Source organism: Onychomys torridus, chromosome 9, assembly GCF_903995425.1.
Source record: "Onychomys torridus chromosome 9, mOncTor1.1, whole genome shotgun sequence".
NCBI lineage: Eukaryota > Metazoa > Chordata > Mammalia > Rodentia > Cricetidae > Onychomys > Onychomys torridus.
The window spans coordinates 43,402,736-43,679,121 of NC_050451.1; the positions used below are offsets into that span (position 1 = coordinate 43,402,736).

At 50.4% G+C, this 276,386-nt stretch overlaps 13 protein-coding genes, 2 long non-coding RNA genes and 1 other non-coding gene across 34 annotated transcripts; 7 read left to right on the forward strand and 9 right to left on the reverse strand.

Moving 5' to 3' along the window:
• Positions 1-6,810: 6,810 nt before the first annotated feature.
• On the reverse strand, positions 6,811-8,712 carry Ppp1r3e (protein phosphatase 1 regulatory subunit 3E). Its single transcript, XM_036199313.1, has 2 exons — positions 8,022-8,712; positions 6,811-7,905 (listed from the first exon to the last, which is right to left on the reverse strand). The coding sequence occupies exons 1-2, from the start codon at positions 8,439-8,441 to the stop codon at positions 7,483-7,485; spliced, it is 843 nt and encodes a 280-aa protein (XP_036055206.1). The 5' UTR covers positions 8,442-8,712; the 3' UTR covers positions 6,811-7,482.
• Positions 8,713-17,099: 8,387 nt separating this feature from the next.
• LOC118590996 (polyadenylate-binding protein 2) lies at positions 17,100-34,601 on the forward strand. 2 transcript variants are annotated; one of them, XM_036198932.1, is made up of 7 exons: positions 28,985-29,801; positions 30,152-30,266; positions 30,909-30,976; positions 31,518-31,624; positions 32,625-32,712; positions 32,796-32,947; positions 33,680-34,601. In XM_036198932.1, exons 1-7 carry the CDS (start codon positions 29,463-29,465, stop codon positions 33,717-33,719), a joined length of 909 nt encoding a protein of 302 aa, XP_036054825.1. In that variant the 5' UTR covers positions 28,985-29,462; the 3' UTR covers positions 33,720-34,601. The 2 variants fall into 2 exon arrangements, with proteins under 2 accessions (XP_036054826.1, XP_036054825.1); XM_036198933.1 differs by lacking the exons at positions 28,985-29,801; positions 30,152-30,266; positions 30,909-30,976; ... (2 more) ...; positions 32,796-32,947; positions 33,680-34,601 and adding exons at positions 17,100-17,220; positions 17,520-17,607; positions 18,089-18,528; positions 19,137-21,930.
• An 8,133-nt stretch (positions 34,602-42,734) lies between these two features.
• Slc22a17 (solute carrier family 22 member 17) lies at positions 42,735-49,218 on the reverse strand. 2 transcript variants are annotated; one of them, XM_036198480.1, is made up of 10 exons: positions 48,948-49,218; positions 48,287-48,778; positions 48,086-48,189; positions 45,687-45,841; positions 44,824-44,989; positions 44,518-44,663; positions 44,277-44,382; positions 43,905-44,122; positions 43,522-43,633; positions 42,735-43,374 (listed from the first exon to the last, which is right to left on the reverse strand). In XM_036198480.1, exons 2-10 carry the CDS (start codon positions 48,554-48,556, stop codon positions 43,086-43,088), a joined length of 1,566 nt encoding a protein of 521 aa, XP_036054373.1. In that variant the 5' UTR covers positions 48,557-48,778; positions 48,948-49,218; the 3' UTR covers positions 42,735-43,085. The 2 variants fall into 2 exon arrangements, with proteins under 2 accessions (XP_036054373.1, XP_036054372.1); XM_036198479.1 differs by having other exon boundaries at positions 48,287-48,781.
• Positions 49,219-52,578: 3,360 nt separating this feature from the next.
• Efs (embryonal Fyn-associated substrate) lies at positions 52,579-63,148 on the reverse strand. 2 transcript variants are annotated; one of them, XM_036198482.1, is made up of 6 exons: positions 61,488-63,148; positions 56,796-57,074; positions 56,413-56,553; positions 55,585-56,322; positions 55,208-55,297; positions 52,579-53,513 (listed from the first exon to the last, which is right to left on the reverse strand). In XM_036198482.1, the coding sequence occupies exons 1-6, from the start codon at positions 61,503-61,505 to the stop codon at positions 53,079-53,081; spliced, it is 1,701 nt and encodes a 566-aa protein (XP_036054375.1). In that variant the 5' UTR covers positions 61,506-63,148; the 3' UTR covers positions 52,579-53,078. The 2 variants fall into 2 exon arrangements, with proteins under 2 accessions (XP_036054375.1, XP_036054376.1); XM_036198483.1 differs by lacking the exon at positions 61,488-63,148 and having other exon boundaries at positions 56,796-56,907; positions 56,994-57,051.
• Positions 63,149-68,940: 5,792 nt separating this feature from the next.
• On the forward strand, positions 68,941-72,500 carry Il25 (interleukin 25). Its single transcript, XM_036198484.1, has 3 exons — positions 68,941-69,043; positions 69,216-69,460; positions 71,784-72,500. The coding sequence occupies exons 1-3, from the start codon at positions 69,035-69,037 to the stop codon at positions 72,040-72,042; spliced, it is 513 nt and encodes a 170-aa protein (XP_036054377.1). The 5' UTR covers positions 68,941-69,034; the 3' UTR covers positions 72,043-72,500.
• Positions 72,501-73,024: 524 nt separating this feature from the next.
• On the forward strand, positions 73,025-75,552 carry Cmtm5 (CKLF like MARVEL transmembrane domain containing 5). Its single transcript, XM_036199047.1, has 5 exons — positions 73,025-73,420; positions 74,280-74,432; positions 74,869-74,961; positions 75,141-75,225; positions 75,320-75,552. The coding sequence occupies exons 1-5, from the start codon at positions 73,295-73,297 to the stop codon at positions 75,331-75,333; spliced, it is 471 nt and encodes a 156-aa protein (XP_036054940.1). The 5' UTR covers positions 73,025-73,294; the 3' UTR covers positions 75,334-75,552.
• Positions 75,553-77,763: 2,211 nt separating this feature from the next.
• On the reverse strand, positions 77,764-102,139 carry Myh6 (myosin heavy chain 6). The gene is made up of 37 exons (XM_036199046.1): positions 101,939-102,139; positions 100,618-100,761; positions 100,272-100,428; positions 100,159-100,186; positions 99,800-99,911; positions 99,469-99,561; positions 98,734-98,797; positions 98,411-98,509; positions 97,318-97,421; positions 97,088-97,226; positions 96,427-96,695; positions 95,964-96,134; positions 94,404-94,713; positions 93,743-93,813; positions 93,238-93,325; positions 93,034-93,151; positions 92,769-92,892; positions 92,425-92,561; positions 90,053-90,308; positions 89,657-89,899; positions 89,309-89,485; positions 88,891-89,036; positions 88,561-88,651; positions 87,213-87,602; positions 86,743-86,869; positions 86,534-86,652; positions 86,026-86,222; positions 85,294-85,477; positions 84,990-85,155; positions 84,768-84,892; positions 83,527-83,835; positions 82,932-83,135; positions 80,864-80,989; positions 80,481-80,756; positions 79,292-79,387; positions 78,178-78,312; positions 77,764-77,832 (listed from the first exon to the last, which is right to left on the reverse strand). The coding sequence occupies exons 1-37, from the start codon at positions 102,137-102,139 to the stop codon at positions 77,812-77,814; spliced, it is 5,817 nt and encodes a 1,938-aa protein (XP_036054939.1). The 3' UTR covers positions 77,764-77,811.
• Positions 102,140-107,230: 5,091 nt separating this feature from the next.
• On the reverse strand, positions 107,231-129,914 carry Myh7 (myosin heavy chain 7). Its single transcript, XM_036199343.1, has 41 exons — positions 129,800-129,914; positions 128,468-128,505; positions 128,163-128,208; positions 127,567-127,775; positions 127,173-127,316; positions 126,748-126,904; positions 126,635-126,662; positions 125,838-125,946; positions 125,661-125,753; positions 125,503-125,566; positions 125,078-125,176; positions 124,763-124,866; positions 124,002-124,140; positions 123,791-123,909; positions 123,522-123,671; positions 123,058-123,228; positions 122,133-122,442; positions 121,796-121,863; positions 121,357-121,444; positions 120,637-120,754; positions 120,372-120,495; positions 119,977-120,113; positions 119,482-119,737; positions 118,686-118,928; positions 118,394-118,570; positions 117,459-117,604; positions 115,967-116,057; positions 114,908-115,297; positions 114,565-114,691; positions 114,287-114,405; positions 112,399-112,595; positions 111,748-111,931; positions 111,444-111,609; positions 111,138-111,262; positions 110,274-110,582; positions 109,829-110,032; positions 109,598-109,723; positions 109,215-109,490; positions 108,167-108,262; positions 107,916-108,050; positions 107,231-107,355 (listed from the first exon to the last, which is right to left on the reverse strand). The coding sequence occupies exons 4-41, from the start codon at positions 127,765-127,767 to the stop codon at positions 107,338-107,340; spliced, it is 5,808 nt and encodes a 1,935-aa protein (XP_036055236.1). The 5' UTR covers positions 127,768-127,775; positions 128,163-128,208; positions 128,468-128,505; positions 129,800-129,914; the 3' UTR covers positions 107,231-107,337.
• Positions 117,493-138,528, forward strand: LOC118591219. Of its 2 annotated transcripts, XR_004945908.1 has the most exons (4): positions 117,493-117,638; positions 127,650-127,780; positions 135,187-135,284; positions 136,839-138,528. It is a non-coding gene; the product is annotated as an uncharacterized LOC118591219 (long non-coding RNA). The 2 variants fall into 2 exon arrangements; XR_004945907.1 differs by lacking the exons at positions 117,493-117,638; positions 127,650-127,780 and adding an exon at positions 131,005-131,263.
• A 7,406-nt stretch (positions 138,529-145,934) lies between these two features.
• Ngdn (neuroguidin) lies at positions 145,935-155,940 on the forward strand. 3 transcript variants are annotated; one of them, XM_036200101.1, is made up of 11 exons: positions 145,935-145,994; positions 146,437-146,496; positions 147,135-147,206; positions 153,223-153,360; positions 153,590-153,674; positions 153,750-153,802; positions 154,006-154,129; positions 154,215-154,383; positions 155,071-155,227; positions 155,358-155,415; positions 155,800-155,940. In XM_036200101.1, the coding sequence occupies exons 1-11, from the start codon at positions 145,983-145,985 to the stop codon at positions 155,817-155,819; spliced, it is 948 nt and encodes a 315-aa protein (XP_036055994.1). In that variant the 5' UTR covers positions 145,935-145,982; the 3' UTR covers positions 155,820-155,940. The 3 variants fall into 3 exon arrangements, with proteins under 3 accessions (XP_036055994.1, XP_036055995.1, XP_036055996.1); XM_036200102.1 differs by lacking the exon at positions 145,935-145,994 and adding an exon at positions 146,021-146,137; XM_036200103.1 differs by lacking the exons at positions 145,935-145,994; positions 146,437-146,496 and adding an exon at positions 147,546-147,648 and having other exon boundaries at positions 147,140-147,206.
• Positions 155,941-182,800: 26,860 nt separating this feature from the next.
• On the forward strand, positions 182,801-195,981 carry LOC118590911. 10 transcript variants are annotated; one of them, XR_004945875.1, is made up of 7 exons: positions 182,801-182,897; positions 183,239-183,355; positions 184,238-184,385; positions 185,458-185,767; positions 189,091-189,587; positions 190,766-190,999; positions 193,162-195,981. It is a non-coding gene; the product is annotated as an uncharacterized LOC118590911 (long non-coding RNA). The 10 variants fall into 10 exon arrangements; XR_004945876.1 differs by lacking the exon at positions 182,801-182,897 and adding an exon at positions 183,629-183,722 and having other exon boundaries at positions 183,179-183,355; XR_004945883.1 differs by lacking the exon at positions 182,801-182,897 and having other exon boundaries at positions 183,179-183,355; positions 193,162-193,353; positions 193,467-195,981.
• Zfhx2 (zinc finger homeobox 2) lies at positions 191,123-205,611 on the reverse strand. The gene is given in 10 exon segments (XM_036198734.1): positions 191,123-193,040; positions 193,271-195,125; positions 195,127-196,727; positions 196,879-197,005; positions 197,493-197,693; positions 200,200-200,258; positions 200,625-200,696; positions 201,916-202,156; positions 202,805-203,322; positions 203,483-205,611. Coding segments are annotated over 10 exon segments (7,689 nt in total). The 5' UTR covers positions 205,530-205,611; the 3' UTR covers positions 191,123-192,072.
• LOC118591680 lies at positions 199,349-199,512 on the reverse strand. Its single transcript, XR_004945977.1, has one exon. It is a non-coding gene; the product is annotated as a U1 spliceosomal RNA (small nuclear RNA).
• A 21,392-nt stretch (positions 205,612-227,003) lies between the features above and the next one.
• Positions 227,004-231,205, forward strand: Thtpa (thiamine triphosphatase). The gene is made up of 2 exons (XM_036200039.1): positions 227,004-228,231; positions 229,558-231,205. Exons 1-2 carry the CDS (start codon positions 227,685-227,687, stop codon positions 229,683-229,685), a joined length of 675 nt encoding a protein of 224 aa, XP_036055932.1. The 5' UTR covers positions 227,004-227,684; the 3' UTR covers positions 229,686-231,205.
• Ap1g2 (adaptor related protein complex 1 subunit gamma 2) lies at positions 231,201-238,687 on the reverse strand. Of its 4 annotated transcripts, XM_036200033.1 has the most exons (21): positions 238,306-238,687; positions 237,698-237,822; positions 237,420-237,561; positions 237,207-237,303; positions 236,956-237,032; positions 236,734-236,829; positions 236,138-236,218; positions 235,726-235,824; positions 235,520-235,575; positions 235,259-235,372; positions 234,957-235,097; positions 234,822-234,876; positions 234,619-234,741; positions 233,921-234,010; positions 233,709-233,836; positions 233,375-233,479; positions 232,917-233,043; positions 232,698-232,833; positions 231,918-232,081; positions 231,470-231,568; positions 231,201-231,390 (listed from the first exon to the last, which is right to left on the reverse strand). In XM_036200033.1, the coding sequence occupies exons 1-21, from the start codon at positions 238,507-238,509 to the stop codon at positions 231,289-231,291; spliced, it is 2,361 nt and encodes a 786-aa protein (XP_036055926.1). In that variant the 5' UTR covers positions 238,510-238,687; the 3' UTR covers positions 231,201-231,288. The 4 variants fall into 4 exon arrangements, with proteins under 4 accessions (XP_036055926.1, XP_036055927.1, XP_036055929.1 ...); XM_036200034.1 differs by lacking the exon at positions 236,956-237,032 and having other exon boundaries at positions 236,734-236,825; XM_036200035.1 differs by lacking the exons at positions 231,201-231,390; positions 231,470-231,568; positions 231,918-232,081 and adding an exon at positions 232,091-232,583.
• A 527-nt stretch (positions 238,688-239,214) lies between these two features.
• Jph4 (junctophilin 4) lies at positions 239,215-248,676 on the reverse strand. Its single transcript, XM_036200037.1, has 6 exons — positions 248,358-248,676; positions 247,271-247,820; positions 245,754-246,525; positions 242,736-242,854; positions 241,913-242,445; positions 239,215-241,038 (listed from the first exon to the last, which is right to left on the reverse strand). The coding sequence occupies exons 2-6, from the start codon at positions 247,647-247,649 to the stop codon at positions 240,955-240,957; spliced, it is 1,887 nt and encodes a 628-aa protein (XP_036055930.1). The 5' UTR covers positions 247,650-247,820; positions 248,358-248,676; the 3' UTR covers positions 239,215-240,954.
• Between the last annotated feature and the right edge of the window lie 27,710 nt (positions 248,677-276,386).

Here is a 276,386-nt window from a genome sequence, read left to right on the forward strand (position 1 = left end):
GAGGGAGGAGATCTTAAATATAGGCTTACAGCACAATGGGAGAACCCCGGAGGACAGAAGTGGTTTTTTTGTTGTTTTGTTTTGTTTTTGTTTTTGTTTTTTGGGTTTTTTTTTGTTTTTTTTGTTTTTGTTTTGTTTTGTTTTTTTTTTGGAGCTGAGGATCGAACTCCGGGCCTTGTGCTTGCTAGGCAAGTGCTCTACCATTGAGCTAAATCCTCACCCCCGCTCCTGATGTTTTACAATCTTGCATCTAAGCTGTTAATGCCCCATATACTGGATACACAGACAAGGAGCTTCCCTTAAGCATTCAGGAATGGAATTAGCATAGGGAGGATATCAAGATTGGCAAGCAAGGCAACAGTTACCCAAAATGGGGACCAGGGACCTACAGGCCCGTCCCCTCCTTTTTACTAAAAAATGAGCTTCTGACTTAGGGTTGTATGGGACATCAGCAGGTCACCTTACCCATCATGGAGACACCTGTCCAGGCCACACAGGCGTTCTGTCTTAGGTTGGTGAGCGCCCCCCAGGCATTACCCATCTCTGAATACTCATTATCATACAGGCTCAATTGTGTGAGAGCTGCAGAGTTAACTGTTGCTAAAGATCTCTAAGTGGTGCTGGACTTGGAATCTGTGTGTTCGACACAGAAAAGACCAACAGAAGCCTTAACCCACCCATAGCCGGTAGGCTAAAGGCAGCTGAGCCATTCCCTTCCTTAACAAGCCTTACTGCAGATTGGAGTCCTTGTAAGATGGTATCCCGAGAGCAAATGGGACTTGAGTTTGTAAATTTATAACTTTCAAAGCCAATTGAAATGTATATAACTATTGATTTAAATTTGTCATGCCCAATAGAATGAAAGATTAATTAACTGTGGTAGCTACTTTTACTGCCAGGGTCTCCACTGTGCTAGCTGTAGTAACCAATTATGAAATAGCAATCCCAGAAACAGTAGTAGCGGTGGTCGTCACTGTTATAACAGCAACAACAGCAGCAGTGATGTCAAATTCTCTGTGTTGGATAGTTTTGTGTCAACTTCACACATGCTAAAGTCATCTGAGAAGATGGAGCCTCAAGAAAACGCCTCCAAAAGACAGGGTTGTAAGCAAGCCTGTAAGGCATTGTCTTAATTAGTGATTGATGGGGGAGGGCCCAGTCTATTGTGGGTGGGGCCAGCCCTGGGTTGGTCCCAGGTTCTGTAAGATCAAGCCATGAAAGCAAGCCAGTCAGCAGCACCCTCCATGGCCTCTGCATCGGCTCCTGCCTCCAGGTTCCTGCCATGCTTGAGTTCCTGTCCTGACTTCCTTCAGTGATGAACAGTGCTGTGGAAGTGTAAGGCCTTCCTTTCCTCCCCAGCTTGCCTTTCGGTCATGGTGTTTCACTGCAGCAGTAGAAGCCGTGACTGGGACTGGTACCTGAGGCAAAGCCTAAGAATCTGAGTTCTATCCCCGGGACCCACTCAGTGAAAGGAAAAACTGTCTCCAGGATTATCCTCCAACCCCCTCAAGTGCCCTCCCAATAAATAAATAAAAATTATTAAGTAATAGCTAGGTATGGTGGTTCATACCTGTTATTCCAGATGAGGCAGGATTATGAGTTCAAGGTCAGTCTTGGGTTACATAGGACCTGGCCAGCCAGAGCTCCATAGCAAGACTCTCTGAGAAAAAGTAAAGGGAAGCAGAAAATAAGGTGAGAAGGGAACCTTGCTCTCAGCTCTTGCCACCAGGCACCAAAAATAATACTTCCAAATAGCTTTATATATATATATTATATTTTTTTTTCGGTTTTTTGAGACAGGGTCTATCTGTGTAGTTCTGACTGTCCTGGAACTCTGTAGTCCAGGCTGGCCTTGAACTCACAGAGCTTCACCTGCCTCTGCCTCCCCAGTACAAGGACATGTGCCACCACTTCACCACTGCCTGTCTCCCTGATATTTAATTTCAGATATGGTTTTAAACCAGAAGAGAGAGCAGCTGCATGAGGAATCTGAAGTGAGGCTTCCGGCTGGCACAGTGCACGGGGCTGCACTGGGGGGCTGGAGGACAGCTTGTGGAGGTTCACAGAACAAACTCGATTTTTCTCCACATTACCTGCCCAGGGCTGTAATACCCAGGCTATCTATTTACAAGGATTAATGCCATTATCATCATCACCCAAGGAAGCTCAAGACTGGCGACAGAGGCCTTACCAGTTCCGTGAGAGGGAAGGGGACTAGTGGGAAAGGAGGGGGTGGTCAAGAAGTAACCTCTTGTTTTTGAGACAGTCTATGTCGCCCTAGCTGTCCTGAAACTATGTGGATGAGGCTGGCCTCAAAACTCATAGAGATCCACCTGCTTCAACCTCCCCAGTGTTGGATTAAAAGCATGCCCCCCCCCCCCCCCCCCGCATGCACAAGATAGGGTTTCTTTTTTTTTTTTTCTTTTCTTTTTTTTCCCCCAGAGCTGAGGACCGAACCCAGGGCCTTGTGCTTGCCAGGCAAGCACTTTACCACTGAGCTAAATCCCCAACCCCAGGGTTTCTCTATTTAACAGCCTTCGTTGTCTGGAACTCACTCTGTACACCAGGCTGGCCTCGAACTCACAGAGAACCACCTGCCTCTGGTATTAAAGGCGTGCGCCATAAGTCATGGGTGAGCAGTGAGATATGGTTGGTGGTCAGGGGATCTGACCAAGTGTTAAGTCCTGTCTCTGAAGTACACTGACAAATTATGACAGCCACCGCTGGTCACTTCTCACATCTGGATTTGTGTTTTCTGTGAAGGAACCTGAACCCAAGGATCTCTAGAGACGAGAGATCACATTTCTGATTGTGACTGCCAAGCGTCCAGAGGAGCTCTCAACAAATACAAGCAAGAGGCAAAACTGTAGGAGTCATGTGGGAGACTGAAGAGTTAGGGTTTATTATGAAAGAAATGGGCAACTCTCTTAAAAAGACGTTTGGTGTGGCTGCATTCCTGCTGACTACTGGCCTGGCTCCAGAGTAGCACCTAGCCCCAATCCATCCTTCGTTTAACCGATACCTTTAGTCACCCCATGTGAATCTTGTCTCAGAGTCTCCCGAGGATACAAAAGCTTATGCAAAACTTGGTTCAGGAAACCAGGAAAACCGGTACCTGACGAATCAAGGAATTGGCGTTGGCATTGTATTGTTGGGAGCTCCTTTCGGGTTGTTTTGAGCTTATGAAAATCAACTTGCAAAAGTGTAAATATTGAGAAAAATAAAGATGCTCTGGGCAAAGGGAAAGTGCTTCAGTCCTTGAAGCTGGACCCCCCTGCAGCCAAGAAAGGCTAATTTCATTCTTAAGGTGCCTCTGAGTCTTCTTTCCACTGATCCCGGTGAACCCACACACCCGACAGTTTGGCATAGGTTACTTAACACAGCAATTACAGGTTTGAGACCAGGCTGGGCTGAGCAGTAGGACCACGTTTCGAGTCAAAATATCAAAAAGAGGGAGCAGGGAGAAGAATAAAGGGCCAGAAGGGCTGCGAGACAGGAAGGTGTAGGGTGCTTTCTGACATCCAGTGGGAGGGAAAGGTGCTTCCGCTGCAGCTCCTCAAGGACAGAAGTGTTCTTTCCAGTGCATGGGAACCACAGAGAAAGTCTCCACCACAGGCCTGATGCAGGACTCCTAAAATCTGAGCAAGCAGTTAACAATCGCCATGTCTGGATGGACTAAGGCAGCAAGGGGGTGGGAGCCGATGGCTGCAGCTCTCTCTCCCCGGGCATACTCTGCTTACTGGCACTGTAAGAAATGGAGGTTGAACATTGGGAAGAACAGTGTGAGGAAAGAAAAGGAGTCTCACTTTTTTCTTTTTGATAGGTAGTAGGATTTATGATTCTGCTACACTAGCCCAGTACAAGGTAAGGAAAGGCCAGAGACAGGAAAGCAGCATCTGGATGAGAAATATCTTCTGGGAATCTCAAAAGGACTAGGCACACAAATAACACTCAAGACAGTACATAATAGGTCTGGTCCCGCTTTACAAGGTTTGTGGTACATCGCCAGCTTTGTTAGTCCAGGGCTCCAAGAATGAGGCACCTACTATTTGGGTGCAAAAGGAGGTAGCTCAGTCCAGGTCCATCCAACCTTGGGGACTAGAGAAAAGTACCAGCTTATTCTCAAGTGATGTAGCAGCTCAGTAAAGAACCAGAAGATGCTGGGTGGTGGTGGTGTTGGGGGCGGCGGCGGCGGCGGCGGCGGCGGCGGCGGCAGTGGCGCAAGCCTTTAATCCCAGCACTCGGGAGGCAGAGCCAGGAGGATCTCTGTGAGTTCGAGGCCAGCCTGGTCTACAGAGTCAGTTCCAGGACAGCCAGGGCTACACAGAAAAACCCTGCCTCAAAAAAAACAAACCAAACCAAACAACCTAAAAGATTCCCGTTCTTCCCTATACAATGGGCTCATAGTATGAGCCATGGTACCTCTTACAGAGAAAGCTCAGGAAATGGGGTGTCCTGTTCCAAGCTCTCATTTACCTAACTGGTAATACCAGGAGTCCCAGAGAGGGAGCCCAGCAAAGACCACTAGCAGTTGTCCTAAGTGGGGAACCTTTCTCAATGAACATCAAAGAATTGACCTGGTCCAGGATAATGGAGGGGGAGGGGAAGGTGGCACACCAGATGGTATGAAGAGTTGGCCAGAGCCAGGAGAGAACAGTACTGTATGCAAAGCTGGCATTAAAGTAGCTTCCCAAGTTCTCTAGCAGACAGATGGGCTAGTGCCTTAATGACCCTGCAGAGCTGGAATGCTGGCACAGGAGACAGTGACATAAAGGTCCCGGGCCCTTGGAGGACAGGAAGGCACAACATAATGAAGAACAATGGTCCTTCCCTACAATAGATGATATATAGCAAAGTTTTTAATTTTGCTCTTAAAGGAAGGAAAATACATACCACCATGGTTACACACCAGACTGGGAACTTCCTGGGCTCACAATCCTGCACTCCTGAACAAATTACTGAGCCTAGCCTTATTTCTAGAACAGGGATAATAATGCTGAAATCACAGTGCTATATTTTAAACATGCATGTAAAACACATTTAGCACACAAAAGTTAAATGGGAGCTGTTATTACTGTTAATATGACGTAACAGTAACACACACACACACACACACACACACACACACACACACACACACTAGGAATGATGTTATAACAACTGAACCTAGACTAGAGAGTGCACTGTTCAGTGGTGTCCAGACAGCGTCTCCCTTTTCTTTGCTGAACCTGAAGGTGATCCACGGGATGTATCAAACTGTCTCCTGTACCAGGTAAGATGATGCTCAGATGTTCATTTGTTTGGGGAATGACTGGAGGGGCAAAGGAGCAAGCCCCAAACTGAATTCTGTATGTATGTGTGGGTACCTGTCAGAGAAGAGGTGGAGAAGGTGTTCTTTTGAGAAACTGGCTATGGGAAGAGGTGTGGGAGGTCCTTGTTCAACTGTAACATTAGGAACATCCTTTCCCCTTTAAAGAACTGTCAAGGAGGCATCTGTGGACGGTGGATCAACTACGGCCTTGGAGAAAAGGAGCTATAATCCCCATCCCCTCTCAAGGGAAAGGGGATGTCCCACAGAGACCAGCAAGGATGCAGGGAGGAAATAAAGGCAAATAAATGTCCTACATGTTCAAAGAAAAAGTGAGGGTGCTGGAGAGACAGCTCAGAGGTCCAGAGCACTAACCAGGGATCCTGAGTTCAATTCCCAGCAACCACATGGTGGCTCACAACCACCTATAATGAGATCTGGTGCCCTCTTCTGGCTTGCAAACATACATGCAGGCAGAACACTGTATACATAATAAATAAATAAATAAATCTTTAAAAAGAAACAAGTGAGGGAAGGGAGAAAGACTTGGAAAGGAAAAACAACCAGCAAAAACGTAGCGCCTCCCCAGGAAGGACACGAGGTATGAATGTGGATGGGTATTAGACTCCAGGTTTTCCATTTCAACGCTCTGGACATGGATCAAACCATCACCTTCTGGTACCATTTGTTCTCATTCTTGTTCCCATTTCTTATACCCATAATCTCCAGGGTTCCAACACTGTTTCATTCTGGGGCTCCCACCCATCACTTGCCCTAACAGCAATACTCTTCTCCATTTTTCTCAGGGGACCCAGGCTGGCAGTCTGTGGAGGTAAAAGCAAGAACCAGAGGGCACAGGGTGAGCTATGGCTTGGAAGCTGTGGAATGCACTGTGGCTATGGGCTGGTTATATGCTTCCTGTGTCCTGGATCATCTGTGCGCCCCTCCCAAAACAAACAAACAAAAGGAGAGGAACTACTCCACCCCCAACCACAGGCTCACTGTGTTAGGTAAGCCTTGTTTTCTCTTTTAATTTTCTGAGACAGTCTCATGTAGCCCGGGATAGCTTGGTAATCAATCATATTACCTGGCTGGCATCAAACTCAAACAGCCACTACACCTGGCTTGCTGTGTGGGCTTCAACTGTAGCACTAGGTTAGAGAAAAGTTTCTAGAAGGTAGCCCTAAGGGCACAGTGGCTCACACCAATAACCCCAGCACAGCCGAGGCTACAGGAGGGCCGAGAGCTGGAGCCAGCCTAGGCTAGAGACCCTGTCCAAAAAAAAAAGTAGCCTTAAGGAGCCACCTAACTCAAATCCAGTTTCTCACAGAGGAAACAGGAGCCCAAAAAGATAAAATAACCTGCTCGATCATACGGATACTTGGTGGTTTCCTCTTTTTCAGAGGCGCAAAGAATCAATCAGTAGTGATTTTCATGATTCACTATCCCTTGACAAACAGTCCATAAAGTGCTTCGAGGTTTTAAGAAGGCACCCAGAAAAGTAAGGCTGGCATTCATTTTTCTGGAAGCCTGACTTTGCAAACCCCTTAGACGCCCCATTATTTGGCTATTAAAAGGGCAGGCCCAGAGTTAGTTTTGAAACCATCCATATTCCTAACGAGGCTTGTCCGGTGGCTGAAGGACCCTCTCCCACCGTTCCTTGAAGACTGAAGCCAACAAACTGCTGAGAGTCAAGGGAATCCTGTCATACTGCCAGGGCCCAGGGGCCAATGGTCAAATTCCTGGGGTTAAGCAAGGCAATTTCGGCTCAGATAAAGCTGGGATGGGAAGGACCTGGGGACCTGAGGTGGTAAGGCCAGTAAGAGGGAAGCAATCCGAATGACTTCACTGGGCTGGACTTCATCAAGCGTGCTCAATCCATAATGCTACCTAGCCCAAGGAGGCTTAACTTTCCAGAGCCTGGGACTCCTTTCTCGAATTCCTTGAGTTCCTTCCACTTACACCCAAGCTGATGTTCTCCACCCTAAAGTCTCTGAGCCTCGCAGACGGTTTCCAGCCAGCTCTGCTTGACTCTCTGGGACCGCTCTCCACCTATCTGCCAATCGTGGTTCCCGGGTTCCTGATGCCACAGCCTCCCCCCACGCCTGGGTGCCTCTGTTTGTTTGATTGATTGTTTTGTTTTTCCCCCGGTTGTGGACGGCAGGAGCCTAGTCTCAAATAAAATGGATCCAGCCCTGGGGCTCCGCGACTCCGGCACCACCCGGGTGCTCGGGCCCAAGTAGCGCGTAGTCACGGCCGCCGTTGTTGTCCCAGAACTCGCGGCCGGTCACACGGTAGCGGAGGGCGAAAAGCAGCGCGCCGCCGACCGGAGGCGCCGGCAGGCGGAAGGAGAAGCGGTCAGCCCGCGGTGGGGCCGGGGCCGGGCCGGCGTAGGCGGCAGGCGACTCCCGCAGGCTGCGCCAGCCGTCCGCACTCCAGCGCACGCTCACGCGCTTCTCGTAGGCCAGGTCCAGCACGCGCGCGCTCCCGGCCACGCCCAGAGGACCCGCGTCGGCGCGCTCCAGGCAGATGCGCTGCGCCTGCAGCCGGGCGGCGAAGCCGGGCTCGCGGGCGGGCTCCAGGGCGGCGCGCGCCTCCTGGGGAGAGAGGGCGGGGAGGCAGGTCAGGGTAGGATTTGGAGAGCAGCTAAGGCCGAGGTCCGGGGAGGGCAACAGGGAGAAGGGATGAGGACGGGGCACAGCGGGGCGCCTACCTGGAGGCCGCGGGTGCGCGGCGGGCACGGCGCGAAGTGGCGCAGGGCGTCCCTCTGCAGTTGCACCTGCACGTGGCGGGGCACCCGGGGCGGTTCCCCCGGGCGGAAGCGGCGGACTACGGCCAGCTCCAGCCCCAGCGCGTCGGCGAAACGCACTCTCTTGCGAGTGTCAGGGCTGCGGCTGCGGGCTGCCCGTGCCCCGCCGCCGCCACCTGCGGGCGCAGAGCGGGCCCTACGCCCCCGACCGGGAACGTGAGCCCGCGAGCGGGCACCGGGCCGGGTCCCGCCCTCCCCCGGCTCCTCCTCCGGCTCCTCCTCGAGGCTGGGCCGCTGGCTGCGGTAGTAGGCGCGCTCGGTCAAGGCTGCTATAAAGCTCAGGTTGCGAGGGATGTCGGTGCGCGGAGGCCGCTCGCAGGCCATGGCACCCGTGCGCCCCAGCGGGGTCAGCGCGCAGTGCCCGGCGCGTCCTCGCTCCCCCGCCTGCTCGGCGTCCGCGCATAAGGTGTAGGGCTGCTCCGGCAGCTGCTGGCCGTGGACTCTCCTTGCTGTCACCTCGCGTACTTGGCCTGGCCGGTTTCCTTGACCGCCTTTCCCTCCCTTTAGCGGTCAGCCCCAGTGTCTTAGACTCTCCGTCCTGCCTGCTTCCAGCAGTCTGCTCTGAGCGTGCGCTCAACGGCGCTCACCCTTGGGTTCTGCGGGCCTCGCTGACCCGGCCCCCGCCCACAGCCCTCTGACAGGTGGCTGGGTATCTATCTTCACTGCTGCACCAGGGGGCGGGACCGACTCCACCCTTGGGTCCCAAATGAGTTACTCCAGTATGGGAAGGGTTAAAGCGGGGAGGAAAGAGCAAGTCTTTCGTTTTCTTGCGAAGTTCAAAATGCCGAGGGTTTAACTCTCCCCAGAGCTCGGTGTTTTCTTAAACCCAGGCTACAGGTTTGGAATAGGGGTGGTGATGGCGTAGCGAAAGGAAGGTCACGATCCTAGGTACAGTCTTCCACGTAGAAAACGCCAAAGGATGAGCGATGGACAGAGGACTGGCTCTTCCCCAGTTTCATTTTTGAAAAATACACTAGTGACCATTTTACAATGGTATGTCACCTGTTTCTAACCTCTCTACGCAAGTGTTTTTTCAAAGATTTGTTTCATTTTTTAGATTATGTGTATGGTATCGGGGTTTATGTGTGCAGGAGGGCAGGTGCTCACAGGAACCGGAAGAGAACATCAGATACGGTGGAGCTGGAGCCACAGGTAGATGGGAGCCGCTAGAACTGGGTGCTGAGAATCCACTAGGGTCCTCTGGAAGAGTGGCATGTGTTCTTAACTGCCGAGCCGTCTCTCCTACTCTTTTTCTTTCTTTCTTTCTTTTTTTCTTTTTGGAGCTGAGGATCGAACCCAGGGCCTTGCGATTGCTTGGCAAGCGCTCTACCACTGAGCTAAATCCCCAACCCCCTCTCCTACTCTCTACAGAGGTTTCTAATACAAACCATAGGCATTGTTACAGTATTCACAGTAATTGTTACAAATATTGCAGATGAGAAAATGGAGAGAAGAAGGGAAAAGATCTTTGCCCCGTGTCACATAGCTACTAATTTTAGGACCTCGGCAGCTAAACTCTAGTGTGCACTCGCTCAATCATTTAGTTGTTATACAACATTAAAACAGTAGATGAAGCCAGCCGGTGGTGGCGCACGCCTGTAATCCCAGCACTCCGGAGGCAGAGGCAGGTGGATCTCTGTGAGATCGAGGCCAGCCTGGTCTACAGAGCGAGATCCAGGAAAGGCTCCAAAGCTGCAGAGAAACCCTGTCTCGAAAAACCAAAAGAAAAAAGAAAAGAAAAAAACAGTAAATGATAGTGTTAACATCTACTAAAAAGGTGGAAGCTGTGGGGCTAGAAAGATGGCTCTGCAAAGAGCATGCTCTGCTCCAGGGATCTGGCGCCCTCTTCTGGCCTCCGAGGGCACCTGCACTCACATGCACAGCCCCACATGGACATAATATGTAATTATGTATAAGCACATAATTAAAAATTTTTAAATAAACTGGGTGGCGGTGGCGCACGCCTTCAACCCCAGCACTCAGGAGGCAGAGCCAGGCAGATCTCTGTGAGTTCGAGGCCAGCCTGGGCTACAGAGCGAGCTCCAGGACAGTCACCAAAACTACACAGAGAAACACAGTCTCGAAAAACAAACAAGCAAATTTTTTTAAAAATAAAATTGGGACACCTTTAATCCCAGCACTCGGGAGGCAGAGGCAGGAGGATCTCTGTGAGTTCGAGGCCAGCCTGGGCTACCAAGTGAGTTCCAGGACAGGCAAGGCTGTTACACAGAGAAACCCTGTCTTGAAAAAACAGAGAGAGAGAGAGGGAGAGAAAAGAACCATAAATAAATAAACAAATAAATGATAAAATGAGATGAGGAATGGCACACACCTGTAATCCCAGCACTCCGAAAGCAGAGGCAGGCAGATCTCTGTGAGTTCAAGGCCAGCCTGGGCTACATAGTGAGTTCTAGGGCAGCCAGAGCTATATAATGAGACCTGCCTCAAAAACAGATAACTAACTAACTAACTAACTAACTAAATAACTAACTAAATAAATATTGGGCCACGCTTGGTGGTTTGTGCTTTTAATCTCAGCACTCAGAAGGCAGAGGCAGGTAAATTCAAGTGAGTTCAGGACAGCCATGACTATATAGAGAGACCCTGTCTCCAAAAAAAAAAAAAAGGAGGAGGACGAGGAGGAGGAACTATTAGGATAAAAAAAAATGAAATCTCTAAATTCATTTCTTTACTTGTGGCTTGTAGTGCTGGGGTTTGAACCCAGGGCCTTGTGTATGCTGGGTATATATTCTACCAGTGAGCTTATGAAGTCTCTAGATTATAACAGGATGGTTTAACAAAACAAAACACAAGTGACTCAGTTGGAAATAAACAGTGAGGCTTATGCTGTCTTACACAGTACATCTCTGGGTGTGTTCTCATAGCAGCAGCAAACATAGCAATACTAGCTAGGACTCATTTTTAAAACCATACTGAGTTTTTGCTTCTTTTTTTTTTTCTTTCATTTTTCTTTTTTGTTTTGTTTTGTTTTGTTTTGTTTTTTGAGACAGGGTTTCTCTGTGTAGCTTTGCGCCTTTCCTGGAATTCACTCGGTAGTCCAGGCTGGCCTCGAACTCACAGAGATCCACCTGCCTCTGCCTCCCGAGTGCTGGGATTAAAGGCGTGTTTCTTATTTCACTTATAAAATGCATGGACATACTCTATGTCTTAAGGTGTAGAATAGTTGTCTGCTAATTAATGTTACAGTCAGGCAGTTTAAAGGGGTCCTCCTCAACCTGGTGGAAGAGTCATTGACCTAAAACCAAGGAGGTTCCTGGATAGTTATGGTCTGGAGTTTCTGGCAAAGGCTCTGCTGTCTCGTTTACAGCCTGCACTGTCATGCTTTGGCTTTGCAGTGTGGGGCTGGGGAGGTCCTTGAGGGATGCAACACTGGACTAGATATACGTTACTGTCTGACAGCTCCGTTCTGAGTTGACATTGACATTGAGTCTTTGTTCCAAGTCAGTCTTTGGTTCTTGAACAACTGCAATAATCTTTAAACATCTGTTTGGAACTGCTCAGAGATTGGCCAGAAGTGTCCCAATTGATTCATTTAGTCAATATTGACTGTTGGTGTATTTAAACATGAAGACACAAATCTGAATAAACCACAGCCCTGTCTGTCAAAGAGCTTAAAAATAAAAGGTCAGACAGAAATATATTAAGGTCTCTTAAGGTCAGTAATAAAAACAAATTCAGTGTGGGGTGTACTACTGTAATCCCTGCACTAATCAAGAGGTTCAGGGAGAGGGTTCATCAGGGTCATCTTCAGCTACACAGTGAGTTCAAGGCCAGCCTAAACTACATGAGACCCCACTGCAGATCACAACTGCAAAGTATATTTATTTCAGGTAAATGTCTTAGAATAAACCATATTACAAATGAAAGCCTTAAACTAGATGTGTCTCTGAAAACCAACGGGGGTGTGTGTCTTGCTGGTGGCATCTAGAATGATCAGTCCAAGAACAAAGAAGAAAGGATTTAACTATGGAAGAGTGGACCAGGCTGTATGTTCAGAGTCAGAGAACTGAGAAAGAACTCAGAATTGCCATGGATTCTAACCATAAGAACAACGTTGAGACACATGTCCAGCTATGTTCATAACAGTATTCATAATATCCAGAACCTGGAAACAACCTAGATGCCCGTCAACTGAAGAATGGATAAAGAAAATATGGTACCTATACACAATGGAGTACTGCTCAGCAGAGAAAAACAATGGCAGCATGAAATTTGCAGGCGAATGGATGGAACTAGAAAATATCATCGTGAGTGAGGTAACCCAGACCCAGAAGTACATGGTATGTACTCACTCATAAGTGGATACTAGATATAAAGCAAAGAACAATCAGACTGCAACCCACAGAATCAAGGAGGCTACATACATATCATGGGGGACCCTAGGATGACTGTGGCTTATAATAAGCGTTGGTTTTATTCAACTACCGGGCAAGCCTCAATCAAACATTTCACTATTAGGATAAGAATTTATCAAGCTGATAATAGAAAAATAAATTATTTTTTAAAAAAAGAAATTAAAGTTCTAGAACAGGCAGAGGCAAACCCAACAGGACCCAATCAGTTCCCAGAAGCGGAAGACAGAAGTGTTGAGATGAGGGGGGGAAACTGACAAGTTTGTTTTGTGAAAAACGAAGTAATGAGAAGACCCAGTAGAGTGAGACCTTGAGTATGGAGCAGGACAGTCAAGAGCGGGAACAGAAGGGGACCCGCGGGAAGGCACCGGCCGAAAAACACAGGCCAGGTGACTAGCCTCTAGCACTTCACAGGCCCATTGAAGGGACCGGCCACAAGGGTGTTCTGAATCGATGGGGCAATTAACCCAGCCTGTAACCTTCCAACGGGGAGTCCTGCTGATCCCAAGAGGACTGACATGGGAGAGTCAAGAAATGTGCACTTGAGAGCAGATGGGTGCTATGTCACTGGTACAATCCTACTAGACTTCAGTAAGCCTGGGCTCCACCCAGAGAAGCTTCCATCTTCCAGATTTACCCATGAAAAAGGCACACATGGACCTCCAATGATGACCACTCTTCTAGATGCTTTGGATCACCTGTTTCTAATGCCACAGTGGAATAAACAAGATGTGTGTGTGTGTGTGTGTGTGTGTGTGTGTGTGTATGCAGAGATTCCTGGAAAAAAAAAAAGATAAGTTAGGTACAAAACTTTGAACTCACAAAGATAAGATACATAATAGAATATTTTCTCTAATTTTGCCAAATACAAATAGACTGGATATTGTAACTGTAATTCTTATTAATAAATGTTTTTGTTGTATATAATCTTACTATGTTAAAGTTAAAACCTTCCTTTTTAATTACACAAAAAGGAGGAATGCTGTGGAATAATCCTCTTGTACACTGTAAAGATTTGTCATTTGAACTGGTTTAATAAAGTGCCCATTGGCCAGTAGCCAGGCAGGAAGTGTAGGAGGGGTGACCAAACTAAGAATGCTGGGAAGGAGAGTGGAGCCAGAAGTCTCCAGCAGATGCAGAGGGAGCAAGATGAGAATGCCACACTGATAAAAGGTACCAAGCTACGTGGCTAAGCATAGATAAGGGGATTTAGCTCAGTGGTAGAGCACTTGTCTAGCAAGCACAAGGCCCTGGGTTTGACCCTCAGCTCCAAAAAAAGAATTATAGGTTAATTTAAGTGTGAGAATTAGCTAGTAACAAGCCTGAGCTATTGGCCAAGCATTTATATATTGAAGTCCCCACCAGCACCTGCCTGGTGGAGATTTCTTCCCAGAGTCCGGGAGAAGATGCTACAAGTGGCTGAGATCTATTCTGCAGCTCGCAGCATTTATAATTCATATTCAGCCTCTCGGTTGGTTATTTTGGGACAAGAAACATCCATTTACTTGGGAGCACCAAGACTTAATGGAAGAAGCAAGGGGAAGCAACAAGAAAGAAGCTGGAGAGATGGCTCAGAGGTTAAGAGCACTGACTGTCCTTCCAGAGGTCTGGCTCCACAGCCACCTGTAATGAGATCTGGTGCCCTCTTCTTGCCTGCAGGGATACATGTTGCTTGAATCCTAATTGGTCTTAATAAAAAAACCCTGAGCCCAATATCATGGTAAAAGCTGAAAGATCAGAGAAGCAGAGGAAGCCATAGCCACCACCTCTTACCCTACCATCTCCTCAGCTCTGAAAGAGCATGAGTTCCTGTCTCCTCCTGCTTTATATTCCTTTCTCTTCCCAGCCATATCACTTCCTGTCTCAACCTTCCTAGTACTGAGATTAAAGATGTGTGATCCCAAGTGCTGGAATTAAAGGTGTGTGCCACCTGCCTTGGCTCTGTTTCTCTTTTAGACTGGATTAACCTCGTGTAGTGCAGTGTGACCTTGAACTCACAGATATCCAGACGAATTTCTGCCTCTGCCTCCCCAGTGCTAGGATTAAGATGTATGACACCACTGCCTGACCTCTATGTTTAATCTAGTGGCTTGTTCTGTCTTCTGATCTTCATGCAAATTTTATTTGTTCAAAATGTCACCACAGATACATGCAGGTAGAACACTGTATACATAACAAATAAATCTTGAGAAAAAAAAAAAAAAACGAACTGCTCCTCATAGGACTGCTTGAAAGCAACCGAGAACAGTGGAGAATGTTCTATTTGGACACCATACTTAGGTTATGGGGCCTGACAGAGATAGGTTTAGAGACAGTTTGGACTTGGGTTTCCAAAGAAGCAAATCCAAGACTAGAGGGTAACAGAGTCCTGTTCTGTCCTAGCCCACCCAGCTGTCACTTCCCTGCACTGTCCCACCGTCTGTCCACCCAGCTGTCAGTCACTTCCCCACTGTCCGTCCACCCAGCTGTCACTTCCCTGCACTGTCCCACCGTCTGTCCACCCAGCTGTCAGTCACTTCCCTGCACTGTCCCACCGTCCGTTCTCATAGCACACTGTGTGAGAGTGGGAGCATTTCATGCTCTCGGCTAGAGCTGCAGCAAGGAAACTCAGACTCTGTTTAGAGACAAAGACTAACCAAAAGCCCTTTCAAGTGCCAGTTTCTATTTTATTTTATTTATTTAAAAAAAAAATAATAGAAGAGAAAGTAGGAAGTACTCTTGAATGCATTGGCACCGGAGATCACTTCCTAAATATAACACCAGAATGGTGTCAGAATGGCTATGATCAAAAACACTAATGACAGTCAATGTGGAGAGGATTCGGAGCAAGGGGCACACTCCTCCACTGTTGGTGGGAATGCAAACTTGTACAACCACTGTCGAAATCAGTATGGCGATTTCTCAGAAAATTGGGAATCGAACTACCTCAAGACCCAGCCATACCACTCCTGGGCATATACCCAAGGAATGTTCAGTCATACCACAAAGATACATGGTCAGCTATGTTCATAGCAGTATTTGTAATAGCCAGAACCTGGAAACATCCTAGATGCCCATCAACTGAAGAATGGATTAAGAAAATATGGTACGTATACACAATGGAATACTACTCAGCAGAGAAAAACAATGGCAGCATGAAATTTGCAGGCAAATGGATGGAACTAGAAAATATCATCCTGAGTGAGATAACCCAAACCCAGAAGTACAAACATAGTATGTACTCACTCATAAGTGGATTCTAGATAAAAAGCAAAGAACCATCAGACTGCAACCCACAGAACCATGGAGGCTATATAGCAGAGGGGACCCTAGGATGACTGTGGCTTATAATAAGTGTTGGTTTTACTTAATTACTGGGCAAGCCTCAATCAAACATTTCACTATTAAGATAAGAATTTATACTGTTTCAAGCTGATAATAGAAAAATAAATTAATTTTAAAAAAGAACTGAAGCAAAGAAGCACAATTGGGTTGTCTCTTTCTGGTCTTGGCTAGAGTTTTTAAACAGCTGAAGAAATGGCCAGCTTCAAGAGTCCAGGGTAGGGGAAGAGGAGGGAAAATCAGCATGCTGGTGGGCGCCCTCCTATGGATCTGTTGTGGTCAGAATGCTTCTTGCCCTGGGAACTTGCTCTATATAAATATAGCACCATATGCTGAGTGGTGGTGGCTTACACCTTTTTTTTTTTTTCTTTTTTGGTTTTTCAAGACAGGGTTTCTTTGTGTAGTGTTGACTGTCCTTGACTAGCTCTGTAGACCAGGCTGATCTCGAACTCACAGAGACACACCTGCTTCTGACTCCCAAGTGCTGGGGGTGGCTCATGCCTTTAATCCTAGCAGATCCCAGGCCGAGACAGGCGGATCTCTGTGAGATCGAGGCCAGCCTGGTCTATAAAGTGAGTTCCAGGACAGCCAGGGCTACACAGAGAAACCCTGTCTCAAAAAAACATATATATTATACATACATACTCACATAAAACTTATAGATACATGTAATCTGTAAAACAGACATTAACCTTAACATTGGCAACCTGCGTTTAGGGAGGGTGCGTAAGATTAGTAAGCTTGTGCCTATCTGCGCCTTTTAAATAATGAGAATTAATTCACGTGGTGGGTAAAAAATTAATGAAAATCAATCTGATTACAGAAGATGAAGAGTGCTTATGGACATTGCAATCGAAGGCCTCGCACCCTGGTGTCTAGCTGAGCTCCAGCCCGGAAAGAACCCACTGGATTAAAGGTCCTAAGAGAAAGTGTGTTTGTGTTTAGTGTCCCACAAGGGCAAGGCGCTGTTCCCAGGTTAACGAGAGCTGCTCTTCTTTCCCCAGGCACACAGTCCAAAGCTTGGAAGTCCAACAAGTGCCTGAACAGGAGAGCCCTTCCGGAAACGCTGAATTTGCACCGAGATGTTGAGGCCGGGTGTGTTTCTCTGGAAACGCTGAGGGCTTGCTTAGCAGGCAGCCGGCCGGCACAGGCACAGGTCACGGGAGCCTGCGAACAGCTTTTCACTGGCCCTCCTCTCTTCCAAGAGTTGTGGCCCTTCCCAGCCCTGCCTCCCAGCCCCGCCCCTCTCTCTGGACGCATCTCTGGGTCCCATCATCACCCGGCGCCGGGCCCTCCCTCCAGGCCCCCCCTCCTCCCTCCTTCCTTCCTTCCCTTCCTCCCTCTCTCCCTCCCTCCTAGCTCCTCCACCAGGAAACAACCGGATCCGGATCCTGGCTGCGGCCTGACCCGTGAGATTCCCTAACCTGGCTGGCGGGCGGGGTTGGAGACCAGTTAAGGGTGGGCGAAAGGGAGGAGCTGGGCTTTTGGGCTGCACTTGGGGGAACCGGGAGTAGAGATGGTGTCGGCAGGAAGCCCGTGGACCCGGGTCTCCCGAGAGGGCAGTCATTAAACATGGAATCGGCCACACAGCTGGCAGAGCGTTGGAGGCAGGGGCCCAGTCCCAGGAGCTGCAGTTCCAGCCCCTTCCGGGCCAGACCCAGATCCCTGGCCCTTTTCACCTAGTTCTGCTCTTCCCTCCCATTTCCAGGGCTACACTCTGGCCGGGAGGATGAAAGGCCTCAGCTGGTTGCTGCCGGCCACCAGCACTGGGTCCTAAGAGCTGCCATCCAGGCTGGGTAAGTGTCCTCTTCCTTTCTGCCCCTACAACCTTTGCTTCCCTACCCTCCCCTGCTCCCCCCCGCCCCCGTCTTGCTTTTCAGCCCCGGGTCTCCTCCCTATCCTGTGCCTCTGCCAGCATCTTCACATTATGCTCCTGGGGAGGTCCTAAGCCTCCTCCTTAGCCCCAAAGGTGTGTACTGTGGGTTTGGGGGTGCAGAGGTGTCATACACTCGTGTTGTCATAAGAAAGGAATCTGAAGTGGTCTAAAATTAAAATTTCCTGTTGCACACTTAATTGGACATGTTATACGTGGCCAGCTGCTTGTGCCCTGGACCTATCCCATGACTTAAATTCTCTGCTCTTCCTTGTCCCTGCCTAGTGTGGTCTCTGAGCATTTCACCTATTCCAGGAGCTTGGCCAAACGGGAAATGCCCCTTCTGGGTCTCTCTCAATACTTTCTATGTATTTATATCAGTCTGTCATCCTTGCTCCTTTTAGCCGCCCGGATGGCGACCCCAGCCTCAGCCCCAGACACACGGGCTCTAGTGGCTGACTTTGTAGGCTATAAGCTGAGGCAGAAGGGTTATGTCTGTGGAGCTGGCCCAGGGGAGGGCCCAGCAGCTGACCCGCTGCACCAAGCCATGCGGGCAGCTGGAGACGAGTTTGAGACGCGCTTCCGGCGCACCTTCTCTGACCTGGCCGCTCAGCTACACGTGACCCCAGGCTCAGCCCAGCAACGCTTCACCCAGGTTTCCGACGAACTCTTCCAAGGGGGCCCCAACTGGGGCCGCCTTGTGGCATTCTTTGTCTTTGGGGCTGCCCTGTGTGCTGAAAGTGTCAACAAAGAAATGGAGCCTCTGGTGGGACAAGTGCAGGATTGGATGGTGGCCTACCTGGAGACACGCCTGGCTGACTGGATCCACAGCAGTGGGGGCTGGGTAAGGAGCTTCTCAATTGCTGCCCTACGCATCCCTCTGCAAAGCTGGTCTTCGTGGGAAAATGGGGCCTCCGATTGGAGGCTGGGGCATTTGTGCTGGGAAGGAGCCATGGGGGCCGAGTTTCCCTATTTAAGTGGAAGCAGACTGAAAGCATCAAGCTAACTGTACCCCAGGGCTGCCATGCAGTAATCACTGGATGGGTTTCATGGTCCCAAGCCGAAGACCGAATCCAGAGTTTTATAAACAGAACCCAAAGAGAGCCTCCAGGGAAAAGGTGTGGCCCGAGTACACCGCCTGGACAGTGGGGAGGACCAGGGATGGGTTGCAGGTAGGCAAGCCTTAGCAAAGGGTACCAGTTCTGAGCAGAACTGTTTGCCAAGGGAAGGACCGGGCTCACTTGATGCAGACAGTTCAGAGGAGCCAAGTACCCTGGGCTGGGGGTCAGGGGGTTCCGAGGGGCTTGTAGGCTGCAGAGCTTTGGCTAGAGGGGCTGGGTGTGGGCGGTGCTCACAGTGGATGGAACTGGAGCCCTTCCTTCCCTCTTCCCTCCACTCTCCTTTCCTGATATCCCTTTCTCCTTCTTTCTCTACTGCCCTTCTCTCCCACAGGCGGAGTTCACAGCTCTGTACGGGGACGGGGCCCTGGAGGAGGCACGGCGTCTGCGGGAGGGGAACTGGGCATCAGTGAGGACAGTGCTGACCGGGGCTGTGGCACTGGGGGCCCTGGTTACTGTAGGGGCCTTTTTTGCTAGCAAGTGAGAAAGTCTAGGGCCAGGTGGGGCTAGGTGCAGCTAGGGGCCAGGAGAGCTGGAACAGAACAGAGAATGCCCTTGGAAGAAATGGGATGGTCATGGATCAGAGAAGGGCAGGGGAAGGTAGTGTGTGAGGGAGCCAAGCATGCCAGGCAGATGGCAAGAAGAAACATTAAAGAATGTTTCAAGGCCAGGAGCCTGGGAGATGGAGTTATCCCAGGGCTTGGGGGGAGGTGGGAGGGATCTTGCCCATAGCGGGGGCACACAGGCTCCAAGGAAGGTGAACTTATTTAAAGAATTGTGTCCCTGTTAGATGAATGGGGTGGGTTTAAGGAACCTAGAATTCACCTCCCTTTGGAATGGAAGCTTGGTGGTTAGGTGACTGGATGAAATGGCTGTGGCTGCGGGCTGCATGGGCACACGTGTGCATGTTGGACATGCACGCATGCTCATGTGCATGCTGGGCTGTTTGTTGAATCTGGTGATGGGATATTTAGAGAAAACATTCCTTCTTGCAGTGGTAAGAACAAGGGCCAGTTTGATGCCCTTCTCCCCTCTGTCCCTGCCCTTGACCTTACGCCTCCAGGCTGAGGGAGGACTCTTGTATGTAGATGAGGGCCCTGGCACTGCTCAGAGTTGTTGGCAAGGCTTTGGAGAGAAGAATTCTGCCACTGGCCGCCTTCATCGTCCTCTTTGTATGCATCTTTGTCAGGGGCTGACAGAGGGTAAGGCTGTGGAGCCTGGGTGGGTAGAAGCTTTGGTAATTGGACCTGCCTGCCACCTTCCCCTCCAGTGGGGGCACAATGGTGCCTAAAGGGTTGCCTATTTCTAGGACCTCTCTATCCAGCAGCAGCTCTAAATTGGGGCTCTAATTTTCCTTCAGAGGATGTGGACATAAATGCTGAACTAGAATTCAGATTGATTGGGTCCTGAACTGTCTCAGTGAGACTACCAATGCCTTGAGAGGACCATTCCAGCTCTGAGCCCCCTGGGTGTGATGGTGACAGATACTCCTTGACCGGCCTGTTCTGTGTGGTGGGTTTTGGTGCTGCTGTATCAAGGGCCAGGTATATGCCATGACCTAAACACATTTATGATGTTTCCTTTGAAGCCATGCTCTTTGCATAGCTATTATTGTCAATACTGAGTCTCTGAAGATGCTCACAGTAGAACTCACAGCCCAGTCCTCTCGAACAAACCCAGACTAGAGCCTTTTCTTTTGAGGGACAAATACTCACTCCAAATGCATGCCCTGAGCCAGACCTCACTGCTGCACTTTCTGAGATGCTAACATTGCTGCTGCTCCATACTGACTTCGTTCACAGTGCTCTAGAGCCCTACCTGTGATCCTGAGCACTGACCAGCTTAGCTAGACCACAGCTAGACGACAACTTCTCACTTGGTCCTAGAATGTGGCATCATATTGTGCTTGCTAGAATGTGGGACCACATTGGCCTCGGGTGTTTAGTCCAGACTTTTGCTTTGGAGAGGGTTGCACTTTTTAAAAGTGACTATGGGGGATGTGATAGACTGCATGTGCCAGTTGGTCTGTTTCGAGTGTGCTGATCTAAGAAACTCAGAGCTATCTGTAGCAAGCAGTTGGAGTGGGAGGCTCTGCCTCGCTCAGGACAGACTAGGCCAGTGGTTTTCAAACTGCTTGGCAGGGCCCCGAAGTGTTCTGGGGTGCCTCAGGAGTCCTTAAGGAGGTGAGGGAGTGGAGGGCTGCACAGGCTGGGCGATGTGCCCTCAGGCAGAACACCTCCCCTTGTAGCTGTCTTACGTATCGGGGTTCAGGGTAAGATTTTTATTTGTGGTAAGGGCTTTGCTGCTGAAAAAAGTTGGAAAACCACTGACTAGACCATCGGCTCCAACTGGAGCCTGTGCTCCTTCAAGTTCAGGGAAGACTCCGCTCCGCCCTTCCCACAGGACACCTGCCCGAGTTAGCATTCCTGGAGGCCTTTGGCCAACAGGAGCAGCGGGAACCATGGTCAGGTTACCACCGTGCTCTGCTCTCACACCTTCACACAGGGTGGAAGGAGAGGCTGTGTTATGAGAGGGTAATGGGCTTGGTCAGGATTCCCAGAAGCTTAGCTGAGGGACCACAGTGGGGAGTTGTGACCTCTTCTGCCCTTTGTTTAAGGGCCAGTGGGAACCCAGAGACTCTCCTGTCAGGGAAAACCAGGGACTGTCTTTAGAGCCATATAGTTCCTTTGGATTAACTCTTGGCCAAGAGGGCTGAGTATGGCTCCCAATTTCTAAATCCATTTCATTTTTTTTTTAAATGAGGGAAATGGATATAATTTTTCAAAGACTAAATAGGTGGAGAGGATGTTCTTGCTCTCCAAAGCCCAAAGGGACAAATAGGGACTTTGCTTTATAGGCCAAGGAAAGATCGGAAGTGGGGCGACTCAGCCCTGCAACTGTTAACCCCACTCCCCACTTACACTATTTTACTTTTTTAAATCACGAACGGCAGGAGAACAGATTTGGTTAGTTTAGAAGAGAAAACGCTCTATAAATATAAATATATATTCCTGTATTTTTATTTAATAATTTATAAATGCCAAGTTCATTTGACTTTTATTTTTGTGTAATATGTAATGGTCGTATTAAAAATAAATAAATAAAGCCCAGAAATTTAATGAGAAGTACTGAACAGGCTTTTGTGACTTCTATACTGTACAGCCTGGGTTTTAGAACATTCCTTAAACCAGTCATTTCTTATTACCATGACCTTGCTGAGGGAAATAATTAGAGTTACAGAGATTTGGGGAATTATTAAGGTTAAAAAAAAAGAAGAAGAAAAAAAGAAAAAAAAAAACAAAACCAAAAAAACAACCACAACACCCTACCGTGGCCAAACCCCAAGCCTAAGAATTCTGTACCAACTAGAATCTCAGATATGGTACATTGGGAGCCTTCTACACACACCAACCCCTCCCCAGTATTCTGGCTTGTGGTGGTGGCAATCAGCTGCAATCCAGCAGGACAGGTGAAGACAGGAAGGTTGCCCACCCAGGTACAGAGTGAGTCCAAGGCTTCATGAGACTTTAACGCTAAACAAATCATCAGAAAGCAAAAGGGTAATTAATGAATAGAGGTCATGATGAATAAGTAATATTCTCAAATACAAAAGCTAGGCTGAGGCCAGCCTGGTCTACAAAACGAGTTCCAGGACAGCCAAGGCTACACAGAGAAACCCTCTCTTGAAAAACAACAACAACAAAAAGCTAGCCTGTGAACTCAGCTATGAGTTTCTTGGCAGCCAAAGCAATCTGGAAAACTGAGATTCAAAGCTTTATAGTTACTCAGAAGGCCAAGTTTTCTGAAAAGATACTTAGTAACATAATTGATGGCAAATAGAGTATTTTATATCCCTATTCTTTTAGAAATACCAAGTGGGGATCCAGACAGTCTTCGGTTTGCTCTATTAGCCTCATTACAATTTAGTCCAAATGTAGTAACATTATGATGGTCTGATTGCTGAACTTTAGACTGTCCAAAAGGACACATGAATGTGTATAGCTCTCTGTAAATGCCGATCATCCAGATGACATGTTGAACAAAGCTGGGCAACACTTGTTAGTTTCTGACCACTGTGAGGGTAGGGAGGTTGCGTTGGGGTAGATCTGCCTCATGCTGTTGTAGTTCTAGAGCACTTTAGGTGAAGGACCTCAAGTGTAGGTCTGGCTGGGACTACACATCTGCTCCAAGCCAGCCCAGGCTGCAAGATAAGACTCATCGCCAGGAGAAAGAACAAAACCAAAAACCTACAGTTTCTGACAAATGGGTAGATTATAGATATTCTTTATAAATTTTTTGTTTGTTTTTTATTTCTTTATTTTTTGAGAGGATTTCTCTGTGTAACTGTTCTGGCTGTCTTGGAATTCCCTCTGTAGACCAGGCTGGCCTTGAACTCCAAGAGATCCGCCTGCCTCTGCCTCCCAAGTGCTGGGGTTAAAGCCATCACTGCTGGCTTCTTTTCTCTTTTGAAACAGGCTCTTGCTTGTAGTCCAGGCTAGCTACAGACTCACAGTTTCTGGATTCCAGGTGTGTACCACCATGTCTGGCTGAATGCTTTAAATGTGGTTATGGGGAGCTATGTAAGTAATAAAAACACAACCAGAATCTAGATGTGATGCTGCCAGTTTATAATCCCAGCATTTGGGAAATAAAGGAGGAGGATCGGTAGTTCAGTGTCATGTTCAACACATCCAATAGAGACAAGAGAAAATTTGAGCAGGAAAGATAATATAATGAACTATATGGTTGCTTTCATTCACTCAGAGAAAATGTTCAAATATTTTCTGTGAATTTAGTACAGCTCTAGGCATACAGGCAAAGAGAATGGAAAGATAGACCTCAGCTCACATGTTGCTTACACTATAGTAAGGGAATCAAAATTTTCTTAAGGTTTTAGAAGATAGAAAATACTATGAAGAAAGGTGGCACACACCTTCATCCTGGCACTAGGGAGGCAGTGGCAGGCAGATCTCTGGAAGTTCAAGGCCAGCCTGGCCTACATGTGAGACCCTGTCTAAAATATTTCAAGTAAAGAAAAGCAAGGTTGGAAATAAGTGGATATTCTAATTTTAAATCAAATGGTCAGGGGAAACCCTCATGTCCAAGGTAACAAGTAAAACCATGAATGGTATAATTGAAAATATACATTTATTAGCATGTAAGAAACTTTCCGTATTTTCCTGTAAAAGTCATGAAAATAGTGTGTGTAAGTGTGAAGTATCACACTGTGTGTGTGTGTGTGTGTGTGTCTGTGTGTGTCTGTGTCTGTGTCTGTCTGTCTGTCTGTCTGTCTGACTTCCCTATTTAAATGAAGACTTCAACAAGAGAGGATCAAGATACCATTTATTATGGTTTTGTCTACTAGGTAGATTTTGTTCTTTCTGCTATCAGTATGTTCTGATTTGGTGGGGGGGTAATGAGCATAAATATCTGATACAGCACCTTCAAACAAGTTTTTCAGATAGAAAGTTTTTAGAAAGTTAACCAGGCAAGCCCTGTGGAGACATATATTTGTATTTACATTTCCAATCTCAGTATTCCCAGGAGTGGGAAGAGAACTAAAAATTGGGGGCCGGTCTGTCTACATATGAGTTCTAAGTCAGCAGGGGGGCAAACCTTTTATCAAAAAATTAGCCACTCAGTGGGTTGGTGAGGTGGCTCAGTAGATAACAAGGCTTGCCACCATGCCTGGTAACCTAAGTACCATCACACATGGAAGAAAGATTGTACCAAGTCCCAAAAGTTGTCCTCTTACCTTTACACAAGTGCCAAGACACGCATGTTCCCCACCTCAAATAAATAAATAAATGTAAAAAGAAAAAAAGTTAACCAATCATTGGAGCTGGAGAAGTGGCTTATTGGCTAAGAGCATTTGCTGTCGATTGTGAGGAACAGAGTTCAGATCCCAGGATCTGGGTCAGGCAATTAACAACCGCCTGTAACTCCAGCTCCAGGACATTACTCACCCTCTAGTTTCTGTGGGCACCAGAACACACAGATGCACACATAAAATGTTTTAAAAGTTACCCAGTGAAGCTGGGCGGTGGTGGCGCATGCCTTTAATCCCAGCACTAGGGAGGCAGGGCAGGTGGGTCTCTGTGAGTTCCAGGCTAGCACGGGTTACAGGAAAGGCAGAAAGCTACACAGAGAAACCCTGTCTTGAAAAAAAAAAGTTATCCAGTCAAAACTGAAATTAAGCAGCTCTTTCTCATTTAAATGGCCACTCTACTTCTGAGCAAGGTCTGAGCTAAGACGTTAATGCAGGATCTCTCTGAAAGAGGGATGAGGGACTAGACAGATAGCTCAGCAATTAAGAGTGTTTACTGGCCAGATGGTAGTGGTGGCTCGTGATGGTGCACGCCTTTAATCCCAGCACTGGGGAGGCAGAGGCAGGCAGATCTCTGTGAGTTCGAGGCCAGCCTGGGCTACAGAGCGAGATCCAGGACAGGCACCAAAAACTACACAGAGAAACTCTGTCTTGGGGGGGAAAAGTGCTTACTGCTTTTGCAGAGGACCTAGGTTCATGTCTCAGCACCCACAGAGCAGCTCACAACTACCTATACTTCCAGTTCCAGGGAATCTGATACCCTCTTCTGGCTTCTGGAGGCTCCTACATACAAGTCTTAAACATAAATCCACACAGGCACACGTATACATACACATGAAAATAATAAATCTTTTTTAAAATACTAGAGGGCTCCAAGTCTTAGGTCAGCATTGACCATTGAAACATAATGCAAGCCACAAATAGTGTAAAAAAAACTCATTAAAAATATAATGAGCAGCTGGGTGCTGGTGGCACATACCTTTTATCCCAGCACCTGGGAGGCAGAGAGAGGCCGATCACTGACTTCATTCCAGGGCAGCCAAGGGTACACAAAGAAATCCTGTCTCAAAAAAAAGGGGGGGGGGTGGGATGGGGATTTAGCTCAGTGGTAGAGCGCTTGCCTAGCAAGCACAAGGCCCTGGGTTCGATCCTCAGCTTAAAAAAAAAGCGAGTGAGAGGAAAGAAAGGAAATAAGATATAGTTGCAGACATACTTGATATATAACCTTATATTCTACTGCTTTGACTTGGAGTCAGTTTTTTCAAGTTTAAGAATATTTTGAGGGGGCTGGAGAGATGGCTCAGTGGTTAAGAGCACTGGCTGCTCTTCCAGAGGACCCGGGTTCAATTCTCAGCACCCACAAGACAGCTCACAACTGTCTGTAACTCCAGGGGATCAGTCACCGTCATACAAATATACATTCAGGCAAAACACCAATGTGTGTGAAATAAAAATGAATGTAAAAAAGAAAAAAACTATTAAAAAAAAATATTTTTGAGCCAGGCGTGGTGGCACACGCCTTTAGTCCCAGCACTTGGGAGTTCGAGGCCAGCCCAGGGCTGTTACACACGGAAAAAAGAATGTTTTGTACCTCACAAAAGGTACAAAATAATCTTTTGTTGGATATTATGGTTTGCTTACATTTTTGTCTCTAGAATTTATAGTTTTCAATGTCATGCTTAATATAATTTATGTTTTAAAGCAGACAATGTAGTTTTTTGTTGTTGTTGTTGTTGTTTTTTTTGAGACAGGGTCTCATGTAGCACAGGCTGGCCTCAACTTTCCTAAAATTGAGGCTGGCCTTAAACTCCTAATCCTTCTGCTATACCTCCCAAGTGCTAGGAATTCAGGAGTATGTCACCACACCTGGCTCTATAGGTATTTTGTTTTTAAAGACTTAAAAACGTTTGATGTATATGTGTGTGTGTGAGAGAGTGAATGTGCACGTGTGTGTTGGTGCCTGTGGAGCCCAGAAGGTGTTGAATCCAATAGAGCTGAAGTTGCAGGTGGTTGTGAGCATGTGGGTGCTGGGAACTGAACTCAGGTCCTTTGTAAGAGGACCAAGACCAAGCACTCTTGTGTTTTATTGTGTTTTGTTTTTCAGACAGGTTATTGCAGTATAGCTCTAGCTACTCATTCTGATATTCTCTATGTAGTTCAGACTGGCCTGGAACTCATGGCATCCTCCTGCTTCAACTTCTCAAGTGCTAAGACATCAGATGTATACCACAGTGCTGAGAAAACCATAACCTCAGAATGCTGAGAGAGGAGGATCTTAAGTGTGAGGCCATACTGAGCTACACAGTAAAAAAAAAAAAAAAAAAAAAAAAAAAGTTTGGCAGTGGTGGCACACACCTTTAATCCCAGGACTTGGGAGGCAGAGGCAGGCAGATCTCAGTTTGAGGCCAGCCTGGGCTTCAGAGCGAGTTTCTAGACAGCCAACGCTGCACAGAGAAATCCTGTCTCGAAAAACAAAACAAAAGAACTCCAAAGGATTTAGGGGCATAGGATTTTGGAAGTACTTTCCCTACAACGATGAGACTCCTATGAGATAAGAACCAGTGCTAGTTACACAGTCACGGGCTTGCCAAGGGTAGAATTAAAAGGTATTTAGGCTGGGGATTTAGCTCAGTGGTAGAGCACTTGCCTAGCAAGCGCAAGGCCCTGGGTTTGATCCTCAGCTTAAAAAAAAAAGTATACAGGAGTACACAAGTAGGTTATATACAAATCTTGGCCGGGTGGTGGTGGCACATGCCTGTAATCCCAGCACTGGGGAGGCAGAGGCAGGTGGATCTCGGTGAGTTCCAGGCCAGCCTGGTCTACAAAGCTAGTCCAGGACAGGCTCCAAAACTACATAGAGAAACCCTGTCTAGGGGAAAAAAAAAAAAGGGTATTTAATAGTTGGGTGTGATAGCATACACCTTTAATCCCAGTGCTTGGGAGGTAGAGACAGGCTGATCTCTGTGAGTTCAAGGCCAGCCTGGCCTATATATTGAGCTTCAGACCAGCCAGAGCTCAGTAGTAGTGAGATGTTGCCTTGATTCAGTTGGGTGCTGTCAAACCTCCAAGTCTTGAAGTGGCTACGGTCAGTATAAGAGAACTTTCTTCTGGAGTGCCCATCTAAGTACCAACTTTAGTTCTGATGGATCCACAGCAAGAGGTTGACTCTGCTCTCAGCTCCCAACCTCTTGAGGTAAGGAATTCCAAGAAGTGGGGACAATAGTGGGGTGTAAGGAGTGCTGCTTCTGGCCCTGGTTTGCTTAGAGGTGTTTTTGCCCAGCCCTCCCCCTCCAACCATGTTAACTCTGGGCTTGTGTCTGTATGAATACGTCTCACAAACTTGTAGTTTGGTCTCGATACAAAAAGTCCTCTTGTGGATTTAGCACTACTATTCACTACTGTGAATGCGTGGGAATTGCTAATAGATTGTGGGGACCTTCTGCCTCCAGGGCCAGCTCTCATGGATATCTAAAGGTGCAGAGCTGTATAAGAACTTGCGTGGAGAAATTCCTCTAGGAAACTACAGATGAAAGGTGGTACCTAGAAGTAGCATTCAGTCAATAATCACAACGTGTACTCTGCTGAGTGTGCCGCCACTTCTAGATACAAATAGAAACAGCACTTGGTCCCTTGTCTGCAGGGCACTCATCACCTCGTTAGGAAACAGCACAAAATTGTCAAGTGCACTGTGGCTAGGCCCACTTGTCTCAAGACAGGAGGGGAAAGCTGGAAGACCTGGTCACTGAGGTGGTCTGGCTTGGGAGAAGCTGCACATATGGAGGCACAATCTGGACCTCAGGTACAAGCTAGCAGAGTTCTGCGGTGTCTGAGGCCACCATAAAGAATTTTAACCTTTCAGCTAGCCAGGGAAACCCAGGGTGTTGTGACTGTCTAGGCGAGAAAACAGACTGAAACTAAGCAGGTTGAAGGTCTTAAAAGAAGACCTATGCAGAACGGGGACACAACACCGGACTAGAAGGTCTGGGTGAGGATTAGTGAGGTTTGCAGTTTATGTCGCCTTATTGGAAGATGCCAGTAACTAAGTTGAGAAAAGTACACTCCTTCCTAAAAAGCTCTTCAGAATCTCCATGTCTGAGGACATCCCACCTACCGGAGCTTTTCTTGTTAGACAAGTTTCCAGAAATCGACCCGTTTCGGCCCTCTGTCTTCCAACAACTACCCCGCAGTCGATGTTTTTTGTTTCGTTTTTGATTTAATTATTGAGGCTGGGTCTCTATGTAGGGCTGACTGGAACTCGCTATGCAAACCAGGCTGGCCTTGAACTAAGAATAGCTTGCCTCTGCATTCCGAGCGCCGGGAGTAAAGGTGTACGCCACCACGCCCGGATGAGGGATTCCCTAGCCTTAAGCCTGGCAATCCTTTCGGGAGCAAAGTTCACCTGTCGCACAACGGGTGTCAGCTGGTCGAATCTTACAAGCCAATCGGCATCTGAGAATGGGCCCCTTCAGCCAGGCGTTTGGAAGAGTAGTCCTTGCCACTCGCTGGTCAGGGACCAATCGGGAGCATCCTCCATGCAGTGGGCCCGCCCATGGGCGGAGGATGAGCGGAAAGTCGTCACAGTGCGGGCGTATTGTTACCTAAGGACTCGACAGGAGGTGGGGTGTGTTGATTGACAAGCCTGTTTCACCTACCGGGATCACAGAATTTGGCGCAGTGGCCCGCCTTAGAGGTGGGGTCTTGTTTGATTGCCAAGTAGAATTCCCCAATAGTGTTCGAGCTCGAGGTGACGGGCAGGCTGACTGACTAATGAATCCTTGGCGTGGCCGGCACAATTCTCCAATCGCCGAGCGGCGGGCCCCAGTCTGAGCGGCGATGGCGGCGGCAGCGGCGGCGGCAGCAGCAGCGGGGGCTGCGGGCGGTCGGGGCTCCGGGCCGGGGCGGCGGCGCCATCTTGTGCCCGGGGCCGGTGGGGAGGCCGGGGAGGGGGACCCGGGGGGCGCAGGGGACTACGGGAACGGCCTGGAGTCTGAGGAACTGGAGCCTGGAGAGCTGCTGCCGGAACCCGAGCCCGAAGAGGAGCCGCCCCGGCCCCGTGCCCCCCCCGGAGCTCCGGGTCCTGGCCCCGGCTCGGGAGCCCCCGGCAGCCAGGAGGAGGAGGAAGAGCCGGGACTGGTCGAGGCCGACCCCGGGGACGGCGCCATTGAGGACCCGGTGAGGGAAGGAGGCCGAGCGAGCGGGCCGGGTCATGCGAGGCCCAGAGCTCGGGCGGGAGGCAGGCCGGCGGGGGGGGGGGTTGGGCGGGGAATAACGTGGCTGATGGCGGGCCGGGGCCGTTCGTGAACGGGCTGATGGGGCTTCGTGGATGCCTCTAGGGTGGCTCTGGAAAAGGTAATTTGTCATTTATGTTTGTGCTGTTCCTTTTTTCCCCCCTAATTTCGATCCTCGCACGAGGCGAGGGAAATGGCCGAGCATGGATGGCTGTGGCCGGGCCCAGACAAAATGTACGGCACGGCCCCTGCGCCTGTGGTTAACCTTCTGCATGCCCTGCTCACTCATTGTAGGAGCTAGAAGCGATCAAAGCTCGAGTCAGGGAGATGGAGGAGGAGGCTGAGAAGCTAAAGGAGCTACAAAACGAGGTTGAAAAGCAGATGAATATGAGTCCACCCCCAGGCAATGGTGAGTAAAATCGGTTATCGCGTGTAGAGTCCGGGTCTTTGGGTTTGTTTGAAGGGGTGGGGGGAGGCGGTGATCGGCAATGTGGCCTTCGAGGCTCGGGACCTTGGAGCTGCTTGTCTGAGCAATTTTTCTGGGCAGGTGCTGTGGTCATAGTCCGTTGAGTGTTCTACTGACCTTTGTTAGAGACAAGCTGTTTTGATGGTGATAATCTTGTGCCTTCCTTTGTCTCATTTATAAATGTGTTTCTCCTTTGTTCTTGTGGCGGTCGCCCGCTGGCGTTTGACCTTCAAAACTAATACTTTTCAGTTAGAGACCCTAGTTTGGTCTTAGAAGATACTGATGACTGTGAGGGACTTATTTAATCTAGAAATGTCAGAACTCAATCCATTGAATTTTGAATTTTGTGCATTCTGAGGCATTTCAGCCAAAGCAACTCAGTAGAAATTTGATTTGGGAAATGTAAATTCTTCTATAATTCTTTTTAAGAAATACACATTGAAACTTACTGTTTTGGGCACTGTTGTTCTAGGTAATGGGTACAGTAGAAGAGACCAAAATCTTAGCCTAATGGTGGTGGGAATATATATGTATTGATCCAGCAGAAATTATGCTTGGTTAAAAAAAATTTTTTCCCCCCTCAAGCTGGCCCAGTGATCATGTCTCTTGAGGAGAAGATGGAGGCCGATGCCCGGTCTATCTATGTTGGCAATGTATGTATTAAGAAAGGGTTTGATTTGGGTTTAAGGAACATTCTTTTTTTCTTTATTTTATAGGTAGGGCTTGTTATGTAGCCCACACTGGCCATTGATTCAACGTGATTCTCCAGACTCAGCCTCCTGAGTACTGGCACTACAAAACTACATTTTTGTTTTTGTTTTTTTGGAGACAGGGTTTCTCTGTGTAGCCCTGGCTGTCCTGAAACTCTCTGTAGACCAGGCTAGCTTCAGCACGCCTTTAATCCCAGCACTCGGGAGGCAGAGACATGCGATCTCTGTACAGAGAAACCCTGTCTCCAAAAAATGAACTCCAAGATCCACATGCCTCTGTCTCCGTGCCGCCACCACCACCCAAGGAGTACATTCTTACTTGAGGGAGTTCTATAATACTTTTGGAAGGAATCTAGACTTGGTTTGGGGTTTGGGGAGGTTGTGAGGAGATAAAGGTAATAAAAAGAGTCTAGCCTGGGGAGAAAAGAGGAACAGTATTTGTCTAGGCAGGGTACCTGTTGAAGTAAAGTGTCCCTTTCCGTAGGTGGACTATGGCGCAACAGCAGAAGAGCTGGAAGCCCACTTTCATGGCTGTGGTTCAGTCAACCGGGTCACCATACTCTGTGACAAATTTAGTGGCCATCCCAAAGGGTGAGTAGGAATAAGTTGATCATTTTAGCCACAGTTTAGGAATATATGATACTTTTCATCCCACCACCGTTCTCCAAGCTGTGGATCGAACCTAGGACCTTGACCATGCTGAGTATGTGTTCTGCTGTTGAACTGGCAGTGGTGAACTCATGTTGTTCTGTTTTAACTTTTTTACTTTTTGTTTTTGTTTTTTTGTTTTTTCAAGACAGGGTTCCTCTGTAGCTTTGTGCCTTTCCTGGATCTTGCTCTGTAGACCAGGCTGGCCTGCTGGGATTAAAGGTGTGCACCACCACTGCCCGGCAATTTTTACTTATTGAGATAAAGTTTTTCTGTGTAGCCCTGGCTATCCTGGAATTAGCTCTGTAGCCCAGGGTGGCTTCAAACTCAGAGAACCACCTGCTTCAGCCTCTGCCTTCCCCTCCTAAGTGCTGGGGGGTTAAAGTCATGCAACACTACTAACTAGTCAAACTTTTTATGTTTGCTGTAGACTAGTGATCAGTTGTTAAAACAAGTGGGTTTTGCCTGTTCTGTTATCAGTAGTTATGTGTTAAATATCTTCAGAAACCAGACAATAAAGACTGGGCAGGGGTGAGGTTATAAACTGGGAGGTGTTATGTATGGCTCTGTGAAATCTGGCCTTGTTATGTTTTGAATTTTTGTGATGCTGGAGATTTCCCTGGGGGACTCAGGATGCATGCTAGGCAGGTGCTCTTACTGAGTCACACACACACTCACACCCTTTTTCAGACTTTATAATTGTGAAACAGGGTCTTGAGCAGGCCTTGAACTTAGGTACTACTGCCTCAGCCTACAGAGTAGCTGGGATTGCAAGCTGTGTTCACTATGCCCAAAGTAGTTGGAAATTTTTATACTGTTGCTTAGATAATTTAATAACTTAAAAATGTTTCTGTGTTGTATTCCAATGAACTGTATTCACAAGTTGGGTTTAACCTCTGAGCTATTTGTAAAATGTGATAAAATGACAAGTTCTTCTTCCCAGGTTTGCGTATATAGAGTTCTCAGACAAGGAGTCAGTGAGGACTTCCCTGGCCTTAGATGAGTCCCTGTTTAGAGGAAGGCAGATCAAGGTAAGCATAGTGCCTTGGCTAGGTATGGGTTCTGGGCAGACTCTCCACCTTGACTCCAAGGTTTTCTGTCCTCTCCTCCTCAGGTGATTCCCAAACGAACCAACAGACCAGGCATCAGTACAACAGACCGGGGTTTCCCACGTGCCCGATACCGTGCCCGGACTACCAATTACAACAGCTCCCGATCTCGATTCTACAGTGGTTTTAACAGCAGGCCCCGGGGTCGAGTCTACAGGTCAGGATAGATGGGCTGCTCCTCTTCCCCGCCTCCCAAGAGCCCTTAGGCTTCATTCTCTACTGATCTGAGGACCCTCGATCCCTTGGCTTCCTTTTGGTGTCCGGGGACTTGGTCTCCTTCTCTGCGTGCAGAGGGAGGAAGTAGTTGTAGGCCAGTTCTGTTTCCTTGAGCGGAAATTGGTGAGGATAGAGATGTTTCCTCCCTCAGCTTTCTTCCTTTGGGAATTGGTGGCAGTGAACATGTTTACACTGACAATTGTAAGGCCTCGGAGCAGCTACTTTCCCCAGAGTCGGGAGGGGATTTAAATGGGTCCTGGGAAGCATCCAGTGGCAGGCTGACCCCCACTTTGGGAGAACTGGTGCCAGTGTGTTCCAAGGTTAGCGGTCTGACGGCCTAGAGAGAGGCACCATACTGTGGCTGTGCTTTACCTCTGTCCTCGCATTGAAGTTGTCTGTTAAGATAAACCCTGCCTTTTCACCAGATAGGGTTTAAGAGCGGTGGAGCACTGGATAAAACACTGGATCCTTTTTCTGTCCCTCGGGGTCTTAGGTGTACTTCCTCGCCCATTTCCCCCCTCAAGGCCCCCAATTTGCCAGTTGTTATTCCTGGAGTGAGCACTCCCTTTGGAGATGCTCCCTTGGGTCATGGGGCAGTGCGGGCCCACGGGGAGGGTCTTGCACTAACTCTCTAGTGACCATGTTAACACCTAACTCTCCTTCTTTCTTCCAGGGGCCGGGCTAGAGCGACATCATGGTATTCCCCTTACTAAAAAAAGTGTGTATTAGGAGGAGAGAGAGGAAAAAAAGAGGAAAGAAGGAAAAAAAAGAATTAAAAAAAAAAAAAGAAAAACAGAAGATGACCTTGATGGAAAAAAATATTTAAAAAAAAAAAAAAAGATATACTGTGGAAGGGGGGAGAATCCCATAACTAACTGTGAGGAGGGACCTGCTTTGGGGAGTAGGGGAGGCCCAGGGAGTGGGGCAGGGGCTACATATCCCCTCGGGGATTCGCCATGGACACATCTCAACTGTGCAAGCTGCTCCCCGTTTCCCTGCTCCCTCACCCGAGCTCTTTGGGCCTGCTCAAGGGTAGGTGGGCACGGGTGGTAGGAGGGCTTTTTTTCACCCAGGGCTCTGGAAGGACACCCAGCTGTTGCTTGTCTCCTTCCCGTCTTCTCCCTGCCTCTTGCAGTAGTCCCTGCCTGCCTGCTCCTGTCCTGCCAGGTCTCCGCCCCCTCCCCTTCTTTCCTGGGGCTCCCTGCCCCTCCAGTGGCCTGGTGATCTATTTTGTTCCCTTTGTGTTTCTTTTTCTGTTTTGAGTGTCTGTCTTTGCAGGTTTCTGTAGCCGGAAGATCTCGCTCCCAGTGGCTCCAGTGTAAATTCCCCTTACCCCTGGGGAAATGCACTACTTTGTTTTGGGGAGTTTTGGGGTGTTTTTGTTTTTCAGGTGTTTTTGTTTTGTTTTATTTTTTTCTTTACCTTTTTTTCCCTTTTATTTGGAGGGAATGGGAGGAAGTGGGAACAGGGAGGTGGGAGGTGGATTTTGTTTTATTTTTTTTAACTCATTTCCAGGGGATGGGAATTTTTTTTTTAAATAATGTGTCATGAATAAAGTTGTTTATGAAAAAATTGTTTGGCACTTTGGGTGTAAATATCATTTATACATACTAGTTCTGTTAAGTCACAGGTGGTTGTTAGTTTAGGGGAAGTACTGGTGTTTTAGAGAGGGTTGCCACTTGTAAATTAAGGTAGAGGTTAAATTACAACTAGTTATAATGCATTCAGTTGAAGATGATGGATGGGTCTTCTTGCCTGCAAAAGAATTAAGAGTGCTGGTTTTTGCTTTTTGATACAAAGTCATGTAGCCTGGCTGGTGTGGAATTGCTTGTCTCTCAAAGTTCCAGTGACCCAAGAGCTTACCTTTTCCAGTGCCTGGATTATAGGCATGCACTGCATCCAGACAGATTCAGTAACGCCTCTGAGCCAGACATTGCCGTGCTCACACCTTTAATCCCAGCGCTTGGGAGGCAGAGGCAGGCTGGTCTCCCCAGGACAGCCAGAGCTGCAACGTGAGATCTTGTCCCAAAAGTGTTCCTGACAAAACCTGAGTGCAAGTGACTGACCACTTATCTGTTTGTGTATGAATTCAAGAAGTACAAAGTGTGGACAAATGTAAAGATCTCTTCACGAGCAGGCTTACTGCTCCCCCCTCCCCTTTAATCAGAATTCAGGAGGCAGAAACATCTGTGAGGTCCGTCTCGATTCACAGAATTGCAGGCCAGAGAGGGCTGAAGTTATATGTTATACTGTCAGACTGAAATCCCAGGTACATTACCTAGTACAGGGCATGTTACCTAGAAAAGATCTTATGGTTTTTGACTTTCCTCAGTACCATACTTGTATTACCTGTGGAGGCCAGAAGAGGGCGTTAGAATACTAGGGACTGAGTACTGGGAATCAAACGTGGTGGACGCCTTTAATCCCAGCACTTGGGAAGCAGAGGCAGAGCTGTCACTGAGTTTGAGGTCACCCTGGTCTACAGAGCAAGTTTCAGGACAGCCAAGGCTGTTGAAACCCTTCCTCAACAACAAAACCCCTGGATATTCTTGAAGAGCAGTCTGGGCTCTTAACTATTGAACTCTTAGTCACTCTGACCCAAGATGTATTTTAGCCTCTGCATGTCCATTTTACCATTCACTAATTCTTATAGTCTTGATACTGCCTCTGACCTATATGTTCTTCAAAACTCAAATATGTGTGTTCTACATCTATGAAGCTCTAATACCTCATGTTTCTTTCAAAAACTGTTTAACCACCCAATGTTTTTTAGCATTGGCCCATTCTACCTTTCTTAAGATCAGTGTGTGATCTCTGGAGATTTCTGCCTCTGCCTCCCAAGTGCTGGGATTAAAGGCCTGCGCCACTGGCGCCTAGCTGTGATCCTATTTTCTATTCTTGTTTTCTGTTGAAATTATTAGGAGGAAGGCATGTGTCCCAGGGCACACGTGGAGGTCAAGACGATAACCGGAGTTCTAGGGATCAAACCCTTGTTAGGTTCCATGACCAGGGCTTTTACTCATGGGCTATTTGGTTTGGTCATCAAAAACAAGAACACAATGCCAGGTCTAGTGGCTCATGCCTCTAGTCCTGGCACTTGAGAGGCAGAGGCAGGTAGGTATATCTCTGAGTTCAAGGCCAGTCTGGTCTACATGGTTCCAGGACAGCCAGAGCTACATAGTGAAACCCTGAACCTGTACAAATAAATACTGGCTTGGTCTCGCATATCCACAAGGGGGCACTAAATGGTTAGTTCTGAAAGATCCCTACAAATGGTTTTGAGATAGTACTTCTGTAGCTGTGGAAGGCTAGTACACAATATAGAGACCAGAGTGGCCAGAAACTCAGAGATCTACTTCTTCCCCCACTGCTGTGTTTTTCTTTTTCTTTTTTTGGTTTTTCGAGACAGGGTTTCTCTGTGTAGCTTTGTGCCTTCCCTGGATCTCGCTTGGTAGCCCAGGCTGGCCTCAACTCACAGAGATCCGTCTGGCTCTGCCTCCCAGTGCTGGAATTAAAGGCGTGCACCACCACCGCCCGGCATCCATTGCTGTGTTTTAAGGCATGCTCCCAGAACAAATTAGTTTTTTGTGAACTCTTTTTGGGTGTTTTGAGATAGTTTGACATGTAGCCCAGGCTGGCCTAGAACTCACAGATCTGCCTCTGTCTTCCAAGTGGGATTTCAGATGTGCACCCGCACACCTGGCAGGTGAGTGACTTTTTAGCCCTCTCTGGTCTTCATTTTTTTTTTCCTTCTCTTTTTGAGCTGAGGATCGAACCCAGGGCCTTGCGCTTGCTAGGCAAGCACTCTATCACTGAGCTAAGTCCCCAACCCCAAGTCCATTCTGCTCTATCATGTCAGTCCTTTTCTCCATTCTGCTTTCACTGCTGGAGCAACTCATTTGTTGTTGCTAAAAAGACGGGATGCCGCCAACAGAATTAAGCCTTTCCGAGTTTGGTCCTGATCAGGCTGTCTTGCATATTTGTACCACATATCTGGACCAGGCAGTTAAGACTGTGCTGTTCCCTTGAACCCCCTGGTTACTAGTTCCTTTTCCATGCTATAGAGGCAGAAGAATGGAAAAGTTGTCATTCTTGGACAAACCTAGTCTTTGGTAGATTATTTTTGTCTAATTCTGGCTAACTGAAGAATAGGAGTAACCATATTATTGGAGTTCTGTTATGGAAGCAGAGTATTTAAAGATTGGAAGAATTTTTGTTTTTGTTTTTTTGAGACAGGGTCTCACCATGTAGTTCTGACTGTCTTGGAACTCACTCTGTAGACCAGGCTGACCTCAAATCCAGAGATCCACCTGCCTCCGCCTCGTGAGTGCTGGGACTAAAGGCATGTGCCACCATGCCTGGATATATATTTTTTTTTTTCAAGACAGGGTTTCTATGTGTAGTTTTGATTGATGCCTGTCCTGGAGCTCGCTCTGTAAACCAGGCTGGCCTTGAACTCACAGATCTGCCTGCCTCTGCCTCCTGAGTGCTGGGATTAAAGGCATGTGCCACCATGCCTGTGTGTGTGTGTGTGTGTGTGTGTGTGTGTGTGTGTGTTAGAGAAGTTCTTGAAATGCACTGGGCTGTCTTGGTTTGTCTTCTGTCACTCACAGACCCTCACTGTGGACTCTAAATTCACCAAATCTGCTGGGCATGGTGCTCTGTGACTTTAATCCCAGCACTCAGGAGGCAAAGGCAGGTGGATCTTTGTGAGTTCAAGGCCAGCCTGGTGTACATAGTTTCAGGACAACCAGAGCTATGCCGGAAAAAACAACAAAAAAACCCACCTTTTTCCTCTCTAGGCTTATTGATAATCACTTAATGAAGTATTTATTGGACATTTCCCAAGCATGGGTTCTTCTGTTAAGGATGTTACAGCTTGTTAAAGAAAAACAGTCATTCTGTAGAGGGACCTTACTGAAGAATAGTGTCTGTCATACCCCTGTTTTGTATGCCACCAAAACTTTCCAAAAGGTCCCTAAGTTTTCATTAAAATTTGTTGTTACATTTATTCATTGTACGGGGGCGGGGTCGTTCATGTGGGGGTCAGGACGGGCTGCTGGAGTGGCTTCTCTTCTTGCACCATGGAGACTGTAGGGTTTGAGCTCAGGTGCCACACTCCGGAGCAAGCACTTCACCCACTGAGACAAAACTGAGGAATCAACTGTTGGTGCTTACGTAATATGCTCCATCTATGGTATTTGGTTCTAGCTGCTGGGTTATGGGTGTGAACCACTTCATCTGACTTTAAAACTTAAAAGTTTTTAATTATTACATGTCATGGCTCTGGTGGACATCTCTGTGGAGACAGTTCTGTGGGAGCCTTACATAGGATGCAAGGATGAAATTCAAGTCCCCAGGCCTGCGCAGCAAACACCTTCATCCTCTCAGCCATCCTGCTGGCTCTAGAAGTGTAATTTTTTTCCGTGTAGCTTTGGAGTCTGTTCTGGATCTAGCTTTGTAGACCAGGCTGGCCTCAAACTCAGATCTGCCCACCTCAGCCTCCTGAGTGCCGGATTGAAAGGGTGGCTTTCTTCGTTGTTTATTTTATTTATTTATTTAATTTTGCATTGATGCTTTGCCTGCATGTATGTCTATGTGAGGGTGTCAAATCTTGGAGTTCAGACAGTTAGCTGCCATGTGGGTACTGGGAATTGAACCTGGGTCCTCTAGAAGAGTAGTCTTAACCACTGAGCAGTCTCTCCAGCTCCCTAAAAGGGCATTTTTGTCAAGGAGCTTTTCCTGTCTTTCTTTAATAGAGTATAACATTACTATGGTCTGAATATTTGTAGCCCCAAATTTATATATTGAAATCTATTCCCCAGGGTGAGGGTCTTTGGGAGCTGGGTAAGTCACATGGGCTCTGCTTTTATACAAATGATTAGTGCTCTTCTCCAAAAATACCACTGATTTTTCTTGCGCTCTCCACCATGTGAGATGTGGTAAAATGTCTCTGATCTATACGCCAAACTCAGCGAAGCCACTCTGTGCACTTTGTTGTAAGATGGTCTGTTTTCCTTCTTGTATACCTGTCTGCGTTTTCTATACAGATTGGAATTATTTGTCTTAAGAGTTAAAGTCTTCATTTAAAGTGAACAAGATGAGGAACATGTACTCCCTTTCAAACCTGAGGCCGAACCAGACATTGGTAGCTAGCAATTTACTGTGAACATTGGTTGCATGGTGACCGGATGAGGTTGTCTTGAGAAGGCAGGATGTATATTTCATGTCACTTCAAATAACGTTTTTTAAAAACAGTTTTAAAGAGTGACGTATTACTTACTGTATGCTGGGTGACGGGTGGAGCATGGTGCACATGTGGAGATCAGAGGACTGCCGTTAGAGTCTGTCCTTCTGTCCCACCTTGTGGGGCCCTGGTGATGGAATTTGGCTTGTCAGACCTATTTGCAAGCACTTTAACTGGCCCATTTCCTATACTTAACATTAGAAATGTACCTCCACATCCTCTTGATTTTCCTCTCAATAGTCCATTCTAAAACAGTTACAGAGCCCAGATTTCAACCAGTACAAAAAGAATAGCCATTTCTCTTATTTGCCTGCAAACTATTTCCTTGAAATTCTTGGGGGTTCCTAATGAACTTATTAGTATTAGAGAAATAGCCGGGTGGTGGCGCACACCTTTAATCCTAGTACTCAAGAGGCAGAGGCAGGCAGATTTCTGTGAGTTTGAGGCCAGCCTGATCTACAGAGAGAGTTTCAGGACAGCCAGGGCTGTTACACAGAGAAACTCTGTCTCAAAAAACCGAAATAAGTAAATTAATTAATTAAAATAAATACTTTTTCACATGGCACTTATAAATATTTCCTGTCTTGTGCTGGATATGGTGGCTCCCAGCACTTGGGGGGCTGAGGCAGGAAGATAACTGTGAGTTCAAAGCCAGCCTGAATTACAGCTCATTACAGCTGGGCCAAAGTGTTGAACCCTACCTCAAAAAACCCACACCATTTCTGACTGTGGTGCAGGAAGAAGATTGTAGGCTCTCCCTTCTCAAGACCTGCTTCACTGGCCAGTTCATGAACCTTCAATACGTTGCCTCTCCAAGCTATATAGTCTTGCAACTGCCTCAGAGTCACTTTTTCCTTAGGGTGAGAATCCGGTAAGGTCGTATGGTTGGAGACATTGACATCGGTTGTTTGGGTTACACACACTGACCATCTCCCCGATGATGCATACCTTTCTCTTGTTCACTCCCCTGTTTTCTTTTTTTTTTGTTTGTTTTTTGTTTTGTTTTGTTGTTTTTGAGACAGGGTTTCTCTGTGTAGCTTTGCGCCTATCCTGGATCTCACTCTGTAGCCCAGGCTGACCTTGAACTCACAGAGATCCTCCTGCCTCTGCCTCCCGAGTGCTGGGGTTAAAGGCGTGCGCCACCACCGCCCGGTTCTCTTATTCACTTTTATGTGCCTCCCATACAGGAGTTGTGGCAGCTTCCTGGTTGGTTTTCATCCTCAGTCTTTCTTTGGTGGTTCTACAGAATGAGGCTTTTCGTTGAAATATCTCTTAGCTAGGACTTGGGGTAAAGGCCTGTGAATCCTAGCGCTCAGGAAGCTGAGGCTGGAGGATTGTGACTTTGAGGTTAACTTGGAGCTGGAGAGATGGCTCAGAGGTTAAGAGCACCGACTGCTCTTCCAGAGGTCCTGAGTTCAATTCCCAGCACCCACATGGTGGCTCACAACCATCTGTAATGAGATCTGGTGCCCTCTTCTACATACATAATAAATAAATAAATATTAAAAAAATAAAAGGAAGAAGCCCTACTCCAGTTCAAGCCATAATTCAGGCTCACTTCACACAAAGCAGAGAGCAACACAGTCACTTGACTCTATGAACAAAAGTTGAGTTTCTAAGCTGCCTGGCTTAGAACCCTGGCCATGCCACTGAATGGCAAGCTCCGCAAAGTCTCAGTTCTGTTATGTGACGGAGCAGGAATAAAAATGGCCCCTTACCGAGGGACCGTGAAGACAACCAAGGCCACTCCGGTGAGGTCTCCAGGAACACATTATCTGGAGCTTGGTAGCATGACGTTATTGATAGCGTGTGGGTGGTCTCAGACATGAATCAGCAAAGGGGAAGGAGAAGGGAATCCTAGTGTTCCCAAGAGCTAGATGACCAACCTCATTTTTCTGGAAGAAGGATTTCCATTTTCCTAGGAAGTCCACTCTCTCCAACCTCTAGGCATCTGCTTTGCCTGTGCAATTGGCTTGAGTTAGGTGCACCGAGCAAAGAATTTACCTCCAAGGGCTTCTTGCCTGTGAAGGTAAGGCCTCCCTCACCTCCTTTCAGAAGCAGTCTTCTAGCTTGGGCTGCATAGCAAGTTCAAGGCAAGATTCCATGTCTAAAGCAAATAAGCCCCTTGATACTCCTAACCACAAACTTCTCTTCCTTCTTATTAATATTCCTAGTGTGGGGTCTTTGTTGTCATGATTTTAGAGACAGTGTTTCATGTACCCCAGGCCAGCTTTGACCTCTGGATGTCACTGACGGTTCCCTTGAGCTTTTGATCCTCTTGCCTCCACGTCTGAGTGCTGAGATGGTAGGCATCCACTACATGCACAGATGATGAAACCTCAGGTTCAGGTTAAAGCACTCTCTCAATCGAGCTGCAGGCTCCTACTGCCACTTCCAGGGAGCCAGGAGATTCCTCTCCTCACTGTCCCAAGTTTAGTGGGGAAGGCGGCCAGCACAGTGATGGACTCTAGTTCTTTCTTCTTGTTTTGTTTTTTGGGTGTGTCTGTGTGTGTGTGTGTGGTTTTTTTGTTGTTATTGTTTTGATTTTTTTTTGGACAGTGTCTCACTCAGTGGCTCTGACTGGCCTGGAACTATGTAGGCCAGGCTAGCCTCCAACTCAGAGATCCTCCTGCTTCTGCCTCCAACAGCAGGGATTAAAGGCACATGCCACTGTGCCCAACAGAACTCTAGCTATCTGGGCTCTAACGGGCTCCCACTATCTTTGTAACTTCAGGAAGTTATCAAAGTCCTTGAGCACTGGTCAGAGTAATGCTCTGGTAGACAGCCACTGTTCATTTCTAAACAATATCCAGTCCTGCCCTAACTGCTCAGTCTTCTTCTTCAGGACTCTCAGTATTAGGGGTGGAGCAGAGGGCTACTCGAGCCGGCCAATCACGTGCTCACTAGAGAGGAACTTGCAGGAGGCTTCCCAGAAGGAATTCTGGTGGAGTTCATGCTTTGCCTCTCCATCCCGTGAGCTCTCATTTTAGCCTGCTCTCATCGGGTAAATTCCCCTTTGAAGTCAATTTCAAGAAACTCTCTTATCTTCATGCGCATGCATGTGGGTGTAAGTACATGCATGTAGGTGCTTTCGGGGGTCAGAAGACTGTGTTAGATCCCGGGAGCTGGAGTCATAGGCAGCTGTGAGCAGATACATGTGGATGCTGGGAACCCAACTCTGGCCCTCTGGCAGGTCAGCACTCACAACCACTGGGCCATCTCTCTAGCCCCTAAAGATAATTTTTACAGCTCTGCAAAACAAAGCCTTAATTGCTCCAAACAACCTTGCAGTTGTTGTAAGGATGAGGTGAGACCAAGTGTGTGAAGTACCTAGCAGGGCTGGCAGAGAGGGGTGTGGTCCCTGCCTACGCCTCGACACCTAGAGGGCAGGGCACAGTGAGAAAGACAATGTCACTACTGGTCTGTGTCCCACTGAGAAGTCTTTCCCCAAGAGACAGAAGGACAACACGAGGGAGGGGAGTCCAGGCTATGATATGCTCATTTATTCCAAATGTCTTTTATTGAAACAGAATGAGAGAGCAAGGAAGAGCTGAGGTCTGGGAAGATGTCTTTGGGCACAGGATGGAGCCCAGACCTAGTGGTTATAGTGTGATGCTCCGCCCACCCCGTACTGATTGTTGCTGACAACGTGAACGTAAAGCAGCAGGGGGGAGATGGGGTTGGGGACCGGCCCTCTTGCTCAGGCGGCTGGAGTGAGGTGCCTTTGAGCCTTTGGTGTGGGATGGCCTTGCTTTCCTGTCTACCTTGCTAGGGCCCTTTGTCACCTTTCTGTACGGCTGGCCAGCCTCCCACCAGGGTGCTCAGAGGCTGTTTAGAGGGCAGGGTTAGGAGTGGCTAGCAGCGGGACGTGGTCACAGCGGTTAGGTGGTGGCTGTCTCAGTAGGGAAGGCCGGCGACACAGTTCCCCATCCCGGAGAACCTCTGGCAGAAGCTTGCGCTTGGTCTCTGGCAGCAGCATAATGCTGAGGATGCAGAGGAGGGCACAGGCCGCCAGGACCACATGCTGCAGGAAGGCTCCATGGCCCATGTGGAGGCGCTGAGCCGGACAACTCAGACCCCCAAGCGCCCCAAGTGCCATGATTAGGCCCAGGCCACGGCCCCTGCGGAACGTGGAGAAGACACTGAGCCTATGGGCTGACTCACCCCAGCTTCTGTCCACAGCTTCTCTTTCTCACCCTACAGCCCTTCATCTTAGCCAAAGGCCTCAAGGTCTGCCTGGCCCTGGCCCTGGCGGCACCCCCTCTCACCGGACAGTGGTTGGGATGACTTCAGCAGCAAGGAGGGTACTGAGGATGGCAGAGGCTTGGGAGGAGAAGAGTCCCAGGACAGAGAAAGTGGTGATGGCAGCATCGTTCAGATCTGGGGGACCAAAAGGGATGACATGAACGGAGGCGGGGAGCACACACCCAGCCTAGGCTCTGGCATCCTCCTCCTGGCTCTCAACCCTCTGGCCCATGCTGTCTGCATTCTGGGCATCCAGTTATGGAATGGGGGGGGGGGGGCCAGACAAATTTGCACAGCTGGACAGTGGTCTGGGGAAGGTCTGAGTCTATGTTAGATGTAGTGGCTAAGCCTTCCTGAGACACCTCTGTTGGGCTTCCCATAATGTGGAGAGGGAGAAAGGACTCACAATCCCACAGGCCCAGCAGGACCAGGGACGCAATGCCCGTGAGAGTCATCGAGAGAAGCAGGATACCCCGGCGGCCAAAACGGTCCACGGTGACCCCCAGGAAGACACAGGCCAGGGCCGCTGTGCCACTGGCCAGCAGAGAACACAAGTAGAAGTCTGACGGGCTCCCTCCTCCTCCCACAGGCTGATAACAGTGGCGAATGGCGTGGGCGATGAAGCTAGGCGACAGGTTCAAACAGAGAACAGCGTCTGAATCCCTAGCCACAGCTCCCCACAGCCTCATCCTCTGCATGGTTTCCAGAGGTTTTCCCCATGCAACCAGCCCCTATCCCAGCTACTGGCCTGGCCCTCAGCTCAGACAGCCAGGCTCACTTGGTGAAGCCCAGGATAAGCAGATTCTTCCAGATGTTCCGGTAGTTGAGGAGAGCCGCGATGGAAAAGGCAGACGTTGCAGGGAGAGGGCAGGTATTCTCCAGTTCTTTAGGAGAACAGAGAGGATCAATTAGAAATGGCTGAGACCCCAGGGTCCCCCCCACCGCTGCACTGGAGTGGCAGGGGGCCACAGCTACAGCCATGCAAAGGTCATCAGGTGTAGGGACCCCTTGCCTCTTACCCTGTAAGGCTTCCTGGGCCTCTTCTCCCAGCATCTGCCCATGGGGCCGGTTTCGCTCAGCCAGGATCCTCAGCACAGACTGAGCCTCCTCAATCTGCCGCTTCACGATCAGCCACCGCGCAGACTCCAGAAACAGACCGGGCCAGCTACGGGCAGGTGGTAGAGTACACAGTAAAGCCTTCTTTCTCTGGACCCAGGGATGGGACACTACCATCTCTGAGGAACTGGGCAGTTGGCGGGGGGCTAAGGACTAGGCTGGAGGTAAAGATGGGAAGAGGCAGGCCACAGATGAAGGGTAATACTGACCCATAGAACAGGAAGAGGATGCAAGGGGCGGTGATCATTCGCTGCAGGAATCGCCAGTCCTTAGAGACAAGGGCCAGGCCCAGGAACAGGAAGTGCCCTCCCACCCCTACCAACTCCCCTGCCAGGGCCACCCGAAGCCTCTGGGTTGGGTCGCACAGCTCCAGGCCTGGAAACACAGCAGGGATGAAGGAAGGAGAGGCCAGGGAATCAGGAGGTGTGAGAGACAAGAGGAGAGAGGGAGGGATGGAGGAAAGGACAGAAAGCTAGGTCAGGCCCTCAGCAGAGGCTGCAGCCATCACCTCCCACACACTGACCTCTGGGTGATGATGAGGAGGAACCTCTACCCATCTATCTCTTCAAACCCAGCTGGGCTCTAGGATCAGAGCCTTCTGGGTGCTAGCACCCCCAGTTTACTGGTCCTTTCACAATCTTTATTTGACCTTCGTATCGACCTTTGTCCAAGGTCAAATAAGCTTCTTAGGCTTTCAATTAGAGTGGGGTTTGAGACAAGGTCTCACAATGTAGCCCAGGCCACACTCGAATTCACGACTTTTCTGCCGCAACCTCTCAAGTACTGGAACTACATGTATGCCGCCATATGTGGCCAATATTCCACTTTTAAAATGGGGCTCTATTCTCTAACAGAAGGAGGGTCAGGTGAGGCTTTGGAGATCATGGCATGTGGGAAGACGGTGTGGGATGAAGCGGGACCTCTGCCTGGGCTCTTAAAAAGCCTGGGCAGAAAGACAGCCGAGATTCTGGACAGCTGAAATTTGGGACCTAGGGGGCAGCGAAAACGGCCTGGAAAACCAGAAAGGTGTCATGACACCCAAGGCAGAGGTCTCTGGCAGGGTGCCACTTACGCATCAGGTAGACACCAAGGTCAACACCAGCTAGCAGGAAGCCCAGGAGGAATCGAAGAGCCATAATGCCTGTGGAGGAGCCTGCAGCGGCTCCTCCCACTCCACAGGGGCCCACAAGCCCCAAGGTCAGCAGCACAATTCCACGTCGACCAAACCTGGAAAGCAGGGAGGACGTCTGGCCACCCAGACTCCCGGATGGAGGAGGTACTGGGTGGGTGCTAGCTGCCTACTTCAACACTGGTGTGAGGATGAGGTTCAGGGAGCCAGAGTCATACTGCAGCCAGAAAAGATGGCAGGGTGTGCGTGGTGGCGCACGCCTTTAATCCCAGCCTTTGGGAGGCAGAGGCAGGCGGATCTCTGTGAGTTCGAGGCCAGCCTCAGGAGTTCCAGGACAGTCAAGACTACTACACAGACAGACCGTGTCTTAAATTGAAAGAAAAAAAAGCAAGAAAGAAAAGATGGCAGGGGATCAGGATGCAGGGGGGCTATGTAACATGATGTCTGACTACTGGGCAATAGGGCACAGCTATGGTTTTATGACTCTTGGGGACAGGGCGATATATCAGTCAGAGATGAGGGCTTCAACCATGGATGTGAGATCAACCCTGAAGGTTGGAACCTTCATCCTTGTTGGCAGAGGTTTTGGTCAGAGGTAATAGATTTTGTCTTATTCAGTCAGAGGTGAAGGAGGTCATCAATCTAAAAAGAGCTCCTGATCTGTGTGGTAACCACTGGCCAACTGTACATGCAAAGAGTTGTTTATTCATTAGTGATGATACAGCTGTTGTCCTTTGGGGATGAGACCACTGCTTCATAAAGTTGGTATGGGCCATTGGTCAGGACATGGAGCTACTGATTCAGGGAAGCGGTCTACTAATCCATGGGATCAGAATAATTATTTTTGGAGACTGGAGAATTGATCTCTAGTGATAGAACAATTGAGGGTCTTAGTGTAGTGTGTGTGTTGGGTGGGGAGCCAACAGTCCAAATAGATTAATCCATGAAAACAGATACTAAGATAGGGAGATGAGCTACTGGTAACTGGTACTGGTCACTGACCCCAAGCAAGGACAGGGCTACTGATCTTTAAGAGCTGAATTACTGACTATTCAGGGATGAGTGATGGTCTGTGGGAGACAAAGGCAGGGTCAGTGGTCCTTGGTAGGAGGGAAGCATTGATACCTTAGAATAAGGCAATTAACGTGACAGGTAAGGGCTATTTTTCATAAGAATGAGCTGACTTGATTAATGTGGCTCAGGCCTCTGACTTCAGACTAAATTATCCATCATTAGGAATGAGGCCATTATTCCATAGGAATATGACTACTGGCATGTGGAAATCCAGCTACTGATGCTTGGGGATAAGCTACTTCTCTGTGAGTATAGGATCATTGGCTCACTGGTACATGTGATTATTAAGCAGGGAGGATGGCTATCGGTTTTAAGGAACCTGATCATTAATGCTTTTGGACCATTAGTCACCTAGGCAGGACTGTAGATCCCAGGTTGGTGGTCAGTGGTCCTTGTTTTCAGAAGCAGAGAAGAGAGGGATTTGGATCTAACCAGAGTACCTAGTTAGCCAGATGAACTGTCGTCGCTCTTTGGAGATGACACCACTGATTCATGGAAATGTGGGTTTTGGTCCAAGAGGATCTGAAAGCTCTGGCCAGCCATGAAGATAGGACTGTCAGTCTGTGAGGCTCTCTTACGAGTCAGTGAACTCACTGAGCAGAGAGAGGCTCTCTTGGAGTCAGTGATCCACAGAGCAGAGGCACTAGGTGGCGGGCATGGAAGTATGAATTCCTTGTAGAGATAGCTAATAACCGTAGGGGATGGGCCACTGGTCAGAGATGGGGTCATCCGTTTGTAAGGTTGAATTACTGATCGATGGGAATGGGGCTGTTGATATTTAGGAATTAACATTAAGCTTTAGGAACTTGGCCACTGAGACGGGCTAACAGTCCTGGTAGGCTATTAGCCAGTGGAGATGAATCTGTCCATCCATGAAGATGGAAAGGAAGGTGGCTGGGATGATAAGGCAACGAAGGAGAGATGGAACATAAAGTGTGGAGACAAGGTTTTGGTTGAGGAAGTGATGTTTAACTTTGGAGGTGAGGCCGTTGACTTATGGATGTGGATCTCCTCTCCTGGTCAGTGGGGATGGGGTAAGAGGTCACCGCCGTGAGGTCATTTCCTTGTGTGGAAGTGGGTATGGAAGGTGTATTTCTTGATGGGGGAGTGAAACTGAGGCTGAGATAGTCTGTTAAACAGGAGTCCAGAGGAGACTGTAGACTACAGTCAACGGAACCATCCTTGTCCTCTTGCAAACTCGGCCGCTCGGGCTAGCTCTGCCAGCACCCCTTCCTTTCTACCGGCCCTGCCCCCACAAAAGTCCTCACCTGTCCGTGGGGTAACCGAGGAACAGGTAGCCGGAGGCAAAGCCCAAGATGAAGAGGATCTGCTCCAGGATCACCTGCCAGCCCAGGTCACACACCAGATCCCACTGGGGACATGAGAGAGGGGCGGGCAGCCGCATCAGGCCGGGCCCTCGCTGCCCTGGTCCGCCCCCACTCCAGATCCCGCCCGGCTGGCTGCCTCACCTGGCCGATGGCATTGGTGGTGAGCACTGGTAGTCCGTTATAGTCCCAGTCCTTCAGGCAGTGGTTGAAGTCTGGCGGGGCAAAGCCACTACACGAAGGGTCGGTACTGGTGAGGACTCGGCTGGCGGCGCTGGCTGCTAGGGCCGCTCCGGCGGCGACGCTGACGCCGCTGGCGTTGGGGGGCTGCTCCCAGCCCGAAGCGTTGGGGGGCAAGGCGCCGTAGTGGCAGTGCAGCGGGGGCGCCAGCGTGAAGATGGGGTCCGAGGCCATGCCCAGCGCCACGAAGAGCACGGGCAGGCAGCAGAGGCCGAGCTGCAGCTGCTGGCCGCCACCCAGCGCCCCCACCTGGGCCAGCAGAGCCTCGAAGCTCAGGGGGCCCGGGGGCGCGGCCAGCGACAGGCTGCTGCCCAGCGCGTCGCCCTCCCCCTCCCTCCGGCGCTCCCGCTCACCCTGCAGCTGCTCGGGGGGCACCGCGTCTCCCAGGCTCCCGACCTGCTGCGGCGAGGGGTGGGGGAGAGAAGGTGAGGCGGGGGAGGCCGTGGGCACGCGGGGAGGATGCGGGGGGACGCGGGGTGGGAGGCGGGGCGCACGGCGCGGGCGGGGAGGGGTCGGCAGAGTGTCGTGTCCCCCCACCACCACCACCCCGGGCGCAGACACTTACTCCATTGGCGTTGGGGGAGATCTCCACGGTGCTGTCGATTTTGCTGCCGCCCCCGCCATTGGGCTCGGGGGTCCCGGTGGCCACTCGGGGAGCCAGCTTGGCGACCGCAGGGGCCCAGAGGGCCGCGCCGAAAGGACGAACTGTGGTCTGGCCCGGCTGCGAGCGGAGGGCTGGCTGGGACGCGGAGGCCCGGGAGACCCCGCTCTGCAGCTCTGCAGCCGCGGGCGCCTCCTCCGTCTCTCCTGTCTCTGCGCTGCTTTCCCCTCCCCTTCCTCCAGACTCTCCTCCCCTTCCCACGTCAGCAGAACCTGGGTCCAGACTGTTCGTCAGAGATGAAGGGGGGCCAGGGCCCGCGTGGAAGTCAGGGTTGGGGTCTCCGTTGTTTGTTCCTTGGGGCTGCAGGTCATTGTGGTTAAAAATGGAAAAAAGACAGAAAAAAAGGAAAAGGGAGGTGAAGGATGGTAGATAGCTGGGGCAAACGCCGTGGTTCCTCCTCATCCCAATCTCCGTCACTCCGTCATCCACCCTCCACCCCTCCACATTCAGTTTATCAATAAAATGTATTAAGTGCTTACTGTATCTCAGGCCGTATGTGAGGTCTGAAGGGTTAAAGGATGGACAAGATACCCTTAGAGGTGGTTTCTAGGGGAGGCAGATATGGAATTCCGTAATTGCAGGGTGGTTTATGCAAATAGAGGAATTGGTTGGCACCTTGCGTGTGGCGCTCTCTGGCTTCAGTGCTCTGCTGGGGGACAGGTCTCTGGGTTTCCACACATCCAACTTGATTGACTGACCATTTTCCAGCAACATTTGGCACTGTTGACCACCTCATCTTCTAAACTTCCTCCTTTTGACTGCCAAGTCTCACCTTGTCCTGGCTTGTTTTCTCCGTGGCAGTCACATGCTGCTTCTCTTCCTGAGCATCACTTAGAGCTTGTGCTTACCTTCTCATCTCACACCATTGCCTCAGTGCTATGTGCATAGACGCTGTCGACCCAGACAACACACACCTGTTTCCTATTCCCACCTCTTCTCAGAGTCCTGGGGCAGTGAAGCAACCTCTTGGTAACCCACATAACCTTGAATGTCTCTTTGGGTCAACATGAGATACCATCCCCCACAATCTGTGTGTCTTCTGATGCTTCCCTCTTTGAGGGAACGGCACCCTCAACATCCACCTATGGTCAGATGTTTGCTGCTTGCCCTTGGAATGCCTTCTTCACCTCATGACGTCCCTCACAAATGTCTACCTACGTTACTTCCTCTATAGTTCTCTCGCTCAGGTGGACTGTGTTGTATGTACTCTTAGTTCCCAGGTGGTGTCATGAGCCCACTTCGTTTCTCCCCATCTACTACTTGAGATTTAAATTTTTTATTGATTAGTGTATAAGTGGTGCTGTGTATGGGTAGGTGTGCACGCCATGCTACGTATGTTGGAGGTCAGAGGATAACTGTAGAGGTCTTCCATCTTTTCATGGATTCTGGAGAAGAGTGACTGCCAGGTTTGCATGCTGAACCACCTTGCCAGGCGCCCAAATGGAGGTCTGATTGTGTCTCTTTCCGGCTCAACTGCCTTCCATGACTTCTCTCACCAAGAAAAATATTCCACACAATGCACACCTGGGCCTACATGCCTGGTCACATGCCCTCTGTAGCAACATTCCACTTTTCTCTCCGCCCCCCAACTCCACATTTCAACCACCCAGCTGGCTCTCTTTCTGTTGTTTTTTTTTTTTTCCCAGCATCACAGGGCTTTTGCACAAGCTGGTTCTTATGCTCAAGCTTGCTTCTTCAACATTTCCTCATCCTTTGGCTGTCAGGTGAGCATCTTTGCCCCAAAGAAACCTCCTGAGCCCCAGACTTGGATGCCAAGTGTGGCTGAAGGATTCATGGCATCTATATGGCTTGGGAGACTGCTAAAAATGCACAACCTTGGCATTATCCAGACTCTTGAACTGTAATTTTCAACTGGATAACCAGGCATACAGATATTAAGATTAGGCATGTATTCCTCAAAGATATGTCACCCTCAACCACAGAAGTCCAGAAAGGAGTATCAAGTCTCAGTAAAGAAATCCTATGCTACCGTTTGCTCCCAAGCCACACTGGAAGAAGTCTAGGCCCCAGAATCGTTGCTTCATTACTTCCTCTGCTCAGAAATTTTCCAAATACAGGCAACTCTTCTATAAGTGCCCTCCCACCATCTCCCCTTAGTGTCTCTCAGAGTTACTGTGCTTCTTAAGGCCCGAATTCACCGGGGCTATCTGGGCTCCATCCTTCTATCTTGCAACAATACTTCCTTAATTTTTTTTTTTTAAAGACATGGTCTCACTATGTAGACCAGGTACATAAATCCACCTATTTCTGCTTCCTAAATGCTAGGAGTAAAGATGTTTGGTAGCCTAGCTTAGTAATTCTTTAATTTTATGCACCCCCCCAAATCCTGTAAGACCATTTTGATCACCCTCATACTAAAGCTAAAGGCAAGACTCAAGAGAGGGGTGATTTACCCACAGACACAAGTACATGACACAGCTAAGATTTGAACTGAAGACAACCCCTTTCCCAAGTTCAGGGTCCTTTCTGGAAAGCATATCTGGGAAGGGAATGGCCTTCCATGTATAGGGGTGAGTTTGTTGGCTCCCATTCGTGAAAGTGTTTTCCTTCAAGTAGGATGAGAAAGGTGCTCAAAACCAAAGGGGCAGATGCACAGGGGTGCCAAGATCCAGAGTCTGATTAAAACTTGAGGTGCCCTGACAGTCACTGAGCCAGGTTCCTGGTGAAACCACAGGCAAAGCGATGATGGCTGCTTTCTCTTGTGGTTAATGGCTGGAGAGAATGTCACTTAAGCCATGAGCTCTAATCTCATCAAAGTCCCGAGGCTTTCTAACCTGCATTCATCTGCGGTCTCGGCTACTCTAAGCAATGGACCCCTGAGTAAAGTGTAAGGGATGGACTCTCCGGAAGTCACCTAAGGAAGCCAATCAGCCACCAGCAGCCTTTCGGTTGATTAGCGTTGGCCTGTGGTGGGAAACTGAGGCTACTTTTCTGGTTGGGGTGCTCTTCAAAGAGGGACCTTTTGAGGCTGTTGTGGCCAAATTGCTCTTCAATGACACCATGTGACAACAAAGTCTGGAGGCACTAGCCACAGACCCCATTTGGTTCTTACATTCTGTGTTGGCTCAGGGATCACCTCCCAGCCTCCGTGGTCTGGATCTCCCTCCCCAGTCGCTCCCTTCACCTAGTCTCTCTTATTGCCTGTTTGTTTCCATCACCAACAACTTATTTGAGACAGGGTCTCATAATGTAGACCAGGCTGGCCTCTAACTCACAGATCCAGATCCACCGGCTTCTGCCTCCCAAGTGCTGGGATTTAAGGTATGCATCCTGATACCTGGCTTTTTTCCCCTTAATGCACTCACAGTAATTGACTTGATGTCTACCCCAGTTTTGCTGGAAGAGTACATTCATTGTGTACCTGTAGAACTTTGTCTGGCCCATTGCAGGAGCTGAAGACTAGTCTACTGAATAGATTTTGAAGGAGCAAAATTATCCCTCATACTGTGTGTCCCACAGGAATGGTGAGGGGTGCAGGTCTTTCCCCTCAGGCTCTCAAGAAGCAAAGTCGGGGAACCAGACGGCAGGGTTTATTGAGGTACATGCCATGCCCGTGGCCAGCTTGCCTGACCTGTGAGGAGACGAGCCCTCCAGTGTTTCCCAGACTATTACATTCTGGGCAATTCCTGCCCTGGCCCACTCTCAGAAGAGAGTGAGGTGGTGGTCATCTTCAGCCAAGAAACGGGAGAGAGGCTCTGTGTGGCCCCAAGTCTCAGCGACCTGACTTTCTGTGTTCCAAACCCCCAAAAGGCAGAAGGCAATACAGCAACCTCTACCCTGGGCTGATGAGGACAAAGCGAGAAATATTAAATATAAATAATTTATACAAAACGGCTCATACAAAAAGCAGTAGGTATGGGGGGGGGGGAGATGCCTCGATGAGGGGCTAAGATGACCCACAGAGATGAAAAGGGAAGAATCCTCTTCTTCCCTCAAGCAGAGCCCTCTAGCCACCGCCAACATGGAGCAGGGCTCTGGCAGGCAGGGGAAGCTAAGGCTACATGAACAGACCCCTCAGGGGAGCAGGCCGGCGAGCAGGGTGGTAAAGCGCAGGGCCTGCCCTGCCAGCTCTGCTACGCATCTCGCCATCTCTTGGACTGCAGTACCAGACGGGTAGCCTAAGGCAGCCCCCTTGACAGCAAGCACAGTGGCCCGCAAAGTCTGGCCTAGCCTTGTACCTGCGGCCCCAACCTGTGCTCGGAGAGATGCAGAGGCTGCCAGCCGGCCGAGGGTGTCCCCCACAAACACCAGGCGGTGAGCGGTCACCACCACTCGCTTGCCGTGGGGCACAAAGAGACACGGTGGCTGGTTAGCCTGGGCACTGGACATGAGGGCTGCCACAGCAGCCTGCAGGGCTGAGTAGTGGCTCTGGCATTGCCCTGCGTAGAAGTGCAGAAGCTGTAGGTCTCCAGTGGACAGGACCAGCGGCTCCTCGGGGGACAGGACTTCCTGTGGAGCAACGGGAGGGTCAGTGAGGACAAGGTCGGCAAGGCCACGTCCACTCCTGCTCATTTCCCTCATCCCCTTCGCTCCCTGTGGAGTGTGATTCATTCAGCTCTTCTCACCCTCAGAGAACTGAGATTCTCAGGGACAGCAGCAAAGGGCCCAGAGTGGACAGAGAGGTCGGGATTCAAACAAGCAACTTCAGAGAAGTCTCTGAACTTCCTTGGTTCTTTATGTCAGTAGCCTAAAGCTGGGGATGGGGCTCTTTGTCCTAGACTTGCCCAGTCTGTGTAAGGCCTGGACTTGACTCCCAGTATCGTGAAAACAAACAGACCTAAGCAAAGCCAGCCAGGGAGTGGAGCTCTATACTGTCCAACGTAAACAACATAAGCCATGTTTTTAGCAGCCACATTAAAAAAGTAAAAATGTTATCTACATCCAAATGTTTAAAAAGTCAGAGCATCCGAATGTGATCGACTGACTTATGTTCATACCAACTCTGCAAAATCAAGTCTGAGCTGAACATAGTCGCTCACACCTGTACCTCCAGTACTTGGGGCCCTGAGACAGGATGAGGCTCACTGTGAGTCAGTCCTATTTAAAAAAAAGAACCCTGATAAGTTTTTTGTTGTTGTTATTTCTTGTTTTTTTGTTTCTTTTCTTTTTTCTCTGTGTAGTTTTGGTGCCTATCCTGGATCTCCCCTCTGTAGACAAGGTTGGTCTCAAACTCACAGAGATCTGCCTGGCTCTGCCTCCCGAGTGCTGGGATTGAAGGCGTGCGCTACCACCGCTGGGCTGTAGTTTAGTTTTTAAACATTTATTTAGTGTGAGTAACTGTGCATGTGTGTTACAAACATGCCATAGCATGTATGAGGAGGTCAAAAGACAACTTATGGGAGCCGGTTCTCTCCTTCCACTATGTGAGTCCTAAGATCCAGCTCAGGTCATTAGGCTTGGAGCAAGCGCCATTATCCACTGAACCACCGCACCAGACTCTGATATACACCCCACTTGAGTTCAGACTAGCCACATTCCAAGTCCTCAGAAACCACACGGGAGGTTAACTATTAGATGGTGCAGGTCTAGCTTGGATCTCAGGATACAGTGAACACCAACTGAGACAAAATGTTGAACTGGCTTATCACAGTGTACTGCATGTGGTGTAAGAACCCCATGAGCATTACCTGTGACTGTGACGGTACATGCAACCTTTCTAGCACAGGATCTGGGACTCAGGAAATACCTGATGAACGGGGGGTTACTGTTTGGCCTTCTGGCCTTTGGCTAAGCTCAGGTATAAATAGGGCTGAGGAAACTGCCTCACTTTCAAGGCCCAGAAGGATAAAGCAGTTGCTACAGAACCCCAGGTTACTCAGTGGTGGTGCACAGCTTAGGAGCCAGTCTCTTAGGAACCCAGGAATTCACTGCTGGAGAGAAGGCACCTGGCCAGCTTTGATCCATCGCCCAGAAATTCTTTCTGCTCTCCTAGCTACCTGACTTCTTTCCAGCACATTCTCCCTCTTCTAAATTCCCAGTGAACTCTTCCATGTTCCAGCACCTTCTGTTGACCAACTCCTCTCTGCTCTGTCCTGCCTTCCCATCTCAGGCCCGCCCCACCCTATCTCGCGGACGGTTTGGTCAGGAATTTCTACTCCCTTATGCTCTAGTCTGTCTTGTCTATCACACCCCTCCGGGTTTACCTGCTGTTCCGGCAGCCCCCTCTCCAGCAATTCGGGATCCGCTGGGAAAGCTTTATCCAGGGGTCTAGGACTCTGAGCTTTATCCACACCCTGCAGAGGGATCACGTGTCAGTGGTAGGGAAAGGGGGCAGACTGCAGGCCTCCAAGGCCTCTGGGCCCTCCCTTCTCCCCTCTTTCAGGGAAGTATTCCTGGCATCAAAGCATGCAGCCCTTGTACTGCACAGGACAGCTGTTTAGCTTTGTGCTGGCATTAGGGTTGGATGTGGTACTCCCCATGTGCTGTGGACGAGTGCTGGAGTCCCAGGCTACAGGGCAGAAGGCCATCGGGGAGGAGAGAGCCCGGGGGACGCTCCTGGTGGGGCTGCCCAGGGTCTCACCTTGAGGTGCACATAGTCATATTCCTCAGCCATCGGGATGCCTTCATACTCATTGTGATGGCCTGCTGGATCATCGTCTACCTCCCTGCACTCTGGATCTCCCTCGGGTTTGAGGCCTCCATAACCAGGCAGGCGGGGTGGGGGAGGGGGCAGAGGCCTGTCCTGGATACTGCCCTTTCGGCCTGGGGCAGGAGAGGGAGCCGGGGAAGGGGCAGGAGCCTCAGAGACAGGCAGGGCAGGCAGAGGGCGGCGGGACAGGCTCTCGGTGGACGGCAGCCTGGGCCTGTGCTGGGGTGGAGGACTTTTGGTCAGAAGCTGGGCCACAGTGTCCAGGTCAGTGGAGGAAGACCCTCCTGGAGATGGTGACTCTGAAGATGGTGACTCCGGCCCCAGCAGCGGCACATCATAGATGCCTTCATCTGTGTCCCTGCTCTCCCCATTTGCCAGTAGTTCCTCGGGGGCTTCATACAGGTTGAGGAGAGCTGAGGCCCGTTTCAGGTTTGAAGGAGCAGCGTAGAGGGGAGGCCCTGGTTCCCGGCCCCCTTCCCACTCCAGATCTGGCTCCAGCTCTGGCTCCAGCTCCGCAGACGGCTTCAAGGCCAGAGGCACATCGTAGGGGGCTTCATCCTCTCCAGCGGTCTGTGGGACAACTGGAGCCAGAGGACAGGAAAAGGAAGCTGGGGAGTCATATGGGCAGTTGGGGGGTGCCCGGAGGATGTTGGGAGGCACATCATAGACCTGGAGGGAGGGATCAGTGTTAGCCTTCAGCTCAGCAGTAGACCACCCCTGAGAATTCTGGTCCTCATCCAACACACACAGAGCTCTCACCGCTAACACATCTCTGGGGGCAGTCAGCTGTGTCCCGTTGACTCTGGGGACCTTGTAGATGGACTCGGGAGAGGGTGAGCAGGATCTAGCTGGAGGTCCCGCGGCAGGGCAGGGTCGAGCTGGTGGTGGCACCACGTACACCTAGGGGATGAAGAGGTGGGTATGTCAGGGGTGGAAGTCGTTGACACAGGTACGTAACTTCAGGAACTCATAGACATTGTATCCTCCCCCTCCACACTCCCTGTGCTGAGCTTAGAAGCTGGAGACAGAGAGACATCAGCCAGCCACAACTTAGTCAGGATCTCCCCGGCACCTATCCCCAGGCCCTGGAGTGGGCAAAGAATACCAGGCAGGCCTGGGATGATGGAGGCTCCAGTTCTTACCTCCTGCTCCTCACTGCCACGCTCTGGGGTGGGACATGATGAGCCAGGTTGGGTGAGAGATGCTGGGGAGAGGCTAGGCTTGGGTGCTGGGCCAGCAGGAAGGAGCTTCACTCTGTTTGCAGGCACAATACCCTGCTGGCCATGCAGGGAGCAAAGGCACCAGCCATCTAGTCCACCAGCACCCTCCCTCTGCAGTACCCGTAGAACATCCCCTCGGCGGAAGGACAGCTCCTGAGGGGACTCTGCAGTGTTGTCGTAGAGGGCCCTGGCAAGCTGGGCCTGGTAGGGGAGGTTAGGAGAGAGGGGTGCTCACACACATATACGAGGTCATGTAGACTAGACCAGCCTCCCGTTCCATTCAAGTGATTTTATATATATATATATATACACCGAATATATATATATATATATACACACACACACACACACATATATACATACACATATATACACATACATATATGTATATATGTATATATATAAAATATCGTAGCGTATCGTGTCATATCAGCTGTTCCTGAGCAGGCTCTGCCTGGCCATCGTCATGGAGGGCACACTCCTCTTCCTTCTCGGTCTCTGACCTAGCTCTTTCCCATCTTGGTGCCTTTGCACTTATATTTTCCCTACTCCAAGCCCTCTTTCCTGACTCCATCTGACTGCTCCTCTGTCATCCTTCCGTTCTGAGAAAACTTCTCCTCAGAGGGGCCTTTTTATTCCCTTCCCACCACATTCCATGTCCGTATCCACCTACTGTTTCCTTCAGAGCTTTCTATTACATAGGTTGTGTTATCGCTGAGTCCCCTATGGCACTAAAAGCCCTGTAAGAACAGGGGCTGCTACACCCCATAATCCCCGCAGGAGGGGCCCACTCAGAACTGGTCCTCCATACACGTTTGTGGAGCACATGAAGAGGTCTCGCTCGGGTCTCCCACAGAATTTCTTTTGTGTTCCTTCTGTCCCCCAGTGATGACTCCTTCAAGTAAAAGGTTAGACCGAGCAACTATGGAGACCCGCCTTTCTGAGGGAGCCTGGAAGAAGCCCCGTGTAGACGGAGTGTTGGGCACGCTTGAGAAAGCAAGCCAACAGAAGCCGCTGCTCTTCCTAGCCTGGGCAACCACAGTTCCACCAGAAGAGGCAGAGGCAGCGTGTGGACGTCTCTTTCCAGGCATGTCTAGCAGGGAGCCTTTTCCCACTGAGGGCCATGAGCTCAGGTACCACCAAGTCACAAACTCAAAGTGCCAGGGATTGTTTCGGTCTTTATTAATTCTCATAATCTCTGCGTTAGAGGAGAACCCGGCCACAGGTTTAGACTTGGTCCCGTGGCATGTGGCTGATGCACCTGTCAGAGCGTGGACTGACGTCAGAGCCCGTACGCTCTCAAGAGCGCTCTCTGTTGCCCACCTACAACCACAAGTGTGGTTTCCTTCTCACGTGTATTTATTCTGTTTGTGTGTGTGCGTGTCACAGTGCACACGTGGAGGTCAGAGGGCAACCTGCAGGAGCCGGTTCTCTCCTTCCACCATGTGGCTTCTGGGGACTGGCCTTGTGCCGTCAGACTTGGCAGCAAGTGCCTTTACCTGCTAAGCCACTTCACCAGCCCTTCTTTCTTTTAAAGTTTTTATTTTATTAGCACAGCAGTAGAGAGGGACAGTGACTCCAAGCTGAGTAAGGTGTGTATATGGCTCCTATACTCAACCACCCCCAGTTCTAGCTCCTTAGTGCTCTTAATCCATAATGTCCTTTAGTAGAACTGAGTTTATCCCACTCAGACTATCACAGCACATTATCGGCTTCCGTTGTGATTTCTCAGTGACTGACTGCCAGAAGGATCCGGGGCAGCCGTGGCTCACCCAGGGACACTGCGAACAGCCAGGCAGATGCTGCTGGCTAGGTAGCCACATGGACTCTCTAATTCAGTTAAAAGTCTCCAGTCAGGGGCTGAAGGGATGGCTCCGTGGTTAAAAGTGGACACTGATCTTCCAGAGGACCCACGTTTGGTTCTCAGCAGCCACACTGCCTAACTCACAACGGGCACCTGCACTCATGTGTACATATCCACACACAGATACATATATACACATAACTAAAATAGACTAAGTAAAAGTATTTAGTTAAACCAAGTCTGGCGACAGAGGCCTGTCTTCTTTGCTACTTGGGAGACTGAAGCAGCCCTCTGGTTGAAGTTTGAGGCCAGCCTGGGCAACCGAGGAAAATCCTATCTCATAATGAACAGACGGCTGGGGGACTTGGGGTGTAACTCAAGTTAGTTGGTAGAGTGGTTGGTTACCTTAGCATGCACAAAAAGTCTATCTTTTGCTACTGGGGTTGTGGTGGCACACACCAGTTACCGCTGCACTTGGGAAGTAGAGGCCAGAGGATCAAGGCCAGTCCAAGCTACATCATACTTTGCCTCAAAACAAACAAACAAACAAAAACACCGAGTATCTGAGTATGTAACTCAGGCATAGCACACTTCCCTAGAATGTTTGAGGCTTTAGGTTCAATCTCTAATACTATAAAAAACAAACAAATGGGCGGTGGTGGTTTTAATCCCAGCACTCTGGGAGGCAGAGCCAGGCAGATCTCTGTGAGTTCGAGGACAGCCTGGGCTACAAAGCGAGTTCCAGGAAAGGCGCAAAGCTACACAAAGAAACAGTCTCGAAAAACCAAAAACAAACATCATCATCCAACAGACAGACAAATCTCCATCTGCAGCAGGGTGCTGCTAGACGGCGGGAGAAGGAAGCTCTGCTCACTCACAAGCATGCTGGGCCTCTGGGATCCTGTTTGTGCTAGAAGGCAAGTTGTCCAGCCCTTTCACTCCTTCCAAACAACCACCCACCCTTCCTTCCCTCCTCAAGGTGCTGGGGTCAAACTCAGGTCCTTTTGCATCCCAGGCAAATGCTCTACCACAAAGCTACATGCCTGACCCTCACCACACTGTTTCTGATTATACTGCAGCTTCTAAAGGATATCGTCTACAAAAAGAAAACACACTAAACAGAGAACACAGATTGCTGGTTGGCTCTGTACTCTCACCTCCATTCCATGTGTATGCACGTGCGTGAGGAGGAGGCCAGAGGCTGGTGGTGGGTATCTTCCTTAATCATGCTTCACTTTATTTACATTTTTGAGAGAGTCTGAATCTGGAGCTCACTGATTCAGCTAGACTAGCTGGTCAACAAATCTCTGGGATCCTCTTATCTCTGCCTCCCCGGTGATGGGAATCACAGGTACGCACCTCTGCACATGGCTTTTTATGTGGGTGCTAGGGATCAAACCCAGGTCCTTAGTTCAGGCAGAAATCACTACCAACTGCGCCATGCCCCCAGCCCCTACACCTTTCGTTCCAACTGAAAACCAGAAATTAGTACTTTGGATCTAGCCAGAGATTAAGATAAAGTTCTCAGTGCAGGTGGTCTTGGGGTTGAGTCCCTTTCTTGCCTGGATGCCTTAAACTGGTTTTAAACATCAGTGTACTGTAGTTGCCTCCTTCATAGAATTTCTATCGATAGCCAAATACCTACTTTGGGATGGTAACATGCCCTCATAAAGTTGAGAGCACGAAACAAGGCATCAAAAGATCACGGCAAAACTTAGCACAGGACCAGGTATGTAAATTATAAATGTCACTATTGCTATGGTCCTGTGAGTTTCATTAGCATAAATACCCTTCCCCCATACACCTTCTGGACTTCAAAGGTGACAGTGACTCCAGGATACTGACAGCAGCTCCCGCACTCCCAAAGGCACCCTGACACCAAGGGTTTTGTCTAAGGAATGAAAACTGGAACCACGCTCACGGGGAACACGAGGGTGCCCTGCGGTCCATGCTTTTTGCTTTCATAGTTTTTCTTCCCACAGCCAGAGTGAGGGGAGGCAGGTGGCCTTCCCTGGGAATGCCCAGCAAGGACTGGAGAAGTGTGAGGACAGACTCCAGGAGAGAGCAGAGGTGGGGCTGTGTGGCTCCTCCCTGAATTAGGTTTGAATTCCAGCCAATGGGGCCCCGTGCTTTGCTGTTTGCCTAAACCCAGGCCAGAGCAGCTGAGAGAATGATGGATAATGGGTGTGATCACCCTACTCTATCTCCTCCTAGAGGCCTAGCTGACTGGTGAGGGAATGGCTGACTTATTCGGGGTGGCGGTGTGCCACTGCATTTTCTGGTAGGACTCCTCCTGCAATCCTGACACGCTTCCCTTTGTCCCCAGTTACCAGACAGTGGCCCGAGGCAGGCTGATACCATCTCCCCTCTTCTACATTATGTCCCCCTGCTTGTTCACGGGCTCCATTTTTTCCAACCCTCTAGAGTTGGGCTTCCTTGGCCTTCCATTTATTTTCCTTGGGCTGCCTGGTCTTTGCCAGAAAACTCCTTTTACTTACCTCCCCGTCACGAGCCCCTGCCAACCACCAGTGGCCACCTGTTCCCACCCAGAAAAGAGCAGATAGGGCTGGGGTTACACTCCCCCACTCCTCGGTCTATCCACAGCCACCATAAAGAAAGAGAATAGGGAGAGGGGAGGAGGGGCCAACCCAGAACCAGAAGGCACGGGGAGAGCGAGAAAGAAAACAAAGAGAGAGGACACAGCTTCTGGGAGAAGAGATCACAAAGAATGGGTACCAATAAACGCGACAGTGCCATCGAGCAGGTTGGAGGTCTCTGCTTGGCAAGCCTCCTCTCCCTGGTGGACTCACCGACGTGGCAATGGCCATGGCTCTGGCCTCCAGCGTCGCCTGCTTCGGACCAGGCTCAGTTTCGCTGACTTCAGCGACGGCTGCCCCTCGCCATGGTTCCGGGCCTCCAAGTCAGAAGGTCACCCCAAGCTGTGGCGCTTGACGAGTGGCCTCCCCCAAAGTTGGAGGAAGAGAAAGAAAACCCACCTAACTTTCCAAAAGGGAGGCAGCTTGGCCAGGCAGGAGGAGGAATGGGGCGGGCCTGGGCGTCGCTGCGGGACCTCATCCAAGGGGCGCGATCTAAACTGTCCCCAGGGTCTCCTGGGGGGGCACAAGGCCCCCACGGCTGTGGCCTTAGGCTGCAGAGGCCACTTGGCCACACATGGGCCCAAAGCTCCCGTCCCAGGCCGGCGAGGCGAGGAGGCAGGAACTGCGGGGCTGCTTTCGACGCCTCTCTCCAGGCAGCTCAGGCTAGCCCCGAGGGCTGGGAGAAGCTGCCTGAGTGGTTGGGCTGGACGAGCGACTCCTGGGGCCAACCCTCCCCCCGCGGCGCGGAGCGCTGCTCCCGGGACTGTGGTCCCGGCTGGCTGCCGGGGCACTGCGGCGGCACCCGCGGGGAAGGAGGAGGAGCGAGAACTCCACTGCTTGGCTCCCAACTCGCCCCCAAGTCAGCGCCCAGGCAGGCCGGCGCCAAAGGCCCAAGAGCTCGTGGCGGTGGAGCTGGCCGCCGTGGCCAGGCCTGCACCGAGGCGGGCTCTCCCGGCCACCCCTTCCTTCTCAGCACTGCCGGGTTCTCGAGGGGGCCGCCAGGCACCTCTCGGTCTCAGCGCCCATGGGCGCGCGCGCCACCCTTGGCCCCGGGCACCCAGTCCCGGCTCCCACTCCCTGGACCCGGCCCCTCGGCGCGCCCCGAAGCTTAGGGAAGCTCCTGGTATCTTGGGGGAACGAAGAAAAAGGCCACACAGAGCTAAGGGAGCAGAGAAGGGGAGGAGCGGTCCTCGCAGGCTCGCCTGGGGTCGGGGTGCGGGCACTGAGGGCTAGAAGAGGTCCGGGGTCGCGCGTGGCTCCGTTCACCCCTCTCACACCGCGCCCCTTCCCTCCCCTGCCCGGGCTCCGGCTCCCCGGGACTCTCTCTCCTCCCTCGGGGTCTCAGTCCAGGGGATTAAGAGAGGGGAGGGAGGGGGAAGGGGAAGCTGCGGAGAAAGGGGACGATCCTTTCCGAGGCGGTGTAGGGTTTCAGCTCCGGACCGACCCTCGGGCCAAACGGCGCGCCCCAGCCGAGCCCCTCGTCCTTGCACCTTCTTCCTCCGGACCAGCGCGGTCGACCGGCGGGGGGTCTGGTCTGCGCGCTCCGGGGAGCTCGGCTGTGCCCGCCACGCCCCCGCTCTCCCCCGCCAGCCCCACGCCTCTCCCCTGCCTCCCTTTCATTAGCCCCACATCTGTCTTTCCCCCGGGAGGGAACGCGCTGCTTCCGCCGCGCTGGGCTCCCGGCGTTTTTCACCGTGGCTGACTTGGCAGGGGGCGGCAGGGGGGCGAGCCGGGCAGGTCCAGCCGGGCACAGGCTTTGGAGTCTGGTGTCGAACAAAGATTCTGGCCCTCGAGAGAAAACGTGAAGCCTGAGCGCCTGGCCCCAGAACGCAGGCTGGCCGGTTGCGCCGCCTATTAGCCTCCTTTGCCAGTCTGGGCCTGTTTCTCTTCTTCTGGTTGGCTCTCGCTGCTACTGGAGCCGGAGCCGTTGGGGTGGAGACCGAGGGCCTGGAATCGGGACTTCCAGCTGAACTCGATCTCTTTGCCTTCTAAACTCTTCCTGCCGGCCTCCCTCCAGCACCCCTCTTCGCTGGCCCTTGCTTTGAAGAGATACACATCAGAGCTTCTTGGAGGGTTGAGAGAGCCCTGTCTTCTTCCATTGGAGCTGGGGTGGGGATGTTCCTGGTATTTGGAAAGAAAGGTGGAAAGCTGTATGTAGTATATGTCCAGTGTTTACGTTTAACAAATGAACGCTTAAAGCACAAAATAGCGAGCTTAGTCGTAACCTCTTTAGGAGAGAGCATCTGAAATCTTATTTAAGGATCTTTGTGAACGGGAGGCTTTGAGACCACTCTTCCCTTCCAACGCATCTCAGTGTTCCACAGGCTTACCCACAGGCACTTCCCAGGACTACCTGTGGGGAGAGTGCCCCAGACCCTTTCCCACCTTACTCCGTGGAACCCTCTGCAGCGGGGAGAGGTAGCATTTAGAGGATGGCTCAGTGAGAGTTTCCGGATGAACCCAGGATGAAAGGTAATGGCTCTGGGCTCAGCATCAGTGCTGGAGTGCAGACCTCATGCACTGCCTGGAGACCTTGAACACACTCAGACTCCATTAGAACGAAAAGGAACTTTAAAGTGTCTAAATACATCTGAAGTGAGAGTTCTCCTCTCCCATTTCTAGTGTGACTGGCGGTGGTCACTAGGGAAGACTTTCTATCCTCCAGACTCCTGTCTCTGGGTGGGGAGATGATCTAGCTTGGCTGCCTTGGCATGATGGGTAGTGACGGGGTATGACCCCTTACCCAGGGTCACCAGTACAAAGCAAAGGTGGACGGGACACTTTGGTCCCCAGACTTAAGTGCTCTGATGGGCATAGAGAAGTAGACACAGGCCAGAAGCTAAGGAGAAAGGACGTGAATGGTCCAGGGAAGGTCGTAGTTTGAGCGATGGGCAGGGCTCTCAGTGCCTCAGGCATGAATATAGGTAAGGGGCAGCTTCTGTTTTCCGAGGGAGTCCTGGCTGATTAGTTATGTTACCTTGGTCAAGTCATAGACCATCTTGGAGTTTGAATCCCCCCTGGTTTGGTGAGGAGAACACGGATGGAAAGTGCCCAGCACTTTGCCTTTCTTCAAAAATAGCGAATTTTCTTCACTAACAGCTCTTTCATGAAAACAGGATGTTCTTAGTCAAGGGAGTGGGAGCCTTTCTTCTGCCCTCTGAAGGTACTCGGGAGTTCAAATAGGAAGAGTTCTGGCCCCAGGGTACAGACAGAGGAGAAAACTCTGGGCTGAAACCTTGCAGAGAGCAGCCTTGCATAGTCTCTCACGCCAAGGTCTGCCTTGGCCACATTCAAAGAGTAGCAAAGAAGGAACTCTTCTCTGCCTTCCCAGGCCCAGCCTTCTTTTCTACTTTCTTCTTCCCAGCAGGATCCAGCCATATTCCTTCCTTGTCGCCCACGACGTTCCACCTCATCCCACCCCTCTCTCTTCACCCCTAGTTTTCCGTTCACATTGTCCTATGTGCGTCTGAAATGTGTCAGATGCTTACCCACCTCTAGGACTTTTGCTTAGGCATTCCTTCCTCCAGACCCTTCCTGTCATCATGCCAAAATTCCCAGAGTCTCTTCCCACCCTCACCAGGCTCTCACCTCCACAGCAGCTCTGTGCCCTTCCTATGTCACAGTACAGTTAAGTTTCTTTTTTTTTTTCTTTTAAATTTTATTTATTTTATGTATGTTGGTGTTTTGCCTGCATGTATTGTCTATATGAGGGTGCCAGATCCCCTGGAACTGAAGTTACAGACAGTTGTGAGCTGCCATGTCGGTGCTGGGTATTGAACCCAGGTCCTTCAGAAGAGCAGTCAGTGCTCTTAACCACTGAGCCATCTCTCCAGCCTCCCTGTTTCGTTTTCTAGTATAATCTGAAAGTAGCGTCGTCTGTCTTGTCTTCCTCTTCATTTCTTTTTCTTTTTCTTTCTTTTTGGTTTTTCGAGACAGGGTTTCTCTGTGTAGTTTTTGGTGCCTGTCCTGGATCTTGCTCTGTAGACCAGGCTGGCCTTGAACTCACAGAGATCCACCTGGCACCTGGCTGAGATTAAAGGCGTGCGCCACCGCCGCCCTGGCTCCTCTTCCTTTCTAACACTTAATGTCAGTGCCTGGTGTGTAGTAGACGCTCAATAAATGTTTGCTGAGTGGATGGGTGGACATGGGAGCGGTGAATATAGGGCAAAACTGAGTTATCCTCAGAGAGGTACCTTTCCTGGGTCCTTGCCCTCTCCATCTGCCAGCTCCATGTGTTTCCAAGACCTTCTGAGCTTAATCATTCTGCAGTTATCAATTGTATTAAAAATAATTAGCGGTCTGGAGAGATGGCTCCGTGGTTAAGAGCACATACTGCTCTTCTTGAGGACCTGAGTTCAATACCCAGCAGCCACATCAGGTGGCTCACAACTGTCTGTAACTGTAACGCCAGCTCCGGGGGATCTCACACCTCTGACCTCTGTGGGCACTTGCATTCATGTGCACATACACCCCCGCCCCATACACATAATTTAAAAAATAAAAAATAAATCTTTTAAAATGATTAGCAGCCAGGGCCATTATCACCCACAAATCAGAATGTGGGAATACTGTTCCAGAGTCTCCATCTTTGTCCCTAGAAAAGTGTGGTGGGGATGCCCCATTGCTAAGAGCATCACCTCAATATCCTAATAACCCATGTCCTAGCTTCTTATGGGTAGAAATGAACTGATTCCCATGGATGCTGCACTGTCTTAGGACCTTAGGTCCAGGGCAGCTAATCTTCTAGGTAGCTCTAAGGTCACTCATATCAATGTCACACACCCCCAGGTACACATATACTACACCACACATACTCTTACCAATGCGGAAGGATCATCCAAGGTCATGAACAGACTAACATTTCAAGGCAGCAGGTAAGGCGTGAGTACCCTTTTGGTAAGTTGTAGGGTAGTTGTATTTGAACTCACTTCAAGCACCAAGAGCTTTTCCAAGCAAAGGATAGAAGTAGTTCATCCCTTTCCCCTGCCCTTTCCTGGCAGGTGCTGACCTCTTTTCTCAGGGACACAGGGGTAGGAATGCCAGCCCTGTTTGGCTGCCAGATCAGTCTCAGGCAAGTAGGGACGTGTTGGGAGGGGACTCCTAACATCAGATGTTGGGCCAACCCTTCCTTGCTCCCGCCCCCAGGAGTCTCCCCATTACCACCCCCACACCCCCAAGGATTCCCTGGAAGCTGAAATGACTCAGGGATTCCAAAACTAGTCACCCCAGGAGGAAACCCTCTGGAAAATGTTTCTCATGGCAGGGAGTCACCCTAAAGAGTCCCACAAAGCTGCTAATGAGATAAGACCAGAGGCTGAGCAAGCAGGGTGGGGTGGGGGCCTGTGGCTCAGAGAATGGTTCATGGGTCAGTCTGGTCATCATGGTATAGGGAAAGCCAACCCCAGGGAAGACTGTGTACTTAGAGGGGATCTTCCATCTTCCTTTCAGAGGTTTCTTCTGTCCTGAGGTACAGAGGTAGACAGAAACCCCAAATGCCTCTTGTGAAGAACAATGTCCCAGTCACCCAGGCCAGTTCCATTCTGGAGTGTCAGCAGTTGAGACCAGAAGCTGGGATCATTTTCAGTGCCTAAAAGCCCTTGTGCACTGTCTAGGGTGTGCTCCCTAGGGCTGTGACCGGGGGAGACCTGTAGGAATCCTGCTTTTTGAAACAGCACAGGCTAGCTAAAGGACCCTCTGGGCTTGGGGTTGCTAAGGAACACCACAAGCCACCTGAGGCCATGTGCTAGACAAAAGCCTGAGGAACAGGAAGCTGGAACAATGGATCCCAGCCAGCAGGGCTGAACGCCAAAGTGGGCAGGAATGCCCTGTGGTCTTGGGCAGGTGCAAACGAAACCGTCCAGCACAAGTCCAGGTGAACAGGGACACATTCACTGTGGGGGGCGCCCCTTCCATCCACAGCCCACGGAGGATTGGCTCATGCTAGGAGTTTAGGATTGGAGTTATTGAGGGCTGGAATGGAAAACCAGCTCAAGAGTCTTTCTAACTGCGTAAACCTTGGGTAGATTACTACATTTTGTTGGGTCTCACTTTCTTCACCTGTGATATGAGGATTATAGTTTTCATGTCACAGTTTTACTGTCAGGACAGAATAAGATGATGTGATTAGGATTCAGCACCACGTCTGGCACACTCAAGTGCGTAGGAGCAAGATGGGCAGCATATATAGGGAGATGGTACCCAGGAGCACCGGGCCAGGGGTGGGCGTGGGCATCGACTGAAGATATTCCTGGCCTTATTGCTCTTCCAAAGTGTCCAAACTCTGGCCACCAATAGTTCCTCCTCAGTGCCTCCCACTGTTTCGTGCCCCAAGCGTCACCAAAGCAGTTTCTTCCAACTCTTGAGAATGCCCTCCGTTGTCATGACACCTCTTCTTTGAGGACTGTTTTGTCCCGCATCTGCACACTAAGTGGTCCTCTATGCTGTACACTATTTGGCTCCCTTTGTTTACTCTTTGGTCCCTTGGTTACTTCAGGAGTATTTTCTGAGGGAAAGCACATGCAAATCACTAGACATTATTCTAGAGACAGTGTGTATGAGTGTATTGGGGTGGGGCAGAGGTCTCTGGGCAAACAGAGGAAGGCCTGCAGGAAGAGTGCTGGCTGGTCTCTGCACAGTCCTCCCCAGCAGGCTGGACCTTGACTGGCCTGTGCCTTTGGACTCTGTCTTTCTGGAGTACACACACTCCCACCTGGCCAGTAGGGCCCCACAAGAGCGCACAGGCTGAGTGTGGCCGCGTCCCTGGGGCGCCGTGAACGGTGTGTGTGTGTGTGTGTGTGTGTGTGTGTGTGTGTGTGTGAGTGAGAGAGAGAGAGACCTCCTGCTGGGTCTTCGGGAGCACAGTGTTCGCTTCTCCGTGTTCCACTTTCCCATGTGTGCAGTGTGGCCAGTCACCCACAGCATCTTCCCTCAGTCTTGCCCACCCAACCAGAAAACCCCTGCGTATGCTTCTGGTAGCACCTGCCTGATGAGGGCTACATCCTCATCCCAGGAAGAGGTCAGGGAAGGTCTAGGGATGGGGTAGCAAATTGAGAGGCAAAGGGAAGTTGGGGACAGGGATGGACAGAGAAGGAGGACTCATGCTCACAGGTGATGGTGCTCCAAAGAGTTGGGGTCATCAAAATGAGGAGGGGCCCGAGCACAAGGGGAGGGAGGTCAAGATGATCCAGAGGAGGGAAATGTTCATTAAGACAGGTGACCAGGGACATCAAGTAAGAAGAGGGACAGTTGGAGGCCGGGGCCTAGGCAGGAGCAGCAGAAGTCTGGAAAATGGTGCCTCTGGAAGGGAGACCAGATGACATTCTTGAATTTGAAGTAGTATACCAACCAGGGAAATTCCCATCATGCCAGTTCACAGAGACAGAGACAGAATTACAGAAAGCTATTACTACGACCCCCGCCCGGAAAGTGCAAGGAACAAAGTTTACCCAATCAGCTGCCAGGCTGATAATGACAGCCATTACAGCTTCCATGAGGGTAGCACTTAAACAGCTTTTGGCAACACTCCCGGGTTTTATGTTGTTGGAGTTATTTTGTTTTTTGGTTTTTTTTTCCCTTTGGTTTTTTTTTTTTTTTTTTTTAATCTCAGGTCACTCCCTCCAAAAGATAGTGGAAATAAATTTGAATAAACAAAACAGGTTTGCTGAAAATAAAACCAGGACACCTCCACTGCTCCAGTCAGCCTGCTTCCAGAAGGCCTGTCAAACAGGGTAGTGCCTGTGGCTGAGTGAGCAGTGTCCGGCATGTACCAGGTGAGTGGCCCTGATGTCTGGCAGAGGCCTGGCTGAGAGGGGAAGGAGCAGGGATGGTCCTGAGTGTGTAGGGAAGCTAAGCTTCCAGGCTTCTGGCCTCGGGGAGCTGCCAGGGGAGACTCATATAGGATGGAGACCTGAGAGTACCTTTCTCACTGGCCTTTGCTTATAGGTTGCTGCATTCTTGGCTATGATTGTGGGAACCCACGTCATCAGTTCGGAGATCCGGAATGACTGTAGTCATTGGCCCAGTTGTTGTCCCAGCAAAGAGCAAGACTCCACTCAGGAGTTGCTGACGTGGAACCCTGCATCTACGTCTCCCCCAGAGCCTCTGAGCCTCACCTACCACCCAGAATCCTGCAAGGCCAGCAGGGATGGACCCCTCAACAGGAGGGCCATCTCTCCTTGGAGCTATGAGTGAGTCTACTATTTCCCTCCTGAATGTGTCCTCCAGGGGATGTAGGAGGGACCCAAAAAGTTCCACTCAATTTGACCTACCAGCCTCTTGTAATTGTACAGACCAGAAAAGTTTGGGAGCTACACAGGCCTGAATTTGAGCCTCAGCTCTGCCCTCTTTGCGTTATGTTGGGAGATGTTTTCCAAGTTTAGGCTGGCTTCCTTTCTTCCTTTCTCTAGATTACATTCTAGAGGCTAATATATAGATCAAACAAAACAATGCATCTAAACCTTGTATTAGTATGGATTCTGTTTCTTGTTTGGTCTGTACCATAACTCACATTTTTCTAACTAAAGTATCAAGCGGTACTATGCGATGCAGACACCAAGTACCACCATGCCAAACGCTGTCACTCAACTCTTGTGGGGCAGGTGGGTGGCTGGATCCCTCGGCTTGTTATTTTTAACCAAAAATCATTGTTCTCTTGGTCTTTTATACAATTTGTCACATAAGTACTATAATTCTCTACTTGTGCCATGATATGAAATTGGGATAGAGAAACGAAGTATTACAAATTAGGGTCTTAGGGATCCTGAACACGTTTCTGCAGTTCTGTATTTTCCCGGGGTTTTCTGTTTCCACTTCTCACGTGTCTCAGTTGCCTAGCTTTGCCTTTGAGGGGTGTGGAGATGTTCCCTGGTGCAGGAAGCTGGTCAGCTTTAACTGGTGTTATGTCTAAGACACCAGTTCATAATACTTTGGAGTAGTCTCAGGGGCTGCCTGCAAAGTCTGCTTGGCGTGGGCTCACCTGTACCCGTCTTCTTCTCTGAGAGGCAGTAAACCCTGACAAGCGCTTAGCAAACTTTCTCCAACATACACTCTGTACAACACTTGTCCCATAAGCTGTTTCTCAGACAAAAAACTATGGTGTCAAGTGAGTTTGGGAAACACTACACAGCCCCACCCCTTCATAGTGATCTCCGTGCATTGAAGTTGGCTAGAAACCGACAAGAAATAACCATTAGTTTCCCCCAAACTTATTTGATTGCAGAAGCTTTAAAAACAAACAAACAACAAAAAACCCAGGGTATTTATTATGGAATCTACTCTGGGAAACTCTTGCAGTAGCTGGACCCCAATTTCCCAGAGTTTGAATAGGAAATGGTTCGATTATATTGGAGCTTCCTTCCAGGTTACTAGACTTAATACTTTTTTTTGGTTTTTCGAGACAGGGTTTCTCTGTGTAGCTTTGCGCCTTTTCTAGAACTCGGTTTGGAGACCAGGCTGGCCTCGAACTCACAGAGATCTGCCTGGCTCTGCCTCCCAAGTGCTGAGATTAAAGGCATGCGCCACCACTGCCCAGCCTAGACACAATACTTTTTTAGTATCTTCAGTAGTTGGGTTTTTTTTTGTTGCTGTTTTTGTTTTTTGGGGCACCACAAATCTTTTTGTTTTGTTTTGTTTTGTTTTTTTGAGACAGGGTTTCTCTGTGTAGCTTTGTGCCTTTCCTGGATCTTGCTCTATAGACCAGGCTGGCCTCCAACTCACAAAGATCTGCCTGGCTCTGGCTCTGGCTCTGCCTCCCAAGTGCTGGGATTAAAGGCGTGTTCCACCACCGCCCGGCCGCTGCCACAAATCTCATCTGAATAGGTTAAAAATCCTTGTCTATGTCCTAAATGTGCTTGTAATATATGCTTGGACAGTATCTGGAAGGGTTGGATATGGAGCAGCTGTCCCTGGGAAGTAAGACTCACGAAAGGAGACGGTCAATGTTTGTTATATGTCTTTTTATACTTGGCTTGCAGGCAGTTGTCAAAAAAACAAACAAAAAACTCCCTGCTAGACTGGAGTTCTCTATGTGGCACAGGCTAGCTTCAAACTCATGGCACTCTGTGCCTCAGCCGGCTTCTCAAGTGCCAGGATTACAGGCATGTACCATCATACAGGCCTCACACCAGTTTTGGAATAATTGTAATTTTAAAACCTCACAAAATGTATAATACCTTACTAAGAAGCCTCATGCATATCAGAGAGATGCAGGGCTGGTGTGATAGAGGCTGGCAGGATGCTGCTCACCTCCCTCCGCTTTGGGAAGGAGCTACTATGACTATGGCCTGGCATTCAGGGCCACTAGGAAAGCTACTCTTTTGTCCCCTATTTATACTCTAGTTGGAGGAAATAAATCTGAGGAGTGGGCATTCAACGTTACACAGCATGGGGTGCCAGTACAGATTTAAGAAGTCGAGTCCACAGCCACACCATTTTCTCCCCACAGCTTCTCCACCCCGCCTGCCCCTTGCTTCTGGCCTGTCCCTCCAGAACTGATCAGCTCTGTTTCTACAGGTTGGACAGGGACTTGAACCGGGTCCCCCAGGATCTGTACCATGCAAAATGCCTGTGCCCACACTGCGTCAGCCTACGGACAGGCTCCCACATGGACCTGATGGGCAACTCAGTACCCCTCTACCACAACCAGACGGTCTTCTACCGGCGGCCGTGCCACGGACAGCAAGGTTGCCATCACGGCTACTGCCTGGAGCGCAGGCTCTACCGTGTCTCCATGGCTTGTGTTTGTGTGCGGCCCCGCGCAATGGCGGCTTAAACAAGTTTGCCACCTACCTGAGGCTGATATCTTGCCGCAGTGGGCCAGGGTACCTGAATGCTCAAGCCCTCCAGAGCCCTACCTGAAGCACCAGGATCCTGGGACAAGATGGAGAACTTGGGGAGAAATCCTGACTTTTGCACTTTTTGAAAGAACTTTGGGGAAGGAGCAGTTGCAGACTGTGGCTGCTTGGAAGATGCTGTCGTGGCATTTCGGTCTCCAAAGGCCTGCCGGTCCCTGGAAGTTGTAGTTGTTCTACTGACTCTTCCTTCCCTCTGGATCCTCCTGACCTGCACAGGCACTTTCTCCGTATTCCCCCTTTGCCCTTCATTTTGTTGGCTTGTGAATACCAGCTCTGTAGGCAGCCAGGTGTAATTACTTTGACGTGGATAATTCTGAGGAGAGAGCTGTTATTGAACGCGAAGAGATTTATCCAAATAAATATCTGTATTTAAAAATGGTCTCATCTGCCTTTGGCATCCATGGTGCCTGAGCACCCTGTGGTCCCCAACTGGGTCCTCCTGCCTTTTCTAGCACTTTCTCCACACTCCGCCGGGTGCCCATTGCAAACACCCATCCCCTCCTCTGGTCTGAACATAAGGGTGGGGGGCAGACAGCTCAACATGAGGGGAGACAGAAGTCCATTGAGGCATTGCAGTAGGCACACAGCGCCCCCTTGTCTCCCCAACAATCCTCCTTTGTCCTCTGGTCCTGGCTCTTGCAGCTTGGTCCAGCAGGGTACTGCCTGGGCTGGACTCCAGTTGCCACCTCCCTTAAAGGAAAAGAGAGAAAGGCCCAGCCCAGGAAGGGGGCTAAGGCTATAGGAGGGGGCATACATGTCTTCAGGCTTTGGTGACTGGGGAACCCCTCGCTCAGCCTCTGTCTCTCTCATTCCCCCCAACTCCTCTGGTCTCTTCCCCATCTCTTCCCCTCCCTGTTCCCTCTCTCCTTCTCCAGCTTGGGTTAGACTGGAGGAAGAGGAGGGTTAACCACCTCTCCCTCACCCCTCCCCATGCCTCCTAAGGGCCCTGCCGGCAAGTGCAGAGGGAGGCATTCTGGGCAGCTGGGCGAGCCCATCTGGGCAAGCCTCCCCGAGTTACTGCCTTCTCCCACAGTCCCACAGCAGGTCCCAGCTCCACTTTCAGGCTCTTGAAGTGCCTTCTCCCCGCTGTCTGCTTCCCCAACCAGTTTCTGTTTCCTGTCCTGGGGCTGTCTGGTGAGGGAGTGCCTGCGCCTCGTGAGCCTCGCAGACATGTTCAGTGCTTGGGATCGCCAGGAGCGGCCCCCAGAGGAAGGAGCAGCCGCAGGGCTCCAGGGCTTCGGTGTGGACAAGACCTTCCTGTCTTCCCTCAAAGGCATCCTGCTGGAAACTGAGCTGGTAACAGCTGCCTCCCCAACCTGGTGCCTCCATCTCTTCCGTCCCAGCTCCCTGGCGCAGGCCTGTGCTGGCCTCCTGTGCTGGCCTCCTGTGCTTACCATTCCACAGGCCCCTTCCTAGGTCTCTGTCCTTCCACTCCCAGGCATACCTTCTGCAACTCTTAGCTTTCTGGCTGCTTCTCTCTGGAGACAATTACAGCACGCATCATTTGTTCCAAGACTGAAGTTAGCTGGAAAGATAGCTTTCCAGGATACTGAGGGAGTGAGCTGTCATTAGGGGGTGGAAAGAGGATGGACAGCTCCTAGGGCTGCTTCTTGGCATGTCTAAGTTTAAGTATCCAAAAGGGTAGAGTTCCTGCAGCCATGCTTTATCTGTCAGCGGCGGCCCATGAACACATCTACCCTCAGGCTTTCCCTGGTTCTTGAGCAAGATCACCTTGCTAACATGAGGCCTTTTTCCTATCTGCCATCCAACATGCAGGAGGCTGCTGCCTCTCAGCCTCTCTCAGCATGGAGTCAAAGGCTCTGGCTCTTCTCTTGGGAGTTTTAGCCTCCTGGAGTGGGGAAAGCTTCTTGAGGCAGAGGCACTGTGGCTGGCGTGTGTGCACTGTGTTCTGTGCTCCGGGGGACTCCCCCGGGGGGTGTGCCGATTGACCAAACATCTGGAGTTGCTGGGATTCCTGGGATAGCAGGCGTGGGGGGATGGAGATGTCCTTGATGGTCCCTGACACCAGGGACGGGACACTTCCCTGTCTTCACTGAGAACTCCTCCTCCTCAGTGAGGCTGGCTAACAAGAGAAAAGGGGGGCCTGATCTACACATGGGTCTCCTCAGAAAGCGCCCCATGCTTGGTCCTGCAGGCCCTGACCCTCATCATCTTCATCTGCTTCACGGCCTCCATCTCCGCCTACATGGCTGCAGCGCTGCTGGAGTTCTTCATCACCCTCGCCTTCCTCTTCCTCTATGCCACCCAGTACTACCAGCGCTTCGATAGGCTTAACTGGCCTTGTCTGGTGAGGAGCAAGCCTCTTCTACCCCATCCTGGTCTCTTCCTTCTGATTGCCCAATTCTCCTGTTGTCTCCTGGCTCCCCTTCGTTTCCACAACCAAGCTGTGTGTTGACTCACGTTGTGTCCTGTGCTCAAAAGTGAACTTTGGCCCATCAGAGTGCCCCTGTCAGGAAGGACATACAGACTAGCCCTGCTCTCCCACACATCAGAGGCTTGGCTCAGGCCTGCTCCATGTGGCTCTGCCTCCCAGCTAATCTAGATTTATCTGCTTCCACCCTCTGGGTGGTGTTATGAGCTCACTCCCTTGAAAGTACTTCACCCGTGTCCAGGGGCCATCTCTGGGCAGGAATTCAGTCTTTGAGGAGCAGACTGGGAGAGCTGAGGAGCTTGGAAAACCTCCAGGTAATGATCCCCACACCCCATTGCCTCTGGCTCCCCAGGACTTCCTCCGCTGTGTCAGCGCCATCATCATCTTCCTGGTGGTCTCCTTTGCCGCTGTGACCTCGAGGGAGGGAGCTGCCATTGCTGCTTTTGTGAGTCCGCCCCTGTCCTGATTGCCAGCCCCCAGGACTTGTGGCTGGGGTATTGGCACACTTCCTGTGTCCAAACCGAAGCCTGCATCTGCTCATACCTCATCCCCTGACTTCTTCCCGGCCCCAATCCCCTAGCTGACAGCCTCTGCTGTGGCAACCCCATTCCTTTCTTCCCGCAGGTTTTTGGCATCATCCTGGTCTCTATCTTTGCCTACGATGCATTCAAGATCTACCGAACTGAATTGATGCCCAGGACCACTGAGGGTAAGTGTCTATGCCCTGAGAGAGGAGATGCCCATACCTCTGCCCCAGATACTGACATCATGCATGGTTTCCCTGCCTGGCTACATCTCCACAGGGGACCAGCAGTGATTCCAGGGTTACCTGGCTCCCACGACCAGACACAGGAAGTGCAGAGCCCAGATGTATCACCTCTGGATTCACTGGACCTCCCAAGTGCCCATCATCTACTCCTCGTCTATGGAGATGTGTGCTTGAGAAGTCCCAGGGCATCTGTGAAAAGTGGTGACATTCTGGGGGTTGGGGTAGGTTGCTGTGCCTCCAAGTCATTCTCAAATTAAAAAAAAAAAAATCAAATCGTAGTGGTGGGTCTTCTTCCTTGAAAATTACACAGAGCAAGAAAGCTGAAGGAAGGGTTATTCACGAGACATAGGAAAGAGTGATCCAGAGGGCCAAGATCCCTCTGTGGGGTGAGGGTTAGATCGAAGAGGCTGAAGACATACGTCAAAGGCATACTTTCTACCTCAGCCTGACACGTCAGAGGGACGTGCCAAAGTGCCATGTGCCAGGCTGCTCGGGAGTGAGATGTCTAGGTTTCCCTGATGCTCACAGCCCAGCACACCTGTTAGGCATGGGCTAAGGCCCTTCTCTGGGGCTTGTGTAGAGCTCCCTCTTGTGGTACGGTGAGGAATGGGCGGGCAGACCATAGGGAGGAGGACAGCCAAAAGTCTTAGGAGAAATTCCTAAAATACCAGCACCTGGAAGAAAAGCTCTTCGCTGTGAGCTGGTCCCATGCCCTCTGTGTAAGAGAAAACTGGGGCTTAGTTAGGGGGAAGTGACCTCCTTATGTGTAGCAGAGCCGGGTCTAGAACATCTTGACATTGACACAGAACTGTCTCTGATACTGTTTTGAGTTCTTTTGAAGCTCTGAAAATGGGCCCACCCCTTCGCCAGCGCACCCACTTCCCAGCTTGCCACTTCCTAGGAACACATTTCCTGAGTGTTTCCTGTCTGCAGAGCCTTGCTTGACACCAGAGATTTAGAGGTAACCGTTGGGCCTGAAAGAGCAAATTGGCTTGAAAAGGAGTACTTCTCTGCCCGGCTCGAGGAACCCATCATGGCCCATATAAGTGGTTTCATTCCAGCTGACGTCTCGTCCACTCTCTTCAATGCTTTGTTCTCCTGAAATGCCTTTTCCCCCTTAGGATGGGCCTTTTAGTGTGGGCTGTGGCCTCAAGCCTTGCCTGTGTCCTGGGTAGTATAGTGCCATGTTTCCCTCTGATGACTATCTTTTAAGATTTCCCCTGCCTCCTGTTTCCTGTCTTCCTATCTTTGTGTTCTGGTACGTTTTCAGGCCAGGCAGCTGCTCTGGGAAGGAGCCAACAGGACTTTGGGTTTCCCTGGGTTCTACTCCTGGTTCTCAGGCTTTCTGCACAGTCTGCACTTGAGTCTAGCTGACTGCCATGGTCAGGAAGATGGAGGTAGGGTGGGCATAGTCTCAGAGATGGAAAGACTGGGCTAGGGAAGCAGGGAGAAGAGCATGGGTGAAAAGATGGGAAAGGGGTCTGGAGACCCTTGCCCAAATTCCCAGAAGAGGGCATGGGTTTGCATTCCAGCAGATCCCAGCTCCCTCCCCCAAGCAGCTGTGTGTCTAGTCTGCCAAGAAGCTGGGGATGGGGCTGTTGGACTCTTACCCAGCTGTGGATCTGTACATGCACCTATGTATGTCTGTGTGAGGGAATACAAAGCAAGGACTGTCCCTGCTTGGTCCATACCCCACACTGATTTGGGCTCAGCATTATCTGGTACTTGAATCCTGGAATGTCTTCATGGTGAGGCCTGATTCACAGAGGCTAGGACTGATATCGGGGGGTGGGAAGATATGCCCCATGGGCTCCATCTAAGGAGTCGAGTAGAGCGGAGCCTCAGTTGTTTCCTGAGTATCCCACAGCAGTTTCCTGTGCTTCCATCCACAGCAGTGCAGAGACCCTCTTGGCATCAGTGGGAAGCTCATTTTAGAAAGAACACATGGCCCAGAACAACTCTAATTTCTGCCAGCTCAGGGGTGGAGTGGTTGAGGATGGCTTCCACCTCCGCACCAAACTTCCCTGCCCCTGTGTCTAGAGTCGGCTTGTCTATTCAGTGCCTCTGTTCTCCCTACTCTTTGAGAGGGTTGTTGTTCTGTTGCTTTTGAGGTAGGGTCTCACCTCGCCCAGGCTGGCTTTGAACTTGCTTTCTAGCTGAGGTTACCTCTTGCTTCCACCTCCTCTGGCCTGCTGAGACTATAGGCTTGGGTCATCGCACTGGCTTTCATTTCTCCCACTTTTGAAACTTTCCCCTTTCTTTAATTGTGCAATTGACCATGCAGAGCTGGGACTACAGCTGTGCTGCCTGGGATGGGGCACCTCACTTCCCTCGTGGTCTCTTCCTCCACAGATATGGGGTGCTTTTGATCCCACAGCTCTGACACTGAGGCCGTGGTCACCCTCCTCCAGGGCCACCAAAATTCCCACCTCAGATGGACAGCTGGTAGAAAGGACAGAGAGGACAGGGAGAATCAGGAATTTGTGTTTATTGTGGGCTAGACACAGCAAGGTTCTTCAGGCCACGTTATTCCTCATCATGCATTTTCTGCCGAGAAAGGAATAAGAGGCATGAGGGCAATGGGCAAAGTGGTCTGAGGAGGCATCCCTAGAACTTTCAGTGGCTTTAGGAAGACGCTCTTGGAAGGGGGGGGGCGCGCGCGTTTAAACCTCAGGGATCTTGAAGTCTCGTGATAGGGATGCTGGTTGTTTGGAATACAGATCTAGGGCTGCTGTGAGTGGGAGTGGATTCTCAGGCTTAGGTGTCTGTGAGACCCTCAGGTTGTGCGTATTGCCTATTCTCCGTGTCTAGATGTGTGTTGGACATACGCATAGCTGTATGCAGGGACATCCTGGCGAGAGCGTGGCTAGCAATTTCCGGGGAGGAACCCACCTTGGCACCAATGTCACGGCTCTTGGCCCGCAGCTTGTTGACCTGGGACTCGGCAATGTCTGCCCTCTCCTCTGCCTCATCCAGTTCATGCTGCACCTTGCGGAACTTGGACAGGTTGGTGTTGGCCTGCTCCTCCTACGAGCGGATGAAAGGGATGGGAGCATGGGGTGAGAAGAACCATGGGCTCCCAGAATCTCATGGTCCCTGTCCCTGAGCTGCTCCTCACAGACTTCCTGCAACAGCCCCCCCCCAGGGATGTCCTGCTTGGTATCCTCCTCAAACTTGTTCAGTGCTTAAAGTCCCTCATGGCCAGCCACTGCCTGGAATGAACCCATACTGCCTGACATACCCCCTCAGAATCCAGATTCACGGCATCTATTCCGGTTGTGCCTCAGACAGATGCCTGTAGAGCTGCGAGTTTTCTGCACAGCTGTGCTCATCCACACCACACCCACAGCCCTAGATCTGTATTCCAAACAACCAGCATCCCTATCACGAGACTTCAAGATCCCTGAGGTTTAAACGCCCCCCCTTTCCAAGAGCGTCTTCCTAAAGCCACTGAAAGCTCTAGGGATGCCTCCTCAGACCACTTTGCCCATTGCCCTCATGCCTCTTATTCCTTTCTCGGCAGAAAATGAATGATGAGGAATAACGTGGCCTGAAGAACCTTGCTGTGTCTAGCCCACAATAAACACAAATTCCTGATTCTCCCTGTCCCTTCCGTCCTTTCTACCAGCTGTCCATCTGAGGTGGGAATTTTGGTGGCCCCAGAGGAGGGTGACCACGGTCTGCCCAGATCTCTTCTCTTTTGCTTTGTGTTTAGATAGGCTTTCAGTCCCAGTTACAACTCTTGGCCCTTTCCTGTCCTTTGTGCTGTCTCTACTCCCTGACTTGGCCTTACATGTGTGGACTGCTGCAGCTGGCGGGCACACGCAGGCAGGGCACACACAGCACTGGGGTACTAACTACAGCTCTGATTATATTAGACATGCAGAACACATGTCTGAGCTGTAGGTTGGAGCAGACCCTTGTCTGGGCCCCACTGTGGCAGCTACTCACTGGCTCTCACTGGTAGGTGTGTTGATAAAAGAGGGAGAGCAAACTATCAACTCACCGCCTCCTCAGCCTGGCGTTTGTAGGCCTTCACCTTCAGCTGCAGCTTGTCCACCAGGTCCTGCAGCCTCAGCAGGTTCTTCTTGTCCTCCTCTGTCTGGCGGTGGGTGGGAAGGAAAAGCCAGTTTTAGGGGGAGAGGAGCAAATGCAGTCACCATTCCCTCCCCCCTCAGCCTGTTCTTCTCCCCAGGCCTCGGCTGCTTCTCCCTCCAGTGGCTGTCAAGGGGGTGCAGTCTCTCTTTGTAAGTCAAAGGGAATTCTAGTCAGGGACCCACATATTAATGAGTGTTGGGGTGCTGTGAGGGAAGGTTCTCAGAGCCACAGGGAACTTCTTTATGTGGTCATATGGAGGGTTAGGGTCTATCCGGCCTCCATCTGGTGAATAGAGTTCCCCTGTAGCGCCATGGGCACTTTTGGCCAGCGGTTCTAAGGTGGCCAGCAGAGGAACAGTAAAGAACGCAAAGGAAATGCTAGGGTTATCATTGTCTAGATTATTCTAATTAACACAGCCCATTATTCCAGCACATTCTCCAGAGCCAGAATTTGGGCAGCAAGGTCAGTGGCTCCAATGACCCTTGGTCATTCCTGTCTCCTTGTCATTTGATGTTCTAGGATGCCACCACATTTTTGTCCACAATAGGTCATCAGTCTTTACCCTGGGCCTCTTGTATCCCCTTCTGGAATGGACCAGTTTGCCCATTTCCTTCCCAGAATTGGGACTGGCAGGTCACTGGTCAATCTCAGCTGTGCAGATGGAGTTCAGACACTCTGAGGTGCTGCTCTAAGGCTTTAGCTTCCTTGGTTCTCCTTGTAGCTCCACAGAAAATCTCTGTTGTTTCCCCCATGAACTGACTCTTGTTCCTAAAGTGCCATATGGCGTTCCTTTGTGTCTGGCTGGCAGAGGGTAGAGGACCTCTTTGCACTAGTCTGAAGCTTTCATTGTTACATGTTGAAATACTAAAAACCTGGGAAAACGTGGAGTGAAATAGTTTTGGGGAAGCAGGGGGTCTCCATTTCCTGCAAAAACCCCTGGGCTCAAGCTGAACTGCCTGCAGAACCTGTCAGAGCATCTAAAGGTGATGATGAGAAATGGAGCCTGGCATTAATGGGTGATGGCCCAGTGCAGCAGGGCTCTGTTTGAGCCCAGAGGTGGCCAGGAAAGCCCACTGTCCTGATCCGCCCTGCCGAACCTGGTAGGTGAGCTCCTTGATGCGGCGCTCGCTCTTCCTCATGCCCTTCACAGACTCCGCATTGCGCTTCTGCTCAGCCTCCAGCTCGTTCTCCAGCTCCCGAACCCGGGCCTCCAGCTTCTGCAGCTGCTTCTTGCCGCCCTTGAGGGCAATCTGCTCTGCTTCATCCAGCCGGTGCTGCAGGTCCTTGATGGTCTGCTCCATGTTCTTCTTCATGCGCTCCAGGTGGGCGCTGGTGTCCTGCTCCTTCTTCAGCTCCTCTGCCATCATGGCGGCCTGTGCACGGGAGAGGAGGGCACGTTGTCTGCTCGGGTCCTCGTGGGCTCAGTGTGCAGGCTAGGGAGATGCTGGCCTGGAGTGGGTAGGCAGGGTAGGGGACTCACATCTGTGATGGCCTTCTTGGCCTTCTCCTCTGCGTTCCTACACTCCTGCACTGCCTCTTCCACCTCAGTCTGGAGCTGGGACAGGTCTGCGTCCATTTTCTTCTTCTGGTTGATGAGGCTGGTGTTCTAGATATGAAGAGAGAAAAGTATCAAATACACACTTTTGTGGGAGGCCAGCTCCCACCTTTTAAAGGGTTCCTGTGAGGAGGAGAGAGGAATAAGAAATTTGTAGATAGCGGAGAGGAGACAGACGGAAACACAGGGAGGACCTAGATCAAAATCCAACGGTCCCTTCTGCCTCTTCAAAACAGCTTTTATAACAATGCCAAGGCGAGGGACAAAAGACCTCCGCTTTGCTAGATCAAAGCACACTGCACAGCCAAGTGTCGACCCTTCCAAACACCTGGTAACATGCTCATTACCATCATCTCCTCATGCAGCCCTGCTGGGTAAAGCAATTCCTGAGGAAGTTCTCACTAGGAAACCTCTGTGGGTTTCTACATACTTTATTGCTTGCTTCCATATTTTAGTTCAGAGAAAATTAGAAAGGGTCATTGAAAAGAAGAAGAAGAAGAAGAAGAAGAAGAAGAAGAAGAAGAAGAAGAGGGAGCAGCAGCAGCAGCTGCCGAAGGCTGGGGAGGTGTCTCACTGAAGCATCTGCCACACAAACATGAGGACCTAAGTTCAGATCCCAGAAGCCATGTGGAAGCTGGAATGGCAGTGGTGCACATCTGTAAGCCCAGTGTGGGTGGCAGTGGTGCACATCTGTAAGCCCAGTGCAGGGAGCTTAGAGACAGATGAAGCTCATCAGCCAGTCCAGTCAGTCAGTGAGCATCCAGCTTTCCCTTATCTCAGAAGATAAGATGGAGAACCATAGAGGAAGATGCCCATTGTTGACCTCCAGCCTCTACACACGTGCACACATGAACATGCATATACCGCACAAATAAAAATTAAATAAGCCTAGCTTTCAGGATATTCCTTACTTTTCCTTTCCTTATGGGAATGGATATGGTCCAGGAAATTATTCAGCTCTGAAGAAAGGAGCCGAAGGTCTGGAGTTTGACCCTTGAATGCTTTAGTAATATGTCTGTGTATCGGGACAAGGCAGTGTTCCAGGGGAAATGGAAAGATTTTAAGGGAAAATAACTAGAAATGATTATAATTAGAGAAATGTGTACTTGACTAAAGAGGACACAGTCAGTGGATGGTGTCATTTACACATACGCTGAATTATGGAACAAAAATCATACACACAAGACACTGCAATAGTTTGGCACACTCATTTTGAGTAGAACCGGATACAATGGGAGTGTATAAAGTGGTGTCCTCCCCACAGTTTGCTTGGCAGGAAGACGAGTTATGGTTCTTCCAAATGTTTTTTTCAATCTGGGTATAGGTGTGTGCATGTGTGAATAAACACATGTGATTGCAGGTGCCCACAGAGGCCAAAAACATCAGGACTTCTGGAGTCCGGAGTTATAGGACATTGTGAGCCACCTGACTTGGGTGCTGGGGACCAAATTTGGGTCCTGCAAAAGAGCAGTAAACACACTTGACTGATGAGCCATCTTTCCAGCCCCAGCTACACATCTTTAAGTTCCCTAGCTCTCCTGGCGGTGGTGGTGCACGCCTTTAATCCCAGCACTCAAGAAACAGAGGCAGGTGGATCTCTGTAAGTTCGAGGCCAGTATGTTCTACAGAGAGAGATCCAGGACAGGCACCAAAACTACACAGAGAAACCCTGTCTCAGGAAAAAAAAAAAAAAAATCCCAAGCTCCTATCTTTACAAATCAAGCTGGAGGCTGTCTTCTTGAGCAAGAGCATCAGGTGACAAAACGCAGCCCAGGGCCCCCAGATTTGTGACTCACAGGCATCACCACTCAGTCACGACATACTTCATTTCCAAGGCTATTCCTCTTCAAGATATTAGTTCTCCTAGCTGCTACTAACAGACGAGAGTTGACCCAAGAAGTGAGATACTTTGCAATCCTGCTTGACTTGCTCTAAAACTATCCTGGGCTCCGACACCCAGTGGGTTTCTGCACAGGGTCCCTAGCTCTGTCACCTGGGAGTGCAGCAGCTGCACCCGCTCACTGGTCTCAATCAGCTCCTGCTCAGCCAGCTTCCTGGATCGCTCTGTCTGCTCCACCACAGCCCGCAGCTCCTCCAGCTCCGCCTGCAGCAGGGTGTTGCGCCGCTCCACGATGGCGATGTTCTCTTTCAAGTCATCATTGGCGTGGAGGGCATCATCCAGCTGGAGCTGTGTGTCCTATGGAGAAAGTGTGAAGGGAAAGGGCCTAGACTTTATGCCATCAGAACCTCCCATTTTGGGTCTGGCACATCCCATCCCACCCCATCCAACAGCCTCTTGTTAACAGAAAGATAAGTACCTATCTCATTATTTATTCTCTATCCTAGGCTAGACTGGTCCAGAGGGCACTGTTCCTCACACCTACAAATCCAAGAGGTATGCGGCTCCTACTTTCTCGTTATTTGTGATTCCCTGTCCTTTCCTATCTCTCATTCAAGTGTGAACCAAGCCCAGCCCTGCTTAGCTTCCAAGATTGGACAAGACTGGGTCAGAATGATACGGTCCGAGACTGTTAGCATCTTTCTGGACATTCCTGCTCACCACCTCTGAGGCCCCTGGCTCCTGTTACCTTCAAGTGGGCTTGGGAATTCTTCAGGTGCTTCTGGGCCTCTGAGGCTATTCTATTGGCCTGGCTGAGCTGGATCTCCATCTCATTGAGGTCCCCCTCCATCTTCTTCTTCACCCGCAGGGCCTCATTGCGGCTGCGCGTCTCTGCATCCAGGGAGGTCTGCAGGGAATCCACCACGCGCAGGTGGTTGCGCTTGGCCTGCTCCATCTCCTCGTCCTTCTCTGCCAGCTTCCTTTCGATCTCTGCCTTGATCTGGTTGAACTCCAGCTGGGCGCGGAGGATCTTGCCCTCCTCATGCTCCAGGGAGGCCTGGAAAGAGGGGAGGAGTCAACGGTGAGTAATCCGGGCTGAATTAGGTGGGATGTCGGGGATGAGAGGATGACAGACTTTAACCAGGCTGTGGCCAAGAAAGGAGCTGTGTGACAGGCCCTGTACCCAGACTGCAGTGGAGAGGAAGTACCGGACGCCTAGGGCCTCCTGACTCCTGGACTTCCTCTGAAAAGGAAAGAATTTGACTTCTCAGTCACCAGACCTTTGGGACTCACACATCAGGAGTTCCTGACGTACCAAGAAAAAAACAATCATAGCAAAGGTTTATGTTTCTGTAGCCCCAGTCTGGGGCTGTGCCAGCTTCTTACCAATGCACAGTAACAGCGGCTAATATGTAACAAGTTCTTGACTGTGTTATCTTGCTTCACCTTCTCTGCCTGCATGTGTGCCTGCAGGCCAGAAGAGGGCGCCAGATCTCATTACGGATGGTTGTGAGCCACCATGTGGGTGCTGGAAATTGAACCCGGGTCCTCTGGAAGAGCAGCCGGTGCTCTTTACCACTGAGCCACCTCTCCAGCCCCGCTTCACCTTAATAATAATCGTACGCACAATCTTATGAGGTGCATTTGTAATTTCACCTCACAGATGAGGACAGCAAGGCACACAGATGGTCTCATGACAGGGTTCAAACCCAGATCCTTTGACCCTGGAGCCTATGTTCCTCCCCAGCTGTGTGAGCTGTCGTTTTGATGGCCACATCCCAACTGGGCAGCAAGCCTTCTGCCCTGAAATCGGACGGTGGCATTGTCCAATGTGAAAACCTTAGCTTTGGAGGTAGTTGTGCTTACTGGGTACATGATCTCCTACTAAGAACGGGAGCCAATAGATTTTTGTCCGTGGGTCAGGGTGACTCCTGTAAGGTAGGGCACAGTAGGACAGACTGGAGAGTGCAGGGAGAGTCAAACCCTCACCTCAGCCTCCTCCAGGGCCGACTGCAGCTCCAGTTTCTCCACCTCCAGCTGCTTGCGGATCTTCTCCAGCTCGTGCACATTTTTCCCCCCTTCTCCCAGCTGCTCGGTCAGGTCTGAGATCTCCTCTGAGGATCGGAGGACCAGAAAGATCAGTACTTGAGTCCTCCTGCCCACTTGGTCCACCTGCCCCTGTGGCCCTTCCCCGCCCCTCAGCTCACACACCCTGAAGGTTCTTGTTCTCCCTCTTAAAGGTCTCCAGGTGCTCCAATGACTCCTCATAGGCATTCTTGAGCTTGAAGAGCTCCGTGCTCAGGGAACGCGCCTCCTTCTGGGATGACTCCAGCTCTGACTGGGACTCCTCATACTTCTGCTTCCACTCTGCTAGGATCTGCAGGGGAGGGGCACACTGGCCAGGGCTGCCCCAGGCCCCTCCCTCCCCTGCCTCCAAGGAGAATGCTCTGGCCTCGAGCTGGCACCGACCCCACCATCACCGTGCACACTGCCCACAGCCCCACCAGGAGGCTACCTTGTCGAAATTCCTCTGCTTCTTGTCCAGGGCGGCGGCGGCGGCGTTGGAGCGCTCCACGTCCACCATCAGGTCCTCGATCTCGTTCTGCAGCCTGTGCTTGGTCTTCTCCAGGGAGGAGCACTTGGCGTTGACGGCCTCCACTGCCTCCTCTGCGTCCTGAAGCCTCTGGGCCAGCTTCTTCCTGTCCAGGGGAATGTATGTGACTGTACTTGGAGCAACAAGGCCTTGAGATGATCCCTTCTTCCCAGTTTTGATGAAAAAAGACCCAGTTTCTCCCCACAGCTCCCTGAGATGTTGGAACCCCAGTCTAGAGGAGGTGAGGCTGCTGGTGCCTAGAATCTTCTAGCATAGGCTGCTCAAGCTCCCCCATACACACAGCAATCTGGGTGGCAGTGCCTACCCCCACCCTCCAGCTGAATACCCCCAGGCTGAATGATGATAGCTCCTCTGACTAACAAGCTTTTTGCTCGTCTTATACGTGAGTATCAGGTATAACCCGGGCCAAAAGCTCACCCGTCAAAGGAATTAAATCAGGGCCAGCCAGATGTACGTCCATCACAGGTTTCAGGAGTCACTTTTCTACCCAGTGCCTCTATTGCTCACCAGGCGCCCCCGTCTTTCTGTTCTCCTACTCCAAAGCTCTGCCCTGCATCTACCCTGCCTGCCATCGTATCAGATGCTCTGCTCCTTCCTCTTTGCAAATCCAGGTGGGCGTCACAGCGGACTCACTTGGCTTCCTCCAGCTCCTCGGTCCTCTGGATGGCGTCCGTCTCATACTTGGTCCTCCACTGGGCCACCTCTGAGTTGGCCTTGGACAGGACACGCTGTAGCTCGGCCTTGGCCTCCATTTCCTCCTCATACTGTTCCCGCAGCAGGTCACAATCATGCCGGGCTGACTGCAGTGCGTGGGCCAGGGCATTCTTGGCCTGGGAAGAGGTGGGCATTAAGGGAGTGGGGCAAACCCAGCACCCCCATTCTCGAGATTCTTATGTCTATTGACGTCAGTCAAGGCCCAGACTCGCCCAAAGGAAGTGGATTCTCGATGTCTTTGAGTGATTTTCATTTGCCTACTTTTCTCCCTTTACAAATAAGGAGTCCTTAAGTGACCTTGAGGGTCAGTTAGTAGGGAGATAGATAGGTTCATAGACTGTCTCTGGCTTCCAGGTGCATTCCTGGAGTTAACGTCACGTCCAGGGATGTCATCAAGCCTGTGCCACTGTCGTGAACGGGGCCTCACCTTGCCCTCCTCCTCCAGCTGCCTCTTGAGGTCCTCCATCTGCTGGGTGTAGGAGAGCTTGCCTCGGGTCAGCTGGGAAATCAGCGCCTCCTTCTCTTCCAGCTGCCGGGACAGCTCCCCTGGAGGTGGAATGAGGGGCTCTTGGGTCATGGAAAGGGGCAACCAAAGCCCTGGTGAGGGCAGGCGAGGGCATGGTCAGGGGCACCCACCATTCTCGGTCTGCAGCTTGGCTCGCTGAGTAGTGAAGTCATTGAGCGAACGCTGGGATTCTTCCAGCTTTACTCGGTATTCATTGGCCTGGTCCTCCAGGGTCCGAGACACTTTCTCCAGGTTTGCCTACAGGCAGTAAGGAGCAGACGAGAGGGGACTGTGGGAAGGGCCAGGACTGACAGGGAAGAGGGGTTGTGTGCACCCAGAGCAGAGGAAGAAAAGAAATGGAGAGAAGCACAGAGGACAAGCGGGAAGTGAACCTAGTCAGAGCAGAAGGGACTCAGTCTGAGGAGGAGACGTGCATTGAGGGAAGATGAGTAGAAAAACGCAGGTGAAGGCTATGGAGAGGTAGGGCAGACAGGAGGTGAAGGCCAATGGGGAATAGAGGGAATGATGATGGCAAGAGATGGCAGAGAGGACCGGAAGGCACAGCTGTGAGGGGGAGGGAGAGGCAGCCGAGAGGGCCCACCTTGGCCTTGATGATCTGCTCCATGTTGGAGGTGACGTCATCCAGTTCCAGCTTGAACTCGCTCTTCTCCTTCTCCAGCTTCTGCTTCACTCGCTGCAGGTTGTCGATCTGCTCCCCCAGCTCGGCCACGCTGTCTGCGTGCTTCTTGCGCAGGGCCGCCGCTGTGGCCTCGTGCTGCAGGGTGGCCTCCTCCAGGTCCCGCCTCATCTTCTGGAACTCGGCCTCGCGCTTCTTGTTCATCTCGATCTGCACAGACGTGGCCCCGCCGGCCTCCTCCAGCCTCTCGCTGATCTCCTCCAGCTCGCGGGTCAGGTCTGAGCGCAGCTTCTCCACCTTGGCCCTGGCTGTGCGCTCGGCCTCCAGTTCCTCCTCCAGCTCCTCGATGCGGGCCTAGGCAGGGACGCGGAGGTTCAGACCTGCTTCCTGGACCCCTCCGTGGAGGCCCCCCCACCCAGGGCGCTAAAAGGCTCCCAGGTACTAAATCTCTAGCACTGGTTTTCAGCCATTGGGCATAACTGGCTGTCCTGGATCTCGCTCTGTAGACCAGGCTGGCTACCAAGTGAGTTCCAGGAAAGGTGCAAACTACACAGAGAAACCCTGTCTCAAAAAACCCCCACCAAAAAAAAAAAGGGGGGGGAGAAGGTTGGACTTGATCAGAGAAGGCGACCCTGTAGCCTAGTGCCAAGACCTGGAGAGGATGACAGCATTATTGTCTCCAAGAGGCCGAAACATTTGCCCAGGCTGTGGCAGAAGACCCTGAGGATGGTCAGTCTTCTGGCTAAAACCAGGAAGGTGTGTCCAAGAAGATGGGGGGACAGACCACACATGGATGAGGGTAAGCCTTTGTTTACAGCCTTACTGCCCTTGTACAGTGAGAAGAATATGGAGTAGAAGGGAGGGTTGGTGACTTACTCTAGGAGGTAGGAGTGAACTTCATTTCAGGGATGCCTATGGGTTCTCAGCCTATGTTAGAAGCTGGGGTTAGTACCCGAGGATTGTGAGCAGAGCAGCCTATGGGAAGGGGCTTCGTGAGGGTTTGTCTCACCCCGTGCAGAGGGGAACAGAGAGGATCAGGGGAGAATTGAGTTCTCTTAATTGTTCGAGAGCAGAAAGTCCAACAGGCAGAGAGCATCTTGGGAAAAAGAAGCCCTATTTCTAGGTATGACTCCCCAAAACAGCTTTGCCAAGTAGACGACACTTCCTTGCTCAATGATGGGAGGGCTAGTGTTCCTGTGTTGACGAATACTTGGGTCTTGGACCGTCTGGAGTCCCAAACGTTGTCTAGAACCTTAAGCCCCCACAGCCTCCAGGCTCTGACCCCCTTTGGTCATATAGGGAATAAGGTCACCTGGTTTTCCTTCAGTTTCTTCTGCAGCTGAAGAGCCAAGGCCTGCTCATCCTCAATTTTACTGTTTTGCTGATTAATGTCGAACTCTTTCCTGGAGTAGAAGGGACGTGTGACTGATGATCTTTTTTCCTCCGGGCCTGTATTTCTTTTATTGCTTTATGCCAGAACCAGCCCCCTGAAATCCTGGCCCTGACAGTGAAGCAGGGAGGCCTGATTGCTCTCACTTCCTCTGAGCTCAGGGCAGCCAAGCCAGTGGAAATCCAGCACTCTGTGCCATGGTTACCAGGCTAGCTACCCTCGTCAGCCCCTCCTGCCCACCACGGGTCATACTTCTTGAGTTTTTCTTCCAGCTGAAGTTTGTCATTCTCCAGGTCCATGATGCTCTCCTGGGTCAGCTTCAGGTCACCCTCCAGCTTCCGCTTGGCTCGCTCCAGGTCCATGCGCACCTTCTTCTCCTGCTCTAAGGATCCCTCCAGCTGGTGGAGAAAATAAAATAAATAAATGCTAGAAAGGCCGAAATCCACAGTGTATGTCTTAAATTTGAAATCCAATGGGGTTGGTACTCAAGCCTGCACAGAACTTTCTGGAAACACAAAGGACTCAGCGATATGCCTGATGAGGAAGCACAGAGAACAGAAGAGCTCCTGGGGTTGTGGACATCAGATGGGAAGGGGAGAATTCCTCACCTCTAGGCACTGACTACAAAGTCTTGACCTGAGAGAGGTGGAGCATGGCTGTTTCTACTTACATCATCCACCTGCTGCTCCAACTTGACTTTGGACTTGGTCAGAGTGTTGACCTTGTCTTCCTCGGCCTGAAGGTCATCCAGGGCCTGCTGGTGGGCCTCTTGCAGAGCTTTCTTCTCCTTGGTCAGCTTGGCGATGATCTCGTCCAGCCCAGCCATCTCCTCTGTTAGATTTTTAACCTGCACAAAAAAAAAAAAAGAATAAAAATAAATTAATAATAAACCCATTACATTGCTTTTAGTATCAGAGGATATCATCCCAGAGACCTATAAACATGCTACCAGTGAGGCCCATGCTCTGGTGTGGAAACCTCAGGAGACCTGGGCTGAACCCGAGGAAGCTGGCCTCACCTTGTTCTCTGTGGCGTGCTTCTCCTTCTCCACCTTGGCCAGCGTCAGCTCCAGGTCATCAATGTCCTTCTTGAGTTCCGAGCACTCATCCTCCAGCTTGCGTTTCTTGGCAGTGAGCTCAGCGTTCATCTCCTCCTCGTCCTCCAACCTCTCGGTCATCTCCTTCACCTTGGCCTCCAGCTGGATCTTGTTCTTGATCAGCTGGTCGCAGCGCTCCTCTGCATCAGCCAGGTTGTCTTGTTCCTGGGGGAAGAGGAGAAGAAGTAGATTAAAGAGAAGACAGATACAGGGTCTTCCAGAGGGCTGGAGCATCTGGATTCCTAGACTCTAGAGACGAGATGGGCACTAGTCCAGGAGACAGAGAGGAAGAGGGAAGAGAAAGCCATGTGGCCTCACCGCCTGCACTTGGAGCTGCAGGTCATTCTTCTCCTGCAGCAGGGACACCATCTTCTCCTCCAGCTCCTTGCGCCGAGCCTCAGACTTCTCCAGTGATTCTTTGACTCGCCCAAACTCCTCCTTCATGTTGGCCATCTCCTTCTCCGTCTCTGCGCTCTTCAGCAGAGGCTTGATCTTGAAGTAGAGCTTCATCCAGGGCCAGTTCTTGACCCCCATGAAGGCCCGGATGTTCCACTGGATCACCAGCAGGGCATCCCTGACAACAAAGTGTGGAATCAGGAAGAAGGCCGGAAGGAAGTCTCCTCAGTCATGTTATCAGTTGCACTGACCTCCTTCTCCACCTAAGTAGGTTTGTAGGCAGCAAGGACCAGGGGCATTGTAGCCTCACTTGCCGTGTGTCCTTCTAAGCCAGGATCGCTACACTGAATGGGGATTCACGACTTAGGGACTTCAACAGAAGGGTGGTGTGCACAAGAGTGTCTCCTGTGCTCACTGCTTCATTTTTAGGAGACCTTCAGATAAGTTACAGCCTATGTAGTACTTCACATTTCAGCATGCCTGTGAGCATGGCATGAAGTATAAAAACAAGATGACTGCTTGTGAACCCACCCTCTGAGCGGGGATGGAGCCTCCAGAGGTTGAGCTAGCAGTGTGCTCCACCCTCCGCCTTTCCTGGGCCTCTGCTAGAAGCAGCCATTGCTGCTGCCCATCTTGGTTTCCATTTTCTTACTTAAAATTTTCTTTCTTTCTTTCTTTCTTTCTTTCTTTCTTTCTTTCTTTCTTTGTTTTGTTTTGTTTTTCGAGACAGGGTTTCTCTGTGTAGCTTTGCGCCTTTCCTGGATCTCGCTCTGTAGACCAGGCTGATCTCGAACTCACAAAAATCTGCCTGGCTCTGCCTCCCGAGTGCTGGGATTAAAGGTATGTGCCACCACTGCCCGGCTAAAATTTTATTTTTCTGAATGTGGTAGTGCACACCTTTTATCCTAGAACTCAGGCAGAAGTGGGTGGATTGCTGTGGAGGTCAGCCTGGTCTACAGAGTGAGTTCCAAGCCAGCTCTGGATGCATAGTGAGACATGGTCTCAATTTTTTTAAATTTGTATGTCTACATGTGTTGTATATAGACACGTGTGTGAGTATGCATGCCCATGTGTGCCTAGAGGCCAGAGGAGGACATTAGGCATCTCTGTCACTCTCTGCCTTATTCCATCGAGTCACTAAACCTGGGGTTTGCCGGTTCAGTTAGGCTGGTCTCCAGCAAGTCCTGGTGAGACTTGTACCCCACATTGCTGGTGTCCCAGGTTTATGCAGCCACACCCTGGCTTTTCATGTGGCTGCTGGAGATGGAACTTATATACTCATGTTTGGGCAGTAAACACCTACCTCCTGAGCCATTTCCCCAGCTCCTCATCTCCTTACTTCTTCAGAGAAAATATTTTAACAGTGTACAAAAGAAACTTTAAACAATGCATTTCTGAGCAGGCCATGGTGATGCACACTTTTAATCCTAGTACTTGAGAGGCAAAGGCAAGAGGATCTCTGTGAGTTCGAGGCCAGCCTGGTCTACAAAGAGAGTTCCAGGACAGCCAGGGCTGTTACATAGAGAGACCCTGTCTCAAAAGAAAGAAAGAAAGAAAGAAAGAAAGAAAGAAAGGAAGGAAGGAAGGAAGGAAGGAAGGAAGAAAGAAAGAAAGAAAGGAAGGAAGAAAGAAAGAGAGAGAGAAAAAAGGAGAGCTGCACACTTGATGACCTGAGTCTGAGTTGAGTCCTTGAACCCAAACAGTAGAAAGAGAGACCCAACTCTGTGGGCTGTCCTCTGACTTTTATATATGTGACATGGCATCTCCCCAATAAATAAATGAATCTAATTAAAAAAAACTAAGTATGTTAAAAATAAAATAAAATATTTTTCGAAGTCCTATCCTAGTTTATACATCAGCAGACTTCTTAATTATGCCAGTGTTTTAAAGTGTTTTTGGAGCCAGTAAAACAATGATTCAAAATGAAACCTATTGGGAGGCGGATCTCTGTGAGTTCAAGGCAAAGCCTGGTCTCCAAAGCGAGTTCCAGAAAAGGCGCAAAGCTACACAGAGAAACCCTGTCTCGAAAAACCAAAAAAAAAGAAAGAAAGAAAGGAAGAGAGAGAGAGAGAAAGAAAGAAAGAGAAAGAAAGAAAGAAAGAAAGACAGACAGAAAGAAAGAAAGAAAGAAAGAAAGAAAGAAAGAAAGAAAGAAAGAAGAAAGAAAGCCTATTGTAGTAGTTGCTTGGCCACATCACTAGCCAGCGGTGGAGCCAGGGTCTGAACCCAGGTCTTCTACTCAGCACTGCTTGCCTGCCTCTCACCTGACACCTTTCTCTTCCCTCCTGCCTCACCTGCGTTCCACTATCTTCTTGAACTCAATGCGCATGAGCTGGCCTCGGGCCTGAGCCTGGATTCTGGTGATGATGCGGCTCAGCCTCTCATCACGCATCTCCTCCAGCAGCCCCAGCAGCCCTGCCTTGAAGAACACCTGCGGAGCAAGTGGGTAGAACCAGCGTGGGGCCCAGCCTCAAAGGAGGGTGACCAGGGTAGAGGTGGGGGAAAGACTGTCCAGTGAGCTCTTCGGGGACCCATCACCTGTGCATTCGAGGTCTGACTGTGGGGATGCAAAAGTCTCAGCTGCGCCACTCAGCATGGCTACCTGCTCTGCAACCATTACATGGAGTTCCAGACTCACCTTGGTGTGGCCAAACTTGTACTGGTTGTGGTCAATGTCCAGGGAGCCCAGCAGCTTCTCCGCCCCCTTCCTGCTGTCAATGAATTGGCCCTCAGGGATGGCCGCTGGGTTCAGGATGCGGTACCTTGGGAGGGAAGTTCTCAGAGTCATTTGCAATCTGTGTGGGTCTGTATTGCCTACAGAATTCCAGAGCCACCACAGACCCCCACGCCCATCAAGTCAGCCCACCCCTGGCTCCCTGAGCCCTGGGGCACCCCTTACCCACCTCTGGCGGAAGTCCCCATAAAGAATTCGGTTGGGGAAGCCCTTCCTGCAGATGCGGATGCCCTCTAGCACGCCGTTGCATCGCAGCTGGTGCATGACCAGGGGGTTGTCCATCACCCCTGGGGCAGCAGGGAAGAAGGGAATCAGCCTCCAGGTAAGTGGACGGCAGGCAGCCTCCCCTGACTAGAACCTCCCCACAGCTCACCTGGAGCCTTCCGCTCATTGGGGATGATGCAGCGCACGAAGTGAGGGTGGGTGGTCCTCAGGTTTGTCATCAGCTTGTTCAGATTTTCCTGAGTGAGTAGAGTGGAGGGTCAGGGGCCATGAAGACCTTCCCTTGGGCCCCTGAGCACTGGGCTCCAGATGCCCCGTCAACAGAACCACCAAAGGAAGCAGGGTGAGTTCAGTCTCATACAGTGGTTTGGTTTTTTTTGTTTATTTGTTTTTTTAGAGACAGGGTTTCTCTGTGTAGTTTTGCGCCTTTCCTGGAACTCACTTGGTAGCCCAGGCTGGACTTGAACTCACAGAGTCGAGTGCTGGGATTAAAGGCGTGTGCCACCACCGCCCGGCTACAGTGTTTAAATACCAAGAAAATGATCACGCAACTAGCTTCTTTCCTTCCCACACACAGAGCATCAGGATAGAGTTACAGCCAAAAGGCCCCGAGCCTACCCGCTACAGGTGTTCTGGAATCTCTGGGCCCTTCTTACCCGGTGGAGAGCAGACACTGTCTGGAAGGATGAACCTTTCTTCTTGCCTCCTTTGCCTTTACCACTGTCTCCTAACAACACGAGAAGGACCAGTGAATAAGATCCTAAAAATACAGGCACTCCTGGGCAGGGGCAGGGCTCTGGTCCTCAAGGGCTGTGTGACTTTGGGTAACTGTTTTCCAGGAGGGTGGAAGTAACCACCTCTAAAAGCTGGGGAGAGTGCTGGCTAAGATAAGCCTGTACGACAGCTCACCTGGAGTTCAGAAAACACTATCACGGGCCCTGTCCTTTCTCTCTCTAACCCCACCTTCATGCTTTTTCCATTTTCTCTTTTTCAACTTCACCCTAGTCATTTCAAACCACACCTGATTTCTCTGTTCTCTGAACTGGGAGTTCATCTGCCCTTTGTTCAGCGATCTTCTCGGTGTGTGTTAAAAACTCCTTTGTGTATTGCTCTGTGCTGGGCATCTACAGAAATGTGTGTGGCACCCTTGCTGACCGCCAGGTGCTCTCAGTCTTCAGGAAGCAGACATGTGTGCCAGTACCCATGGCACATGGTAGGGGATGCTACAGGGGAGTGGAGATGGACTGGCTGGGTTCCGTGGCTGCCTCCGGACCCCACACTGCGGGCCCCAGCCCACTGTAGGGGTTGCCCCCTTACCAGTATCAGCAGAAGCGTAGGTGGAGAAGAGTGTGGCCATGAGCTTGAGGGAGGACTTTTGGTACAAGCCCACCACCGTCTCATTGAGGGGGTCCTTGTTCTTTTCCAGCCAGCCCATGATGTTGTAGTCCACAGTGCCGGCATAGTGCACCAGTGAGAAGTGGGCTTCCTGCTTCCCCTTGATGTTGCGAGGCTTCTGGAAGTTGTTGGACTTGCCCAGGTGGTTGTCATACAGCTTGGCCTTGAAGGTCATGTCTGAGGCCTTGGGGAACATGCACTCCTCCTCCAGGATGGACATGATGCCCATGGGCTGACAGGGTAGACCAAGGAGAGAGAGAATCCCTGTTTACACTCCCACACTGCCAAGAAGACTCACAGACCTGCATTGCTAACGCGGTGAAGGGTGCCTGGGGGACCTCTTGGACCAAGATGGGAAGATGATATTCTTTCTTTCTTTCTTTCTTTCTTTCTTTCTTTCTTTCTTTCTTTTTTTTTTTTTTTTTTTTTGGTTTCTTGAGACAAATTTTCTCTGTGTAACAGCCCTGGCTATTCTGGACTTACTCTGTAGACCAGGTTGGCCTCAAATTCACAAATTCACAGAGCTCCTTCTGCCTCTGCCTCCTGAGTACTGAGATTACAGGCATGTGCCACCACTACCCGGCTGATAATATTCTTAATTAACTTATATCCAATTGCATCTCGTGCTGCCCCACATAATTCTTTCCCCCAATAGCAAAATAGCTATGCATCCCTAATCACTCCCCTCAAGGTCTGCAAAGCCTAGAAACAAGTTTCTTTTTTAGGCTGGGGACAGACATGTGTCCACAGAACTAGGAAGGCTGCAGAGGCAGCCAGAACCCTGTCAATTCAAGGGTTGGCTGGGGGTGGGGTGTCTAGGTTGTGAAAAACCCTTTCTCCTTTAGAGAAAGCGGTTCTTGGCTTTTCTTGGGACTAGAATTCTTTTGAGAATTTGGTGAAGTTGGAGACCCTTTCTCTAGAAAAATGCATATGCCCCCCCCCCCCACGCCACAGTCTAGGGGATTCTGTAGTCTCTGGAAGATGAGAGCCTTGGAATTCAAGGAATGACTCAGCTTGAGGGAAGTTCCCATTTTCAGTGGCTAGTGACCAACTGCATGCAGATCAGATCCTGGGCTCTGGCCTGTAGCAAAGGGCAAGGCACACCGCAGGAAATCATCACGGCACAGGGGACACTCGTCTCCCGAGGAGACTGGCTGGAAATTGGTTATTTCTCAGCAGGCAAGAAGAGCAGACATTTCCAGTTTCTGTCTAGGATCTTTCCATGAATGATGTTCCTTATGTGATAGAAGGGTCAGGAGTCCCTGGGAAGTGACTATCATATAGTGGAACAAGCTTTCCTCAAAGTCTAAAGAAAGAGGACAGCACCTGTGGGTGCCCGTGACCTTGCCACAGTGGGTGAAGCTTGGCTGGGGAGCAGCTTGGGATTCTGGGGACTGTAGTTTCCTGAGGGTAGAAAGGATGGACCTACTACTTTTCTGGGTTGGCAGAGAAGGGAGCTCGGGTAGTGGAGACCGGACACACCTTCTCAATGAGGTCGATGCAGGCCTGCAGGTCCATCCCAAAGTCGATGAACTCCCACTCAATGCCTTCCTTCTTGTACTCCTCCTGCTCCAGCACGAACATGTGGTGGTTGAAAAACTGCTGCAGCTTCTCGTTGGTGAAGTTGATGCACAGCTGCTCGAAGCTGTTGAACTGGAGGGTGTGGCAGCCAGTCAAGCAGGCTGACTGGGGGTCCGAGTGGCCATCAGGCTCAGCCTGGGGCTGTGCCACACACCTGCCCGAGCCCAGCACAGGCTTGGCTGGTCCCCTCCCAGGTCATGACAGGGAAAGGAGCCTCTCCTGAGGGCAGGGACAGGGATTGGCTATCACTCCACCATCCCCACTGCCACCCTGTGCCTGGCCCATGGCTGGCCCTGCACACGTGACTGAAGGTGTGTGTGAGTGAGGGGCCAGTGGTGTCCCAGGCCAGGGCTGCCAGACTCACATCGAAGATCTCAAAGCCGGCGATGTCCAGGACACCTATGAAGTACTGGCGTGGCTGCTTGGTCTCGAGGGTTGCGTTGATGCGTGTCACCATCCAGTTGAACATCTTCTCGTACACTGACTTGGCCAGTGCCCCGATGGAGTAGTACACCTGCTGTACACTCTGCCCCTTGGTGACATACTCGTTACCCACTTTCACCCGAGGGTGACACAGGCCCTTGAGCAGGTCGGCTGAGTTCAGCCCCATGAGGTAGGCGGATTTGTCAGCATCTGAGTGACCGGGAGAGTGGAAGTGCTTTCAACACCTCCCTTCCTAGTCCCCCTAACTTCAGATCCGTGCGGCTGTGGGTCCACTTGCCAAGGCCTTGTCCCACCCCATCCCCCAACCCCCTTTCTATCCCACAAGCCTCAGTTTCTCCAGCTTGCCTGGGTGAAGACATTGACCATACTGCTTCTCACATTCTTCCCAGTTCCCCCTACTTTCTGTAGGAAATCCAAACAATTTTGTTGCCAGCCTAATTCCTTAAGGCTTGTTGAAAGAACCGTTGGGCACAGCATGGGAGATGTAGTCCCTAGCGACTGTCTTCAGCATGTGAGGTCAACAGGCCTCTTTCAGCCCATGCAGCACCTAGGGTTCCCTCAGCCCTGCACCTCCTCCATACCTTCGGTGCCGTCTGGCTCCGCCTGCTCCTCCCGCTGCTTCTGCTTGAATTTCATGTTTCCATAGTGCATGATGGCGCCTGTCAGCTTGTAGACACCCGCCTTCTCCTCTGCCGTGAAGCTCAGCACGTCAAAGGCGCTCTGGGACAGAGGGAGAGGCGTGGAGGGTGGGTCCAGGGTGATCCAGCAGCTCTCCAGAACCCCCAAAGGCATCTCCAGCCTCCTCACTCACATCAGTGGCCAAAAGCTCCTCGGAGTCATCGATGGAGGCCACAGACACCTCCCCCTGGGATACGAAGGCGTAGTCGTAGGGGTTGTTGGTGACCAGCAGCATGTCTGTGCCAGCAGGGAGGGCAAGGTGGGGATGGGGGAGACGGAGGTCGAGAAGGGGAAGGAGGGGAGCATGGAGGAAGAGTGGAGACAAACAGGACAGGGAGGAGGTAGAGAAGAGGACAGTCAGTGAGGGCCGATGAGCGAATACAAAGAAGTGAAAACACAGGGCGGTAGGGGCCAGGAGAGAAGCCACCCGAGGACCCAGTGAAAAGGAAGAAGGAGCATGACACGTGGGACAAGAAGTGTGTGAAGAGAAGGGAGAAAAGGAGGAGGAGGAGACATGGCAGGGAAGAGAGCAAGGACACAAAGTGAGGAGCAAGGTACTTGACAGTCTTCAAGAGAGGAGCAGACCAGCAGGGAGGAGGGAGAGAGGAGCAGACCAACAGGGAGGAGGGAGGAGGGAGAGAGGAGCAGACCAACAGGGAGGAGGGAGAGAGGAGCAGACCAGCAGGGAGGAGGGAGAGAGGAGCAGGCCAGCAGGGAGGAGGGAGAGAGGAGCAGACCAGCAGGGAGGAGGGAGGAGGGAGAGAGGAGGCAGACCAGCAGGGAGGAGGGAGGAGGGAGAGAGGGCAGACCAGCAGGGAGGAGGGAGGAGGGAGAGAGGGCAGACCAGCAGGGAGGAGGGAGGGAAAGAAAGGAGCAGACCAGCAGGGAGGAGGGAGAGAGGGCAGACCAGCAGGGAGGAGGGAGGGAAAGAAAGAAGCAGACCAGCAGGGAGGAGGGAGAGAGGGCAGACCAGCAGGGAGGAGGGAGGGAAAGAGAGGAGCAGACCAGCAAGGAGGAGGGAGGGAAAGAGAGGAGCAGACCAGCAGGGAGGAGGGAGAGGGGGGCAGACCAGCAGGGAGGAGGGAGAGAGGGGCAGACCAGCAGGGAGGAGGGAGGGAAAGAGAGGGGCAGAGGAAAGAGGGGAAAGAGAACTTGGACAGAGCCAGGGGAGGAGCTCCATAGGTGGGCTCGGGGGAGGACATGGGCAGTGGTCAGGCTGGCTTTACCCAGCAGCTCCGGCTTCTTGTTGGACAGGATCTGGTAGAAGATGTGGTAGTTCCTCTCAGCCTTGAGCTGGAAGATCACCCGGGACTTCTCCAGAAGGTCTGAGGAAAAGAGGAGGGTAGGCAGGTAAGAGGAAAGAGGTGAGTCAGCAAAGGGATAGGGATCAAAGCAAGAGGCTCCCACATCGTGGTGAAGAAACCCAGAAGAGACTGGTTTCAGAAAAGAATATTAAAGCCACGAGTAGGCAGAGATCTAGGCAGAAGACTGAGGACAAGAGGAGATGGGGCTGTGCAGTGGGAAGGGAGCAGGCGTGGAGGGTACTCACAGGTCTCTATGTCTGCAGAAGCCAGCTTTCCAGTGGCTCCGAAGTGGATCCTGATGAATTTCCCCTGTGGGTAGACCAGACAGAGTAAAGGAACTGGCCAGAAACACGGAATCGCATCTTGGACTTTAGCCCAATCCAGAACGCCCTGGATGATTCTAGAAGTAAATGGTCTATTTGGCATTGTAGTTTAGCATCAGTAAAACCAGGAGAAGACAGCTCACTCCCAGATAGCAGTGAGAGGCTGCGGGGAGAGCAGCAGCCAGGATGAGTCCATGTCAAAGCCTGGCTAATGCCTGTCACCTCCCGCCGCTTCAACCTGGCAGTGTTCTGTGGGGTAGAAGCCGGTACCCCTGTTTCACAAGCGAAGGGCTTGGGCTCAGGGAGGTTGGTGACTTGCTCAGCCTGTGGAAATTCAGGCTTTTGGCCCCAGAGTGTGTTTTTCCTCTCAAGTCAAAGTGAAAACATTTTGGAAATGCTCATCAGAGATTTCAGATATGGTCCAAATCAACTCTGCCACATCTGTGGACAGTTTGGATCTCTTTCCTGGGTTCCCAGAACTCAAGCTGTGTGTGTGTGTGTGTGTGTGTGTGTGTATGTATATACACATGTGCTTAATGATATCCAAAATCAGAGGTGACACAATCAACCAAATATGTTAATTGTTGGCAGGACAGAACTCCCATTTTCCTGACAATTTTGGATGAGACCATCTGGTAGTGGTCCAGGATCACTCACAAATCTGGATGAGTTGTCATTCCTGACGGTCTTGGCGTTGCCGAAGGCCTCCAGAGCGGGGTTAGCCTGGATAATCTGGTCCTCCAGGGTGCCCTGTAGGGGCAGAAGTTCAAGTGGTTCATCTACTATTCACTTCTAGAAGGTTTTGATTGGCTGGATGCCTACTCTGATCCCCAGGAGTGGGTGGGGCTGGATGGGTGGTGAATCCTCAGACCACACACACACACATCTCGGAGTACGCGTGTCCTGCCGGGAGCATCTGTAGTGACACTCACAAGCCCTGCTCTGCCCCCTGTACCTCCTCTGCTGAGCCTGTGACCCACACACTCACCTTGTTTGCATTGGGATTGTCCTTCTTGCTACGGTCCCCTATGGCTGCTATGCTGGCAAAGTACTGGATGACACGCTTTGTGTTCACAGTCTTCCCCGCTCCGGATTCTCCACTTGAGGCAACAAGGGCAATCAGAACCCAGGAATCCCACTGTTTTTCATACCAGGTTCTTCACACTCTTCCTTTCCTAGTTCAGGCCACCAGAGCCCAGCACTATCTGAGAGTTGCCTTCTAAAAAGAGCCTAGTTCCCCATACTCTTGCAATTATACCCCGGAAAGCTCTCCTTCCCACCTGTACCCCAGGGATCAGCCTGGGCATCCCCACCCACAACCCCTGTGAAGGCATAGTCCTTGCTCACGTGATGAGGATGGACTGGTTCTCCCGATCTGGAAGAGAGAAGAGGAGAAGCAATGGGTTGGGGCTAGGCAGGGGCTAGGGAAGAGGGGACACAGGCCAGGGCACCAGGCTCACCCGTCAGCATGTACTGATAGGCGTTATCAGAGATGGAGAAGATGTGGGGCGGGGCCTCGCTCCTCTTCTTGCCCCGGTAGGCAGCCACCACTTCAGCATTGTACACCGGCAACCACTTATAGGGGTTGACGGTGACGCAGAAGAGGCCTGAGTAGGTCTGAGCAGAAGACAAAGCCAGTGTGTGGTTGATAGGGGAGTCAGAGGCATCCCTGGCCACATCAGCTGGCTCCCTTCACTCTGCAGCTTAACGGGGAGGTCAGGGTGAGAGGAGAATGGGCCTTTGGGGAACTTTTCTACCCCGTTTTTGTGAGTCCCCTGGCCTCTGCAGCGTGTAGCAGTCACTCACGTAGATCATCCAGGCTGCGTAGCGCTCCTTGAGGTTGTACAGCACAGCTGGTTCGTGCAGGAAGGTGAGCATGGCCATGTCCTCGATCTTGTCAAACTTGGGCGGGTTCTGCTGCATCACCTGGTCCTCCTTCACGGTCACTGTCTAGAGAAGGAGAGTGGGTGATAGGATGGGTACCACTGTCCACAGGCTCTTGTCAGATCCCGTCTGCCAGCCTTGTGCCCTTTCTCTTCCCAGGACACAGTCCTGACTTGGCACCATTCGCCTAGTTCTTAGGTGGCAAGGATCCCAGCTTCCTGCCCCTAACTCCTCTAGGACTCAAGCCCCAGGTGATTTTTCCGCCCGTGCTCTAAAGATATTCTAGGGTTCCTTTCTCTTGCCAGCTCCCGACCCTGCCCAGTGATCATCTCTTTTCTGCTCCCATGTTTTAAATATATAAAGGCAAAGCTGGGGACTAGCAGCTCCAGAATCTGTGTACACTGTGTCGTGTGTGACTCTTGGGTTGTCTCCTGAACACTCCAACTCTGTGCTCTTCATCAGTCATAATTGGGGTTCAGTTGGCATTGGTTTGCTATGCGTTGATGCCAATAGCATCTGGCCACCAGGATTCAAGTGTTTTTATAGTGGATCGGTGGTGGCTCTTAACAGGTCAATGATGTGCCTTCATAGTGACCAGAGCTGGCTGAACCAGGACTGCTTAGAAACCTTTGTGGGTTGTAGCCATCAATCCACACATCCTTGGGAAGGAAGCAACATCCAGGCAGCAAACCTGTGAGACACACAGCTCCGAACCCTGCTGGTGACAGCGGGTGAGTCTCATGGGTAGACTGAGGGAAAAGAGGCTTTTGGGAGTATGCCGGCCTCAGGACTCAGCTCTTGGCTCTAAAGTTCTGCCCTTTATATTCATCTGGGTCTGAAATTGCTCTTGGTTTAGGGGAAGGGAATTTGAGAAGGTGAACTCTTGGGGGAAACTGAGGCACGGACAAGAGGGATGTAGCTGCCAGAAAGGGAAGCTGCCTTTAATGCTGCACCTGCGTCCTTCATCTACAGCCCTCCCTGAGGAGGAAGACACTGTCCTAGCAGGTCTCCTTTCTGGCAAGAGAGCATCCCTTGGGTGACACTTTGGTGCACCTGCTTAGGTCCCCTGAGAAGGTTCTGATGCTGAGGTTCTCAAGGGAGCATACCTTGGCGTTCCCACCCTCTTCTCAGGCTTTTAGTTCCACCCGACCCCTTTCCCAAAGCTGCCCCACGCCCCCCCCCCGCCCCCCCCCCGAGTCCCCCTCCCTCCCTGCGCCACCATCTTGCCACTTGGTACACATACCTTGCCATTTTCAGTTTCGGCCGTGACCTTGCCCCCCTCCCGGGACACGATCTTGGCCTTGACATACTCCTCCTTGTCGTCAGGCACAAAGCACTCTGTGCGGATGTCGAAGGGCCGAGTCTGGGCCTCCAGGCGCTCCTTCTCGGACTTGCGGAGGTATTGGGCCGCTGCCCCAAAGTCAGCCATCTGGGCATCGGTCATCCTGTCACTCTTGCACTCTGAGGAGGGAGACAGGAGGACCTGTCATTCCTGGTGTGGGCCCATGCTTCCGTGTGCAGCCTCCTCTTTTCTACCCCACCCCTGCCCTGCCTCTTCTACACCAGCTCCTATGGCTCTCCCACCATAGCTCCATGGAAAGTGCCTGCCTCCCCAACCCTGAAGAGTTCTGCTTCCCTTGCCTCTGAAGTCATCTGAAGGAGGTTCTCTGCCACAGGTCTATATGGGGTGGCTAGAGTTTCCTAAGAGAGGGTCCACCCGCTGGGGGAAGAAAGAGAGGTGTGGCATCCTGGCTTCTGGGAGAATCATGACCTGCTGTCTGCAGGGCAAACTGGGGGCATTCTTCTTACCTGGTTAAGCGTTTCACAGAGAATCCTGAAGAATTTGAACCGCAGCTGGAACGAGGCACCGCAGAGGTGCAGCCAGGCAGGCAGGAAGATGGGCAGCAGATGCGGGCAGGTGGAGGGATGGACTCAGAGATTCCGACTAGGCTAGAACAGGCCAAGATAGGGAGGGAGGCAGGTAAGAAGGGACTGGATGGCTGAAACTGTGGCTCGCTGGTAGATGGCTTACTTACTATGCACGAAACCCTGATTCCCAGCACCGTGACATAGAAAGAAAGGAAGGATAAAAAGGAAAAGGAAAAAAAAAGATGGAGTGAGAAATGGATGGGAAAGGAAGAACACACAAGAAGGCAAGGCAGACAGACAGACAGACAGACGACAGACAGCAGAGAAGCATGATCAGGGCAGATCTTGCGGAAGACCAAGAGGCAAGGTAAAACAACCAAACCAAGGGGAGCAGGGATCCGCAGGAGGAGAAGGAAGGGGCAGTGTGTGAGGGAAGGGGTGTCTGGTGTTTCCTGTGGAACCCCCCCGCCAGGAAGAACTTCCCAGGCTGGAGGAAAGGCCTCCCAGCAGATAGATCCCGGACTGACCTGAACCCCACTTCAGGTGGAAACAAGTCTGGTGAGGCTGGAGAGCCCCCCACCCTCAGCTCCCTCTTACCTGGGCTGGAGAAATGTCTGTCTGAGGGCTCTCAAAGCCCCAGCTCCTTTATATCCTGTTTCGTGTGCCTGCTGCCTAAATTGGAGTCCATCTGGAGGACCCTCCCCCCACCTCTCTCCTGGCTCCTCCCCCTTGATCCCTTGGTTCTGGAGGTGACAGGAGGACAGCAGGGCCCCAAGGTTTGCCCATGAAAGGTCTGTTGCCCAGCCCCTCTGGCTCCAGGGCCTTTTTTTAGTCCTTGGGCACATTCCTCCTCCCCAAAGGGCCGATGGGCAGAAGGAGAGACAAGGCGGTCGTACACCACCTCCCCTCCCACACGGCCCTTACCTCAGTTATTTTTAATCTGAAGGGTGAATTGAGAACACTGGGTGAGGGTCACCTTCTCTTACAGGCCTAATATTTATCCTCGGCCTTCTGCTCCCTCCTCTCCCCTTTCCACCCTGGTTATCTGCACAGCTTCAGGCTGAGGGGCAGCTCCTACCCTCTCAGACCCGGAGCTCCACAGTGCTAGAGCCCAGAGTCACAGTCAAGACATCCAGGGTGGGGGGCGCGTCCATTGCTCAGGTGCATGACCCATTTCTGTTAGTTAGTAAAAGAATTCTCTCTCCCTCTCCCTTCGCCTCTCTCCTTAATCTGTTCAGATGCTGTCTACGGTCTCTGTTGCCCATGTCTCTAGACAGGTATCCTTCACAGGCCTTGCTACCTGGGTTTGGGGACACCATAGGGAGGATTCGCCCCACTATGCCTTGGGCAATTTACATACAAACCTAAAGTCTAGTAGCTTCCCATACAGAATCGAGCAGCTGTACACCCATGCCTATTTTCATCCACCCACCCCCCACACACACCATACACAAAACTTTACACATTAACCCAGTTAAGCTTGCAGATTTTCCTTTTTGCTTCTTCACATACTGATGCATATATCTGCACACCCATATTTTGGACACATAAGTTTTTACCCTCCCTCTGCAACCCTCCACTCCTGATGGGAGATGGGAGGGTGGAAAGGCCAGAGGTGTTAATCCTGGGGCTGAGGGAAAAGGGGTGTAAGTGGGGGGGTTGCTCCCTTCCGCCTCTCCGGGCTGCCAGAGGATGCAGGTGCTGCTTGGGATGGCTGGCAGGGGCGCCTGGCAGGCCCAGGGATTTATACCAATTGGCCCCAGGCTCTGAATTCCATGGGTGGGGGCTCTGCAGATTTCCCTGTTCCCAGGTAGAACTCTGGTAGCCCTTTCCAACTTCCTGGGGCTTACACTCAAATGCCCTTCTTTGTGGCACCCTCAAGCACCCAGGTCCTAGAGGCACTTCCTGTCCTCCAGGGCGGCCATTTCTCAGAGACTGGAGGTGTTAGGTCTTTAGCAGGTTATGTCTGTTGTAACTAAGCAGACATTGTGTTCAGGCGGCAAAGCCAGACTCCCCTGCTCTGGCTTTCCCCTACACCCTCACACCCAGGAACACTCTCCCAGCTCCCACCCTATCTACTGTCACTTCTCAATATAGCTCTAGAGTGTGGAGGTGGCTAGGACAGGCAGCGGTCAGTTTCTCTGGGTACAGCACTCTCAGTTAGTGATGTGGCATCCTCCCAAGGTCACCAGCCCCTAGGACAGTTCACTGCCCCATCGTGGGCTCAGGGACATACACTTCTCGCCAGGGGTCTTAGCTCTTGTACGCAGTACTCTTGAAGGGACCTGAGCCAACCATGCATTCCCATCTGAAGGTGACTATGTCAAATGATTGTTCTCCGATGATGCAAGCCACCTGTCTGCAGCTGGCTTCACCGGAGGTCACTTGAGGCCCCTGTGCTGCATGGTTAGCCTATGGCCCAATATGTTACTGCCTGGTTTCAAGGTCCTGAGGACATGATAAGGGACGGAGAACATTGGGTCAGCCTGGGTCAGGTCCAAGTGACAAAGACCAGGCTCTGTCCTCAGGGAACCTTGTATGCCAAGCAGGCCAAACTTGGTAGGTAGTGGGGGCTCATGGGGGATTGTGGGCATGGAGTTCCCATTGTCTCCTATGGAAGATTCGACAAGGAAAGAGTTAACTCAGTTCCTGGCTCTGCCCTCTTGTGCGGCCTGGTTTGCCCTCTTCTTCCTTTCCTAGGCCCCTTCTCTCCCCTGGCTCTCACATACTCTTTTCAGCTGCCTCCCAAACCAACCCGGCAGTCTGAAGAAAGTTCTGGAGTATGTGGACACAGATAGATGCTCCGGTCACAGGTGAGAGAGACCCAAGGGCCGAGGTGGCCTTTGAGATGCAGTCTATCCCTTTGTCACCTGGCTTCCCATGTCTGTCTGTTCCTGTGTCTACCTTCTGTCCGCTGTCACAAAACTAGACCTCACCTCTGCTGTGCCGGGGCTCACACCGGGGCTCTGCCTTCTGCGGGCTGATCTCGTGGAGCGCTCCGCCTGGCTTGTCCTCGCTTCCATATCTTGCCCCAGGTCCTTCCTCTGCTCTCTCCAGCTTCCCTTCTCTTTGGTTTCCACGATTTACATCTAAAGGGAGCCTGAGTTTTCCCCTTTACGGTGTCACCTCCAGTGCCTGCAGGTTCTCTGTAGTTCCAGGCTCCTCCTCACCATCTCTCCTCATCCATTCTCAGCATCTTCTTTCTATGGAGGTGCTACCTGTCCTTGACCCCCGTCTGCACCCAGCCTGGCCACCTTTGCAGCATCTTTCTCTCCTGCTCTTTTAGGCTCTTATCTTTCCTGGGCTTCTCCACACGCCTCCTTCTTCCAGTGTGATCCTCTTTGGACTCTACCGATCTCTTCACTGCTGTTCAAGTCTGTTCTAGGGAGAGGAATGGTTTTGGAGAGGGAGAAGGGGCGAGGGTCTGAAGAGGAAGTGTGGAGGACCTGGCCTCTTTCTGCTTTTCTCTCTGCCCAGGATCTCTTTCTTTTCTGTTCCTCTGCTCAAGCCATCCCTGGGCCCCCATCTAATCTGATTAGGCCTTTCCTTTTTTCCTTCCTCATTACACTCTCTGCTTTCCCTCACCTGCTGTTCTTGCTGTTGGAATCTCCCCATCCTCAGGACAGGGCCCATGCTCTCAGCCTCAGCTCTCAGCGATTGGAGACCAGGGACCGTTGTTGAACAGGAGTCAGGCCATGCACAAATGTGTCTATGGGAATGGTTGAGGGGAGATTCAGGCCAGGGCTGAACCAGGTTCCTAGAGGTGGATTAAAATCCCATTGTTTCCCAGACCCACATTCTGAAACCTGTCCTCAGCAGCCCAGCTGTGAGAGAATGCCAGGGGAACCAGACTTGCTTAGCTGGAGAGGACTTGATGGCTTTTTTTTTTTTTTTTTAACCTCTAGGCCTTTCCACGATTTAGTCCCCCTCCTTCCAAAATCTGGTCCCTCTGTTGCTTGCTCCCCTTTGAGAGGGCTTGTCACATATGGGCCCAGCCTCATCTTCCAGCTGCTGTGGAGGTAAAAAGCCTTGCAAATGGAAGTCACAGTAGGGAAAATGAAGGGAAGAGGTGAGTACCATAGACCAAGGGACTGGGTCCTGGGAGGACAGAGGAAGGAAAAAGGTAGACCAAGGTTACTGTCCTCTCCTTGAGTGGGCGGGGCATGGGCCACCATGGCTGGCTATGTTTGGAGTGGCATGTGACTACATCTGTGATCCTGTGTCCTCTCAGTGATTACTGAGGGTGGGGTCTAAGGGGACATTACCACATCTGCCAAGGGGATCATACTTCCTCAGACTGAAAAGTCACTGGTCAGCCCCTATATTGCGGGCCTCCTCCCATGGCCCAGCTCTGGGTTCTATCAGCGTGGGGTACTGATTAGAACTGGCATGTAAGTGTGTGGTAGATGGGCTGAGTGCTCCAGGGGAGTGGGGAGGCTCCTCTAGATGCCATTTCAACCTGACAGGCCCTGGGCCTGGGGAAAGGCTGAGCAGAGAGATGTGTCACTTCCATGGACCAATGCTGCACCAGGAAGACGCAGAGCTTCCCAGGGTCCTGGGGAAGGCCTTTGCCTTTGAAGATGCCCCTCCTTCCTTCAAGCCCCACCTCCCCACCCCAGAGCCCCCCTGGGATGGAGGTCAGTGAAAGGAGACTAGAGGCAGGGTCTCAGCTTCAAGAATAATTGCTTTATTCTGCTTCCTCTTACGGGGCTGTTACAAAGGCTCCAGGTCTGAGGGCTTGGCAGGCACCTTTAGGGCTGGGCAGTACAAGATCTACTCCTCATTCAGGCCCTTTTGAAATAAAAGGAAGTCCAAATTAGCTCTGGGACGCTGGCATTCTGGGGACAGGACATGGAAACTGGAGTTGGGTACCTGGGAGGTGGAGACCCTTGTGTGATCTGTTGGGAGCCCCTGTGTAGGCATGGATGTATTTCCAGGGATCAGTTTAGAAGGGGAAGGTTCTGGAGGGAAGGGCTCTTGAGCAGGCTGGAGGCAAGCTGCCTCTGTGAGATCAATGTAGTTCGTGGGATGTTCTTTTCACATTTGAGTTTTAAGGTTAGGAACCAAAATGAAGTGGGGAAAAAGAGCTGGTAGTTGGGGGGAATTGGAGCTAATGGGTGTATATAAATTGGAGCTGTGTAGGGTTTCTGACCCCTCTTGATCTGGGATTCCCAGAATCACTGAAAAGGAGATCACAAAGAACCTTAGAAGTCACTGGGAACTCAACCACCTTAGCCTTTGGGATTTTGTGGTTCAGTTAGGAAATAAACGGAATGGCATACTATCTGAAGGGACAGAGAAGTTGTGTCTGCTGTGGGAGATGACAAGTCAGGTGCAGAGGAGGGACCCACCTTGGCACCAATGTCACGGCTCTTGGCCCGCAGCTTGTTGACCTGGGACTCTGCGATGTCCGCCCTCTCCTCTGCTTCATCCAGTTCATGCTGCACCTTGCGGAACTTGGACAGGTTGGTGTTGGCCTGCTCCTCCTATAAGCAGATAAAGGGGATGGGTGAGAAAGGACCCAGTCTCTTAGCCTTCCAGTCTTGGGGGGCTGGTACCCCGTGTCATTCTTCCGGGCTTCAACCCCAACAGGGTCACTCACCGCCTCCTCAGCCTGGCGTTTGTAGGCCTTCACCTTCAGCTGCAGCTTGTCTACCAGGTCCTGCAGCCTCAGCAGGTTCTTCCTGTCCTCCTCTGTCTGGAGGTCAGGAGAGGGTCAGAGGTGAGAGAGCAAAGTCCTAGGAGGCAGCACCCCACCGCAGCTGCTCTTGACTTCTGCATCCTCGTGGCTACATTCTGAACCAACGCTAGCCCCTGGGCCTCACAGAGTATTTGAATTTGATTATAATTTCTCACCCAAGGAGACATGGACACTCTATGCAGCCCAGGCTAGGCTCAACCACAGGATCCTTCTGTCTCAGCTTCCTGAGTATTGGGAGCATAGGCATGTGCCACTAAGCTCACTTGGAATGTGAATGTTTTAAATAATCACATAAAGAAAGAATCCAATGAGCTAATGGGATTCCTGAAAGAGGGCAGTGACCAGGGAGCAGGCTCCTGAAGGCCCTAGAATGCCATCGCAGAGCATAAACCCACTGGCTGTGGGCCCAGCATGTGGGGAGTGACTCTGGGGTTGTGAGCACGATCCTGGGCTGTGATGGACTAACACGAACTTGCTCTAGACTAAGGACAAAGTGTGCTCGGAGGGCACAGCATGCTAGACTGGGACACAAACAAATTCTAATGGAGAGTCTCACTGTGAAGAGCACCACGGAAAGCTGGGTTTATATTGCTCGGGGTACCTGAGAAGTTTGGAGATTTATTTGAATGGCTTTGGTGTCTTTGGTAGCAAGCCTGGCTATAAATTTTCTTCTGGGGGAGGGCAGTGCTGGTTGAAACTGTGCCTGTCTATGCATATCTCTTGTGGGTGGACTGAGGGTGCATGTCAAGGTGGAACACACAGGCTGTGAGGCTCAACCGCTGACCTCGGGGTCAGGGGACAAAGTTGGTCATGGTAGTGCAGAGGGCGCAGAACATCCAGGGGCTGCAAGCCAACTCTAGCTAGGAAGAAGGAGCAACACCTCTCTGCTCACAGTGTTCGTCACTGGGGCTTCCTTGTGCAAGGGCTGTGACTACAGTTCTGCGCCAACCTGGTAGGTGAGCTCCTTGATGCGGCGCTCGCTCTTCCTCATGCCCTTCACAGACTCCGCATTGCGCTTCTGCTCAGCCTCCAGCTCGTTCTCCAGCTCCCGAACCCGGGCCTCCAGCTTCTGCAGCTGCTTCTTGCCGCCCTTGAGGGCGATCTGCTCTGCTTCATCCAGCCGGTGCTGCAGGTCCTTGATGGTCTGCTCCATGTTCTTCTTCATGCGCTCCAGGTGGGCGCTGGTGTCCTGCTCCTTCTTCAGCTCCTCTGCCATCATGGCGGCCTGTGCACGGGAGAGGAGGGCACGTTGTCTGCTCGGGTCCTCGTGGGCTCAGTGTGCAGGCTAGGGAGATGCTGGCCTGGAGTGGGTAGGCAGGGTAGGGGACTCACATCTGTGATGGCCTTCTTGGCCTTCTCCTCTGCGTTCCTACACTCCTGCACTGCCTCTTCCACCTCAGTCTGGAGCTGGGACAGGTCTGCGTCCATCTTCTTCTTCTGGTTGATGAGGCTGGTATTCTGGGAGGAGAGTGGCAGAGCAGAAAACACTCTGGGCATCTCTGAGGGGCTCCTTCCCCTGCCACCTACTGAGTGAGCTCAGGCATGCACAGGGCACCCCCTCACCTGGGAGTGCAGCAGCTGCACCCGCTCACTGGTCTCAATCAGCTCCTGCTCTGCCAGCTTCCTGGATCGCTCTGTCTGCTCCACCACAGCCCGCAGCTCCTCCAGCTCCGCCTGAAGTAGGTTGTTGCGCCGCTCCACGATGGCGATGTTCTCCTTCAAGTCGTCATTGGCACGGACGGCATCATCCAGCTGGATTTGAGTGTCCTGAAGATCAGCAAAATGAGCATAAGATAGAAAGCCGGCCTCGGTGCCTTCATAGGGCTGTCACGTAGAATTGGATGTGGGTGGAAAGTCCGCTGTGTGGCTCAGGGTTGACCTGTCAGATAGTTCTACAATGACTGTGTGACAAGAGAGAGCTAATGCCTCTACCATCTAATTAGCCCATATGGGAGCAAGGCCCCTCTCTGGGTGAGGTGAAGCCCTGTTTCCGGAAGCCTCTGAGTACCTTCAGCAAACTCTGGAGGCTCTTCACTTGTTTCTGGGCCTCAGCAGCCATGCGGTTGGCATGGCTGAGCTGGATCTCCATCTCATTGAGGTCCCCCTCCATCTTCTTCTTCACCCGCAGGGCCTCATTGCGGCTGCGCGTCTCTGCATCCAGGGAGGTCTGCAGGGAATCCACCACGCGCAGGTGGTTGCGCTTGGCCTGCTCCATCTCCTCGTCCTTCTCTGCCAGCTTCCTTTCGATCTCCGCCTTGATCTGGTTGAACTCCAGCTGGGCGCGGAGGATCTTGCCCTCCTCATGCTCCAGGGAGGCCTGGAAAGGGTGTGAGAAAAGGTTTTGCAGGCGAATTAGTCAGAGTCCAGGGCAGAAGTAGGGGTCCGTCTACAAACTCATGATACAGAAGGAGTTTGGGAATGGTAGACATGGCTCAGTAATCAGGTGCAGGGAAGAAAAAGAGGGTGTGCACAGAGAAACAAAGCAAGCTGAAGAGAAGGTGATGCAGACTCCCAGCAAGGAGAGCCAGATTTGAAGACAGAGAGGAAAGTGGAAAGTGTTGCCAAGGAAACCGAGGCAATCAAGCAGAGAGTGTCAAAAAACACAGGCAGGCAGAGGTGGAAAGGGGCTGAGCGGAAACAGCCTCTAAGGTGCTGTACATCAAATGTTTGCATGGAAGGAGCTGAGTGACCCTGAACTCCTCCGTTGACAAATGTTTGCTGGGTGCCTGTGGATGTTTGTATGTGTCCAGCCCTGGCCTAGGCCCTGGTGATGAGCCAGGCAGGAGGAAAAACAAGGTAAGGGAAGATGGGATCGGTAACCCAAGTCTAGATCTCAGCCCCCACCCAGCCCTGCTCCCTCCTGCGCACCCACCTCAGCCTCCTCCAGGGCAGACTGCAGCTCCAACTTCTCGGCCTCCAGCTGCTTGCGGATCTTCTCTAGCTCATGGATGCTTTTCCCAGTGGAGCCCAGCTGCTCAGTCAGGTCTGAGATCTCCTCTGGGTTGGGGGGCAACACACACAGGGACTCAGTCTGGAGTTCCGGTGGTCTCAATAGGGTGGGGTGTGTTTCTTTGCCTGGACTGCAGTTGGGGTCCTCAGGCATGGGGACATGACCCTTCCCCGACCCTGTGACCATTCCCCGACCTTGTGGCCCTTCCCCGCCCCTCAGCTCACACACCCTGAAGGTTCTTGTTCTCCCTCTTAAAGGTCTCCAGGTGCTCCAATGACTCCTCATAGGCATTCTTGAGCTTGAAGAGCTCCGTGCTCAGGGAGCGTGCCTCCTTCTGGGACGACTCCAGCTCTGACTGGGACTCCTCATACTTCTGCTTCCACTCTGCCAGGATCTGCAGGGGAGGGGCACACTGGCCAGGGCTGCCCCAGGCCCCTCCCTCCCCTGCCTCCAAGGAGAATGCTCTGGCCTCGAGCTGGCACCGACCCCACCATCACCATGCACACTGCCCACAGCCCCACCAGGAGGCTACCTTGTCGAAATTCCTCTGCTTCTTGTCCAGGGCGGCGGCGGCGGCGTTGGAGCGCTCCACGTCCACCATCAGGTCCTCGATCTCGTTCTGCAGCCTGTGCTTGGTCTTCTCCAGGGAGGAGCACTTGGCGTTGACGGCCTCCACTGCCTCCTCTGCGTCCTGAAGCCTCTGGGCCAGCTTCTTCCTGTCCAGGGGAAGTGGGAAGGGTGGCAGGGTAGAAAGGGATGGGGAGAATGGAGGAGGTGGATTTGGACAAGAGGAAAACACGTGAGCCTTTCCAAAGACCATCCTTGACAACCCAGAAGCATCCAGAAAAGCCTGAGGACTGGCTCCAGAGGCTGAGCACTTGGCAGGCAGATCTTGGGAGCTGAGCGTGAAGACTTATAGCACCAGTGGAGACCATGAGACGCCATTGTTCTCAGCTGCAGCCGCCATTCCCGACGGCACCCTACCCCAGGCGGGAATCACTCAGCCCTCAGACAAACCTTTTGTTCGTCTTATATTTGGATGAGAAACATAACGCGACCAAAAAGCTTCCCTGAGAGGAGCAGGAGGTGGGGTTAGGGCGGGGCCCTCCTGTCACACACTATCTAAGAGTCCCCTGTGTGGGCTCTATTGAGCATCAGACTGGGCTGGCGGGCCAGGACTCACTTGGCTTCCTCCAGCTCCTCGGTCCTCTGGATGGCGTCCGTCTCATACTTGGTCCTCCACTGGGCCACCTCTGAGTTGGCCTTGGACAGGACACGCTGTAGCTCGGCCTTGGCCTCTGTCTCTTCCTCATACTGTTCCCGCAGCAGGTCACAATCATGCCGGGCTGACTGCAGTGCGTGGGCCAGGGCATTCTTGGCCTGGGAAGAGGTGGGCACGAAGGAAGTGGGTTGCTTTTTCCATAAGGTGCCTCCTTGCACACCTTTACCCCAGTCTCAACATGCTCCCTTGGCCACATCTGCTTCCAAGTCTCCCGTGAACTTGGAGTGGTTTCCTGAGCCAGAATGGCCCTAGCAAAGCAGTACCACAAAAAAGTCCTTGTGCCCATTGCCCAACAGTCCTCGCAGCAGATTTTATCATCCATTGTGTTTATAGGGGCAAACAGAGACAACGGGATGTTTCTATTTCTTATAGAATCTGTCTTATGGATTTCACCAATCTATAAGAGGTAGATTAGCATTGAGCTTTGGGATTTTGTGGGGAGGATGTTGGGTGTTTGTGCATGTGTATGGAAGCCTGAAGTCAACCTTGGGTATCATTTCAGACACTGTCCACCATATTTTTTGAGACAAAGTCTGTCTCTGAGACCTAAAGATCACCAATTTAGCTGGGTTAGCTGTCAGTCAGTCCCAGAGATCTCCCCACCTCTGCCTTCTCGGTGCTGGGATTATAAGAGTGCGCCATGCCAGGCAGTGGTGGCGCATGCCTTTAATCCCAGCACTCAGGAGGCAGAGGCAGGAGAATCTCTGTGAGTTCAAGGCCAGCCTGGTCTATAGAGTGAGATCCAGGACAGGCACCAAAACTACACAGAGAAACCCTGTCTCAGAAAGAAAAAAAAAAAAAAAAACAGAGTGCAGCTTTTTACATAGGTGTTGGGGACTGAACTCAGGTCCAACCATCTTCAGACTTATCCGGCAAGTACTTCACTGACTCGGCTGCAGCCCTGGCCCTGGGATTTTTAAGAACTCACTCTTGTCTCTTTTTCACGAACTCAGTGCTGTGCTAGGCATAGGCTCCTTTCCTTCTCCAGCTCTCAGATGGTCTCATAATCCTAGAACCCTTTGGGCTGTCCCTGCACCCCATATCTGTCTCCTTAGGTCAGTGTCCTCAACCTTCCTAATGCTGCGACCCTTTAATAAGTTCCTCATGCTGTGCTGACCCCCAACCATAAATTATTTTCATTACTACTTCAAAACTGTAATTTTTGTTGTTGTTGTTGTTGTTGGGTTTTTCGAGACAGGGTTTCTCTGTGTAGCTTTGCGCCTTTCCTGGGACTCGCTTGGTAGCCCAGGCTGACTTCGAACTCACAGAGATCCTCCTGCCTCTGCCTCCCGAGTGCTGAGATTAAAGGCATGTGCCACCACCACCCGGCCAAAACTGTAATTTTGCTATGGTTATGATTGTAATGTAAAAGTCTAAAGGGGGGTTGGGGATTTAGCTCAGAGCAAGGCCCTGGATTCGATCCTAATCTCAAAAAAAAAAAAGAAAAGAAAAGAAAAGAAAAAAGTCTAATATGCAGAATATCTGATATGTAACCCCAGTGAAAAGGTCGTTCAACTCTGAAGGGGTTGCGACCCACAGGTTGAGAACAACTGCCTTAGATACTTTTCTCTCTGCCTCTTCCCCCTTGCCCTAGCAGGAGGACAAGGAGCCTCTTCTCAGCCTGGGGAACTGATTTAAAAGACGCTTGGGAAAGGCTGGGCTATTGTTTCTCTTTAGAATTTGTAGAGAATTGTGGACCAGATCAGCCTCACTCTTAGGAAAGAAAGAGCCGCAGGTTCAAGGGCAGGAGTGCATGCCATGCTTGGGTCAGGCAGAGTCCAGGCCTCACCTTGACCTCCTCTTCCAGCTGCCTCTTGAGGTCCTCCAGCTGCTGGGTGTAGGTGAGCTTGCCTCGGGTCAGCTGGGAAATCAGCGCCTCCTTCTCATCCAGCTGCCGGGACAGCTCCCCTGGGGAGACACCAAGGTACCTTCAACCCCTCCCCACCCTCAACCTGTCCCCGAACCCTTAGGCTCCATTCTCTGGAGACACTGTGGGCCCATGAGGGGCACGTACACCCAAGGTGGCTCAGGAGGTTGGGGCTCCCGGAGCTCCAGCCCCGGGCTCACCGTTCTCTGTCTGCAGCTTGGCCCGCTGGCTGGTGAGGTCATTGACAGAACGCTGAGTCTCCTCGGCCTTGCTCCGATGCTCGTTCATCTGGTCCTCCAAGGTCCGGCACATCTTCTCCAGGTTAGCCTAAGAGGGGAGGGAGATACAGAGTAGGGGCAGGAAGGGAGAAAAATGGAGTGAGGGTTACAGGTGAAGAAGAAATGGAGAGGGACCCATGGGAAGGGAGGCGGCAACCACACAACAGCATGGAGGAAGGAGGAAGACAAGGCACAGCCAAGGAAGAAGATAGAAGCTGGAGGCAGATGGAGGGAACTAGAGGGAGAGACAGCCGAGAGGGCCCACCTTGGCCTTGATGATCTGCTCCATGTTGGAGGTGACGTCATCCAGTTCCAGCTTGAACTCGCTCTTCTCCTTCTCCAGCTTCTGCTTCACTCGCTGCAGGTTGTCGATCTGCTCCCCCAGCTCCGCCACGCTGTCTGCATGCTTCTTGCGCAGGGCCGCGGCTGTGGCCTCGTGCTGCAGGGTGGCCTCCTCCAGGTCCCGCCTCATCTTCTGGAACTCGGCCTCGCGCTTCTTGTTCATCTCGATCTGCACAGACGTGGCCCCGCCGGCCTCCTCCAGCCTCTCGCTGATCTCCTCCAGCTCGCGGGACAGGTCTGAGCGCAGCTTCTCCACCTTGGCCCTGGCTGTGCGCTCGGCCTCCAGTTCCTCCTCCAGCTCCTCGATGCGGGCCTAGGCGGGGGTGCGGAGGTTCAGACCTGCTTCCTGGACCCCTCCGTGGAGGCCCCCCGCCCCAGGACTTAAAGGCCCCCTGGTCTACAGAGAACAGCAAGTGAGTGCGATGTGTTACTGGAGAGGTGAACACAGAAGGACTGGGGGAAGGGGTCTTGCACAGCCTAGTCAGTTTTTCTTTAGACTTGAGCATTGCACGCTCTCTTTATTGGAAGAAAACAGATCTCTTAGAGAAGGACAAAGAAATTTGTGTTTCTTGGGCTTTTCCAAGCAGTTTGATGGCAAGAAAATAGCAAAAGTCTAACTGAGAAAACCACCCCTGTTTGATACAATAGCTGAAGGCCTAACTCGGTGCCTGCTAAAGAGGAAAGAACCATAAAGGCTGAAGGGACTTTAAAAGTCACCAGATGACAGGGTGGGCATGGGCACCTGGAGGTCTGCTGTGGACTTCTGTGATCGCTTGACTGGATAGAGCTGAGACAGAAAGCTAGGAGTTCTGACTCCAGACCTGCCCCTCCCCCCAGGGTCTCTTCTTTCTTGGATCATCTAAGCCCCTCTTGCAGGGAGACTGTATTGTGCCCCCTTCCGTGGACACACGGTTCCTGTGATGCAGGAATAGCATACGCTGGAGGGGATGCAGGGATGCACAGCTGCAGTCCCCCACCTTACCTGAAGCTCTTTGAGCTTCTTCTGTAGCTGGCTCCCCAGGGCCTGCTCATCCTCAATCCTGGCATTGAGTGCATTTAACTCAAAGTCCTTTCTGTAGGGAGGAAAGGGGGTGGGTGGGGTCAGAGGTCAGGTAGGCACCTAGAGTATCCACCAAAGATCAGAGACTAGAAAACAAATAAAGTGCCGGTGGTGTATGTGTGTGTGTGTGTGTGTGTGTGTGTGTGTGTCACTTCCAAGAGTGATTTAGTTTACCCAAAGAGTAACACCTGCTGTCCCATTCAAGTCCAGTAAGAACGGGACAGGAAAAGCCCTGAGGCAGAGTGGCAGGGCTGGCCTCTGTGGGACTGTCCCCTCTTTAGGCCATGTTTTCTCATCTGTGAAGGGAGGAGACTATTTCAAAGACGTCTGTGTGTGTGTGTGTGTGTGTGTGTGTGTCTGTGTGGTGTGTACTGGTGGTCTTTAACTTGTCACTGTTAGTTTAGGCAAGTCATAGCCTCTTTTCTTTTATTTGGGGTACGTACATTGTACATAGCGCAGGATTTCATAAAGATAGTGTCCTACGCCTATGCCATGTACTTTGATCACCCTCGCCTCCCTCTTAAACGCGCACCGACCATCCTGAGCTACCTCTTTGGTAAAGCCGGGCTACATCATCTTTATAAGGAGACTGAGGAGGGCCTAGGGAGCCAGCTCAGCCACTGAGAGTACTGCTCTCCCAGAGGAAACAAGCTCCTTCTCAGCCTTCACATCAGGCAGCTCAACACCAGCTGTAACTCCAGCTCCAGGGGATCTGACGCCCTCTTCTGACCTCTAGGGGCACTACACTCACATGCACACACACACACACACACACACACACACACACACAATTAAAAATAAAATATTAAAAAAGGAGGTTGAAGAATCACTCACTAGGACTAAATATAATTCATCCATTCACTCAACAAAGTCTGTGCCTAGGGAAGCGTGAAAACTCCAATGCAGATACAAGTTGAAGTATGCTAAGATCCTCAAATGTCAAAACATGTTTTCGCAACTCACTATTAACCAAGTCTGTGTGTGCACCTTTTGGAAGGTCCTGCAATGAAGACTGGGACTAGACGTTACCTAGAAAGAAGAAATGGCCTGACCCTTTCATTTGTTTTGAAACAGCAGAGCCATTTCTTTGTGATTCAGTTTGCTTTCTGTGGAAAAACCCAAAGGAGACTTTCCTGGGGCTTTTGTGTGCAACCTGCCTCCCTGTCCAACTGTGTGCCCACAAAGAAAGCAAGCTTTATTTTCGCCTCTCCTCAGGGCTTGAGGGATCCAAGCAAGACTCTTTGCCAGGAAGAACCAGGGGGCCTTAATGTGAACAGGAAAGTACTCTCCCTGAAGGTCATTGCCCTCAGTCTGAGCATCCACCACCTCTTAGCACGGCCCTGGGTTGGCTTGTCCTATCGAGAGCTGAGCTGGGCTGAGAAGAAGGAACCACAGCAGCGTGGGGACATGGTACTTTTTAAGTCGCTCGTCCAGCTGCTGCTTGTCATTCTCCAGGTCCATGATGCTCTCCTGGGTCAGCTTCAGGTCACCCTCCAGCTTCCGCTTGGCTCGCTCCAGGTCCATGCGCACCTTCTTCTCCTGCTCCAGGGATCCCTCCAGCTGGCGGAGAGAAGGACCAGCCATGTGCCATGAGGTAGAGCATCCTGACCTGGGGTTTGTTACTCTACATTTTGGAAATCCTTGGGAAATCTAGGACTCTGGAAACGTCCCTAGAAAGGACCAGTGTTCCCGGAAAACCAGGAGAGAGTCTAGAATGGAGGGTCTGCTCAATAGATAGTTGATGAATGAATGAAGTTGGGAGAAGATTCCAAAGCGATAATCATTCATTCAGCATCCTGTAAGTACCTACTGGTTCCAGGCTCTGTGCGGGATACTGAAGACATAAAACTGAGCAAGCTCAAGTTCCCATCTGAAGGGAGCTCTTAGTCCTGCGACTGAGACAGATACTTGAGTTATTAGAGCAGAATGATAAGGGTTTGATGGGTATATACACATACGAGGGGACAATGGTCACTCAGGATCAGACTCTGCCAAGATCCTCCTCAAAGAGGCTCACGGTTTACCAAAGAGATTTATAATGATCTTAGGAGATAAACCTCTAAACACTATGGTCAAAGGTAGAGTTATGTGGGTTTAAATTTTAAACTTTAAAGCTTAAGTTAAAGAAAAAAAGCTCTGTTACTGATCATAACAGTAAGATTGGATACATTATTTGAAATTGATAACCCTCATGCTTTCTATCCCCCAGTTTTATTCTGGGAAGATGTTAGTAGAATAAACACTTGCCACTATCCTCCAACACTGCCCCCCCAACCACACACACTCACACATACCCCTCAACACAGATGGACGTGCTACATCAAAGCCCATTACGCCCTGTCTACTTACATCATCCACCTGCTGCTCCAGCTTGACCTTGGCCTTGGTCAGAGTGTTGACCTTGTCTTCCTCGGCCTGAAGGTCATCCAGGGCCTGCTGGTGGGCCTCTTGCAGAGCTTTCTTCTCCTTGGTCAGCTTGACGATGATCTCGTCCAGCCCAGCCATCTCCTCTGTCAGGTTTTTCACCTGCAAAACAAACAAAAATTCCCTTAAGTCAAAGGACACCACCTGGGACACCTAGAAGAAGCTCCATGATACAAGGAACACACTGTGGTTTGGATCCCGAGGAAGCTGGCCTCACCTTGTTCTCTGTGGCGTGCTTCTCCTTCTCCACCTTGGCCAGCGTCAACTCCAGGTCGTCAATGTCCCTCTTGAGCTCCGAGCACTCATCCTCCAGCTTGCGTTTCTTGGCAGTGAGCTCAGCGTTCATCTCCTCCTCGTCCTCCAACCTCTCGGTCATCTCTTTCACCTTGGCCTCCAGCTGGATCTTGTTCTTGATCAGCTGGTCGCAGCGCTCCTCTGCATCAGCCAGGTTGTCTTGTTCCTGAGGTCAAGGTACAGAAAGGGAGGCTGGTCTGAGGACCGGTCCTCGTCCTCACAGGTGGCGGAAGGGAGAGGCGCATCACCCAGAGAGGAGAGAGACCCCAGCTAATTCTCAGCTGAGAAGAGCCTCAGGAGGATAGGAAGGGGGTTTAGGATGGTACGGCTTGGGAGCACTGAGGGGGATTTAGGATGGTACAGCTTGGGAGCACTGAGGGGGATTTAGGATGGTACAGCTTGGGAGCACTGAGGAGAGGAGCAGAGGAGGAAACACAAAGTCTTCACTCGGCTTCTAGTTTCCTTGCTTGAAGAAATTGCATTTGCTGATGTCACACCCTGTGAATGCTAACCTGTAAGACAGGCAGCTTGATTCCTATCTAAGGATGAAGGAATTTAGGCTCGAAGATTTACAGTTTCCCCTAGGATCAATCTCTCTGTCTCTCTCTGTCCCTGTCTCTCTGTCTCTCTGTCTCTCTGTCTCTCTGTCTCTCTCTCTCTCTCTCTCTCTCTCTCTCTGTATGTGTGGGGGTGAGCTAATAATGGCCATGTGGCCTCACCGCCTGCACTTGGAGCTGCAGGTCATTCTTCTCCTGCAGCAGGGACACCATCTTCTCCTCCAGCTCCTTGCGCCGAGCCTCAGACTTCTCCAGCGCATCTTTGACTCGCCCAAACTCCTCCTTCATGGTGGCCATCTCCTTCTCCGTCTCTGCGCTCTTCAGCAGAGGCTTGATCTTGAAGTAGAGCTTCATCCAGGGCCAGTTCTTGACCCCCATGAAGGCCCGGATGTTCCACTGGATCACCAGCAGGGAGTCTCTGCAGGCAGGGGGAGAGGAATGGTGTGAGAACCACCCCTGCGCCCTCCCATCTGAAACCCTTAGTCCTAGATAAAGCTCCTTTCCTTATCTATCTCACCCTCCCCAAGGCCTTCGAATGCTAAGGACCATCTTGTGTTCATAAGGTTCCTTCCTAATGGCTTCTTCCCGATGAGCCCAGGAAGTCTTTCCCTTGACACTGTCACTGAGCTAGCCTGGACCTCCTTAAAGTCCCCTCACCTGCGTTCCAGCAGCTTCTTGAACTCCATTCTAGAAAGCACACCTCGGGACTGGGCCTGGATTCTGGTGATGATGCGGCTCAGCCTCTCATCACGCATCTCCTCCAGCAGTCCCAGCAGCCCCGCCTTGAAGAACACCTGTAGATAAGACACGTGTTGAGCATGACCAGGACAGGGTATGAGGGAGAGAGGTGAGGGCATTTGGGGACAACTGAGGGAAGAATTGGAAGGAGGATGCCATGGGCAGTTGGAGATGGGATGGGAAAGTGGTTCTGGGGAAATAGCATGTGGTTCAGATATATCCTTTAAGTTAACTGGTGGTAGGGTGGGAAGAAAAGATGAAGAACCAAAGGAAAAGAGATGTCTTTAACTAATTTGTCTCTTTCCTTTCCTCACCTTGGTGTGGCCAAACTTGTACTGGTTGTGGTCAATGTCCAAGGAGCCCAGCAGCTTCTCTGCCCCCTTCCTGCTGTCAATGAATTGGCCCTCAGGGATGGCTGCTGGGTTCAGGATGCGGTACCTTGGGAGGGAAGTTCTCAGAGTCATTTGCAATCTGTGTGGGTCTGTATTGCCTACAGAATTCCAAAGCCACCACAGACCCCCACGCCCATCAAGCCAGCCCACCCCTGGCTCCCTGAGCCCTGGGGCACCCCTTGCCCACCTCTGGCGGAAGTCCCCATAAAGAATTCGGTTGGGGAAGCCCTTCCTGCAGATGCGGATGCCCTCCAGCACGCCATTGCATCGCAGCTGGTGCATGACCAGGGGGTTGTCCATCACCCCTGGGGCAGCAAGGGAGAAAAATGGTTGAGGAGAGTGTTAGACTAACACCAAGTCCTCTGGGTTCCCATCCTGGCTCTGGCACGTATTAGCTGGCTAATTTAGCAAGTCAACCTGTCAGTAAGAATTCTTCATTGGTTTCATTTTTCACCATAGCCACACTTTTAATAGTAATCAAAGATTTTCACATCTATCATTTTATATAATTTATACTTATTACCATGTGGTTCCAGGACAAATCTATCTCACTTTTTGGGTGAGTGAGCTAAGGGATTGAGTGACTTATAGAAGGTCACTGATCTAATTGAGATCTGAGCCAGGCTTTGAACCAATATTCTCTGATATTTTATTTCCTATGGTTTAAAAACAGACGGGTATTTCTCATATGTCTCATCAGGGGCTATAAGTCACACATGAGGTGATATCTATAAAAATGCCTTCCACGTTACCCTGAGGTATACATTCCCAACAGAAGGTAACACTGGGAGGTTAGTCTGGGAGAAGAATATGATTTGGAAAGCAGCAAGGCTTGGAGATGACTTGGAAGGTCCTGTCTCTGAGACAGCGCATGTCCACTGTGGGATGGCTCATGATCGGGGCTCACCTGGAGACTTTGTCTCATTGGGGATGATGCAGCGTACAAAGTGAGGATGCGTGGAGCGCAAGTTTGTCATAAGTTTGTTGAGATTTTCCTGTGGCAGAAAAAGAGGGAAAAATAAAAAAAGCCAGAAAGAAGGAGAAGTAGGAAATGGAGAGGAGAAGAAGGAACGGAGAGGATAGGGAGAATACGGGAAGCAAGGAAGTGAAATGATATCTGGGGAAGACACAGGTGAGGAGAGAGGTTGAGGGCAGATGAGACAGGCAAGATGGGAAGCGAGATTCGAGGCTGGGAGATGCAGAAAGACACAGCCGTGAAAAGGGTGAAGAACGAACCCGGGAGAACTGGTGTTGGGAGGATCTGGGGATGTGCAAGGCAAGGAGCTAGGGCTGAGGGAGCAGACTGAATGGGGAGCCGTGCTAGGTGGGGCTGAGCACACACTCACCCTGTGCAGCGCGGACACAGTCTGAAAGGATGAGCCTTTCTTGGCCTTGCCTTTGCCCTTGTCTGCAGCTGTGGGGAAGGGAGCCGAGGACAGGGGCATTAGTAGGGAGGCCAGGAGTAGGCATGGAGACCTACAGCCTTCCTCACGTTCTGTCCTCTTTTGACTACCAGACAAGGGTTTTCCATGTGGCTGCTTCAGTATCTCCACCCAATTCTATCTCACTGAGGCTATTCCACACACCTCAGGACATACCATGACAGGGAAGCGGTGGTTTTGCAATTGCCGTGCCTCAGAACGACAGCATAAACCTTGGAGTGCTAATCCCCGGGATACTTACGGGCATCCGCTCCAGCGTAGTTGGCAAAGAGATTGCTGAGCAGCTTGAGGGAGGACTTTTGGTACAAGCCCACCACCGTCTCATTGAGGGGGTCCTTGTTCTTCTGTAGCCAGCCCAGGATGTTGTAGTCCACGGTGCCGGCATAGTGCACCAGTGAGAAGTGGGCTTCCTGCTTCCCCTTGATGTTGCGAGGCTTCTGGAAGTTGTTGGACTTGCCCAGGTGGTTGTCATACAGCTTGGCCTTGAAGGTCATGTCTGTGGCCTTGGGGAACATGCACTCCTCCTCCAGGATGGACATGATGCCCATGGGCTAGCGTGTAGGGAGAGAATCGTTGAGTAAGTACTTGTACTCACTCCGGTACACACGTATTCTTCTCTATGTGATTATTTACTCATACATGCCTGTAGGGTGTTAAGAAACCAGGCTCAGCTCAAGGAGAGCAGCTATCTACTGTTTGACACCTGTCAATCCTTCCACAGGAGGCATTTTGTTGATGTCAGAGGGACTTTTTTTTTTTTTTTGCAAGTCTGGGTTTGTGGCTACTACCGGTGCCTTTAACATCCTTCATCACCCAGATCCCTGTGATGCTGAGGTTAAAAATAGGTGCACTTTTACGACTCCCCTACCACCTTCACATTTCCCGATCCATGGAAGTGTATCACCCAGGGCCAGTAAACACGCCAGTGGGGAAGGCCAGTCTCCAGATGCCCATCTTTCCTGTGGCCAATCTCAAGGCCCTGGGAACAGCTAGTGGCACTCTGCCATGGATATCCCGGATGACACAGAACTCTGGAAAATAGAGTCCCTCTTCTGATACTTAGACTGAATTCACCAGAAGGGACATGAGCCACCACCTTATCTGGAGTTCTGGAGTGTTCATGTGGAGTATAGATGGAAGGCTCGGGTAGTGGAGACCGGACACACCTTCTCAATGAGGTCGATGCAGGCCTGCAGGTCCATGCCGAAGTCGATGAACGTCCACTCAATGCCTTCCTTCTTGTACTCCTCCTGCTCCAGCACGAACATGTGGTGGTTGAAAAACTGCTGCAGCTTCTCGTTGGTGAAGTTGATGCACAGCTGCTCGAAGCTGTTGAACTGGAGGGTGTGGCAGCCAGTCAGGCAGGCTGACTAGGGGTCCGAGTGGCCATCAGGCTCAGCCTAGGGGCTGTGCCACACACCTGCCCGAGCCCAGCACAGGCTTGGCTGGTCCCCTCCCAGGTCATGACAGGGAAAGGAGCCTCTCCTGAGGGCAGGGACAGGGATTGGCTATCACTCCACCATCCCCACTGCCACCCTGTGCCTGGCCCATGGCTGGCCCTCCACATGTGACTGAAGGTGTGCGTGAGGGAGGGGCCAGTGGTGTCCCAGGCCAGGGCTGCCAGACTCACATCGAAGATCTCAAAGCCGGCGATGTCCAGGACACCTATGAAGTACTGGCGTGGCTGCTTGGTCTCGAGGGTTGCGTTGATGCGTGTCACCATCCAGTTGAACATCTTCTCGTACACTGACTTGGCCAGTGCCCCGATGGCGTATGACACCTGCAGGGTAGGGGAGAAATCCAGCTGAGTCGTGCTATTGGAAAGGATGAATTTGAAAGCACGTACCCTACCCGGCCATGATTTCTGCTCCATTTGTTTATCTCCCAAAGACAACCCACCTGCTGGACATTCTGCCCCTTGGTGACATACTCGTTGCCCACTTTGACTCGAGGGTGACATAGGCCCTTGAGCAGGTCGGCTGAGTTCAGCCCCATGAGGTAGGCGGATTTATCAGCCTCTGGAAGGAAAGGGCAGGTAGTAGAATTAGTGCAGGGACACACATTCTGCATAGGTGGCCCCCAGACACCCCATAGTCTCCTCGCTTCTTACCTTCGGTGCCATCCGGCTCCGCCTGCTCCTCCCGCTGCTTCTGCTTGAACTTCATGTTTCCAAAGTGCATGATGGCGCCTGTCAGCTTGTAAATGGAGTTCTTCTCTTCCGGAGTGAAGCCCAGCACATCAAAGGCGCTCTGTAAGCAGGTCCCATATCATTGAATCCGGAAAAAGAAACATGACTAGTTAATGAGATTCCTCAGACACTGGAGAGAGAACCTGAATGTGTCTCCCTAGTCCCTGTGAAGTATGTGATTCCCACACCCAGAGAGGGACTTGAACCCAAGACAGACAGTACAGGATCAGGGCCCTGCTTATCACTGTCCACTGTTAACGTCCATGGCTATTCTCCACAGCTGCTGTGGGCTACCCATCTATATTCACAGCCTTTCCATCCACTTTCCTCCCTAGGCTTTCACACCGTGTGCATCTCTCCTCTATCCACAGTTTCTTCCAGCCCCATGGGGTCTAGATGATTCTCCTTCCTGCTTCTTCTGTGGTATTACTTTGTTCCCTGCCCTTCCTATCTCTCTGTCCGTGGTTCTTGGCACTCTGTGGTTTGATAACACCAAATACTGGCCACTCTCTTGTTCCTCAGCATGCATCTCAGCATACCCTGTTCACAGGGCACATGCCAGCTCTCGAGGAGGGTTGTACTGCTTAAGAAATCAGATAGTTAGTGTCTCGGCTCTGTTCCTGAGCTGGCACCATGTGCCACCCCTACCTGTCCACCTTCTGGCTGAGTCCTCACATACTTACATCAGTGGCCATGAGCTCTTCAGAGTCATCAATTGAGGCCACAGTGGTCTCTCCTTGGGAGATGAATGCGTAATCGTAGGGGTTGTTGGTGATCAGCAGCATGTCTAAGAGTGGGAGGATTTAGTTCAGTTGTGCCATAACCTCTGGCTATCATGGGGGCTCTAGCACATGGGCCCAGGGGAAGGCTCAGACAGCGTTGGACTTGACCCACAAAACTGATTCTAGTGGTATCATAAGGCCCAAGGCATACCAACAGAATCCAGCCATAAGCAGAAGGGACCCGGTTGCCATGGAAATAGTCTCAGTCTGACTCACCTAGAAGCTCAGGCTTTTTATTCGACAGGATTTGGTAGAAAATATGATAATCTCTTTCTGCTTTCAACTGGAAAATAACCCTGGATTTTTCCAGAAGGTCTGTGAACAGGCAGAAGAATGAAAGGTTGGAATGTGGGTACCCAGAAGTAAAGGAAAAGGGATGAGGAATTTGGCAAACAAAAGGCAGAGGAAGAGACTGAGATGGATGCAGAGGTCACACATGAAGATGGGGGTAGAGACCCAGGAAAGAGCATCTTAGAGAAAAATCCCCAAGAAATGTGTGCTGGTCCCCAAGACAGAGGAAAAGCCTAAGGCAGACAAACACAGTCAGAAAGAGAAAGCAAAAATGGGTACTGGGGGAGACTTTGAGACCAGACCGTGTAGAACCAGGATGGGCTCAGCCCTGGTAGACTCGTGGAACTTACAGGTCTCTATGTCTGCAGATGCCAACTTTCCAGTTGCCCCAAAATGGATCCGAATGAACTTCCCCTGATAGATGATTAGAAGAGGGTGGTAATAAGCCTGGGAAAGGCTCACGTTTCAGTCAGCCCAAGTCCTGAGTTCAAGGTGAAGTATCACTCACAAATCGAGAGGAATTATCATTCCGAACTGTCTTGGCGTTGCCAAAGGCTTCCAGAGCGGGGTTGGCTTGGATGATTTGATCTTCCAGGGTACCCTGCAAGAGGTCATGAAGGATGAGGGCTAAAGACTTCCCACTCCATTTTTCGTAATGCAGACCTGTAGGTACCAACAGGCCTACCTTGCCTGGGGTCTGGTCTTTCTTGCTGCGGTCCCCAATAGCAGCAATAACAGCAAAATACTGAATGACCCTCTTAGTATTGACAGTCTTCCCAGCTCCGGATTCTCCGCTGTTGTAAAGATCAAAGGGTCAACAGGCAGTACATAATGATGCTTAAGATCAAGAAGCCTCAGCCAGGCAGTGGTAGGGCATGCTTTTAATCCCAGAATCGGGATGCAGAGCCAGGCGGATCTCTGTGAGTTCGAGGCCAGACTGATCTACAGAGCGAGATCCAGGACAGGCACCAAAGCTATACAGAGAAACCCTGTCTCCAAAATCCAAAAACCAAAACCAAACAAACAGAGATTAAGAAGCCTCAGTAAAGGAGCGAACCCCTATCCTATTGGAGAGGGGGTGCTCTCATCAGGAAGCTGTTAGAGAATGGCACATAGGTGGGATTAGCAAGCAGGGAAGAGGCCAGGAGAGGACACGGGTCCGGGATGAGAGGACTGTTTTGGGAGAATAGATGGGGAGGAAAGAAAGGTTTCACAAGGGAAAGATGAAGAAAATGAAGCAGGGAAGACACATGGTTTACAGATGAGGGCAGAGTTAGAGGACAACGGGCAAAGGAAGCCGGAGAGAAAAAAAACGAGAAAGACAGAAGCAGAAGGGAAGAGAGACCCAAAGCAAAGAGCCGGGGCAAAGAGCAGAGAAGAAAGAGATGGGCCTGGAGGTGGAGAGAGAGAGGACCATAGGTGTGTGCAAAGGAGTCTGGGTCCCCCGGGGGCTAGGATTAGGGATTCTGGAACTATGCTCACGTGATGAGGATGGACTGGTTCTCCCGATCTGGAAGAGAGAAGAGGAGAGGCAATGGGTTGGGGCTAGGTGGGGGCTAGGGATGAGGGGACACAGGCCAGGGCACCAGGCTCACCCGTCAGCATGTACTGATAGGCGTTATCAGAGATGGAGAAGATGTGGGGCGGGGCCTCGCTCCTCTTCTTGCCCCGGTAGGCAGCCACCACTTCAGCATTGTACACCGGCAACCACTTGTAGGGGTTGACGGTGACACAGAAGAGGCCTGAGTAGGTCTGGGGATAAAGAATCGGAAGTGAGTAGTCAGTGATGCATGTGAGGGGTGATTATATTCAGAATTAGAGAAAGACCCCAGGAGAGGAAGAAAAGCTCAGAATGTATCCAACTGAGTCATCCCAGTGTTATTACTGAGCCAAAGAAGCAGAGGCCTGTGTAGACGGCCATGCTTCCCGGACACAGAACAAGCCGGTGGCGTTGGCTTCAGGAGGCCGCTCTTGCCCAGGAAACTCTAGGTTCTGAGGGACAAACTCATGCCGCACTCACGTAGATCATCCAGGAAGCGTAGCGCTCCTTAAGGTTGTACAGCACAGCTGGTTCGTGCAGGAAGGTGAGCATGGCCATGTCCTCGATCTTGTCGAACTTGGGCGGGTTCTGCTGCATCACCTGGTCCTCCTTCACGGTCACTGTCTGTAACAGCCACACAGGCCCTGTCAACCCATATCTGCCCTGCTCTATCAGCGATGAAGGGCATAGGGAGAGGTATGGGTGGGTGAGATGGTGTTCAGCCTCTCGAGAAGGCTCATTGGAGAGTTTGGACCCCCATCCTATCCAAAGGACAGGAGGCTTGGTGGTCCTCAGCTGTGCGTGTGCACCCTCTCTGTGCACCCCAGTTGTGGGGCTCTCTCTGGGGGCTTCCCACACCAGTACCTGCACCTACCTTGCCATTCTCTGTCTCAGCAGTGACTTTACCACCCTCTCGGGACACAATCTTGGCCTTGACAAACTCTTCTTTGTCGTCAGGCACAAAAACATCTTTCTTGAGGTCAAAAGGCCTTGTCTGCGCCTCCAGCCGCTCCTTCTCAGACTTGCGCAGGAAGGGGGCTGCAGCCCCAAATGCAGCCATCTCTGCATCTGCCATGGCTGAGCCTGGGGTGAGTAGCAACTGTTACCTGTATGCCTTCCCCCTCCCTGGGCTCTCCCCTTCAGTGGTAGCCCCCAGATCTGGCATCATGCTCGGTACTCGAGAGGAGTCACCTGTGGAGGTCCTGGTTCTTCAAGCTTACCCCTAAACGAGAGAACAGCCTGGCAACTGGGGCATTCTTTGGGGAGTGTCCCGACCTTTTTGTGGGGCAGGAGTCTGTCTGCCTCTCCGACCGTCCACAGACCCTGCCCCTCACTGACTATAGGTAAGGAGCTCCTGGAGACCAGGTCATTGTCTCCAAGCAGGGCAAGAAAGGACAGTTCTGGTTTGGCTTTGGGCTCCCATGTTCAACCTCCCAGATCCCCCAACACTGGAACATCTGCCTCGCTTACCTGGGTTTCTCGAATGTGTCTAGTGATGAGGAAGTAGTGGGGAGACCTGGAGAAAGGGAAGAGGCTGTGTCAGGTGAGGCTGTAGGCCAACCTGGCTACTGCCATCTCCCTCTTCTCTGGCTGTGTTCCTCCACATCCACCCTCCTCCACACCAAAGAAAGATTAGAAGCTCTGGTCAGCCTCTCGAGTCATTCATTCTCTTCCTCCCTTTTCAAGCTCTATTTCCTTTCTCCCAAAGATTAATTTGAACAATTTCCTGGTGCCTCTGAGCCATCTGCTACCCTTGGGGGACGTTCTACCCTTACCTGTACCCGGCTGGGGAGATGTCTTTCCTTTCAGCCACCTACAAAGCAATGACAGTGACATTGGTTCAGTGTTTTCCAGACAAAGCACTTTTATTCTTTTGCTGATGGTCACCCCTTGGTCACGTGAGGCAATCAAGGCTGAATGGTTTGCTTTTCTCAGGGCACAACACTAGAGTCAAAACTTCGGGCTCAAGTCTCAGGATTCCAACAGCCCTCATACTATACCATCATACATCTTAGTGCGTCCTCCCCAGCCTCCAATGAACATGCATGCCTGCTGTGTGTGCACACCCCTTCTGTAAAGGATAGGCTTCCTCCCATCTGAGGAGGGAATGCACGCCCAGCATGCATGCCCCCACAGTGTTCATGTGCCTCAGCAATAGCCAGGTACATAGGCTGGCTCCTGTGGCTGCATATTCTTCAGAACAGCGATCAGAGACCACACACACACACACACACACACGCATGCCTGTGAGCCCCTACCACAGAGAATACACAGAGTCATAGAGATGACTCTTCCGTGTACCGTCAGGCCCTTTCACAAACACGGACAGGCTCCACTAGTCACAGAACTGGCTTCCTTTAGAATTATTCTCCACCATTCTGCCTCTCTTCCCCTAAAATGCTTGTAACCAGGCATGATGGTAAACACATGTCTTCCATTGTATCTTATGTGGTGAAATGTATACTCATCCATACGTTAAGACTTGTACTCAAGTGTGCACCCACATGTGCATGAGCACACGCGCGCGCGCGCGCACACACACACACACACACACACACACACACCACTGTTGCATTCTGGGCCATAGACAGATACAGATATCCCTCCCTGCTCGGGGGGGAGCACATGGGCCCCCACATTCCTATGGCACAAGCATGCATATTTAGATCTGCCCAGGTGTGCTCAATAATAACCAGGTACTATATGAAGTCCTGCCGGAAGCCTGCTGTTCTAGAGGAATCTCCTGAACCTGGAGCCCCTAATCCCAGAGGAAGGCCTCTAGCTCCCGCTCCTACCTGAGGGCAGCAAGGAAGGAAACAGCAGGAGACTGCTCAGAGCCAGACCTAGCCTCAGAGACTGTATATATGGGGCAGCAGGGTGCACCCACCCCCACCTGCACCCAGTCCCTAGCCAGATTTAGAAAGGACTGCTGTCACTAAAAGCATTTCCCCCCTGTCTCCCCCCCTTCCCTTGTCCAAACAGTGCTCCCCCCTCCCCCCTCAGCCAGGAAACAATTGGAAGTGGTCGTCATTGTTGTGGCATGGCATGTTCAGGGTCTGAGTTCCAGGGGGTGGGGCGGCTCAAAGCGAAGCAAAAATATCTCTTACATTCCACAGCTCACTGGAGAGTAAGCTGACAACGACCACCGTGACCTCAGACAGGCAGGGCCCTGGCCCTGCTGCCCCCTAGAGCCCTTGCCCCCAGCAGAGCCTGATGCTACTTCCAGGATACTCCCCATTCTCCTGGCCTGAGTCCCACCTCTGACTGAAGTGGGAAGGGGCTGAGTCACAGCAGCAAAGAGGGGCAGGGCAGAGCTGGGGGCATGGCCCTGGTATGGTAGCTGGATTGGAGCTGTGGGGAGGTAGTGTCCTAGTTAAGTGGTAAGGAGAATGACCAGAGAGTTTAGACACTGGAACTCTGGCTCAGGCTCCGCTTTCCTTCGGCCAGCAGGCAATGTGTAGAGATCACTGAGCTTGAGAGCCAGGCAAGTCTCGAGTGAACCATCTAACTGCTTTACTTTATGGAAGTGGGACCTTGAAGGTCACACAGCTTCAGGGGAGCAAGAGTCGAAGCGAGGGATCTCAGCAGATAGGAAGTTGATCCTGGCCAGGGAGAGAGGGTGAGGGATTCCAAGGAAGTACTGGCCACTAGATGTGGAGGAGTTCCAGTTGCCTAATGGTCCAACGTTGGAGCTCTTTCCTGACTGTTTCCATAGCTCTGCCCTGCAGATTCGAGAGGCACAAGGGGTGAGACTCCCAGGGCTGTGGATAAGACAGCCACTGTTGCCTGGCCCACGGGACCTGTGTTCAGACATGGATGCAATCTTTGTTCTTGCAAGTGGAGAAGGGGACAGGACAGGGAAAATCTTCCCTTTTCCTGCAGGCCTTGGAAGCGACGCTGGCGCCCAGCCTCTGGACAGAGCACAGGCGGTCCTTGTTCTCCCAGCATGGCCTTTGCAAGCTTTGCTGCTTGGTGTCTAGGCAACCGCTTCATGGTTTGGTTTGAAATCCCCTTTCTTCCCAAGCACAGCTCTGAGCGCATGCGGATTAATCCAGCTGCTTGGATGTCAGTTTGAAGGAGAGAGGCAGGCCTGGGGGATGGGGTGCAAAGCAGGTACATTTTGAAGGTGGGATGGGCACAGCAGGAACGGGAAATTCCAGGAAGGGCTTCTCTGGGGTTTCTTGGTAACCGAAGCATAGTCAGAGGACACAGAGCAGCTGTGTGCACAGTGCGGTGTGGGGGAGAGGCTACAGACTATAAGGGGTGCATCCCACTGCAGCTGGAGCTCTGCAGTCCTCAAGCATGAGGATGCAGTTGCTAAGGAGCAGGTCCTGCTGCTGACATGCCCAGTAGAACAAATTTTGGGGGTCCTTTCCAGACCTTGCCAGATATTAATGAATCAGCCTCACTAGGAGGGACCTCCAGGATTGGAGGAAGGCTGCTTTTTCATACTCTTTTAGCTTTCTAAGCACAAGGCACAAAGCATAAAGATGCCGCCCTGCCCTGCTCAGGAATCGGGCTCAGGCACAGGTGCATGCAACTGAGATGGATAAATAATGCCTGGGATACAGGTGAGCCATTTCAAAGCCAGTGTCTTTACGCTGGGCTGGCCTGTGTGGTTGAGGGATTGGCTGAGGGATGAGGAAACTGTCTCTACAATTAGTAACTTAATCACTCCCCTTTTTCGCCTCCGTCCAGGTTTGGAGGGCTTTGGTCTATGGGTATTTGGGTGTATTGTTCTCAGTGTCTCTAGTGCAAAATATAAATTACTTTCCTAACTTTAAGTACGCTCTGTCTCATTTCCCAGATTGGAGGATCTGGTGTCCTTAAAAATTCCCACCCAGTCTCCAAGCCCCTCCAACACCTGCTTTGGAGTTCTCCTTCTGTTTGCTGCTGTTGGAAGGTTGGGTGGCTTTGCCCATCCTTTCCTAAGCAAGTGTTGACTGAGTGTCTACTATGAGCTTGGCACCATTCTAGTGGATGGGGATATGGAACAATGAACCAAAACAAAGATCCCTGCTCCGGGCGGCTTTGTCCAACTGATTGTAGCCATGGTCCCAGGGCCCCCACACCCCCCCACACCCCCGTGCACAGCCGGTGCTTCGCACACATGCACGTTCCTCTCCCCATGTGAGGAGTGGGTGGCAGTTATGCAGTGCACTGCAGAGTGACAGCCGACAAGACAAAGGACACAGAGCAAATGCTATAAATAAAGAGGGGCTGGAGGGAGGGCCACTTCGCCAAGGTAGACCAAATAAGGCCTGAGTGGAAGGAAGGTGATCTGCATCCCTACCCCCCACCCCACCCCCTGGCCCCAGGCATGGTGCCTGCTTTGTCTGGGCTCTGTCACCACACTGATCAAATGTCAGGCCCAAACAGGAGCCACTTGCTGTGAACATGCCAGTGGAGACCAGCGGAAAGTGTGCTAAAATTACTACTAGGAATTAGGGTGAGGTGGGAGGGGGTGGGGGGCACACAGGCTAAACCAGAAGATACCTGAGCGTGAAAAGAGAAAAATCTAAAAGGAATCCCAAAACCCACAGGGAGAGGGACAGGAGACAAAAGAGGTAGGCATCTGGCCCAAGAGAAGGAAGGAAGCATCAGTTGTTTGTGAACAGGAGAGAGGGATCCTGGGAGTGGGAGTCAGCTCTCCTAGCTGCCTGCCCCTAGAATCTCTGACCTTGGGGGACCCTGTCCCTGGCTCCACATGGGCCCGGGATTAGGGAGCTGAGCTAGCTCTGTCTCAGGTTTCTCTTTACAAACAGCTGCTACTTCTTGTCATTCTTTTGTGTTCCAGCTGGCTCCAAAATCTTTTGTACGCTGCATGCCAGCCGCCACAATAGCCCAGACTCCCTTCTCCTCTTGATAGACAAGGGCCAGCTGGAGAGGCAGCTCGGATTCAATCAGAGTGCTTTAGGCAGGTAGATCTCTCCTGCAAGAGTGTTTGGAGGGGGCACTGTCTAGAAGCCCGAGGGAACTTAGAAGAGGCTTTCTGGAGGTGCAGAGACCCACTTGGAGACCCAGCTTCTCAGTTTCTAGCTGTGTGGTCTAGCTCAGTCACATCCATTTTGTCATCAATGTGTTCGTTTGCCGAGCCCATGGAGACTAGTTCATAAGTGAAGGCCTTAGCACACACCAGCACATAATGGACTTCTTCACAGTGGGAAGTTTTTGTCCTAAGAAACACGGACATCAGGAATCCTGACTGCAGCCAGCAGCAGCCAGCCGTCCGCTCTAAGTCCTCGGCCCGCACATTGCCCTCGGCCCTACCATGTCTCATCAGTGGAAGGCTATGTTCAGGTGGGCCTGGACCCAACCCCTCTTCACAGGCTAGCCTTGAGCCAGAAAAGCTACCCCTGCTCTGCCTCTGTCTGTGGAGCTTCTCTCATGACCATTGTGTTCCCCAAAAAACCCCAGAAGGTGACCCAGCTTAATGCTTTTTGTGTCCTGGCCTGAAAATCTCAGGGACCCTGCATGTAGCTGCTGGTGGAGATAGGCAGTCAGGTTATAGGGAGGAGACAGACTAAATGGTAGCCCTCAGGAGGTGGCACAGCCAGGAGTCCTTCAGATATCCCTGATCTTAGGATCAGCCAAGGATGTAGAAACCTCTGAAGGAGAAGGATAGAGTATTGTTATTGGGCACACTTAGCTTAGCAAGACGGTATAGGTCTTTAATCCCAGCACTTTAATCAGGAGGCAGAGACAAGAAGATCTCCGTGAGTTTGAGGCCAGCCGGGTCTATATTGAGACTCCCAGGACAGCCAGGGATTCTCAGGAGACTCTGCCAATGAAAGACAGCCATTGTGGGAATGCTCTGCCTGTTGAGGCACCCAACTTCAAGGACCAAGTAACTACCGAGTTCTCACCTCTCAGGTGGGATTCCGCGGCTGTTACTATCCTGAAGCTGACTTGGTAAATTATTTAGTATATGCCTTAGTCAGGATTTCTACTGCTATGATAAAACACCATGACCAAAAGCAACTTGGGAGGAAAGGGTTTATTTCGGCTCACAACTCTCAGGTCCATGCTCCATCAGTGAGGGAAGTCAGGGCAGGCACTCAAGGCAGGAACCTGGAGGCAGGAACTAAATGCTTGCTGGCTTGCTTTTCTGATTTTATATATACTTTATATATACTTTATTTCTATTTTATGTGCACTGGTGTTTTGCCTGAATGCATGTCTGTGTGAGGATGTTAGATTTTGGAGTTACAGACAGTTGTGAGCTGTCACGAGGGTGCTGGGAATTGAACTCTGGTCCTCTGGAAGAACAGGCAGTCTCTTAACCACTGAACTATCTCTCCAGCCCCTCATTCTGATTTCTTACAGCATCCAGGACCTCCTGCTTAGGCCTGGTACCACCCACAATGGACTGTGCCCTCCCACATCAATAATTAATCAAGAAGGCCAACCTGATGGGGGCATTTTTCAGCTGAGGTTGCCTCTTTTCAAATGATTCTAGTTGTGTCAAATTGGTACAACAACAACAATGTTAATCAGGACAGTATGCATATTTTTGAAAATGGCAAACTGAAAAAGAGCAAAAGATGGGACTGGAGAGAAGGCTCACTGGTTAAGAGCACTTGCTGCTCCTGCAGAAGACCTGGGTTTGTTTCCCAGAACCCACACAGCAGCTTATAACCTTCTATAACTCCAAGTCCAAGGGATCTGATGCCCTCTTCTGGCTTCCACAGGAACTAGGAACACATATAATGTTCATGCATGCATATAGGCAAAAACCCATACATGTAAAACAAAAGTAAATAAATCTTTAAAAAGAGGAGAAAATTTGGATGTGGTCGCACATGTCAATTCCAGCACCCAAGAGACAGAGACAGGTAGATTTCTATGAGTCCAAGGCCAGCCTAGTCTACACGGTGAGTTCTACAACAGCCTGGGCTATAAAGAGAAACTTTATCTCAAAGGGGGGGCGGGGATAAAGAGATGATAAGAGCACTGGCTGCTCTTCCAGAGGACCTGGGTTCAATTCCCAGCACCCACAAAGCAGCTCACAACCATCTGTAATGAAACAGGGCCTGGATTGAGAATGACCCAGAGGCTAAAAATCTCTTCCTCTACGGGCCTGATACAATTAAATGTATTAAGGTGGGAACACAGACCTGGAGTTTAAAGGAGGGGAGGGCTTTGAGAAACACTGTGTGCCAAGCTATGTTCCCAGCAGTAAAAATCAGTATGGCCCAAAGCATGGATGGTGAATGGTGTGGTGAGTTAGAAAGGACTAAGAAAACCTCTTGTCAGATTGCTGTGTGGTTTTGGAGACATCAGGTGGAAAGGAAAAAAACATGAGCTTTCGTGGTCTATACGTGAGGACCTCTCTACACAGAGAGATTCAGGCACATCTCAGTCAACACAACCGTCTGCCACTCAAATTACAATCTGTGCGCCAGCATTGGGGTTCAAAGGGAATAACATGTTTGCCCAAAGTCGGGCAGGGAATGTGGCCTTAGGATTCAAGCTTGGGTCTGCTTTGTTCCAGAGTGCCATGTTTCTACCGATCTGCCATATTTCTCAGACCAGCAACACGTACAATATCATCGTGAGAGCAATGAAGAGTGACCGCGACTCTAGACCATGGTCAGTGAGACATCTTAAGGACAATTTGAGGGTCCGGCTGGGTCCTGAGGGGAGGGGAGGCCCGAGGCCAGGAGACTGAAGCCTCAATCAAAGTTGAGAGGTATGAGACGGGGAGGACCGGACTGGCGGGCGTTCCTAAGGAGGGAATACAATGCACTTCAGCAGGACTGGCTCCGGGAGAATGGGAAGGAAGAACCATACCGGAGGGCGTCAGCAAGGATGGGGGGGCACAAGGCGGGAGGCCCTCAGACGGGCAGGATAGAGACTCAGTGTGAGTGGGTTAGAGGTAACAAGGGACAACTAATAGAACATGTTTTGTGTCCCAGGAGGAGGTGAGAACTGTGGTCTGGCAGGTAGGGCTGGTGGCTAAGAGCTGGTCACCTATGGTGGTGTGAGATGCCATGAGCCTGGAGACAAGAGGAAAGACTCGAGAGAGACGCACAGCCCAAGGAAGAAGGAAAGGAAAGGAGCGGCCCTCAGAGACTAGACGGAGGTGGGGCAGTGAGCACGGTCCTTGCCACAGGAGTCTGATGACCTGTGCTTGACCCCAGAGTCCACTTTAACAAGCTGGGGTGGGCTAGAGAGACGGCTCAGAGGGTAAAGGCGCTGATGCTCTTGCAGAGGACTCAGGTCCAGGCACCCACATGGGCAGCTCACAACCATCGGTAACTTCATTTCCAGGGGCCAATGCCCTCTTCTGGCCTCCATGGGCACTGCATGCCTGTGGTGCCCTGACATCCATGCAAAACACACACACACACACACACACACACACACACACACACACACACACACACTCCTAACATAAAAATGAGTCTTTAAAAAATAAAATAAAATGATGGCTATGGTAACAAGCATATATAATTCCAGCACTCCTGTAGCAGAATGGGAGGTGAAGCCAGGAGAATTGTTGAGACTAGCTAGTCTGGAAAAAGCAACAGAACAGAAAAGAGGGCTTGCCTCAAAATAATGTGGAAGGAAGGAACCAATTCTGAAAAGTTGTACTCTGACCTCTACATGTGTACTGTAGCATGAAAATATCTATTATACATCACGCATGTGCACACACACACACAAGATTAGATGTCTACACATACCATGCATGTGCATGCACACACACACTAAAGATTAGAATGTCTACACACATCATGTATGTGCATACACACATACACCACACACACTAAAGATTAGGAAGGGGGAAAAAAGAGAGAGCCAAAGAGAATAAGAAGAGAGAAGTTTCCTAGAAATCACAGAAGTATTTCAAGAGGAGCAGGTGGCCAGGAGTGTCAGATTCCAAAGAAAGGCCAAGCGTCAGAGAAGAGAACTTGGGTCATCTTGCAGGAAGCAGCTTCTGGAGAAGTCACAGGCAGAGCCTGGCTGCTGATTTAATTAAGGAGAAGGATGGCGTGGATTAGAGTTCATAAAGAATGGATAGGAAGTGCAGGCAGTGGGGGTTATGCCTTTCAACTGAGTCATTTGGCAAATGGAATGAATGAGACCAAACACTGACCGAAGCGAAGCAGGCCAGATAGCGTGGTTTGTTTTGTTTTTCAGATAATGCAGCCCCGAGCACACGGAGTAGGGGTGAAGAGAGAACTCCTTGCCTTGTTCTCTGTTCCCTTTTGTCTTTTCTGGTACTGTTTTCTCATTCCCAGCTCTTTTTCTGCAACTTAGGAGGGTGGCTCTTAAGTACTCAGAGAGTATGAGATGGACTCGCAGATGCCAAAGCTCAGAGGGCTCCCTCCTCACTTGCACAGATGCACCGAGGGAGCTTGTCCTGGAGCTGGCGGGTCCCTCACAGTCTTTGGCTCTCACTGATTGGCCTGACAAGCATCTCAGTCTCCAGAGGTCTCTGCTCTTAAGGTAAAATGGGTACATAGAGGTCTGGGAAATAAGCCATGCCTAGAGACCCAGGGTTAGCCTTTGCTCATGTTTTAGTGTCTGCGATTTCTCCTAGAATTACAATGTTTATAGGTCTAGAGGCTCAACCTATAACCCAGACCTGGGATGACTCCCTTATCTCCAGGTTGGGCCCTTGCTGTTCTTTAAGAATTTGGTAGAATGTTCTCTGATGTTCCTGTACTGCACAGACATGTAGCCTACCCCCGAGCGTCCAACTTTCCGAACAAGAATTAAAAACGGATTAAGTCAACAAATAGACACACGCTTGCCGGCTTTTCTGAGCACGGGAGGAGGTAGTCAGTCACTTCCTGATCTGAGGCTCCAAGTCACATTTGGAAGAAGGGACCTTAGGGGCTGGCTGCTGCTTTCCTCATGGGATACCTGCCTTCTAGGAGCTGCAGGTAGCCTGGGGGTTAGAGTATTGCTTGGGCCTGTAGACAGATAGAAACCGAGAGCTGGGCAGACTCCCCGAAGTCTGAAGAGATGAGGCTGTAGAAAAGGGCTCAGAATTTACCAGGCTAGAAGAGCTGACCCATTCTGAGCAGGAAGAACGGGAAAGGAGCAGGAGAATATGGTGGTTGGTTTTCTCTGGAGAGAAGAGCAGATGAGGCTGTCTGCAAAGTTGCAAGGGTGGGGCTGCCAGGGGTTGGCCCAACCGGGCTCTAAGACAGGCCAAGACTGTAGAAAGAGTGTCAGAGCTTGGCCGCTGTGTGTTTTGTCACAGGGGAGGTGACCTTGCCCAAGGGCAGTGCCTCATGGTGGAGAGAAACCAGGACAGAGGATTGGGCTTGTGCAAGGGGCCCGTGCTGGGCCCCTCGTCTCTGAGATTACAGTCTTGGCTGCCAAGAGCAACTCTGTGGGGGTGGAATGAGACAAAGCGAAGGTCCTTTTGTGGCGCTGGGTTCCTAAGAATAGCCAGGGCTGGGCTCCACCAGAGATGCCTCCATAGCCTGTCATGTCCCCAGCCCTGTTCTCAGAGGTGTCCCTGTGCCTGGTGTCCACCATACTGATTGCCAGTTGTCGGGGGAGTGGAGCTCATTAGCCCCACCTCAGCCTCTGTCACCTGTGTTTGTCCAGCTCTGCTGTAAGAGAAGGCAGAGGGCAGAGGAGGAGTGAGCACAGAGTTGGCATGCATGTGTTAGGGAGGGAGGCAAAGGCCACGAGCCTGGAAAAGCAAACTGGAGCCACAGCTGGAAACAGTGATGCACCTGGGAGGAGAGAAGGTGGAACGGGAGGAGCCAGCATTGGCCAGATGTGGGAACAGGAGACACCAGAGCTGGGGAGACTTGTGGGAAGCAGCGGCAGGAAGTGCATGGAGGCAGAGAAGCAGAGGCGAAACCAGACATGGAAAGAAAACTTGGGGTGGGGGTGGGGTGGAGGACCCATGGGGGTTGAGCTGATCAGGATGAAGTCAGTGGTAGTGGTATTCCTCAGCCACACAGCATGGGGGGGCTGGGGGGGTGGCACAGCTCTTGGGAAAGCTTGGGAAAGGCTCTTGAAGGCCATTCCTGTGAGATAACAATGCACTTCAAATCCGTTCCTAATCTCCCCTCCTATTATTAGCCCTGAGCCCTCCCAGCAGAGAAGCCACAGGCCCCAGGGCACTGTCCTTTCCCCCATGCCCTTGGCTAGAATTAGACAGTCGTGCCTGTCTGTGTGATCATCTGCTAAGCAAGGTCGTTCTGGCTCCTGGGGAGTGTCGCTAGAGAAAAGTGTGGTGAGATGGTGGAGAGGGAAGGTCACTGAACACCCCTGTGGACATGGCAACTCCCCGACATGAAGAGGGGTAGACGCCCAGGCCTGTACTGAGTTCTCATATGAATAAGTAAACACATCTTTAGTGTGGTAATGGTGTGGGGTGGCAGCTGGTAACCTGTGCAAGACAGCTGGCCCCCCAAGCATGGAAGCAGAAATGAGGAAGCAACGTCGCTGGAGGGCAGGGCAGGGGGGGGAGGGCTCCTGGCAGGTGAGCCTGGGGAGGGGTCTTCAAAGGACTGGACTTCCAGGTTACACATCCCCCAGCTGCTGGCCAATGCTGTGACATTCCAAAGGGAAAGAGAAAGACCCGGGACAGTGGTGGCTTCTGTGTCAAGTCTTGTGGTCTGAACTCTAGAGGACCCGACCCTGGGGAGGCCAGGGACTTGTGGCCTTTCCCTCAGAACTGCTGTCCTCTTTTTGCCCAGTTTGCTCCTTTGGTGTTTGCCCTTTGACCTCCCTCGTGCCTTCTGTCCCCTTAACGTTGTCCATCCAGGGGTTTTGTTTGTTTTTAATGGACAAAAGCTATCGCATGTGTTTTATCTGGAGCTCCTCTGCCCCTGACAAAGCTCAATAAAATAAATGCATGACGGATAAGGTACCAAAGAAGACTAGCAGCGGTTCTTGTGACGCTGTGCGCTGCGGCATGATGGGACATGGATGGGATCCCCAGATCTTCCTCTGGGGGAGCAGGGAGGAGAGGGCACAGCCTGCAGGTCCCCTGAATCTCTTTCTTTCTCCTCCCCGCTTCCTTCTCCCCTTTCTTCCTTTTCCCCCGATTCTCACTTTAAAAGTGAATGGAGTCCTAGAAGGCAAGAGAAGTATAGGCCTTTCCAAAAGAGAAACCTGATTGCTCATCGGTTTGGTTTCAGTTGGGGTCTCATTGTGTGACCCAGGCTGCTCTTCTTGAATCCGCCGCTGGAACTACAGACATGTGCCACCATGTGTGGCATGAGATGGCTTTTAACTAGAATAAACGAAAGTAAGAATTATTTATGACTTTTTGAGGGGCTCTCGTGTCACAGTGACCCCAGGAAGAACCCCGGTGGTCACTTGCATTTGAGCAGGGGCCAAAGAGCCAAAGGCTCAAGAGTAATCAGTTCTCAAAAAAGAATCAAACCCTGCAGTGGTGGCGCACGCCTTTAATCCCAGCACTCGGGAGGCAGAGGCAGGCGGATCGCTGTGAGTTCGAGGCCAGCCTGGTCTACAGAGCGAGATCCAGGACAGCCAGGGCTACATAGAGAAACCCTGCCTCAGTGTCCCCTCACTGGATTAAGCTTGGCTGTCTGCATTCTGTCACCCGTGGGACTTCCTGAGCTCCCAGCTGTCTCTACGGCAAATTAGGCATTTAAAGACATTCCTTACATTGACGGGTTGCCTCCTGTTCCTTCCCCCACCTGCCGAGCTGACCCGTCTACAGCAATACTGGTAACAGCTTGGGTTCTCCCATGGCCTGGCTCCAGTGGGACTTTTGCCGGCCTCCTTAGGCCCAGTTCTGTGGCTCATCATTAAAGTGGCTTCTAGTCCGGTACCACCTATCTGAGACACATAAAAGCAATCAAGGGAAACTTTGATGACATCTCAGGTCTGCTCAGTTACACTGTTCTTGTGTCTCCAGGGTCTTTCAAGAGATGTGCGTCTGAAGAGTATCGGAGAGCATCTTATATCCTGTTAGTGGCTGTTCCATATAGATATGAGTGTGTGTGTGCAATCTAAGAGTCTCTCAATCATCATTCCCATTCTGCTACAATCACATCATTTGTATAACTTCAGATGTTACACTAATAACTATAAAAAGAGGATTAAAAGGGGCTTGGTGCTAGGGGACAGCTCAGTGGATAAAGTGCTTGCCTCAAAATCATGAAGACTGGAGTTTGAATCCCTAGAACCTACATAAAAGCAGGTGAGTATGGTGGCCCGTGTGTAAAAACAGGCGGGGGAAATGGCCCATGTGTCACTCCAGTGTTTGAAAGTCCAGGACAACGGATCCCTGGAGCAAGCCGGCTATTTGTATAGAGACCCTGCAAATGAGTTCTGGGCTCAAGTAAGAGACCCATCCTTGGGGCTGGAGAGATGACTCAGAGATTAAGAGCACTGGCTGCTCTTCCAGAGGTCCTGACTTCAATTCCCAGCACCCACATGGTGGCTCACAACCATCTGTAATGAGATCTGGCGCCCTCTTCTGTATACATAAGTAAATAAATCTAAAACACACACACACACACACACACACACACACACACACACACACACTAAAAAATAAAAAAAGAGAGAGAGAGAGAGACCCATTCTTGCCAGGTGGTGGTGGTACATGCCTTTAATCCCAGCACTTGGGAGGCAAAGACAGGCGGATCTCTGGGAATTCAAGGCCAGCCTGGTCTACAGAATGAGTTCCAGGACAGCCAGGGCTACACAGAGAAACCCTGTCTCAAAAAAACCGAGAGAGAGAGAGAGAGAGAGAGAGAGAGAGAGAGAGAGAGAGAGAAACAAAGAGAGAGAGAAAAACAGAAAAGAGAGAGAGAGACCCTGCCTCAGAACAAGGTGGAGAGCAACTAAGAAGTACTCCAGATGTCTACCTCAGGTCTCCACGTACCCCTGTACAAACACCCAAACACACACCACATACATATACACACGGGGAAAAATTGTAAAGTACTAATAAAAAGAGGCTCTGGAAACTATGACTTTTGGCCAAGACATAGAAAGAGATCAAGGGAACTGAGGAACTCCATACTCCAGTATATGTTATTTATAAGAAACTTGTTTTTGAGCTGGGTGGTGGTGGCACCCACCTTTAATCCCAGCACTCGGTGGGCAGAAGCAGGTGGATCTCTGAGTTCAAGGCCAGCCTGGACTACAGAGTGAGTTGCAGGACAGCCAGGGCTACACAGGGAAACCCTTTCTCAAGAGAGAGAGACACACACACACACACACACAGAGAGAGAGAGAGAGAGAGAGAGAGAGAGAAACTTGTTTTTAAAGGGGGGGCTGGAGAGTTGGCTCAGTGGTTAGGAGCACTGGCCACCATTCCAGAGGACCTGGGTTTGATTCCTAGCACAAACACGGTGGTTCATAGCCATCTGTAATTCCAGCTGCAGGAAATCTGTTGCCCTCTTCTGTCCCCCAGAGACACTGAATGCACGTGGTACACAGACATGCATGCAGACAAAACACCCATATGCGTAAAATAATTATGTAAATAAAATCTTTAACAAATAAGAAATGTCTCCTAAATATCATGACACAGATATATTCAAAGTGAAAGGGCGGATCTGGGTGTGACAATGTGTGCTGATAATCCTGCTTTTCAGTTTAGGCAGAAAAAAAAGTAAAAGAATGAAAAATAGACACACCAATACTGACCAAGACGGAGACGGAGTAATTACATTGATTTTAGACCACAAGGACCTTTAAGGAAAGAAAATTATCAGGAGTAAAGAGTGGCATTAAATGATAAGGAGGTAACTTCTCCCAGAAGACATGATAGTTCTTACTGTTGGCTACTGAAGTGCCAGGAAAAAAGCCTCACCTGTGTTAAAGACTCTTTAGGCTAATTAACTGGTCAGAAGTTCCGTGTTTGGGGAGAGTTTGGAATGTTGCAGATCTAGAGCCGCCTTATCTTGACTATCATTAGCCCTATTAATAGCCATCCATAGCCCACTTCTGGGTCTGACCTAGCATCCTTGTGACTATCAGGTGACATCTTTTGGAATATACAGTTTCCACCAACCCAGAGCTGAGACTATCATCAGCTAGCACCCGCCGCCTCCCAAGCTGGGCTTCTTTGCTGGGCCTGCCTACCCGATGATCTCATCAATGCATTTAAAAGGGTCTTGATTCATGGTTTTCTCTATTCTGTCATTATAACATTTCATCAAACTATTGTCATGTTGAAACACAGTATTGGGTAACCTGAATCCATGTTCCCAGGTCATAGCCACTCATAATTGGTTCCAGAATAAACCATCTCTTATTTAGAAGTGAGAGCTGTGTCTTTGTTATCAACACCTAAGAAGAAAGGGTCAGAATATATGAGCAAAAACTCCCAGAAGTTCAAGAGATCTAGATAAATCCACTGTCATAGTTGATGATTTCAACTTCCCTCTACTAAATGATAGACCTCAGAAGCAGAAAGTCTCAAAGGGCCTAACTGAACCAAATAGCAATCAATTAATTAGATCTAACTGGCTAGTAAAAACACTTTCTCCAGCCAGGTGGTGGTGGTGCATGACTTCAATGCCAGCACTGGGAGGCAGAGGCAGGTGAATCTCTGAGTTCGAGGCCAGCCTGGTCTACAGGACAGCCAGGGCTATACAGAGAAGGTCTGTCTTAAAAAATCAAAACCAAACAAACCCAAAACAAAACAAAGCCAAAACCCAGATAAGCAAAACTGAATGGACCAGTATGTTGCATTTATATATACTTATCTATTTATACATTTGTATCTATCTATACATATGTATAACATGAATACATAGGTGTGTGTGTGTGTAAAACAATAATCAAGAAGAAATCATGAAGTTGAGATGGAGAGGGAGGACACAGAAGGAGTTGGAGGAAGGAGAATGTGGGGTAGAAATTATGTAAATACGTACACATATGAAATTGTCAAAAGTGATAAAAGAAATGTTAACAATTAAAATCACAATTAAATTTGTATTCCTAAAGAATGTTTTCTTGCTCAGTATATACTTGTAAATGTTATGAGTACTTACTAGTGCATGGAGCTATTGAGAGAAACAAAAGACAAGAAATACCAATTTAATGATCTTGCATTTCCTGCTTGCGGTTAAATCTGAATAACTTTTAAAGGATTTATTGCATTGTTAACTCTAATATTTCTTGTAACACATGAGGTGATTGGTATTTTATTTATTTATTTATTTATTTATTTTGTTTGTTTGTTTGTTTGTTTGTTTGTTTTTTCTGAGACGGGGTTTCTCTGTGTAATTTTGGTACCTGTCCTGGATCTTGCTCTGTAGACCAGGCTGGCCTCAAACTCTCAGAGATCTGCCTGGTTCTGCCTCCCAAGTGCTGGGATTAAAGGTGTGCACCACCACTGCTCCGCTGTGATTGGTATTTTAATGATAAAAAAATAAAGGCCGTATTATTTATTTTCTTGGATATTGTAATAGTTTGTCCATAACACATATGAACAAACGTCAAGTTCCAAAGAAAGCAAAATTTTATTTGTGTTGGGAAGGAAGAATAGTGTTTCACAAGCAAATCCTAAGGGACTTGCCCACTAGCCTGACCAACTGAGTTCTATTTCCAGGACCATATGACTGAAAGAAATCCACTTCCCATTTATTATTTCCTGTTATCTCCTGGCCTCCACACCTGTGCTGCATGCATACAATAAATAAATCTTTTCTGAAAAGACAAAAAGATAAAACAAAAGGCTTGACTAGGCTGTCACAGTGCCCTGAGCCTCCAGTGAACCTTCAACCGCAAATAAATGTCAGAGGCAAATCCTCTCTCGGCCCCATTTTATGTAGTTACCAAATGTGTAGAAATGAGGATATTTCACCCACAATGAGAAATACAAGAGGACTATTCTTTTTTGCTTAAAAAAAAAAAATAGGGGGCTGGAGAGATGGCTCAGAGGTTAAGAGCACTGGTTGTTCTTCCAGAGGTCCTGAGTTCAATTCCCAGCAACCACATGATGGTTTACAACCATCTGTAATGAAATCTGGCACCCTCTTCTGGCATGCAGGCAGAACACTATGCAAAATAAAGAGATAAATATTTTGAAAAAAAAAAAACTTATGTGTGTGCCTGCGTGTGTGTGTGTGTGTGTGTGTGTGAGAGAGAGAGAGAGAGAGAGAGAGAGAGAGAGAGAGAGAGAGAGAGAGAGAGACTAAGATTCCCCTGGATCTGGAGGTGTAGGTGTTGGGAGTGGAACTCTGATCCTCTGCAAGAACAGTATGTTCTCTGAATCTGAGCCAACGCTCCAGCCCCGTTTTTATTCTGTTTATTGAGACAGGGTCTCACAATGTAGACCAGTCTGGCTTCGAATCCATGGAGATCTGTTTGTCTCTTGACTCCGGAGAGCTGGAATTAAAGGCGACAGCTCCACCTCAGACTAGATTTCCAGTCCGAGGTCTCCTTTTCAGTTGTGAGGGAAACATCCGAGGCCAGCACCGGCCTTCCAGTGCTGTATCCTGTGATGCGGATGATAAGGAGTTGTTACTCAGTCCCACCGAGTCCACCAGCCAGTGACAGGCAAGGGAGTGGGTGTGTTGGAAGATACTGAGAAAAAACGAGGGGGACCAAGGAAATACGCGCAGCCTGGGTTTTCACCCACTTCTGCAGTGGACTAGTGGAGCCAGGCGGAAGGCATGCAGATTGACCCGTTTCCTAGCCTGTCCTGTTTTCCCTAGGGAGGTGTGCAAGGGCGCACTGCAGCCTTTGCGCAGCGTCCTGCGTATACACGGGGAGGGCGGGCCAGTGAAGCGGCAGTCTGAACCGTGGCCCCGGGCTCCTCTATCCCAACCGTCCAATTCACTGGAGAAAAGGGCTCCACTGTCGTCCAAGGACGATCAGAGATGCAGGAAGGAGACACTTGACAGTTCAGGGGCAATGGCAGCGCGGCAACCCCTCCGGGCAAAGCCGAAGACCGCCACCCAGTGGTCAGTTTGGGTACTACACGGAAAACGCCGTGGAAAGACTGGCACTGCGGCATCTGGGAGCCAATGAGCTCTCGGGCCGCTTAGCTAATTTCTCTTTTCCATTCGCTGTTCTAGCTGTCAATCAGTCGTTTACGCAGCTTTTATTGGAGGTAGCTTCAATCATTCTCTGTAAACCACGAATCACATGTCTCGGTCCCAGCCTATCTTTTACGCCTTTAGCGCGTCTGTGCGTCTGACGAATATAGTCAATTTCTTTATCCCATTGGCTAGATGAGGTCCTGCCGCTCGGTGCAGCGGAAATGAGAGCTCTCCTATTTCCATTGGCCGAAATTCGCAAGCGGTGGTTGCCTATCAAACCTCACGTTAGCGCCCCGGAAGTCCGGCCCCGGAAAGGGTGGGCTTGGCAAAGATGGCGGCTCCGGTGAGTGCTCCCTTGTTGCTTCTTCCCGTAGCTACTGTGGACGTTTCCTTCCGCCCCCGCGGACCGGGGCGAACCGTTGTCACCGGGGAAGCGTGGTGACGAAAGTTGTTTCGGGGATGTGCTCGCCCTGAGACAGCAGTGTTGTAAGTCAGAGAGAGAGAGGCGGGCAGATGCTGCCTGTTGGCTCGTCCCGGACAGGAGGCTGATAGGAAGTCCTGGGCAGTGCGGCGGGGGCGCAGAGCGAAGGCAGCCGCGAGGTTTGGGGGCGCGGTGGGAGTCCTGGCTTCGAGCCGAGGCTGCCGGCGCCCGTGCGGGAGAAACGAGCCAAAGTCGGAACATTTTGAAGGGAAGGAGGGGATTTGGTAGGCAGTGCTTCCTGCCGTCTCATCGCCTAAAGAAAGAAAGTGACCACCCTTTCCTGTCCCCTCCTGTCTGCCTGTAGGAGGTGCTGGACTCCGACGTGTCAAGTTCGGTGACGCTTTTGAAAAACCTCCAGGAGCAGGTGAGTAGTGGCCCCTTTTAGACTAGAGTAGTCAGAGGTTAGCTTCGACCTTGTATGTCTCACGACATGTATGTCCACACGCTTTGACGATTTAGGGGGCAGATAGTTGAACGCTACCAAAATACCTGGTGTCAAATAAAAGTCTTTCATGCCATAGTTCAAGGTAATTCGTCCCTGCGCCCAAAGAAATACAGGAAACTGTTTTCTTAAGTTATACTCAAACTCCTTTGTTTAAACAACTAAGAAAACAGATATTGGCAGTAGTGACATATCACTGCAAGTTCCACTTCATATGCATTTACATAGTTCGATGTTTATAAAGTGAGTTCCAGGACAACCGGGGCTACACACACACACACACACACACACACACACACACACACACACACGAAAAGATTATACTCTTCACCGCTGCCCCACACCTCTCCACATCCCTCATCCCCTTTTCTTGGTTTCTCAACGATCTCCTCTCCCAGCTTTGGAAAGCAACATGAAGTTTTTTTCCCTCTGCCCTGTGTTCGGCAGCGGCATTTCAGATCCAGTTTGGGTGGCATTCATTCCTTAGTATTCATCCTTCCCGATGCACACGTGTGACTGTAGTCCAGTCAGCTATTGGAATTTACTTTGGTCAATTTCAGGTGATGGGTGTGACGGCACAGGTACAAGCACTGACGAAGAAAGTTCAGGCTGGAACGTACTCTACAGAGAAGGTAGGAGTTCTTGAAGAAGGGCTGGAGGGATGGCTTAGTGGCTAGCACAGCTTGTCACTCTTCCAGGGAGCCCGAGTTTAGTTCCCAGCACTCACGTTGTGAGGCTCACAACCCCAGCTCCAGGAGCACCCTGCACATGTGACGTGTACACACACACACACACACACACACACACACACACACGTAAATCTTTAAAAAAAATTTTTTTTAAAAAGATTTGAAGAGAGTAGCTCGGTGGGGTTTTGTTTTGTTTTGTTTATACTGAAGGTTTGTTGTGTGGTATTATGCCCTAAGTGTTAGAGCTTCATCTAGGAGGAGTTATATGTGGTTTCTGTGCAGGAACCCGGTAGGAATACTGAACAGAGGACTAGATATGAGTGTGGCAATCATTTTACAGAAGTCACGAGGAGGGATATGCCAGCCAAGCAGAGAGTCCAAAAAGGTATCTCAGAGAGTGCGGGATTTTGAATAATAAATGTGAGCCCCAGATACTCACAATTGCAGTGTTCTGGGGGAGTAAATGATTTTGTGGATGGATATACATATATTTCGTGTGTGTGTGATGTGGGTAGGAAGTAAGACTGGAGTAGTCACTCTGGGGAGCCACAGAGGACAACTAAGGAGTTGCTCTTTCGTTTCAAATGATCTTAGATGATGTTAGTTGGGAGCATGGTGGCTTATACACAGAAGTCCCCAGTTTCATTTTCTGGACTTCAGTTACACTTTTTCTTTTGAGCTGAGGATCGAGCCAGGGCCTTAGCAAGCGCTCTACCAGTGAGCCAAATCCCCAACCCCACTTACACTTCTTAAGTTTCAAATAATTTATATTAGTTTATAGTTAACAGTTACTCGATATTGCTAGTTATAGTTAACCTCTTACTCTACATTTGTAAATTAAAATTTATCACTGGTGTAAGTGTATGATTCAGGTTTTTGTCCTTGCAAGCATCCATTGGCACTTTGGAATGTATCACTTGTGGACAAAAATGCCATCAGTCTGTGACGGGATACCGTTGATTGAAAGATGCATCCCAGCTTGAGATGCTAAAATACGAAGATGATGCATCTGAAAATTAGATACAGTAGCCTCCTTTCTTCCTTGAATCTTTTTTTTCCACTCTGTTTTGTTTGTTTAGACAGGAGTTTGCTATGAAACACAGGCTGGCCTTGAACTTACGATCTTATTCTTCCACCTTCCAAATGCTAGGGTTATAGATTCTCTGATGTGCAGTGAAATAGACTGGTTTTCAAATTCAAAGTTGAAGAAAAAGAAATCAGAATTCTAGAGTACATTCTTGGAGATTATTGGTGTCGGTAGAGGATGTCGCTGAATATCTTGGCCTGCCTGAACTGGAACGCTAGGCTGTTTATTTACTTGGGCTTTTTAAATGGTCTCACTGTGCCAATCTTCCTTCTCCCACCTCTTCAGTTCTAAGATTACAAGCACAAACTACCATGCTTGGCAGTTTTAGATATTGGGGTTTTTGTTTTTTTTTTTGTTTTTTTTGTTTTTTTTAATTTTATTTATTTATTTTTTGTGTGTGTGTGTGTGTGTGTGTGTGTGTGTGTGTGCGCGTTGGTGTTTTGTCTGCATGTATATTTATATAATATTGGTGTTTTGCCTGCATCCTATACCTGCATGAGGGTGTAGGATCCCCTGAAACTGGAGTTACAGATAGTTGTGAGCTGCCATATGGGTGCTGGGAATCAAATGGGTCCTTTGGAAGAGCAACCAGTGCTCTTAACCACTGAGCCAGCAAACCCCCCCCCCCATTTTTATTTTTTTTTAATTTATTTATTTTGGTTTTTCAACATAGGGTTTCTCTGTGTAACAGCTCTGGCTGTTCTGGAACTTGATTTGTAGACCAGGCTGGCCTTGAACTCACAGAGATTCGCCTGTCTCTGCCTCCCAAGTGCTGGGATAAAAGGCATGTGCCACTCTGCCCAGCATTATTACTATTTTTTAATATTAGTCTTCCTCATAATGCTGTGACCCAGTTTGAAGCTGACAGTGCCTAGAAGAGCCCACTTCTCATGTTCTCGCTTGTCCTTGTTCTGGGTATGAGTCTTTGATAGTTTTTAGTGCTAGGCTGCTAGCATACTTTTGTTTATCTGTAGAACAGATGTGTATTAACTTAGCTTTTATGACCAAATACATTTATAAAGTAGTTACAGGTTACAGAGTGCTTTCATGTTATCAGATTTGTGTTTCAAAAAAAATTTTTTTTTAAAGATTTATTTATTTAATATGTATACAGAAGGGGGCACCAGATCTCATTACAAATGGTTGTGAGCCACCATGTGGTTGCTGGGAATTGAACTAGGGACCTCTGGAAGAGCAGTCAGTGCTCTTAACCTCTAAGCCATCTCTCCAGCTCCTCAAAAATTTTTTTAGGGCAGGACGGAAATACTGTTATTATTTACATATGAGGAGAATACAGTCTCAAGTTCAACTGACTTAACCGATATTTGACTACCAAATGCATAATTTAAACTCAACTTGTGAGTTTTTAAATCCTTTGCTCCTCGTTGGAAGCACTCTAGGGCTCTTGTTTAAAAGCCACCCAGGACTTGGGCTTGGAGTCACACTGAGTATGACAAGCATTTGTACTCTTGTTGTGTGATTTTGGTCAAAGATTTAACCTGTCAGAAGTATATTTTCCCATGGCTATGGACTGTCATCTTTTTTTTTTTTAAGATTTATTTATTTAGTTATTTATTATGTATGTATGTACACGGAGTTCTGCCTGCATTTATGACTGCAGGCCAGAAGAGGGCGCCAGATCTCACTACACATGGTTGTGAGCCACCATGTGGTTGCTGGGAATTGAATTCAGGACCTCTGGAAGAGCAGTCAGTGAGTGCTCTTAACCTCTGAGCCATCTCTCCAGCCCTGTCATTATCATTTTTATGCAAGCATAAGACCTTGTCTTATTTCATGACTACAAATGTAAATTATGTTTGTCCAAATTACTATATTTTGTTTGAAAGTCAACACGTAACTGTAAATATAAACTGTTGGGGTTAGGGATTGAACCCTTTCACATTCCAGATAAGTACTCTACTGCTGAGTTGTGGCTTCCAGCTCTGTAACACAATTTTAATTTTGGGAACTTTGGAAGGTAGATAATTTAGCACAAAAAAGAAAACATTTTTTTAAATGATTTATTTATTTTCATGTGCATTGATGTTTTGCCTGCATGTAGGTCTATGTGAGGGTGTCTGATCCCCTGCAGCAGGAGTTACACACAGTTATGAGCTGCATGTGGGTGCTGGGAATTGAACCCGGGTCCTCTGGAAGAGTAGTCAGTGCTCTTAACCACTGAACCATCTCTCCCCAAAAAGAAAAAAAAGCAGTATAGTTACCACTTCAAGATAACCAATAGGGTACAGGCTTGATTTATTTTTCTTTCTGTTTGTTTGTTTGTTTGTTTTGGGGGTTTTGTTTTGTTTGTATTTGAGACAGAGTTTCTCTGTGTAGCTGTCCTTGAACTTGCTCTATAGACCAGGGTGGCCTTGAATTCAGAAATGCACTTGCCTCTGCTTCCTGAATACTGGGATTAAAGGCATGTGCCACTCCACCCCCACCATACCCCCCTCTCCAGCTCTTTCTGGTTTTTTGAGATGGGTCCTCAACTAGCCCAGGCTGGTGTTGAACTCCTGATATTCTTGCTTCTACCTCCCAAGTGTTGGAATTACACACCCCTACTCCACCCAGGTTTCCTTTCTTTTCCGTGTCTTTTAACAGGAGTAATGTATGCTTGTTGAAAAGGTACTTTTTCATAGTACAAGCACTCCATTTCTCTATTATCCTCATCTCTCCAAACAGTTTTTTTATGCATTAAAAAAAAGTGTGTGCAGCCGACAAGATGGCTGAGGCGTGAAAGCACTGGGTACAAGCCTTGTTCATCCCTGAAACCTACCTAATGCTGGAAGGAGAAAACTGACTCCACAGAGTTGTCCTCTGACCTCCATGTGTGCAGGGTTGGATGCATGTGCTCATCTTACATAATAACTTCTTATGAAGTGTATGCATCGCACAGCCCCATTGAAACCATATTATAACCCCTTTTTACAACTTTTGTTGATGTTGATTTAGTTCCATGTCAGGATAGATGAATCATTTGTCTTATCTGTATTGTAATGGGGATAAGATTGGTAATTGGTTTGGATAATTTAAAAATCATACTATATGGAGGCTCTTTTGGTCCAAACTTGGGAGGGCCTGTCAGTGAAATGAGGCCAAGGGTGGGTTGAGATGCACAATGGCGCAGTGGTTCTCTTTTTCCAGAGAATCCTGTGGACTCAGATGTCAGCAGCTATGAGACTGCGACACTCTTAGTCTTTGGCCGCTTTGGATAGCTTTTTCTCAAGTAGCCAGCCCTTATCCTGGGGATGCATCTCAGGACCTCCTGTGGGCCCCTGAGACCTCTGCTGTGCTGCTTCCTCTGTGGTCTGGTCCTGCTGCACAGCGCCAGGCTTAGCTGCTTTCCCTCCACCTGCTCTGCTCATGTCACTGCTCTGGTGCCCGTGTGCAGAGACTCTAAGTAAAATAGCGGTCTCTGGAACCAAAGTTGTTGGTGCTTTGACAGTTGAACTGGGGCGGTTACTAAGTGACCGGCAGCATTTGCGTTGTGGATGTACTAGGTGAAGGAATGGGTAAGGTGGCACAAGAGTTCATCGCCATGGTAGAGCAGTACACAGTTCAAAGCATGAATGGTAGGCACTGGTGGTCCAAACAGTTTTCCAGACTTGGGAGGCGGAAGCAGGAGGGTCATAATTTCTGGGTCATTCTTGCTACACACAGAGTTCTAAGCCAGCTTGGGCTACATGAAACAGATTCTTTTTTTTTTTCTTTTAATTTATATATATATATACACACATATATATATATAAATTTTTTCATTTTACATACCAACCTCAGTTTCCCCTCCCTCCCCTTCTCCCACCTCCTCACCTCTCTCCCACTCTACCCCCATCCACTCCTCAGAGTGGGTAAGGCCTCCCATGGTAGTCAACAAAGTCTGGCATACCAAGTTGAAGGAGAGCCTAGCCCCTCTCCATTGTATCAAGGCTGAGCAAGGTATCCCATCACAGGGAATGGGCTCCAAAAAGCCAGTTCATGCACCTGGGATAAGTCCTGGTCCTGCTGCCAGGAACCCCACAAACAGATCAAGTCACACAACTGTCACCCACATTCAGCGGGCCTAGTTCGGTTCCAAGCAGGTTCCCTAGCTGTCAGTCCAGAGTCAGTGAGCTCCAACTAGCACCGGTCAGCTGTCTCTGTGGGTTTCCCCATCATGTTCTTGACCCCCTCTTCTTTTTTTGAATGTTGAATGTATTGAAGGAGGGAGGAGGTCTTAAATACAGGCTTACAGCACGATGGGAGAACCCCAGATGGCAGAAGTTTGCTTCTGATGTGTTTTTTTGTTTTTTTTGTTGTTTTTTTTTTTGGAGCTGAGGCCTTGCACTTGCTAGGCAAGCGCTCTACCACTGAGCTAAATCCCCAACCCGCTTCTGATATTTTGCAACCTTACATCTAAGCTGTTAACACCTAATATGTGGACACACAGACACGGAGCTTCCCTTAAGCATTCAGGAGGGTGGAATCTCGAAAGGAATTAGCATAGGGAGGATATCAAGGTCAAGGCCAGCAAGCAATGCAACAGTTACCCAAAACGGGGGGGGGGGGGGGGGGGACGGACGGACGGACGGACGGACGACGACAGATTCTTGATAGCTATGACTGGCCTTGAACTTGTGGCAATCCTCCTGCTTCAGCCTCCTAAGTGCTGAGAGTATAGGCGTGTGAGCCTTACTGCTCATCTAGGATTTTGGACTGCAGCTCACTGAATGACCCAGAAAGCAAGACTGCAGCTGAGTCCCACATACTGACATGGACTAGTTGGGAGAAACTTGGACTTGGAAAAACATTATCCTGGTATTTGCCCTGCGTCTCCTCCTGATTCTTTGGCTAAAACTAAGAATCTGCCTTTTACTGTTTTGTTTAACTTAGGGTTTGAGCTTCTTGGAAGTGAAAGACCAGCTGTTGCTCATGTACCTTATGGATCTGAGCCACCTCATCCTGGACAAAGCCTCCGGAGGATCTCTGCAGGGACACCCTGCAGTTTTGAGGCTGGTGGAAATCCGCACGGTATGAGACCTTTGCATATTGGAGTCTTGTTTCTGAGCCCCACACTCCAGGGTTATTACAGTAACTCTCACATAAAGGAGTGTTTAAGTAAGGAAAGTGCATTTTTGTCTGCATTTGCTCTACTTTGTGAATGTTTTCGTTGCCTTCCTTATCTGGAACAACAAATGGGCCCTGGTGTGGGCCTGATTTAGGGGAGAAAATATAATCTTTATGAATTACCACATTGTAGGTTTTAGAAAAACTTCGTCCCTTGGACCAAAAACTGAAGTATCAAATTGACAAACTGGTCAAGACTGCAGTGACGGGCAACCTCAGTAAGTGGCGGGCCATCATAAAGTCGTGGGATCATTATAAAGTTCCAGATCTTATAAACTCTCTTCCTGTTTCAGGTGAAAATGACCCACTTCGTTTTAAACCCCATCCCAGCAATATGATAAGCAAGGTAAGGGTTGTATCCACCGAGATTAATCCTATGGTGACCCTGGTCTTCCAGGACTCTCCAGGCTGGCTTGAAATGCTTCAGTATGAGGCTTCCTTTCCCATATTCATGGTTCCATCTTCTTAGGGTGCTCCAGCCGTGAGTTTTTCTTCTCTCTTCCTGAGTTTGCAGGAATCCAGAATGTTTTTTTTCTTCTTCTTTTGTAGTTGAGCTCTGAGGAGGAAGAGGAAGATGAAGCAGAGGAAGGCCAGTCTGAGGCTTCAGGGAAGAAATCTGTAAAGGGAGCATCTAAGAAATACATCCCACCACGCTTGGTTCCAGTGCACTATGGTATGAGCTGTGCCTGTGGCCTCCTTGGTGGAGACTTGTTTCTTGTGTCAGTTCCAGAGTAACCCCTGTGGACTTTATCACATAGATGAGACAGAAGCTGAGCGTGAGCAGAAGCGCCTGGACCGCGCCAAGAAACGAGCCCTGAGCAGCTCCGTCATCCGTGAGCTTAAGGAGCAGTACTCAGATGCCCCAGAGGAAATCCGTGATGCCCGGCACCCTCACGTCACTCGCCAGAGTCAGGAGGATCAGCATAGGTCTGAGTTCTTGCAATTAGGGCTTCTTCCAAGTCTGGCACAGGAAAACTGACATTATCTAGAAAGTGGGATGAAAAGCTTGGCGTGACAGTTGAAGTCTGATGACTGTGGAGTACAGATGAGAGCTAGGGGAAAGTTGTTTTTGTGTTTTAATTGTTAAAATTGTTCTGTTTTCTTCTGTCTGCTTAGGCTCAAACAAAGGCTGTATAGGGAAGAATGTATTCAGTTCCTCATGAGGGCTTTAAGAGGCCGCCTCACATTATCAAGTCGCAGTTCTTATTTCTTATAGAAAGCAGTAAAGACAGGTTTTATGTTGGTACTGAAGAGTCTTCTGTGCATCAGGGAAAACGGCAGAAAGACAGCCGACCTGAGCACAGGCTTGCGTGGGCACAGTCTTTGTAGCTGATGGTTTGTACAAAAGAACCTGTTCAGGGTGTCCTGTTTCCCAGAGCCGAATGCGAGGCTTTTCTCTTAGACACGTTAAGTCTTTGTGTGGTTGGCCATATATTCATGCCTAGGGATGAGGGAGGAACAGTAAGGAGGTTTGGTAACGATGTGCCGCACTCGTATCCTTAGCTAAATAAATACTACGTTATCTGTGAATGTCCTGAGGACTCCAAATGAGGGTGAGTAAATACTGGGGCCCAAGTTACCCTAGTCTGAACCTCTGGAAACTCTTTCTGGCAGGATTAACTATGAAGAGAGCATGATGGTGCGTTTAAGTGTTAGCAAGCGAGAGAAAGGACGACGGAAGCGAGCCAGCGTTATGTCCTCCCAGCTCCATTCCCTCACACACTTCAGCGACATCAGTGCTCTGACAGGAGCGACCCCCCGTCTTGACGAGGTGAGGCTGGGGTGCAGTGGTGGCGGGCAGCTGTTGTGCTTTTAGCCACACATGTGGGGCTGTGCACAGTGAGCCTGAGAAGGCTGCTGGCGCTCAGAAGTGCACAGCCATTTCTTGTGTTTGTCTCCAGGACCAGAATCCTGTTAAAAAGCGGAGGAAGGTACCTAAGAAAGGCCGGAAGAAGAAAGGTCAGTGAACCACTGGAGTTAGGTGCCCAGGTGGAGAGTCTGAGCTGGAGTTGTGTGGTTCCTCCATACTCTGCATTAATCTCTTTAGATAGGCCTTTCTTTCTTTATTTTCCCCAAGCTTGAGATCAGTGTCACTCACAAGGGCGTCTCTGGATTATGCTTGTGTGGCCCCACAGCTCACGGTCACGTGTCTGTCTGTAAATAGATTATAAAAACGTCAGCTGAAGGGACTGCCCTCTGTACCTGTTCCTCCTTCTGTGAGTCCTAGATGGAGAGAGTACTGTCTCAGCCACGCCTCCGTTGAGCCCTTCTCTACACGCCCCTTTCCTGCCTCCTGTCCTTCCAGCCAGCCTTCCCCTCAATCTTGGTCTCCTTTTGTTTCAGGTTTTCGGAGGCACCGGTGACGAGCACCTTGTCATCCTGGGATCTAGTGTCACCGTATGCGGCTATTTTCCCTGGGCCTGCTGGCCTTGGAAATGTGGGGACATCTTTACTAAATAAAACTGCTTTTGCTTATGAATGAAAGCCCTGTTTGCCATACATAGTGACTGGGATTGCTGGGTGTATGGTGAGTTCAGTGAGTGACAGTGGAAAAGGAAAGATGATATTCTGGGCAATGTTTGAGAAGTTTGGTTGTTTTCTTTGGTAGTACATTTCCCCTAGAAATTGGGAATTGATGATTTTACAAAATGGAGGTAGAATAGTAAACTCAACCTCCCTAACCCTGCCATCCCTCCCTCTGCATGGCTTGACAAGCCTAGAGTCTAAACTAATTAGTTTTTAGGTTTTGTTGATCTACCCTGCTCAGCCGCCAGGTGGCATTAGTGACTCAGGAAACCTGTGGTCGCTTGCTAAACTAAAAAGCCGGGTAGGCTGGTTCTGCATCAGCAAGTTCTACTTGTCCCCATTTTTCTGACTGCTTTTCTTTCTAAAATGTCATGCTCATAAGAGCTGGTCTTTGGTCAGGTCTGGAAAGAATTTGTAAAGAGTAGCTGAAGTGATGGATGAAGAGTTGGTGTGGTCTTGTGGTCTAGCCTCTGCCTCTCCTTCCAGCCGAGACCTCAGTTTACCTGGGTTAGGAAAGTCCAGCCCTTTTAAAAGCTCTGCAAAAGAATGTCAGCAAGTAGGGGACAAAAAAATCCCTAGAGGAGTGAATAGTCTACAGGAACTGGAGCCAACCCCAACTCAGGATTCTGATCTGAGCTCTCATTCTGTGTGGGGAATAACCTCTGTTGGTGAGCGCTTCCGTAAACCTTGAGTACTGTAAGCAGACGGTTAAATGAGAAGAGAGGCTGGAGATGTAATGCACTGGAACATCTGATATTAGTGTCTGGCTCTCCTGACAGGTGTCATGGGTAGGAAGAGAATTTGGGTCATTACATCACTAAAATTTTATTGATTTTGAATTTGGATTTCTTTCTTTTTTAATATATTTTTTTCTTTTGTTTTTCAAGACAGGGTTTCTGTGTGTAGCCTTGGCTGTTCTGGAACTGTAGACCAGGCTAGGCTCTCTGCCTCCCGAGTGCTGGGATTAAAGGCATGTGCCACCACTACCTGACTTGAATTTGGATTTCTACTAGTCATCCTGATTGAGGCAAGAATCAGTCGACTACAACTTGTAGAAATTAAAAGACTAGATTTATGGTCGCTCTACTATGATCATGGTCATATGACTTAATATCTTGGTTTTTTAATTTTCCTCAGCTGGTAATGTAAGTATGCTTGAGTCCTAGGGCTATACCTCAGTGGTAGAGGGCTTATATTGAAGAGGCCCTAGGTTCAACCCCCAGTATTGGGGTGGGGGAAGGAAACTGGAGAGATGGCTCACTGGGTAAGACTCCATGCTATGTGAGCATGAACGTGACTTTTAAGTCCCCACACCCACACAAAAAGAGTCAGGACTAGGGGCTGGCAAGCAGGCTTAGTGGGCAAAGGTTCCTAACAACCTGAGTTTTTATCCCTGAGACCCAAGGGAGAACTGATTCCTGAAAATGTTCCTTTGAGTGTCACATGCCTGTGTCCCCTCCCCACAGGATTTCTAAAGAGTAATAAAAACAAGTTAAGCGTGGCTGTACATACCAATAACCTCCCCAGCATTCTGGCGGGCAGAAATGGGAGAATGGGTGAGGCTTGCTGACTGCCAGCCTGGCTCCAGGTTCAATGATAGACTTAAAAGGAATAATGTGGAGAGGGATAGAGCAGAACAGAGCACACACATCTTTGGCCTCTGGCGTGCACACCTGCACATGTGTGCATACACCATGTACAAACAATTAACAATATACCTGGATCTCTTAAGATTCCTTCTGTATCAAGGAGTTTTTGTGGATTACCCCAGGATGGGCTTTCTTCTGGGGCATCTTAGTTCCTGGTAAATCTGAGGGATCCTGTGTGTCCCAAGGCTTTACATTAATATTTACTCAAGTGAGTCTAAGCAAAAAAAGCTGTAGGAACAGATTTAGAGCTTGTGCCTTGACAGCTGAACCACCTAGACAAGTTAGCTAAGGTACCCTTTGGAAGCTAGACGTGGCACAGGCCTCTCAGGAAGGAGGCTGGAGCAGGAGGAATACCTGCACTACATAGTTCAAAGCCAGCCTGGGAAGCAGCCAGAGCCTGGCTTCAACTCAGAGCTGGGGCTATAGCTCTGTGGTAGAGCACTTGCTTAGCATAATTCAAGACCCTGTTCAATCCCTAGTGCCGTGGGGTGTGGTGGGGGATAAACAAAGGTGCTTCAGTCAGAGCCACCACGTTCATCTGATAATTAGCAAACTCTAATTTTGTACTTTTGAGACAGAATCTCAAAATAGTCTGTGTTGGTCTTGATTTTGTTACGTGATGAGGACGACCTTGAGCTCTGCCTCCTAAGCGATGGGATTATAGGCAGGCACCACCATGCTTGGCTGCTGTCTCTAATTTATTAAAATGTAAGATTATTTATTGCCCTGTTTCTGCTAGAGGTCTTGCCTTCAGAGACTACAGTCTGTGTACTCTGGGCCTTCTTGATATACCAGTAAACAGAAAAAACTTGGGCCTTTGTGGGCCTTGTAATTAATCTAAGTGAGTCTTTAGTTCAGGGTGTGTTATTTCTGGCCTTTTGGCACCACTAGAAAAAGACTTCCAACAATTATTAGCATTTTTTTCTGAGGATGTTTGTATCAGCATCATTAGCAGATCATATCGTCTGACAGGATTTTATGTAGATTGTCGGTGTAAAACATATGTAAGTGGGGTTACTTTTCCTGAAGTAGGGAAGAGGCATCCTGGAGTTCCTTTTTGTTACAGCCCCGTTTCCTTGACCTAGTAGGAGCCCCAAGGAACCTTTAGCCCTCGTGGGTCAGTTTGAGAGGCACTGTTAACACAGTAGAACAACAGAAGTAAGGGTCCGAATTGCAAGGGTTAGACCTGTTCTGTTGTTCACTTCTGTATTTCTCTTCAGGCTGGATGCTATTCTTTTAACCCGACAAGCTAAGTTAGCTTCCCCTGTTTTTTCATCTCAGGGAATAGGGAAGAGAGTTTGACAAAATCCCTTTTGTTTTTCCCTCCAAATCTTTGTTTTGTTAGGACCTTATGAAGGCTTGGGGAAATGTCTATCAAAGATTCCCAAGTCTTTCTGGATCCCTTCTTTGGAAAAGGAACTTGGGCAGAGGGAGGAGGGATGACCTGGTTGCAGCAGACCAGGATTCAGCACCGTGGAGAGCTCCAGCCCTGCCTTCCTCGCCTCCGGTGTGGAAGGCGCAAACAGACCCTTAGAATGGCCTTCGGCACCCAGTTTCTCTGTCATCTGCACAGAGATGGGACAGAGGGAATGAGAGAGGACACAGTCTTGAGTGTTCCTGGGATCTGTTGGCTCTGTAAATACCAGATTCCTGCCAAGGATTTGGCCAGTGTGATGAAGTTAGTGAAATACTCCCCTTTGCTCAGAGCTAACCTCAGTATTTTTACCATTGCTTAGAAAAATTCTACTACCCCTGCTTTTCCCACAGGTCCTGGAGGAGACCAGGTGGTTTTCATTCCTTGGCCTCATTCCTGCCTGTGCACGCAGAGAGCCATGGCGCTGGCTCCCTGCCCAGCCTTGCTTTTGTGTTCCTTTGACCTCATTGTCAGAGGGTCCCGAGAAGCCCCGAGAGCCATGCCTTTGCATGTTTAAGCTATTGATGCCCTGTAAGAAGTGTATTAAAGGCCCATCTTGAACAAATTCGGGTCAATAGGTGGCAGCAGTCACTGAGTCCTGAGGCCCTGACACCCCTAAACACAAGCAAATGTGATAGCCCTTGTAGTTAAGGATGTGATAAAGGAAGTCACATTGAAATAAAAATGGAGAGAAAATCGGTCCCTTTCAGTGGGGTCCAGGAAATGCTGGATTGTGCTCAATGATTTCTGAGGAGTGTTGTATGGGGAGATTGAATTCAGCTAGTAAAGGGCACTGGCAGGAGAGGCTTGAGCTTTGGGGTTCGGGGAGCAGGTCTAAAATGTGGGTGTTTGGATTCCTTCCTGCTGGGATAAGGCTGTGTTAAGTGAGGACCAGAACAGAAAGGAGAGAGAGAGGAGGTGGGCGGGGGAGAGCCCTGTGAAGGGACGGTGGAAAGGGTGGGCTGTGGAGGACTGCAAGGGGGGAGGGGAGGCTGCTGCAGTATGGAATCTGTAATGGGGGAGGGGAGGGAAGATATTGGTCTTTGCTGCAGCTGCATTGGTTCCCCTCCCCCACCCTTCCCAAGGAGCCTGAGCAGTGCTGGCAAGTCTGTCTTCATGTATTTATTATTATTAAAAATGTGACGGAGCCTTTCTTGCTGCAAGTACAACAGACTGCTGATCCCTCCCCTCCCCCTCCCCTGTACAGGTTTTGCATCTTCTCCCATTTCTCCCTGTCCTCCACCTCGGGTTTTCCTGACTGGTGGGTGGGTGGGGGACCCTCCCTTTCCTCTTCTCAGCTTGGTGGCTCCCTGGGGCTTTCTAATAGTGGTTGAGAGCTTCAAGGCAAGGCTGGAGTTGGGGGCGGGCAGCTGAATGAGAGGCATCCATGCCCCAGGGAGGGAGCTGTATCCCTCACTGTCCAGTGAGGAAAGGAGATCACTTGGCAATACAGATAAAAGCCTTGGACCGGCCAGCGAAAGGAGAATCGGACACACTTTGTACACATTTGTTTCCGTGGCTGGCGTCTACCCCTCTTAGACCTTTCTCTTTTCCACTGCCTGCATTCTGAGAGGGAAATCTCCCTGGGATGGGGCAGTCAGTTCTCTCCTTCCCTCGGTCTCCTCCTCCAGCCTCTCTTCCCACAGAGGCGTGTAAGGTTTGGAGGGCAGATGCTCCCCTCTTCCCACCGCCCCCAGACTCCTCCTTCCAGGTAGGCCTCTTTGTTGCTCTGTCTCCCTTCACCATACCCATAGGTGGTGCTGCTGGTGCCCCACAGGCAAGGCCCTCCTCCCCAGGATCCTCCCTTCCACCAGCGGGGGGGGGGGGGGGGGGGGGGCCCTCCCAGCCCTTCACTGCCTGATTGTTATTCTGCCAACGTCTCCCTTACTGTTCTCTTCCTTAAATTAATTTTGTGCCCCCCCACACAAAGTGCCATCTTCTCACCCTCCCCCACTCCAGCCGTCTTACATTCTCTGTCCTCTCCATCTGGCTGCAGGACCTCCATCTCACTCCCTAGTCTACAATCTGCACTCCACCTCCCTCTTGTTTTCCTTATCTCTTCGGCCACGGCGTCCTACAGATGGCTCTCCTGTCGTAGGGGGAGGGGCAGGGGCGCTATAGATGACGGGGGTTTAGAAGGAGACAGGGTGAGGAAAACTAAGGGGTCAGCGTTGATGACCAGGGCGGGGAAATCATTACCCTCTACAAGAAGTAGATGGAGATAAGGAAGGCAGGTCCCCTGCCATAGGTATTCAGTTCCTGGATCGGGGTAGGGAAAGTTTAGCTGGCAAAAAGTCCTAAGTATGGGTCGGGGCTTTAGCTCAGTGGTAGAGTGCTTGCTAAGCACAAGGCCCTGGGTTCGGTCCTCAGCTCAGAAAAATAAAATAAAGTCCTAAGTATACAAAATCAGGTTCCAAATGGTGATATGCAAATAGGGAGGACTCAGACACAGGCCAGCAGACAGCCCAGTTGGGAAAGCGCTTGTAATACCGTCCTAGTAGCTTGAGGTTGGCCCCTGGAACCCATCTCAGATAGAATTGAACTGAGTCTACAAAGTTACTCTCTGACCTTTTTGTATGTTCTGTGGCATGTGCATACACACACACACACACACACACACACACACACACACATCGGACATGTATTAATAATAATGTTTTAAAAGAATTCTGATATTAAGGCCTGGTCATCCAGAACCTTTGAGTTTAAATTGTTTAGGACAGCTGTAATTTTGGGTTTGTTATCTATTCTGTGAGAGTGGAGAGATATTGGTCTCTAAAGCCTGTGTGGCCTCAGGAACATCCTGTTGCTGAACTTTGGAGCCCTTAGAAGGCGCTTGTTAGGGAAGCTATGGCAACCCAAGCGATGGGCACCTGGCTGTTTGGTCTCTGCCTAGTACAGTTCTGGCTGAACGACCTGGGCCCACTCTCACGGTCTCCTTTGTTCTATCCCATGTCTCTCCTTTGCTCAGCTGAGTTTATGTGCTCTTCCCCCGCCCCCATTCAGCCCACCACTCTATTGTTTTGTTTTTCCGGAGTACACCCAAACTCGTCAGACTATTAATCTAGATCTGCCTCATCTTCCTGTCTGGAGAACTCTCATTGTGTGGCCAGTACCCTAGACCCGTCAGCTCATCCAGAGCCATTGCTTGTTACAAAGTTATCCAGTTTCTAAGATGGCTAATTTTCCTCTTATCAGATCATCCATTGTGAATTAATAGAATCCTAGTTGCTCCCTGGACCATAATGTCTTTGTGCATGCCCTAGGAGTTCGCCACAGCATGGACTGCGTGGCCTTCTCCTGTGATGAGATTCCTGTGTGTGAGAGGAGATTCTTGGCTTGGGTGGCAGTTCTGGAATGATTGGCTTCCATTCGCAGATGTGGAAGTCAAAGCTAACTGCTGAACTAAGAAGGGAGGCCATTAGCCACAGCACTGGGAAGATCTGTGGTGTAAGCAGGGCTGGAGCACCGCATACTTTGTTTTATTTGGGCCTTGGAAGTTCTGGGCTGTTCTTGCTTCTTGCCAATTCTGCTGCCTTCCTCAGGTATACTGGTAGAGGTCTTCCTCAGCTGCCCACACTTTGCTTATTCTATTTTGGATCCTCTAAGTTAGCATTATAGTCTTATGTAACAGAGATCCCTGATAGGGGGTCTCGGTCTCTCTCTCTCTCTCTCTCTCTCTCTCTCTCTCTCTCTCTCTCTGTCTCTCTCTCCACTTTGTTGCCCTTGCAAGCCTAGCTTGCTATGTAGCCCATGCTAGCTTTGAACTCTCAGAGATCTGCCTGCCTTTGCCTCCTGAGTGCTGGAATTAAAGGCATGTGCCACCATACCAAACAATGTCTTGCTCTTAAAGCAAAGATCTTTAAATTTTTTGTTGCAATGAATGATAGAGACTTTTCAACTTTAGAACATTCTGGAACAATCATTTCAGTTTCAATAACTTCTCTAGGTGCTTTAGGTATGGGGAACTAAAACTGAATGACATTTGTTTTCCTCCACTCATAGGCCACACAGCTGAGCTGGCATTTGCCCCACCTAGTCCTCTGATAATTAACTCTGAGTTTTCTTTTACTCCTTAGAAATCAATATGCCCATTTCATCCCCTCGGTCACCGAAAGCCTTGAAACTGGCAGCATGGTCAAGATTTTATACAAGCGTGTGTGTGTGTGTGTGTGTGTGTGTGTGTGTGTGTGTGTGTGTGTGTCCGTCCGTGTCCATCTACTTTTATAGAAAGCATCACTGTGGCCATGTTAGCAAACACTCTTCTGCTTTTTATTACCAGTTAAAACCCAGCATACAATATAGGCTTAGAAAACTGTGTGTGTTTCTCCATTGACTAAGCCTGTGAGAGCTTGCTGGGAACTGCTTTGTTTGACCCCACAGGTGGGCTCTGGAGAGCAGAGAGCACCCCTGCATTCCTGCTTCCTCTCTTCTAATTTTGATCTGCTTGCTGCTGGCTCTTACAGGAAGCCCCAGGTGGTAAAGGGATCAAATCAGAATTCCTACCAGGAAGACCCTGTCTCTTAGGTACAGTGACTCTCCTCTGCTGCTGCATGACAGTTAATAAAGGAAAACCTTCATCTGGCTTCAGCCCTTCTCTTTCCTTCCTTTGAGCCTTAGGAGATCTGCCATGGGTAATGGCAGATCTCATCAGCTCCTCCTGAGGCTGTTTCCTGGATCCAGTCTGCCACCCAAAGGGTGTTATCTGAGACCAAGCACTTTCACTTTCTTGCCCATCAAACTCTCAAATCAATCAATTCCCTACAGGATGTATTTCCCTTCAGAGGACCAGAGGTTGCTGCTAAGAATCTCATCCTCACCTATCTCCCGGACGGAGCTCCTGGAGTCAGGCTCTGCTGTCTCTTGTCCTCTCTCTTGGAAGCTTCTCTCCATTGCATTGGACAGATTCCTGCTTTGGTAGAAATGTCCAGAACTAGTAAGATCCTTGAGTTGAGTGCCCAGTCTCCCGCAGCTTGATTAGTTCCTGTAGGCTCTGCCTGTGCCCTCTCCCTGCACTGCTGCCCTGCTCTGCTGCCCTCCCCGCTGCCTGGCCTAAGCTGAGCAGGACCAGTGCATGGAAGTCCCCTGCACTGCATCCCTTTCCTCTCTGCGTCTTGGCAAAGCAAGGCCCTGCGCCAACAACCTCTTCCTTCTCTGCTATTTTCTCTTTGCCTTCCTCCACTTCTGCCTTCTCTGCACCCTTCATTTTTCTTTCCTTGAATGTCTTTCTTTTGCATCTATCCACTCAGCATTGCCCACCCATGCCCACTCCCTCTCCCTCCCACCCATCTTTCACCAGCTGCCCCCTGCCCGCTCACGCTGAGGAAACAGCATGCTTCGGAAAGAAGGACAGAAACGCTCCCTGATTGCCAAAGTAAATGATCCCTTTTTCTCCATGGGATCAATGGCTGTGTTTTCCATCTTGTCCTCATAGGGCGCTAGTGACCCCCAAGATGCTGTTAATCTTTAGGGATGAATAGAACTTGCTCTTGACTTCTTCCAATGTTGAAGAAGGCAGGCTGACTTGGTTCAGATGCCTCTTCATTAGCTCTTCCTGCATGCGGGGCTGCCTGTGCCCTTCTGTTCTCTTGCTTTCTCCTGTCTGTCTCTCCTAGCACAGAGCAGCAGCAGCAGCAGGACTGAATGAGCTGGTGGAGACCCTACCAGACACGCCCCTTAGTTCTGCTCCACCCCACTTGCTGTGTGTGTAGTGGTGGTGGAGGAGGGCAGTGGCATGGTGCCAGCCAACCCAGAGTCCTCTGCAATGCCTTCTGCACTGAAGTGGGACCCATCTCTCCTACCCTCCTCCTCTTCCACTCTTCCTCTCCCATTTTAATTAGCTGCTGAATTAATTAAATCCCATGTGCTGAATAACATTCCAACAGGAAAGACGACAATGGGGATACTAGAGCAAGACTTCTTGTCCACTCACACAAAGAGATTCAAGGATGAGAAGACAGGGATGGAGAAAGGATAAAGGGCGGCCGAGCAGCCCGTTTAAGAGTGGAATGAGACTTGAGACATGAAAAGACAGGAGGGCTCATGGACCTTGGTAGGAAGGAAAATAATAAGCATTGTAATACTGCAGAAGCGAGAGACCCTGGAAGCCTCCAAAGGTTAGGAGATAGAACTGACGGAAACCTTAACAGGGCAAACAGCCTGGGGTAATGATATGGAGGATGCTAGCCTGCCGCCTAACTGTCTTCTCAAGAAGTAAGTTTAGTTTTCAGAGGACTGCTTTAGGCTGGGAGGTGAAGTTCCTCTTTGCAAGGTTGTGCGATACTATACTGAAAGAACTTTTTAGAAGCGTGCTGTGATCTGCTCAGAATGGTTAAGCTTTGCCCAAAGCCAAGGCAAGAAGAATGGACTTTGAAAATCATTTTCCTAGATAGACAAATACTAGTTTTGTATTATACTTGTATTCTAGAGGACTCAAAAAATCAAAGGTGGGGAAATTCAGGATTTGACGTCAGTCTTTCTTTGTTGTATCCAGGATGAACTTTGAGCTTAGTCTGTATTTGAACCTCTCATATTCTTAGGGGTGCATCTTCTCTTCAAACCGGATAATTCTTTCCCCAATAGGGTTAGAGCACTGGTTCCCAGTGTGGAATCCAGAAGGATGGCTGGCTGGTGGCTAGCGTGTCCTTGAGTAAGGAGTAGCTGGAGCTTTTTATTCTAGCTCAGGCTGGAAAAAACACATGGTGCAGCAGCTCAGTAGGAAGTCCTGCATCATCGTCACTGGTTGCTGGTGCTTCTTTTTATCACCTTTTTGTCAGCTGGATGGTTGGCCCCTTGAAGTCAGAAACCTGCTTCCTTGGATACAAATCCGCCAGGGATGGTGGGACATGCCTTTCATCCCAGGTGGATCTCTGCAAATTCAAGGCCAGCCTGCTCTACAAAGAGAATTCCAGGCTAGCCACAGCTACACAGAGAGACCTCCAAAAACAACAAAGTAAGCAAGCAAACAAAATATAAATAGCAATATCCTAAAGATTATATACAAGCCACTATTTAGTAAATTTACTGATTAGTATACAGTCATATATGAAGCTGGCATCATTGCTCTAGAACCTGACATAACTTTCATGTCAGGACAGGTTTGCTGTATGGTCCAGGCTGGATTCCTGAAGTGAGCATCTGGCTTCCTCTCTCTGCTGCGGCTGTGGCAGTGTGCGCCACACCCTACTTCCCTTTTCGGTTCCTACCATCTCACACTCTGGATTTATGATTAGGACTTGGATACAGATGACCTTGTATTCATTTAACATGCTGTACTTTCCTGAACTGTTGAAAAGGTACAATTAAAACTGTACTTCATAGGCTGAGACGAAAGGATTGACTGAAGGTTGAGACCAGCTGGGACCTCATGCAAGGCCTTGTCTCAAAAAAAAAAAAAAAAAAGCAAAATAAATAAGTGAACATAAGTTGGTTTGAATGGACATACAATATTTTACCAGGGATATGTAATGACTTATAAAAAACCATGTATTTCTGCATTAGACATTAGAATGTTTGGCTTTGTTGTTGTTGGTTGTTTTGAGATAGGGTCTCACTATGCAGGCCAGGCTGGCCTTGAACTCACATCCTGCCTAAGTCTCCCAGCTGGCTGGGTTACAGCCCATGTCTGGCTTATTTCTAGTTTGTTATTGTTGTTTGGCTAGGACCTATTTTTCCTTCTGTGGTGAACATCTTTATGTATAAACTTTTGCAGTTTCCTGAACCGGAGTTTCTGATGTGTGGGTTGACACAGTAGACTGGCCTGGGGAGCTTCCTAGCATTGATTTTGAGTAGGTGAGAATCTCAGACACTACAAAGGGGGGGTACATTGGAACTCTGCCACGTTTCCCCCAGTCTCTGTACAGAGCTCCATGCATGCATATACATAGGTGTTTTTACACAGAAAGAGAAGTGGATCCCACCTTCCCAAGGTTGTGGTCCAGTCTAAAGTGGAGTTGGGAATATTGTTCTGAGTTATTAGTTCATAACAATATTATTAGGGATGTTGTTATCCATCAGAGAAGACCACTCAGACATGGGCTCAATCCAATAGCAAGTCTTCATTAGCCAGCTGGCAACTACACAGGGTGTTTGGGACCCAAGTGAAGTCCGAGCCTTTCTCAGGGTGAGCTTTTAAGCACAAAAACCACATCTTGGGTTGACACACCTCAGTTAACAACAACAGTTAGCCAGGATCGGAACTACAGGAGCCAGAAAGCAAGGGTAGTACATTTAGGGACTTTCTCAGAACTGTGGGCTTTGGTGGATTAGGACTTGGTTCTCATTGGCAGCTGTTCAGGTCTAAGTGCTGGACTCTTAGTTCAGAAGGGTGTCTTCTCGTGCCTCTGACGTGGCATCGACTGTGCTAAGGTCTGGGGCCTGTCACAGTATCCTCTCCCGGATTTGAGAAACATTTGGTTAGAGGCGCTCTTAGCTCCTTTCCAGCTCTAACATTAATGACGAAAACTTACAGAATTGATAATGTGAGAAAGAATAAGTAGCCAGGACTAGTGGCACACGCCTTTAATCCCAGCACTAGGGAGGCACAGGCAGGCAGATCTCCGAGTTCAAGGCCAGCCTGGTCGACAGAGCAAATTCCTGAACATCCAGGGCTACACAGAGAAACCCTGTCTCAAAAAACCAAAGCAGAGGGTTAGGGATTTAGCTCTGGTGTGCAAGGCCCTGGGTTCAATCCTCAGCTTAAAAAAGAAAAGAAAAGAAAAAGAAAAAGAAGAAAAGAAAAAACCAAAGCAAGTAAAAGGAAAAAAAGAGAGAATAAGAAGACTGAGACGTCAATCTCAGCACTCGGGAGGCAGAGCCAGGTGGATCTCTGTCTGTGAGTTCGAGGCCAGCCTGGTCTATAGAGCAGAATCCAGGACAGGCACCAAAACTACACAGAGAAACCCTGTCTCGGATGGGGAGGGGGGCGCAAACAAACAAAAAATAAGACTGAGACTAAATCGCCATCAGATATAACAACATGGTCCCATAGGTTTGGTTTTTGGAGTTGTGTGTGTGTGCACATGTGCACGTGTGAGTGCTCGGCTCTGTAATCTGCCCCAGGCGGCAGGAGGCAGGAAGTTGCCGGGAGCCAGTTCAGGCTGCGTGGGTGTCCCTGTGGTATCCTGAGCTGCAGTGTGAGGCCTTGCCTCAGAAGTATCAAAGAAAAGAAACCCAGAGTGTCGGAGCTGAAAGGCACTTGGGGGTGTTTACGCTGGCGCAGGGGTTAGCATGTTCGGAGAGCAGCGACGAGTGACGGGACACAGCCACTCCTACCCATTTCCACACGCTGGGCAAGTTGTAGGTTCTCTTCCATCTTGGTTCCTTCCTGTGCAGCCGAAGATGGCAGCTACATCCTAGGGTTTTAATGAGGAATAGAAATGTGTGCAAAGCGTTCCTCAGTGTACACATAGCATGCAGAATACAGTGTGTACAGTTATCAGAGCAAGAGCCTTCATTCTGGAGAGCAGAAAGGAAAGCAGCCAAGTCTGAGGTCACAGAGCTTGGGATACAAGTAGCAGCTAGGTCAGGGACTGATATTTTAAATTTTTAGTTCAGTGTCCTTCATGCCTCTTCATAATGCAGTTGGCTTTTATCATCAGCATCAGCATCAGCAGCATCATCATTATTTTGGTTTTTCGAGACAGGGTTTCTCTGTGTAGTTTTGGTGCCTGTCCTGGATCTCATTCTGTAGACCAGGCTGGCCTTGAACTCACAGAGATCCGCCTGGTTCTGCCTCCTGAGTGCTGGGATTAAAGGCATGCGCCACCGCTGCTTGGCGGCTTTAATTTTTAAATTATATAGATACATAAGTGTCTGTGTGTGTGTATGTGTGTATATATGTAGGTGCAAATGCTCACAGAGGTCAGAGGTGTCAGATCCCCAGAATCTGGAGTTCTTAGTGGTTGTGATACAGCTGATATGGATGCTGGGAATCAAACTCTGGCTCTCTGGAAAAGCAGTGAGTGGTCCTAACCACTGAGCCATCTCGCCACTCCCAGTTGGCTTTCTTTTTCTTTTCTTCTCCTTTTTATTTTATTTTTTGATTTTTTGGGTTTTTTTTTTTTTTTTTTTTTTTTTTTTTTTTTTTTGAGACAGGGTTTCTCTTTGTGGCTCTGACTGTCCTGGGACTTGCTCTGTAGACTAGACTAGCCTCAAACCAGAGATCCACCTGCCTCTGCCCTGCCTCTTCCCCAAGTGGTGGGAGTAAAGGCATGCACCAACCATAACTGGCAGTTTCGTTTTGTTTTTTCCGTTCTTATTCTTTATTTTATTTTTCACTATTTAGTAAAAACAAACAAACAAACAAACAAAAACCCCAGCAACTACTACAACATGGTGGCACATACCTATAATTCCAACCCTTGGGAGACTGAGGCATGTTGATGAGAAAATGCAATTCTCACCTCAAAGGAGATGAGAGTTTCTTCTGAAGCTAACTATGAGACCATATCCTGAGAGCACAGATTTTTAAGTCACCCCAAATTCCGTGTTCCACTGTGGAAGCTAGTAATAGAACAAAGAAAGTCATAAATCCAGACTCTTCGCATATGTTGGTGGAGACATGAGAGAGGTGGGGACCTCTGATAAAAGCCTCAGATGTTATCTGATGGCATTCTTAGCTTTGTGGTTGGTGGAAGATGCTGGTCTGCTGAATTAAGACATTCCAGAGAGAAGCCAATGCTCTGTTTGTACATTCCAAGTGATTTGCCCAGTGGGCATAAAGCTGTCAGTCAGCGACAGAGGCCAGTGAATGGCTATTAAGAGAGCTGAAGGTGGCCCGAGATCTTTTCTCTCCCCAGCTCTCTGCAGTCACTGAGATTCTAATCAGTCTATCAGCCTTTGTCAGAAGGTTCAGCTCCCTCCTTGGAGGCTCTACAGGCAGAGGGTCTACCTGAAGAGGTTCCGGCTGGTCTGGACTGTGTAGTGAGGCCCTGTCTCAAAGAAGAGAAAGGTGGGGGCTGGTGAGATGGCTCAGCGGTTGAGAGCCTGCGCTACTCATCCTGGGTTCAATTCCCAGCTCCCACGTAGTGCCTCACAGCTGTCTGTAACTCCAGTTTCAGGGCATCTGGGATATGACACCCTCTTCTGCCCTCCACTGGGTACCAGATGTGCACATGGTACCCTTACATGCAGGCAGAACCCATACAATAAAGTAAAAAAACAATCAACCCTTTTTTTTTTTAAAAAAAGAAAAGGTTTTTGTTTCCTTGCTTGCTTGCTTGTTTCCAAAGTAAAAATAGAAGGAAAAAACCATGCCCACAGCTCCACCACTCTCTAGACACCCACCTTTTTCTTTCTTTAGGGAGGTCTCTGGGATAGGAACTCCACAGATGCCCAGGCAGGAGGAAGCATTCAGGAGAGGAGACCTAACTGTCCAGCTTACCCATCTGGCTCCAGCTCGGATGCTGATGGTAAGGAAGCCTTTTGAACTCCTTTCCTTGGTGCTGGAGAGATGGCTCAGCGGTTAAGAGCACTGGCAGCTCTTCCAAAGGACCCAGGTTCGGTTCTCAGTAGTATACGTGGAGGCTTGAAACCTTCTGCACCTGCACTTCCAAAGGATCTGACACCCTCTTCTGACTCTCCACAGGCACCAGCCACACATGTGGTACACATTTGGGCAAAATGTTCATACACAAAAAATAAAAAGAAAGAAATCTCCTTTTTTGACCCTAAAAGTCTACAGTCAAGGGTTTGGGCACAGCTTGTAGTAGTTAAAGGACAAAGAATGTGTAGGTTAGTAATTACTCTGAAACCACCTGGTCTCAGGAATTGAGATACCTAACCCCCTCACCCCAGTGTGTGTGTGTGTGTGTGTGTGTGTGTGTGTGTGTGTGTGTGTGTGTGTGAGAGAGAGAGAGAGAGAGAGAGAGAGAGAGAGAGAGAGAGTGAGATAGTTATGGGGTAGAAGCCGAAGGACTTCCAGGAACTGATTCTCTACCACCATGTGGGTTCTGAGGATTAAACGCAGGTCATCAGGTTTGGCCAGCAAGTGTCTTTACCTACTGAATAAATAAATAGGTTTTCTTTTTCAGTGGTATTAAAGTAGGGCTCATAAAATACAGAAGTCCTAAGCAATGATCTGAGTCAATAACCCATGTGGGGAGAAATGGAATAGTCATAAAATCTTTGCCTTTCCCCAGGCCTGTAGACTCTCTTTCTTGAAACCACATCCCTGGTTTCTTCTGTTACTCACACCTTTGTCTTTGTGGCTCTTTTTTCCCTAGGTTCTTTTTTGGTTGGAGTTCCTTATGGTTTTTTTTTTTCTTCTTCTTCTTCTTCTTCTTCTTCTTCTTCTTCTTCTTCTTCTTCTTCTTCTTCTTCTTCTTCTTCTTCTTCTTCTTCTTCTCTTCCTCCTCCTCCTCCTCCTCCTCCTCCTCCTCCTCCTCCTCCTCCTTCTTCTTCTTCTTCTTCAAATAAAGTACTGTGTATCAAACCTAGTGCATTGTAGGCAAGTGCTCTGCCGACAAAAAAAAATCCTCAGGCCTCTTTACTTTTTATTTTATCTAGGATGGGGCTTGGAGAGATGGCTTGGTGGTTGAGAGCACTGCCTGTTCTCCCAGAGGACCTGGGTTCAATTCCCAGGTACCAATGTGGCTGCTTACAACCACCTGTAACTCTAGTCCTAAGGTATAATAGGACACCGTTGTCTGGCCTCCATGGACAGTTCATGAATGTGGTGCACAAACATACATCCACTCAAAATACACATATAAGTTAAAAATATATGAGTCTTCTTTTAAAAAGACTTTATTTAAGTTTATTTTATGTGCATTGGTGTTTTGTCTGTATTCATGTATTCATGGCTGCATGAGGCGTTGGATTCCCTGGACCTGAGTTACAGAGACCACTGTAAGATGCCATGTGCATACTGGGAATTGAACCCTGGTCCTCTGGAAGAACAGCTGGTGCACTTAACCACTGAGCCCAAATAAGTCTTTTCTAAAAAATACCCAAGATGCCCTTGGACTCACTGTGGTCCAGACATGCCTTGAACATGCAATCTTGCTGCCTCAGCTTCCCCAATAGCTAGGTTTACAAGTGAGCCACCAGACCTGGATGATTTGGTTTTGGTTTTTGTTTGTTTGTTTGTTTGGTTTTTGAGCTGAGGATCGAACCCAGGGCCTTGCACTTGCTAGACAAGCATTCTACCACTGAACTAAATCCCCAACCCTTGGTTTTGTTTTTTTGAGACAGGGTCTTACTATGTCATCTTGGCTAGCCTAGAACTTTGCCTCTGCCTCCCCAGTGCTGGGAATGAAAGGCATGTACCCCCATGTCCAGCATACCTGGCTGGTTTCATTTCTCAGGCTGGCCTAGAGCGGAATCCTAGGTTGGCCTCAGGCCTATGATGCTCTGTTCTCTTATACCTTGAGCCCTGAGCCTGTCCTTTACTTCTGTTCTCACTTAGGATCATGTCATGGAGTGATACCATTTACTTCTGTAGTTTTTTTAAAGGCTTATTTTCATTTAATCCACTTATATGTGTGTATGTGTGTCTCTGTGGGTGTATGCCATGTGTGTGTGGTGGGGGGGGATACCAACAGAGGTCAGAAAAGGGTGTTGGATCCCCAGGAGCTGGAGGTTGTGGGTGTGAGCCACCCGATGTGATGCTGGGGATTGAACCCAGGTCCTCTGGAAGAACGGTGTATACTCTTAACTAATAAGCCATCTCTCCTGCCCCCACTTCTTAGTTAACAACATCAATTTCCTAACATTTCCTAAGACTCTTATCAGCCCAGAATCCTTCCTTGAGTTTCCAGTATATCCATCTGCTTGGTGGTAACTTCCACTTGGATGACTCACACACACTTTATCTTCATGGTTTTAAAGCCAGCTCTGTTATTTTCTTGTCAGACCCGCTTCTTTTAGTCACTCTTTTGCTAGGTTGCTCCATTGTCTTCCCGAGGCCTCCAAGCACAGACCATTGTTCTAATTTTTTTCTTTCTTTCTTTTTTTTTTTTTTTACGTACTCTTTATACACATTCGAGGCAAGTTGTTCCCATTATTTATTTTTATTTTTATTTTCTGAGACAGGGTTTCTCTGTAGCTTTTGGAGCCTGTCCTGGAACTTGCTTTGTAGACCAGGCTGGCCTCGAACTCACAGAGATCCTCCTGGCTCTGCCTCCCGAGTGCTGGGATTATAGGCATGTGCCACCACCGCCCGGCATGTTCCCATTATTTTTGTTTCTTTAAAATCAGCTGAAACATCAACACCTAGAGCCTCCTGAGAGCTCTGCCTCTGGTTCTGTCCCTGTTCAAATCTGCCCCCGTTAGGTCCTGAAGTCCCCTGTCTGGAGCATAGACTTGTCACTAGACTTGCTGAAATGTTTGGGTTGCTGTCAGTGACCTCAGAGTAACATTTGCATTTCTTGACTGTCAGCTGCAGCCTCCTGAGACAAGCTTCTTTCCTTCAACGGCAGGCAGTAATTGTAATTAATGGTGACCACCTTGAACTTAGCGTTTCCTCTACGTCAGGTGCCGTATCAGCTCGGGAAGGCAACAGCTCCGAGAAAGAGGCTATTCACCCATATTACATACAGAGAAACTGAGGCAAGGGGAGGTCCAGAGCCCACTGTTTTAATCTATTTTTTGAGACAGGTGTTACCTTGTAGCTCAGGCCATCACAAACTCTTAATCTTCTTGCCATAGCCTCTAAAGTGTTGATATTGTGCCATTAGGTGTGGCAAAACTCATTCTTATTTTAAAGATTTATTTGTTTTTATTTATATTATCTTTTATGTGTAGAAGTGTTTCATCTGCATGTATGGATATACACCGTATGTGTGCCTGGTGCCCTTCGAGGCCAAAGGTGGGTGTCAGGTCCCCTGGCACTGGAGTTGTGAACTGCCATGTAGGTGCTGAGATCTAAAGCTAGCTCTGGTGCAGCAGCAGCAGCAGCAAGGCTTGCTAACCATTGAACCTTCTCTCCAGCCCCCAGCTCTCTTCTTAATGTGCCATGTGTACAATGATCTTTTCTGACCTGTCTCCTGAATGTTGTTTTCTTATTCCTTCTGCTGCATAGCAACAGTTTGCTTTTAGTTTGTGTGTGTATGTGTGGATGATTGCTCTTTTGCAGGCCTGGCATCATTCCTTGCACTGTGTGGACACTTACTGATTGTGCATCGAGTGACTGTGAATGTAAGACCAACTGGACGAGAAGTAGTCTAGGTTGGATCATCTAGTGTAGGACAGTAGGATACCGCCTTACCTAGGGGCCTAAAGAACTTCCAGTTCATCTAACTGAGTAGGTAGATAAACCCTGCCGACCTCATAATACTCCTTTCTGCCCTTGAGTCCCTGCACAGTCCTGGAACTGGGGAGACTTAGAGCTAGTCTTGGATTTACTACTTAGAGCAACAAAGATTCTGTCTACAGACCTAGAACGAGCAAGCAATAAAGAGTAAGCTAGCGTGCGTGGTGCTGCAGACCTGTTGATCCCAACGCTTGGTAGGCTGAGGCAGGGGGATCTTGAATTTAGGCCAGCCTGGGAGAAACAGCAAGATGGCTGTCTCTAAACAAACAAAAACAAACAAGCAAAATTGGGCTCTGAAGCTCAGGCAGCCTAGCTGGAATCTTAGCTGTTTCTCCCAGTGGTGAACTTCTCTGCCTCAGTTTCTCCATATGTAAAATAGGCAGAAGAATAGCCCCAATTTCATAGAACTGTTGACTAGATTAGTTAGAGTATTTCAGCTGCAGATGAAATGCAAAGTGAAAGATATCATTATGATTTCTCATGTAGAAGGAAATGAAGCTGGTCTTTGGACCCTTCAGGTGACAGACAGTTATAAAGATGAAGAGGCAGCCTGGGCTCCTTTTTTGACCTCTGGTCCTAGGATCTGGCCTCATTGGTCTTGCACCTGAGTGACTCATCATCTCTTCTGGGTGGATGAGCAGGAAGAATGCTCTCTTCTAGTCAGATCTGTAAGGACAGAGGAGACAAGGAGAACAGAGCAGAGGAAGGCCCACAGTGCCCTGCCCGTGATCGCACCTTTCTGTGTAGCTCTGCCTGTAGGCTGACAGAGACCATGTGTGCCACAGGCATGGGGACATCTTGATGACCCTCTCCCCTCTGGCTTGTTCTCCTTCCAGGCCTCTGTTCTAGAAAGGCCTGGAGTCTGTCCATGGACTGAGATCTGATGGAGGTGTGTTGTTTTGTCACATTGAGGACATCTTCCTGGAAAGGAGCAACTGCCCGGTGCAACAGCAAACTCCGGGGTTGGAATGTTGGATCCCTTCAACTTTGTCCATTAAAGTGTCTGAGGAAGAGTCTGTGCTATGCCTGGCACTTGGAGGGCTTCCAGTAGAGGTCAGGCCCAGCTCCCTCCCATCATTTGAGCATGTTCTCTTCATATAAAGTGAATGGAGGAAGGTAACTTCCACTGTTCTTAGGTTGTTGTTTTGTATCTCTGGCTGGCCTGGAACTCACTCTGTAGACAAGGCTGGCCTTGAACTCACAGAGATCTGCCTGCCTCTACCTCCTGAGTGCTAGATTGAAGGGTGCGCCACCACCTCCTGGCTCAGTTCATCAGTTTCTAAGTCTTATTTATTTTATGTATGAGTGCACTGTTTTGCATGCTCACCTGCATGCCAGAAGAGGGCACCAGATCTCATTACAGATGGTTGTGAGCTACCTTGTGGTTGCTGGGAATTGAACTCAGGACCTCTGGAAGAGCAGTTGGTGTTCTTAACCTCTGAGCCATCTCTCCAGCCCGCCACTCCATCAGTTTTTTTGCATGTCTCTCTGCACACTACTTTAGTTTTTCTGCCTCTGGTGAAAAAAAAGAATGCCCACTCCACTCTTCCTGTTTGTATGTATGTATGTTCATGTGTACGTGTGTTTGTTTGTATGTATGTACATATGTATGTATGTTTGTATGTATGTATGTATATATTTGGTCCTAGTCTCAGGGCAGTGCCGTAAACCAGTGTTGAGTAAATTCACAGAATAAATAGCATCTTCCAGTTGTCTACACTAAAGATCCTCAAGGTGTAGCCCACCATCTTGGGGACAGGGGCCTGGGGAGAGTTGTCAGGGTGCAGGCCCTTCTCCGTCCCTCAGAACTAAGGTCTCTGAAGGGTGGTCTGGGAGTAAGCAAGGTCAACAAACTAATCAGACAATTCTTTAAAAACTGAACATTTATTTTTATTTACTTTTTCTGTGTGGTGAATGTGCACACTTGTGTGTCACAGGTGTACTTGCAGGAGTCAGTCCTCTGTTGCACTGGCTCTGGTGACAACGAGAACGCCCACTCCACTTGCTGGGCACCTCCTGTGCCAAGCACTGTTGGTGCTTAGGGTTATACCAGCTAACGAAGCAAAGATCCTCCCCCTTGTAGCATGCTTGCCACAGGTGAAACAGGAGACAGCAAACACAATGCTCAAGTTATGAAAGTCCAAGAATCCAGAAGTTGCTCAGTCCACAAGGCTGATGTCTCAGCTGGTCTTCAGTAGACGCTAGAATCCTGAAGAAGACCAGTGAAGGAGTGGACTTGCTACCAAGGCAAGAGCAAGCAGGCAAAGAGCAAGAGCTTCCTTCTTTCCCATCTCCTTATATAGGCTTCCAGCAGAAGGTGTGGCCCAGATAAAAAGTGTGTCTTCCTGCCTCAAGATCCAGAGCAAAGGTGTGCATCTTCCTACCACAAAGGCCTGGACTAGAAATGGATTCACCCACTTCAAACCAAGGGAGGAAAAATCTTACCAGTGTGCCCTCCATTTCTGGATTGTAGTTCATTCCAAATGTTCATTCTGAAAGCTGACAACCAAGGAAAGCCAGCCCAGCCCACAAAGAGCAGGAAGGCAGGTGGCTGGCTGTGTAATTGTATTGAAATGCCCAGAGACTAGCTGGTGCAGAGGCCCTAATATGGGGTGCATTTCTGGGTGGGAGGGTGAAAGTAGGTGGGAATCTCTAGAAGTAATGGGCCCTGAGTACTTTCTGTTCCCCTGCCTGACCCCCTTGACCCACTCAGTGGCCATCCCTGGCCAGCGTCCTCTTCTTTGCCACAGATGGTAGGAGCCTTAGAGAATCCTTGTTCAGCAGAGTGATGGTTCCAGAAGGCTATACACAGTGTATCAATATTGAGTTTTGTAGCAGACTGCCACTGTTGCGGGGAGCTGGCCATGCTTGGCAGTGTTATTTGCTAATTCAATAGTCATCATTTGTACTGGCTCTTCGGTGCCTCTGCTGCTGATGACAGCACAATGCTGAGGTGTCTGAGAGATGAACTGGGCTCTGGAAGGGAAAGTGAGCCACGTTGGACCATAACTCTAGCAAGCTGGGCTTTTCCTTCTCACTGACAGGAGAAGGAAATCTTTAGTAAAGATAGCTTTCTTTAAGAACTATGGGCATCGGGCAGTGGTGGCACAGGCCTTTAATCCCAGCACTCAGGAGGCAGGGGCAGGCAGATCTCTGTGAGTTCCAGGCCAGCCTGGGCTACAGAGTGAGTTCCAGAACACCTAGGGCTACACAGAGAAACCCTGTCTCGAAAAACCAAAAGAAAACAAACAAACAAACCAACAAAAAAACCAAACCCCAAAACCAAACTAGACCAAAACAAAAAACTATGTCTTGAGGGCTGGGTTCTGGTTATTGGAAGAACCCTTGACTATCATATTCCCCACCGTTTTGTGTGTGTGTGTGTGTGTGTGTGTGTGTGTGTGTGTGTGTGCATGTGTGTGTGTGCATGTGTGTGTATGTATGTGTGTGTGTGCGTGTGTGTGTGTGTATGTATGTGTGTGTGTGCGTGTGTGTGCGTGTGTGTGTGTGTGTGTGTGTGTGTGTGTGTGTGTGTGTGTGTGTGTGTGTGTAGACCAGAGGAGGACATTAGATATCCTACTCTATCACTTTGGACCTTATTCTGTCAAGATGGGGGGTCTCTCACTGAACCACCAGCATCCCACAAACTCAAGGGTCTTCCTGTCTGTTCCCACCACAACACTGGGGTGAAAGGCGTGTGTGGCCAGGCCTAGCGTTTTATATGGGTGCTAGAGATTTGAAGCAGACCACACTTGTACAGCAAGTCGCTTACCCGCTGAGCTGTCTCCCCAGCCCACTTGCTTGTTTTGGAGGGGTGTTAATAAGGGTTTTCATAGCTGGGTGGCAGTGGTGCACGCTTTTAATCCCAGCTGATCCAGGCGGATCTCTGTGAGTTCAAGGCTAGCCTGGTCTACAGAGTGAGATAAAAAAAATAAATTAAAATAAAAAAAAAGATTTTCATATTCAAAAGTAAGAGGAAGACTTTTTTTTTTTTTTTTGAAAAAGAAAATAAGATGCACCCTGGGTATATAGGTGTGGGCTCCTCGGAGAGTTACAGAAAGTAGGGATCCTCAAGAGAGAGGCTTTTTGTTGTTCTTGTTGTTCTTGTTAGCATGCTCATGCTGGGGCTTTACATTTGATCCCTTGCATAGAGAGGTAGAGGGAGAGAATGAAAATTGTGTGTGTGTATGTGTGTGTGTGTGTGTGTAGAACAAACAACTATATCCTGTGAAAATGTCTAGGTTTTTCCTCTCACTTTCTCTGATTGAAAGGGGGACTTTACTCTGTCGTCCTTTACCCATGGGTGGGCCAAGAAAGGACGGCCAGTAGGGAAGTGGGCCGTCTTGACAGTGATGTTCAGAAGCTCATGGAGGCCTGCCTTAGGGCCTCTTCATACCGGCAGAGCACACACTCCAGCTCACGTAAGACGTCTTTTGTTGTTTTTGTTTTTTGAGATAGTTTCCCTGTGTAGCCCTGGCTGTCCTGGAACTTACTCTGTCGCCCAGGCTGGCCTCAAACTCTCAAAGACCTGCCCGCCTCTGCCTCCCAAGTCCTGGGATAAAAGGTGTGCGCCACCACCCAGTCATGAGATGTAAGGCGTTTTATCTTGGGGCTGGAGGAATGGCTGTGGGTTAGAGCACTTGCTGCTTTTGCAGAGGACCCAGGTTTGATTCTCAACACCCACATGCAGCTCACAGTTGTCTGTAACTCCAGTCCCAGAGAATCCAATGTAGTGGGTAGCCATTCCAGCCTTGGTCTGGAAGTTCCAACCCCCATTGAGGCTTCGGTAATGGTCATGCCTACAAGGTGGGGTCGAGAGAAGACGCTGAAGACCCAAGATCCAAAGGAGAAGGATCTCTTAGTGCCTGGACCCTGGACGCTGGAGGTAGATTGAGCAGAATTCTCCAGAGAACACTGCCAGACTGCGCCATACCCTACAACCTACCTAGCCCTTCATTTGTAAGTTACGCCACAAAATAAACCTCCCTTTTAACTACATGGAGTGGCCTTAATAATTTCACCAATAATCCAAATGCCATCTTTTGGCCTCCTTGGGCATCCATCAGGCATACACGTGGTATACACATATAGACAGAGAGAGAGAGAGAGAGAGAGGACCCTGAGGTCAGTGGTGCAGAGGTTAAACAGCCTCAGGGTTTGAGCAAAGTGAAAACAGGAAACTTGCTGGGAATGCTGGGAATGTCCCTGAAGGTGCCTGGACTCTGTGAGACTGAGTGGACTGTGGCTGTGGTAGAAGCAGAAGCCAGGTTCACGGCAGAGCAGTGCTTTGTAATAGGAGAACATTCCAGAAGAGAGAGAGAAGACTGCTAGAAGAAGGTTCTGGACCAGGATGTCCAGAACAGCTGGGGGAAACTCTGACACACAAGCCCCTGTGATGGCTTCCGACCCTCACAGGGTGCAGGGTAGTCTCCTGAGCCCCCGGGTGCTGAGGGCCCAGAGGCAAGTGAAGGCCAGGGCAGGAGTGGGAAAACCAGGCAGTGAAGGGAGGATCTGTCGAGCTGCTTGGGAGCCGTAGGTAACTGGCAAACCCTCTCCTGGCCTTGTCTCCTGAGTGCTGAGATTATTGACATGCAATACCCACCCGGGGTTCCAGCTGACTCGCAATTAGACTTGGTGGTTGCTAAGGACTCTGCCCCCTGAAAGTATGGTCTGTATGTGTCTGATCGTCTTAGCTCAACTTGACGTCAGCAAGCTGGAGTCATCAGAGGAGGGAGCCTCAACTGAGAAAATGCCTCCGTAATATAGGGCTGTACTGCCTGGCAGTGGTGGCCCACGCCTTTAATCCCAGCACTCTGGAGGTAGAAGCAGGTAGATCTCTGTGAACTTGAGGCCAGCCTGGTCTACAGAGCAAGTTCTAGGGCAGCCAGTGCTGTTAGAAAAACAAAACAAAACAAAACAAAATAAACAACAACAACAACAACAAAAAACAAAATAAAGGAAAGGAAGAAAGAAACAGAGGGTTTTTACACAAGCCTGTAGGGCATTTTCTTAATTAGTGATCCATGGGGGAGGGTCCAGCCCATTGTGGGTGGAGCCATCCCTGGGCAGGTAGTCCTGGATTCTATAAGAAAGCAGTCTGAGCAAGCCAGTCAGCAGCGCCCTCCATGGTCTCTGCATCGGCTCCTGCCTCCAGGTTCCTGCCCTGTTTGAGTTCCTGTCCTGACTTCCTTTGATGATGAACTGTGATGTGGAAGTGTAAGCTGAATAAATCGTTTCCTTCCCAAGTTTCTGTGGTCATGGTGTTTCATCACAGCAGTAGTAATCCTAAGACACTGTGATTCAAAAGAGCAATAGGCTTCTCCACTGGGAGCTGGGTTGATAGTCCTGGTTTATATCTGGATAATGGAGCTCTATGTTATCATTTTATAGACTCTTAGAATCCTCTTCACCAGGCCCGGTGTGGTGGTGATGCACACCTTTGATCCCAGCACTTGGGAGGCAGAGGCCGGTGGATCTCTGAATTCGAGGCCAGCCTGATCTACATAGTTCTAGGACAGCCAGGTCTACATAGACAGTCCTTATCTCAAAAACAAACAAACAAAAAGAATCCTCTTTACCTTGAGACAGTGGATCTGTCCACCAGTTTCTAGACCAAAACTTCTGATCATTTGATGCAGTACTTTCCCCAAAGCAGGTGTAGCTCATGGTGCAGCATTTGTCTAACTTACACGAGGTCATGGGTTCAGTCCTTAGAGGAGCAAACAAGAGAAATGAAGAAGGAGGAAGCAGAGATAAAGAGGTGGAAGCCGGGCTTGGTGGCTCGGACTTTAATCTTGGCACTCAGGAGGACGGCTGTGAGTTTAAGGACAGCCTGGGCTACACACTAAGTTTGAGGCCTGCCTGCACTACATAGCAAGACCCTGTCTCAGGAAGGCAAAACCAGAGGGTCATTGAACTGGTTCAGTAAAGGTATCTGCTGCCAAACCCAACGACCTAAGTCCCACCTCAAGGATCCATGGTAGCAGAAGAGAACTGACTCCCAGAAGTTGTCCTCTGCTCTCTAAACATGCTCTGTAGCGGACATGTGCCAATAAATTAAACACACACACAAACATACATGCATGGGGTTCCATGACCTAACGAGTTGGAGAATAGGTAGGTTAAACACTGTTAATAGTTGTTTTGTTTTTAAAATGTAATGTTTTTTAAAGATTTATTCATTTTTATGTGTATGAGTGCTTTGCCTGCATGTATGTATGTGCACCAAGTGTATGCCTGGTGCCTATGGCAGCCGGAAGAGGATGGGCTCCACATGGGCCTTGAGGAGCCCAAAATCTTCTGCTGACCTGGTCCGAGGGCCAGTAATGGACGGACATGTCATAGCTGTTAACTCACAGTTTCTGAGTTGATTTTCTTTCTTTTTATAGAAGAGTCTTTATTTAGTTATTTTATTAAATTTATTTATTTGTATACGAGCATGTGCACATGTGTGTTGGCATGTATGCTATGGTGTGTATGTGGAGGCCAGAGGACACTGACTGGAGTCAGTTCTCTCCTTTCTGCACGTGGTTCTCAGAGGTTGAACTCTGGCTGCTCTGTTTGGCAGCAAGTGAGCCATGCCACCGTCAGAGCCCCCTGAGCTGGCCTAAGATCCGGACGAGGTAAGGAATTTCCTATGTCTCACTGGGGTGGGAAGGCTGTGTTGTGTTGCATTCACTTACCTCTAGGTGTCGAACACCCCACTTTCCGTGCCAGTCCCCTCTACCTGCAGCCCTGCCCTGCCTGTCACCACCCTGCAGTCTTTCTCCTTCATCCCTCCTTTGGGTTCCTTCTGCCTCCTCTGTGTTCCCTCTGCCCCCAGCCTGGCAGCCTGCCCTGTAGGAATGTTAATTAGCATTCACGATTTAATTAATTCAGTAGCTAATTAATGATTGGGGACTGGGGGTGGGGAGCTAGAATGCTGGGGCTTGTGAGCCGAAGGTGGCAGAGAGAAGTAGCCGAGGCTGCAGAAGGCATCGCAGATGGCAGTGTGGTGGCTGGCACGGTGCCCACTGCCATGGATGCGAGCACACTTGCACGCACGCACGCACACGTACACACACAAAACCGGAAAGGGTGATCGAGGAATAAAATCAAAAGCAGGGAGAGAAGGGCACAGGGGCCCTGGAAACCAGGGCTGGGGGGCTGGGGGTGGGGAAGACTCCAGGTCTATTTGAATCTACTCCGGAAGTAGAAGAGTAGGGAAAAAAAGAAACAACTACGGGCGCAGAAAGAAGAGAGCTCTCCCGGTACCCCACCCCCCCCCCACCCCACCCCAGCCACCCCTCCTCCTTGGCATCGGATTCATGGGCACCAGCTGAGGACAGGGTCCCCTCCCTTTGCCTGCCACATAAATATTGGCAACGAGGACCCCGACTCTGAAGGATAGGACATTCCAAAGAAAATAGTTTTCATTTTAAGTTGCCTTTTAATGTATATATGTGTGTGTGTGTGTGTGTGTGCATATATATACATAACATGTAATGTTTATTATATATATTGAAATTGCACCTGTTTTGGCATGAGGGTGAAGGCAAGTGAAAGAAGGTGACCGAGCCAGGAGACGAGAGCACAGATGGCTTGGTGGTGGTATGGTGTGGTGAGTTGTGGGGAGGGGAGAGGGGCTGGTGTAGAGGTTGGGATGGGTGGGATGAGGACCCTGTCTCCCTCTTTCATTTTCCTATGGCTGAAGGAGAAAGAGAAAGGAAGAGAAAGGGAGAGAAAGGGTGGGGAATCGAGACAGATGGCAGAGTGGAGAGGCGGCAGCCAGTGCCGGCACTGCCCAGCTTGGGCGGAACCAGCTCCCCCCGCCTGCCAGCTCTCCAAATGCCACCCTTCCCCCATCTTCCCCTCTCCCCATCCCCCCAGCTTGGCACTGATCTCAGGGAGAGAGAGGGAGGGAGGCTGGGCAAAGAGCATCTGTTCCCTCCATTCTCCTAGCTCCATCGGCTGCCAACCTAGGGCCATCGCCTGCCTCCATCACCCCTTCGCCTGCCTGCCTACCACCCAATCCCAAATGGGTACTGGATCAGGTGCCGAATCTGGCTGCCTCCTCGGGTACCAGTCACTGCATTGCTGTGTGTCTGCCCACCGCTGCCTGGCACTCATGGGGCCGTGTGTGTATGTGTTTGTGTGCGCGCGCGTGTGTACATGTACGCATACGCGCGTGTTGTATGTGAGCCTCCTGGGCATGGGTGGGGGTTGGCACTGCGGTTGCCACTGTAGCATCTAACTAGAAGGACAGAAGGATGGAGTGGAAGGAGGGGAGAGGTGTGGGGCCTTGGAGGGGAGAAGAGGGTGCATGAGTTGCTTCATGCTGTTTGATTGCAGGCATGGGCACGGCAGCTGCCACCCTGGTGCCCATGGAGATGGGAGGGGATGAGTGGAGGAGCAGCGACAGGAGTCCTTGTGCTCTGGGAGGAAGGTGCGGCTCACAAGAGCTGTTGGCATCCCAAGTGTTGGGCTCGTGCCCAGGTCTGGGGTTATGGGGACTAGCGGGACAAGGAGGTAGAGAGGGGGTGTGCTGCCGATGCCGCTGTCCCTCTAGGATGAGCTCTGAGAAGTGTCTGGACTAGGAAGGAGTTATCTCTGTTCCAGTCTGGGGTGTGAAGAAAGTAGATGGGGAGGCACCAAGGAAGAATGGAAGAGGGAGGAGGAGGGACCGAGCCTCTACTACCCAGGGAGAACCTCTTTGGGCTGCCAGTGTGGCCTCCTAAGAGAACACTGAGGACGACAGCAGGAGAACTGGGCTGCCAGGGAAGCTGGCACTGCCCGTGGAGCCTGGCATGGCTCTGGTGTTGTGTAGACTGGGGAGGGTGACGGTGCCCCTCTGATTGGGTTCAGAAGGTTGCTGTGCCAGGAGTTAGATGGTGAGATGAAGGATGTTTTCTTTGGGAGAATAGACTTTTCTGCCAGGTCCTCTTTCCCATTCCCTCTTAGATGTGGAGAGCTGAATGACAGACGGGGTGCCGCATGAGGACACAATGGAGGGAGCGTGCCATCGCTAAGACCCCAAGGAAGAAGCGTGCTGGCCTCCAGTCATCTCCCCGCTGAAGATGGCCGTATCCTGTATCCTCTAGCCTGGTCTGTATGTACCATGATTGGAGGGGTTGCATGGCAGCTGGGCTGAGAAATGTCGAGGGTACCTTTTCGTGGATCCCATTTGTACCGTCCACTCTTAGAAACGTGGCTGAATTTCCTCCCTGGTGCTTCCCTCTCCTTCCCCTCTCTTTCATCATCACCATCTGGGTCCTACTGCTTGGCACCCAACCAAGTAGATGCCGCCACAATTGGCAGTATTGCACTGGCATGTGACCAGTGACTCAGATTCTGGCACTGCGGCAAAACCAAAGCTGCCAAACTTGCTCAAGATAACCACTTGGCGACAGCGAGGGAGAGGGGTCATGTGCATAGAAGTGCCAGGCTGGGTGGAGCTCCACGCTGGGAAGCGGCACCCCAGGCTGCCCTTCACAGATGGACTGAAGCCAGCATTCTCTACATCGGTTCACCTCTGCTGGTCCCCAAAGTGGACACTCATCTCTTTCTACCTTCAATAGCCCCCAAAAGGGGGTTTTGATGGCACTATACTGTTTCTGAGCAGCTAGGCAAAAGAATCCGGAGTATAGAGGGACAGGACATCATCTACAGCCACACCTGAAGCCAGTGGCTGTGGACCTCTGTGGGCAGCTAGGACAGAAAATAATAATAATAATAATAATAATAATAATAATAATAATAATAATAATAATTGGAGGGTGAAAAGGCCTGGAGAGACTTGACAGCTGTGCTCTTACTCAGACGTACCGAAAGAGTGGAGGGAGACCCTCAGGCTTTGCTGCTAGGGAGTGGCTGGGTTTTACATGTGCATTTCCTGCTGGCTTGTGGTTAAGATGAACTAGCCCTTGTTAAAATGTCCCTAAGAAGGATGAGAGGCGCTCTGGAACTGGAGAGGGGCGGTGTAGGGAAGACAATGGTACCTGGGACTTCCACAGAGACTAAGATTTTATGTTTAGGGGTCTCCTAATGGTACCCCAGATAGGGCCAGACTAATTTCTGTCTTTGAAATCTACTCTTGGAAGGAGGGCAAAGTCCGACAATGACTATGCTAGAGAAGATGCTTTGAAGGACACTCTCCAGCCCCTGAAAATCTTAACTTTCAGATGCCCTCTGCAAGAGTCTTCAGCAGCACTGGATTTCCCTAATTCCTGGGTAGGCAGAGGCTGTAGGCCATCAGCCTGGAAGATCTGGAGAAAAATGCAGCTTTGGGTAAAGTCAAAGGAGAGGCTAGATGGCTCTCAGTGACAAGGCCTGCTCATGGGAAGTAAGGGGGCGGAGTTGTTGCCCATGCTGGGCGGAGCTTCGCTGGGCTGGGGGAGTTCTGATTTTAACATCTCTGGAAGCGGATGGCAGCTTCAGAAGAAGCAAGGTTTCCACAGGAGAAGAGAAAGCAGGAGGTCTTCGGCCAACACGGTAAGTGGATAGTGATCAAGAGTTGTTTTCTGCTTTTAGAGAGAAAGCCACTATGAGCACATGACACCATCAGATTCTAGTAGATTGCAAGGTTGAAGGTGTTTGTCAAGGTAACGAAAACCGTACATTTAAGGAGAAAAAAGTCGAATTGGGTATAGCTTAGTGGTGGAGTACTTGCCTAGCATGTGCGAGGTCTTGGGTTCAATCCCTGGCACTAATGGGGAAAAATCTGAAGTGATGGTAGTCACTGTGTGGGAGCCTCTGGTGTAGCAGGGTCCTGGGGACGGGAGAGTGGGACAGTAGCTCTTAGCCAACAGCACAGATCATTTCAGCAGGAGTTTCTGATTCACTTGGTATGTACTGCGGTTCAGAAATGCACTTTTAATCATTATTTGTGGTACTAGAAGTTGAACCCAGGACTTGTGCATGATAGGCAAACACTCTATCATTGAGTTACATCCCCTCTTTGCTTTTTATTTTGAGATGGGGTCTTGCTGAGTTCAAGGTTGGCCTTGAACAAACTCTGTAGTCCAGGCTGTCTTGAATCTGTGAAGCTTCTGCCTCAGCCTCTCTCACCACTGGCATTACAGGCTTGGACCCTAGACTTACCTTAGGACATATTTTAAACAAACACTCAGGTAACCATGATGTAGGTGGACAGACTTTGGGACAGACTGTTCCATGACTTGACATCATCTTGGAGGGCGGTCAGTCTCATGTGAACTTTCATTGTCTTTGTATCTGTTTTATCTTGACCACCTTTCATGTCAAACCAATGATATATATGGTGTGTGGGGTATATGTACATTTATGCTGTGTAAGGGTAGCTGGTAAATGGGGGGAGTTGTGAGGTCCAGTTAGGACATGTAACTTGTTAGAACAGTGATTGCAATTGGCAGTAGTTTCACAGAAGACCCCTCCCCACCCCCCACACCTTGATAACACTTTCAAAGTCCCACTTCCTTTTCCTCCCAGATCTGCAACGTGCTTCTGAAATCTTCCCGTCGAGAACTATGAGACTGGGAGCATTGTTTGATGTCCTCTGTGTCCCTGTGAGATCTGTATGGATTTTGTGGTGTGTGTGTGTGTGTGTGTGTGTGTGTGTGTGTGAGAGAGAGAGAGAGAGAGAGAGAGAGAGAGAGAGAGAGAGAGAGAGAGAGAGAGAGAGATCGAGATCCTGTCTTTTGGAGACCTGGGTTGTGAAGTAGGAGTCAGCAGTGTACTGGGCTGGGCCCACGGCAGTATTGGCAAATCCCCACAGCTTACAGATATTGCCACTGCTGCTGCTTGAGTCATTGGATGGGATGTGTCCAGTGTGGGCATTCTCCAAGTTGAGTGAAGATGTTGTGCAGGTTTTGCTATTGTTATAGAAGGACCGCAGAGTTACAGATGTGGGCAACATCGAGCTCCAGCTGACCACCCATTGATGGGTGTTAGCCATTGGGGAGACTACACATGGCTGGATAAGGCTGTTTTGCTTCCCCCACTGACAGGTTCAGTCTCTTTCTGTTCTCCTTCTAATCACTCGGCCTGCTTCTCCACTAACTTCTAGCCAGACACCTCTGTCACTGGGGGATTGCCAGAAACCCATGTCATACTGTCAGGGAATAATGCTATGTACTCTAATTTCTGGTTGTGTTTTGGGTAGAGAATTAGCTGGGTTCTATATCAAGGAGGGTCTCAGGGTGGTCACACAACTGGGTCACCTACTTTTGTCACTTGATGCTGTTTTTGGGAAATGTAGTGTCTTCACAGGCACAGGCCTGTGACCTCAGCTGCTCGGGAGGCTGAGGCAGGAAGATTGGGAGCTTAAGAGCTGTTTGAGCTAGAGAGCAAGTTCAGACCGTCTCAAAAGAATGAATTTATTAAAAATTAAAAAAAAAAAACGAAAAAAGAAAAAGGGAGTCAGTTGTGCTTGCCTGTAATTCCAGCAATTATGACATGGAGGCCAGAAGACCCGGAGTTCAAGGTCATCCTGAGCTACACAGAGAGTCAAGTCTAGCGTAGGCTACATGAGACCCTAGGTTAAAAGAAGAAGCAGGGGTGGTGGTGTGTGGAATGGGGGCTGTGGTTTAGCGGAAGAGCTCTTGCTTAATGTTCCTGGAGCCCTGGGTTTGATCCCTACTTCCACACACGTTGTAGGCTCTTCCAAGAGGAGTGTTCTCTCAATGTTGCTCTGCTCTTCTTCAGACTCAGCAGTCCTTGGTCTAGCCTTCCCTAAACGTCTTCTCTCAGAGTTCATTTCATCATTTCGTATTATATCCATGCTCCACTCCTGTAGGCTCTGCTGCTTGGTCTGCTGCCTTATCCCATGGGAACTGCTGCCCTTGCCTTTCTTCCTAATTCAGTCTCCCAGTCTGACTAGTTTCTGAGATGTGTCCCCCACTTCCCAATACCAGGCCTTCCTGTAACAGAGTCCCAGCCCAGTCCACCCAGTTTCAGGCTCTCACCTACCTGTCTCAGCCATAGACAACAATCATTTACAGCCTTTTCTTCATGAGTTAATCGTGTTCAACACTAGCGGACACTGGTCACATTTTCCTGAGACTTGCTGTATTTGTGAGCTTTCTCTGTCTTCATTCACACGAGGATAATTAGCACATGTGAAGTGTTTACAGGCAAGCGCCCTTCTGCTAACCTACAACTTCAATTCCTAGAAGGTACTACTTCTTAAGGGTGTGAAGGTTTTCTCAGGGCATGTTCTCGGCAAGTGTAAGCCTCTGTGTGTGTGTGTGTGTGTGTGTGTGTGTGTGTGTGTGTGTGTGTGTGTGTCTGCAGACCTCTTGGCTGGGGTCTGCTGTTCCTTCTGAGGATGGATTTGTTTTGTTGGTGGGGTGCTATACATAGAACTGTTTCTATTCATATGTAAATTGGTTTTTTTTTTTTTTTGGAGACAGAGGCTCACTGTACAGCCCTGATTGGCCTGGAATCCTATCTGTAGATCAGGCTGGCCTTGAACTCCCCGAGATCCATCTGCCTTTGCCTCCTGAGTGCTGGAACTATAGGTGTCTACCACCATGGCCAGTCTCCTATGTGAAGGTTTTTTATAGGGATGAATGCCTAGATGAACAAATGTCTTGAAACAGTGGGGTGATGAGAACTTGGCGATCTCGTCTGACACTAAGTAATAGAAAGCAGTAGCTGGGGCTCTTAGGATTAGTATAATTGGCTTTCTTGGCTCTTCTGCAAGTTCACCTGAGGGCTAGAGGTTTGGGGTAAGAACTGGTTTGTTCCTACTGTGTATCTGCCCTATCTGGCTACTAAGGCTTTGGATTTCTCTCACGTTCTCCCAGCAAACTTGATTTCTCTTTTTCCTTGTTGAGGACTGAGTACCTTGTGATCCCTCACAAGGTTTAAGGCAAAGACAGGCAAGATGATTTGCACCTCCTGCCTCCCAGCAATGACCCTGGAGTGAGAAGTGACCTGGATTTAGGTGTTTCTTTAGAGTTGTGTATGTTAGGAATCCCGAAGAAGCCACTGTGGACCCATCTAATGAGGTCCTAGTCCAGGCTCGCTTACCAGATGGGCAGAAGCATTTGGAAGTGTTACCCTGCCTGCCTTTCGTCTGTTATTCCACGAGATCCTGCTGACTTGATGGTCATCTCTAGGGTTCTTCAGACACCAGCTCCCCTGGTGTGCGCGGCTGTCTGATGTGGTAGTGTTGCTGTTCAGTGTGGCCTAAGACTGCAGACTGGTCCACCCTGGAAAGTGTGCTGACTGACCTGTCAGCAACTCCAAGGTTCCTGGGAAAGTGCAGTTGCTCGGTCAATTTCTGTCTACTGTTGTGACTACATGGCGTGTCCCAGGCCACTGTGTTCAGGTAAGAAGGCATTGGGGAGGGGGGTGTTCTTGTAACAGTAACTTGGTAAAACCATTCATAGTTCAAACTTAATCCAACCTAACCAGGCTAAAATGCATGACACAACACCTCTAATTATCCCAAGGCAGATGTTTACCAAGATTTTCTTTTAAAGTTCCTTCTTTTTCTTTTCTTTCTTCCTTTTTATCTTTTATACACAAGTCACATTCCCAGAAAGCAGAGTTAAAAAAAAAAACAAAAAAAACCCAAAAAAACAAAAAAAACCCTTTTTCCTCATACACATGCTGCTAAGAAAATACTTTTATACATAGAATTTCAACAAGTGAGAGAAAAGGATGGGGTATATGTGTCTGTGAGAGATGCTGAGAGGCAGGGACCAATGGCGGCAGCAGGCACCAGACCACCACCAGCTAGATTTTCTAGTTACTGGCATTTTTGGTATCAACAGAACTGGTTTCATCTTACCCTCAGTTAGGAGTTTCTTAACTTTCAAAGTGAATGCACAGGAGTTGGAGATCCAGAATGTGTGAGAAGTAAGGATTTAAGCTGACTCTCCCCTCATCTCCCTTTCTGCACACAAAGCATTGCTTTCGTGTTGGTATGTGGCTGGGGGACCCTGCAAACGCTAAGTTCCAGGGTGGGCAGAGAATAAGTGGGTAACTAATGCACCAGGCCTGGAGGGACTCCTGGAGTTAGAGGAGAGATGGAATAGCTGGAGGAGGTGAGAAATTTGCAGGCTTTTCTTTGCTAAAATAAAACCTCTATTAAATCTCTCCTGTGCTGTTCGGGCTAGATTTGGGGATTGCCAAAATTACCCCCGATGGTCACACAGGAGGTAAGACTGGGTATGGGAAGCGTCCCCTAGGACACTGGCCTCCTGTTGTATCCCCTGGAGAGCAGGCTGTGGTCAGGGTCCCACTTCCTACACATCTTCTTACAGGTCCTTATGCCTTAACAGACAGGCAGACTTTGGGCAACACCTCCAGTAGATGCCGATTAATGGAGGGAGCAAGGCAGAGGGCAGAGGACTAGGAGGAGGAAAAGTGGATGAGGGACAGGGGAGCCTGCAAAGCCAAAGGGTGTTCCAGACAGTCAGAAACACCACAGGAGCCCTGGGGAGGAAAAAGTCAATGAGAAGAGAAAAGGACAGGCTAAGGGGATCCGCGTCTTGATTTCAGAAACCAGAACTGCCCCCAACTGTGCCCTTCTTCTGGGGACGGCAAAGACTCTTGAACAAGGCTTTCCAACCACTGAGAATGAGATGCATCCTGTATCCTGATACATGTTCACCTCGGGGGATGGGAGTCATGTCTATATTACCAGTCCTCTCAGAGTCTTGGCACAGCAAGGCTGCAGAGCCTCCAGTCCTGTGGATCGCCCAATGAGGACTTCGAGGCATCAGAGCTCAGATTGTAAGAAACTCTCAAATGGGCGCAGGGGTAGGGGGTGGGGGGAGCCGGGGTACAAACAGAAAAAACGAAAACCAAACCCAAACCAAACCAAACCAAACTGAATGGGGGGGAGGGAGGAGGGGGGCATTTGTTTGATGGGAGTTTTCTTTTGTTTCCTCTCTCTCTCTGTATATTCAAAGTTTATGCTTTCCTTTACTCCATTTCTCTGGTCTCTCCATATCTCTCTTGTGAATGTGCACACTCTCTCTTGTTTATTTGGTGTGTTTCAGTTTTGTTGTTTTTAAAAAGAACTTTGGATTTGCCATTGGTGGGCAATGCTGATCCCCGAGGCTGGACTGCCCTTGGCAGGGCAAGGGCATGGGGCAGGCCCACGGCTGCTGAGAGGATCTCTGTGTTTAAAGCCTTTGAGAAAAAGTTACTGTGGTTTCCAGGGTATGGGGCGAGGGTTGGTAGAAGGGTCCCTGGCAGCCGCTTCCCCAGGAGTCCAGGCTGCAAGGGTCCCATCGGGTGAAGAGAGGGTCAGGAGGGAGGGGAGTGGGGAGAGTGAACAGGGGCGCTTCTCCCCCTGACAGCCTCCAGTTTGGTTAGTCTAATGGGCTCCCTGCCCATCCCAGGCTCCAACCTTAGGAACCAACCTGGGTTTTTGGAGTCTGTGAGCAGTCTGTGCTCTGGACAAGGGACAAGGAGGAGGGGGTGGCAAAGTTGATTCTTTCCACCCCCGCTTTTGTCTTGGGTTTTCCTTTTCCTTCTTCTTCTTTTCTTTCTTTTGGCGTTTTCTCAGTCGGTGTAATAGTGTGGAAAGGGTGTGTGTTTACAGTGGGATCCATGGGGAGAAAGAGGGGCCAGAGCAGACGCGTATGCCAAGGTGTGTGTGGGGGGGGTGCGTCTGCAAGGGGCTGAGAATGAGGGTCAGCGTATCCGTGGGATGGGGAGGAGGCAGGACACTGCTGGAGGTGGGGTGTGTGAGGCCCACTGACGGCGGGAATCGACAGACTCCCCGTGAGGTGGGCAGAGCTGAAGGTCGGGGCGAGGGGACCCTGAGGCCCTCTCTTGCCCCATCTTGGTTTATCTGTTTATAAAGCTAGAAGTGTAGAGGTAGTAGTAGTTTTGGGGTTGGGGTCCGCGTGAGGTAATCTTGCTTCCTCTTTGGCAAAAGCCACAGCGGCCGGGACGGCAGTGGCGCTGTTGGTACCGGTGATGGGCGGGCCTCCTGGGGGGGGAGCTGCCTTGCGCCTGTGGGCTGAGGAGCGCAGATGGGAGGCTAGGGCTTCACGCCCGCTCAGCAGCACCTCACAGGCCAGGCAGTGGTAGGTGCAGATAGGCACCCGCAGTGGGGGAGGCATGGGACCCCCAGAGCCCCGCCCAAAAAAGCAGAAGGATCTCTGGTGGGCGGTGGCCGGGGCCTCGCCGTCAAATGCCATCTTGCACTGGCGGCATAAGTAGCGGTGAGTAACATCCACGGTGGAGATGCCAGCGCTGCCTGTCAGCAGCTCGTCGGCCTCACTACCTTCCCCTTCCCCAGGAGCCGGCAGCTCGGGGGGCTTTGGGGGTGCTGTGGCTGTAGGCTCAGGGGCTGGGGGTGGTGGCTGGAGGAGGGCATTGGGGAGTAGCCCAATGAGGGTCTGAGGTATCACCGGGTTCATGGGAAACAGCCCCTTCTTCATGCCGTAAAGCTGCTGGAAGTAGGCCCCTTGTAACTGAGGACCAAAGACAGCCGGTGGAGCTGCCCCGCCTGAAGGGGGCAGTGGGAACGGCAGGAACTGGCCCCCCAGCAGGGCTGGGACAGTGGCCTTCAATGCTTTCAGGTTCTTGAGAGCATCAGTGGAGGAGGTGGTAAGGGTGGCCACTGGCTTCCGCTCACCAGAGACTTTGTCTCCTGAGGGCTCAGTAGCTGGGCCAGGGGTGGGGTCGGTAGAGCTGTTGGTTTGGTTGGACACAGGTCTCTGAGGTAAGGGGCGGCCTGGACCAGCAGTCTGGACCACTGTGGTAGCAGGCAGGACTGGAGTGGCGAGGCCAAGGAGGCCTGAGGAGGCTGCAGGGCCTAGGAAGACGAAAGGAACGACGAAGGATTAATCCTTACAGACCTTCCTGCTCCAGACTACTACTGCGCACAGCCTCCCCCTACCCAGCAGCCATCCCCTCCCCTCCTCTCCCCTCCCCAGGGCCTGCAGCAAGGCTCACTGAGTCGGGGAGAGCCGGACAGGAAAAGAAGGACTTGTGATTGGCAGCGGTGCTCTCTCAAGGCCAGCTCCTCCCAGCCCCCCAACTCACCGGAACTGAAAGAAGCTATGCTTCCAAGTGGTGGCTGGGCCAGAGTCGGGCCTGGCAAGAGGACAGGAGCCAGGCGAGGCAGGGTCGGGGAAGCCCCCAAGGGCACGGAGGCGGGTGTGGCGGCCGGCGGCCCTTTGGGCGCCAGCGGGGCCTCGGGGGCTGGAGCTAAGTCGTAGCATTTGCTTTCGCTCTTCAGCTGGGCTCGGACTGCCTCCTTGAGCTTGGCCAGGTGCTGGCGGGAGAAGAGGTGGCCTCGGCAGGAGACGTAGAAGTCGTACTTGACATCACAGTAGGGGCAGTCGGTGCGCTGGGCCGCCGAGGAGCCCTCGCTGCTGCTCCCGCCGCCCCCGGCAGTTTGTGCTGACCCCTGCAGTTTGGCTTTCTTCTCCTTGGCACGAGCATTTTGGAACCAGACCTGAATGACTCTCTTGGGCAGTCCAATTTCCTCCCCCAGCACCTCACACTCCTGCATAGTAGGGGTGCGGTAGGCTTCATAGCAGGCTTTCATGATCTTCAGCTGCAGGCTGCTCATCTGGGTCCTGTAGCGCCGCTGCCCCATTCCATCTGGGACCCCAGCCCCACTTCCTGGCCCCCCACTGGTCCCCCCAGCCCCAGGGGACTCTGGCTCAGCCAGGCTGGAAGTGGATGAGTCACTCAGGTCTCCTGCAGATGGGCTGCAAGCCTCGTTTTCTGGAGATACTTTAGAGGGGTCCTCTGGGCCTTCATCCTCACTGAGTGCGGGGGCTGGGAGGGGCAGAGGGGGCTCTGGTGTTGGCACAGTGGCCTCCTTCCCCGGCGGTAGGAACGACAGAGGCCCCGCAGCAGGGGTGACGGCGGGGTAGGGGAAAGCGGGGGCTTCTCTCTTGGGGGCTTCCTTCCTGGTGTCGTCTTCCATCTTGCTCAACAGGAGGTTGAATTTGGGGAAGGGTGCGGGCGTGGGTGTAACGGTGGGTTTCACCGCTGGACCAGCTACTCCCCCAGGGGTGCTTCGAAACTGGCCTTTCCGCTCCCGGGCTCGGGTGTTCTGGAACCAGACCTGAACTACTCGCTTTTTGAGCCCCACCTCCTCAGAGATGCAGTCGAGCATCTTCCGCGTGGGGTTGGAGTCCTGCATGTACCAGCGGTACAGGATCTCGAGCTGCTCGGGCAAGATGGTAGTGCGCAGGCGCTTGTCTTTGGGGGGTTCACCCTCTCCTCCACCTCCTGCTTCACTGCCCGTGGGCGACAGGCTGCCATCGTCATGCTTCCGCTTGAGGGGCGCCCCTGCCACCGAGGAGGCGCCCGACACTCCGGGGTTCCGCTCCCCGAACACCAGCAGAGGCAGCTCCAGGGGCTGTGGCGGAGCGCTGGGCTGCGCGCACGGTGGGAAATGCAGTCTGCGGTGAGCCGCCAGGAGGTCCTGGCTGGGGAAGGACGCGGGACACTGGTCACAGGCGTGGGCGGGAGGCGACGGGCATGCCTTCCCTTCCGACTCTTGGCCTTCGGGCCCTGTTGGCTCTGCTGGGCTCAGGGCCTCCCCACCCGCGGGGTCCGGTGACGGGCCGCCAGGCCCATCTGCAGGGTCGGGGTTGCGCTCCTCCACCTCTTCTTCTTCCACCTCCTCTTCCTCCTCCCCTCCCTCGGCCTCCTCCTCCTCGGGAGGCTGGTCGTCATCATAGCACTTCTTGAGGTGCCGAACCAACTCGAAAACACAGGCGAAGGTGGCGTGGCAGCGTCTGCAGCCCGAGGCTCCCCCGGCAGTGCTTCCTCCGGCTGCCACAGGCCCGCCCTCACTGGCATTTTTGCGGGCTTTCTGGCGGGCATTCTGGAACCAGACCACCACCACACGACTAGCCAGACCCAGGAGGTTTGCGAGGCCGCTCCACCTCTCCATCCTTGGGGTAGGCACTGGTCTCAAAGAAAGACTGCAGAGCCTGGGTCTGGAACTCTGTGAACTTGGTTCTGGAGAAGCGGCGGCCTGTGGGCACCGCGGGGGGCACAGTCCCTCTGGAGCCTTCCTCTTCCTCCGGGGGCCAGTGCGCCCCGGCCAGACTTCGCTCCTCACAAGTGTGGATCCCTGCTACTTCGGGCTCTGCAACCATGAAAGGTGGGCCTAGCTGGGGAGGTGACTCCAGGGACCCATCGGGAGGTTTGGGGGGCTCTACCGGGGGTGGGTACAGGCTGTCATAGCTCTTTCGAAACTGAGCTGCGTAACGACTCAGGGCCTCAAAGGGCAGAAAGCGGCGGTGAACATGTTCCTCGTGAGTCTTGAGGATAAGCATGTTGGAGAAGAGTTTCCCACAGGCCCCACAGGCCAGCTTGTCTGCACCCCCCAGGGACTCTGGAGGAGGGGGCGTTGGGGGAGGGGGCACGGCCTGCTTCCCTTCGTTGTACTGAATCACCAACTCAAAGCCAAAGTTTTCCAGAAGGGCCTTGGCTGCCGTGCGGGCAGCCTCACTGGGCGATGTGTGGGGTGGTGAGGAGGGCCCTGCCTCACTCCCCTCTTCAGCTGTGAGGGGCCGCTCCCACTCCTGCTCGGCCAGCTCAGCCTTGGGGGGTGCAGGGAGAGGAGGTGGGGTGGCAGCTGGGAGGGACAGCATGGGTGCAGGACCAGCCAGTGCCAGCTTGGGCCCCACTTTGAGGTCATGGATGTAGAAGGGGAGCAGCAGCTGCTGCTGCTGGAGCTTAAGCAGCGATTCTGGAACCAGAGGGAAGGGGGGCAGGACTGGTGGGGTGAAGAGGGGGGCTGGGAATCTGTGCAGGTCCAAAGGAGGGGGTGGTGGAGACAGGAAGGGCAGTCCAGACAGGAAGCCCCCGGGGTCAGGGCCTTTCTTCTCAGTGAGCACCTCACCCTCAGGCTCGCCTTCCTTCAGCTCTTCTTGGCAGCGCTCCGACCCTTCAGCCTTGGCATCAGACTTGGCACCCCGGGAGCGAGTCTGGTGCAGAACTGAGCGCATGTGAATCTCCAGAGTGGAGCTCTGGTTGTAGGACACTCGGCAGACCGCACACTTGAAGGGCTTGTCGGATGTAGCGGTGGTGGGTGGTGGGATGCCAGCCTCTCCTCGGGCAGGGCACGACGGGTCAATGGCAGCCTTCTTCATCTTATGCAGGTGGGAGACGGAGTTATAGTGAACCAAGAGGATGTTCTTCTGGGTGAAGGACTCCTTACACACCGTACACTTATAGGGGCGAGCAGGGTCGAGAAACTTGTCCAGGGCGAAGTTGGTGGTCTTCCGATAGGTCAGAGGGTGTCGAGAGTCGGCTGGCGACGGCTCTGCCGAGCGGGACTCTGCCATGGCTCCCTCTTCCTCCTCAGCCATGGCGGGGGGAGGAGCCACTTCTTCGACTTGGGCATCAAGCTGAGGGACTGGAGAGGAGACTGGAGAAGAGGGCTGATTCTCTGGGCCCTCGACTGCTGCCGGGGGAGGCTCAGGAGCAGGAGGATCTGGGCTGGCCTCTGGAGTCAGGTTAGAGCTTTCTACGGGAGACAGAGAGGCAGAGAACTGTGTTCAAGCCGAGCTCCAACCATTCACTATCCAAAGCCACCGACTTGACGTCGGTAGTCTTCAGACCTCTTTGATCCCCGTTTCAGCCATTTTGGGAGGTATGCTGTACCTACCCTTCCTTACCTGCTACCAGGTCTCTGCTGGCCGTGGGCTCTGGTCCAGGAGTGGGGCGTTGCAGGCCATCCTCCACAGGGGTTGGTGTGGGTCCAGGTAGCGTTTTGGTTGCGAAGGTCATCTCTACGGTGGTGGCCTAGAATGCAGGAAATCCTAGTGGTTTCAGTACTATTCACCGGCCTACCGCTGTTGCTGACTATTCCCTCTGAGCCTGTGTCCGTGCCAAGCTCCTTTCCCCGGGATCCACTCTCCGGTCTAGACCAACCTCCCAATGAATTGGTGCTTTTCTTTGGATGAGGGACTGGGTTGGCAGGTGCCCTGACCCCCTTCCCCAGGCTAAACGTATCTAACCTCAAGACTACCCGGTTCTGCTATTAACAACTCTTTTCAGGGTTAGTGGGGGCTAGAGTAATGCAGTTGTCTTGTCTCGGAGCGAAGGGAACTAGACAAGCTTCGTGCGGAGAGCCACCGCACCAACTTTAAAATCGCAGGTCAACTCCCTAGAACGCTGTTTTCTTCACCTCCCTCCCCCAGCACACTGGCCTGGATACTGTTGCCTCTCCCTGTCTTCCCACACTGCCCTGACAGGACCTTCAGACCATTTTCCCCTGGCCGGTACTCACCACAAGCAGCAGCTTCTCAACACACTCGGGCACCACGTTGTGAAGGTGGCTGAGGTGGAAGTGCAGGGCAGGCCGGCCCACCAGCTGCTCCTGGCATAGTGGGCACCTGTATTTGGGCTGCACGGCATGCTGGGAGAGTGTATGAACCCTCACCTGGTCAGGCTCTGGGCTCAGGAAGCTGCAGTATGGACAGCAGTACACCTGGGGACACATGGGGTGGTGGAGGAGTCAGGGAGGAGGTGGACCACTGCCTCAGTCACTGGGATTCACGCAACACTGTCCCCATCTCCAGATTTAGGAGCCAGGAAGGCACCCTGGCTCACCCTGCCAACCAGTTCTGGAAGCTGGCAACTCCACTGGGCTAGGACAAGGGCCTTGCTCACTAAGGTGCTATTCCGACTTCCTTCTTTGCCAGCTCCCCTCCCTCCACGTGGTGTGTCTTCCCCATCTCTGACACCCTGTCAATCTTCCAGCCGACAGATGGCCCTGTACCAGCCTCTGCCCTGAATCTGGCTCTTACCCCCACCCACGGCCCGTCTTTTCTGTGAAGTACATCCTTCCTTCTGGACAGTTTCTGGACCCAGAGGTCCCTTTTCCAGCCTATTTTGCTTCTTCCAGGTCCCCGAATATCTAGAGGGGTCCTGTCTGTTTGCCCCTGAAGCAGACTCAGCTGCTCCCCATTCTCGTTCCCTCTCACTACTTCTGGTTGTTTGTTTGTTTGCTTGCTTTTTGGTTTTTCCGAGACGGGGTTTCTCTGTGTAGCCCTGGCTGTCCTGGAACTCACTCTGTAGACTAGGTTGGCCTCGAACTCACAGAGATCTGCCTGCCTCTGCCTCTGCCCCCCAAGTGCTGGGATTAAAGGTGTGTACCACCACTGCCTGGCTTCACTACTACTTCTTCTTCTTTTCCAAGATTTATTTATAGCTGGGCATTGTGGTGCACCCTTTAATCCCAGCACTCAGGAGGCAGAGGCAGGCGGATCTCTGTGAGTTCGAGGCCAGCCTGGTCTACAGAGCAAGATCCAAGACAGGCACCAAAACAACACAGAGAAACCCTGTCTCAAAAAAAAAAAAAAAAAAATTTATGTATATTATATATTGGTGTTTGCCTGCATGTATGTTTGTATGAGGGTGTCAGACCCCCTGGAACTAGAGTTACTGGGAGTTGAACCCGGGTTCTTTGGAAGAACAGTCAGTGCTCTTAACTGCTTGAGCCATTGCTCCAGCCCCGGGCTTCACTACATCTTAATATTAGTAAATGCCGCTCCCCAAGCGGCCCAGGGAAGGGCTGTCCCTCAGCACATGTGGCCCAGACCTCCAGACGGATGGAGGCAACAGAAGCCTGCTGTCACCTCACTGAACTGCTTGGCGGCATTTTGCCTGCTGCCTCTGATCAAGCTGCTCTCTCTGGCCTACCTCTCCTGCTGCCCTGCACTTTCCCGGGCCTGCACATCAGGGCAGGGTACCCAGACACTCACATTAGTGCACCCCACAAGCTGGCGGGGGGGGGGGGTTACCAAGGACTTAGGTATCTCTGCATGCTGCAATGGAGTCTGGGAAGCTGTGAGGCCCAGGATGGCATGAAAGACCAGAGACCAGGAATCTCCTCAGAACGGACACTTTAGAGGCCATACGGCCAAATTGTTCCCGAGTCTTTTCAGGCCCAGGTCCTGGAACTCAGGGCTTGTTTGGTGCCTCTACTTTTTTTTTTTTTTTAAAAAAAGATGTATTTATTTATTATATACACAGAAGAGGGCACCAGATCTCATTACAGATGGTTGTGAGCCACCATGTGGGTGCTGGGAATTGAACTCAGGACCTCTGGAAGAGCAGTCGGTGCTCTTTTTTTCTTCTTTTCAGGGGAGAGCGCGCACGCAGTCCCCCACTACCACAAATTCTGCAGTCGAGTTTCCTGCATTTGGGGAAATCGCAGGGGTCAGCACATCCGGAGTGCAATGGATAAACCTCGCCCTGGGAAAACCACCTTCGTGATCATGGTATCTCTCCTGCCAGGTAAGTATTTTTTTTTTTTTTTTTAAGCTGGGGATCGAACCCAGGGCCTTGCACTTGCTAGGTAAGCGCTCTACCACTGAGCTAAATCCCCAACCCCAGTTGGTGCTCTTAACCTCTGAGCCATCTCTCCAGCCCGGTGCCTCTACTCTTAAGAAGGGGTTGCCAGGACAGCTTGCTCCGGCTTACAGCTCCCTGGAGGAACATCCTACTCGCTGTCCTATGAGACCGCTCTTTTGTTTCCCGCTCTTTCCATGTCCCCACGCTTCTCTCTAGTCTCCCCTACCCTCAACACAATCTCTCTCTTGACGTTTCCTTCCTGTCACTCCCCGCATACAGCTTTCTTCCTTATACGCTGAACATACAGAACTGGCCCCGAGTAGAACCTCTCCTGTGATATTCTGAATTAAACTAGCCACAAGCACAGCAAAAGCCTCTGGAGCAGTGGTTCTCAACCTTCCTAAGGCTGCGACCCTTTAATGCAGTTCTTCATGCTGTGGCGACCCCCCCACACACACACCATAAAATTATTTTTGTTGCTACTTCATAACTGTAATTTTGCTACTGTTATGAATCACAGGGGTTGCAGGGGACCCAAGGGGGTCGCAACCCACAGGTTGAGAACCACTGCTTTATCGTGCAAGCTCTCAGGAAAGCCAGGCCCCCACCTTCGTCATCCCAGTTACCCCAGTTCTGACCGTGATCTGGTTGGCACTGTCTGTGGAAGGGCCAGTTCTGTCCTCGGTCACGCCAGAAGCTGAAGGTGAGAGGGGAGGATGTTAGAGGCCTGTCTGTAATCCTCTCCCTTCTTGTACAGCCCCTCTGCTAACATAGAGCTTTCAGGGTAGGAGGTGGGCTGCAGAGAGTGGAGAAGATGGGCAAGGAACTCAGCAGCAGCAGGTGAGGCCTGGCAGGGATGACTTCCGTGTTAGCCAGGGCTGGGTTTTCAAAGAGGGCAGAGGGATGCCTGGGCTGACATGACCCGTTCTCCCTTCCCGTTCCTTTGGTCAGTTTTGCTCCTTCTGGGAAGGAGGCCTTTTGGGGTGCTTGGGTTTCTGAAGGGTCCCCTGAACATCCCAGGATACACAGTGAATTGGACCAGGGAAATGGGTCAGAGGCTCACCCAATTGTTCTGCCTTGTTCTGGGCATCTTTCTCAGAGGTGGGCGGCTTAGAGAAGGGGGTGTCAGCCTTCCCTGTGTGGGATGGAGAGAGAGTCAGTACAACCTGTGAACTCTGGGGAAGGAGGGAGGGCACAGGGCAGAGGAAGCAGGACAAGCAGCCAGTTGGTGAAGAAATGGATGAGTGAATCGGGAGGCAGGAAAGGATGAAAAGCCACCAGGAGAAACACAGGGTACAGGTGAAAATTCCAATAGCTGAACAGGAGGGCAAGCCTAGCACCCCATCCCTAGAAACAAGCCCCACCATAAGACTGGACTAAACTTGGCCTCCTGGCCTGACAGACCCTGGAAAGGGGAAGCCCCCAAAACACAGTGGGGGGGGGGGCATTGCAAATGTTGAATGAAGCGGCCACTGTAGTGAACAGGAGGCGATGGGCAAGGAGATTACCACTCAAGAATTGACAGATGTGTAGGAATTTATTTTCGGTGGCAGCCTAATTAAAGTGTTAAAAGTTCCTTAACTCCATTCAGCCTTGCGCCAGGATCGTTAGCTATTGATCTGGGCCCCTCCAGCACTTTTAACTCCAGCCAGTGTATTGGCAATTCAATTAGCACCAGTCAATGCTGCCTGTTCCCGGTTCCTGCTGCCCTGCCCTCACCCTCGCCCACCGCTGGCCTCTCCAAAGCCCAGATGCCCATGCCCACCTCTGACAGCCCCTTCCAGGCTCTTCTCCTGCACCCTCTGGATCAATGGCGCCTGGCTGGCTGTTCCCGGCCTCTGCTGGTACAACCTCCTGCTGCCTAAGGGGGTCTCTAAGCCCAGCCTTGGGGCTGAAGACCTCCTAGGAGACAGGAAGAGGCTGGGAAACTTGTTGGGGCCTCTTCCCATCCCTGTTGCCTTTGGACCATGCCCACAGTGCCCATCTCCTTCCAACCAGTCTAGCCCAGCATGAAATACGTTTTAGGCTTTTCTTTTTGCCTACCACCCCGCACAACCAATAGAGCTACTCAGAGTCACCGGGTCGCTCTTCCTCGCTGTCTTCCTGTTCTTCACTCAGCCAAGTCTCTGCCCTTCTCGCCATCTTCCTGTGGTCTCCTGTTCCTCTCCTTGCTGGGAAACCTCCCTGTTCCTGAAGCCCCCATCCTGCCTTCTCATCCCTTCCCCATGCCTTCCTACTTGCTGGGGATGGCTCGCGCACGTGTGGACCTATTTCTACTTCCTATGCCGCTCCGTTATGTCCCCCCATCTGCCGCCTCCTGCCCAGCCCGTGTGCTCCTGTTCCCTCTTCCTCACCAGGAGTTCGGAGCCGCCCATGGCTGAAGCTCAGGATACTCTGAAGAGCTGAAAGTCCTTCCTCAGCAGCTGGGCCATTCTGTAGCAGCTGCAGACGCCTCTGGGCCTGGGCATCGCGGTGGGCAGGTGTGCGGAGATGTTGGAGCACGGCTAGGCGGGAGGGTGTGTCCCAGGCACATAACAGGCAGCGGTAGAGGCCCAGCTCTGGCCCTGCCTCTGCTCCCTCCATTTCCAGGAGAAACTAGAACCACGGAAGAGGCCGGCTCAGATGTAGACGGGACACCTCCAGGTCTCTGGGGACGCTCCCTCTCCACTGAACTCTTACCCCTGGCTCACCTCCCTCTCCCCCACCTTTTTTTTTTTTTGGTTTTCCGAGACAGGGTTTCTCTGTGTAGCTTTGGAGCCTTTCCTGGTTCTCTCTCTGTAGCCCAGGCTGGCCTCGAACTCACAGAGATCCGCCTGGCTCTGCCTCCCGAGTGCTGAGATTAAAGGCGTGCGCCACCACTGCCCGGCTTCCCTCTCCCCTTCTACAGTCACCTAGGCAGCACTGCTTAGTATCTGAATTTCCCTTTCTCCGACCCACCCTGGGTTCCCGAGTTATGGGGCTGCAATCTGCTGCTGTCCTCTTGAACTTCTAATAACATGGTGGGCTGGACTGAGAAGGATTCATCCTCCAGCCTACATGCCAGAGAAGCTGAGTGAAGTCTGTTTTTCTCTCCTCACAGTCCACTGTGCTTGGGTCTGTTTCCAGCTCTGCACAGCACTCTGTTACCCTGGTGCATACGCGGCCCTGCTCCCCATGTCCATCACCCGGTTCCTCCTCCACTTCTCTATTCTGCACCTCCTTCCTCCCTATTCCCTTTCCTGTGCCCCACTGCCTGAACTTCACCTTGTAGATCTGGCTGTTTTCTTCATGGGCTGACCCCCGGGCGTGCAGCTGCATCTTCTCTTTGCTGTTGGACTCAAAGTCACAGATGTTGCAGCGCAGGTGGAGAGGGGAGACAGAACCATAAGAAGCCCCATCCCCCAGGGGCAGTGGGGAAGGGGTGCCCATGGCTCCACCCCCCTCCCTAAGGTGGGCTGCTAGCTGGTACTTCTGAGTATGTTTGTCGGTCTTGAGGTGGAGCTGGAAGTTGGCCTTGAGCTGGGTGCCATAGCAGCAGAGCTTGCAACGGTGGGTGTCTCCAGCCACCTCCTTCCACTCGGCCTCAGGGAGGCTCCGGCCTAGGCTGCAGTGGTAAAGCAGCAGCTCCAGGCTGTCGGTGCTGAAAGCCTGGCACACCAGGCAGCGGAACACCTTCAGGGGTGGGCTGTCATCTGGGGATGGCGAAGTGGGCAGGCCATCGGATGAGGAGCCCAGGAGCTGACTTGGTGGCAGATGGGTCTCAGGGGAGAGGCTGCCAGGGGCTAGGGGGACAGAGACAGATGAGTGGTTAAGGAGAAAAGAGGTGGGGGACTGATTAGAGAGAGCCATGTTTACCTAAGTGGGGAGCTGACCTCAGGGAGAAGACAGGGAATACAATTCGGCTTGGGTAGGGAGCGGCCGGAGCAGAGTCAGGGAACTTACCAGTTGTAGGGAACTTTCGGGCAGGCGCTCCAAGGTGGTGGAAACCGTTTAGAAGCAGCTGGGCTTCAAGGGGTTTGTCGGGCCTCAGCCCAGGCCCAGGCATAGGTGTCTGAGGCTGTCCTAGGGCTTGGGGCCCAAAGTACTGGAAGAGTTCAGGAGGGTTGGTGGGGGCAGTCCCCGGTGGGGGAGGAGGGCCTGGCCCCACCAGCCCCGGGGGCAGGCCGAGTGGCAGCCCCTGGTGCAACATCAGGACGTTCTGCATGTGTTTCTCGGAAGTCATGTGGATACGCAGGTTCCGGGAGATGTTGGTTTCGTAGCTGCACACTTTACACTGCCAGGATGATTTGGTCTTGGGCTCTTTGTCCCCTACCGAGGCGGGTGGGAGGGATGCCTCCGGGGGACTTCCCTGCCCACCAGGCCCTGCCTGGAAGCCCTGCAGGTTGGCCAGGTGCTTGTCGGACTGCATGTGGATGCTGAGGTTGCCTTTGGTGGTGGTAGAGTAGTTGCAGACGTCACAGCGGTAGGGCTTGTAGCCACAGTTGTAGCTCTCTCCACGAGCGAGGCGGGGGTGGGCACCCCCGGCACTACAGTAGCTGCAGTGACTGTTGCTCTCGGGGTGCTTCTCCCGCATGTGCACGTCCAGGGTCTGCTGGTACTTGTAGTGCCAGTTACACTTGGGACACTTGAGAGTCTTGCAGGAGTTCCGTGAGTGCAGCAAGGACATGTGGCTGGAGAGGCTGAGGCCCTGAAAGGCTGCAGGGGCTGGAGGGTAGTCATCGATCAGGCGACAGGACTGGGGTGGGTCACTGGTGTCTTCAGGAGACCCTGCTGGAGCTGGGAGCGTAGCAACCTCCTTAGAGGTGGGTGAGCTTTGGTTGAGTGGGAGGCAGAGCCCTCCACCCTCTTCTTGGCCCTCAGGGAACCAGTCTGGCCCTGCCTCGCCTCTGGATACTGGTGATTCTTTGGCTTGGGTTGGGCTGGGGTCCCAGGTGGCCAGGGCTGTGGGTGGGGATGGTGGGCTGAGGGCCATAACTTCTTCAGCGGGGAGAACGAGGGCTGGAATGTCTGCCTCTGTGGGGCCATCCTCAGACTGGGCTCCGTTTGTCTCCATGGTCACTGTGCTGTTCTCAGGGACTTTAGGAGAAGGGTGAGCAAGGGGTTTTGGTTCCAGAAAGCTAAGGAAGACCATGCCGCCATCATCACCTTCCTGAAGTACGGCTGGGCTGCCCAGCAAGCCCTGGTGGTGGGCAGGGGTCAGCTTCACTCCATGAGAACGTGTGTGACCTATAAAGGCCTGGAGCCTGCTGAAACCTAGGCGGCATAGAAGGCAGATCCAGAACGGTGCCCTGTGGTCTCCCCATCGGCTCCCCACGGGGCCATCTTTGGGATCTTCGGTTGGGTTTGGAACCAGCTGGTAGCTCCAGAAGGATCCATCCCTTCCCTCACAGGCGGCCAGAGATGGCGCTGAGGTATCATGGGACAAAATTTGGTCAGAAGAGCTAAAGCCTTGGGTTGGGTCAAAGCCATGCTGGATGTGAAGGGTAGTAAGGTGTGAGGAGGGGAGGCGGGCAAGGAGGGGCAGGCTGGGCTCTTCCTTGTAGCTTGCCTCATCCCAGGGGAAGCCCTTTGGTAACAAGAGTTCACTGCTCCCTGGCAGGGACAGCTTGGCCAGCAGGTAGGCCTCACCTCCAGCTGCAAAGAATAAGTGGTTGCTTAGGTCCAGAGGAAGGATTCCTTCTTCTTCCTCCTCCTCTTCCTCCTCCTCCTCCTTTTCCACCCTGAGGTCCTTTGGTGGGATGTGACCACAGCCAGGCTCTTCTTGGGGATCGCCGATCTCCTTGGGTGGAACAAGGCCACAGCCTGACTCCAGAAGCTCTCCCCCTGGCTCTGAGGGCCTTACACTTCCAGAGGTGGAGGAGGCATCAGGGGGATCTTTGGTGACAGGATCAGAGGTGCTGGAGGAGGAGGTGTCTGGAGGTGGGGACGGAGCATCGTGCCCAGGAGAAGGAACAGTACCGGAGGAAGAGGCTGAGTTAAGGGTAGCCATGGTAGACGGAAGACTGCTGAGGGTTCATTTCAGCCTGACAGCCAGTACCCTGCAGGGAGGCATGGAGAGAGCAGTGCCATCAGATCTCAGGGTCCCCGGCAAGGTTGAACGTCTGGACTCTCTAGTCCTGTTATGTTCCCTGAGCACCAGACTCAGGTGCCCTCATGCCACAAGTCCGACAGGCCTAAAAACTGACATGTCTAAAATTAGAATGCAAACTATTGCTTTCCAAACTGGCTCTTCTCCGTCTCGAGGTCTCAAATCTGGTACCATTTATCCGTCTGCTTAGGTATGTCCATCCCATGCTCTGTACATTTCTGTAGCAAGCTCTGGGATGCATCAGACCCTGCACTTGCCATCCTCCCCCACCAGCGTCATCTTGGCCCCGTTATCTTCCTGAGCGAATGCAACAGGTGGGCTGCTCATTCCATCCCTGCCTTCTGCAGTCTAGGGCCTCCATCTAACAGCCAGAAAATCACTTCATCTGTAACTACGAAAGCCGCCAAGTGTTTGTAAGGAGACCCTTTATCTGCCACCAAGCAACTCATGAGCAGTCTTACTTCGTTTATATCCTCACCAGCTTTCCCACTTTTCACAATCTGTTTTAAAATAAATTTTAGGTTATAATTTTCTCTTCTTTCCTTTTTTATTTTTTTAACAGGCTCTCATGTAACCCAGGCTGACCTTGACCTTCTGATTCTCTTACTTCTACCTCTACTAGGATTAAAAGTGTACACCGACACACCCAGTTCATGCAGTCCTGGGAACTGAACCCAGGGCTTTGTGACTCCTAGGAAAACACTTTACCAATTGAGCTATGTCCTCGGCCCTCCCTCAGAGTTGTCTTTAAAAAAAAATTACTCGGGTATACTTGTGTGCTGTAGCACACATGTGGAGATCAGGGAACAGCTTTACTTCTCTCTTCTCACCACGTGGGTCCTGGGGATGGAACTCAGGCTGTCGGTCGGTCTTGGAAGCAAGCGTTCTTACCCACTGGGCCAGCTCGTCAGCCCTCATCATTGTCTTTAAAACAGGGAAATCATACTCCATTCTACTTAAAAACCCATCAGTGGCTTCTCACTGCACTCAATCAAATCCCCTTTCCCTAACCCACAAGGTCCTACCTGCCAGAAAGCCCACTTTTAGCTCCCTCCAGGCTGCCTTGTTTTAATCCACTGGCCAGCTGGCCAGCCTTCCTGCCTTTCTCTCTCCCCACAACACCCTCTCCCTCTCTTTCATGGTTTTTCCTGTCCCTCAAACAAGCCACCTGGATTCATACTTGGGGTCCTTGTCTAAGAGTTCAGTCTGTCTGGGGACTCCTTGACACTCATGTCTGCCCTCAGACTTTTCACAGCCTCCTGAAACATTTTTCCTGGCTTCCTCATTTCCCTTCTAGAGGATTGGTTCCTTGGGAGACTATTATCTGCTTTGGATTTCTCTGATTACACAGACACAGTCCGGTTCTCGTATAACCTAGGCTAGCCTTAAATTCAAGTAGCTGAGAATAACCTTGAATCCTCCTACCTCTACTGCCCAGATGCTGGGATTATAGGCATGTGCTATCATGCTAACAAATATCTCTCAAATGAATGCGCCCTCGGAAAAACCCTCAGGTCTGGCTCCTAGTCAAAGGTCTTCTTGCTTTCCCTCCACACATCTTTCTCCAGTGCATTCCAGATCTAGACTGGTTGGGGCATGCTGAGTCAGAGGAATTTCCTTGAAGCTATCTCCTCTCCAAACTGGAGACAAAAATATCAGTAGTAAGTCCAGTAATAATGGTTCTAGCAGCTATTAAAGTATTTATAGCATGGTCTTGGTAACAGCTAGAGGCATACTGGTATCTCACTTCATCTCAGAATATTTGCATTTGGAGACAAGAAAGCCAAGAAACTCTCAGGTTTACATGCATCACCGATAGCTCCAAAATGGTGGGAACTGCTTAGTTGATAGAATGATTATCTAGCATGCATGAAGTCCTGGGCTCAATTCCTAGCTCTGCATCAACGCGCACAGGCTCAGGCTTGTAATCCCAGTACTCTGGCAATAGAGACAGGAGGATCAGAAGACCTGGCTACATGGAGTTCAAGACCAGCGTAGGATACATGGGACTCTGTCTCAAATAAATAAATGAATAGACAAAAATAAAAAAATAAAAGTAACAATTGGTGTGTGTGTCTGTAGACATAAAACAGGCTGAATTAGTAGTCTCCAAAGAGCTAGGAATCAGGAATAGTGGATAAGGCCAGTAGGGTGCCCACCTCCCTCAAAATGACCAGTTCCCTAGGCACCCGCCTAACTCCTCTCCCACTGACTGTATGACGAGACGGCTAATATTCAGGCCACCCTGCTTCAGAGAAAGGGTGAGGGGACGGCTTCTTTTTCCTTGGGCCATCTTTAACCCTCATCACCAGATTCCCAGATTTGATATGGGTCCTTTATCCAGGTGCCATATAGCCTTCAAGACTATTCCCACTTTCCTCCTCCTCCTCCTCCTCCTGTGAGTCTGGCTAGGTGAGTCAGAACCTTCAAGGAATTCTTGCAGGGCAGGATTAGTATGGTAATGAAATGCAAAGAAGTACCAGGTAAAAGGATTGGAGAGAAATCAAAAGGGAAGTGAAGAAACGGAATGGGGCTGGGGGTGGGGGTGCAGGTTTCTAGTTAAGTAGATAGTGGAAGCCGCGGCACTGCTGGAGAAAGGCGTTCCTCCCAAGGATCCTGGGTGGACAGAGGAAGGAAGTCTGTTGGTTTGTGAGGGTTTGGTCATTTCCAGGTTGGATCCCACATTTCACTATCCAACTTGATAGGAGAGCTGAGGGTCGACATGGTCCCCCCTGTCTTGTTATCAGGATAGTCCTGCTGATGAGTATTCCGCTCCCTCTTGGCTTTTGACTCACAACGCTCTGTCATAGCTCAGACACTGGAGTAACTCCCAGGTCTTCTCCCTCTCAGGCTTAATTCTCACAACTAGAAAAGGACCACCGATTGCTAAGTACAGATCAAAGGGGCTCTCAGCTTTCGGCCAGCGAGACCCGCAACAGCGCAGGGTAGGTCAGCTGGCGGCTGTTTAAAATTGCAAATCTCTTCCCTACCTTCCAGCCTACCCCTCCTCTCCAGGAAAAAAATTTCAATTGCAAATTTATCTCTGCCTCCTGCACCCCCTACCTATTTCCCTTGTCCCTTTCTCCTCGGTGCTTCGCCCCTCACACACTATTTAATTAGACTTTTGTGGTCAGGGTGCCTCCAACTTTTAATCCTTCCATTTCCCTCTCTCCGATCTCCTCTCTGAATCTCCAGGTCTCTTTTCTTTTCTTTCTCCTCTTTCCTTCTTCTTGCCTTGAACTGGATTTGACACCGAATCCTCTAAAAGCCAGCGCCCAACCTAACCTGCTACCCTCAGGCCAAGATTCCGAGGTCCCCAGCATTTCTTAGGAGCAGCCCTCGGGTGGGGCAAGTCTCTCGGGAGGGTAAAGAAGTCAGCCGTCACGGACCCCGACATCGCAGCTCGGGGAGGCATGGGAGAGGAGGCGGCTGGTGTTCTGGAGGTGGGGGACAGGAGAGGGACGGGCTGGGCGGCTGCCGAGCAGAGGGGCTGCCGAGCAGGCCGTGGCAGCGGTGTGATTAGAGCAGAGATTGATGGGAAGGAGCGCCACAGACGGCAGAGAGAGTCAATAAAACGAGAGGATCACATTAGAGGCGACAGAGAGAGCTTTAAATTACAAGGCTGCTGCCACCACGGGGGGTGGAAGGAGGCAGCCCTGGAGCCAAGGGAGGGTGGAGAGTTCCGAGGGTGTCGGCGCCCCGAAAGATGGATCACCGGCTCTAAAGCGGCCCTCAGCCTCGGGGCTCCCTCGCGGCCCGTCCTTTCCCCTCCCTCTCCAATGCTCCAGCCCCCCATCGGGACGAGGCGGAGAGGAGGGGGTGAGAGAAACAGCATCCCCACCACCACCACCACCACCACCCGCAGGAATTGTCACCTCCCCTTCCACCTGGTTTTCCTGTCTGCCTTGTTCTTTGGGAAGGGAAGCGTGGAAGTGCTTTCAAAGCTCGGCAGGAACGGCTCTCCCACAAACAAGGCCGTCATAATTACTGACCTAAAGAGGAAGGCAGAGGCGGGGGGGAGATGGGGCGGGGAGGGGCGGCGAGGGCGACAAGGCAACAGGGAGCCGGGGGCTGCCGGCCTCCCATTAGGACCCGGAGAGCGGAAGTGAGATCAGGAGGCAGACACACGGCGGAGACCTGAAGTTGCAGAGAAGAAGCGGGAGATCTGTAAGGCCAGCTCTGCGACCCTGCAAGGCCGGAGACACCTAGAGAGTGACTAGGGCCGGGGGGGGGGGGCGGTGGGGAGGGGCAGCAGAGTCCTGAAATGCAGTCCGAGGAAGGAGAGACCCAGCCCTCACTGGCAGGCCAGGGAGCCCAGGCTGGCCCACAGAATTGGGTGGGACGAGGAGGGAAAGAGACACCACTGCTCCCTGGTGGTCACGGAGGGAACATCACCAAGCCTCCGATGCCCTCGGAAAAGCAGAAGCCAAGCCTGCCAGGGCCTCTCTCCATTTCCTCAGGCTCAGTAAAGGACAAAAGGTTAAAAATCTGTATACAATGACTTTTCACATCAGCTTTCCAAACATTTTTGCCTCCTGCCAGCATTCCCTTAGAGTCAATTCATGAAGTGTGTGTGTGTGTGTGTGTGTGTGTGTGTGTGTGTGTGTGTGTACAGGGTCTCTTTTCGCCCCAGCTGGCTTACTTTTGGTGTGTGGTGCTGGGGGCTGTACCCACCAGGCAACAGCACTGAGATACTCCCAGCCCTGGGCTTTACATCTCAAGGTGGAAGAGCATGGTCATGCCTCTGCTGTCTCCATGAGGGCCGGTAGTTGGGCAGGATTCAAACCCAGGCTCCCCAGACTCACACTTCACTTGCTTCTCTTTTCTCTCCCCCCCCCCCCCTTTTTTTTAAGACAGGATTTTGCTCTGGCAGTAGACTACCCATGACCCTTCTGCCTCAGCTTTCCAAGTGGGATTACAGGCTGGGTTACCATACATGGTTGGCAGAGTCCAAGTCTTACTTGGCCTTTGTTTATTATTGTGGTGCTGGGGGGGTAAACTTGGGGCCTTGTGTATTCTAGGCGAGGGCTCCACCTCGAGGCTCCACGTCCTGCCCTTACTTGGCTGCTGGGTCTGGAGACACTCATTATCTCAGAGCAAAGGAAGCTCTCCTGAGCTCACCCTCAGGCTATACTGAGGTCCCAACTATTCTGGCCCCTCCCTGTACTTACTTTTTAATGGAGTCTTTATTTTGGTGGCTGTAGGCACTGAATCTAGAGCCTCAAGAGGCAAGCGCTCTCCCACTGCGCTACAGAGGCAGACCTTTGTTTTTACTTTAAAGGTTCGTTTTTTATTATTTTTAATCATGTAGGTGTGCACACAGGTGGGTGTGAGTGCAGGTACAGATGGACATCAGATCCCCTTAGGATCTGGAGTTCCAGGCAGTTGTGAGTCGCTAGACTCGGGTGCTGGGAATTGGGTCCTCTGAAAGAGCAGTAAGTGCTCTCAACTGCTGGGCCACCCGCCTCCAACCCCCCCCCCCCTTTTTTTTCTGAAACATAGTCTCATCATGTAGCCCTGGAACTCTCACTGAAGACCAGGCTGTCCCTGAATTCACAGTGATCCTCATGCCTCTGCAGCCCAAGTACTAGGATTAAAGGTGTATGATATCAAGCCCAGCCATCCCCTCCTTTGATTTTATTATAGTTTTTAGAAGAAAATTTCAATCTTCTAAAGATGTTTTTTATTTACTCTGTGAGTGTGTGTGTGTGTGTGTGTGTGTGTGTGTGTGTGTGTAGCCTGCGGGCACCCAATGTGGGTCAACAGGCTTGGCAACAGGTGCCTTTAGGCACTAAACCATACTACTTGCTGGCCCTTTTTTATTTTCTGATATAGGATCTGACTAAGTTGCTCAGGGTGGCCTTGAACTCACTCTGTAGCCCAGGCAAGCCCAAAACTTGTGCTCCTCCCAAGTATGGAGATCACAGGCCTGTGCCATGCAAGGCCCAGGTTCCCTCACATTTAAAACGATCACTTCTCTTTAAATCTTACCTTGAATTTAAAAGGACAATTACAATGCATTATTCCAGCTTCCATTTTGATTCTATCTACCTTCCCTACTGATGGACCCAGCCTCATGAATATTTAAAAAGTGCTTACTTTGTGTAAGATTAATTTTTTCCAAAAGAGAAGGGAAAAATGAGTCCAGAGGAAAGTAAACTAAGCAAGCAGGAAAAAATGCTACAGAGGACAAAGAAAGACAGCGAAGGACTAGCAAGAAGAGGCCGGGCAGTGGAGGGGAAGCGGCGTCTTATTTGCATATGTAAATACTGTGCATCTTCCAGACTGGGTGGTGAGCTGCCCCTAGTGCAAGGAAGGCTCCTAGGAGGCTCTTCCATACCTTGCAAGATGCTTAAGGTGGGCTTGAACCCAGTGATATGTGAGGAGAAAACGGGGAGACTTAGAGGGAGATGGAGGGGGGCAGGAAGGTGACAGGGGTGAAAGGGAAGTTGTGAGCTGAAGCCACACATGCTAACACACGTACATGGGTTTTTGAGGTGTGTTCACTACCACCCTGCTCGTAGGCATGGGTATCTAGAAGAGCATGCCAACCCGGGTACTTCCCTTGATGGCTCAGAGGTTAGATGTCCTAGGACAGTACTATAGGGCTGCTCTGGTGCACAGGTCTGTATGACCATTTAAAAAAACTCTTTATTTATGTATATGTGTATGTCTGTGTGTGAGGTTGCTGTGTGAGGGAAGGTGTCAGTTGTGTGTGTGGATGGGGGGGCGTTGGAGATGGTGGTTGACAGCTGCCCAATGCTGAACTCTGGAAGAAGAGCAGTTCTATTAACTGCTGAGCCATCTCTTGAGTCCCTCTGTGTGTGCCCTGGAGACACTCAGAGGGGTGTATGTCCCCATGCCTCAGGCTTGGATGGCTACACGAAGCCAGCTCTGATCGCTTCTGTAGGAGCACTCAGAAGTGGAGGGGCAGAGAATACTAGTGCCCTCACTCAGACTCACCATCCCACTTGATCCGGGCATAGGGATCTCTGGAAGATTCTTTGAGTTTGGGAGAATACCACTGTAAGGTCTGTTAAGTTTTCTTGATGTGAGCTTCTGTGATAAAATAATGTCATTTCAATACTACTGTAACAGCCCTGCCTATAATCCCAGCTCCTTGAGAAGACTAAGGCAGGAACATCAGAAGTTTGAGCCTGTCTGGGCTACAAACTGTGGGACTCTGTCTCAAAGTAGAAAGTGCCAAGCACAGTGGTGTATTCATGTAATCCCAGCACTCAGGAGTTAGGAACAAAAGGACCAGGAGGAGTTCAAGGCTAACCTTGGCTACAGAGTTATATAAGAGCCTGGCTAAAAACACACACACACACACACACACACACACACACACACACACACACACACAAAAAAAAAAAAAAAGCTGGGTGTTGGTGGCGCACACCTTTAATCCTAGCACTCGGAAAGCAGAGCCAGGCGGAACTCTGTGAGTTCGAGGCCAGCCTGGGCTACCAAGTGAGTTCCAGGAAAGGTGCAAAAATACATGGAGAAACCCTGTCTCAAAAAACCAACAAAAAAAACCAAAACACCAAAAAAAAAAAAAAAAAAAAAAAAAAAAAAAAAAAAAAAAAACCAAAACAAAACAAAACAAAAAAACCACCAACAAACAAACAAAAAACCCATAAATAAAAAATATGCAAAAAAAAAAAAAAAAAAAAGGGCATCTGTAGGGAGATATAGCTCAGTGCCTAGGATGTGTAGGGCCCTGGTTCAGTCCCAAGAACTACTAAATAAATAAATCCTACCACAACAACTACTACAGTCTGAATTATCTCTGTTCCAAAAATCCCAAGTGTGGGGTGGGTGCTTACTGCCTTATATGCATGGGGCCCTGGGTTACTACTTGGCACTGAAAGACATAAACACACCAAACCTCTTGGCCCTGGTAGCCCAAGTTTACAATCCCAACAACATTCAGGAGGATTGCCATGAATTGTCAGCCCGAGTTACGCAGTGAGTTTAGGCTAGCCTAGGTCTAGCCTAGTGTTAAGACTTTATCTCACAACAAACAAATAAAAAATCAAAAGAGGAAATCCAAAATGTTTTAAAATTAAATTCTGAGCAGCAATATGATTCCAGTACTATACACACCTATACTGTGTATATGAGTCATAGACATAAACCAGGCACACTCAAATACTGTGGAAAACTCTCCTCTGCCTTGGGGGCCGGGGAGGTGGCGAAGTGGTTAAGTACACTTGCTGTCCTTTCAGAGGGTCCCAGCATCCATGCCCATGTGCACACAGGCATATAGATCACTAAGAGTTCAATGATAGCCTGGTTTAGACCAGCCAGGGCTACATAAGTGAGACCCTATTTCAAAAAACAAAACAAACTTCTAAAACTTAGAAAAACAAACCAACCAAATTTTCCTCCCGCTAACGTTCTTAGACAGGCCTTATCAGGCTGGGGGTAGGGGTAGGGGTGGGGTGGGGTGGAGCTCTGAAGATGGACCACCTCCCATTACCTTAGGAAAGGGTGGAGGTATCAGAACTTTGTTAAGGTCCACACAGAGGAAAGCTGCTGCTTCTTGTTCAGAGGAATGGAATCTGGGTTCTTCCTCTGGCCCTGGGTGCAGATGAGACATTCTGACTTGCCTTAAATATTAGAACATTGCATATACTCTTGCCCTCTCCCTTAACAGTTAATCCAGCTTAGCCTGCCAATTGCTTGGCCAGGATACCAACCGCTAGGAAAGCTGATTCACCTGAAGACAAGCTTAGGAAAGGGGAGAATATTATCCTTTCTCTGAGATACCGTAAGTGCCAGAAGCCCCTCCCTTAATGCAGTTGCATGTAGATGCTCACTGCTGAGCCCGACTGCATTCCTGAGTTCTAGCTCAGAAGTCTAACTTCTCCTTTCTATTTCTCTGGACAGCTGCCAATGTCCTAAGCATGCTTGCTCTAACTCTCTGCCTTTCCCACTCTTTTCTCTGAAGGCCTCCAACATCCACAGCTGCTTGCAGATCTATAGTTGATTTATATACTCAAAGGTGTGACTTGATCTTCTTTCCCATCTCCGGTCTCTTAAAGCTACCCAGATGTTCAACCTGCCTGCCCTGCGTTTTTTTCTCGGAGTTTAATGAAATGGCCATCAAGCTTCCTTTTAAGGCCATTTTGATTTTTTTCTTGTTGGGTTTTTTGTTTGTTTTGCTTTTTTGTTTGTTTGTTTTCTGAGACAGGCTTTCTCTGTATAACAGCCTTGGTTGTCCTGGAACTCACTTTGTAGGCCAGGCTGGCCTTAAACTCACAGAAATGCCAGCCTCTGCCTCTGTAGTGCTGGGATTAAAGGTGTATGCCATCACTGCCCCTGGATTAATTTTTTCCCTCCAAAGACAGACTCTCATTGTACAGCTTGGGTTGACCTGGAACTCCATATGTAGATCAGGCTGTCCTTGAACTCTTGGGAGATCCAGTCTGCCTCTGCCTCCTAAGGGTTGGAATTAAAAGGCATGAACCAACATATCCAGCTTTGTTTTTAAATTCTTCTATCAGTGACACCAAGAACCTATACAAGGGAACCTCAATTCCCCAGTAATACTATACGTCTAAAAGATATATATGAAACATGAATTTCATGTTTAGACTTCAGTTCTCTAAGCTATCTCCTGTACACTGTCTCTGTTTCTGTGACTCTGTCTCTTGAATTGAGGATAGTCCACCTGTATGTAGCTGTAGTAATTACAATAGCTGACATCTTTAACCTAGGTTCTGGTATATGCTAGATAAACACACCACCACTGAGATACATTCCTAGTCACAACAGCCAACCTCTTTAAATGTGTGCTGTGTGACAGGCACCAGAAGGAGCCTCCAGCCAGTATCACAACTCTGACCCTCCACTACTGTCTGACAATACAGACACTTCATCCTGTTTTACAAACATGGCAACAAACTGAGATGAGTTTAGTAGTTTGTAAAGTCTCTTTCAGAAAGCAGAATCACAGCTGGGCTGTGGTGGCACACGCCTTTAATCCCAGCACTTGGGAACTGGGGAGGCAGAGACAGGTGGAGCTCTGTGAGTTCCAGGCCAGCCTAGAGGACAGGCTCCAAAGTTACAGAGAAACTCTGTCTTGAAAAACCAAAAAAAGAAAGGAAAAAGCAAGCAAGTAGAATCATGGGCCAGCAAGATGGCTCAGTGGGTAATGGCACTTGCTGCCAAGTCATTGACCTGAGTTTGATCCTTGGGCCACACAGTGAAGAGAGAACAGATGATTTCATGTGTGTGTGTGTGTGTGTGTGTGTGTGTGTGTGTGTGTGTGTGTGTGTGCCCCTTGTATGCTTATACACCCACTCACGAATGTTAGATATATGTTCTAAGGAAGTAGCCAGCATGGTAGCACACACCTTTAATTCTAACATCCTAGCACTAGTGAAGCAGAGGCAGGTGTATCACTGTGAGTTTGAAGCTAGCCAGAGTTACACAGTGAGGCCATGTTTCAATGATGATAATAAAGAAGGATGAGGCTGGACCTTAGGTGGCCTGACCACAGCACCTCTGCTCTTGGCTAGCATGCAGTTTGAAGAGGCCTTGTTTGTTTGTTTTTCTCTGTGTAACAGCCTGGGCTGTCCTGGAACTCACTCTGTAGACCAGGCTGGCCTTGAACTCAGAGATCTGCCTGCCTCTGCCTCCCGAATGCTGGGATTAAAGGTGTGGGCCACCACTGTTGCTGACTTGAAGAGGCTTTTCTGAGTCCTTACGCTGCCCTTGTACAAGCGCTGGTGTCCCTCTTTGAGCTTGAAGGTACAAGGTGGTCATTCTGTCTGTACAGAGAAGTTGGGGGCTGGGTAGGGCTATTTGAATGGTGATATGTGTGTCTATTTATGTCTCTTTGAGTTTAAAGTTGGAGAGATGGCTCAGCAGGTAAAGATGCTGTGGTACAAACTAGACAACCTGAGTGTGGTCCTAAGAACCTACATAAAGACGGAAGTCCAGAACTGACTCCACAGAGTTGACCTCTGACCTCCATATACACACAACAAAGAATAATTTTTTTTAAATATTACATCTACATGTGTATCCATATTAGCACGTGAACTCCATCCATCAAGCAGAATGATGTCAACTTAAAAAAAAAAAAAAAACAGACTTGGGGGTTGGGGATTTAGCTCAGTGGTAGAGCACTCACCTAGCAAGCACAAGGCCCTGGGTTCGATGATCCTCAGCTCCAAAAAAAAAAAAAAAACAGACTTGGGGCTGGAGGTGTAGGACTGCCAATACCCCATCACCAAAAGAAAACCCAAAACTCACAGCTTTGTAGTCAGAAGGACCTGGTCACAGATTCTAGTCAGTGATATGTAAAGGAACCCCGATGTGTGGCTTAAAGGCTCAGTTCAGGTCTTTTTTTTTTTTTTTTTTTTTTTTTCTCTAGACAGGGTTTCTCTGCATAGCTTTGTGCCTGTCCTGGATCTCGCTCTGTAGACCTGGCTGGCCTCAAACTCACAAAGATCCGCCTGGCTCTGCCTCCCGAGTGCTGGGACTAAAGGCGTGCGCCAACACCGCCCAGCTCAATTTTATAAAGAAGGCAAGTAGTATGTTATGGAGTTTTGCTCCCCTTTCAGATCAACACTTTGGATGTGATCAATCAATAAAATAACCACCACTGACTATTCACATGCCCTATTTCCTGACGGGGGGGACTATTTAAAACGCTTGCTCTTTGACTGTGTGTGGCAGGTGGGGGTAGGTGGCCTAGGTGTGGCCCTATAGGGGCACCTCTTTGGGGGCTTGTGACACCTGTGTTGGCTTTCCATTCCGCATCTTCCTGTGGAAAGCTGCTGTGTGCCTGCAAGGGCCTGGTGGCCGGCAGGCGGCTGGCGCGGAGTGTTTGGGGTGGTGGTAATTACTAGGATGGCCCAGCCCTAATGAGTGTGATCTCGTTACACTCTTGCTGCTTCTAATGGAGCTAACCTCATTTCACAGCCATTAGAGATGGAGATGAGGCCCCGCCCACAGGCCCCACCAGCTGCAGCTTTCACAGCTTTGGCCGTGGTCTTCCCTCCTGCTCGCCATTATATTCACCTCTTGTCTCCCTCTTTTTCCCTGTCTTCCTTCTGGGCCCCATTGTTCTCTCCATGTCCATCTCTCCCCCCTTTCCTTATGCTTCTCTTCTGTCTCCTTGCCGCCATGTCTGGGTTGCTTTCCCTCCATTCACTGCCTCCCACACCGTGTCTGGCCTCGGACCTTCACACTTCCGTCTCTCTGCCCTCTTTGTCCCTTGCCCTTCACCTCTGCTGTCCTTCTCCTCCCCCACACTGCCCTGTCTGGCCAGAGGACACATCTCCTGAGGAAACCAGCAAAGACAAACAAAAAGCAGTGACTTCATTATACTGGTTAATTATAATTAACCAGCACGGCTTGAACTCAGGACTGACCTGGAGCCGAGTCGAGGCCTTGATGTTTTCACACATGACAACTCCCTCTCCCTCCTTTGGGCTGTCTTCCTTGTCTTACTAGAGGGCAGGGAAGGGTCCAGACGCCCGCCCGCCTTCTCTGAGGTTCTCTCTGGCCACACAACCCTCTCTCCTTTTTCATGGAGATGACCCTTCTCATCTCAAAGTCACTACTCCCATCTCTTTCTTCTGGTCCAGGAAGAGTCTTGGGCTGGCCTCAAACCCCTGTTGTAGCAGAAGATGACCTTGAACTCTGGGTCCTGCTTCCACTTGCAAGTGCTGAGATGACAGGCGCGCATGCGCCCACATGCCCGGCTGTCCAGCACCTATTTCTTCTGCCTCTCTCTCTTTTCTCTCCCGCTCTCCGGCATACTTCAGTTCCTAAAGCACCAGGACGTACCTCTGGGTCTTTAGAAGCCACAGTACATAGAGCTGGAGAAGAAAAGCAGGCCAGTCCTCCAAACAGCATGAGGTAGCTCGCTATAAAGGAGGGAAGAGGCCTGGGGGAGAAGAGGGGAGACTGGAGGAGAGGACTGGAGGTAAGGGGCTGAGGGCCCTTGGCTTGTGTAGCCAACAAACAGGGAATGGCGCTTTTGAGTATGGAAAGGAATTTACTCCGTGTCGTCCCTCTGAGGAAACAATCCAGTCCTCTGCCTTCCTTCATTAAGAAGCCAGATGACTGGCAACTTGACCCTTGACCTTTTGCTCAAACCCAGTCCCAAAGGAAGGGCGTGAGGGTAGTTAGCTGGGACTGGAGGCTGCATTGGGGAAATGTCTACACTTAAACTAAAAATGTATGGCCCACACCCGTCCTGCCCCATCAGCTTGGCACTTCAGCACACTATAGGCCCTATGCACACACTCTGAGCACCATGGTCTCCTAATGGTATATGTCCCTATCCATACATCATTTTGGTGGAAGGCTTTGTTGGGGATTCTAAGGCCTGAACTTTAGCTTTGAGATAATCCTGTATTTCTGCCCAAATACAGGAGGAAACTCCAGTTCTCTTGTTTGACAGCTGAGGGGAAAAAATGTTGAGGGGTGCTGAGCTGCCTTGGTAGGAAACAGAAAAGAAGCCGGACATAATGCTGCATGCTTGTAAGCCCAGGACTTGGGAGGAGGGGCAGTAAAGTGTCAGGAGTGAAGGCATGTGACTGCTATGCAGTGACTTTGAGGGCTACATGAGATACCCCCCCCCCAAAGAAAAACAACCCCAAAAGCAAAAGATAAATAGCCAGGACTCAGGAGGCAGAGGTGGGAGTATCACTCTGAGTGAAGGCCAGCCTGGTCTTCGTAGCAAGTTCTAGTCTAGCCACAACTACACAGCAGAACCTTGTCTCAAGAAAAAAAATTAAAAAAGAAAGAAAAAGACTTTCCTACTCCACCAGTAAAGCTTAACACAGGAGCAGATCCACCATCTGGACATTCTCTCCAAATCTTCCACCCCTGCCTCTCCAGTCAGGGGTGGGTGGGAAAGGGATTGGGAGGTAGTTAGACAGTTCATTGAGACTTTCCCAGAGAGCAAAGGGGCCCTGGAAAAAGCGGGTGGTGGGATGCCCGAAGCTTAGTGTGAGGAGTCTGAGAAGAAAGATGGAAAAATCAATGAAATGAGTTTCTAACAGTGAGGTAAAGGACCGCCGTGTCGACAGCTTGTCACCTGCTGCAAAATATGAGCTGCCCAAGTCTGGGGCGGCTGCTGACAGCACAGATAGCTGCCTCTGTCTACTCCCTTCACTTCACCGACATCCCCCACCTCCAGCCCCTGCTGCAGGCAGGCCTTGCTTATTATAACCCAGACTCTCCCCAGACCCTCTCTTCCTTGTCTTTTCTGCTAGCTTTCTTAATTCACTCAGGGTCTTTGCCTCATTATTGCAAGAGCAGGACAGGTCCTAAGCCCTCGTTTGATACACCTTTCTCCTCGAAGGCTTCTTTCTGCAGATGCACTCTGAGGCTCATAGTGAGCTAGCTCTGTATCAACAATGGGCAGTCAGATGTGAAGGTCATGTCCTACAGGGTTGTTTACACCAATGTTTGGGCAGTAGTCAACACCTATCTCTTATCTTCCAGCACACTTGGCCAGAGTTCATGTCCTTGTAACCACTTTGAGACAGGTGTTTAAGGTGGGTCTGGTATTGATTTATGAACTTTTGTGGTTGCTGTGTATGTTTGTGTGCGCACAGGTGCACACCTGTATGTCTGAGGACGTCTGATTCAGTTTTAGCTTCATGACAGGGAATGGGGTGGAGATGCTACTTCAGGTTTGCCTGCTCTTTGAAAACACCCCTGGGCCTTTTCTGGAATCGTCTCTTCTGTATCCTCCCCAGGCTCCTGGGATGGCTCATTCACCTTTCTTCACATTATCTCCATAGACTTCCTAGATTCATAGATAACCCTGAGAGTTAGTCTGGCCCTTCAGCCTCTAACACCGTCTTCTCTACCCCCAGGTCTGCTGGTTTTCCCCCCTCGTTTCTGATTTCCCAGCTTGACTATGTATGTAGACTGAGGTCTACGAGACAGGATGGGAGTCGGGTCAGCTCTCAGACTCTCTGGACATTTGCTCAACAGGTATTTATCTGTGTGACAGACACTATAAAGTGTTACAAAACAATCAGAAACCAGAGGGAGGTATGGTGGCTCAGACCTAAACTTCCAGAACCCAGGAGGCTGTAGCAGGAGGATCTCCTCAAGTTTCAGTCCAGCCTGGGATACAGAGTGAGTCCCTGTCTCAATCCTCAACCCATTCTCCCCACAAAAAAGGAAGAGAGTGGACAGAAGATAGCTGCTCAGAAGAGTGGACCAGCCCTGTATCTCCCACTCTGGCTCTCAAAATAAAGGGGCCCTTTCATCTTCAGTCAGGTATTGCTGTGCCCTCTGGCATTTCAAAGCTCTCTTCTCCATATCCTTTTCAGGCCCAGTGTACCCTCTGCCACTGCTCAGGTCTTCTGCATTTCCAGCTTTGGCTTTTACTCCCAGACCTCACACCACTTGGATGTGATGCTGTCAGCAGCTCTCCTGGTTCACGAGGCCTTCTGTCCTGTGGCTGACATTTCAGTCCCCTTCCTCTCCTGCAAGCCTCTCGAGCCTGCCGTTTCCACCTCCATGCCCACTGTCTCTTGAGGTCACTTCCTCCTGCTTCTGTCAGGATCAAGCAAGCCTCAGGCACTCCCCAAGTAGTTTGTGACAATCGTCCTGAGCTAAGAATAGCTCCAGAGAAGCAAAGTCACTGCTAGAGACAGGAGTCCTCCAGATAGGACTCCATCCAGACCCCGGTGCCACACGTGATGCAGAGGGGCAAGTTGTTCCTGTCCCGGTCTCAATATGGTAACACCAGCTGCCTCTGACATCATGGAGGAGGGACTCTGTCAGGTTGCCAAGGCAACCCAGCAATTTATGACATCAGAGGCTTGAAGTCTTTGGTTCTCAGGGGGCTGGGAAGATTCAAGTTCCTGTCATTTGAAGTAAATGGGAATCCTACTTTTTCATCTCTTTTCTGTGTTCTCCTGGTTTGCTTGGCAATAAAATACAGAGTGACTGATGAGGCTGACAGGGTGAATGCTGGCGAGAGCCTCTTCCGGTCTCTCCTCCTCGCTGTCATTTCTTTCCTCATAAGCATCTCTTAGGGCCCAGTGGTAGTCTGCCGAGCCATTTTTTCCAAATTGCTCACCCCCTGCGGTGCTCTCTCTGCCTTGGCTGGGCTGTGTCCTCACACTAGAGGCATTTATCTCCTTTGATACCCCACTCTTTGCTCTCTTCCCTTTCCGGGGCGCTGTGCAGCTCTGACCTGCTTCAGCACCCCCGCCTTCGACATCCATCTACCTTCTTTGTACCATAGTCTTTTCCACCTCATCTTCTCCCTTAATTCTTCCCTTCCCCACTCCACCACCATACTAATTTCACACTGCTATCATCTTTCTCTTTCCTCCTGGATGGCTATTAGCTCATATTTATTAATTAATTCTCTATTTTTCATTAATCGCTCCTCAGTTCCCCCCTTCTCTACTCATCCCGTACAGATTCTCATCATTTCCTTTGGCCATACATTTCCTTCACCCATGTGTTTACTGAACCTGTTCTCTCCTTCCTTCCATCGTCTGCCCACATCTACCTCATCTTTTTATCTTTTAAGCTCCTGGGGTCTGGAAAAATAACCATGGGTTTAAACCCACGATAAACTCTGCACGTCCTTTATTCACGATTATCATTCTTTAGACGGAAAGAACATGGCCCTTGCATAAGATAGGTTTTCTGAGAATAATAAAACCTGTCTCATAAAGAATGTTGCCAAATTCAAAGAGAATAATAGCAGGATCCCATGAGGAAAATGAACTCAAAAGTGAAGAAAAAGCCACCGGTATCTAGAATGGACTGAATGATGGGGGCAGCCAGGTAGGGTGGAGCTAGAGAAACATCCCCTTACAAAATTAAAGTTGACAGTTAACTCACATAATGGAACTGATTGATGAAGGAGTTACATGCCCCTGGAAGCCCATTAAATTGATTTCTTGGCCTTTTTATGTGCCTTCACAAAACACAATCCCCATCTCTCACCTAGCCCTTGGCTTGTGGCATCTTTTGCTGCTAGGGTTAAAATACTGGGTAACAGGATAAAAGATTAAAAAAAAAAAACAAAAACAACAAACCAAAAACCCAACTTTGGTTGACCAAGGGGAGAAGGGAACAAAGATGGAGACTGTGCATGGGAGCTCATCAGCTAAAATGATACGAAAACAGGGTGAAATAAACTGGTGGGGTAAAAAATATATATACAATGGTGGAGTGGGGGAAGGGAGGAAAATTAAGTCAGCAAGGATGAGGTTTGTGGTGGAAAGCTCCTGGAAAAGCAGAGGACACGCTGGAGACCCAAGGCACATGGCAACCGAGGTGATCAACAATGCCAGAAGTTCCCAGGCTTCCCAGCTGAAGGTGAACAGAAGGCTGTCGTGCCCATGCTGAAAGGGCGCTAGAGTCATGGGGGGTAGACACATCTGCTCCATCCCCCTACTTTGCAGGCCCCTGACCATAGACTACCACCATCATGGCTAATATGCAAACTCCAAAGTAGCTGAAAAGGCCACCGTTGTGCAGACAGACCCTGAAGGAGACGGGTGGATGGCCGGACCGTCAGTCAGTCTAGGCGTGACACATAGGGACCGGGGTAAGGATCACCCCGATGAGAGGTGTCACAGTGACACACAGAACTGGATATAGATGGGGTGGGGAGCCAAGTGAAAAATGGCACAACCACAGATCAGTGGGGGCGCAGGCACAGTGAGAAGCGTGGTCCAGAGCTCAAAAAATGATGAGGGGCTTAGGAGAGCGGGTGGCGAGTCGGGGTAGCAGGAGAAGCAGGGCAGGCATGCTTCACCGCGAATGGGGCTCCCCTCACCTACTTCAGGCAAAAATCAACGTTGAAGGTATCCACTCCCGCTTCCACCCCGCACCCCGGCGCGCTAGCCCATCCATCAGCCTTCCCGCCTGGGTTTCTCCCCCATCCCGCAGCCAGCTGAGCTCCTCTGCGCCGCAGGCCCCTCCCGGCTACAGCCCATGCACTCACCCAGCCTCCCCTTCCCTCCAGGAACCCCGTTCCTGGTACAGCTCGGCGCGGTACGTCTAGGCTCTCGCCACCCTCTGTCTGTCCGGCTGGCCCACGTCTTTCTCCGTTTCTCCACCCCTGCCTCTCTTCCCCATTCCGGCTCGCACGCCCTTTCTCCCCACACTCCTGTCCCCTTCTTCCCGGCTGTCTGTCCGTCCGCGTCCCCTCCCCCAGCCCCTTCCCTCCCGTCCCTCTCCGTCCTCTCCAGTAGCAGTCTCCCAGCGCCTCCTCTCTCCTCGATCGCGACATTCGGAAGAGCATGGAAGGGAAGGAGAGTGAGAGGCAGAGGAGAGAAAAAAAAAAAAAAAAAAAAAAAAGAAGAAAAAAAAAAAAAAAAAAAACCCAACCCAGCAGCATCGGAAATCGATGCACTTACACCTCAGCTGGAAGCAGGGACGGGAGTCGAACCGCGGCCGCCAAGCAGCGCGAGGCGGGGAGGGGAGGGGGCGGCTCTTGGAAGGGACTTCTCCGATGTGTTGATTCCTTTTTTGCCCCTCCTCCTCCCTCCCTTCAGCGCTCGCTCCGGGGCGTCGGGGACGGAGATGGAAAAATAAATAAATTCACGGCGGTGAGGGAAGTGAAAGAAAATAATCAATGCTATTTGGCTGCGGCTGAAGTGTTTTCCCGGCTTCGTGAGTGGGTTTCCATTGATTCACCCTGGGCACTGGCTTGCTCCCTGTCTCCTCCTCCTCCTCCTCCTCGCCCTCCTCCTTCTAGCCCTCACTCCTCCGCCTCATTCACTGGCTGGAGCCGAGGCGTCCCACACAATGGAATAATCAATACCCAGGCGCCCGGGGCAGCCCCACTGAGCAGGTGCAGCGACCCGCCCGCCGCGGTGCATGCCGGGAGCTGTAGTCTACAGGCCTCCGCCCTCTATAGACGGCTAGGGCCAAGTCTACCCGCGTCCCACAAGGCAAAGACCTGGGCAGGGGCTAGGATCTTCGGGCGGGGCAGGCCAACGTTGCCATCCGGCTTCTTCCTTGTCTCAGGCGCTGGGTCTACTCTATTCCTGCAAAAAGGGCAGGTCCCTGTAAACACTCGTCCCCTCCTCTTTATCCTACTTACAGAAATCTTTAGTGTGTTTTAAGTCACTATTAGAACAAGCTGTTTTCTGTAAGCTGCCCACAGCCTTCAGATCAATGCTTTATATTCTAATTTCTGAGATTCTAAAACGGAGTATACAGGAGTTCATCTTACAGTGGAGAAAACCAGGGTTTACCAGCTCAAGATTGCAGGGCCAATAAGCAATAGTACCATTACAGTAGCAAACCTCAGTGGCCTGACTCCAGAGCCCAAGCCAGCTGCTATAGCATTATTTTTCTTAAATGACAACAGTAGCAAAAACTCCTGAAATTAAGGGTGGGGGAAGAAACCAGTATCTTGAGTTTCTACCACGTAACAGTTGTGTTTGTTAATGAATCTTCAATCCTCACATAATTGTGAGGCAGAGCATTGAAAAAGCAGAGCCTTGGGGAGGTGGGGTGGCCTGCAAGGGCGATGGTCTACAATGTGAACCTGTCGACTTTGAGTTTTGCTCAAGAGTCTGATAAAGAACAGATAAGCTTCAGGCTAATGAGAAGAGCTGGGGTCTGGGGGTGTTTCCTCCCGACTCAGACCTTTGGCTTTACTTTTCAGTCTTGTTGACCCAGAGAACACTGATATTTTCTGTGTTCTCTAAGATACAACCCAGTAGACCAGAAGCCCCAGTTTGTGTAATGCCGTCCCATGTTCAAAATGTCATGCCTGTAAATCAGGGGCCTTCCCAGAATGCCCCCCGCCCCCGTTGTTTCTAGAAACACGAGGGAGCAGGTGTTGACCTGTCACTTGTCATGGAAGCACATCCAGAGGTTGACAGTGTCCTCACCCAGAGCACAGACAAAACGAAAGTTTACAGATGCACTACAGTATTGGAAAAGTTAAGGGTCTCTCTGGTTCTGAAAGCAGACAGAGGGTGGCTGCTATGTCTTTCTGGGTTTATTTGTTTTTACTTGTTCTGCTTGTTTTTGTGTTTGTCTTTTCCAGGATGGCCTGGAAATCCGTCTGTAGCTCAGGCTCACCTGTGATCAGGCTCAAGCTGTGTTCCTTTTGCCTCGGCTGTCCCGGAGGCTGGGATTACAGAAGTGTGCCCGACATCTTCTCTTACTCCTGACAAAGCCAGCTCAAGGACTGCTGGAGATGGACAGCTTAGTCTGGCGCTCACTCATGGCCTTTTTCAACCTGCCCCTCAACTGTACTTCAAGCCACGTTCTGCTTAGAAACTGACAAGGTGCTGGAGCTAGCTTTTGGGCCTTTACCCCGGCAGTTCCTTCCACCTAGGTCTCCAGCAATCAAGTCCCATCACATCCTCTTCCTCCTCCTCCTCCTCTTCTTCTTTTTCCTCCTCTTCCTCTTCTTGCCCCTCCTCTTCCATCCTCCTCCTCGAATTAATTTATAAAAAAAAATTCAGCCAGGCAGTGGTGGCGCACGCCTTTAATCCCAGCACTCGGGAGGCAGAGGCAGACGGATCTCTGTGAGTTCGAGGCCAGCCTGGGCTACTAAGTGAGTTCCAGGAAAGGCGCAAAGCTACACAGGTTAACCCTGTCTCAAAAAACAAAAAAACAAAACAAACAAAATTCAGTATTTTGTTTGTAGTACCCGAGGAGTCCAGAGGAGGGCGTCAGATCCCCCGTAACTGAGTTAGGTTGTGATCTGCCATGTAAGTGCTGGGAAGGTATTATCTATCAGTCCTCCACTAAGCACAGCAAGTGTACTTCAGTGCTGAACCATGTCTCCAGCTCCCCATCACACCTCTCATTCACAATCAAAATATCACTTCTTCCCCTGATAGAAAGTTTCCCACTCACCTCTACCCTAAACATTCGTACCAGTTTGTATTAGATTCCCTCTAAAATTCCAGGATAGAGGCAGGGTATGGTGTAGGCTCACACATGTAACCCAGCACTCGCTCTAAGGGGATCAGGAGTTCCAGGCTAGTTTGGGTTACATGAGATCCTTGTGTCAAAAATAAATAAATTAATAACAAATAAAACCATAAAAACATTCCAAGGGGCTAAACTGAATTACTCCACTCATGCGCCAGACCATTACCACTGGCCAGCCCTCAGTGGGTAGCCATAAACTGCAGTGTCTGAGTGGCTGTGTCTCATCAGGCCCACCCACAGTTTACGTTGGGAGGGGTTGGGGGCTGGAGCCTAAGCTTCTTGCATTCTACTCTTCACGGTCGCCACCCCCAATCCCCGCCTGTTCAGCTTTAGGTAGAGTCCCGATGGCAACAACTAATTGCATGTTTCTGATCACCATAGCGACGGGTGGGCATGAAAGGTGAGGTGGCCCTTTGGAACTACATCTCCCATCATGCATCAGGCCCAGGGGGCCAGGCTCACGCTAAGGCTCGAGATCTTGGCCGATGCCCGGGCTCCAGGAAGGATCCAGGATGAGCAGCGGGCGAGAGGATGGTCTCGCACCTCTTGCCTACCGGCTTGGGTCGCACGTAACCTAACAGACCTCTCGGGCCTAGCGTGCCATCGGCATCGCCATACCGGTCTAATATGGCCGCTGATGCTAGGACCGGACCCGCGCGTAAAGAGCCAGGGCCAAGGTCCGGAGCCGGAGACCGCTCCCGGCATTCCTCGCGGGTGTAGCGTGGGTTCCCTTCCCCCATTTCCGGGTCCCAGGAGAGGGAGACCCTGGGGTCTTGAAGAGAGTTCTGAGGTGCAGCTGGTCGGTGCTGTACGACGATGACAGGACATTCCCGGGCGGTGAACCACTGGCCTGGCTGGCAAGGTGTAGAGAAAAGATGTTGAAAGGTCATCAGCATCACGGCCTGCTTTCTAAGGAGCCGTTTGGGTTGAAGACAGGATCAATTAGGATTTAACTGGAGACTGTCACCATTGCAGCACGCTGAAATCTCGAGGTAGAGCCTTGTGTCACCGAGGCAGAGCTCCGAGACAGTGTATGTGCCTCTTAAGTTTATCCAGGGCTAGGGGGCGTCTCTGCTGACCACTTGTACCCTTGAGCACGCAGTGAATGCTTTGCAAACTGTTGCAGATAACATGGCCCAGGGCTTGATTGAAGTGGAGCGAAAGTTTGTTCCAGGGCCTGACACAGAGGAAAGGCTGCAGGAGTTGGGGGGCATCCTGGAGCACCGGGTCACCTTCCGAGACACCTACTATGATACTTCTGAGCTAAGCCTTATGCGGTCTGACCACTGGCTGCGACAACGAGAAGGTAGTGGATGGGAGCTCAAATGCCCTGGAGTAGCGGGTATCTCAGGACCCCACAATGAGTATGTGGAACTCACATCGGAACCTGCAATTGTGGCCCAGCTCTTTGAACTGCTGGGGGCTGGGGAGCCGGAGGCCGCAGGTGTGCCTGCTGTCTTGGGTCCCCTGAAGCTGCAAGAAGTAGCTAGTTTTATAACTACACGAAGTTCCTGGAAGCTGGCCTTATCTGGTGCCCAGGAACAGGAGCCACTGCTCCGAGTGGATCTGGATTCGACAGACTTCGGCTATGCTGTGGGTGAGGTAGAGGCCATGGTTCGTGAGAAGGCTGAAGTAGGAGCTGCCCTAGAGAAGATATTGAGCTTCAGCAGCATGCTTGGTGAGGGGGGCAGGCCCTTCTGTGTGTGCTCAGCAGCATGCTTGGTGAGGGGGGCAGGCCCTTCTGTGTGTGCTCAGCAGCATGCTTGGTGAGGGGGGCAAGCTCTTTGATGCTGTCCCTGCTTCTCATCCAATCTCACTGGAGGCGACTTTCTCAAAGGTCCAGTTTGTTTACACTTCTGTAAATCATTTACTATTCTATAGGAGCTAATTTGGATTTACTTCTTGTCTTCATTCTTTCTCCTAGCCATCACCTCATTTAACCCCCCAGTTCTGCTTATCAGGTCTCTCTGCTTTTTTTTTTCCTTTCTTTTTTTCAAGACAGGGTTCCTCTGTGTAGTTTTGCGCCTTTCCTAGAACTCACTCTGTAGACCAGGCTGGCCTCGAACTCACAGAGATCCGCCTGCCTCTGCCTCCCAAGTGCTGGGATTAAAAGCATGCGCCACCACCGCCCGGCTCTCTCTCTCTGCTTTGATCCTTCCCACAAACTTCCATTTTTCTCTTTCAACTTCCTATATCCTCATTATTCCCTTGGCTTTTTCTTCAGTCTTCTATGTAGGCCAGGTAAGACCTTAGACTTGTGATCCACCCCAGTGCTGGGATTCCAGGTGTAGGGAACCACAGCCTCTGGACAGTGCTTTTGGCTTAGAGGAAAGACAGGAACATTACATTTGTATGGGACAGGGGGGTACTTTGGCAGATTTTCCTTTTTCTATGCCTAGCTCGGATAGAGACAGCTCATCCCCAGGCTTAAGGGGTTGTGCACCCTACAGGTCCTGACAGCCCTGGAGGGCCAACCCTCCCTAGAACCCACACATGGCGTTTCCTGCCATGGGTCAGCACGCCAGTGTCCATTAACAATACCGGCAATAGTTAGAAATGAGCCTGCCACTCCACAGTTCCTGCTTCCCTTTACTGCCCACGGCGTTTGGTTTTCTTCTGTTCTCCACTGCCCGTGCGTCATTGCCAAGCTAATGAGCTTTGGCTTGCCTAGATGGGCTTGGATCTTGATTGGGAGAGAGGGGTGATAAGTGAAAGGAGTTGGTTCCCTGTCTTCGCGGCACGGGGTGCTTCCTCACCACTCCTCATTGCCGGCCGAGAGGCTCACGCATGGCTTTCCAGCCACACCAACTGACTAGAGTTTTGGGGTCTCACCTCTGCAGTCCAACAAGGGAATGGGTGGCTTAGAGAAGCCGCTTGGATGGCATCTGGATTCTTGGTACTGCTTTGCAAGCTTTGGAGCCCTGGCTGGGTGGGCAGGGAGCAAAGTGAAAGCGCGTTTGATGGCAGCAGCATCTGTTTCTTTGCTCGTTGTCCCCATCTGCAGGAGTGCCCGCACAGGAGAAGGCACCCGCCAAGCTCATGGTATACCTACAGCTCTTCAGACCTCTGGACTATCAGCGCCTGCTGGAAGCGAACAGTCCCGGCGAAGCCACAGGGGACTCGGCATCCTGACAGCAGTTTTTGGGAGCAGGGTTCACTTTACAGGAGGGAAGGGGACTCTGGGAAGCCGCCATCCACCCCTGGGCCCACTGGGCTCCTTCCCTTACAACAGAGCCTCCTGTCTCCAGCCCTGCCTGGTCTTTCACCCATTCTCAGCTACCTTTCCTCGAGCCCGCCCTCACGGCTTCCCTCATCCGTCAGATGCAATCTGTGGGCCGCCCCTCTCCCCTGGCCGCTAAGCAGCCTCCATTGATTTCCGCTCGTGTTTATAGGATTTCCACTTAGCCGTGATCAGTAGTTAAGCACAGGAAAATCCCTTGCCACCCCCCCTCCCGTGGTCGATGCCATTGATTCTGCCAGCAGCTCTGAAGCCGCCTTACAGCTGAGTTAGAGATGCGGGGAAGCGGCAGGGATTTCCCTGCCTTGGGGTATAAGGAATAGCAACAAGGTGGGGAAGTGGCTGGGAACTTCTGTTAGAAATCTGGAAATTCTGCTGGGTCTGTCACTGTGAGCAGAGGGTAGAGTGCCCTGTATGATAGCCGTTTAGAGAAAAATCTTGCTCTCCAACCCAGAGAGGGGCAGAAGGAAAATCGTCATTGTCAGGACAGGTTCTTGGGGTTTCAGGAAGTCATACTTCTGTGGAGAAGGCTCTACCCTTTTGTTGCTATGCATTTTCTTTCTTACTAGGTCAAAATATGCCTTTCTGCCCACCTCAGGTTTCATAGGCTTTCATTATTTGTCAGGCAGGAGGTTGTCTCTTCAGATTGTGGTGACAAATTCAGGGCCAGAGTGCCACCTGCTGTTAGCCCTCAGGGTTGTGTTCCCAGCTAGGGTGCAGAAAGATTTCAGGTGAGCCCTGGCAGTTAGGAGGCAGGCTAGTTTAGGCCACAGCTTAGCAACCTGGAACTCCATTTGGTTTGAGCTGTACATGCCTCCCATCTGACAATGCACTTGGCCTAGGATCCTCACCTGCATGTACTGGGTGCACACACATCCTTCTAACAATGCACCTAGGACCCCCACCTGTACCGAGTTACATTTCTGTCCCACTTCAGACCATGGAATAAGCCTCTCCTCCCCCAGCAGACATAAAAACTCTCCACTTTTGTGGAGAGTTTTTATTCAAACATTTTAGAACATACCCGAGTATGGAAAATAGGGAGCTGATTGGACCTAGACGGGTTTTGGGTACAAGCAGGCTAAGGTAGACCATGTCCTTTAGGTGAGCTTTTAAGGCAAATCTTCTATTTACCGTCCTGTGCCTATGTAGAATGAGCATATGACTAAAATCAGATGCATCATGGGAGGGGTCATGCACAGTGAAGAAAGGCTTATAGACTCCAAGCCTGTCAATCAAAATAGAGAACCATTCAGATTATGCCACTAGGCAATGACCTTCTCCTTCCCGTAATTCCCCACTAGAGCAGCACCAGGCAGTGACCCTGGGCGAGGACTGTGGCCACCGCCTTTCACGGTGTATTCTGGTTTGTACTGTCATTTCACTTTTGAATGAAGTTGCCTTGCTACTTGCAGTTTATGTACATCTTTATTTCCGTTCCTTGAATAAGACACCAAGGGCCTGGAAACACCCTGGCCAGACACTAACCACAGCAAGTTACTGCCAAGTCTCCACAGGCAAGCTGTCCACTTCAAAGACCTCCTGTACTGGCTGGCCAGAGTGGTTGTAGGTGAGGCGCAGCTTTAGTCGCAGAGTTGCCTAGAAATAGGGAAGCAGAGACCAGGGTTAGGTCCCTGATTGCCCCCATCTCTCTTGTCCACAGGGTCTGACAACTCACCTTGTTAGGATTGAGGATTCTGAAGAGCTGGGTGATAGGAAGGCCACCCTGAGCTGGAATTGTGTTCCCACTGGGGGCCTGCAATTGCAGCTGGAAACTCTGGACATGGGAGGTTTGGGCAGAGCATAGTAAGGCCTCCGGGTGGGCTCAGGCAGTCCACTACACCCAGTGGCTCCCAAACATTTTCAGATAACTGTCCCCATCACCCCTTTCCCACTTCACTCTGCCTCCTACCCACCTCCACTACTTTCTGGCCTTTTCTCCTAGAGTGCCTGTGCCACCTCTGAACCCTAATTTTTTCTTCTGTCTTTGTGACAATATAGCCCAACTTGGCTTCAAACTCCCTACAGTCCAGGTTGGCCTCAGTGATTTCCCCTGCCTGAGCTTCCCAAGTTCTAGAATTACGGGCACGAGCTACCACACCTGGCTGAACCCCAGTTTTTCAAACCTTGGGCACAGCTGCCTGGCAAACGAAGTGGGTAACATCCTCCCTTGAGGAGTTGGTGGTGGTGGCAGTGACTAGGAGTAATGTCGGCGTTTCCACGGGCCGCACAAAAGAAAGGTCCAGCTGTACGCCCTCACGCTCAAACACTCTGAGACTGGGGATGGCAGCTGGATGGGAGAGAGGCAGCCCAGTGCACAGGCTTAGCAAGCCACCTGCATCCACTCCTCCAATAGAAACGGAACAAGCGAATCTTGGCCCTGCATTGGCAGCGCCCAGATCTAAGGAGAAACTGACAAGCTGAGGTGGGAGCCAACCATCTAGGTTGGGGGCGGGCGGGGAGGAGAGAAACAACAAAATGCAAGGTGATCATCAGCATGCTGTTAGAGACAAAAAGTCCAAGAAAGAGGGAAGGACTAAGTTAAAGAGGAGGCGAGTACGGCAGCTGACATTTAGCTGAGGCCTGAACAATGCGTGTGAGCTAGTCATTTGAGGTGTTGGGTAGAGAACATGAAGTGTCAAGTGTTTGAGGCAGAAGAATGCGGGGAGTGGAAGGGGCCAGTGGAGTGGGTAGTCGGAAGTGATTTGACACAGCCTGGAGCAGAAACAGGAGCACAGACTGGGATAAGAAACCTGAGGGAGATCGGTACAGAGATCCAAGACGGAACCGGCCTGGAACGAATGAACGAAACCTTTGCCTACTGAGATGGGTGTCTCCGTCCTTGGCTCAGAATGAGAAATGACACATTTCCACCCACCCTCTGTACAGGCTTTGCAGCGGCTTACCAGGGGGCGGAGGTACACAGGGAAGGTCGAGGAGCTGTACTAATGCCTCCCCTGGGGAAGGCTCCAGAGGTGGAAGATGCTGAGCGTGCCCAGAAGTGTCACCCAGGAGATCAAGCAGATCCAAGAGCTTAGTGGCCTGGAGAAAAGGGCAGGAGGGTCATGACAGGGTGTGAGCACCCACAGGAAGTCCTCCTTACCCAGGTCTTCCAGCCTCCTCACCTGGGGCTCCGTGGGGACAAGAGCTGCTGCTTCCAAGAGCTGGGGCCCCGCTTTGTTTTCCTTCTGTCCCTCAACAACTTGAGGGTCACTGCGATCCACCAGAGGCATCTTTTCAAGGATGGCAGCCCTGAGAGGATGGAATGCAAGGGTCCCTCTGTGTGAGCCCTACGCTCTCAGAGAAGCATTTGGGAAGAAGACTAAGAACTAGAAGGCCCTGGGCATGCAGGGTTGCAGGCAGGGTCTCATGCAGGGTTGCATGCACCATTCTGGTTTCCTAAGACAGTGAACTGTTGCTGGTCTTTAGACAACTGGTGAGGCTGGGAACCAGCTTAGAGTCACCTATGGGTAGGAGATGCTCACCACAGAGCAAGGATATGAGAGGTTTCCACTCTCGTATCCAGGAGGGAGCCCTGAAGAGGATAGAGTTTGGAGTTCTACATGTGGGTTTCTGGACATACCTCATGTGGTCATACTTCTGGAAGAGTACGTTATACTCCACAGCCCGCTGTTGAAGCTCTACATCCACACAGCTCCCGTAGATGGACACCACCTGGCGGATGCGACTGGGCCACAGCGTGGCGTGTGAGGGGCAATGGCAGGCAGCTTGCTCTTCCCCTCCAGGATGGGAGGGAAGGGGGCAGCCTCAGAGAGTAGGGAGACATCTAATAGAATGGGGCTCAAAAGCAGATTCTTAAGGACTAGGGGGAGGGGAGGAGGGGTGTGTGCCTGGAGAGTTCAGACTAGTAGCCACCACGAAGGGACATCTTTCAAGGGCTGGGCCCCCCTTCTTACTTGTTATCTCCCTGGAGCCGGGTGCTGAGCTTCATGAGAGCTGTGAGGGCATAGCCCCGGGTGGCTGGTAGGGACATGTGGGACTGCAGCACTTTTTCCAGAAGCGCCAGCACCTCCTCTTCTCCCACCTTCAGGTGTGGACAGCAGGTCAGGACCACAGGTCATGTCTGTCCTCATGAATCCTCCCCAGTGGACCTGTCCTCGGGTCTCACCTGCAAAGGCTCGATTTCCTCACAGTTACCCTCCAGCAGGAGGTCCCCATACTCGCCAATGCACCAGGCTGCCACCTGAGCCAGTGGTTGCTGTAGGAGAGAAGAAACACTCCTGGGTTAGCTGGAGTCCTCCTTTCTTCTAGACCCTACCGCATCCCTGTACTACAGTAAAAAGATGGTGGGGTCGGCAGGGGAGGGAGGGAGGGAAAGGGTAAGTTTGTTGGCAAGCTGTCCTGGCATTTTGGGTCCTGCTGCCCTCTGGTGGGCAAGCGCCAAAACTACATGGCCTGGTCACATGACAGAGTCCGGAAAGGCTCTCTCTCAGGAGCAAACCGGGATGCTTTCTGCCCACTCTATTCAAGCTGACAGAGGGGAGTTACAGATATCGGCTGGCGCCTGTTAATCCACCCGGCATTGGAGGTGATAAGAGAGATGAACACACGTGCCAAGCTTTAATATATCTTATTTGATCCTGAAGACAGCCTGGGAGGTGGGCATTCTAGAAAGTTGAGAATGCGGAGCCTAAGGAAAGTTGTATCTGGAGCTGCAGTCAGTAGGTATCAGGGCCAGGACAGAAGCCTAAGTGAGAGGTGGGCTTTGTCCTCGAACATCTTCCGGCCGCTATGCTTGGGGAAAAGCATCCAAACTCTAATGCTGAAAAGGCTGGTCGGCTGGAGCTGGGGAGAGGGGAGCGAGACCTGGGAGATGTCCTCTGCTAAGGCACTGTAGAGGCGGCGCACAGAATAGGCATGGAGCTCCTGGGCCTCTCCAATCAGCTGGGTCAGGTTGGCCACTGCGTCGTCCCTCACATGGGTACCTGCCTGGAGAGGGGTGGATGTGGCCAGGTCAGAGCAGTGAGCTCTGCCCACTCCTGCCCAGCTCCCTGACTACCCCACCTCACCGTGGTCAGCACGTGCAGGATGGTGTCTATGTGCCACCGCTTGCTTGGAGCGAACCTAGGGGATGTGACTCATCAGTCCTGTCACCCTCCCTCCCCAGGCCGCACTCTCTGACTCCTAGGTACTGGTCCTCTCACCTCTCGGCAGCCAATAGGATGCCTGAAGCACAATCAGCCCGAAGATCAGGGGGGCAGGATTCCAGGAAGGCCTGCAGCTCTTGCATCATGGCTCGTACATTGGAACTGTTCACCAGAGCCAGGCTCAGCTCCAGGGCCCGCCTGGCAGGAGACAGGAGTCCATGCAGATGGCCCAGGGTACCCCGCTCTAGGTCCACTGTTCCCAGGCATCTTTTTCTTTAGTTCTTACTCCAGCTGCTTTGAAGCTGGTTTGCGTTTCAGCCACCAGGCCCTGTCCTCTACCCTGTTCTCCCTCTGCTGACCTGCTAAGGGAGGCATCTGTTTCCTGGAGACATTCTACCACAGTGGACCGGTGACGCTGTACAGCACTGTGATCGGACTGCACCAGCCGGAGCAATGATGTCAGGGCCACATACCTGGTCGGAGTAAGAGAGGCCATGTCACATCTCCCGGACACCCTGTGTTGCCTCCGGTATAGGTAAAAGTTAGATGGATCAAGACGGAGGAATGCAGAGGGCCAGATGTACAGTGGTACAATCTAGCCAGACACTGGGGATTGTTACCTAATATTCTTGTCACTGTTGAGCAAGAAACGGCCAAGAATGTTAACAGCTAGAACCTATTGGAAGAAGAAGGTGGAGGCGGTCAGAGAAGAAGTCACTTGTTCAGTGGGATCTCCTCCATGATGGGTGTTAGGGAAAAGCCAGTGACCAGGACCAGCTGGGGAGGTGGAACCCTAGCTGGAGAGCACGTGGGTATATAATGGTACCCGGAGGCCCGCTGCAGAGTGGATGTCCATGATGGTGAGCACTGTCTCCAACAGGACGGCGTTGCCTGCATTTCGGCTGGTGTCTGTGTTGGTGGCGACCTGTGTGGGTGGCAGGAGAGATATATCTGCACAGGGCTCTAGTTTCCCTGAGATTTCTGGAAGGTGACTGCTGTGTTCTCTGTTCATCCTTCAGCCCCTAATGAAGTTCCATGAACCCCACTATATGTTAGGACCTGCCTACCCACTAGGGCAATAGCACAGTGACAGACTATATATCCTTCCTTCATGGAATTTATTGGTTTAGGGGGCACAGAAAGGCAATTATATGACCTCTGCAGGCAAAGTGGTCACGTGAGGAATGTCCAGGGCTGATGAACCCTAAGAAACCACATGCCTAAGGGGTGCCTCTCACCTGGGCCAGCAAGTCATTCATGGCCTCACTGCTTTCTTCATGGTTCCGTCCCAGGATCCGAAGCAGACGAAGTATCTGGACCTGAGATTGGGTTAGAGGGGTTTATAGGATAATGTCATGAGCCTGAGGTGAAAGACCTAACTCTGTGGGCAACCCCTCCCTCTCACCTCCACAGATCCCTTGGGTCCCGGTCCCGGGAGGAGATCTACTTGGGTAGTAGAGTCAGGGAAGTCTGGAGAGTCCTTTTTTTGATTTGTTTTTTGAGATATGGTTTCTCTGTGTAGCCCTAGCTATCCTGGAACTTGCTTTGTAGACCAGGCTGGCCTTGAACTCACATAGATCCACCTGCCTCTGCCTCTCAAGTGCTGGAACTGAAGGCGTGTGCCATCAGATCTGGCTTTGGAACAGGCTTTTTATGTGGTTACCAAACTGGATTTTCTGACTTTTTGGCAGCCTCCTTCCATTCCCCATCCTCAGTCCCAGGATGACTAAAGCCGTCTGTCACTTGGACTGTGCCAAAACGGGATGTGACTACTGGCTATGGTCATCCTGTGAAGTCTTCCTTGTTCTGGGGATACAAGTAACTCTCGGCCTACCTGCAAAAAGGGATCGCTGACTCCAGAGATGCTGTGCTCTGCTGAGTATCCCGCTGTCACCAGAGTCCGGAGGATCTGCACCAGTTGGGGTACTACCTGGGCAGAAGAAGGGAACAGGCAGCCTTGTCTGGGCATTCCTCCTCTCTTCTCAACCATCAGTCCCAATTCTTCACCCACCACCCACCTTTGCCTGCCCCACGGCCTGCCCCTTCACTAGCCCACCTTGCGAAAGTGCCTGAGGGCTGCAGGGCTTCTTTCACAGAGCTCGGTGATCAGCGTGATGGTGCCCAGCAGGATGCCTGGGGTCAGGGTGGGGCAGTGAATGGTGGGCCAGGCCATGGGGCAGTCTACTACATGTGTGTTTGTATGTGTGCACCACCCTTGTCCAAGGAGCGGGATTTCCTGATTTGCTTTTCACTTCATCTATTCCTAGCCAGACCTGAAGCGGACAGTGGCGAGCCCTGTGCCCTTACCATGATGGCGCTCATGGAGCAGTTTGGCACAAGGTGGGAGGAAGATGCTGGCGAGCTCGGGGTCCTTCCGAATCATATGCACAGCGGTCAAAACAGCCTGCAGAAGTCAAGGGCCTCAGATAGGCCCACCAAATTAGACTCCACACACTTCTTCCATGTGGCAGCTTGGGAACAACTTCTGGAGAGGTAAATGCCTCAAGGTCTACATCTCACCTTCTTACGCACATAGGGGCTGGGCTGCAGGAGCAGCTTCTCCACCTCAGTGGCTAGGTCTCGGCACATCTCAGCAGAGCCCATGGTGCTCAGAGTACACAGGGCCAGACCCTGAACTGGCTGAATCCCTTGGCTCAGGTCACTGTAGGGTTTGGAAGGATGGTCTGTCAAGCCGAAGAAAACCAGTTCTTCCCAGTACTGATAGCAGGCAGCCCTCTGGATTTTACAGTTCCCACTCTCCCAACACCCTGATTTCAAGTGCCCCAGAACCCTCTCACTTCTTGATGCTGTTGGTAATGAGCAGATGGGCATCGTGCCTCTCATCCAATAGAAGCATGGCCCCAAGGTAGCCCACCCTCTTGTCTGTGAATCTGGGGGAGGCGATCAGTTTCAGGCACTCCATCTACAGGGAGGGAGGCAGACCAGGAAGGGTAGTGTGAAACCACAGCACTAATTCTCTGGCTACATCCTCCTTAAAGGCAGATTAACTTGTGAGGAATCATATATTTCACCACCGTCTCTTTAACCGGAAGTTTAAGCGGAGATCCAGATGACGGCAGGCAGGTTTCAGGGACCTGTGTTGGAGTGGAGGCTGGGAGAGGCTGGGGAGGTGCCAAGAACAGGGCTGGCTAAGGAATCACCAGTACGGTAATGGATAAAAGGCTCAGAAACTAAAAGATTTAGCTGGGCGGAGTGGGGCATGCCTGAAAACCCCAAACACTGAAACGGAGGCAGGGATTTTCGCCAGTTCTAGGCCAGCCTGGGCTACATAGAGAACCTGTCTCAAACAAAACCAAAGACTGGAGAAACACAAATGGGGTACAAATACGCAAGGGGCCCCCACTGATCATCTTCCTCAAATTTTGGAGCTATCCGAGGCCAGTACCTGTCCAAAGTGGGCGGGGTAGCCCAACATGTGGACGTACAGCAGTTTCGCCAGCTGGCGATGCCTTTGCAGGGGGTCCCCATCGCGGAAGGAGGCCCGAATCTGAGCACACTCTTTCTGGATCACTTCCCGTTCGTGGGCCAGAGTCTTGGCCCCGCGTATCTCTTCGATCAAGTCCTGAAGTCTCAAGGAAGGCACCACCATCCTGGGGGCAGAGCCCGGGAGTGGAAAGGCTTTAACACACGCCTGCCGGGTAGCCAGAATTGCCCTGCGCCAAGTTCTTTAAGGGCTCGAGTCTCACTACCCCCCTTAAACTGTGCCCACATAATACCTCCCACCTGAATCCGAGCGCCACCATCCCGCCTCGCAAGGACATTCCCACTACGCATGCGCCCTTGCCCCACCCCGTGCCAGTTTCTATTGAGCCTGCGCTAAAGCCCAGTCCATTTCTCGCTTTCCTTGCCGGACTGGGATTTCATATCTCTAGTTTTCCTCCTGGATCCCTGCGCTATTTCCTTTGCGTGGTTTCCTGCTCCCTTTCCCATTTCAGGAGGCCTCAGTTTCCCGATCCCAGCCTCACCTGGCTTCGGTGTCAACTCTGCTTCGGTCCCCCCACCCAGCACTTCCTGGTATGGGACAGAGCTGGGGTTGGTGCTTGGTCTGGGTCCTTCCCTCTTCCCCGCCTCTACCACGGGACCCCGCCCCTCTAGGGCCGCCCAGCTGAGACGTCTTGAGATTTCTGACCTCTGGCCTCAGTCTTCGGCACTTTGGGAAGGGAGCCTAGAATTGTTACAGCACTGTGGCTCTCCATGGGGCCTCCTTCTTCACCCACCCCACCAGGTGACACTCAGAGAGCTTGAATTTGAAATCACAGCACCCCAAAGGAGATGACAGTCCCCCCCTTTTTGGAACTTTTTTATTAATATACTTTTTTTTTTTTGTTAAATTTCTTTGTATTTTTTTTTTCCTGCAAGACTTGGTGTTGGCGGCACTGTTGTATAACGTCAATCCCAAATTCCATGAAGTAGAAATCAGAAGTAAAGGTTGAGAAGGGAGGGAGGGAAAGGCAGGCCAAGGAGTAAACAGAGGTTGACTAGAAAAATAAGAAGAGTATGTGGTGGGCATTCCTGGGCTAGGCCATTCCTTGAGGAAGGGGATTGGCAGGCAGCTTGCCTCTGCCTCATGCAGGAAAGGAAAGTACCCCTGGGCGCTACAGCTCCGTCTTGTAGAGCTTTCTATCCCCAGAGGAAAAGCTAGTAACAGGGATCAGCCATATCTCAAACAGGGCTCTTCACCCACTTCTCACCTGGGGTTGACACCCACCTCTGCCCTGCCTGGGAAGTGTGGGAGACATCGGCCTCTTGGGATCCCCTTCTGTCTTCCCATCTCACAGGATTCTGACGTGATGATTTGGAAACACTAGACTCTTTGCAGCTTCTGCTGCCCTTCGGCCCTTACTTGGCTCTGTCCTCTGGAAGTGCTCCCTACAACTGCCAGAATGGAGGAGTATCCCCTGGAAGTGCTCCCCACAACTGCCAGAACTGAGTATCCTCTAGAAGTGCTCCCCACAACTGCCAGAACTGAGTATCCTCTAGAAGTGCTCCCCACAACTGCCAGAACGGAGTATCCTCTAGAAGTGCTCCCCACAACTGCCAGAACGGAGTATCCTCTAGAAGTGCTCCCCACAACTGCCAGAACTGAGTATCCTCTAGAAGTGCTCCCCACAACTGCCAGAACGGAGTATCCTCTAGAAGTGCTCCCCACAACTGCCAGAACTGAGTATCCTCTAGAAGTGCTCCCCACAACTGCCAGAACTGAGGAGTGGAGTCCTCGCTTGCTCCAGTGCCTCTAACCCTCTGCAGAAGTGTCTTCTTCAGGCCCCTTAGGAGTTTAATCAAAGGCCACAAGTGAGTCCAGACCAATCAAATAAATTTTTAGGGGGGCAGAAAAGGGTAGAGAGGTGAGTGGCAGAGTCGGAGAGGGCTTAGTGCACCAAATAGTTTTTGTTGCGTTTCACGTTGCTCTTGGCATGACATGCCATCCTTGGGGGTTGGAAGGGGGACTGGCTGAGGGAGGAGAGGGAGGGAGCATCTAGGGAGTGTTCTGTCCTCCACTCCCCTTTTCTCCCTCGGGGAAGGATCAAGTTAGGCAAGAACTTAGTGGGTTCCGGGAGGTCTGAGTGGAGGTGACTGTTCTTGCGGTTTTCCATTTGGGCCAGTAAGCCGCAAGAGGCTCAGCCAGTGCCTTGTCTGGCATTCAGTCACCTCCACTCAGATTCCAGGAGACTCCTCAGGACACCAAACCCCCACCCTTGGTGAAGTCTTGATTTAAAGAAGAGGCTTGGGGAGGACATGGGGCAATGGTCTGACTTAGATTTGTGTGTCTCAGAGAAGAGAGCCAACTCTGCAACTCTGAGGGAGAACAGCCCTTCATATGTAAACAATCTAGAGATAGGGAAAACAAGGGAGACCAGAAACGGGTCCGGAGTAAATGAGACCATCTCAAAGAAGAGAGGGCACGGGGAGGCAAGAGACCAAAATAAAGGAGGAGAAAGGGAAAGAGGAAACACACCCAGTAGGAAAAGAGAAAAAGGCAGGTCAGAGTGGGCGGAGAGGCAGGCAACCGGAGCCGGAGGAGCCAGGATGTGCCTCAGGTGAGGAGCTGGGAGAACAGGAACGCCAGGCTGAGGTCCAGCAAGGCCACGGCTCCCACCACCAGGGGGTTGGCAGCTCCCTAAAGAGACACAGGTGAAGTGGGTTCAGGCCCACTTGAAGCCAACTGCTAGGTCCCACCTCCATGTCCTGGCTTTAGTGACAAAGCCGAAGGGTCCCAGAAACCGCCCTGCACAGGTGAGGGCAGAAGAGCCCACCCCCATTTCAGACTATAAAGCACCACCCTTATTCCTCCACGGGGCCCTGCCCGCACCCTCAGAAAGCAGACAGACCGCTTCCTCCCACCTCCCACCGCCACCGCCACCACTCCCCCATCCTCAGCACAGCATGTGGGCAAAGCAGAAGGTGCCTGGCCTTAGGAGCAGACACTGGCAGCAGCAGCCAGTACTGCAGTAAGGCTGAGGGAGGATGTGGTTGCTAGGAGATGGGAGAAGGCCTGGAATCCAATCAGAGCAGAGGGTTCTGGAGAAACTCTCTGCCTGCCTCTCCCGATTTTCTGCCTCCCCCCTCCTCCCATTCCCTTCTTCCCCGGAGAGGGAGAGAGAATGAGGGTTGGAAGGAACAATTTTTTCCTATTTCTGGGCACCAAAGAGAGAAAGTATGGAGGTGGGGGTGGGGGTGGAGCAGGAAACTGGGACTGGAAATGATATGGAAGGAGACCAGGAAAAAGTGTTCTGATTCTACCATTAATTCTTAGTTTGTAGCTAGGGGCAGGTTACTTAAGTGCCTGGGGTCTGTTCCCTAGCTGTCCTCTGGGAGGGCTGGACTTAAAGGTCTCCAAGGTTCCTTTGAGCTGGAAAGTTACCTTTTTCATAAAGTGGGATATGGTCCAAGACTGGCCAGGCAGAGAGGAAGCTGGGTGGAAATTGAAGTCCCTCAGGGGATTAAACAGAAGCCTGGAAGGGGTGGGAGGCAGGACATAAGGGGGGGCTCACCGGCTGGGCAGGCCTCTCGGTGGCAGTAGGCTCCTCAGACTCCTCTGTCAGGCACCCAGCATCAGGACCCCTTGAAGACAGGCCCCTCAAAACTGGAGTGGTGACAGGCTCTGACTCTGAGCCCCCTGGGGCCCTCAGCTGGGGCAAAGACTCTTCATCTTCCCCCTCTTCCTCTCGAAGACTTCCTGAACTGTCACTGCAGCCTCCGAGAAGTGGGGAACCGTCTCTGGGTCCTGGACCCTGCGTCCCAGCCTCATCCTCAGCCTCATAGCCAGCTAGTTCCTCTGCCGGCTCCCCAGGACCTCCCCACTCCTCGGGCCAAGCTTTAGGGCTGGAGAAGGGACCCCAGTCCCCTCCAGGAGACAGTGGGTTCCGGCAGGCAGGGGCTCGCCAAGGTTGGTGGGAGGGGGCAGGGCTGCTGGGCAGTTCCGGCGAGCCTTCTGAGGGAGTCAGTCCATTCTCGTATACCCCAGGGCTGTCCTCATCCAAAGGCTCTGTGTCAGAACCTCCTGAATCATGTCTGGGTCTGCGGCCTGGGCAGGAACAGTTAGGAATCAGTGGGGCTTAACTGGCCAGGAGCCAGAGAGGCTTGCAGCTTATTCCTTGATTAGCACTTTCCAGGGTTCCGGTTACCTCCAGGTTCATCATTTTCTCATCACCAGACCCCAAACCTTCCCTTACCACGCCTCAGACATTCTCGGTTGCACCTCTGAGACACCCTCCAATCCCTTTTATCCCCCCACCCATCTCCATGTCCTCCACCCCAGGAGCCTCTCCAGCTCCCCAGGGACCTCTCCCCTCCCACAGGATGCCCACGCCTCACCTGGGGCCTCTAACATGGGTTGCAGGTCCTGGGCTATCAGTTTGGCCATCCGTGCTGCTTCCACGGCCTTCTCGGCGACGCTGCTGGCTGCCACTGCTTTTAGGAGGGCGTCTGCTGCCCTGTTGGGTCCCAGGGACAGGGACTTGTCTGACTTTCCCCCACATCAATGTATATCCATGCTCCGATGCTCCAGCCCCTTCCCCTGTCCCCACCACATCACATCTGCCTGATTTGAGCTACCTCCGGAGTCCTCAGCCCTCTGCACAAGGCCGGCTGCTGCCCATCTTCAGCGGGCCAGGGCAGCTCCCCAACTGGTGTCTTCACTTAATCCCGGGCTGTCCTCACACCCTTCTACCTTTCCGTCTGGTAGTAACACCTCATTCTTCCTGCTCCAGGGTCAGCTCCCCTCTCTAGTCTGTTAGCTACTGCTGTCCTGCTCCTGCTCAATGAGCCTTGGCTGTCTTGGCGGCTCCGCTGCTGCGGCCCTGTTGTTAGTACCTCTGGATCCTACCAGCCTCTCCTGCCCGCTGGGGTCAGACACCTTTCTGTGGGATGTAGGGCACTGTCCAGTACCCTTACCCTGCTCTAATCATGATGACACCCCCACCCTGTGCACCTATCCCGTCCTCCTTTCTCCCCCATTTCCCGCTGCAGGCGCCCTTTATTTAACCCTGCTTCAAGCAGTCTAGATTTCCTGGCAGGAAAAGTTTTCATCTTGCTTTCGTCTGTCCTCTTCTGTCCTCACACTCTTCTGTTTCCGGCACCGCCTCTCTCCCTCCCTCTTCCCTGCCAGTGTGCGCGCTCTCTCACCCCTGCAGCTACACCTGTACAAATGCAGCCTGCCTCCTGTGCCCCACTTGCTCCCTAGCCTGCTCCTCATGTTCAGCCCACTTTGCTGTCAGTCCTTGCTCCATTACTGTTTCTCAGTGCTCTGTTTTCAGATGCCTCCTCAGGTCTCCCTTCCATTTCATCCTCTGCTGCTGGGTGGTTTAGAATCACCCAACTGCTTCTGTAATTCGCATTGAAGTAAAGCACAAAGGGTCAGATGTACTTGATATGGATCTGGCTGGTTAAGACTCGGGACTCTTTTTGGTCATTGGTTTTGTTTGGCTTTGTTTTTTCATCCAAGAAAGGCCGTTTGTATCTGGTGATTGGTGATGCCCACTATAATTCTAGGTGAAGCTCCTATTGTGTTCCTTGGGCATAGGGTCAGCTTCCTTCCTTCAAAGCGGGTGGGTTGAGGACTTCAGAGCTTCCCTTGGAGGGGCATTCAGGGTTTTCAGAATGTTTATGACTAACCCTGCTCTGGGTTCCGAGCAGCTCTGAGGATCATCACCCTTGGGTCGCACTGAGTTTTGTAGATGGCCACAAAAATGACAATAACCTGTGGCTTTTGACGTGAAGGGTGTGGATTATCAAGCCTAGGCAGTAGACTTAGTCTATGCTCAGGCATCAGGCCAGACTCAAGCTACCTGGCAGATGTACCTGCTGCTGGGGCTCTGTTGTTACCATGGCAGCCAGCAGCCAATCAGGGTTGCCAGGCCTGTTGCTGGGGCGACAGCCAGCTTCTTCCCACTGCCTGATCTTCTAGTTAGTGAGATCAGTTTTTTTCCCCCCTGCACATGCCTCCACCCTATCTAGCTCAAAATGTTCCATGATGCTCTGACCTCCCTCTGCCCTGTCCTAAGGCCCTAGCTTCTAGTACCCATACACTCAGACTCATCTAGATGCATATTCTCTGTCCTAGTCATCTACTCAGGGTGTTCATACATGTTCATACTTAATCACATTCACACATGTGCACATCAACAACAACTTGCCTATTACATAAATTCATTGATACATATTTGGGCATATCCTGATCACTGACCCTCTGAAGTATCCTCATCCCCTTTAAAGGAAACAATACATACAAATTCAAATGGGTGTGAACTATATAAAGCAAGGGTCTTTTGAGTCTCATTTCAAATGAATTTTGGTTATTTTTAGGTCTGTGCTATCTAATTCAGCAGTCAGAATCCATAGAACTATTAAGCATTCAAAATGTGGCTGGTCTCAAACAGAACTGATATGCTGTTAATGAAAAATATACGCACCATTTTAAAGAATCCAGAAGGAATGTAAATTATATTAAATTGATTGAAAGGATAAAATTTTGGAAATATGGCTTAAAAACAAATACATTATTAAAATTATATATTAATGTGAACTATAACATTAACATGTCTCTTAATTTATTTATTGAGACAGGGTTTCTTTGTGTAGTCCTGGCTGTTCTGTAACTTGCTCTGTAGACCAGGCTGGCCTCAAACGCCTGCCTCTGCCTCCTGAATGCTGGGATTAAAGGTGTTTACCCCCACACTTGGCTTACGTTCTATTCTCGTTGGTCATCACTGCTTTAGATAACAAGGCTCTGATGCATGGAAATGTAATCTGATTTACTGAAAGAAGATAAAATCTTCTCTAGGGGCAAGACTCCTCCCTTTAAACCTAAGCAAAACAAGCCAGAGAAAGAAAAGCTGGTAGAGAATGGATTTCAGCTGCAAACACTAGACCTCCTCAAGGGCCAAGGCTAAAATAAAACCAGTCTGGGAGCTAGTGAGAAAGGGACTACAGTGTTGGTCCAGGATGGATACTCCTAGCCTAAGGCCTGAAGGCTGGGCGAGCTGAGCAAGAGGAAGACCAGGGAAACCCAGAGGTTTCAGGGGGCCTGCTCAAAACAGCGTTCATTCTACAAGCTACACCATGGATTCCATAGACACACATCTCTACAAAACACACAGGGGCGCGGTCTTACTACGTCCCTCCCCCGCTCAGCCTCCCAAAGTTACTCCCACACCCACCTCCAGCTTCAGGTCTAAACATTCCAACTCCTAGGGCTACAACTACCTGGTCGCAGGCCCGCTCATGCTTCCCCACCAGGCTATAGGCCTTGGCTTTTAGTTCTCTTTTAAGCATAGTACCCCGACGGTCCTCTCCTTTTAAAGCCCTGCTCTGATCTATGTACCAGATGCCCACCTGGCAGCCGCGACTTCCTGGCGCTGGCGGGCAACACTCACGGCTCGACGGGCACCTTCGACAGCCCTGTCCACCTTCTCCTTGACTTTGCCCCGTCTAAGAGCCAGAGGCAGGAGGCTGCGGACTCGTCCCCCGTGCACCAGCCGGTTGCGCTTGTACTTGCCCTCCTCACGGGAGCCGTCGGGCCGGGTGGTGCGCCCATATCCGTGCCTTCGGTTGCCCAGCCACTCCCCTTCGTAACGCAGCCCGTTGGATCTCTGGCTCACTCCGTAGCCACTGCGCCGGTCTGCACGCCACTCACCAGCGTACACCTCAGTGGCCGAGCCCTCGATGAGGGCAGGTGGCGCTGGGATAGGGGGCCCGCTGGCCTCGGAGCCCAGGGGTCCTGTACTGCCCACTTCGCTGCTCACCTCGCTGCGCAGAGATCCCCTCTTGCTGCCCAGGGAGCTGCGGCGCCCACCAGCCCGGAGCCCGCTGAGCAGCAGTGAACGGCGGAAGAATCCACCTGCTGCTGGGGTGCGCTTACGGGAGGCCGCCCCATCGGCGTCCCCTGGCCCCGCCAGCACGAAGCCGCCTCGGGAGCCGGAGGCTGGGCTACCTCCTTCATCTCCTGGTAGGGGTAGGGGCGGAGGCGGCGTCGGGGGGTCGCTGTGGCCCGAGTCCAGAGAGGTCCGGCGGGGTGAGCGCAGAAGCGCCGCCTGGTGGTAGGGTACACTCTGGCGCACCCCGAAGCCGTGGCGCTTCCCGGCTTGCCACTGGCCTTGGTAGGTGCCTGTGGATGTACAGGAGTGAAAGAGTCAGAACACTTCACTGGGCTCCCAAACCCAGCCATCCGTGGTCCCCAAGCCCTTGGAAGCCCAAGGGACAGGCGTGAGAGGTGGAAGCAGTTAGTGTAGAGGTGTGGGAAGGGACAGGCCAGGCTTCGCTGGTTTAAGTGTGGACGAGCAGATGCAGTCAGGTAGGTAGCACAAAATCTGTGGATTTTGGCAGTGTCAGTGGACTGGGGAAAGGCAGAGAAACCGTCAGGCTGGAGTGTATGAAGGACAGGTGGCCCAGAGGCTGTGATGCACAGGCTGACAGGTGGTGGTGTGTAAAAAAAAAAGAAAAGAAAAAAGCACGTGACAGGCAAACAGGACCGCGGGGTACAAGCAGCCTGGAAGAATACGCGTTAGGTGGAGAGGGGTCAGGCAGGTAGAGAGGGCGGGTGGGAGGGGCAGGCAGATTGGGGTGAGGGAGAAGCATGCAGGGGACTGTCAAAAGAGGAAGTTCCGAGTAGGGTGGTGGTGGGAGAGGCAGGAAGATGAGGGCTGGGGTCCTGGGCTGGGGGGATGGTGTGAGGGACACACGGCAACACTGGAAACAGAAGGCTGGCGCACCGCACGCATATGGCCGGGGAAGGAGGATGGAGGATGGGAATAGCAGGGCGTGGAGGGCGGAAGCCTGGGGCAGACACACGCGCCGCAGGCCGGCGGGAGGCGCACGCGGACGGGCAGACAGTAGTGGGCCGGGCCCCGCACCTCCGTCGGAATAGGTCTCGGTGCCGTAGCCGTCCTGGAAGCCGTCCTTCCAGAGCCCGGCGTAGCGCAGGCCGGACACGCTCTCCCACACGCCGCTGCGCCCCTTCAGCCCGCCCAGCCACTCGCCGCGGTAGGTCCAGCGGCTCTTGCGCTCCACGCCCAGCCCTTCGCGCTTGCCCTGCTGCCAGTGGCCCTGGTAGCTGTGTCCGCCGGGCCCCGTGAAGACACCCAGCGACTCGAAGCCGTGCGCCCAGCAGCCGCTGTACTCTCCCTGGGCGCCGGGCCCGGTGCACACGCCGTAGCCATGTGCCCGCCCCGCCTCCCAGCCCCCCACGTAGCAGCCCCCGTCGTCAAAGTCGAACTTGCCCCCGGGGGACATGCATGTAGTTGGCGCGGCCTCAGCCCCACGGCGGCTCAGCGCATCCTGGGGCTGGAGAGCCGGCTGGGGGCCTGGGAGCCGGGCGAGGCCTGGGGGCGGGAGCAGTTAGACCGGGGCTGGGCGGAGGGGCCCCAGCGCGGGCAGGCAGGGCCGGACCCTCATCCTGAGTGGCTGTGGAGAAAGAGGGGTGCAAGTAGAGAGCGAGGCAAGTGGAGAGCGAGGTCCCCCTTCTTTGCCTGCCGCTCCCCTGCCGGTGGCTCTAGGGCATCAGCACCGCCTTCCAGCCCTCCTCCCATCCCCCCTGGGCAGCATCCTCCAGCAGCTCCCAAGCCGTGAGGGCAAGGGGGCTTTCCCATCCCTCCCAACTTGTAGAGGGCGCCTCCCGGGACTGGGGGGTCCCATCCCTCATCCCGAGTCCTACTTCTCCAACCTAGACCCCCAGAGTGTGGGGTGTGGGTGGCAGTTGGAGGTGGGGGACTTGGGAGGGGCCTGGGCAGGGTCTCCCGACACCTGCTTTCCTGGCTATTTGGACCCCTCTGCCTTGATTCTTTGGCTTCGCAAGCAAACCCGGGTGCGGGGGAGGCGGGAGGTAAAAATGTAGCTGGAAATCCGGACCCAGGTGGGCCGACAATAGCATGGGGATGGGGGGGGGGGACGGCGAGGGTAGGGGTGGGCAGACTGGCGAAAGGGAGGGGACAGGTTACTCACCATGTGGGCTGGGGCTCAGGCTGCCTCCCGGGTGCAGTTTCCATGGTAGAGTTCTTCCACTCACACCTCACCAGGACAAGCCAAGCCCCCTTCCCTTCCGGAAAGACCGCTACAACCCGAGAAGGAAGGTGGGGGAGCTATGGGAGAGTCCCCTCTCTCTCCTCGGCCGAAGGTGCAGGCTAGTGTTGGGGGTGAGGCAAGTGGCAGGGTGGGGGGTGAGAATGAGTGTAGGGGGAAAAAAATCTGCCTTGAACGGAGACAGCAAAGAGGAGCTGGGAGCTGGGTGGGAAAGAGGAAGGGGCTTTCAAGAGCGGGTGTTTTTATTTTTTTCTTCTTATGGTTGGGAGAGGAAAAGAAAAAATCAAAATTCCAATTCCATCCCAGCACAAATCAATGTTTGCTCCAAACCCAGCATCAAGGGGGAGGCTGGGCCAGGCAGATTTAAAGGGGCCGAGAGGAGCGGAGAGGAGAGGGTGGGGAGGAGAGTCAATGGCAATGATCAGGCTGGCGAGAGGATGCCCCGGCAGGAAAAAAAAAATGGGGCCTCACTACCCCTGAGATGAGGAAGAAGGCAGGTGGAGAGGAGAATGGGAGGCTCAGAGACCCCCACGGTGGAAAGAAACCCTGGCATGCAGGCAGGGAGTGGAGTGAGGCGGAGGGGAGGGGAGCCAGGGGGAGGAGTCTGAGCTTAAGATGGGGAGGCAGGGGGAGGCCAAAGCCAGGTGGGGGAGGAGAGATGCTGGGGAGACCGGGAGGGCGAGAGGAATACAAAGAATGAGGTGCAGGGGTGAGAGCTTAGGCGGGAGTGGGAGGGTGGGGGGGTGCAGAGGAGGGAATACACCCGGCATGGGAGACCTATTCCAGGGTTGATGAGAGATGGCTAGGAAGAGAAGCAGGGAGCATCAAGGGAGGGGAACAGACAGGGAGCAGAAGAGAGCGAATTAAGGGTTGTGATGCCAGGGAGAAGGCTCTGCAGAGAAAGGGCAGGCATGGGAATAGAAATCCAGGCAGGAAGAGCCCAGATTGAGACAGGAGGCCCGGAAGTGGTGTTTGCGGGGGGGACCCTGGGGAGAGGGATGAACCTGCCAGTTGCTTGGCCCAAAGCCAGGAAGCGTTTGAGCTTGGATACCTCTGTCCATTCATCTCAAACTCCTCTTCAAGACTGAGCTCACCCCTTCACAGTTTTAGAGGTAGCTTGTGACGGGGCCCTGTCAGGAAGTCGGGCTATGCTAATACACACAATCCTCTGCCTTCACCAACTGTTTCTGTCTGGCTGTCCCTCTGAAGGGAGTGTCGATATTTTAATAGAGGGATCAAGTTTGAGGAGGCCATCAAGATCTTGGGGCTCTGGAGTCTTCTATTTCGCAACGTGAAAGCAACGTTCCATAGGCTTGCTTGAGGAGGCAGGCCCTTGCTGTGGCCCCTTCAGCCTACAATCCTCTTTCCCTGTCCACTCACCAGAGTGACAGCATCCTTAGACCACACTGGCACTGGCAGTCTGCAGGCACAGGCTGTTTCCCCTCCCTCCTCAGCCTCCTCAGGCCGCCTCCAGCTCCATGCCTGCCCTTAAGCATTTCAGGGAAGGACTGTCCAATCATACACAACAGTGTGACCAACCAAGTGTACCCAATTGCTTTCATTTTCCCGCAGGATCTGGTTCCTGTGGCCCACCCTCAGCCCCACACCTTATTTAAAGAGAACTAAAGCCCAGGAGCAGAAGTCACTCACCAGGGGCCACACAGCAGAGGTGGCAGAGCTAGAACTAGAGCACTAGACTTAAGATTTTTATTTTTCTTGGTGCTGGGCATTGAATCCTGGATCTTCGATAAAGCATGTTTTCTACCATAGGATCCCTTCAGTTCCTCCCAGGAGTGTGTGCTTGAGAAAGCCCAGGGTTACACTGGGTAAAATAAAAAGTGTGAGGATTGGAATAAATCGGGGTTTCTCATGCATTGTGTTTTTCTTATATTTTGTGGTGTGTGTGTGTGTGTGTGTGAGAGAGAGAGAGAGAGAGAGAGAGAGAGACAGAGAGACAGAGAGAGAGAGACAGAGACAGAGACAGAGAGAAGATCAGAGGACAACTTCAGAAGTTCTGTCTTGTTGAGACAGTTCTTGTTTCTACTGTGTAGTATGCTCCAGGCTGACTGGCCAGAGCCTTCAATGGATTTTCCTCTACCTCCCATTTCCCTTTAGGAGTGCTACGTTTGCCGATGAGGGCCATTGCATCTGTTTTTTTTTTTTTTTTTTTTTTTTTTTTTTCCTGTTCTTTCGACACGGGTTTTCTCTGTGTAAGCTTTGGCACCTTTCCTGGAACTCACTCTGTAGCCCAGGCTGGCCTCGAACTCACAGAGATCCGCCTGCCTCTGCCTCCCGAGTGATGGGATTAAAGGTGTGCACCGCCACAGCCCAGCTCTGGTTTTTTTACCTTGGTTCCTCTGATTGAACTCAAGTTGTAGCTTATGAGGCAAGCTGCTGAGCCATATCCCTAGCTCACATTGTGTTTTTCTAAAAATTTAAGCCTTAGGGAAGGAACAACTTTTTAAATTTTTTTTTTTTTTTTTTTTTTTTTTTGAGACAGGATCTCACTGTGTAGCCCAGGCCCATGTCATTCATTATTCCCCTGCTTCAGGCTCCTGAGTGCCTGGGATTACATGCAGTGTCACATACCAAGTAGGGACCACATCTTTAAAGCACCTTTAAGAACAAAATAGGGCAGTATCAGGTACTGGGGATGTGTAGCTTAGTGGTAGAGCTTGTGCCTAGCATGAGCAAGGCCCTGAGTTCATTCTCAGCACCCAAACCAAACAACAACAAGAAGAAAACCCAGGGCAGCTATAGGTCCACTTGACGCATGATAGTCGGTGGGGAGTTTATTTGCTCATGTTTCTCATTGAGCATCTACACATTGACCTTCTATTAGGAAGCATATGTCCAGGAGCTAGAGATCTAGTGATATGTGCTCTTGATCTTCTCAGTTAGGTGAAACAACTGATCAACATGTCTGGTCTAGTGAGGGCCATGGCAAGTTCCGAGGGTGGGGAGAGGACATGCAGATAGAACTTAGTTTAGGTTGTCTCCCCCAGAAAAGAGGAATTTAGAATAGCTCCCATACAGGCAGGCACAGCTGCTGTGTGTACACAGGATTTCCAGTTTGTCTTTCTCCACAGTGTCTTATTCCCCTAAGAAAAGGGGGAAATAAGAGAAGAAAGCACACACACACACACACACACACACACACACACACACACACACACATACACACACACAGGGAACTGTGCCTTGTTCATTTTTAGTTTTTTTTTTTTGTTTGTTTGTTTTGTTTTTTGTTTTTTTTTTTGAGCTGAGGATCGAACCAGGGCCTTGCACTTGCTAGCCAAGTGCTCTACCACTGAGCTAAATCCCCAACCCTCATTTTTAGTTTTTAAAATTTATTATTTTATGTGTATGAGTGCACCATGTGCCCATGGAGGCCAGAAGAGGGCATTGGATTGGATCCCCTGGCAGTGGAGTTGCAAGACAGTTGTGAGCTGCCGTGTGGGTGCTGGGCATCAAACCTGGATCTTCTGGAAGAGCAGCCAGTGCTCTTAACTGCTGAGCCATCTCTCCGCCCTTATTTATTTATTGCAGTGCTGGTGACCGAATCCATCTCTCCCCTTCTCTTCCCTCCCCACTTTTGTGAAGTAGGGTCTCACTCTGAAGCCCAGATTAGCTTCAAATATGGGTCTCACCCTTTATCTGCTTAGCCTCTCAAATGCCAGATTAAAGAGCATTCCTTCAGGTCTTGTTCTTGTTTTAAATTTATGTTTATTTTTTTGACTGGGTTTTACTCTGAACCCAGGCTGTCCTTGAACTACTGATCCTCCAGACTGTCCTTGAACTACTGATCCGCCTGCTGCAGCTTCTCTGGACTCCTCCTGTTCCCTTTCCTGCTGGAGAAAGGGTGTCAGGGGTGAGTAGAAGGTGGGGACAATGCCTTGTGGACAGGGTAACTGCAAACCTATTCTGAGGTGCAAACTAAGGTACAGTACTTGGTGAAGTCCTGAGAAAATCTCAGAAGGTATACCCTGAAATGTATGGGACACACAGTCCCAGCCCCTCATGTTTCCCTGAGGGAGCGAGCTAGCCTTCTGGCCTGTCCCTAATGGTGATTACACTCACCTCTTTCGCTTGTTATTGTTTTCCAGAGAGTGAACTGGTTGCTTTTGTCACAGTTTACAAATGTAAAAGTGTCACAGAGAAAGGAACTGGTGTCCGCCCAAGCCAGGTTCTGTGCTTGGCACTCCATCTGCATTAGCTCATCCAATCCTTACACCAACGGTTACTGAGCAGTCTAGGCTGGGAGCCAGAGCTGGGCTTCCTAAACAGAGCAAGCCAAACACGTTACCTGGTGTTTCTGAGCTACAGCTGGCCTGTCTCTGAAATGGGAATATCACAGCTTAGCGAGGGCTGAAATGACCGTATAGGAACAGTATGTATGATAATATATTGAGATGAAACCATTTGGTATAGTGCCCTCCCAGGGCATGTTAAAGGCCCAGCAAATGGTGGCTTGAAAACTAACTTGGCATCGTTTCATTTTTATAGGTACTGAATCTGGATCTAGAATGTATTTAATGTGTTAATGTGTAACAGCCCTTGGAACTTAATATGTGTCAGATTCTCAAGTTAGTGTGTATGTTTCTCATTGCTAAGACAAAGGACCGGACCAAAGCAGCGGCTTCTTCCGCCTCACAGTGCAAGTCCATCACAGCGGGGAAGGCACACCTGCAGGAGCTCCAGGAGGCTGGTAATCCTTCTCTGGGGACTAGCTGGGAAGTAGAGAAAAGGACTGCCCAAGTCACTTCCTTCTTTTATTCACTCTAAGACCCAAGCCTGTGGAGGTGGTGCCACCCACATTCAGCGTTACACGCCTCTGGAAGAGCCCTCCTCATGGACACTCCCGGAGGCGTGTTTCCATGGTGAGTCTAAATCCTGTCAAGTTGACAAAATCATCTGGGATCTAGCAAGTGCGTTTGAGGAAAGTAAGACCTCCCCTGCCGAACTATGAAAATCAAGCACCATATCAAGAAGATGATAAGAACTCGCGTAGTCTCCTTGTATAACAAGCACCGGAATGTATTTTCTTTTGAGATTCTATTTATTTTTATTTCATGTGTGTGTGTGTGTGAATGTCTGCTGAATGCGTCTGTGTACCAGGTGCATGCAGTATCCAAACAGGCCAGAAGAGGGCATTGTATTCCTTGCAACTGGAGTTACAAACGGCTGTGTGCTGGGAATTAACCCAGGTCTTCTGGAAGAGCAGCCGGTGCTCTTCTTAACTGCTGAGCCGTCTCTCCAGCCCCCTTCAGTGTATTTGAAACTACCTTCTCTGTAGCTTTTATTTAAGTGTGTTGTGTTATATCTATACGCCTGTACCATATTTGTTCATTTGTCTTTACATTACAAACATTTTTTTTCCTGTCATTAAAATATCCTTGAATCTTGAATGGCTGCCAATCTTGATTGTCTGATTGCTGGCCTATGCTAGCAGAGCATCTTTATGCTATTTGCATCTTTCTTCCCTCCTTCCTCCCTTCCTTCCTTCCTTCCTTCCTTCCTTCCCTCCTTCCTTCCTTCCCTCCTTCCTTCCTTCCTTCCTTCCTTCCTTCCTCTCTCTCTCTCTCTCTCTCTCTCTCTCTTTCTTTCTTTCTCGATTGCTTGCTTTTTGAGAAAGGGTCTCACTATGTAACTCTGGTTGTCCTGGAACTCACTCTGTAGACCAGGCTGTCCTTGAACTCACAAAGATCCACCTGCCTCTGCCTCCTGAGAGCTGGACTAAAGGTGTGTGCTGCCATATCTGGCTCCATATTAATGGGGCACCAGATTACAGATGGTTGTGAGCCACCATATGATTGCTGGGAATTGAACTCAGGACCTCTGGAAGAGCAGCCAGTGCTCTTAACCTCTGAGCCATCTCTCCAGCCCCTCTGACACCTTCTTTAAACATTTTGTCATGAAAATTAAAACAATTAAATTTATTTATTAATATTGTGTATGTGTGAATGCATATGTTGTAGCACCCATGGAGGCTAGAGGACAACTTTGTGGAGTCGATTTTGTCTTTCCACTGTAGGTTTGGGGCTCAAACTCCACTCCTGAGGCTTGTGTGACAGAAACTTTTACCTGCTGAGCCTTCTCACTCACAGGCCCTATCACGGCAAATTTCAAACTTGTACCAGGGAAGACAAGATGAGTGAAAGAACTTCCATGCATGCCCCCACCCACAATCGGCATCAACAATTACTTTGGCAAGCAATTACTCTTGCCCAATTTTCTTTTGTCTTCTCTGATTTCAAATTTCAGACATAGGTTACTCTAGTCTGTTGATTGCTTTGTTTTTTGTTTTTTTTTAGGCAGATTTTCTTCCTTTGAACCTCATACTGGCCTTGACCTGTGTGGCTCTGGCCTCAGCTTTCTGAATGGTGAGGTGCAGGCCCCACTTTGAAATAGAACACCCTCCCCTGCACATGGAGCCCCAAACCATGTGCAAGCCAGGCCAGTGCTCTACCACTGAGATACCGCTCCAGCTTGAAGACACATTCTTAACTGTACAATTACTGAATTCTGGGCTAGAAATACTTTTTTTTTTTTTTTTTTTTTTTAAGAATTTGGCTTTATTTTGCCAGGAATACTTCTAGAAAGGTTGTGTGAATTTGCGCTCTCAACAATCGGGCATGAGAGTGCTGGTCTGGTTTTATTTCACCCTGGCCTGTATTGACTGTATTGTAAAACCCATGTGCACATGTACATACATTTACATGCTTGGAATGTCAAAAGCGCTTTTTTTTTTTTTAAGCTGGGGATCGAACCCAGGGCCTAGCGCTCTACCACTGAGCTAAATCCCCTAAATTATTTTTTATTTTTTATTTTTTATTTTTTTTAAAGACAGGGTTTCTCTGTGTAGCTTTGCGCCTTTCCTGGATCTCGCTCTGTAGACCAGGCTGGCCTTGAACTCACAAAGATCTGCCTGGCTCTACCTCTTGAGTGCTGGGACTAAAGGCCCTGGCCAAAAGTGCTTTCTTCACACACACACACACACACACACACACACACACACACACTTTTTTTTTTTTTGATCACCAGGCTTCTACTGAGAAAGTGTCTAATGACTACAGTGAGGCAATCTCTCCTGAAGAGGCCACAGGAAACATGTCATTCTTAGGGATCCCAGCTGGGGGTATGCGGGTGGGTGAGGGTCCAGTTGTTCTAGAATCAGGTAGGCATGGTTCTTAGCTCAGAGAAGAGCTGGGAAGTCTCCTGCCTCACCTAAAGGGCAGCCACCAGGGGTCAGAATGGGGCTAGAGATCCTGCTGCTGGGAAGGAAGGAGTGGCTGGCAGCCAGACACTGCATTTCCTCTGTCTGGCCACTGCTGGCTGGTGGCACAGCTAAAACTCTACTCCCCAGATCATGATTCCAGAATGTTCTGCAAAGATGTCCTTCTCTGATTATACCAGTTTTTCTCAGCTTGCTGAAAAGGGAGCCTCTGAGAAGCTCACATCCATACTCCGGGTGTGTCCTCCAGAGTGATTCTTTCTAACCGTCGTGGTTAAAATCTGTATTAAATATCTTTAATAAACCAGACTCTCTTTGTTGGGGAAAAAAGAAAGAAAGAAAAGGGCGATGGGCTGGCAGAAACCACCCTGCCAGGAGAACTGCATTTTGCTTTCTCTCTGTACATGTCTGTGAGATGACGAGCTCACTGTAGAGCAGACATTTTTAACTTGACATCCCTGAGCTCCTCAGCTCTACCTCAGCTAAGGATGGTTCTTATCAACCCCTTCGATTTTTGTGAACGGTGCATGCATATAGTGTTCCTCTCTAGGGAGAAAGCAATAGCCTTTATGAGATCCAGGATTTTAGACAGCCCAGTATTTTCTGATACCCATCCACCTCCCAAGCCTCTTGGCTTCCTTTGGCGATTGTAAAGTGAATAGGGGTCTGGAACACAGTGTTCTTGATGGCCAGGCTAAGGGGCTGGACTATTCTCACCATCCAGGAAGCTAAGAAAGAGCCTGGATTTTCCCTGGGATGGGATGGAGTGGGAGCGGGCCATTCAATGGGGGCTAGGATGGATATGGATACTTACACATGTACCCATGTGTCACGGCAAATGTACCCATATAGTAAATGGCTGCTGTGGGTAGCAGAGGATCAGGGAAGGAAGGCTGATCCCAGGCCATAGTCTTGGAGCCTGTACCTTTGAGCCCTGAGTGACGGGCAAAGGGCCAGAGGTAGCAGTCGGCGAGGCTCCTCACTGACGGGACACAGCTTTAAAGCTCGTTCCACTGGAACTCCGTTGAAGTCTCTCACTCAGCTCAAGCATCAGCTGTCGTAATACAAGTCTGCTCTGTGGAAGAAAGAGGATCTGGGGAACCAGAGAGCCTGAAGGTCAAGTACAGAGTTCTGCATATCAAAAATGAAGAGATAATCCCAAACACTCTAAATTCCAATAGGAGCGTTTCATTTTATTTCATAATAGTGGTTTGTATTTGTAAATAGAGGTGAGAGAGGGCTGGAGAGATGGCTCAGTGGTTAAGAGCACTGACTGCTCTTCCAGAGGTCCTGAGTTCAATTCCCAGCAGCTGCATGGTGGCTCATAACTACTTGTAATCAGATCTGGCGCCCTCTTCTGGCCTGCAGGGACACATGCAGGCAGAATACTGTATACATAATAAATAAATGTTTAAAAAAGAGGTAAGAGAAAGATACAGTGAATTGTGATCATTATCCAAATCTGTTTGGCAGCTGCATGAAGAGGAGGGGCGGCCGGAAGAGAACTGGTGTTAAGACCGCAATTATACGAGGCCAGTGAGATGGCTGAGCCGGGAAAGGCGCCCGCCATGTAAGCCTGGCAGCCTGAGTTCCCGGAACTGATACAAAGGTTGAAGCAGTGACTTGATGTTACAGAGTTGTCCTCTGACCTCCACACATGTGCCACTGCATACACACCCCACCCCCTATCATGTACACATAGTAGTAATAGCATACAACCAAAAAACCCCCTAGAAACTACAATTATACAGCTATAAATGCCAGGAAATCAGCCGCAGACTTCAGATTCCAGTTTCCCACATTTCCTCAGGACTTGCAGTTCATTATCTTCTTTCCCGGGGGTGGGGGGGGGGAGGGAGACATTTCACCTTTTGTAGCAGCAGCAACTGCAGCTCCTCACAGAATTTCCTTGTTAAATAGAAAATAAGCAGGTGTTAGGACTGATTGCCATCTTGTTGACTTGTCGATGAAAATAGAAAAACTGGGGGAAAAGTGACATTTTCGAAGAAAAATGGGAACAACTGCTTGAAGTGATATGCCGAGAATAAATGCAGGACTAGTATGGTGTCACATGCCTGTTTCCCTGGCACTGGGGAGGTGGAGGCGAGAGGAACAGGGAGTCAAGAGCGGCCTCCACTACACAAGAGTTTGAGGTCAGGGAGCTACAGGAGACCCTGTCCCAAACCACCAACCCCAAACCAGGAGAACCTGTTTCTAGGTAAGGAAGCTTCTCCTTCTGCCCCAGGGGTCAATAGGTGCCCTCTCCCTTCCTCCCTTTGCCCTTGTGGGATGCCTCCTTCCAGACACAGCAATCGTAGACTCCGTTCCCACAGCTCACACACCAAGTCCTCCTGTGTAAGCTGCCCTTGGCCTGGATTTGCCTTTGAACAAGACTAAGGATGCTCACATAACCAGGTCAGCTCTGTCCTCCCACTTGAAAAATGAAATCTTGGCACAAGCACATGAACCTTCCATCCGACTTCCCAGCATCCCCGCCAGAGGTTTTGATGCAGGATGAGAGTGGGAAATAAGAAGGCTGACGTCCCTTTCACTCTTCAGGAAGGCCGAGGAGCCAGAATCCCCCACTGGTCCACTTCAAGGGAGATATGAGAAGGCTTCGTACTTGGCAGCTCCTGCTTCAGGCAGCAGGCGGTTCCTCAGGTGGAAGACAAGGGGTCTCCAATAGACCATGAATGCCTACTGATGGCAGAAAGTATACTTCGTGTCTTCAGGTCAGTACTGTGGGTGCCAGAGACTCTTTACCCCTGACAAGTTCCTATTAGAGGCTGCCGCTGCAGGATTAGGGACTGAGGGCTGAGTCATGTCCACAGAGGAGTTTCTTTGTCTCGAAAGCCTGTGGTGAAGCCACTACACACACACAGCCGTATTGTGGACTTGCCTGTGGAGATTCCCCCAAACCTTGCCTTGGGTGGCAGCTAGCTTATCTACAGGCTCTAATCATACCCTTAGTTTTCTCTTCACTAATAGACCTGGGTTGTTCCTAACCACCAACCTCAGTGCTTTGCTGCAGCAGCTGGACAGGCAAGATGCTCTCTCACCCAGTCAGGAATGTCTTCTGAATGACACCATTGTATTTTCTCCTCAGCTCTGGATTCTGGGTGCTTCCCTGGTCCTGAGCAGTAGCTAGGAAGAAACTACAGTGGTATTTGTGAACATGGCTTCAAGATGATGGGGCTGCTGGCCTGACTGTGTTCTTGCCTCTCTGCTGCCTCTGTAGAAACAACTTTCGTGCTCTACAGCCCTGGTTCTCCATCTTCCTACTGCTGCGACCCTTTAATATAGTTCCTCATGTGGTGGTGACCCCCAACCACAAGATTATTTTCATAGCGACTTCATAGCTATAACTTTGCTACTGCTGTGAATTGTAATATTAATATCATCATGTTTTCAGATGGTCTTAGGTGGCCACTGTGAAGGGACCATTCAACCCCCAAAGGGGTCATGACCCACAGGTTGAGAACCACTGCTCTAGACCACGTAGTGACTGAGAAAATGACGTAGGGTCCCTCATGTCATTGGCCAGACTTCTGTTTTGCTGACCTCCTGCTCACACTGGTGTTTTTTTCCCAGCTCTCTTCCTGCTTGACCAATATCCTGCATATGCTGGGCAGGAGATACTCTGATTATGTTCAGAGTGACCTTGGGTGTTTATCCCTTTGGGGTATGCATGTATTGGACATCTCCATCCTATCCCTGAAGATGGGCTTCTCTTCAGCTGCCATGGGATCTCTTCGCCGGCAAGCCACAGGAAAAGAGAACACGTGGCACTGACATCTTGTGCTGATCCCAGTACCTCCCCAGACAAAATCTCAGGCCGAGGCCGAGGAGATAGTGTGGCCCTGTTCTCCAGTGGTCAGAAACACAGTAAGAGCAATGGTTACGGCTCTTGTTCCACATGCAGCAGCACTGGTGCCGATGAGGCTCCCGCTGAGAAAGGGTACTGTTTCATCTTTAATAAATTCAGCATTAGATTAAGCACATTGGAAGGCCAAGTGACTCATTTCTATTTCTGGCCTTTAGACATCGATGACAGCAGTGACCTCAGACTCTGGACAGGAAGGAGTGTTGGAGGGATGGCAACAGTGGAATTACTCCCTCCTCAGGAGACTGCTGAATGACTTCATTAATTATCGTTATTGGTACTGTGACAATTAAAATTTTTTCCTTTATTTCTTTCTGTTTTATGTGTATGGGTGTTTTGCCCACATGTGTGTCTGTATACCACATGCCTATGGAGCCCAGAAGAAGGTATTGGATCCTCAGGCACTGGAGTTACAGGCAGCTGTGAGCTACCATGTGGGTGCTGGGAACCAGACTTTGATCCTCTGGAAGAGCAGCCAGTGCTCTTAGCTGCTGAGCTAGCTTCTCAGCCTTACTATTAGCATTTTTGAGACAGGGTTTCAGGAGCCCGAGTTGTCCTCAAATTCGATCTGTAGCTGAGGAGGACTTTGAACTTCTGAGCTTCCTGCCTCCACCCCACGAGTGCTGGGATTGTAGATGTTGCCATCACACATGGTGCCAGGGACTGAATCCATGGTTTGTATGTTCTAGCCAAGCATTCTACCAGCAGAGCCACAGCCCTGCCCCTGCCCCCCAACAACTTTGGAAGCAGTTTGGACAGGGTTCACGCTGAGTGACGGCGACACACCCTGGGCCTTGCCTTTAGCTCTGGGCTTTGGCCGGTGTGAATGTACACTTGAACAGTCCCCCCGCCCCCCATTGTGTTACATCTCCACCAGTTTCTGGGTCACTCTCCAAGCAGAAGTAGCACTCACCCCTCTCGATGTCTGTGGTCCAGCTGTTGCTGGGGAGTTGCCTGGACTACATCCAATGTTGTCTGTGGTCATGCGCTTCCGTCCCATCCTTCCCCACTGAAAGGTGGGGCCCAAGCAAATGCTACCATGAGGAATACAGACCTAAAGGCTGTCATGTGACCCTGCAGATCCCCTTCCCAGGCCCCTCTGTACTGCCAGAGCCTAGGTGCTAGAAGGTGAGTTTTTTGAATTTGTTCTGAAATTCAAAGCTCAGTGTGTTTCAGCCAAATTACCTCTCAAAGAAAAGGGACACAGGCATGGAGAGAGAGCTGAGGATCATTCCTGGAATTGGGTTCCAGCACAAGGAGTGGGCCAGAGTGGGGAAATGGTGGGAGCTGGTCAAAGAGGCCCAGAGACGAGCCTCTAACAGTTGAAGACTCAGGCTCTCCTGAGTCTATCTGGACCAGATTCAACCTCTCTTGGGACAGCACTCATGCTAATTAAATACTGATCTCATGTGGTAGTTAGGAAGCAGGTACCAAAGCAGGGGACCTGGGGCACCCGAAGCAGGTGGAAGCAAGAACAGCCTCATCGGTTGTTAGGCAAGCAACCCATCTTCATGTTATAGCTGTCTTTATACACAACTTTGGTGTTAAGTCCGAGTTTAACAACAGGTTTCCTCACTAAGGTCTCTTGTAAACTATAGGACATTCTTCCCAGTACCTGAGAACAGGCTTAGGTCAGACAGGCTCAGCCAGACTGTAGCAAGTTTGAAGCTGTATAACCTCGCCAAGACTCAGTTTTCTTATCCTTTAAAATGGGTACAATCGGGGGCTAGAGAGATGGCTCAGAGGTTAAGAGCACTGACTGCTCTTCCAGAGGTCCTGAGTTCAATTCCCCTGCAACCACATGGTGGCTCACAACCATCGAGAATGAGATCTGGTGCCCTCTTCTGGCCTGCAGAGATACGTGCTGTATATGTAATAAATAAATCTAAAATGGGTATAATCAATCTTACTTCACTGAGAGAGGTAACTGAGAGAATCACATGATGTGTGTGTGTGTGTGTGTGTGTGTGTGTGTGTGTGTGTGAGAGAGAGAGAGAGAGAGAGAGAGAGAGAGAGAGAGAGAGAGAGAACAAAATTTCTACTGCATAGGGGAACTTAAAAGCCAGATAATCCTGGAATTCAGTACCTTAGGCATCTGACACACAGAGATTGGAACACTGCTTTTGTGCCATGCTTGGCACATATCAGCTCCTGGCCATGTTTTCGACGCTTCCTGTGTGTTGGGCAGCCCAGGTGGCATGCACCTGGACAAGTCACGGTGGCAGGTGTGAGAGGCGGCTGGTCACATTGCATCCACAGTCAGGAGGCAGAGGAAGATGGAAGCTGGTGCTCAGCTCACATTCTCTTTCTGATACGGTCCGGGATTCAGGTCCAGGATTCAGTACATGAAGTGCTGGTGAATTGTCTTACCTCAACTAACCTAATAAAGATAACCCCTTGCGGGTGTGCCAGAGGCTAACCTTGTCTGAATAACCCTTTGTGGGTAGGTGTGAAGGCTGGTCTTCTAGGTGATTCCAGATCCTGTCAAGATGACAACTAACACCAGCCGTTACAGGATAACCACAAAGCACTCTGTGAGGTCTGCTGTCAGAGATGGGCAGTGACAGGGGCCTACAGGCATGCTGCTGCTCAGCTCACAAACGGTTTCTTACAGTAGGAGTCAAGATTTTCTCTTCTGGACCCTCCACTGAAGAGGACTCCAGCGTTGCAGTTCCCCTGAGCTGTTGAATCTCTTCATCCACGTCAAGCTCTGTCAGGTACCACCAGTTCACTCAGCCAACTTAAAAATATTTCATTTATTTGTCTTTGAAAGATTTATTTTTATTTTGTTGGTGTGTGTGTCTGTGCACCACGTGTATGCAGTGTCTGTGGAGGCCAGAAGAGGGCGCTGGATCCTTGAAGCTGGAGTTACGTGATTGTGAGCCCTATGTGGATGTTAGGAATCAAACTGGGTCCTCTGGAAGAGCAGCCGGTGCTCTTAACTGTTGAGCCATCTCTCCAGCTCCCTCATTTGTTTTATTTTAAATACTGTGTATATGTGTCTATAGACCACATGTGTAGGTGCCTGAGGAAGCCAGAGGATCCAGGTTTGATGCTCAGCATCCACATTAGAACTGCCTGCCTCTGCCTTCTGAGTGCTGGGACCAAAGATGTGCGCCACCACAGCTGTCTCTCTTTTTGTGATATTAAAAATCTTGATTGTGCAGGTTTTGAATGTGAACTTTGTATATGACAGTTGTGTGCAATAATGTCAATAGGTTAGAATGCATGGATGTGGCAGAGTGGTCCAACAGTGTTCGTCTGCGTGCTGGGGAAGCTGAGAACCTCAGTCTGTGGGGACGGACGCATCAGCAGTTTCCACAGGACACTGGAAGACTGAGGGATTCCCGAACATCCACAGTGAAGGCTGGAGGAGTTGAGATGTCAGTGAAGCTGGTGTCAACATCTGGATAACTAACACATTCCCCGAAGGAGGCAAGGCAGCAGCACTTGGACTTATATCTGAGAAGATGCTGGAAGATGCTGCCTCTTCTGAGGGTGCTCTCCCTTAGCGACCACTTCTTTCTTTCTTTCTTTCTTTCTTTCTTTCTTTCTTTCTTTCTTTCTTCCTTCCTTCCTTCCTTCCTTCCTTCCTTCCTTCCTTCCTTTCTTTGTTCATTCATTCATTTGTTTATTTATTTATTATATATACTAATGTGACAGAGACTTGAATAAAACAGTGGAGGGTCTCATATGACATCTTCATTATTCTAAAGGATCCAGAATGTCATGTTATAGCCCACAGTCTTCAATACATGCCTTCCTCTAGAGGTCAAAGAAGAAGCGCCACCACATTCCAGTCAGCCAAGGGAGATACCGAAAGGAAAGGGCCGCCTGGCATGGTGTGTACGCCTTTAATTTCAGCACTGGGAGGGCAAAGACAGGTGCATCTCTGGGAGTGTGAGGCTAGCCTGGTCTACACAGTGAGTTCCAGGCTAGCCAGGGTTATATAGTGAGAGCCCAACTCAAAACAAAATAGATAAAATAAAAAAGATAAATAAAGGAAAGGTCACGCCTTTCTCATTTAAGACTTCCAGGAAGTTGCACACCCTACTTCTCCATATTTTATCCAGAACTCGGCTATACGCAAGGGAGGTTGGGAAATACAGGTTTTTATTTTGGTTGATCAAGTACACAGCTAAAAATATAACTGAAGAAGAAGAAGGAACAGTTATTAGGAGTCAACTAACAGTCTTGGCTGCATCCTTCTCCTTAGCTCTACCCAGATCTTTAAAACTCAGCACAAATGGTACTTTCTGCTCAGACCCTTCCTAGACCTCACAGCTAAGTTACCAGGTCCCGAGAGAGTGAACTCCAGCTCCATGATGGCCTGGGTTGTCCCAGGGCAATGAAGATTTTTCTGTTTCGCTTTTAGCGTCTTCATATGTATTTTATCTACAGCCACGAGTTTCTTTAGAGCAGAGAGTGAGCCCCAAGGAATTTCTGATTTGAAACTTGACCTCTGCCAACCCCATTTATCTGAGAGCACTGGGTCAGAGTCTGATACCTGGCTCAAAGGTATGTTTTCTCTTTAAACCAGCTATGAAGTGTGCTCTGTCATCCAGACAAGAATTGATGCTTACAAAGTGCTTAAAATAATTTTCAGCACACACAGAAAGCTAGAGTAATGTTACACTGTGTATAAACCATTCGGTAGAATTGTGTTGAACTTTATGTAAGGAAAGTACTTTGCCTCCTCAGTAACTATTGTGAAACAAGGAACAGGAAGAGGGGGGAACGAAAGAGAAGAAAGGGGTGGAAGAGATGGGAAGGGAGGAGAGAAGGGAGACTTGTCTCCTTTGGGATGTTGGGTAGATTAACTTCCTTTTACACAGGAAATCTCAGCTTATTCCCAACTTATTTTGTGAGACTAGTCTTTCTCTGGTGTTAAACCCAAACACACACAGAGAGAGAGAGAGAGAGAGAGAGAGAGGGAGGGAGGGAGAGAGAGAGAGAGAAACCAATCTAGGATAAAATAAGACTACAGTCCAAGATTTTTCATGAATACAAACAGAAAATCCTTAAGGTATTGGCAATTAGGATTCAGCAACACATAAGAACCATTAGATGGCATGACCAATGGAGGACACAATGCCTAATCAGTATTTAAATACCTGTCCATGCATTTTATCATTCTCCTATGCTTTCTTTTCTTTTTTCTTTTTTCTTTTTTTAAGATTTATTTATTATGTGTACAGTGTTCTGTCTGCACATATCCCTGAAGGCCAGAAGAGGGCCCCAGATCTCATTACAGATGGTTGTGAGCCACCATGTGGGTGCTGGGAATTGAACTCAGGACCTTTGTAAGAGCAAGCAGCGCTCTTAACCTCTGAGCCATCTCTCCAGCCCCACCTATGCTTTCTTTAAAACTTTTATTTTAATAAAAAAAATTAAAACCTAATTATAAAAACATAGCAAATAACAAGAATACCACACATGGAAATTGGCCAGACCTTGAAGCCTATACAACTCACCAAACTTCTATACAGTTAGAAGGCAGGTGGTGGGAAATGGGCTGCATGGGAGTCTGCTCACTGGGTCGTTCCCCAGGGGCTGGCGTTGTTGATGTGAGACAAGGGCTGTCTGGTGGCCAGCCATCAGTTCTGCCATGCTTTCTCTTCCTCTCAAATGCCTTAGCGTCTCATGTTCTCAGTGTGTGCTGCTTTGGGTTGATTTCTGTGTGTTGTGTGATGTTTGGGGAGACTGACTCAGTCAACCGTCCTAGGGCTGGGAGCCCAGGAGGGCGCAAGGAGAGGCGGGAGGATGGGAGGGGCATGGGGATTGGAGGAGAGCTCTGTGCACTAAATTGTGAAATGAACACCTGCTGATTCTCAGAAAAATAATTTATGACTAGGCAAACAGCGATTGAGTCACTAGGTAGGATCAACAGGGACCCGTGTCCTAAGGCTGGGGATCGGTCTTTGGCTGTGGCCTTGGAACCCGTGTTATCAGTCTTTGCTTTAATTAACTTGCCACGCTCATGGTGACGCCTGGGGAGGGTGGACAGGCACTGGCAGCTCCTTAGGTAAGGCTGAGAAACCTAGAGGGCAAAGTTGGGAGTGTTTCCCCATGGTGGATGGTAGGAAGTGGTGGCTGTGTGGGAGCCTGCTCTCAGTCATTTTCCCAGGAGCAGAAACTGGCGTTATTGCTGTGAGACAAGGGCTGTCTGAGGCCTAGCCACCAGCCCTGCACTGCTAAGAATAGTTCATGCAATCATGCACAAGCAATCATGCACATCTGGAGAGCTGAAGGTGTACAGATGTTGGGGGAGTGGGCTCAGGAAGTCCCAGGTAGCTAGTAGAAGTCAGTCAGAAGATCAGGTTCACTTTTTTTTCTTTTTTCTTTTGTTTTTTTTTTGAGACAGGTTTTCTCTGTGTAACAGCTCTGACAGTCCTGGAATTCACTCTGTAGACCAGACTGGCCTTGAACTCACAGAGATATGCCTGCCTCTGCCTCCTGAGTGCTGGAGTTAAAAGCGTGCACCACCACTGCCTGGCCACTTTCTTTGATCTTCTGTGGGGAACCGAACATGTTCTTCTACCCCAGCATCACCCCTGTGGCCTAAAGGATGTGAGAACCAGGAGTGTTTAGGACAAGGTCTCTCCGGGATCCCGCATATGACAAGAAGTGTTGGGGAGAGTTGTGTCTGGTCAGAGAACAGGAGGAAATGGCGTTACCACCGGATGTTTGGCATGCTCCAGGCACACCACCGTGTCACAGCATATCACTGGGTGGGATTGCCACCTCTGTTTGACAGAAGAGCACACACATGTCCCGAGTGTCCCAGTGTTCTCATTCTGTGATAACAGTGCCATGTCTGTGGGTCCTGTCACAGTAGGTCTGGCCCACCTTTCTGACAAGGCTTTGACGGCCGACCCAGGTGCTTCCTGAAGTACCCCCATCCAAAGTCAACGTTCCTCTGCTCCCTCCCTCTCACCCACCCACAAATCGCAGCCATATGATACCTATTTATTACCCTCGACTTAGAGAGTTTCCCCTTACTATAAAGAGATTGTTTTAGAGGCTGGGTTACAGCTCAGAGGCAGAGTGTTTGCCTCGCGTAGCTGAGGCCCTGGGTTTGATCTCCAGCACTGAGGAAATGTTTTTCTCACATTTTAGGCAAAGATACATGTGCAAAGATACAAAGATACATATCACAGCACTTTCCCTGCGTATGTGTGTATGTGGTACACACATGTTGATAGTGGGTGTCTTTTGCAGCAGCTCTCCATCTTACATGTTGAGGTAAGATCTCTCCTTTGAAATCAGAGCTTGCCAATTTAGTTAGCTCAGCTCGCCCCAGGGATCCTACACAGGTGGGCCACTACACCAGCCTGGCATTTATATAGGTGCTGGGCATCTGAACAACTCTGAACTCATGCTTATGTGACAAACACTACCCACTGAGCTATCTCTTCAGTCCTATTTATATCTGTCTATCTGTCTATCTATCTATCTATCTATCTATCTATCTATCTATCTATCTATCTACCTATCTATCTATCTATCTTCTATCTATCTATCTATCTATCTATCCATCATCAATCAATCATTTATCTCTATCTATCTCGATATTAAAGAGGAGAGATCTGGGGACTATAGAGATGATAAGTGGATAAGAGTACTTCTCTTTTAGAGAACCTGGATTTGGTTCCTAGCACCCATGCCAGGCAGCTAACTACCTATAATTTCTTTTTCTCTCTCTTTCTTTCTTTCTTTCTTTCTTTCTTTCTTTCTTTCTTTCTTTCTTTCTTTCTTTCTTTTTTGGTTTTTCGAGACAGGGTTTCTCTATGTAGCTTTGTGCCTTTCCAGGAACTCACTTGGTAGCCCAGGCTGGCCTCGAACTCACAGAGATCCGCCTAGCTCTGCCTCCTGAATGCTGGGATTATAGGCTTGTGCCACCACCTCCTAGCCCTATAATTTCATTTTCAGGAGACCAGCTACTTCTGTTCTCTGCAGGTATCTTCACACATAGTATACACACATAGTATACACACAGAGAGACACACATGCATACACATAAATGAAATAACACTTTGTTAGGAGCATGGCATTAGGTCCTTGCACACACAGATCTCCAGGGAAACCAGGAATGTTAAGCACACAGGATTGTCTTTCCAATGGGAAAGATGAAAAACCTGTTCTTCCATCCAGAAATCTGAGAACTAGAAATGACTAACTCTCTGGTGATCTGTGTTATCTGTAGGGCCAGGCCATATCAAGCTCCTACAACCAGGACTGGAGGTGGCTGGTAATCTAAATGGCCCTTATAGCCAGAGGCTCCCTAAACTCCCACAATGAGGACCAGAGGTGGCTAATAGCCCACATGACCTCTACACTATCTGTATGATGGAGACCAGACCAGACCTTTAGGCCCTTAACGTGGTACAGGTAGCCTTTCTCTAGAACCCATCTTCTTGGAGGAAATGACCTGTACCCTGAGATGAGTTTCAATGTAATTATGCTTCCTTGTGCAATGGGGATTGTATTGCCCCAGGAAACTCCTCCCCCATATCATACATTGGGAATAAACTGCTTATTATTAGACTCCCTGAAGCCTGATCCAGGTTGACAAAGTCAATCTGCACCGGGTTTTCATTCTTAACCTCTTTGCGTGGTTTGTTTTCCTGCCTGGACACTTACAGGGACCCTCCCCAAGTCTTGTTTTTAAAAAAGGAACCATCTAAGTGCTCATTAATAGAGAAATAGTCACCAGGCAGTGGTGGTGCACACCTAAAATCCCAGCACTCAGGAGGCAGAGGCAGGCAGGTCTCTGTGAGTTTGAGGCCAGCCTGATCTACAGACTGAGTTCCAGGACAGCCACAGCTACACAGAGAGACAGACCCTGTCTTGAAAAACCAAAGAGAGAGAGAGAGAGAGAGAGAGAGAGAGAGAGAGAGAGAGAGAGAGAGAAATAAACAAGGACAGAATTCTTAACCATTTTGGTCTCAGGACCTGTATATATTCTTTTTTAACTTTATTTTTATTATTTTTAATTGTGTGTAGGGATATGTGTGTCTGAATGTGTGTAAGTGCACATGAGTTTGGATGCCTATGGAGGTCAGAGCCATGGAATCTCTTGGAGTTGGAGTTCTAAATGGTTGTGTGCTACCTCATGTGGGTGCTGGAAACCCAACTTAGGCATTCTGGAAGAACAGCAAGTGCTCTTAACCTCTGAGTCATCTCTCCAGTGTCCATATATTCTTAAAAAAATTATTGACCACTCCTGGGTGCTTTTGTTCATTTGGGTTGTATCTACTAACATTTACTGTAATAGAACTTAAAAGCTGAGAACATTTAAAAGGTTGTTCAATAAAAACAATACACTTATTATATGCTCACATAAATAAGCTTTTGAATGAAAAAGTAGTTATGTATTCTAAATAAAACAATGAGAAGAGTGCATTCACTGCTGTTGGATCCAGCCCAGCGGCTTGTGAATGCCATGTTAGTGCTCTGCCCATGACCCTTCTTTTCCCTTTTCACTCTGAGGCAGGGTCTCAGGGTCTGTCTAAGTTGCTTAGGCTGGCCTTGAGCTCACTCTGCAGCCTAGGTTGTCTTTGAATTTGTGATGCTCCTGCCTCAGCCTCCAGACCAGTTGGGATTACAAGCTTGTGCCATCTGGCCTAGATCATTTTTACAGATATATAATATAAGACAACTGTAGCTGGAGAGCTTCTTTCCAGGTCCCACCAAGCCCCCGCAGTCCCACAAACCACGTATAAAATAATCACTCAGACACTTATATTACTTATAAACTGTATGGCCATGGCAGGCTTCTTGTTATCTACTTCTATCTTAAATTAAGCCATTTCTATTAGTCATAGGTTGCCACGTGGCTCGTGGCTTACCGGTACCTTACATCTTGCTTGTCATGGTGGCGGCTGGCAGTGTCTCCCCTCAGCCTTCCACTTCCCCCAATTCTCTTCTCTTTGTCCCACCTACACTTCCTGCCTGGCTACTGGCCAATCAGTGTTTTATTTATTACCCAATCAGAGCAACACACGTAACATATAGAACATCCCACAGCAGACAACTAGACTATCATACCTACTTCTGACTTTATTCTTTTATGAAGTGCTGATTTTTAAATTTTATTTTTATATTATGCATATGAATGTTCTGCTTGCTTGTAAGTATGTGCATCTTGTATGTGCCTGGTGCCCACTGAGGTCAGAAGAGGGAATTGGATCATCTGGAACTGAAGTTATGGATGGTTGGAGTTGTCATCTCAGCGCTTCTTAACCACTGAGCCATCATTCCAGCCCCATAATATATTATTTTAATGGGAGAACAATATATGAAGAGTATAAGGCCTCAAACAAAGAGAAAAGAGAGGAGTGTTAACTTTTTCAGATAGTTAGTTATACATTAAAAATGTTTGGTAGCCTATATTAATTATCCATAGCAATGGATTTCATTATGACATCCATACATGTACATACTGTATTTTGGTCACAGTTGCCTTTCATTGCTCTCTGATTCCCTTCCTCTTTACCTTTAGCCCCCCCCTTCTAACGTCTTTTTTTCTTTTTCTTTTTTCTTTTTTTTCTTTTTTTTTTTTTTTTGGTTTTTTGAGACAGGGTTTCTCTGTAGCTTTGGTGTCTGTCCTGGACTAGCTCTGTAGCTCAGGCTGGCCTTGAACTCACAGAGATCCGCCTGCCTCTGCCTCCCGAGTGCTGGGATTACAGGCGTGCACCACCGCCCGGCTCTTTTTTCTTTCTCTTGTTATGATGACCTAATACATTTTATTTGGGTTGCTTGTGAGAGTATAGGTGAAAGGTTATTTACAGGAGCACTTTCTCAGTGGCTACACGCTGGAGAAAATGCCTCTCTCACCCCAGCAATCCTGGACCTTTAGCCTCTCCCCCTCCACCCCGTGTTCCTCCCCTCCCTGTTAGCTACTGCTAACTGCCTAGAAATCCTCAGAGAGGGGGAAGGTCCTCATGAATCCCTTCCTATTCCATGACAGGGTGTCGACAGGCTCACAACTGCTGTGAGCTGTATAACATACCAGCGAATCCTCTGGCCTTTACATCTCTCCATCCTCTCTCCAGTGATGTTTCCTGAGCCTTGGAGGAGGTGATGCAGATGTCCCATTTGTGGCTGAGAATTCAACAGTCACTTATTCTCAGCAGTTTGACCAGTTATGCGTCTCTGCAGTTACTGCTGCCCACTGCAAAAAAAGAAGCCTCTCTATCAAAATGATTTACAAGGCAATTCGATGGGCACATCCTATCCATTTAGCAAAACAACAGCTGTAGCTTCCCTACCAGGACCTATGACCTCTTCAACCACGGGCTTTGGATGAGGTTTCCAGCATCAGATCTGAATTTTCTCCTGTAAGGTGGGCCTCAGTTTAAAGCGGAAAGTTGGTGGCAGTTATCCCCATAACAGACTCTTACACCAGTGTGTACACCTGCCTGATAGGTAGATCAGTATTGTTGCAAGTGAAGTCCATAGCTCAGAAAAACTGTCCACCCCCATGAGGGGTAGCCGCTGGGGAGAGAGTTTCCAACTTACTTCCACCTTGATCTCCCATGCCCTGTGTCTAGAGTTGATGTCTTCAGTCTTAAGGATCTTACCATCTAGGGCTGCTGGGCTAACAACAGCAGTGACAAATGAGTATTGTTCGATGCCGTGTCCAAAGGTGACCTTTGCTAGTTTGTAAAAGGTTAGTAGCAATGTGGAATTGGAAACAATATTAATGAGTATGTTTGGATTCTATGATCTTAAAATGCTATTGGTCTGCCATACAGTTTGAGTAAGTTCCTATTTCATACATGCATGATTCTATAGCATCACACATCGGTCATCTGGGAAATTTTGTTTCACTGAGGTATACAGGTCTACATGTTGATACGGTTCATTGTTCAATATTCAAAAAAATACCATTTTTTCCACATTGCTTTCATTAGCAAACTCAGTGTCAGGAAAATGTCAAATTTTTCACAACTTATTTTTTTTTTTGCTGGAAAGTTCAGATATTATCATTGACAGGTACTGTTGCAACTATTTTTACTTGAAGTGACATTCTCCGCATTTCTGAGGAAAAAAATACCAATCTGAATAATCATAGTCTGTCATTCTTTCCAATGAAACTAGTCTTATGTGAGCAAACATGGTAGTTTAGCCCATATCACAAATAATCACAAAGAATTTCTTGAAGAAAGCCATTGCTTTTCAGTACGCAGCAGACTGTTTCATGTGCAATTCCTGTTTCTTCACAAAGAATGTTAAAAATATGTACCCTCAAGAATCAGAGGTAAAGAAATAACCCAAGGGGCTTTCTCCTGGCTGCAGGCAGATGACAGCGAGGAACAGAATAACTGTGGGGAGGTTTTGTCTCTGCCTTGTATCCTCAGTACTGGCAGCTTTACCCAGTCGTGCTTTTATGTCACTGGTGGAAATACCGAAACTACTGTTCAAGAGTTCAAATCCTGCCGGGCGGTGGTGGCACACGCCTGTAATCCCAGCACTCGGGAGGCAGAGGCAGGTGGATCTCTGTGAGTTCGAGGCCAGCCTGGTCTACAGGGTGAGATCCTGGACAGGCTCCAAAGCTACACAGAGAAACCCTGTCTCGAAAAACAAAAACAAAACAAAACAAAGCAAAGCAAAACGAAATAAAACAACAACAACAACAAAGAATCCAAATCCAAAACACTGGTCCAAATGAGAGGGGGAGAGAGAGAGCCTAAAACACTGGTCTATAAAACTCCACTGCCACTTGGATTTCTTGCCAAGTCACCTAAACAATACCTGGATAACGACGAGGTGTCATCATAATGTGAAAGGGGCACATCTCAGCAGGCTCCACCCCAGTGAAGAGCTGCAAGCAATCATTGACTGCCGAGAAGAGGAGAGTCAGTCTGATCCAGGGATGAGCACCCAGACAGGTTACCCCGTCCCGAGAGGTCCACCCTAAACACATGCACCCGAGCAGCACTAAATGGTTCTCTCTCTCTCATATAATATATGGAGAGGGAGGGTGGGAAAGATATAAATACAGTACTCATGTATGGAAATCTCAAAGAATTGAAACAAAAAGTGTTCAGATGAGAGAAGACATTTTCATGAGTAGTGCGTGCTGTTTTTGAGAGGCTACAAGAAAACACACAGTCCCCATGCATGGAAGCAGAGAGCCATGCAGACTTCATGCTTGCAGCTGCATCCTTCATTTGACAAGAGACTGTATCATTGCAAAGTGGCATCACGTGGCTCCAGATTTCATTCACTGCATTCGGCGCAGTCAAGCTTTGCCATGCATGAGTCGCTGTGGGCTCCTCCAGCTGAAGTGGTGTGATAACTCACCCGGGAACAGGTTCCGTAACTTTTCACTTTTTCCTTGAAAAGCTGACAATGTTTAGCTTTCAAAGAGTGTATCATATCTACATTTAAGGTAGCTGATTCAATTTTCTCTAGAATCGCAATGTCTCATGCTGTGGCTTGCCCAGACCTATTCAATGCTCTCTGCTTCGTAGGTATAATAGCATACATTGTTAATACCCACATAAATGAGGCAAGCAGAGTTCACATTTTTGCTTTTTACTTATTTAGTTTTGCAATTTCTTTGTAGGGTATACCTCCATTCTTCCAGTCGGAGAACTCTCTGGAATGTCGGTTTCATCTCTCAGTACGCTCAGACATGGGTGAGGTAGCTGTGTACTGAGAAGCAAAAGTCGAATATCTTTCTTGTGCCACTCCAGGTCCTGAGATGGTTTTTACAGTTTAGAATAAAGTATTAAACTTTAAAACAGTCTTAGATAAAACTATAACGTTTCTAAGGGTTTATTCTGCAGAATAAGAGACTATGACATGCTTGGGAGATCTGTATCACATCCCCCAAGGCTCAGGGACCATCCCAGAACAGACCTCCTAAGAGCCAGAGGGAGTGGATTTTTATTCCTGGAGAAACAGTATTTACTGATACGATGCTGCGTTTGCACACACCAACCATAGCCACTGAGATTGTATACACAAGACCTGTTCACTCAAGGTCTAGCCTGCTCCAATCCCAGCATGTGTAGGGGAGGGGCTCATGAAGTACCAGTCTTAACTGAGCGTTACTGGGAACTGATGGCTTCTGGGGAGGGAAACTCCGTTTTCTTCAGGGATGTGGCCCCCAGAGGCTGCCCACGCTCCGGTAGAGATGCTCGCCTATCCAGGAACGCATAGGCAGCCCTTAGTGGATTCAGTGAGTTAAAAAAAAAAAAAAAAAAAAAGAGCACGTTAAGTTGGGAAGAAGTGGTGAGGGCAGCAGGGAAGGGGTTGGAGGGGAGGAAATGGGGATAGATTTGATCGAAACACATCATATGCATCTATGGAATTCCCAAACAATGAAAAAAAGAGAATTTGAAAAATTGCACAAGAAAGTGGTTTTTTTTTTTGTTTTTTTTTTTTGTTTTTTTAGTGTTAGAATTGAACCCAGATCCTTGCACACGGTAGGCAGGTGCTGAGCTGCACACCCTCCATTACATTTCACTGGGGCACCAAGTCTGCCTAGTTTTCCCAGGCTGGCTTTGAACTCACTATGTAGATCAGGCAGATGTTGTACTTAGGTTCATCCTAACTCAGTCTCCTAAGTAGCTAGGAATACAGGCATACGTGATGCCTGATTTAAAGTTTATTTCTGTTTCCAGGGATGTGCCAGGAAAACTTCAGAATTTCAAAGTAACAATTTATTGAATAATAAATAGTACAAGGAGAATCTACTTGTATATTGCTGGTATTAATCATTTAAGCACAACTACTAACTAAAAAGTTTATTTTTAAATTTTATGTGTTTGAGTGTTTTCTACATGCATGTATGTCTATTTACATGTGTTCCTGGTGCCTGAGTAGGCCAGAAGAAGACACTGGACCCCCTGGACCTGGAGCTACAGATGGTTATGAGTCATCATGTGTGTGCTGGGAATCACACCCAGGTCTTCTCCAACAGCAGCAGGTGCTCTTAATTGCTGAGCCGTGTCTCCAGTGCCACGGCTAGTTTTTTAAAAGTCAGTGTCTGATGTGGCTCAGTGTCTTCATGTTCTGCTGCTGTGAAGAGACACATGGCCATGGCACCTCTTATAAAAGAAAGCACTTAGCTGGCCACCTCCCCCAGTTCCCTCCCTCCCCAGATTGGGCGGAGGTCTTTCCCTACTCTCCCGAATTATGGGACTATAAATTCCCCTGTTATTGGAGTCTATTCAGATGTAAGCAGTAGTGCCCCCAAACCAGCTCTACACCAGAGCCAGTACAGCCAAGGCAGCATCTTCACAGCCAAGGTAGGAATGATGTGGCCCAGGCAAGGCCGCAGGCTGCACTGGGCAAACGGCTCCTGGAGTTGTCGGTCTTCACTGCTTTTTAATTCTTGTGCGCCATCTCCTTCTCTCTGGCTTCACCTGCAGCTCACTCCGTCTCTGTGGGTCGATCACATAAGCCCCTAGGATTGCCAGGGTCACCTCAGCTTTCCAAGGGGCAGATGGGTGGAGAGAGGGGGATAGACCAGCCCAACAGAACTCGAAAGCTCTCTTTGCTGATTTTCAGTGTTTCTAAATCTTTTGTGCTTCTCATTTTCTCCCCGAATCTTTTTTTTTTCTTTCCTGCCTTCCTTCTTCTTCTTCCTCCTCCTTCTCTTTGTCCTTTCTCTTTTCTTCACAACTGAAGACAGAGCCCAGGACCTCATACGTGTTAGGCAAGTACTCTACCACTAAGCTACAGCCCCAAACTCTTCTTTATTTTTATTTTGTGATGTGGTCTCGATAAGTTGCTCCGGCTGGCCTTGAACTTGCAATCCTCTTGCCTCAGCCTTCTGAGTAGTTCAGGTTATAGGTCTGCACTGCCAGGCCTCGCTCTCTCTCCTAATCTTTCTTTCCTTTTTTTCTTTGCCATCTCTTTTTACTTTGGACCTGCCATTGAAGGTCATCCACCTCTGAGGTGTGTCCGTTTGGTTTCCTCACTCTCAAATCCAGGCATCTGAACTAACCGACATGGAAAGGCCCACCTCATCTCTGCAGGCTGTTCACTTGAAACAGGCCAGAGCTGCTTTTCTGTTCAATGGGTTAGCTTCCCTGTAACACCATAAGGCAAGCTCAGTCCAGCAGGCCAGAAAAGGGACAGCCACAAACTCAGAAGTGTTATAACTCAGGCATTCCAGCAGGGGGCGCTCTAACACACAAAGTGTGACGCCTCTTTTTTGTTTTTTTCTTTTCTTTTTTTCTTGCGGGTCTGAAGATAGGATCCTCCGCTCCCTTACTCTCACTGCACGGGGTTAATTTGTGTTTGCGGCTTGGGGAGAAGAATCCTCCACAGGGGTATTAGAATGTGTAGAGCCCTGTGTTTAGGAAAGATCAACCAACATCTGAAACTCCCTCAGCCCCTGGAAATACAAAGCTATAAATGCATCTCGTAGGAAGGAGGGAGGGAGGGAGGAAGACTGAGGAGAAAAAAAAAACAAAAAAAAACCAGGGTAGGTCTAGTACCTACGAAGACCATTTTTGGAAGTAAAATAGCAAAAGAAATAAATTGGACGCCAAGGCTGAGCCTGCCAAAGCAGAGCGTTTGGTTGCCTCCATGAGAACGCTAGGTACAGACCCAGATTTAATATAAAATTTCTCTCCGCTGCTGGAGCAGCACCCATCTACTTATAATTTATAGATACCAACTCCAAGCTCAAGGGAATTGGGTTATGCAAGGGTTGCTAAGGAACAAGGGCGGACTTAGTAAGTACGGCAGGGGTTGCTTAGTAACCAGGAGTCCCTGGGTGATGGAGTGGCCAGAGCAGGTTTGGAACTGACAAGAATCATTCACACTGCAGTTTCCTGCAAGCTCGTGTCTAGGAGTCTCTTGGCCT

Bases quoted from the DNA above. Each gene is read 5' to 3' on its own strand.
- Ppp1r3e (XM_036199313.1), bottom strand. From the start codon at position 8,441: ATGGCCTGCGAGCGGCCTCCGCGCACCGACATCCCTCGCAACCTGAGC. The intron at 7,906-8,021 runs GTAGGCGCCCCG...CTCTCTCCCCAG, and splicing joins CGCGCACCCGCGGCCTCCAG to GAGGCGCGCGCCGCCCTGGA.
- LOC118590996 (XM_036198932.1), top strand. From the start codon at position 29,463: ATGGCGGCGGCAGCGGCGGCGGCAGCAGCAGCGGGGGCTGCGGGCGGT. The intron at 29,802-30,151 runs GTGAGGGAAGGA...CACTCATTGTAG, and splicing joins ACGGCGCCATTGAGGACCCG to GAGCTAGAAGCGATCAAAGC. The intron at 30,977-31,517 runs GTATGTATTAAG...CCCTTTCCGTAG, and splicing joins GGTCTATCTATGTTGGCAAT to GTGGACTATGGCGCAACAGC.
- Slc22a17 (XM_036198480.1), bottom strand. From the start codon at position 48,556: ATGGCCTCGGACCCCATCTTCACGCTGGCGCCCCCGCTGCACTGCCAC. The intron at 43,634-43,904 runs GTGAGTCCTTTC...TTGGTCCCCCAG, and splicing joins CCTGCTGGGCCTGTGGGATT to ATCTGAACGATGCTGCCATC. The intron at 43,375-43,521 runs GTGAGAGGGGGT...CACGTTCCGCAG, and splicing joins GTCATCCCAACCACTGTCCG to GGGCCGTGGCCTGGGCCTAA.
- Efs (XM_036198482.1), bottom strand. The intron at 56,323-56,412 runs GTGAGAGCTCTG...CCCTCCCTCCAG, and splicing joins CCCCCAGAGATGTGTTAGCG to GTCTATGATGTGCCTCCCAA. The intron at 53,514-55,207 runs GTAAACCCGGAG...GTTGCTCCACAG, and splicing joins GGGGGCTGCCGGAACAGCAG to GAAGTCCTGTCCCCCGAGGA.
- Il25 (XM_036198484.1), top strand. The intron at 69,461-71,783 runs GTGAGTCTACTA...CTGTTTCTACAG, and splicing joins ATCTCTCCTTGGAGCTATGA to GTTGGACAGGGACTTGAACC.
- Cmtm5 (XM_036199047.1), top strand. From the start codon at position 73,295: ATGTTCAGTGCTTGGGATCGCCAGGAGCGGCCCCCAGAGGAAGGAGCA. The intron at 73,421-74,279 runs GTAACAGCTGCC...TTGGTCCTGCAG, and splicing joins TCCTGCTGGAAACTGAGCTG to GCCCTGACCCTCATCATCTT. The intron at 74,433-74,868 runs GTGAGGAGCAAG...CTGGCTCCCCAG, and splicing joins GGCTTAACTGGCCTTGTCTG to GACTTCCTCCGCTGTGTCAG.
- Myh6 (XM_036199046.1), bottom strand. From the start codon at position 102,139: ATGACCGATGCCCAGATGGCTGACTTTGGGGCAGCGGCCCAATACCTC. The intron at 85,478-86,025 runs GTGAGTCCGCTG...TCCCCTGGACAG, and splicing joins GAGGAGCTGGAGGAAGCCAA to GAAGAAGCTGGCCCAGAGGC. The intron at 77,833-78,177 runs GTGGGTTCCTCC...CTTTCTCGGCAG, and splicing joins GCCGTGACATTGGTGCCAAG to AAAATGCATGATGAGGAATA.
- Myh7 (XM_036199343.1), bottom strand. From the start codon at position 127,767: ATGGCAGATGCAGAGATGGCTGCATTTGGGGCTGCAGCCCCCTTCCTG. The intron at 127,317-127,566 runs GTAGGTGCAGGT...TGGCTGTTACAG, and splicing joins CTGAGACAGAGAATGGCAAG to ACAGTGACCGTGAAGGAGGA. The intron at 125,177-125,502 runs GTAAGTTCCACG...GCCTGTTCACAG, and splicing joins ATCTGCAGACATAGAGACCT to ACCTTCTGGAAAAATCCAGG.
- Ngdn (XM_036200101.1), top strand. The intron at 153,675-153,749 runs GTAAGTGGCGGG...TTCCTGTTTCAG, and splicing joins TGCAGTGACGGGCAACCTCA to GTGAAAATGACCCACTTCGT. The intron at 155,228-155,357 runs GTGAGGCTGGGG...GTTTGTCTCCAG, and splicing joins CGACCCCCCGTCTTGACGAG to GACCAGAATCCTGTTAAAAA.
- Thtpa (XM_036200039.1), top strand. From the start codon at position 227,685: ATGGCCCAGGGCTTGATTGAAGTGGAGCGAAAGTTTGTTCCAGGGCCT. The intron at 228,232-229,557 runs GTGAGGGGGGCA...CCCCATCTGCAG, and splicing joins GAGCTTCAGCAGCATGCTTG to GAGTGCCCGCACAGGAGAAG.
- Ap1g2 (XM_036200033.1), bottom strand. From the start codon at position 238,509: ATGGTGGTGCCTTCCTTGAGACTTCAGGACTTGATCGAAGAGATACGC. The intron at 234,877-234,956 runs GTGAGAGGACCA...CACATCCCCTAG, and splicing joins ATCCTATTGGCTGCCGAGAG to GTTCGCTCCAAGCAAGCGGT. The intron at 233,837-233,920 runs GTGAGACCCGAG...CCACACCTGAAG, and splicing joins AGGAAATCGAGCCTTTGCAG to GTGGGAGAAGAGGAGGTGCT.
- Jph4 (XM_036200037.1), bottom strand. From the start codon at position 247,649: ATGTCCCCCGGGGGCAAGTTCGACTTTGACGACGGGGGCTGCTACGTG. The intron at 242,446-242,735 runs GTGAGGCGTGGG...GTTCCTGCCCAG, and splicing joins ACCCATGTTAGAGGCCCCAG to GCCGCAGACCCAGACATGAT. The intron at 241,039-241,912 runs GTGAGCCCCCCC...GTGTCTCTTTAG, and splicing joins CCGAGAGGCCTGCCCAGCCG to GGAGCTGCCAACCCCCTGGT.